We start from the raw sequence: 288,358 nt of genomic DNA on the forward strand, positions 1-288,358 counted from the left end.
GAGAGAGAGAGAGAGAGAGAGAGAGAGAGAGAGAGAGAGAGAGAGAGAGAGAGAGAGAGAGAGAGAGAGAGAGAGAGAGAGAGAGAGAGAGAGAGAGAGAGAGAGAGAGAGAGAGAGAGAGAGAGAGAGAGAGAGAGAGAGAGAGAGAGAGAGAGAGAGAGAGAGAGAGAGAGAGAGAGAGAGAGAGAGAGAGAGAGAGAGAGAGAGAGAGAGAGAGAGAGAGAGAGAGAGAGAGAGAGAGAGAGAGAGAGAGAGAGAGAGAGAGAGTTTTTATAAAACCTTTATTTTTTACTCAAGTGTTAACATAAAAAGACACACTGCCTTTTCAGAAATGAAACAACATGTAATTCCTAAACAAAAATAAATACATAACATACATTCAACTTATTTCAGCAGCAAAAAATAATTTCCCCTCCTCTACAAAACAAAGCGCTCCTTCGTAGGCCCACTTCTCCTCAAATAATAGGAGATCTTTTACAGCTGAAAAGAACTCAAAATCTACTTTTATTCTTGCTTTCACTAAACCTTTAAAAACACATCTTACATCCTGCCCATATCCCGTTTCTATCTTATGTTTCCTACTCAGAAAAATTGACATCTTAGCTTGTCCCAAAATAAAATTTAACATTTGACATTTTATTTTCTGTTGTTTACTATATTGAAACCCCAAAATAAAAACAGTGTTATTGAAAAACTCCCCTACAGCTTTAAACAAAAATTCCAGCATTTCCAATAGAGGTTTTATCCTCTCACACTCCATAAAACAGTGAAACATCTGAGTTAATAACAGATACAAAAGCATTAACTGCAATGATGCCATGTAAAACCCTCCATTGCATATCACCAGTACCCTTTTGTAACGGTGGTTTGTACAGTGCTCTCCATGCTGGCTTTACCTTGTCATCAATGCCCAATTTTACCCTCCATGGAGTATCTTTTCTATTTTTCAATTTATCTTTATTCAACACCTTGACACACCCCCTATACAATTCCTTCCCATTCACCTCATCCAAACTCACCTCCTCCAACCCTCTCAAATCCAGCAATAACGCCTTTCTTTCTGACTCTGGGATATTTGGTGTAATCCCTAGTTTTGGAAATGAGACGTCTTCATCTTGCACCTTCTCCTTGTGGCTACTAAGCATACCCCATTCTTCCGCTGACAGAGCCTTCCTACAGCTCCCCAGCATTTGTCCGACAATCCTTTCCGACCTCATCCCCAAATGTTCTGCCACCCGTCTTCCATCCATTAAGGCGGGCCCAGCCATGGCCATTAACTGTCTTAAGGTGATGATTTTCCCCTTCACCAGAATCTTGGAGAAATGTGGAACAGCTGCAGTTGTACAATCCAGTCTTGCCCCATACACCAGAGGTTCCTCCAACAGCCAATGCACTGACTCCGCTGAAGTTCTTCTGGACACCTTCATTACTGTTACGGTGCGTGAATGAGGACCCAAAAGCGAATCAACTTAAACAGAGCTTCTTTAATTACCACACACAGGTAGGCTCAGATGGACCGGCAGATTCCGACAGGACAGGACAAGGTTACAGCAAACATGACGACAGTCTGGTTCAGGCATGAATGACACAAACAAACAAGAATCCGACAAGGACAGGAGCAGAAACAGAGACAGATATAGGGACCTAATCAGAGGGAAAAAGGGAACAGGTGGGGAACGGGGTGACGAGGTAGTTAGGAGGAGACAGGGCACAGCTGGGGAAAAGAGGGGGAGAAAAGGTAACATAACAACGACCAGCAGAGGGAGACAGGGTGAAGGGAAAGGACAGAGACAAGACAACATGACAGTACATGACAGTACCCCCCCACTCACCGAGCGCCTCCTGGCGCACTCGAGGAGGAAACCTGGCGGCAACGGAGGAAATCATCAATCAGCGCACGGTCCAGCACGTCCCGAGAGGGAACCCAACTCCTCTCCTCAGGACCGTACCCCTCCCAGTCAACTAGGTACTGATGACCACGGCCCCGAGGACGCATGTCCAAGATTTTACGGACCCTGTAGATAGGTGCGCCCTCGACAAGGATGGGGGGGGGGGGGGGAAGACGAGCGGGGGCGCGAAGAGCGGGCTTAACACAGGAGACATGGAAGACCGGGTGGACGCGACGAAGATATCGCGGAAGAAGAAGTCGCACTGCGACAGGATTAATGACCTGAGAGATACGGAATGGACCAATGAACCGCGGGGTCAACTTGCGAGAAGCCGTCTTAAGGGGAAGGTTCTGAGTGGAGAGCCAAACTCTCTGACCGCGACAATATCTAGGGCTCTTCGTTCTACGCTTATTAGCAGCTCTCACAGTCTGCGCCCTATAACGGCAAAGTGCAGACCTGACCCTCTTCCAGGTGCGCTCGCAACGTTGGACAAAAGCCTGAGCGGAGGGGACGCTGGACTCGGCGAACTGAGATGAGAACAACGGAGGCTGGTACCCGAGGCTACTCTGAAAAGGAGATAGCCCGGTCGCAGACGAAGGAAGCGAGTTGTGGGCGTATTCTGCCCAGGGGAGCTGTTCTGACCAAGACGCAGGGTTGCGAAAAGAAAGACTGCGTAAGATGCGACCAATAGTCTGATTGGCCCGTTCTGCTTGACCGTTAGACTGGGGGTGAAAGCCGGAAGAGAGACTGACGGAAGCCCCAATCAAACGGCAAAACTCCCTCCAAAATTGAGACGTGAATTGCGGACCTCTGTCCGAAACGACGTCTGACGGAAGGCCATGAATTCTGAAAACATTCTCGATGATGATTTGTGCCGTCTCTTTAGCAGAAGGAAGCTTAGCAAGGGGAATGAAATGAGCCGCCTTAGAGAACCTATCGACAACCGTAAGAATAACAGTCTTCCCCGCTGACGAAGGCAGTCCGGTGACAAAATCTAAGGCGATGTGAGACCACGGTCGAGAGGGAATAGGAAGCGGCCTGAGACGGCCGGCAGGAGGAGAGTTACCGGACTTAGTCTGCGCGCAGACCGAACAAGCAGCCACGAAACGACGCGTGTCATGCTCCCGGGTGGGCCACCAGAAACGCTGGCGAATGGAAGCAAGCGTACCCCGAACGCCAGGGTGGCCGGCTAACTTGGCAGAGTGAGCCCACTGAAGAACGGCCAGACGAGTAGGAACGGGAACGAAAAGAAGGTTCCTAGGACAAGCGCGCGGCGACGGAGTTTGAGTGAGTGCTTGCTTTACCTGCCTCTCAATTCCCCAGACAGTCAACCCGACAACACGCCCCTCAGGGAGAATCCCCTCGGGGTCAGTGGAGGCTACTGAAGAACTGAAGAGACGAGACAAAGCATCAGGCTTGGTGTTCTTAGAGCCCGGACGATAAGAAATCACGAACTCGAAACGAGCGAAAAACAGCGCCCAACGCGCCTGACGCGCATTAAGTCGTTTGGCAGAACGGATGTACTCAAGGTTCCTATGGTCAGTCCAAACGACAAAAGGAACGGTCGCCCCCTCCAACCACTGTCGCCATTCGCCTAGGGCTAACCGGATGGCGAGCAGTTCGCGGTTACCCACATCATAGTTACTTTCCGACGGCGACAGGCGATGAGAAAAATACGCGCATGGGTGGACCTTGTCGTCAGAGAGGGAGCGCTGAGAAAGGATGGCTCCCACTCCCACCTCTGACGCGTCAACCTCGACAACGAACTGTCTAGAGACGTCAGGTGTAACAAGGATAGGAGCGGATGTAAAACGATTCTTGAGGAGATCAAAAGCTCCCTGGGCGGAAACGGACCACTTAAAGCACGTCTTGACAGAAGTAAGGGCTGTGAGAGGAGCTGCCACCTGACCGAAATTACGGATGAAACGACGATAGAAGTTCGCGAAGCCGAGAAAGCGCTGCAGCTCGACGCGTGACTTAGGGACGGGCCAATCAATGACAGCTTGGACCTTAGCGGGATCCATCTTAATGCCTTCAGCGGAAATAACAGAACCGAGAAATGTGACGGAGGAGGCATGAAAAGTGCACTTCTCAGCCTTCACGAAAAGACAATTCTCTAAAAGGCGCTGGAGGACACGTCGAACGTGCTGAACATGAATCTGGAGTGACGGTGAAAAAATCAGGATATCGTCAAGGTAAACGAAAACAAAGATGTTCAGCATGTCTCTCAGGACATCATTGACTAATGCCTGAAAGACAGCTGGAGCGTTAGCGAGGCCGAAAGGAAGAACCCGGTATTCAAAGTGCCCTAACGGAGTGTTAAACGCCGTCTTCCACTCGTCCCCCTCCCTGATGCGCACGAGATGGTAAGCGTTACGAAGGTCCAACTTAGTGAAAAACCTGGCTCCCTGCAGGATCTCGAAGGCTGAAGACATAAGAGGAAGCGGATAACGATTCTTCACTGTTATGTCATTCAGCCCTCGATAATCTATGCAGGGGCGCAGAGACCCGTCCTTCTTCTTGACAAAAAAAAACCCCGCTCCGGCGGGAGAGGAGGAGGGGACTATGGTACCGGCGTCAAGAGCTACAGACAAATAATCTTCGAGAGCCTTACGTTCGGGAGCCGACAGAGAGTATAGTCTACCCCGGGGGGGGGTGGTTCCCGGAAGGAGATCAATACTACAATCATACGACCGGTGTGGAGGAAGAGAGGTGGCCCTGGACCGACTGAACACCGTGCGCAGATCGTGATATTCCTCCGGCACCCCTGTCAAATCACCAGGCTCCTCCTGTGAAGAAGAGACAGAGGAAACAGGAGGGATAGCAGACATTAAACATTTCACATGACAAGAGACGTTCCAGGAGAGGATAGAATTACTAGACCAATTAATGGAAGGATTATGACAAACTAGCCAGGGATGGCCCAAAACAACAGGTGTAAAAGGTGAACGAAAAATTAAAAAAGAAATGGTTTCACTATGATTACCAGAAACAGTGAGGGTTAAAGGTAGCGTCTCACGCTGAATCCTGGGGAGAGGACTACCATCCAGGGCGAACAAGGCCGTGGGCTCCTTTAACTGTCTGAGAGGAATGTCATGTTCCCGAGCCCAGGTCTCGTCCATAAAACAGCCCTCCGCCCCAGAGTCTATTAAGGCACTGCAGGAAGCTGACGAACCGGTCCAGCGTAGATGGACCGACAAGGTAGTGCAGGATCTTGAAGGAGAGACAGGAGTAGTAGCGCTCACCAGTAGCCCTCCGCTTACTGACGAGCTCTGGCCTTTTACTGGACATGAAGTGGCAAAATGACCAGCGGAACCGCAATAGAGACAGAGGCGGTTGGTGATTCTCCGTTCCCTCTCCTTAGTCGAGATGCGGATACCTCCCAGCTGCATGGGCTCAGCACCCGAGCCGGCAGAGTAAGATGGTAGTGATGCGGAGAGGGAGGCGACGGAGAGCGCGAGCTCCTTTCCACGAGCTCGGTGACGAAGATCAACCCGTCGCTCAATGCGAATAGCGAGTTCAATCAAGGAATCCACGCTGGAAGGAACCTCCCGGGAGAGAATCTCATCCTTTACCTCTGCGCGGAAACCCTCCAGAAGACGAGCGAGCAAGGCCGGCTCGTTCCAGCCACTGGAGACAGCAAGAGTGCGAAACTCAATAGAGTAGTCTGTTATGGATCGATTGCCTTGACATAGGGAAGACAGGGCCCTGGAAGCCTCCTCCCCAAAAACAGATCGATCAAAAACCCGTATCATCTCCTCCTTAAAGTCTTGATACTGGTTAATACACTCAGCCCTTGCCTCCCAGATTGCCGTGCCCCACTCACGAGCCCGTCCAATAAGGAGAGATATGACGTAGGCGACACGAGCAGTGCTCCTGGAGTAAGTGTTGGGCTGGAGAGAAAACACAATATCACACTGGGTGAGGAACGAGCGGCATTCAGTGGGCTCCCCAGAGTAACACGGCGGGTTATTGATTCTGGGCTCCGGAGATTCGAAAGCCCTGGAAGTGGCCGGTGGATCGAGGCGGAGATGGTGAACCTGTTCTGTGAGGTTGGAGACTTGGGTGGCCAGGGTCTCAACGGCATGTCGAGCAGCAGACAATTCCTGCTTGTGTCTGCCTAGCATCGCTCCCTGGATCTCGACGGCTGAGTGGAGAGGATCCGAAGTCGCTGGGTCCATTCTTGGTCGGATTCTTCTGTTACGGTGCGTGAATGAGGACCCAAAAGCGAATCAACTTAAACAGAGCTTCTTTAATTACCACACACAGGTAGGCTCAGATGGACCGGCAGATTCCGACAGGACAGGACAAGGTTACAGCAAACATGACGACAGTCTGGTTCAGGCATGAATGACACAAACAAACAAGAATCCGACAAGGACAGGAGCAGAAACAGAGACAGATATAGGGACCTAATCAGAGGGAAAAAGGGAACAGGTGGGGAACGGGGTGACGAGGTAGTTAGGAGGAGACAGGGCACAGCTGGGGAAAAGAGGGGGAGAAAAGGTAACATAACAACGACCAGCAGAGGGAGACAGGGTGAAGGGAAAGGACAGAGACAAGACAACATGACAGTACATGACAATTACGCTCCACACTCTGAGAAGGCCTCTGTAAAACGGAGGTACTCCTTCCCTAGAAATCTGGCTACTATCAACCAGAAATAAAGCCTTCTTTAAACCTAATCCTCCAACCCGCTGTAATATAAGACCTGTCACCCCTCTCCACACCACATTTTCCGGTCCATAAAGCAACCTTTGAATAAACTGAAACCGGAAAGCAGCAGCCCTACTAGCAAGATGTACAAGACCTTGTCCCCCCTCCTCTTTTGACAAATACAAAACACTTTGTGGAACCCAGTGATATTTATCCCAAAAGAAATCCACAATAATTGCCTGTATCTTAGCCAGAAGGCCAGATGGTGGTTCTAAAACTGACAACCGATGCCACAGTGCAGAGGCAATCACATTGTTAACTATAATAGTGCGCCCCCTATATGACATACGAGATAGTAACCAACGCCATCTCCTCATCCTCCCTTCCACCATTTCAACCACCCCACTCCAATTTTTTTCCATAGTCCCCTCATCTCCTAGGTACACTCCAAGATACTTAAAACCTCCCTTACACCATTCTAGCCCCCCTGGCAAAGCCATGATCCCTCCAGACCATTCTCCAATCTGTAAAGCACAACTCTTTTCCCAATTTACCTTTGCAGAGGATATTCCCCTAAAACGATCAACCATTAGACTCAAACTATCCACCTCCGCTTGATTTTTCACTAGCACAACTACATCATCAGCATAGGCTGAAAGACGAATAGGAGGAATATCCTCTGAAAGGCACACCCCTGCAATGCGACTTCTAATGCTATTTAGTAGTGGCTCTATAGCAATAGCATATAACATCCCAGACATAGAACATCCCTGCCTAATACCTCTACACACTTTAAAAGGAGCACTCAAACCACCGTTAACTTTCAATACACTTTCAATGTCACCATATATCACCTTTATCATGGCAATAAAACCAGAGCTGAACCCAAACGCCTCAAACGTTTGCCATAAATATTGATGTTCAACTCGGTCAAATGCCTTTTCCTGATCAATTGAAATTAGACCAGCATCCAACCCAATAGCCCTAGAGACGTCCAAAAAATCACGAATCAGAGAAATGTTATCCCCTATCTGCCTGCCAGGAACACAGTAGGACTGATCCATATGTATGATTTGCCCCATCACCTCCCTCAGCCTGTTGGACAAAGCCTTTGACAATATTTTATAATCAGTACACAATAAAGCCACCGGCCTCCAGTTCTTCACCTCCCTCAGGTCACCCTTTTTAGGCAGTAGGGTGAGGACAGCCCTTCTGCAGCTTATTGGTAGTAACCCTCCGGTTAAACTATCATTAGCTACTTCTAACCAATCCTCTCCCAACATAGCCCAAAAAGACTTAAAAAAGTCCACGGGAAGCCCATCAATGCCTGGTGCCCTTCCATTTTCCATGCCTTTTAATGCAGTGTATAAATCCTGCAAAGACAATGGTTGCTCAAGCTCAACCTGAGCTTCTGCAGGCACCTTTGGGAGCCCATCAAATAACTGCTGTGTCACTGTTTTGTCCTCTTTGTACTCACACTTGTAGAGCTCAGCATAGAACTCTACTGCCCTCTTTCTAATTTCAATAGGGCTAGTGAGCTCTTGTCCAACAGCTGATTTGAGACAATGAATAATTTTTCTTTGTCCATTCTTTTTCTCTAAACCAAAGAAAAATTTGGATGAGGCATCCATTTCAGATATGCCCTGAAATTTACTTCTCACCAGTGCCCCCTGTGCTCTGATACCCAGCAGATCTGCCAATGCAGCTTTTCTCCTCTTGAGGGCCTGAGTATGGCCTCGATCTCCTGTGGTCTCAACCAACGTCATGAGTTCCACTATTTCAATCTCTAGGGCTTTCATTGATCTGGTGATATCCTTGGTGACATTCCTCGTGTATTGATTACAAAATTGTTGAATCTGGATTTTCCCTATATCCCACCATTGTTGAAGGGATACAAAACTGGCCTTTTGAGACCTCCACCTCTCCCAAAAAAAACTGAAACAATTCCTGAAGTGAGCATCACTCAATAAAGTTATATTAAAATGCCAGTATGCGCTTTTAGGTTTTACATCGTTAATGAACACCACCTCTGTTATTAAACAATGATCAGAAAATCCCACTGGAGTTATCACACTTGATTTACAGACCTGAGATTGATGCTCAAAAACATAAAACCTATCTAACCTGGCCATAGAGATGATGTTCTCTCTCACATGCGCCCAGGTGTACTGCCTTGTTCCTCCATGTTGACTCCGCCAAATATCACACAGTTCATTTGTTACAATAAGGCGTTTTAAAAACGTCCTTGAGGCTATATGAGGTTCTTGGTGATTTCTATCTAAATCACTAACTGTGCAGTTAAAATCTCCAGCAATAAACAAATAATCTTCTTTGTTACATTTCTCAATGGTATTTGATAATGTCTCTAAAAAACATACCCTCTCAACTGTCACCACTGGGGCATATACATTTATCAGACACATATTGATGTTTTCATACCTTGCTCTAACTTTTAATAACCTCCCCTCAACTACCTCTTCAACCTCATATGACAAAGGCAAAAACCCTTTTGAGAACAAGATAACCACACCCCCACTTTTTGAGTTTTTATGACTACACACCACTGTCCCCCCCCACTCCTGTTGCCACATAACTTCATTTTCCAAATTACTATGCGTTTCTTGTAGAAAAATGATGTCACTTCCCTTTCCCCTCATTAACTCATACACCATGGCTCTTTTTTTAACATCTCTTGCCCCATTTACGTTTAAAGAAGAGATCTTAAAACTGCTCATGGATAAGAAAAAAATACAGAGGAAGATACAGCCACCACATCTCTTTACAGAGTTAAAACTGCAACTGAACTCTTTCATTTTCTTTAGAATTTGCATCACTTATTACTCTCGTGACCACTTTCTTGAGTCTAGCAATTTCAGGGCTTTTCAAACCTCCCCCTGTAATTTTTGACATCAGAAACTTTGCTGATTCAATAAACAATTCACGTTCAGGGAAAAAATCAGTTACATTGTAATCCTGCATATATTTCTTCCCTTTTGTCAACTTCAGAAATTGACGTATCTTCTCGATCCCATACCTCCCTTCCACCCCATCTATCTCACTATATTGTTGTGACGCGTCAGATGACTCACTCTCGCTATCCTCCCCAGAAGAAAACCCCATCTCTACAACCTGTTCATCTTCACCTGATTTATCCATCTCTACCTTTCTCTTAGAATTAGACCCTTCACCACCCCTTAAATTCTTCCTTTTACTCCTCGGTATTTTGAAAACATCCGCTTCTTTTTCCGTTATTTCAATCTCCTCTTGACCTCCAATTTCATTTTCCAGCACCACCTCAGCGACGGCAGTCGCAATCTCACCTAGTGTTTCCCCTCCCTCTTTGTTCTGATCTACCACAATTGCCCCCGTATCCACAATGCCTTCCTCTCCTACTTTTCCAACCACATCTGCCCACCTTCTCTCTTCCCCTACACCTGTAGTATTTTCATCCCTTCGCTGTGGTACGTTAGTTGCACCCGCACTAAAGCTACTACCAGGCTCAGCGCGTTCATTCTCGGGACAATTACGCACCAAATGCCCCTCTCTTCCACATCCAAAACATTTCATTGATTCAGTAGATGCATAAAAGACATAATCAAATCCATCAATCTTAAAACTAAACGCTAAATTCAGTTCATCTCCTTCCTTTTTTAAAATCATATGCACTTGTCTCCTATGAGACACGACATGTTTCAACAACGGAGATTTGCATCCAAAAAGAACCTTCTTTATTGTAGATACGATTTGACCATGGCGAGATAACTCTCGCTCTAACACTTCATCTCTAACAAATGGTGGCACGTTAGAAAGCATAACTTTCTTCGCAGGATTCATAAGCGGAAATACCGGCGTCTGTGTCTCCCGCAACACAACACCCCTCTCAACTATCTTAGAATTTTTCAATTGAATCTAAGAATATCACTACAGCGCTATTCATCCTTGAGGCTGATTTAATGCTATCATACCCAATGATAGCACCCACAGCCAAGCTACATTCTTCCACTGAACACCCAGCCGCAGCAGGAATTTTTACTCCATGCCTCCGACTAAGTTTTTCAAACTCTACATTTCCGCGAGTGGCCATTGCAACCAGCCCCACCCGCTGGTTGTGCCCTCGCGAAAAACCAACCTCAAAGATCCCACCACCCCTATACGTGCTTAGTGATAGTTAAACAATATACCCTTAAAACAACTAAACTAATCAATATATATATATGTACATACCAAAACCCAATAGAGTGAAAAGAAATTCCATTCGTTCTCACAATCACTCCTGCTTGACGACTCACTCCCAGCATGCACTCCGAGAGAAAGAGAGAGAGAGAGAGAGAGAGAGAGAGAGAGAGAGAGAGAGAGAGAGAGAGAGAGAGAGAGAGAGAGAAATATGGACCTCTCTCTTCACTCTTCCTTCTGCCTGGAATGTTACCTGCTGCACTAGGTTACTTCCTGTTCATATATCCTATTGTACCGAGAGACACTGACACACTGATTACTGCACAAAACCCACACACAACCAAACACACCGAAAATAGACCCACTCAGTCAAAACACCTCAAACTGTGTCTTTAAAGAACACATACAGACATATCGTACCACAAATGCATGCTAACACATATTTTAGTCATTTAGCAGAATCTTATCCAGAGTGCCTTACAGGATCAATTAGGGGTATTAGCAGATTTTTTGGCCTACTCGGCTCTGGGATTCAAACCAGCACCCTTTCAGTTACTGGTCCAACACTCTTAACTTCTAGGCTACCAGATTGAGTTCCAGCCTAATGCGTAATTTAACAATGCCATACAACTCTCCTTCTGTGGCCTCCAACTGCTCTTAAATGCAAGTAAAACTAAATGCATGCTCTTCAAACAATCGCTGCCCACACCTGCCCGCCCGTCCAGCATCACTACTCTTAGAATATGTGGACAACTAGAAATACCTAGGTGTCTGGTTAGACTGTAAACTCTCCTTCCAGACTCACCTCTTGAAACTCGGTGGCACTATTTTCATTTTTGGACAAAATAACGTTCCCAAAGTAATCGGGCTATTTTTCAGGACCAGATAATATAATATGCATTTAATTGACAGCTTAGGATAGAAAACACTCTAAAGTTTCCAAAACTGTCAAAATATTGTCTGTGAGTATAACAGAACTGATATTGCAGGCGAACGCCTGAGAAAAATCCAATCAGGAAGTGACTATTATTTAGAAACCTCTGCGTTCCTATGCATCCCTATTGAGCAGTGAAAGGGATATCAACCAGATTCCTTTTTCCATGGCTTCCCTAATGTGTCTAGTGTCACAAGACATAGTTTCAGGCTTTTATTTTGAAAAATGAGCGTGAGCGACAACATTGCGTCAGTGGTCAGCTGGTGGCTCTCAGAGTGATTTGTGCGTAATAGACAAATGCGGCCATTGTTTCTTTCGCTCCTACTAAGAAGCTGACCCGGTTGATATATTATCGAATAGATATTTGAAAAACACCTTGAGGAATGATTATTTAAAACGCTTGCCATGTTTCTGTCGATATTATGGTTCTAATTTGGAATATTTTTCGGCGTTGTCGTGACCGCAGTTTCCGGTGGATTTCTCAACCAAACGTGAAGAACAAACGGAGGTATTTCGGCTATAAAAATTATCTTTATGGAACAAAATGAACATTTGCTGTCTAACTGGGAGTCTCGTCAGTGAAAACATCCGAAGATCATCAAAGGTAAACGGTTAATTTGATTGCTTTTCTGATTTTCGTGACCAAGCTTCCTGCTGCTAGCTGGACATAATGCTATGCTAGGCTATCGATAAACTTACACAAATGCTTGTCTTGCTTTGGCTGTAAAGCATAATTTCAAAATCTGAGATGATAGGGTGATTAACAAAAGGCTAAGCTGTGTTTCACTATATTTCACTTGTGATTTCATGAATATGAATATTTTGTAGTAATATTTTTTGTCTGTTGCGTTATGCTAATTAGTGTCCGTTGACAATTCTCCCGGATCCGGGATGGGTAGTTCCAAGCATCTCCAATCCAAAATTAAATCTAGAATCAGCTTCCTATTTCGCAACAAAGCATCCTTCACTCATGCTGCCAAACATACCCTCGTAAAACTGACTATCCTACCGATCCTTGACTTCGGCGATGTAATTTACAAAATAGCCTCCAACACTCTACTCAGCAAATTGGATGCAGTCTATCACAGTGACATCCGTTTTGTCACCAAAGCCCCATATACTACCCACCACTGCGACCTGTATGCTCTCGTTGGCTGGCCCTCACTACATATTCGTCGCCAAACCCACTGGCTCCAGGTCATCTATAAGTCTTTGCTAGGTAAAGCCCTGCCTTATCTCAGCTCACTGGTCACCATAGCAGCACCCACCCCTAGCACGCGCTCCAGCAGGTATATTTTACTGGTCACCCCCAAAGCCAATTCCTCCTTTGTCCGGAACAAATTGGAACAAATTGCAAAAATCACTAAAGCTGGAGACTCAAATCTCCCTCTCTAACTTTAAGCACCAGCTGTCAGAGCATCTCACAGATCACTGCACCTGTACATAGCCCATCTGTAAATAGCCCATCTGTAAATAGCCCATCCAACTACAGTGAGGGAAAAAAGTATTTGATCCCTGGCTGAAATGATCAGTCTATAATTTTAATGGGAGGTTTATTTGAACAGTGAGAGACAGAATAACAACAAAAAAATCCAGAAAAACACATAACAAAAATTTTATAAATTGATTTGCATTTTAATGAGGGAAATAAGTATTCCATGTGTAACTCTGTGTTGTTGTTTGTGTCGCACTGCTTTGCTTTATCTTGGCCAGGTAGGAGTTGTAAATGAGAACTTGTTCTCAACTGGCCTACCTGGTTACATAAAGGTGAAATAAAAAATGTAAAAGTCTGAAACTCAAGCTTATGAAATCAATCAATCACATTAAAACCTGAACCCCCTTAGCTTTTAACAAACAATAAAGGCCAAGTCTTGTTGTGGTGGTGCGCCAGAGAGGAACACTATTGAGAAGAGAACAACAGTGAGACTGGCTGCGCGTCCCAAATGGTATAGGGTGCCATTTGGGACAAAGCCACTGAGTCTCAGAAGTTCACAAGGGCTGCAGGGCCAATACCAGCCAGCAATACCAGCCAGCAAGCCATCCAGCTAGCCAGCCAGCAAGTTGTGCTGCTGCTCTGAACCTTAACGCAGAACACGAGTACAGAACACACAATCTCCCAAGGCTACCACCATGCAGGAGGAGAGAAAAAGAAGAAGCAGAGTGAAGGAAAAGGAAGGAGAAAGTCAGAGGAGTAACACGTGAATCAGAGGAGTAACTATGATTTAGAGTGTGGTTAGCACGCACACACACCAGTGGTGGGTCCAACACTAGTCTAATTGTGACACTGTATAAAGAGGACTGGAAAAGTATTATCATTTAGAACTACACTGTGCAGAAACCTTTGATGTTTCATACGGAACTGCTAATAAACCCGTTTAAAAGGTCGGGAAATAAATGGACACCTGCGTTGAAAATCCAATCCCACACAGAAATGATCTGTGTTCAGATCTATCATCTGATCCCTCCCTTCTTAGCTCACGGATTGTCAGTATCATTCTTTCTGCTGCCAATACAAGACATCATTCCTCCCCACAGGAGGTCCCAGATTTAAGCCTAGCTTCATCATCCCAACTTGCTGAAACTGTTCATCCATTTCACATCCACAGAGAGGGATAAACATCTTTAATTTTAGTCTTGTCCGGCCGGTATCTAGGGGCGGCCGACAGCAGCGTTAAGCAGCTAAAGAAATATAGTGTGAGGAAGGGATAGAGACTTCAACAGCTTTCCTTGCCCTCCACCTTCCAACCTCAAGGCTCAACTTCTCCACCCTCCCTCCACCTCTCTGTCTGCCTTTGGGCTATGGCCGGGTCCGGCGCCAATCTCCTGAGAACGATAAGGAGTGGGGGCATGCAGACAGGCGTCAGGGAGAATTGATGAGGAGCCTGTAGGCCTCTTATAATGATCAGAGAGAGAGAGAGACAGACAGACAGACAGGTTAAAACCAGGCTCCAATCACTCTTCTATTTCCAGTAGAACAGTGATGGTAAGGGAGGGGGTATTTATGTAGCGTTGCGTGATGATAAATCAGGAATATTACACAGCAAAGCTGGAGGGTGGAGTGCATTGCCCCCATAAGGGTGTGTGATGAGCTAATAAGTTATGTTTCAGTGATGGAGCCCCTACCTCCTGTAGCAACATGCAACATACAGTGCCTTGCGAAAGTATTCGGCCCCCTTGAACTTTGCGACCTTTTGCCACATTTCAGGCTTCAAACATAAAGATATAACACTGTATTATTTTGTGAAGAATCAACAACAAGTGGGACACAATCATGAAGTGGAACGACATTTATTGGATATTTCAAACTTTTTTAACAAATCAAAAACTGAAAAATTGGGCGTGCAAAATTATTCAGCCCCCTTAAGTTAACACTTTGTAGCGCCACCTTTTGCTGCGATTACAGCTGTAAGTCGCTTGGGGTATGTCTCTATCAGTTTTGCACATCGAGAGACTGAAATTTTTTCCCATTCCTCCTTGCAAAACAGCTCGAGCTCAGTGAGGTTGGATGGAGAGCATTTGTGAACAGCAGTTTTCAGTTTTTTCCACAGATTCTCGATTGGATTCAGGTCTGGACTTTGACTTGGCCATTCTAACACCTGGATATGTTTATTTTTGAACCATTCCATTGTAGATTTTGCTTTATGTTTTGGATCATTGTCTTGTTGGAAGACAAATCTCCGTCCCAGTCTCAGGTCTTTTGCAGACTCCATCAGGTTTTCTTCCAGAATGGTCCTGTATTTGGCTCCATCCATCTTCCCATCAATTTTAACCATCTTCCCTGTCCCTGCTGAAGAAAAGCAGGCCCAAACCATTAAAACTTTAAACTTTAAAACAAACTTTAAACACTTTTTATGGATATCTTTAAGAAATGGCTTTCTTTCCACTCTTCCATAAAGGCCAGATTTGTGCAATATACGACTGACTGATTGTTGTCCTATGGACAGAGTCTCCCACCTCAGCTGTAGATCTCTGCAGTTCATCCAGAGTGATCATGGGCCTCTTGGCTGCATCTCTGATCAGTCTTCTCCTTGTATGAGCTGAAAGTTTAGAGGGACGGCCAGGTCTTGGTGGATTTGCAGTGGTCTGATACTCCTTCCATTTCAATATTATCGCTTGCACAGTGCTCCTTGGGATGTTTAAAGCTTGGGAAATCTTTTTGTATCCAAATCCGGCTTTAAACTTCTTCACAACAGTATCTCGGACCTGCCTGGTGTGTTCCTTGTTCTTCATGATGCTCTCTGCGCTTTTGACGGACCTCTGAGACTATCACAGTGCAGGTGCATTTATACGGAGACTTGATTACACACAGGTGGATTGTATTTATCATCATTAGTCATTTAGGTCAACATTGGATCATTCAGAGATCCTCACTGAACTGGAGAGAACTGGAAACTCTTCTGGAGAGAGTTTGCTGCACTGAAAGTAAAGTGGCTGAATAATTTTGCACGCCCAATTTTTCTGTTTTTGATTTGTTAAAAAAGTTTGAAATATCCAATAAATGTCGTTCCACTTCATGATTGTGTCCCACTTGTTGTTGATTCTTCACAAAAAAATACAGTTTTATATCTTTTATATCTTCTATCTTCTATCTTCTATATCTGTTTGAAGCCTGAAATGTGGCAAAAGGTCGCAAAGTTCAAGGGGGCTGAATACTTTCGCAAGGCACTGTACATACCCACACACACACACACACACAAAAGACAAAGATCATCGCAAATATGCTGTTCATCACCTTCAAGCACAAACAGAGAAAGAGAGAGACAGAAAGAAACTATGAAGTTTATCGCACCCCTATAGTAAGGTATTGTTCACACAGATAAGTCCCCAAACACACACTAAAATTCCTAACTCCCCTAAAGTAAGATACCATTCTGTTCCCCAACCCCCACCTACGCTATGCAATCATTAATCAATGAACGGGGCTAATTTGAGTCCATGGTTGATGTATTATATCATGATGTCAGCTCCAATCCTCCTGTGACATACTAATTGCTAGGCTATAATGCCTTAGTCGATACCTGCCCAGAGCAAAGGCTGCCCTTGGCTTCAGAGTGACACTGATCGACAGCAAGGAAGAGAGCGCGATATGGGGGGGGGGGGGGTCAGTAGAACTGAGTCACTCACAGCAGTGCTTACTGGTCAAAGGTTTGGTCTGCTTTGAGTGTATGTCATGGCCAAAATTTTTGAGAATGACACAAATATTAATTTCCACAAAGTTTGCTGCTTCAGTGGCGTTAGATATTTTTGTCAGATGTTACTATGGAATACTGAAGTATAATTACAAGCCTTTCATAAGTGTCAAAGGCTTTTATTGACAATTACATTAAGTTGATGCAAAGAGTCAATATTTGCAGTGTTGACCCTTTTTCAAGACCTCTGCAATCCACCCTGGTATGCTGTCAATTAACTTCTGGGCCACATCCTGACTGATGGCAGCCCATTCTTGCATAATCAATGCTTGGAGTTTGTCAGAATTTGTGCGTTTTTGTTTGACCACCCGCCTCTTGAGGATTGACCACAAATTCTCAATGGGATTACGGTCTGGGGAGTTTCCTGGCCATGGACCCAAAACATTTATGTTTTGTTCCCCGAGCCACTTAGTTATCACTTTTGCCTTATGGCAAGGTGCTCCATCATGCTGGAAAAGGCATCAAACTGTTCCTAGATGGTTGGGAGAAGTTGCTCTTGGAGGATGTGTTGGTACCATTCTTTATTCATGGCTGTGTTCTTAGGCAAAATTGTGAGGGAGCCCACTCCCTTGGCTGAGAAGCAACTCCACACATGAATGGTCTCAGGATGCTTTACTGTTGGCATGACACAGGACTGATGGTAGCGCTCACCTTGTCTTTTCCGGACAAGCTTTTTTCCGGATGCCCCAAACAATCGGAAAGGGGATTCATCAGAGAAAATGACTTTACCCCAGTCCTCAGTAATCCAATCCCTGTACCTTTGGCAGAATATCAGTCTGTCTCTGATGTTTTTCCTGGAGAGAAGTGGCTTCTTTGCTGTCATTCTTGACACCAGGCCATCCTCAAAGTCTTCACCTCACTGTGTGCAGATGCACTCACACCAGCCTGCTGCCATTCCTGAGCAAGCTCTGTACTGGTGGTGCCCCGATCCCGCAGCTGAATCAACTTTAGGAGACGCTCCTGCCGCTTGATGGACTTTCTTGGGCGCCCTGAAGCCTTCTTCACAACAATTGAACCGCTCTCCTTGAAGTTCTTGATGATCCGATAAATGGTTGATTTAGGTGCAATCTTACTGGCAGCAATATCCTTGCCTGTGAAGCCCTTTTTGTGCAAAGCAATGATGATGGCACGTGTTCCCTTGCAGGTAACCATGGTTGACAGAGGAAGAACAATGATTCCAAGCACCACCCTCCTTTTGAAGCTTCCAGGCTGTTTTTTGAATTCAATCAGCATGACAGAGTGATCTCCAGCCTTGTCCTCGTCAACACTCACACCTGTGTTAACGAAACAATCACTGACATGATGTCAGCTGGTCCTTTTGTGGCAGGGCGGAAATGCAGTGGAAATGTTTTTGGGGGATTTAGTTAATTTGCATGGCAAAGAGGGACTTTGCAATTAATTGCAATTCATCTGATCACTCTTCATAACATTCTGGAGAATATGCAAATTGCCATCATACAAACTGAGGCAGCAGACTTTGTGAAAATTAAAAGTTGTGTCATTCTCAAAACCTTTGGCCACGATTGTAAGTACAGCGTTAATAAGGTTACTGAACATTTCTGAGGCTCTGTGTTGAGCAGTGTAGTGACCACGCCTGCAGACTACAATACACAGCGACCATAAGCCCACAGTTTTATCTGTTGTAATGAACTGTGAACTTGTAACATAAACTTGTACTTCAAAAAATGTACCTGGAGCTTTGTAGTACAGACAGATCCTGAGGCTTGCCAAAGACACACTGATACAGGAACATATGCTAGGCCACCCTAAACAAAGTGGTTCCTTAGAAGTACTTCAAGAGCTGGGGAGCTCAACATCTTGCGACAACCTCCACTGACCTGCATAGCATTAGACCAGATCAGTACTCCTACAGCATTCCGACTGGTGGAGCACAGAACACCAGAAAATAATGATAAACTGGAATGAAACAATGTAGTGAGCTTGTCTTTTTTTTCATGTACACAATGTTGAACATGGCATTTGAACTTCGGCCTAGTGGCTTTTCAAGATAAAATGAAGTACACCAGAAGCCATACAGCAAAACTCCTTCCACTGAACGACAAGGAGAATACACAGGGTTCCCGAAAAGACACAAACCTCACAATCTCACGGACTGCATGGATTGCATGGATGTACTATGCAATGTAGGGTCTGCAATTACCTGTCCCATCCAATGTACTCTGCTGCAATCTGCTCTCCCTGGTTACGGCTGCAGTCTTCATGTTCTAATGAAGTGCCATGTAACGATCAATAACAGCTCGTTCAACAGAGATTTAATAAAGACCTAGCTGGGTCTCTGGGGAGGACAAGGACTCATAGGGAGAATAGAGGATGTTGTGATGAAGTCCAAGTGTGTGTGTGTGTGTGTGTGTGTGTGTGTGTGTGTGTGTGTGTGAGAGAGAGAGAGAGAGCGAAGAATAGGTTATAATGATTTTTTTAAAATCTTGAATAGCAACAAAATCTCCACTGTGCTCGAACAGCATACTTAATTAGCTTTGCTGTACTCTTAATTTGTTTGAATAATTAACTATCAAGTGGCTCAGTTGCTTACTGCAAATATTCCCACAGCACAGACAACACAGTGACCAGATTCTATATGGTATGCACAATTCTATATGATATTTTACACATTTTGCCACATTTTGCCATAAGGCTCAGAGAAAGATTTGCTGATTTAAAGCTAATTTCTTGCAATTTCTACACATTTTGCCATAGCTTATGACGTGTTCATATGCTTTCTGGGGGGGCCCCGACCGACGTGTTCATAATACGATATCTGGGGGGGGGCACAACTTCCAGGGGGCCCACAACCGACGTGTTCATATGGTATCTGGGGGGGCCCTGACCTCCAGGGGTTGTTGTTGTGGGCCCCCTGGGGCACGTACCCAGCATGCTCGTTCGGTAATCCGGCCCTGTTTCAGCTACTGAATGGATTAGTGTTTTTGGTTGTTGTTGTTGTTTTCTCTATGTCTTTATGCTCTTCTGTTAATTAACTTACTCTCACAGGGGTTGTTCCATGTCATTTCAGCAGGCCATGACACCCACCATCTCAGATTGTTCTGAAAAATAGTTTCTGTAGATAGAAACAGCTAACATAAATATTGCAGGTAGCATGACAGGTAGGAGCGTTAGGCCAGTAACCGAAAGGTTGCTGGATCAAATCCTTGAGCTGACAAATAAAAAATCTGTCGTTCTGCCCCTGAGCAAGACAGTTAACCTACTGTTCCCTGGATGCCGAAGATGTGGATGTTGACTAAGGCATCCCTCCGTACCTCTCTGATTCAGAGTGGTTGGAATAAATGTGGAAAATGCATTCAGTTGTACATCTGAATAGGTTTTCTCCTTCCGGAAACATTATTTTATTGAAATATAATTTCATCTCTGAGAAATTAAGCTAATTGATTACACCCAATTGGCCATTTTAATTTATAGGAATCATATAATATTCAATATTTATTGTACCTAAGATCCGATTTAGACCAAACTTTTTTCTAAGAATGAGCAAGACATGAGGGTCCAAAGAAATAGTCAAAAAGCCACCCATGACCCCCCTATACCCACATCAATCCCACCCTTCTCTTTCCATGACAGACTGACCAAGTGAATCCAGGTGAAAGCTATTATCTCTTATTGATATCTCCTGTTGAATCCACTTCAATCAGTTTATATGAAGGGGAGGAGCCAGGTTAAAGAAATATTTTTAAGCCTTGAGACAATTGAGACATGGATTGTGCATGTGTGCCATTCAGAGGGTGAATGGGCGAGACAAAAGATTTAAGTGCCTTTGAACGGGGTATGGTAGTAAGTGCCAGCGCACCGTTTTGAATGTGTCAAGAACTGGGTTTTTCACGCTCAACAGTTTCCCATCTGTATCAAGAATGATCCACCACCCAAAGGACATCCAGCCAACTTAACACAACTGTGGGAAGCATTAGAGTCAACATGGGCCAGCATCCCTGTGGAACGCTTTCGATACCTTGTAGAATCCATGCCACGATATATTAGGAAGGTGTTTATTATGTTTTGTACACTCAGTGTATAGTATCAGTTATTTATGTTTGACAAGTAGTATGGAGCTGGAGCTCAGAGTATTGTTTCTTCATGTAATGTATTCTCAGTGAATTTGGTTATGTTTTTTTCCCCTGTTCAGAGAAATGTGTCATTGAAGTAGTTGGGTTTATGTCCCATCCATAGATGGTGCTGTTCCTGCTATTAGGTCGTTATTTTTTAAAGAATCACCCAAATTACAAAATGACATATTGGTTTTCTTAACCTTTAAGCAGTCTATAGACCAGGTATGACAACAACTCATGTTTGGGTTTAGTTTACCTTGCCACTGTTTCAAATGCAAACTTTTTAGCATTTGTGGCACAAATCCAATGCAAGTCAATGGTACCTATATTAGCATTTCCACGCTTCATATACAACTCATCTTTAAGTAACATCATTGGGTTACACAATCCATTTTTAGATACTTTAGGATGATTTGGACATGAAGTGTGAAAATGCTAATATATGTACCATTGACTTGCATTGAATTTGTGACACAAATGCTAAAAAGCTAGCATTTGAAACGGTGCCCAACAAAACAAACTCATGGATTGGGAAAACCAATATGTCATTTTGTAATTTGGATGAACTAACCCTTTAACATTGAACCATCTAGTGGTCCAAACTTGGTAATATCAGGATGTTGGATGGGATATAAACCTAACAACTTCAACTTCAGTGGGTGTCAAAATCCTCTTCTTGTGCTTTTTGATGCTGGTTGCAGTATGGTGAGTATGTGCCAGTGTCTCTCCATCACCCTCCATCCGTCCATGTGGTTGGACATAGCAGGCGGGAACTGAAGTAGGTAATTGCAGTATGACAGTAAAAAAAAGAGGGTGACATTTTAAGTTGAGTCCTTACTTGTGCTCTATGGTACTGAAGATGATGGATATACTGACAAGATACATGTCTCTCTGCCCTAACAATGGGAGTCATTGTCCACAAAGCAGCACAGCGGGCTGTATAGCTCCCGCCTATCCTTTCTTTGGATTGGTGGATGCATCTCATCATTGTAATCCGTTCTGGAATATTTGATGTGGGTTGTTGACGTCAACCGACTGTATTCAATGGAGAGAGATGTTATGCTACTAGCCTTGTACCATGAATATGCATAGCCATATTGAGACAACTCCGATATAAAGTGTTTTTTCCCAAAGTTGTCCTACTTACTTCCTACCTGTACACTCGTAACAACTTAAGCATTATGAAACTTATATTCGATCAAATAAACCTCACGTAGCAAATAAACCATTCATTTTTTGTTGTTGTTGATCAAATTCAACACTCTAATTGACCTCCACACAAAATCTCCTGGCGAAACAACTAAAAAACGCCACCTGCTGGAGAGAGACAGATTTTCCTGCCGAGTTGGGCCTCTTCCTCTTCCTCTCTGATAGTACGTACCAATGGACACATTGGCCTGGATCCACATTGTCTCTAACACCTACAGTGATGAAAGACTGTAAGTAAAGTTATTCATTAAACTAATGAGTGTGGATGCGAAACTAATTTAATCATCTAAGTTACCATGAAATGATAATGTCATAAGTAAATCAAACTTCAAGCTTGCTGCCTCTATACTACAGGCCTCACAAGTTTCAAATCAAAACTGACTTTAAATATTATGGTATAAGCACATTTTCTCACCCAATCCAGACACATGGGATTCAGCTGCAAATCTAATGTAATCTTCATTATGAAGCTAAACAAATCCCTGGGATATATTTGTATTAAATATTAATAGAAACGAACTTATTAATGATAAGTTAATTAATGATCTTATCTGTTTTTATCTACAGAACCGATTTCAGAACAATCTGAAAAGGTGGGTGTCATGGCTAATTTAATCATCTAATTATGCTTATCTGTCAACAAAAAAATGCCCTTGTATGAGTCTCAAAGAAAAAATGGACAGTGTGGGGGCCTAACAGAAAAGAATGGTCCGGTGTGTTAGAAATGCCAAAGCCAATTTTTGGTCACAGTCCTCCTCCCGGGGAGGAGTGCCTGTCAAGAGAATTTCTGGAGATATGGCTCAGTATAATGGGGAAAATTACAATTATTCTGTTGGCGACTGTGAAATCTATAGCAATCTCGCTCTATTCATGCAGACTATAATGTTGCAACAGGAGTCTCCGGAATGGTAATTATACAGTGCGTTTAATCTTCTGAAAATGCCTGTCTAGAACACCCAAGTCTAGAACACCCAAAAGGAAGATTAAAATGAAGTATTGAAAAACATGAATGAGATGGATTTAGGTGACCAATGACCATTTCATCTAAATTTACTCAAATGTATGGAAGACAATTAATGGGCTATATTAGCCATTTGTAACCTCAAAATGGTAATGGCTATGCATGTCCATTTTTTAAACGTTTTTATTTATATTAAAGTTCCCTAATTGTATAAGATAAACATTTTCATTATTGTTGTAATTTATTTTGGAGCATCCCACATTTCCAAATTGGGATGCAGATTGGGATGCAAATGAGCCCACTTTTCGATAAGGCGCGCAGACCTGACGGATAGTAGGCTGTGCTAAACCAGTTGAGCAAATGACTCTTGCCTGGTCAGTTTCTCCTTGTTGAGCGCGGGGGGCACATTGGTTAACAACAGCCTTTGGAAGAAGAACTTATGACTGAAGCATTTTCATAAGGTTGGGAACTGTTTCTCCGTAGAAAACCTAGAATTTACATAAAAATGTGGATTGGCGAGGCAAACAACCGTTAAACACCGAACTCCTGAGACACTGATTGTGTGGGAGCGTCGTCTTGAACGCCGCTGAAGGCTCTAAGCGTCAACCTCTCCAGGCGTTCGGCACCAATACATCTGCCAGCTATAGGACGGTTACACGAAACAAACGGCTTGTGTTACGTAGGACACATTTTATAAGCAGTGAGCACCTAATATCAATGTAGCACATGGATATGGTGTGGACTGATAGGGGCTGTTAAAATTAATGGGACTTGGTCCAAAAGTGCTACCGTTCAATTGCGCCGGCTGGAACTGGGGCAGTGAATGTGCCCATTCGGCTACGCATGGATTTGTCAATAGAAAGACGATCAACCAACGCATCCTTTTGTTGTGGTGGATAAATTGTTCCACATTGTAGCTAAAATTGAATATTTTATTCCAACAATAAAAAATACCAACATTTATGAGAATTCAGGGAAGGTATTTTAACTGGATCCAAGTGCGTCTAACTCGGGAATCCTGTCGACTACGGATTTGATTAATCGCTTTCAAAGACATCCCACTGCTCTCCAAAAACGGTAAGTCTGGAATTCAAGATATCATTTGAGTCATATTCAGTAACATTTGAACTTCTCGGTACCCATTGGAAATAGCCCATTTTCGACTGCTTAGACAAGGTGGTACACTTGTTGTTATTTAATAGCATACGTTCCTCTGTCTAGTATGATTGGTCATTCTTTGATGGAGTGAATATAATTTTGGCTGGAGTATTTCAGAGTGTTTCAGTATGATGTTTGAATTTTAGAATTGCTTAAATTTGTGTTATATGGAATCGAATTCATCCTCTGGCTTTATTTTAGAGTAGGCTTAATTAATAGCAAAGTCTTCATCAGACCATCATTTATTGTTGGTGTTATTGTGATAGAGAACAGGCTTTATTCGAAAATCAATAAATTAAACATTTTATTTTGACATTATGAAGTAGATAAAGAAAAAAACTAAGCTAATCACAGCACTGCATCATCATTTCGATCTTGTATGGCAGGCCTACTATGGCATGAATTAGCGAGTTCATTTGGATTTTGATCACAAGACACTGCACATTTCAGTGTAAATAAGAAAAGACCAAGACAAATTGGCTCCCGAGAGGCGCAGCAGTCTAAGGCGCTGCATCTCAGTGCAAGAAGGGTCACTACAGTCCCTGGTTCGAATCCAGGCTGTATCACATCAGGCCGTGATTGGGAGTCCCATAGGGCGGCGAATAATTGGCCCAGCGTCTTCCGGGGTTGGCTGTCATTGTAAATAATACTTTGTTCTTAGCTGACTTGCCTAGTTAAATAAAGGTTACATTTCATTTTAGTGACTGATAATTGATCCAAATGTATTATGATTATAAGATCATTCCATGTCAACACTGACCCTCTATCATACTGATGATGAGTGTGTTCTTAACAATTTACCGGAAGTTCTTCTGGAGAGCTGTGATGTTCTGGAGGTGTGAATTTCTGTGTTCACACATTTCATTAGAACACCTTGCCTCAGCGAGCCGATTGTCCATCCCGCGGGGGCTGTGAGGCGCTATGGGCGCTCCTCTGAGCCTGTATCACTGCTGAGCCTTGCAGTGACGCCCGCTTTTTACGCTTGCTTATCGTTGCATGTCACATATTTTTAAGAATGTCGCGCACCAGGTAGCCTTTTTCGACCTCTTGTCGCACATGATGCTGCTACGCGCTGTGAATGCACGCTGCTAGGTGTGAGCGCTAGCGCAGCCGCAGAGGAAAGGCCGTGTCAGTCATTGGGACTCAATAAATCAAATCAAATTCAGGCGGTTGAAGACTCATTATTGAGTCTTCAACGTGTTTCCCCCATGTGGAGGAATGTTTGAGTGAGTGAGTGAGTGAGTGAGAGAGAGAGAGAGAGAGAGAGAGAGAGAGAGAATGGGAGAGTCAGTAAAGTGAGTCAGTGAGTGAGCCACTTCCATGGCTCAAATATTAACAACGGATTTCCTTATACTGATGCTGCTGCTTTGGGAGAAGCCCAAATTCGGGAGGAAGCAGTCGGGCTCAGTTGTCTGGGGACAGGCACCCTGCTGCTGCTGTGTTTAGGACTAGGAATCTCTGCCTGCGGAGCCGTCCGATGGAGGAGGAGATGACAGAGCAGGAGCCTCTGGGTTGGACAGAGGAGCCTGTACCTGAGGTAGGAGGAGAAGGAGAGGGAGAGTTACCAGGCTTAGGAACCCCTACACTAAGAGACCTGATGGAGAGCCCGGTGAAGGAGCCTGTTGCACTGCATCTGTACCCCAACACAGAGTATCAGTATGGGTAAGCAACATAACAGCAGGGACTGGGAAACTGGGGTCTCCAACAACCTGCTCACATACACGTATAACCTGTGTAGTAGACTGAGCTGTGTGGGACTAGGAATTGTGTGCTTGTCTTTTCACACAGTATACTATAGTTGCAGAATATTTATTTTGTTATCTTTCCTTTGTCACTTGAATATATAATACCAGAGTTGTAATCGATATTGGTGGTATACTTTAACCTCAGTTGTCTTCAATAATAGTTTGTCTGTCCTTTTGCGGCTAGTATTTAATGGCTGTATTGAAAGGTTTTTAAAGTTCAGATTAAAGCCATAGAGCACATGGCAGATGATGACTCAATGGAGTTGTTCAATGTCATTTCAGCAAGCCATGACACCCACCTTTTCAGATTGTTCTGAAATCGGTTCTGTAGATAAAAACAGATAAGATAAGCATTCCGGAAAATAATTTGATCTCTGCGATATTAAGCTAATTGGTCGCACCCAAATTGGCCATTTTAATTTATAGGATTCATATAATATTCAGTAATTATAGTACCTAACATTCCCTTTGGACAAATACTTTTTCTACAATGGGTGAGACATCAGGATCCAAAGAAATTGTCCAAATCTGAGATGGTGTGTGACGAAATCCTCTTTCTTGTGCCTTTTGAGGTGTAAAGACCCAAAGGTCTTTACATCATGAGGAAATGTATCATGTCATTGTGCCATTTAGACTTCTCCACTGGAGGAAATGTAGCAGAGGTACTGCTGTTGTCACCCTGCTGCACCTTACCTTCAGTAGTTGGCTAAAGGCTTTATACTGTATACTGTATTTATTTACACCAGACTAGTCATGGTAAAGGAGGTATAGGTAGGTTCTGGGTTTAGTAATGTGTTGACACGGCTCTTCTCTTAGAGACTGAAGATAGAGTAAATTGTGTTGTCAGTAAGCATGGACAGGTTATGATCTGATATCAACTGTCAGCCATGGCCACATTGGCGGGTGTCAATCCTCAATCTTCATTTCTAGTTCTACAGTATCATTGCTTACTTTGTGTGTAGGATAGATAAACATTATCATCATTCCTTTTTTTGGCTATGTACGCTGTACACACCGGTGAAGGGTTTTCATAACTAGAGATGTTTTAAAGCAGTGTGATGAGGGTGTCTTTAGCCCTCTGTGGAGCCGAAGGAGCTATGAATATGAACTACAGGAAGGATATTCAGCACCAGCTTAACTATACAGTATAACAGTTACGACCTTGGCTGTTGGGTGTCTTGCATTGTGCGCATTGTGCTGTGTACCTGCTGCTGCACTGTAACTTAAAGTATGCACTACTGTTCAACAGTTTGAGGTCACTTAGAAATGTCCCTGTTTTTTAAAGAAAAGCCATTTTTTTAGTCCATTAAAAGAACATACAATTGATCAGAAATACAGTGTAGACATTGTTAATGTTGGAAATTACTATTGTAGCTGAAAACAGCCAATTTTTTAATGGAATACCTACTACAGAAGCCCATTATCAGCAACCATCACTCCTGTGTTCCTGTGGCATGTTGTGTTAGCTAATCCAAGTTTATAATTTAAAAAGGCTAATTGATCATTAGAAAACCCTTTTGCAATTATGTTAGCACAGCTGAAAACTGTTGTTCTGATTAAAGAAACATTAAAACTTGCCTTCTTAAGACCTGTTGAGTATCTGGAGCATTAGCATTTGTGGGTTCGATTACAGGCTCAAAATGGCCAGACACAAATCACTTTCTTCTGAAACTCTCATTGTCAACAGTGAAGAGGCGATTCCGGGACGCTGGCCTTTAGGCAGAGTTGCAAAGAAAAAGCCATATCTCAGACTGGCCAATAAAAATAAATGATTTAGATGGGTAAAAGAACACAGACACCGGACAGAGACTGGTGTTTTGCGGGTACCGTTTAATGAAGTTGCCAGTTGAGGACTTGTGAGGTGTCTGTTTCTCAAACTAGACACTCTAATGTACTTGGCCTCTTGCTCAGTTGTGCACTGGGGCCTTCCACTCCACTTTCTATTCTGGTTAGGGCCAGTTTGCGCTGTTCTGTGAAGGGAGAAGTACACAGCGTTGTACGAGATCTTCAGTTCCTTGGTGATTTCTCGCATGGAATAGCATTCATTTCTCAGAACAAGAATAGACTTACGAGTTTCAGAAGAAAGTTCTATGTTTCTGGCCATTTTGAGCCTGTAATCGAACCCACAAATGCTGATTGATGCTCCAGATACTCAAATAGTTTAAAGAAGGCAAGTTGTATTACTTCTTTATTTAGAACAACAGTTTTGAGCTGTGCTAACATAATTGCAAAAGGGTTTTCTAATGATCAATTAGCCTTTTAAAATGATCAACTTGGATTAGCTAACACAACGTACCATTGGAACACAGGAGTGATGGTTGCTGATAATGGGCCTCTGTACGCTTATGTAGATATTCCATACAAATCAGCCGTTTCCAGCTACAATAGTCATTTACAACATTAACAATGTCTACGCTGTATTTCTGATCAATTTGATGTTATGTTCATGGACAAAAAATGGTCTTTCTTTCAAAAACAAGGACATTTCTAAGTGACCCCAAGCTTTTTGACGGTAGTGTATGTGTGAATCAACTTAATTTTGATAAGATTTTGCACATGAATTGCATCTTCCATAAGTTTTGTGTGTATTTTGTTTAGTGTGGCCCTATGATCATTTGTTGTTGTTCTGATCCAATTCTGAATATCTTAACACCATACGTTACGTTGTCTAACGCCATCATAAAATGTACTTTGTGTGTGTGCATGCTGTGGCCTTGGAATGAGGACTGGCCATCAGGTCTCCCCAGGCATCACAGACAAGGCCAATGCATAACACTGCTGCAGCCTGCAGTCAGCCTGCAGTTTGATTAGTCATGCCTACCCTCTGGAGTCTGGACACACAGAGTTGGTCCTTTAGCAGCAGGTTGATTCGCCATGCCTTGCTCTGCCTTGCCTTCAGGACATGGATTTCATATTTTGTTGAGCAGCAGGTAGATTAGTCATTCCTTAGGATAGGACACACACACAGGCTTGGCCTTCACTGACACAGCAGGTTGATTGGTCATGCCTTGCTCCCCTCTGTATGCCTCAAGACATTGGTGTCATGACTAGCCTCTGGACACAGGCACAATCCTAAGTGAGACAACAGGTTGATTAGTCATGCCTTCCAGCACTCTCTTAGGACTGAGGCTACGTACCCCTGTAGGTGGCAGGCTAATGGTCATACCTTGCCTCCACCTCTCCCCCACAGATATCTGCATAGCCTTCTGACCCACTCCCTGGGGGCAAGCCGTAATAGACAATATCATTTGTGGTCTGGTGATGCAGTGGGGCCTGATGCATAATATTCCAAGCAGGAGGAATGTAGCTTCTCTCTCTCGCTGTCTCTCACCGGTTGGTTTTAAAGCACACCATTAGTAATGAGTTTGCCATTAGTAATGGGTATATGACAAATCATTATGTACAGGACATTGTGCTCATTTTCACAAAACCATTACAGTTAGGTGTTGTTTTGGCAACTGTAAAATGAATTGTCGCTATGCAATGTTTACTACACATAGTGCTGTACACTGTCCTGATTTCCCTCCCGATTTAACAGACTAGCCAAATGCAAGTTTAGTGCTCTGTTTGGGCTATGATGTAATGGTATACATTACAGACTGGCTGGCTGCGTCTCTGTTTTACAGTCTATTATTAATGCAAATTAAATGGGACAACTTTTGAAGACCTCTGTAAAAAAGACATCTGTCATAGAGAATATACAGGCATGCTTCCAGTGTTAGAGGTGAAAGTTTGCATACTGAGAGTCTAGCCTACAACACTCTGAAATATTGATGCTTGATCTAATGATTATATCTCAATATGAGGCATTTCTACTGCCTATTTTATTAGGCTGTAAATCTTAGAGTGAAATCCAGACCACCTCTGCTTTCTGTATTGTACGCCTATATTTTAACTAATGGGGGGTAACATTATGCATTTGAATCACTAAATAATGAAAAGACAATAATTACTTTTCTAGAGTGGGATTTGTTGCCACTTCAGGTCAGTCTACTGCTGGGTCTGGAGCTAACTCTGTGTGTGTGCGTGTGTGTGTGTGTGTGTGTGTGCCTGTGTGCATGTGTGTGTGTACTCTGTCTCTCACTGATGTTTGTTCAACTCTGTCCTGCTGTTTGAAGTATGTATACAGTACAGTAGCGGATGGTTTAGTTAGCCCAGCACTGTCCTGCTGTTTCAACTATGTATACAGAACAGTAGCGGATGGTTTAGTTAGCCCAGCACTGTCCTGCTGTTTCAACTATGTATACAGAACAGTAGCGGATGGTTTAGTTAGCCCAGCACTGTCCTGCTGTTTCAACTATGTATACAGAACAGTAGCGGATGGTTTAGTTAGCCCAGCACTGTCCTGCTGTTTCAACTATGTATACAGAACAGTAGCGGATGGTTTAGTTAGCCCAGCACTGTCCTGCTGTTTCAACTATGTATACAGAACAGTAGCGGATGGTTTAGTTAGCCCAGCACTGTCCTGCTGTTTCAACTATGTATACAGAACAGTAGCGGATGGTTTAGTTAGCCCAGCACTGTCCTGCTGTTTCAACTATGTATACAGAACAGTAGCGAATGGTTTAGTTAGCCCAGCACTGTCCTGCTGTTTCAACTATGTATACAGAACAGTAGCAGATGGTTTAGTTAGCCCAGCACTGTCCTGCTGTTTCAACTATGTATACAGAACAGTAGCGGATGGTTTAGTTAGCCCAGCACTGTCCTGCTGTTTCAACTATGTATACAGAACAGTAGCAGATGGTTTAGTTAGCCCAGCACTGTCCTGCTGTTTCAACTATGTATACAGAACAGTAGCAGATGGTTTAGTTAGCCCAGCACTGTCCTGCTGTTTCAACTATGTATACAGTACAGTAGCGGATGGTTTAGTTAGCCCAGCACTGTCCTGCTGTTTCAACTATGTATACAGAACAGTAGCGGATGGTTTAGTTAGCCCAGCACTGTCCTGCTGTTTCAACTATGTATACAGAACAGTAGCAGATGGTTTAGTTAGCCCAGCACTGTCCTGCTGTTTGAACTATGTATACAGAACAGTAGCAGATGGTTTAGTTAGCCCAGCACTGTCCTGCTGTTTGAACTATGTACAGTTGAAGTTGGAAGTTTACATACACTTATGTTGGAGTCATTAAAACTAATTTTCCATCCAGTCCACAAATTTCTTGTTAACAAACTACAGTTTTGGCAAGTCGGTTAGGACATAACTTTGTGCATGACACAAGTCATTTTTCCAACAATTGTTTACAGACAGATTATTTCACTTATAATTCACTGTATCACATTTATAGTGGGTCAGAAGTTTACATACACTAAATTGAATGTGCCTTTAAACAGCTTGCAAAATTCCAGAAAATGATGTCATGGCTTTAAAAGCTTCTGATGGGCTAATTGACATAATTTGAGTCAATTGGATGTGTACCTGTGGATGTATTGCAAGGCCTACCTTCAAACTCAGTGCCTCTTTGCTTGACATCATGGTAAAATCAAAAGAAATCAGCCAAGACCTCAGAAAATAAATTGTAGACCTCCACATGTCTGGTTCATCCTTGGGAGCATTTTCCAAACGGCATGAAGATACCCTGTTCATCTGTACAAACAATAGTACGCAAGTATAAACAACATTGGACCACGCAGCCGTCATACCGCTCAGGAAGGAGACTCGTTCTGTCTCCTAGAGATGAACGTACTTTGGTGCAAAAAGTGCAAATCAATCCCAGAACAACAGCAAAGGACCTTGTGAAGATTCTGAAGGAAACAGGTACAAAAGTATCTATATCCACAGTAAAACGAGTCCTATATTGACATAACCTGAAAGGCCGCTCAGCAAGGAAGGAGCCGCTGCTCCAAAACCGTCATAAAAAAACAGACTATGGTTTGCAACTGCACATGGGGACAAAGATCGTACCTTTTGGAAAAATGTCCTCTGGTCTGATGAAACAAAAATAGAACTGTTTGGCCATAATGACCATCGTTATGTTTGGAGGAAAAAGGGGGAGGCTTGCAAGCTGAAGAACACCATCCCAACCGTGAAGCACGGGGTGGCAGCATCATGTTGTGGCAGTGCTTTGCTGCAGGAGGGACTGGTGCACTTCACAAAATAGATGGCTTCATTAGGGAGGAAAATTATGTGGATTTATTGAAGCAACATCTCTTGACATCAATCAGGAAGTTAAAGCTTGGTCTCAAATGGGTCTTCCAAATGAACAATGACCCCAAGCATACTTCCAAAGTTGTGGAAAAATGGCTTAAGGACAACAAAGTCAAGGTATTGGAGTGGCCATCACACATCCCTGACCTCAATTCAATAGAAAATGTGTGGGCAGAACTGACTCAGTTACACCAGCTCTGTGTAAGGGATCTTGTCCTCCTCTTCTGAGGAGGAGTAGCGAGAAGGATCGGAGGACCAATTTGCAGCGTGGTAAGTGTCCATAATGTTTATTTTAATACATAAACTGAACACTACGAAATACAAAACAATAAACGTGAAATGAACGAAACAGTCCTGTGTGGTACGAACACTAACACGGAAGACAAACACCCACAAAACACAGGTGGAAGAAAGGCTACCTAAGTATGATTCTCAATCAGAGACAACTAACGACACCTGCCTCTGATTGAGAACCATACTAGGCCGAACACAGAAACCAACATAGAAAAAAAATAGACTGACCACCCCAACTAACGCCCTGACCATACTAAACAAAGACAAAACAAAGGAACTAAGGTCAGAACGTGACAGTACCCACCCCCAAAGGTGCGGACTCCGGTCGCAAAACCTAAACCTATAGGGGAGGGTCTGGGTGGGCGTCTGTCCGCGGTGGCGGCTCTGGCACGGGATGTGGACCCCACTCCACCATAGTCCTTCTCCGCCTCTCTATTCGCCTCCGTGGCCTCTTAAGAGTGGTGACCCTCGCCGCCGACCTCGGACTGGGGACCCTCGCCACGGGTCCCGAATGGACGGGAGATTCCGGCAGCGCTGGACGGACAAGAGATTCCGGCAGCGCCGGACAGGCGGGGGACTCCGGACAGGCGGGGGACTCCTGGCTGACTGATGGCTCAGGACAGACTGGCGGCTCTAGCAGCTCAGGACAGACTGGCGGCTCTGGCAGCTCAGGACAGACGGGAGACTCTGGCAGCACTGGAGAGGAGGAAGGCTCTGACAGCACTGGACAGGCGGGAGCACCTGAAGGGAGAAGACGGGAAGACATCCTGGTGCGTGGGGCTGCCACTGGAGGGCTGGTACATGGAGGTGGCACCGGATAGACCGGACTGTGAAGGCGCACAGGAGGTCTCGATCACAGAGCCTGCCCAACTTTACCTGGTTGAATGCCAGGCCAGTGCGGCGAGGTGGAATAGCCCGCACTGGGCTGTGCAGGTGAACCAGGGACACCATGCGTAAGGCTGGTGCCATGTACACCGGCCCGAGGAGACGCACTGGAGACCAGATGCGCTGAGCCGGCTTCATGGCACCTGGCTCAATGCCCACTCTAGCCCGGCCGATACGAGGAGCTGGGATGTACCGCACCGGGCTATGCACACACACCGGGAACACCGTGCGCCTCACGGTATAACACGGTGCCTGCCCGGTCCCTCTCTCTCTCCGGTAAGCAATGGAAGTTGGCGCAGGTCTCCTACCTGCCTTCGCCACACTCCCCGTGTGCCCCTTCCCAAGACATTTTTGGGGCTGCCTCTCGGGCTTCCAGCCGCGCTGCCGTGCTGCCTCCTCATACCACCGCCTCTCAGCTTTCGCTGCCTCCAGCTCAGCCTTGGGGCGGCGATAATCTCCAGCCTGTGCCCAGGGTCCCTTGCCTTCTAGAATCTCCTCCCATGTCCAGGAGTCCTGCGATCGCTGCTTCTGCTGCTGCTGCCCGTTACCACGCTGCTTGGTCCTTTTGTGGTGGGTGTTTCTGTAAGGGATCTCGTCCTCCTCTTCTGAGGAGGAGTAGCGAGAAGGATCGGAGGAACAATTTTCAGCGTGGTAAGTGTCCATAATGTTTATTTTAATACATAAACTGAACACTACGAAATAAAAAACAATAAACGAAACAGTCCCATGTGGTACGAACACTAACACGGAAGGCTACCTAAGTATGATTCTCAATCAGAGACAACTAACGACATCGGCCTCTGATTGAGAACCATACTAGACCGAACACAGAAACCAACATAGAAAAACAAACAGACTGCCCACCCCAACTAACGCCCTGACCATACTAAACAAAGACAAAACAAAGGAACTAAGGTCAGAACGTGACACTCTGTCAGGAGGAATGGGCCAAAAGTCACCCACTTATTGTGGGAACCATGTGGAAGGCTACCCGAAAAATTTGACCCAAGTTAAACAATTTAAAAGCAATGCTACCAAATACTAATTGAGTGTATGTAAACGTCTGACCCACTGGCATTGTAATGAAATAAATAAAAGCTGAAATAAATAATTCTCTCTACTATTATTCTCCTCAACTTTACATTCTGACGAGGGATGTGTGTTCCATTAACGTGTTGGTATGACGAGCATAGCTATTGCAATTATAGGGCCTTGTTCGTTCCACTGAGTGCAACAACACTGCTTGTACTGTCATACGTATCTGAACCCAGGACGTAGAGAAAATGAGGTGACTGTGTGGTTAGGGAAGTAAGGTATAGATGTAGGAGGTAGCTATAGGTTTACAGTAAGTGGGGTGGATGTCTCTCAAGCTGGAAACCATACAGAGCATGTCACACATTGCTCAGCTGGAGAGTGGTTGCAAGCCAAACCATGACAAAAGTCCCTCAATTGAGAGTGTTGGTTGGGGGAGTGTTCAGCTGAGAAAGTGTAGCCCTTTGGCCTATGAGCTACATGGTTCTGAGTGGTACAGTGGATTTTAAAATGTTTATATCACACATAGCCTCTTTCTTTTAACTCCTCATTCAGTTTCAAGAGGCGTCCCCCCATCCTCCTCTCAGTGTCTAATCAAAACAGAAGCTAATTAGAGCAAGGAAGTGCTTGCGCCCAAATCCCCTGCGCTCTCTCTCGCTCCCTGTTTTTATTTTCTGTTCTGTGATACCCCTGGGCTTCGATTTATTCAATAATGAATAGGAAAACATACCCCCTTGTTATGCTGGCATCACAGTGGGAGAGATTATTTATTATTACTTTTTTATGGGGGAGTAGATCAGCATTATTATTGCAGATAGATTCAAATCAGATGAAATGTACAGTGCCTTGCGAAAGTATTCGGCCCCCTTGAACTTTGCGACCTTTTGCCACATTTCAGGCTTCAAACATAAAGATATAAAACTGTATTTTTTTGTGAAGAATCAACAACAAGTGGGACACAATCATGAAGTGGAATGACATTTATTGGATATTTCAAACTTTTTTAACAAATCAAAAACTGAAAAATTGGGCGTGCAAAATTATTCAGCCCCCTTAAGTTAATACTTTGTAGCGCCACCTTTTGCTGCGATTACAGCTGTAAGTCGCTTGGGGTATGTCTCTATCAGTTTTGCACATCGAGAGACTGACATTTTTTCCCATTCCTCCTTGCAAAACAGCTCGAGCTCAGGGAGGTTGGATGGAGAGCATTTGTGAACAGCAGTTTTCAGTTCTTTCCACAGATTCTCGATTGGATTCAGGTCTGGACTTTGACTTGGCCATTCTAACACCTGGATATGTTTATTTTTGAACCATTCCATTGTAGATTTTGCTTTATGTTTTGGATCATCGTCTTGTTGGAAGACAAATCTCTGTCCCAGTCTCAGGTCTTTTGCAGACTCCATCAGGTTTTCTTCCAGAATGGTCCTGTATTTGGCTCCATCCATCTTCCCATCAATTTTAACCATCTTCCCTGTCCCTGCTGAAGAAAAGCAGGCCCAAACCATGATGCTGCCACCACCATGTTTGACAGTGGGGATGGTGTGTTCAGGGTGATGAGCTGTGTTGCTTTTACGCCAAACATAGCATTTTGCATTGTTGCCAAAAAGTTCAATTTTGGTTTCATCTGACCAGAGCACCTTCTTCCACATGTTTGGTGTGTCTCCCAGGTGGCTTGTGGCAAACTTTAAACAATACTTTTTATGGATATCTTTAAGAAATGGCTTTCTTCTTGCCACTCTTCCATAAAGGCCAGATTTGTGCAATATACGACTGATTGTTGTCCTATGGACAGTCTCCCACCTCAGCTGTAGATCTCTGCAGTTCATCCAGAGTGATCATGGGCCTCTTGGCTGCATCTCTGATTAGTCTTCTCCTTGTATGAGCTGAAAGTTTAGATGGACGGCCAGGTCTTGGTAGATTTGCAGTGGTCTGATACTCCTTCCATTTCAATATTATCGCTTGCACAGTGCTCCTTGGGATGTTTAAAGCTTGGGAAATCTTTTTGTATCCAAATCCGGCTTTATACTTCTTCACAACAGTATCTCGGACCTGCCTGGTGTGTTCCTTGTTCTTCATGATGCTCTCTGCGCTTTTAACGGACCTCTGAGACTATCACAGTGCAGGTGCATTTATACAGAGACTTGATTACACACAGGTGGATTGTATTTATCATCATTAGTCATTTAGGTCAACATTGGATCATTCAGAGATCCTCACTGAACTTCTGGAGAGAGTTTGCTGCACTGAAAGTAAAGTGGCTGAATAATTTTGCACGCCCAATTTTTCAGTTTTTGATTTGTTAAAAAAGTTTGAAATATCCAATAAATGTCGTTCCACTTCATGATTGTGTCCCGCTTGTTGTTGATTCTTCACAAAAAAATACAGTTTTATATCTTTATGTTTGAAGCCTGAAATGTGGCAAAAGGTCGCAAAGTTCAAGGGGGCCGAATACTTTCGCAAGGCACTGTATTTATAAAGCCCTTCTTACATCAGCTGATATCTTAAAGTGCAAAGATTGTGGCTTCTATCAATGTCGTTGTCTGCAACATTTCCAATCCCCCATATATATATTTTTTTGTAAATATATATTAATTTAAATATATACTGTATTTTATTATTAAATATATTTTCCTTCTTTATTATTTTCCCCTAACCCTACCAACCCTCCGCTAATTGAAGTAAACTAATGGACAACAATACGTAGGCTTCCATTTCCATTTTATACATACTATACTGAACAAAAATATAAACGCAGCAGTCCTATGCTTTAGCTGAAATAAAAGATCCCAGAAATGTTCCATATGCACATAGGCTTATTTCTCTCAAATTTTGTTTACATCCCCGTTCGTGAGCATTTCTCCTTTGCCAAAATAATCCATTCACCTGACAGGTGTGAAATATCAAGAAGCTGATTAAACAGCATGATCATTACACAGGTGTACCTTGTGCTGGAGACAATAAAAGGCCACTCTAAAATGTGCAGTTTTGTCACACAACACACTGCCACAGATGTGTCAAGTTTTGATGGAGCGTGCAATTGGCATGCTGACTGCAGGAATGTCAACCAGAGCTGTTGCCAGATCATTTAATGTTAATTTCTCTACCATAAGCCTCCAACATCATTTTAGAGAATTAGGCAGTACGTCCAACTGGCCTCACAACCACAGACCACGTGTAACCGCGCCAGCCCACGACCTCCACATTCGCCTTTTTCACCTGCGGGATCGTCTGAGACCAGCCTCCTGAACAGTTGATGAAACTGAGGAGTATTTATGTCTGTAATAAAGCCTTTTTGTAGGGTACACTCATTCTGATTCCCCAATGGGTGGGCCTTTATCCCAAGTGGGTGGCTGCATCCCTGCCCAGTCATGTGAAATCCATATAGATTAGGGCCTAATTAATTTATTTAAATTGACTGATTTCCTTATGAACTGAAACTCAGTAAAATCATTGAAATTGTTGCATGTTGCATTTATATTTTTGTGCATTTATATTTTTGTTCAGTATATAACATTTTTACAGACACAGTATATTTTACATTAGTAATCTTTAAAAAAAAAAAATGTTTAGCTACCCTCAACCCCTCCCATCTATCTCTGAAAACCATCCAGTTTTGATTTCTAATTCCCATATATTTTTCAATTGTGCTGTGATGTTTCACAAAAGTTCTGAATCTTTCTATTCTCATAGTTTCTATGGATTGTAAATTGAAGATAAACATTTTTGCTAAGATTATTATTATATTATTGATCGACTGACTATGGCTTTTCAAGTCAACCAGCAGTGCTATTTGCAGAGTTAGCTCCAGGTAAATGTTACAATTCTTCAGCCATTCCTGAAGCTGCGAGTGGGAGAGTGTAACTACTACTTTGGCATCTGAAAATATGGACATCGTCACTTTTTGTTCGTTTGGTTTGTATTGTGTGTTTTGATTATATCACGTGGGAAAAAGGTAACTCAAGATAGTTCTCAGTCTCCAATTAAGGGTCAACTTTGGACTCAGCATGTTGTTTATCTTTCTAGTAACATATCCCACTAACTCACTGTTGAAGACCATCAGTAGGCTTGTGTGAGCAGCAGCATAGTGAGTCTCTAAGCTCACAGACTATCTGATGTAGACGGTGCAGGCTCAGAGAAGCCTCAGTAACTCCAGCCCTCACTTCCCCTAACCTGCTATAATTACTGCTATTCAGATGAACTGGCAGTGCCAGTGTTTCCTCTTCATCACGTTCAGCACCATGTACTGCAGGCTAATGATAGAGGTCAGCCATGTTTGGGTTACAGCTTGTTGTATGGGCACTTGGGCAGACAGACAGGAGCTCTAGTCTAATGACTGCACTCTCTTTTCCTCTCTCTCTCTCTCTTGTTTCCTTTCTTTCCTCTCTCTTTGTTGTTCTTCACTCTCTATCTCAACACGGGGGCCCCTCAGGGGTGCAAGACAATGGAGCTGACCGTGGACTACAGGAAGCGGAGAGCTGAGCACGCCCCCATCCACATCGACAGGGCTGTAGTGGAGTGGGTTGAGAGCTTCAAGTTCCTCAGTGTCCACATCACTAAGGAATTAGCATGGTCCAAACACACCAACACAGTAGTGAAGAGGGCACGACAACACCTTTTCCCCCTCAAGAGGCTGAAAATATTTGTCATGGGCTCTCAGATCCTCAAAAATGTCTACAGCTGCACCATTAGCATATTGACTGGCTGCATCACCGCTTGGTATCTGACTGTAAGCCGTTACAGAGGGTAGTGCGTACGGTCCAGTACATCACAGGGGCCAATCTCCTTGCCATCCAGGACCTCCATACCAGGCGTTGTCAGAGGAAGGCCCCAAAAATTGTCAAAGACTCCAGCCACCAAAATCATAGACTGTTCTCTCTGCTACCGCACTGCAAGCGGCACCGATGAACGAAGTCTGGAACCAACAGGACCCTGAACAGCTTCTACCCAAAGCCATAACACTGCTAAATAGTTGGTTAAATATACTGAACAAAATTATAAACGCAACATGCAAAGTGTTGGTCCCATGTTTCATGAGCTGAAATAAAAGATCCCAAAATGTTCCATACGCACAAAATATTTTTTATCTCTAATTTTGTGCACACATTTGTTTACATCCCTGTTGGTGAGCATTTCTCCTTTGCCAAGACAATCCATCCATCTGACAGTGGTGGCATATCAATAAACTGATTAAACAGCATGAACATTACACAGGTGCTCCTTGTGCATGTGACATTAAAAAGGCCACAGATGTCTAAAATTTTGAGGGAGCGTGCAATTGGCAGTACACCCAACTGGCCTCACAACCGCAGACCATGTGTATGTCGTGTGGGCGAGCGGTTTGCTGATGTCAACGTTGTGAACAGAATGCCCCATGATGGTGTTGTGGTTATGGTATGAGCAGGCATAAGCTGGGGACTATGAACACAATTGCATTTTATCTAAGGGAATTTTCCTGTTGTCGTGCTATTCATCTGGTGCTATCACCTCATATTTCAGCATAAGCCCTATATCGCAAGGATCTGTACACAATTCCTCGAAGCTGAAAATGTCCCAGTTCTTCCATGGCCTGCATACTCACCCGACATGTCACCCATTGAGCATGTTCGGGATGCTCTGGATCAACGTGTACAACAGCGTGTTCCCGTTCCAATATCCAGCAACTTCCCACAGCCATTGAAGAGGAGTGGGACAACATTCCACAGGCCATAATCAACAGCCTGATCAACTCTATGTGAAGGAGATGTGTCACACTGCATGAGGCAAATGGTGGTCACACCAGGTAATGCCTGGTTTTCTGATCCAAACCTTTTTTTTAAGGTGGATGTGACCAACAGATGCAAATCTTTATTCCCAGTCATTTGAAATCCATTAAGGCCTAATTAATTTAAATTGACTGATTTCCTTGTATGAACTCAGTAAAATCTTTGAAATTGTTGCATGTTGTGTTTATATTTTTGTTCTGTGTAGTTAACGAAATAGCTACCCGGACTATCTGCATTGGCCCTTTGAGTCATCACATACGCTGCTGCTTCTGTTTATCTTGTCGCCTAGTCCCTACCTGTATGTACATACAGTGCCTTGCGAAAATATTCGGCCCCCTTGTACTTTGCAACCTTTTTGCCACATTTCAGGATTCAAACATAAAGATATAAAACTGTATTTTTTTGTGAAGAATCAACAACAAGTGGGACACAATCATGAAGTTGAACGACATTTATTGGATATTTCAAACTTTTTTAACAAATCAAAAACTGAAAAATTGGGCGTGCACAATTATTCAGCCCCTTTACTTTCAGTGCAGCAAACTCTCTCCAGAAGTTCAGTGAGGATCTCTGAATGATCCAATGTTGACCTAAATGACTAATGATGATAAATACAATCCACCTGTGTGTAATCAAGTCTCCGTATAAATGCACCTGCACTGTGATAGTCTCAGAGGTCCGTTAAAAGCGCAGAGAGCATCATGAAGAACAAGGAACACACCAGGCAGGTCCGAGATACTGTTGTGAAAACGTTTAAAGCCGGATTTGGATACAAAAATATTTCCCAAGCTTTAAACATCCCAAGGAGCACTGTGCAAGCGATAATATTGAAATGGAAGGAGTATCAGACCCTTGCAAATCTACCAAGACTTGGCCGTCCCTCTAAATTTCAGCTCATACAAGGAGAAGACTGATCAGAGATGCAGCCAAGAGGCCCATGATCACTCTGGATGAACTGCAGAGATCTACAGCTGAGGTGGGAGACTCTGTCCATAGGACAACAATCAGTCATATATTGCACAAATCTGGCCTTTATGGAAGAGTGGCAAGGAGAAAGCCATTTCTTAAAGATATCCATGAAAAGTGTTGTTTAAAGTTTGCCACAAGCCACCTGGGAGACACACCAAACATGTGGAAGAAGGTGCTCTGGTCAGATGAAACCAAAATTGAACTTTTTGGCAACAATGCAAAACGTTATGTTTGGCGTAAAAGCAACACAGCTGAACACACCATCCCCACTGTCAAACATGGTGGTGGCAGCATCATGGTTTGGGCCTGCTTTTCTTCAGCAGGGACAGGGAAGATGGTAAAAATTGATGGGAAGATGGATGGAGCCAAATACAGGACCATTCTGGAAGAAAACCTGATGGAGTCTGCAAAAGACCTGAGACTGGGACGGAGATTTGTCTTCCAACAAGACAATGATCCAAAACATAAAGCAAAATCTACAATGGAATGGTTCAAAAATAAACATATCCAGGTGTTAGAATGGCCAAGTCAAAGTCCCGACCTGAATCCAATCGAGAATCTGTTGAAAGAACTGAAAACTGCTGTTCACAAATGCTCTCCATCCAACCTCACTGAGCTCGAGCTGTTTTGCAAGGAGGAATGGGAAAAAATGTCAGTCTCTCGATGTGCAAAACTGATAGAGACATACCCCAAGCGACTTACAGCTGTAATCGCAGCAAAAGGTGGCGCTACAAAGTATTAACTTAAGGGGGCTGAATAATTTTGCACGCCCAATTTTTCAGTTTTTGATTTGTTAAAAAAGTTTGAAATATCCAATAAATGTCGTTCCACTTCATGATTGTGTCCCACTTGTTGTTGATTCTTCACAAAAAAATACAGTTTTATATCTTTATGTTTGAAGCCTGAAATGTGGCAAAAGGTCGCAAAGTTCAAGGGGGCCGAATACTTTCGCAAGGCACTGTATCTACCTCAATTACTCAAGTTACTCATTGTATATTTTTTCATTGTGTTATTATTTTTTAAATCATTTTTTTTTTTTTCTCTGCATTGTCGGGAGTAAGCGTTTCACGGTTAGTTTACACCTGTTGTTTTACAAATCATGTGACTGTCACACCCTGACCATAGTTTACTTTGTATATTTCTATGTTGTGGTTGGTCAGGGTGTGATCTGAGTGGGCATTCTATGTTTCATGTCTAGTTTGTCTAGTTCTATGTTCGGCCTGATATGGTTCTCAATCAGAGGCAGGTGTTCGTCATTGTCTCTGATTGGGAACCATATTTAGGTAGCCTGGGTTTCACTGTGTGTTTGTGGGTGATTGTTCCTGTTTTTGTGTTTGCACCAGACAGGGCTGTTTTGAGTTCTCACGTTTCTTGTTTTTTCGTTAGTTTGTTCATGTATAGTGTCGTCAATAAATTACAATGAACAACCACCACGCTGCGCTTTGGTCCGCCTCTACTTCACAAGAAGAGAATCGTTACAGTGACACAACATTAGATATATTTCTCTCTCTCTCTCTCTCGCCAATTCAATTTAAGGGTCTTTATTGGCAAGGGAAACATGTGTTTACATTGACAAAGCAGGTGAAATAGATAATAAACAAAATTTAAATGAACAATAAAAAATGTACAGTAAACATTACACTCACAAAAGTTCCAAAATAATAAATACATTTAAAATGTCATATTATGTCTATATACAGTGTTGTAATGATGTGCAAATAGTTAAAGTACAAAAGGGAATATAAATAAACATAAATATAGGTTGCATTTACAATGGTGTTTGTTCTTCACTGGTTGCCCTTTTCTTGTGGCAACAGGCCACAAATTTTGCTGCTGTGATTGCACACTGTGGTATTTCACCCAAAAGATATGGGAGTTTATCAAAATTGTATTTGTTTTCAAATTCTTTGTGGGTCTGTGTAATCTGAGGGAAATATGTGTCTCTAATATGGTCATACATTTGGCAGGAGGTTAGGAAGTGCAGTTCAGTGTCCACCTCATTTGTGGGCAGTGTGCACATAACCTTTATTCTCTTGAGAGCTAGATCTTCCCTCTGCGGCCTTTCTCAATAGCAAGGCTATGCTAACTGAGTCTATACATAGTCAAAGATTTCCTTAATTTTGGGTCAGTCACAGTGGTCAGGGATTATACCACTGTACTCTCTGTTTAGGGCCAAATAGCATTCTAGTTTGCACTGTTTTTTTGTAATTTCTTTCCAATGTGTCAAGTATTTTTTTCTCTCTCGTGATTTGGTTGGGTCTAATTGTGTTGCTGTCCTGGGTCTCTGCGGGTTATGTTTGTGAACAGAGCCCCAGTGTCACGCCCTGACCTTAGAGATCTCTGTTTATTCTCTATATTTTGGTTAGGTCAGGGTGTGACTAGGGTGGGTACTTTAGATTTTGTATATCTATGTTTTCTTTTTCTTTGTTGGCCTAGTATGGCTCCCAATCAGAGACAGCTGTCTATCGTTGTCTTTGATTGGGGGTCATACTTAGGCAGCCCTTTTTCCCACCTTCAGTTGTGGGATCTTGTCTTTGTTTGGTTGCATGTATTTTTACACGAAGAAGCTTTTCGTTCGTTGAATTGTTTATTGTATTTTTTTGCTGGTTCACATTTTAATAAAATATGATGAACTCAAATCACTCTGCGCCTTGGTCTACCCTTAACGACGAACGTTACACCCAGGACAAGCTCGCTTAGGGGGCTCTTCTCCAGGTTAATTTCTCTGTAGGTGATAGCTATGTTATGAAAGGTTTGAGAATCGCTTCCTTTGAGGTGGGTGTAGAATTTGTGTTGTGGAGAAATGACCAGGCAGGAGACGGGAGTACAGTTTGTTTTGCTTAGTCAAAACCTCTCGTGCTATACAGCCCCGGCCCAATAGTGCCCATGTGCATTTTCTTTTAGGTATAGTAACACAACACTTCCGTTATACATTACTGCTTAGTAACAGCATAGTAACTAATAATATAAACCATTACTTTTGTCTTATTGAGATTTACTGTCAGGGCTCAGGTCTGAGAGAATCTGTGCAGAAGATGTAGATGCTGCTGTAGGCCCTACGTGGTAGGGGACAGAAGCACCAGATCATCAGCAAACAGAAGACATTTGACTTCAGATTCTAGTAGGGTGAAGCCGGGTGCTGCAGACTGTTCTAGTGCCCTTGCCATTTTGTTGAAATATATGTTGAAGAGGGTGGGGCTTAAGCTGCATCCCTGTCTCAACCCCCGGCCCTGTGGAAAGAAATGTGTTTTTTGCTCATTTTAACCGCAAACTTGTTGTTTGTGTACATGGATTTTATAATGTCGTATGTTTTTCCCCCAACACCACTTTCCATCAATTTGTGTACCAGACCCTCAAGCCAAATTGAGACAAAAGCTTTTTTGAAATAAAAAAAACATGTCTTTGTTTGTCTTTGTTTTGGTTTGTTTGTTTGTCAATTAGGGTGTGCAGGGGAAATATGTGGTCTGTCGTACGGTAATTTGGTAAAAATACATTTTGACATTTGCTCAGTAGTTTGTTTTTGCTGAGGAAATGTATGAGTCTGCTGTTAATGATAATGCAGAGGATTTTCCCACGGTTGCTGTTATTGTGGTCAAATTTGTCTTGGGGTGATCAGTCCTTGGTTCCAAATATTGGGGAAGATGCCAGAGCGGAGGATGATGTTAAAGAGTTTAAGTATAGCCAATTGGAATTTGTGGTCTGTATATTTTATCATTTATACCATCAACCCCACAGGTCTTTTTGGGTTGGAGGGTTTGTATTTTGTCCTGTAGTTCATTCAATGTAATTGGAGAATACAGTAGGTTCTGGTAGTCCTTAAAAAGTTGATTCTAAGATTTGTATTTGATCATGTATATGCTTTTGCTGTTTGTTCTTTGTTATAGACCCAAACAGATTGGAGAAGTGGTTTATCCATACATCTCTGTTTTGGATAGATAACTCTTCGTGTTTTTGTTTGTTTAGAGTTTTCACATTTTCCCGGAAGTGGTTAGATTGTATGGATTCTTCAATTACATTGAGCTGATTTCTGGTGTGCTGTTCCTTCTTTTTCCGTAGTGTATTTCAGTATTGTTTCAGTGATTCACCATAGTGAAGGCGTAGGCTCAGGTGAATCAGGATCTCTATATTTTTGGTTGGGTAGGTTTCTCAATTTCTTTCTTAGGTTTTTTTATTCTTCATCAATCCATTTGTCAAAGTTGCTAATTTTCTTAGGTTGTCTGCTTGAATTTTTTTTATTTGATAGGGAAGCTGAGATGTCAAATATACCGTTTAGGTTTTCTACTGCCAGGTTTACATCTTCATTATTACAGTAAAACCCTTTTTATCAAGAAATTGTCTAGAAGGGATTACATTTCTTGTTGCCTAGTAGTTTTTTGGTAGATTTCCATACTAATTTACTTCCATCTACAGCATTTCTTAATATTATTTAGTTTCTTTGGCTTTGATGCCTCATGATTGAGCATAGCTCTGTTCATGTAGAGTGTGATTTTGCTGTGGTCTGATAGGGGGGTCAGTGGACTGACTGTGAACGCTCTAAGAGACTCTTGGTTGAGGTCAGTGATAAAGTAGTCTACAGTACTACTGCCAAGAGATGGGCTATAGGTGTACCTCCCAAAGGAGTCCCCTTGAAGCCTACCATTGACTATGTACATACCCAGCATCCGACAGAGCGGCAGTAGTTGTGACCCGTTTTTGTTGGTCATAGTTGTTTCTATGGGGGCATATGGGGGAGGGAATGCTGTCACCTCCAGGTAGGTGTTTGTCCCCCTATGTGCTGAGGGTGTCCGGTTATTGTCCAGTTCTGGTATTTAGGTCACCACAGACTAGTACATGTCCCTGAGCCTGGAAATTGTTGATCTCCCCCTTTAGGATGGAGAAGCTGTCATCAATAAAGTATGGGAATTTTATTGGGGGGACATGGGTAGCACACAAGGAATTTTTTCTCTGTTGAGATAATATCCTTATTAATTTTGAGGCAGATGTAAAATGTTCCTGTTTTGACTAATTCAACAGAGTGGGTTAAGTCTGCTCTTTACCAAATGAGCATACCCCCTGCATCTCTTCCCAATTTCATACCTGGTAGTTTGGTGGATGGGACTACCAGCTCTCTGTAACCTAGAGGGCAACCAGTGGGTCCGTCTCCTTTATACTTTAGACCTCAAACCTTGTATATTCCAGGATGTCATAGTAAAAGCGTTGTGTTCCATAGTGTCTAGTGTTGTTTTTGTGTGGTTTAGGGCCGGACCATCAAAGTAGGTGTGAGCAGAGCATGTTGAGCATCTGATACATACCTCTTAGGTTGCAGGATGTGGCTTGGGTGGGTGTAATAGTTGGGGTTAGGCCTGTTGCTCTTCTCATGGCTTGGGCATATGTCCTGCTGTCATGTTGAGGTCCTTGCCACAGGGACGGGAGCATGGGGTGGGCAGAAGGGGGGGCCTATATAGGCTGTGGCCAGCGTTGCTTGAGGTGGTCTTAGCTGTTTGGGGTGTGGCTGGTGATGCTGTGGTCTGGGTGTAGGTCCTCTTGGTCTGGGTTCTCTCAATGCAGAGGGGGGGGTCTCGCTGGTCTGGGAGGGCGTCTCACTGGTCTGGGCGGGGTGTACGTTGCTCTGTTGCTCCTGTGTGAGTTGCTGGGGCTTCGGTTGAAGGTGACGTCCTTCAGGGTCCTGGCAAAAGCTGAGATTGCTGCCTTGCAGAGGTGGACCTGGTTGTAAAGGCAGGGTGGAGTGGTGGGTATACATTAGGTTTTGAGACACAGTCTCGCGAAATGCTTGCATTCACCCGCTGTATGGTGGCAGGCTGAAAGTATTTTCTTGGTAGCAGGGTGGAGATAACCACTTGTGCGTTGGAGAAAGTGGAACAAGCTTTTTCAATCACTCCCCTGATTGCTCTCTCTCTCTCTTTCTCTCTCTCTCTCTCTCTCTCTCTCTCTGTCACGTTCAGATCTCACTGATCCTAAACTAATCAGTCCACCCTTTCTCTCTCACACAGGGACAAGATGCCGTTCCACCATGTGACGGCAGGACTGCTGTACAAGGGGAACTACCTGAGTCACTCTCTGTCTGAGGACAATGACAGTGACCAGCTGGCCAGCATCTCTGTGGAGGAGCTAGATGGTGAGTCTCCTCAGGGCTTGGGCTGGTACTACTGGGTCTAGGTTGGTTTGGGCTTGGTTTGGTTTGGTTGGGTTGGGCTTGGTTGTTTCTGGTGAGAGGGGATAGAGATTAGGACTGGGACTGTGGATTTGGCTGGTGAGGGTCATAGAGAGAGATTGAGTTTAGGCCGGGGTTTGTGTGTTTGAATTGGGCAGGATAAATAGTAGGCTATATATGGGATAAGTAGTAAGACCGTATTCTGAGCCATGAATCACAGAGGTTGGACCAGTCAAAACATGTATTTACAAACACCGCTTGCCCCTGTTGCTGGAGCCAACAAAGCATTGGCTTTATAAACTATGACTATGAATTTTCTTATCACTTATCGCACAAGTAGAATTTGATTAATGGGCTCTTGCTCTCCCTTGGCATTAATTAGAGGAAGTAGCTGAGTCTGTGTTTATGAACGCTTTTATCTTGTGTGTGTGTGTACGTTGTTCTGAAACTAATCACCCCACTGGCCAGCCCGGCGGTGGAACCCAGCCCAGGCCTGATCGATATTATTCTATCCTCTGCTGTAAACAACAACATCACAGTGCTCATAGTGGAGGGGGGGATTAACTACACTAGCTGCTCTCATACCATAAATATTGTATTAATAAAATTATGCCACATTAAAGGAAAATTCCACCCTAAAAATATATTTTGGTATTTGTTTCAATTGTCCATTGTTGAAATAGTCCCAAAATGTTTTGCTTGTCAGCAATCCTGTTGTCAAGATATGTAACTTTCAAAATACAGAAATCATCATCTTATGATGTATTTCTGATGCATTTTTATTTGGTATTTTGTTACATTACAGCCGTATTCTAAAATGGATCAAATATATATTTTTTCAGCTATCTACAAACAATACCTCATAATGACAAAGCGAAAACAGGTTTGGGCAAATGTATTAAAAATAACAAATATAAATATATTTTTTACATAAGTATTCAGACCCTTTTCTATGAGACTTGAAATTGACCTTGTGTTGTGTGCCTTTGGAGTCCACCTTTGGTAAATTCAATTGATTGGACATGATCAGGCACACAACTGTCTACATAAGGTCCCACAGTTTACAGTGCATGTCAGAGCAAAAACCAAGCCATGAGTTCGAAGGAATTGTCCGTAGAGCTCCGAGATAGGATTATGTCGAGGCACAGATCTGGGGAAATGTACCAAAACATTCCTGGAGCATTGAATGTCCCCAATAACACAGTGGCCTCCATCATTCTTAAATGAAGAAGTTTGGAACCGCCAAGTCTCTTCGTAGAGCTGGCCGCCCGGCCAAACTGAGAAATCAGGGGAGAAGGGCCTTGATCAGGGAGGTGACCAAGAACCCGATGGTCACTCTGACAGAGCTCCAGGAGTTCCTCTGTGGAGATGGGAGAACCTTCCAGAAGGACAACCATCACTGCAGCACTCCACCCAATCAGGCCTTTATGGTAGAGTGGCCAGAAGAGGGGCGGGGGCGTATGCCTTATGGTTAACGAGACGTGGTGTTTATGGTTAACGAGACGTGGTGTGGTCACAACAACATACAGGAACTCAAGTCCTTCTGTTCACCTGATTTAGAATTCCTCACAATCAAATGTCGACAGCATTATCTACCAAGGGAATTCTCTTCGACTATAACCACAGCCCCCCATATTCCCCCCCAAGCAGACACATCGATTGCTCTGAACAAATTTTATTTGACTCTATGTAAACTGGAAACCACATATCCTGAGGCTGCATTCATTGTAGCTGGGGATTTTAACAAGGCTAATCTGAAAACAAGACTCCCTATATTGTATCAGGATATAGATTGTGCAACCAGGGCTGGTAAAACCTTGGATCATTGCTATTGTAACTTCCGCAACGCATATAAGGCCCTCCCCCGCCCTCCTTTCGGAAAAGCTGACCACGACTCCATTTTGTTGCTCCCTGCCTACAGACAGAAGCTAAAACAAGAAGCTCCCGCGCTCAGGTCTGTTCAACGCTGGTCCGACCAATCTGATTCCACGCTCCTAGACTGCTTCCATTACGTTGATTGGGATATGTTCCGCACTGCGTCCAACAACAGCATTGACGAATATGCTGATTCGGTGAGCGAGTTCATTAGAAAGGGCATTGAAGATGTCGTTGCCATAGCAACGATTTAAAACATTCCCAAACCAGAAACCGTGGATTGATGGCAGCATTCGCGTGAAACTGAAAGCCCGAACCACTGCTTTTAACCAGGGCAAGGTGACCGGAAACATGACCGAATACAAACAGTGTAGCTATTCCCTCCGCAAGGCAATCAAACAAGCTAAGCGTCAGTATAGAGACAAAGTAGAGTCGCAATTCAATGGCTCAGACACAAGAGGTATGTGGCAGGGTCTACAGTCAATCACGGATTACAACAAAAAAAAAAACAGCCCCGTCACGGACCAGGATGTCTTGCTCCCAGGCTGACTAAATAACTTTTTTGCCCGCTTTGAGGACAATATAGTGCCACTGACACGGCCCGCAACCAAAACATGTGGACTCTCTTTCACTGCAGCCGACGTGAGTAAAACATTTAAACGTGTTAACCCTCGCTGCAGGCCCAGACGGCATCCCAGCCGCGCCCTCAGAGCATGCGCAGACCAGCTAGCTGGTGTATTTACGGACATATTCAATCAATCTTTATCCCAGTCTGCTGTTCCCACATGCTTTAAGAGCGCCACCATTGTTCCTGTTCCCAAGAAAGTTAAGGTAACTGAGCTAAACGTCATCATGAAGTGCTTTGAGAGACTAGTCAAGGACCATATCACCTCCACCCTACCTGACACCCTAGACCCACTCCAATGTGCTTTCCGCCCAAATAGATCCACAGACGATGAAATCTCAACCACACTGCACACTGCCCTAACCCATCTGGACAAGAAGAATACCTATGTGAGAATGCTGTTCATCGACTACAGCTCAGCATTTAACACCATAGTACCCTCCAAACTCGTCATCAAGACCTGGGACCTGGGACCGAGACCCTGGGTCTCGACCCCGCCCTGTGCAACTGGGTACTGGACTTCCTGACGGGCCGCCCCCAGGTGGTGAGGGTAGGTAACAACATCTCCACCTCGCTGATCCTCAACATCGGGGCCCCACAAGGGTGCATTCTGAGCCCTCTCCTGTACTCCCTGTTCACCCATGACTGCGTGGCCATGCACGCCTCCAACTCAATCATCAAGTTTGCGGACGACACTACAGTGGTAGGCTTGATTACCAACAACGACGAGACAGCCTACAGGGAGGAGGTGAGGGCCCTCGGAGTGTGGTGTCAGGAAAATAACCTCACACTCAACGTCAACAAAACTAAGGAGATGATTGTGGACTTCAGGAAACAGCAGAGGGAGCACCCCCCTATCCACATCGATGGGACAGTAGTGGAGAGGGTAGTAAGTTTTAAGTTCCTCAGCGTACACATCACAGACAAACTGAATTGGTCCACCCACACAGACAGCATCGTGAAGAAGGTGCAGCAGCGCCTCTTCAACCTCAGGAGGCTGAAGAAATTCGGCTTGTCACCAAAAGTACTCACAAACTTCTACAGATGCACAATCGAGAGCATCCTGTCGGGCTGTATCACCGCCTGGTACGGCAACTGCTCCGCCAACAACCGTAAGGCTCTCTAGAGGGTAGTGAGGTCTGCACAACGCATCACGGGGGCAAATTACCTGCCCTCCAGGACACCTACACCACAGGAAGGCCATAAAGATCATCAAGGACAACAACCACCCGAGCCACTGCCTGTTCACCCCGCCATCATCCAGAAGGAGAGGTCAGTACAGGTGCATCAAAGCAGGGACTGCTTCTATCTCAAGGCCATCAGACTGTTAAACAGCCACCACTAACATTGAGTGGCTGCTGCCAACACACAGACTCCAGCCACTTTAATAATGGGAATTGATGGGAATTGATGTAAAATATATCACTAGCCACTTTAAACAATGCTACTTAATATAATGTTTACATACCCTACATTATAAATCTCATATGTATATACTGTACCCTATATCATCTACTGCATCTTTATGTTATACATGTATCACTAGCCACTTTAAACTATGCCACTTTGTTTACATACCCTACATTACTCATCCCATATGTACAGTGCCTTGCGAAAGTATTCGGCCCCCTTGAACTTTGCGACCTTTTGCCACATTTCAGGCTTCAAACATAAAGATATAAAACTGTATTTTTTTGTGAAGTATCAATAACAAGTGGGACACAATCATGAAGTGGAACGACATTTATTGGATATTTCAAACTTTTTTAACAAATCAAAAACTGAAAAATTGGGCGTGCAAAATTATTCAGCCCCTTTACTTTCAGTGCAGCAAACTCTCTCCAGAAGTTCAATGAGGATCTCTGAATGATCCAATGTTGACCTAAATGACTAATGATGATAAATACAATCCGCCTGTGTGTAATCAAGTCTCCGTATAAATGCACCTGCACTGTGATAGTCTCAGAGTTCCGTTAAAAGCGCAGAGAGCATCATAAAGAACAAGGAACACACCAGGCAGGTCCGAGATACTGTTGTGAAGAAGTTTAAAGCCGGATTTGGATACAAAAAGATTTCCCAAGCTTTAAACATCCCAAGGAGCACTGTGCAAGCGATAATATTGAAATGGAAGGAGTATCAGACCACTGCTAATCTACCAAGTCCTGGCCGTCCATCTAAACTTTCAGCTCATACAAGGAGAAGACTGATCAGAGATGCAGCCAAGAGGCCCATGATCACTCTGGATGAACTGCAGAGATCTACAGCTGAGGTGGGAGACTCTGTCCATAGGACAACAATCAGTCGTATATTGCACAAATCTGGCCTTTATGGAAGAGTGGCAAGAAGAAAGCCATTTCTTAAAGATATCCATAAAAAGTGTTTAAAGTTTGCCACAAGCCACCTGGGAGACACACCAAACATGTGGAAGAAGGTGCTCTGATCAGATTAAACCAAAATTGAACTTTTTGGCAACAATGCAAAATGTTATGTTTGGCGTAAAAGCAACACAGCTGAACACACCATCCCCACTGTCAAACATGGTGGTGGCAGCATCATGGTTTGGGCCTGTTTTTCTTCAGCAGGGACAGGGAAGATGGTAAAAATTGATGGGAAGATGGATGGAGCCAAATACAGGACCATTCTGGAAGAAAACCTGATGGAGTCTGCAAAAGACCTGAGACTGGGACGGAGATTTGTCTTCCAACAAGACAATGATCCAAAACATAAAGCAAAATCTACAATGGAATGGTTCAAAAATAAACATATCCAGGTGTTAGAATGGCCAAGTCAAAGTCCCGACCTGAATCCAATCGAGAATCTGTTGAAAGAACTGAAAACTGCTGTTCACAAATGCTCTCCATCCAACCTCACTGAGCTCGAGCTGTTTTGCAAGGAGGAATGGGAAAAAATGTCAGTCTCTCGATGTGCAAAACTGATAGAGACATACCCCAAGCGACTTACAGCTGTAATCGCAGCAAAAGGTGGCGCTACAAAGTATTAACTTAAGGGGGCTGAATAATTTTGCACGCCCAATTTTTCAGTTTTTGATTTGTTAAAAAAGTTTGAAATATCCAATAAATGTCGTTCCACTTCATGATTGTGTCCCACTTGTTGTTGATTCTTCACAAAATAATACAGTTTTATATCTTTATGTTTGAAGCCTGAAATGTGGCAAAAGGTCGCAAAGTTCAAGGGGGCCGAATACTTTCGCAAGGCACTGTATATACTGTACTCGATTTATGTACATATTCTTTATCCCTTTACACTTGTGTGTATAAGGTAGTAGTTTTGGAATTGTTAGGTGAGATTACTCGTTGGTTATTACTGCATTGTCGGAACTAGAAGCATATGCATTTCACTACACTCGCATTAACATCTGCTAACCATGTGTATGTGACAAATACATTTGTTTCGATTTGATTTGATTTGAGAAGGAAGCCACTCCTAAAATTATTATTCTAAAATTGAGATTGCTTGGAGTTTGGCATCTAAAGGCACCTTAACACTCTCAGACCATGAGAAACAAGATTCTCTGGTCTGATGAAGCCAAGATTGAACTCTTTGGCCTGATTACCAAGTGTCATGTCTAGAGAAAACCTGGCACCATCATGCTGTGGAGATGTTTTTCAGCTGCAAGGAATGGGAGACTATTCAGTATGGAGGGAAAGAGGAGCGGAGCAAAGCAGAGAGAGATCCTTGATGAAAACCTGCTCCAGAGCACTGGACCTCAGACTGTCGCGAAGGTTCACCTTCCAACAGGACAACGACCCTAAGCACACAGCCAAGACATCGCAGGAGTGGCTTCGGGACAAGTCTCTGAATGTCCTTGAGGGGCCCAGCCAGAGACCAGACTTGAACCTGATCGAATATCTCTGGAGAGACCTGAAAATAGATGTGCAACGATGCTCCACGTCCAACCTGACAGAGCTTGAGGGGATCTGCAGAGAAGAATGGGAGAAACTCCCCAAATACAGGTGTGCCACGCTTGTAGCATCATACCTACGAATACTCAAGGCTGTAATCGCTGCCAAAGATGCTTCAACAAAGTACTGAGTAAAGGGTCTGAATACTTATGAAAATAAGGTATTTCTGTTTTTTATTTTCAGAACATTTGCAAATATTTCTAAAAACCTGTTTTTGTTTTGCCATTATGGGGTGTTTTGTGTAGATTAATGAGGGGAAAAACTATCTAATCCATTTTAGAATATTTATTTAAAAAAATGTTAACCTTTATTTAACTAGGCAAGTCAGTTAAGAACAAATTCTTATTTACAATGATGGCCTACCCCGGCCAAACCCGGACGACGCTAGGCCAATACAGCATGGAATCGAACCAGAGATTGTAGTGACGCCTCTTACACTGAGATGCAGTGCCTTGGACTGCTGCGCCAATCGGGAGTGTAACGTAACAATGTGGAAAAAGAGAAGGGGCCTGAAAACTTTCCGAATGCACTGTAACACACTACACTAGAGTAATGATTAGCAATCATCTCCTTGGCTTATTAATTTATCCATAGTACTATACACAGGCAGCTACCATTTCAACCATGTTCACCATTTCTACCATGGGGATATTTACTGAGGAAATTTGGTGTTGCTACCTGTAAGTGTCTTTATCTATGGCCATTCAAGTGAAACAATGTTACTGTATTGCGTTGAACTAGCTGACTCACCACATACAGCACGTTGTCGTCAGTCAGCTTTAGTACAGGTACACATTGTTAACCTCTCAGCCTGTTGGAGGGGATGTAGTTTCCTTTTGTGTCTTATTCTACTTGCATGTTTTGGTTTGTGTGTGGTTGGTATGTGTGTGTATGCAGTGCTCTGAGAGCTGCAGCATGTAGAATAGATGTTGGTGTGGGTAGAGAGCTTTGTGTATCAGGTAGTCTTGCCTCCGTCGAGGCCGATCTGTGCTGCTACTGCTTCTGCTGCTGTGTCTGAAAGGTCAGACAAGATGTGGATATGAGATTGTAATTTATAGACACATACAGCACTGTCAGCACTAACTTCATATCACAAAGCACATAACACACATTTGATACACTGAGAAAGTGGGGATAAGTAGTGTTCAGTAGGGAGACACTATTTTCTAACCAGGAGCTACTACTTGAAGTTGTCCAATTAAAACAAATATTGAAGTTTTACGTTGTAAAAAGTTTTACTATGGTATGCCCTACTGAACATGAGTGCTGATGCACTTGGCCTAGATTGCAATGCAGGGTGCTGTTAAAGTGACTCTAAATTCAAGTCTTTTTTACTCTGATTCATTTCTCCATCTGACATTTTCCGTGGGTATTCCTGTTCCTTTGGTATTACTTTGTCATACAGGATGTTAAATTATTCTCCCCTGTAAAGCTTTGGTTTTCAGAGCATCAGAGCACGTGATTGATATGGGAGCAGTTGTGCATGAAATAGAGAAAAAGCGGGAGAGAGCTGTATGAGTATACGACCTGTGGTCTGAATGTTGTTGGTGTTCAAATGGGCCCGAGCCCTCACACAGGAACCTACTCTACAAAGGCCTGAGTCACTCACTGTTCTGTGCTGCTGTGATCCTCCTGATGGGTTTATTCATGAGGCGCTAATTTCAATGTACCAAAATAAACCCATACACCTTTGATGTGCTTGTGTTTTTCTCTGTTTTGTTGTGCTGTGTGTGTGTGTTTTCTTTCACAAACACATTGCTAGAACGAGTGTCTCTGGTTAGAACAAGCTTTTGTACTCTGTTATGAATGATAATGGCTGAGTGTGTTTGCTCGGGCCAGATGTTTTGGGAAGCAGGGAAGGACAAAATACTTTTCAGAGGCTAGTACAACAACTAACCTGAACCCTCGGTAACATCTGAGTGCTTTTATGATCCGAAATATCATTTCAGATTTTACGAGGTGATTTAAATACAGAGAAAAAACGTGACATTTACACACCATTGACCTCCTTGCAGCTCAGAGCTCCAAATCACTCCTACTAATCCTGACTGGCTATGAATAAATGACAGCTTCTCAGCACATGATTGACAGATGATTGACCAAGGATTGGTTAAAGATTGGCAGCATGGGCAGGCCTCCTCTAGCATGAAACTTTACTTCACGCTTAGGTTATCTTTAGACTACAATAAGTATCAGTTAACCTGTTGTTTGCTCCTTCTTATGGTTTCTTTGAAGAACTCTACCACTACGATGTTTTGTTTATTGACATGGTCTTTTCAAGACTGGACACGTAAGATTCATTTTCTTGTTAGCACATGTATTCCCAAGTGTATGACATTCTATCCCATATCTGGGACACGTTTGGAATTAATTCATGTTTTGAGTTAGCCTATGTCTTGGGTGAGGGGCAGTCCTGTCTAATACATTGTTGCATTGTTGCAAGGCCACTGGTCCTGGTGAATTAATTCTAAAATGGGGCAAAAAAGTATTTAGTCAGCCACCAATTGTGCAAGTTCTCCCACTTAAAAAGACGAGAGAGGCCTGTAATTTTCAACATAGGTACACTTCAACTATGACAGAAAAATGAGGGAAAAAAATCCAGAAAATCACATTGTAGGATTTTTAATGAATTTATTTGCAAATTATGGTGGAAAATAAGTATTTGGTCACCTACAAACAAGCAAGATTTCTGGCTCTCACAGACCTGTAACTTCTTCTTTAAGAGGCTCCTCTGTCCTCCACTCGTTACCTGTATTAATGGCACCTGTTTGAACTTGTTATCAGTATAAAAGACACCTGTCCACAACCTCAAACAGTCACACTCCAAACTCCACTATGGCCAAGACCAAAGAGCTGTCAAAGGACACCAGAAACAAAATTGTAGACCTGCACCAGGCTGGGAAGACTGAATCTGCAATAGGTAAGCAGCTTGGTTTGAAGAAATCAACTGTGGGAGCAATTATTAGGAAATGGAAGACATACAAGACCACTGATAATCTCCCTCGATCTGGGGCTCCACGCAAGATCTCACCCCGTGGGGTCAAAATGATCACAAGAACGGTGAGCAAAAATCCCAGAACCACACCTAGTGAATGACCTGCAGAGAGCTGGGACCAAAGTAACAAAGCCTACCATCAGCAAGGGCATTGAAGATGAAACGTGGTTGGGTCTTTCAGCATGACAATGATCCCAAACACACCGCCCGGGCAACGAAGGAGTGGCTTCGTAAGAAGCATTTCAAGGTCCTGGAGTGGCCTAGCCAGTCTCCAGATCTCAACCCCATAGAAAATCTTTGGAGGGAGTTGAAAGTCCGTGTTGCCCAACAACAGCCCCAAAAGGCGATCTGCATGGAGGAATGGGCCAAAATACTAGCAACAGTGTGTGAAAACCTTGTAAAGACTTACATAAAACGTTTGACCTCTGTCATTGCCAACAAAGGGTATATAACAAAGTATTGAGAAACTTTTGTTATTGACCAGATACTTATTTTCCACCATAATTTGCAAATAAATTCATAAAAAATCCTACAATGTGATCTTCAGGATTTTTTTTTCTCATTTTGTCTGTCATAGTTGAAGTGTACCTATGATGAAAATTACAGGCCTCTCATCTTTTTCAGTGGGAGAACTTGCACAATTGGTGGCTGACTAAATACTTTTTTGCCCCACTGTATGTATTCCAGTAGTACCCAGCCTCAAACTATTCAGTTTTCAGCTGTGTGCTGAAGCATACCATGCAATCATAGTGTTCTTTAGAGATCTGACATTCCATCTCTATTACATGCTTTAAGATGGTCACTATTGTTCCTGTACCCAAGAAGCCAAAGGTAACTGAACTAAATAACTATCGCCCCGTGGCATTCACTTCTGTCATCATGAAGTGCTTTGAGAGACTGGTCAAGGATCATATCACCTCCACCTTACATGTCACACTAGACCCACTTCAATTTGCGTACTGCCCCAATAGTTCCACAGACAATGCAATTGCCATCACACTGCCCTATCTGGACAAGAGGAATACCTATGTAAGAATGTTGTTCATTGATTACAGCTCAGCATTCAACACCATAGTACCCTCCAAGCTCATCATTAAGCTTGAGGCCCTGGGTCTCAACCCCGCCCTGTGCAATTGGGTTCTGGACTTCCTGACGGGTTGCCCTCGGGTGGTGAAGGTAGGAAACAACATCCCCACTTCGCTGAACATCAACACTGGGGCCCCACAAAGGGGCATGCTCAGCCCCCTCTTGTACTCCCTGTGAGTGAGGGCTCGGTTTTGTTGTTTTGAAAAGTTTGTTGTTTGAATGTGTGTTGGAAAGTTCTTGGTAGCTATCTAACTTCTTAGTTTGGACCCCGTGATGCAGTTGGCATCAGTTGCTGTGAGTGCTAGTCTCTGTTCAGTGATCTTGCTGACCAAGGACGGGTCTGAGGAGGTATTTGCTAGCTGCTAGCTAGCTGCATATCAAGCTTGCTGTGTTTTCTTGAACACAGCCCGCGATGCGGTTAGCCATTGTGGCTGGGACCGCGGATTGTCCCGGTTTTGTGGCTGTCTAGATCCCTGCTGTTTGTTGTTTTCAATCTTCCCTGTGACCTGCCCTATCTGGAACTGCGAGTAGTAACAGCGTAACCTTACGTTGCTAGCTACCATGACAAAGACCAATGCCGGCGGGAGTACCGTTGAGGACAGTGGTGTGTCTCTCTCACATGTGAACAATCTTTTAAACAAACTTAGAGTCCTACAAGCAGTTGTTACATCAACAAGAAAATAGCTTCAAGTGTTTTGTCCAAATACTTGTGGATTCTACTAATAAAAGAATGGACGACCTGACCAGAGAGGTCCATGACCTGAAGAACAGTTTTCAGTTCTCACAGGGTCAAGTCGATGAGTTGAAACAGGAGAACGGCAAGATGACAGCAATCTGTAAGTCATTGAGAGAGGACATCAGTTCAGTGTGTGAATCCATGATAACAATGACGGATAAATCTCGAGGGACAATCAAGGCAGAACAACATGGTTGTGGACGGATTTGCAGAATCTCCACATAAGACCTGGACGGAGTCTGAGGACAAGGTGAGGGAAATGATCTCTGAAATATTAGAGATGGACCACAAGAAGATTGAGGTGGAGCACGCCCACAGGACTAGAAAACCCACCACCAGCCCAGGTGATAGGCTCAATGCCGATAGTGGTCAAGTTCCTGAGGTTCAAGGACAAGATAGCTGTTCTGGAAAGAGCCAAGAACTTGTGAGGAACGTATATCTTCCTCAGCAAGGACTATCCTGAAGCTGTTCGCCAGTGAGGAAAGAACTGATCCCAGCCATGAAAGCTGCCAGAGCGCGTGAGGACATCGCTTACATCCGCTATGACAGGCTCATTGTCCACCCTCCCTCCCAGAAGCCTGGAAGGGATGAGAGAGAGCCAAGCCTATAGGTTCGTGGCTTCAACCCCGCAGCACACACACACCAATGCATCTATGGACTGCTGAATGTATATTTTTTTCTCTTGCTTTGTTTGCTCTTTTCAGTATTATGTCTATCTCTGATAAGCTACCCAGGAAAGGGCTGAAAATAGCCCATATTAATATATGTAGCCTTAGAAATAAGGTTAATGAAATCAATAACTTGCTAACATCAGAACATTCATATATTAGCCTTTTCTAATATATAATTAATTTGATGATACAGTAGTAGCAATACAAGGATGTAACATCTATAGAAGAGACAGAAATGCTTATGGGGGAGGTGTTGCTATATATATTCAGAGCCATATCCCTGTAATGCTTAGAGAAGATCTTATGTCAAGTGTTATTGAAGTGTTGTGGTTGGTCAGTGTCTAAATAATATGTGTGAAATACTTGATAGTGTATGTGATGTAAACAAAGAGGTCAACTTTTCTGGGGACCTGAATATTGACTGGTTTTCATCAAGCTGTCCACTCAAAAAGAAGCTTCTTACTGTAACCAGTGCCTGTAATCTGGTTCAGGTTATTAATCAACCTACCAGGGTGTTTACAAACACTACAGGAACAAGATCATCCACATGTATCGATCACATTTTTACTAATACTGTATTACTTTGTTCTAAAGCTTTATCCGTAACCATTGGATGCAGTGATTACAATATACTTACTATATCCAGGAAGCCAAAGTTCCAACAGCTGGCCCTAAAATAGTGTATAAGAGATCATACAAAAGATGTTGCTGTGACTCTTATGTGGATGATGTTAAAAATATTTGTTGTTCTGATGTGATTAATGAGGATCATCCAAGATGCTGCACTTGATGAACTTATGAAATTGCTTCTTCCAATTATTGATAAACATGCACCTGTTAAGTAACTGACTGTTAGAACTGTTAAATTGCCATGGATTGATGAGGAATTGAAAAACTGTATGGTTGAAAGAGATTGGGAAAAGGAGTGGCTATTAAGTATGGCTGCACATCTGACTGGCTGTATTATGAAGCCAAGATCAATGATATAAAAAATGATGGAAAAACTACTTTGGAGTAGTTTAAATTAAATTATGGGCAGAAAGACAAATTCAACTCCATCTTTCATCGAATCAGATGGCTGATGGCATCACAAAATCATTGCGAATGTTGCCAATAATTTGAATGATTGTCATTGGCAAAGTGGGCAAACTTAAGCAGGAAACTCCAACAATGAACAGTGAGCAATTAAAATAAAAAAAATGAATAATTAATGAAAAGCATTGCAAGTTTACATTTTGTAAATTTAGTGTGTGAGAGGTGGGGAAATTATTGTTAGCAATCAATAATGACAAACCTCCTGGCATTGAGAACTTAGATGGAAAGCTACTGAGGATGGTAGTTGAATATATCCACTCCTATCTGTCCTATTTTCATCTGAGCCTAGAGGAAAGTCTTTGTCCTTAGGCCTGGAAGGAAGCCAAAGTAATTCCGCTACCCACGAGTGGTAAAGTGGCCTTTACTGGTTCTAACAGCAGACCTATAAGCTTGCTGCCAGTTCTTAGCAAACTGTTGTAAAAATGGTGTTTGACCAAATACAATGCTATTTCTCTGTAAATAAATTAACAGCAGACTTTCAGCATGCTTATAGAGAAGGGCACTCAACATGTACTGCACTGACACAAATGACTGTGGAAGGGTACTGTTAGATTTCATTGCAGCTTTTGATATTATTTACCATAAGCTGTTGAAAAACATATGTGTTATGGCTTTTCAACCTCTGCCATATTGTGGATTCAGAGCTATCTATCTAATAGAATTCAAAGGGTTTTCTTTAATGGAAGCTTCTCTAATGTCAAACATGTAAAGCGGGCAGTCTCTAGGCCCTCTACTCTTTTCTATTTTTACCAATGACCTGCCACTGGAATTAAACAAAGCATGTGTGTCCATGTATGCTGATGATTCAACCATATACACATCAGCAACCACAGCTAATGTTTTGGTACAAATAATTTCTTAAGTGCTAGACCTCAGCTGAATCTGGTAATGAATGGTGTGGCTGTTGAACAAGTTGAAGAGACTGGGCGTTACCTTAGATTGTAAACTGTCATGGTCAAAACAAATAGATTCAATGGTTGTAAAGATGGGCAGAGGTCTGTCGGTAATAAAGAGATGCTCTGCGTTTTTGACACTACACTCCAAAAAGCAAGTTCTGCAGTCTCTCATTTTGTCTAATCTTGATTATTGTCCTGTCGTGGGGTCCAGTGCTGCAAGGAAATACCTAGTTAAGCTGCAGCTGGCCCAGAACAGAGCGGCATGTTTTGATTTTCATTGTAATCAGAGGGCTGATATAAATACTATGCGTACCAGTCTCTCTTGGCTAAGAGTTGAGGTGAGACTGACTGCATCACTTCTTCTTTTTAAAAGAAACATTAGAACAAACGTGTTGGAAATCCCAAATTGTTTGCATAGTCAACTTACGCACAGCTCTGACACACACAATTACCCCATCAGACATGCCACCAGGGGTCTTTTCACAGTCCCCAAATCCATAACAAATTCAAGAAAGCGTAGAGTATCATATAGAGCCCTTATTGCATGGATCTTCCATCCATCTCATATTGCTCAAATAAATAGCAAACCTGGTTTAAAAAAAACAGATAGGGCAACACCTCACGGCACAACGCCTCTCCCCTATTTGACCTAGATAGTTTGTGTGTATACATTGATATGTAGGCTACGTGTGCCTTTAAAAAAATATGATATAGTTCTGTCCTTGAGCTGTTCTTGTCTATTGATGTTCTGTATTATGTCATGTTTCTTGTTTTGTGTGGACTCCAGGAAGAGTAGCTTCTGCTTTTGCAATAAAAAAACAAATACCAAAAACCAAACGTCACAGTAATGCCAAAAAGATTATCAAGGACAACAACCACCCGAGCCACTGCCTGTTCACCCTGCTACCATCCAGAAGGCGAGGTCAGTACAGGTGCATCAAAGCTGGGACCGAGAGACAGAAGCTATTTTTCTATCTCAAGGCCATCAGACTGTTAAATAGCCATCGCTAACATTGAGAGGCTGCTGCCTACATACAGACTTGAAATCATTGGCCACTTTAATAAATGGATCACTAGTCACTTTAATAATGCCACTTTAATACTGTTTACATATCTTACATTACTTATCTCATATGTATATACTGTATTTTATACCATCTATTGCATCTTGCCTATGCCGCTCGGTCATTGCTTATCCATATATTTATATGTATATTGTCTTATTCCATTCCTTTAATTTGATTTGTGTGTATTAGGTAGTTGTTGTGGAATTGTTAGATTACTTGTTAGATATTACTGCACTGTTGGAACTAGAAGCACAAGCATTTCACTAAACTCGCAATAACATCTGTTAACCATGTGTATGTGACCAATAAAATTTGATTTGATTTATTTAAAAACATCCTTGGCTGCCTCTCTCTCTCTCTTACAATCTCGCTGCATCTCTCTCTTTCCCCTCTCTCTCTTTCCTTCTACCCCCCCCCCCCCCCCCTCTCTATATATTTCTCTCTCCAGTTCTCTCTTTCTCTCCCTGCTTACTGCCTCCCTGCCATAAGCCCAATTTTCTCTGTAGACACACTAATAAAATATTAATTCATGAAAGCACAGAGGAGCCTGCTGACTTTTAGGCTTGACGCTGATGGGTATCTTTCAAACTGACACAGTACAGCGGCTTGTCGTACACACAGAGCAAGCTTATTTGTCACCACCATCTAAGTTGCCTGCAGGTTATTGCAGATGTCATTTGCAATGTTCTTGATATAAGGCACAGAGTTAAAATAATTCCTAACCATGGTGTATCCTCTCCTCTCCTCCTTGTGTTGACAGAGATCCGGGAGGCATTCAGAGTGCTGGACCGGGATGGGAACGGGTTCATCTCCAAGCAGGAGCTGGGTATGGCCATGAGGTCCCTGGGATACATGCCCAGTGAGGTGGAGCTGGCCATCATCATGCAGAGACTAGACATGGATGGTGAGTCACCTTCAGTACCCATTTCACACATTTACAGTACACAGACGAGTGTTGCATGTCTAGGGTTTAGGGTTTCTGGGATAATGGTGTTGATGTGATCCATGACCAGCATTTCAAAGCACTTCATGGCTACAGATGTGAGTGCTACGGGTCAGTAGTCATTTAGGTAGGTTACCTTAGTGTACTTGGGTACAGGGACCATGGTGGTCTGCTGGAAACATGTTGGTATTACAGTCTCGGTCAAATATAAGGTTGAAAATGTCAGTGAAGACACTTGCCAGTTGGTCAGTGCATGCTCGGAGTACACGTTCTGGTAATCTGTTTGGCCCTGCGGCCTTGTGAATGTAGACCTGTTTAAAGGTCTTACTCACATCGGCTATGGAGAGCATGAACACACAGTCGTCTGGAAAAGCTGATGCTCTCATGCATGCTTCAGTGTTGCTTTCCTCGAAGCGAGCATAGGCTTGTTTCACTGAGCAGCTCGCAGCTGTGCTTCCCTTTGTAGTCCGTAATAGTTTACGAACCCTGCCAAATCCAACGAGCGTCAGCGCCGGTGTAGTACGATTCAATCTTAGTCCTGTATTGACGCTTTGCCTGTTTGATAGTTCATCGGAGGGCATGGCGAGAATTCTTGTGAGCATCCAGGTTAGAGTCCCGCTCCTTGAAAGCAGCACCTCTACCCTTTATCTCAGTGTGAATGGTGCCTGTAATCCATGGCTTCTGGTTGGGGTATGTACATACGGTCACTGTGCGGACTACGTCATCAATGCACTTATTGATGAAGCCAGTGACTGATGTGGTGTACTATTCAATGCCATCTGAAGAATCCCAGAACATATTCCAGTTTTGGTAGAAAAACAGTCCTCTAGCTTAGCATCTTTGTCATCTGACCACTTCCTTATTGAGCGAGTCGCTGGTACTTTTGGCTTGTAAGCAGGAATCAGGAGGATAGAGTTATGGTCAGATTTGCCAAATGGAGGGCGAGGGAGAGCTTTGTATGCGTCTCTGTGTGTGGAGTAAAGGTGGTCTAGAGTTTTTTTCCTATTGTTGCACATGTAACATGCTTATAGAAATTAGCTAAAACAGATTTAAGTTTCCCTGCATTAAAGTCCACGGCCACTAGGAGCGTTGCCTCTGGATGAGGATTTTCTTGTTTGCTTATGGCCTTATACAGCTCGTTGGCTGCCGTGTTAGTGCCAGTGGTGGTAAATAGACAGCTACGAAAAATATAGATAAAAACTCTCTTGGTAAATAGTGTGGTCTACAGCTTATCATGAGATACTCTACCTGAAGCGAGCAAAACCTCAAGACTTCCTTAGTATCAGATTTTGTGCACCAGCTGTTATTTACAAATAAACTCAGACTGCCACCCCACAGACCACCACAGCTGTTCTATCTTGCCGATGGACTGAAAACCCAGCCAGCTGTATTTTATTCATGTCGTCGTTCAGCCACTTCCATTTTATTATCCAATGATTTGACGTTGGACAAAATCAAATTAAACTTTATTTGTCACATGCGCCGAATACAACAAGTGTAGACTTTACCGTGAAATGCTTACTTACAAACCCTTAACCAACAGTGCAGTTCAAGGAGAAGAAAATATTTACCAAGTAGACTAAAATAAAAAGTAATAATAAAAAGTAACACAATAAGAATAACAATAACAAGACTATATACAAGGGGCACCGGTACCGAGTCAGTGTGCGGGGGTACAGGCTAGTTGAGGTAATCTGTACATGTAGGTGGGGGCAAAGTGACTATGCATAGGTAACAAACAAACAGCGAGTAGCAGCTGATGGTAAAGAGTAATCGCTGTCCTGATACCCAGAAGCTCTTTTTGGTCATAAGAGACGGTGGCAGACACATTATGTACAAAATACATTTCAAATAACACAAACAAACACACACAATAGCACAATTGGTTAGGAGCCTGTAACACGGCAGCCATCTCCTCCGGCGCCATCCAACCTGACAGAGCTTGAGAGGATCTGCAGAGAAGAATGGGACAAACTACCCAAATACAGGTGTGCCAAGCTTGTCGTGTCATACCCAAGACTCAAGGCTGTAATCCCTGCCAAAGGTGCTTCAACAAAGTACTGAGTAAAGGGACTGAATACTTATGTAAATGTAATATTTCAGTTTTTATTTGTAATACTTTTACAAAAATATCTAAAAACCTGTTTTTACTTTGTCATTACAGGGTATTGTGTGTAGATTGATGAGGGGGGGGGGACTATTTAATCAATTTTAGAATAAATCAGTAACCTAACAAAATGTGGAAAAAGTCAAGGGTAATTAATACTTTCCGAAGGCACAGTATGACTACATAATCACAAACATAATAAATACATTGACATGAGTGCTCATTCACCATTATGCACACACATTTGCATGTACATACAGTACATTACATGCACACAGTAATGTGCACTCATTCGCACCATACTTTCATATCACAACCTCCACTTTACACTATAAATAAGCATGAAGGATCCTACTATCCAAACAGACAGACACACACAGGAAGAGCACTTAACACATCCCATAGTCCCATTGTAGCAATATCTGTCTCTAAACTGTCTATGTGTAAAATGTTGGCTGTGGTCCCTTGCTCCCTTTCATCTTAATGAACTGTGTTGCACATATTTACGCTAACAAACACATGCGTATACACACAAACAAACACACACAACACACGTGATTACAAGTTGGGTGAATTTTGGCACATTTCTTCAGACAGAGATGGTGTAACTGAGTCAGGTTCGTAGGCTTCTTTGCTTGCACACCCTTTTCCAGTTCTGCCCACAAATTGTATTTAGGATTGAGGACAGGGCTTTGTCATGGCCACTCCAATACGTTGACTTTGTTGTCCTTAAGCCATTTTGCCACAACGTTGGAAGTACGCTTGGGGTCATTGTCCATTTGGAAGACCCATTTGCGACCAAGCTTTAACTTCCTGACTGATGTTTTGAGATGTTGCTTCAATACATCCATATAATTTTCCTCCCTCATGATGCCATCTATTTTGTGAAGTGCACCTCCTGCAGCAATGTATGCCCACAACATGACGCTGCCACCTCTGTGCTTCACGGTTGGGATGGTGTTCTTCGGCTTGCAAGCCTCCCCCTTTCTCCTCCAAACATAACGATGGTCATTATGGCCAAACAGTTCTATTTTTGTTTCATCAGACCAGAGGACGTTTCTCCAAAGGTACGATCTTTGTCCCCATGTGCAGTTGCAAACCGTAGTCTGGCTTTTTTATGGCGGCTTTGGAGCAGTGGCTTCTTCCTTACTGAGCGGCCTTTCAGGTTATGTCTTTATAGGACTCGTTTAACTGTGGATATAGATACTTTTGTACTTGTTTCCTCCAGCATCTTCACAAGGTCCTTTGCTGTTGTTCTGGGATTGATTTGCACTTTATTGATTTGCACGTATCTCCTTCCTGAGCGGTATGACGGCTGCGTGGTCTCACGGTGTTTATACTTGCGTACTATTGTTTGTACAGATGAATGTGGTACCTTCAAGCGTTTGGAAATTGCTCCCAAGGATGAACCAGACTTGTGGAGGTCTACCATTTTTTTCTGAGGTCTTGGCTGATTTCTTTAGATTTTCCCATGATGTCAAGCAAAGAGGCCCTGAGTTTGAAGGTAGGCCTTGAAATACATCCACAAGTACACCTTAAATTGACTCAAATTATGTCAATTAGCCTATCAGAAGCTTTTAAAGCCATGACATCAATTTCTGGAATTCTCCAAGCTGTTTAAAGGCACAGTCAACTTAGTGTATGTAAACTTCTGACCCACTGGAATTGTGATACAGTGAATTTTAGGTGAAATAATCTGTCTGTAAACAATTGTTGAAAAAATGACTTGTGTCATGCACAAAGTACATGTCCTAACCAACTTGCCAAAACTATAGTTTGTTAACAATACATTTGTGGAGTGGGTGATAAACGAGTTTTAATGACTCCAACCTAAGTCTATGTAAACTTCCGACTTCAACTGTACATGTGAAATTTTAACCATTTAGCAGGTGCTCTTATTCAGAGCAATTTACAGTATTAGTGCATTCATCTTAAGATAGCTAGGTGAGACAACCACATATCACAGTCAAATATACAGGATACAAACATTCCATTCCAGCTAAACAATGAAAATAGGCTAGCGTTTTGCTAAAACACATTTTCATACACATCTAAAATCTCTGTCAAACTCTTCAGTTAAACCTGAAGCAACAATATGTTCATGCCTACTGCAATTCCAATTACGGAAAACAATAACACATGGGTACACATGAAGTTACCATAAGAAATAATTTTTGATTAAAAAATGTGAAAAATGGTTGGATAAAGTGTTTTGGAAATAAACCTTCTGTGGAATTATTAGATGTGTCAAAACACTGGATAATTGGAGAAATATTCAACACGTTTTTCACCCAATTGTCTCTTTTTTAGCTTGGAATCTCCACTCAAATGTTTGTTGTTTTGTTTGTTTTGTTTTTTTGAAGCAGAATTGCTAGAAAAACTGTAGTGGACTGATCTCAGGAAGATCGGAAAGTCATACCTGAATGCTCAAGGTTGTGGACTGCTCTCCACTCCAGATAAGAATGATTAGTGAAATGATTTATCCTCCTCTACTATTAAGGTATACCTGCTGTCAAATTGAAGGTTTGCTTGATATACCGCTTTCATCTCCTGCTTTGACAAGTTAGAACATCTAGGAGGACCTATCTGTCATATTTGTTATAGATATTGCTTGTACACTCTGAGGTGTGACAGCAATCAATGTATGAGTTCCTGTTGGTTTGGTAGAGGGGGAGGACTGGAGGACCATTTGTCATCTGCGATGCCTTTGAAATTGTCAGTTGATTTTACTTGCTGTGACTGAATGAGGACACCCTGGCCAAGATAAGAAGGGTTGGCTGGATTGTTGTTGCGATTACATCTCTGTCATTACGGTGAGAGATGTTTTCAAAACATCAATTTGTGTTCTATTCAAAGCAATTTGCCTCAATCTCGTTTCATTTTCTTGTCTATAGACGCAACACAAAAGATCATGGTGATCAAATGGAGGAGGTGTCCATAGCCAGGTACATTACCAGATGAATGGGATTTGAGGGTGTTTATTGTGTCTTTGCCAAGCTAGCAGCAAGGTGAATTAGAGACACGTGACACATTCACGGATGGCCATTGATTTTTTTTCTCTTTGAGCAGCAGCTGCAACAGTCCAGCTGATCTCTATAAGATATGGATGGACTCATTGAGTTGATCTGATAATCTGTTCCACTGTCAGAACGATCCCTCAGATTGTTATCCAGCTCAGCAGAATGCCCTTGGTGGATTGCTTAGGAGCTTGTGGTCTTTGTTGGAGATCTCAGTATTGCAATCGCTCCCGTTGCTTTATATAGGGGTGTTATGCTCATAATACATGATGCCTGACATCGGCTGCTTTTGTTAGGAAGTGTTCTTGGTTTAAATCACATCCATCCGTCCATCCATCCAGCCATTCATCCATCCATCACGATAGTTCAGGGCCCTGACTGCACTGGCTGCACTGCCTGACTGTCCCCAGTGATGAGGCAGGATCCCACTCTGCATATGCATGGGCACAGAGAGGGACAATCGATGGCATCAAACGTGACAGTGCCAGCGTGACTAAGGAGTTCACCTTAGGGGAGAGGGAGGAGAGGAGGAGTGAAGGGGCAGATTGAGTCGCCCTGCATGGGCAGCACACAACCTCTTCTGCAGGGAAATTAGGAAGATGAAGGAGGAAGGAGAATAGGTATTGAAGGGAAGGAACACATACTCAAATGAAGACTTGGTATAAAATACAGTTATTGTCCTTTTTACTGATTTCAAATAAAACTTTTTTGTGAGTAAGACATGTCATACTGTGTGTCTGACTGTGTTTCTTAGGAGACGGGCAGGTGGACTTCGATGAGTTCATGACGATCCTAGGACCCAAGCTCCTGTCGTCTGAAACCAGGGAGGGCTTCCTTGGGAGCACGATAGACAGCATATTCTGGCAGGTAAGGACTTCTCTCTTTTCACCTCTATCTTCTCTCACCTTTCCTTTACCAAGCAGTGGCCTGCAATAGCTGCAGCCATGGCCAAGTTGTGCAATAGCTGGCAGTGAAATCGAAGACATTTATTCATCTTTATTTGCACAATGACGATCAGTGTAGAGGCAGCAAAGAGTGTAGTGTGTCAGTTCCTGATGGACAGTTGTTGTCCTGTCTGGTGGCAGTGCCTCCTGCCTTGGAGATGCTGGCAGGACATAATCTATGTGCCATTTGGCCAGATGTTCCTGCACTGAACCATAATGGAGGGGGGAGAGGATGATAGCTAGCGAGGGAGTCAGAGTAGTGAGTGGATGACTAAGATGGCATGACTGTGTAATAGAGGGGAACACAATTATTGTGTGTGTGTGTGTGTGTGTGTGTGTGTGTGTGTGTGTGTGTGTGTGTGTGTGTGTGTGTGTGTGTGTGTGTGTGTGTGTGTGTGTGTGTGTGTGTGTGTGTGTGTGTGTGTGTGTGTGTGTGTGAAAGAGAAGTAACAGAGTGAGTGGAAGGGACAAGGTGAGAAGATTCGAGCGAGTGAAAGAAGTGAGGGGTGAAAGCGAATGAATGAAAGAGTTAGAGAGTGTAAGGGAGAGAGAGAGAACAACCATAGCCATGGGAAGTAAGGGTAATGAGGGTGCTGCAGCAGCCCCTGAAAAATCTGAAAAATCTCTATATTATACAAAATAAATATGCAGTTTTTCTTTATTTTTACTATTTTCTACATTGTAGAATAATAGTGAAGACATCAAAACTATGAAATAACACATATGGAATCATGTAGTAACCAAAGAAGTGTTAAACAAATCTAAATTTTTTTTATATTAGAGATTCTTCAAAGTAACCACCCTTTACCTTCAACCAGTTTCATGAGGAAAATAACATTTCTGACCTACGCTGAAGATTAACTTTTTCCTTTAACGAGTCCAACGAGAAGGATATACTACTTTCACTGGAACAGGCCCCGTAAAAGGGGCCGCAGATCGGGCTGCCTTCTGAGAATCCATAGGTAAGCTCCCACTGCCACCCGTTCTTCTTGCTAATGTGCAATCAATGGCAAATAAAATTGATGACCTACGGTTAAGATTATCCTACCAACGGGACATTCAAAACTGTAATATCTTATGCTTCACGGAGTCGTGGCTGAACGACGACATTATCAACATACAGCTGGCTAGTTTCACACTGTATCGGCAGGATAGAACAGCGGCGTCTGGTGATTTTTGTAAATAACAACTGGTGCACAATATCTAAAGAAGTCTCAAGGTTTTACTCGCCTATCTACCTAGAGAGTTTTCATCTGTATTTTTCATAGCTGTCTACAAACCACCACAGACTGATTCTGGCAATAAGACCGCTCTCAATGAGCTGTATTCCGCCATAAGCAAACAGGAAAGCGCTCACCCAGAGGCAGCTTGCTTAGTGGCCGGGACTTTAATGCAGGGAAACTTAAATTCGTCTTACAAAATTTCTATCAGCATGTTAAATGTGCAACAAGAGGGAAAATAACTCTAGACCACCTATACTCCACACACAGAGACGCATACAAAGCTTTCCCTCGCCCTCCATTTGGCAAATCTGACCATAATTCTGTCCTCCCGATTCCTGCTTACAAGCAAAAAGTAAAGCAGGAAGTACCAGTGACTCAATCAATAAAAAGTTGGTCAGATGAAGCAGATGCTAAGCTACAGGACTGTTTTCCTAGCACAGACTGGAATATGTTCCGGGGTTCCTCCGATGGCATTGAGGAGTACACCACATCAGCCATTGGCTTCATCAATAAGTGCATCGATGACGTCGCCCCAACAGTGACCGTACGTACTGTACATACCCCAACCAGAAGCCATGGATTATAGAGCTAAAGGCTAGAGCTACCGCTTTCAAGGAGCGGGACTCTAACCCGAAGCTATTAAGAAATCCTGCAATGCCCTCCGACAAACCATCAAACAGGCAAAGCGTCAATACAGGACTAAGATCGAATCGTACTACACCGGCTCTGATGCTCGTCGGATGTGGCAGGGCTTGCAAACCATTACAGACTGCAAAGTGAAGCACAGCCGAGAGCCGCCCAATGACACGAGCCTACCAGATGAGCTAAACTTCTTCTATGCTCGCTTCAAGGCAAATAACACTGAAACACACAAGAGCACCAGCTGTTCCTGAAGTCTGTGTGATAATGCTCTCCGCAGCCGATGTGAGTAAGACCTTTAAACAGGTCAACATTCACAAGGCCGCAGAGCCAAACGGATTACCAGGACATGTACTGCGAGCATGCACTGACCAACTGGCAAGTGTCTTCACTGACATTTTCAACCTCTCCCTGTCCGAGTCTGTAATACCAACATGTTCTAAGCAGACCACCATAGTCCCTGTACCCAAGAACACCAAGAAGACCTGCTTAAATGACTACTGACCCATAGCACTCACATCTGTAGCCATGAAGTGCTTTGAAAGGTTAGTCATGGCTCACATCAACACCATTAACTCAGAAACACTCTAATTTGCATACCGCCCTAAGATATCCGCAGATGATGCAATCTCTATTGCACACTCTGATCCTCAACACAGGGCCCCCTCATGGGTACATGCTGAGTCCCCTGCTTTACTCCCTGTTCACTCATTACTGCACAGCCAGAAACAACTCCAACACCATCATTAAGTTTGCCGATGACACAACAGTGGTAGGCCTGATCACCGACAACGATGAGACAGTCTATAGGGAGGAGGTCAGAGATCCCTCAACGTGATCAAGACAAAAGAGATGATTGTAGACAACAGGAAAAAGAGGACCGCGCACGCCCCCATTCTCATCGACGGGGCTGTAGTGGAGCAGGTTGAGAGCTTCAAGTTCCTTGGTGTCCACATCACCAACAAACTAACATGGTCCAAGCACACCAAGACAGTCGTGAAGAGGGCACGACAAAACCTATTCCCCTTCAGGAGAATGAAAAGATTTGGCATGGGTCCTCAGATTCTCAAAAGGTTCTACAGCTGCACCATCGGCGCATACGACTATACATTTGGTTGCATCACTGCTAGGAAAGGCAGCTGCTCTGCCTCTGACTGCAAGGCACTACAGAGGGTAGTAGACCTCTATACCAGGTGGTGTCAGAAGGAGGCCCTAATAATTGTCAAAGACTCCAGCCACCCTAGTCATAGACTGTTCTCTCTGCTACCCCTCGGCAAGCAGTACCAGAGCAAGTCCAGGTCCAAGAGGTTTCAAAACAGCTTCTACCCCCAAGCCATAAGACTCCTGAACATCTAATCAAATGGCTACGCAGACTATTTGCATTGCCCCCCCCCCCCCCCCCCCCACCTGTCTTTTACGTCGCCATTGCTCCCTGTTGTTATCATCTATGCATAGTCATTTTAATAAATCTACCCACATTTACATATTACCTCAATTACCTCGTCTAACCAGTGCCCCCGCACATTGACTCTGTACTGGTACCCCCCTGTATATAGTCTCTCTATTGGTATTTTACTGCTGCTCTTTAATTAGTTGTTACTTTTTTTTCTTATTCTTATTCATATATATTTTTTTACTGCATTGTTGGTTAGGGGCTCATAACTTCTCTAAGGTACGGGGCACTATTTTCACCTCCGGATGAAAAGCGTGCCCAGAGTAAACTGCCTGCTACTCAGGCCCAGAAGTTAGGATATGCACATAATTATGCACATAATTAGTAGATTTGGATAGAAAACACTCTAAAGTTTCCAAAGCTGTGAAAATAATGTCTGTGAGTATAACAGAACTGATTTGGCTGCATTGTTGGTTAGGGGCTCATAAGTAAGCATTTCACTGTAAGGTGTTGTATTCGGCGCATACGACTAATACATTTAGATTTATTTTGATTTGATGAGGTAGTCATCTAGAATGCATTTCAATTAACAGGTGTGCCTTGTTAAAAGTGAAGTTTGTGGAATTGATTTCCTTCTTAATGCGTTTGAGCCAATCAGTTATGTTGTGACAAGGTAGGGGTGGTAATACAGAAGATATCCCTGTTTGGGAAAAGACCAAGTCCATCAAGACTGTTGGAAAAGCATTCCAGCAAAGCTGTCATCAAGGCAAAGGTGGCTTCTTTAAAAAATCTAAAATATATTTTGATTTGTTTAACACTTTTTAGGTTGCTACATAATTTCCGTGTTATTTCATAGTTTGATATCTTCACTACTATTCTACAATGTAGAAAATAAAAAATTAAAACATTTAAAAAAACTTAAATGAGTAGGTGTGTCCAAACTTTTGACTGGTACTGTATATGTTTTGAAAAAATATATTTTCACAAAAGTTGTGCGCTGGGCCTTTCAATATATATATATATATATATATATATATAAAATAAAAAAATAACCCATCACAGCACCCCTATGAGAGAAAGAAAAAGAGAGAAAAATAGAGGGACATTTGGCTATGTGGAGCACACTTGGCAGGTTTCTCTCTCTGATGCTATCATGGCTGTGACCCGGTTTGTCTCTGGTGAGCAGGAGCTCTTGGTTTACATTGTGAGGACATGCTCTCTGGTGCTGCAGGTGCAGACACTGTGGTCTCCGTGCCAACCCTGTTTGACTGAGATGAGCTGCTCTGACCTTGGCTTGCTGATATGAGAAGAGAGGATGGAGATCAGAGCGTGTGATTGTCTGAAAAGTGTTATATTTCAACAACAAATAAAGGGGGAAATCAGGGAATTGGAGTTGCTCATATGATTTCTAGCTACTACTTTCAAAATTGTGTCGACAGCTGTCCTCCAAAGAGGGGGGCTAGAGTTGGTTTTATGTCTCTGGAGTAATTGGTTCCCTCACATTCATGCTCACATTTATCACTGTTTGATAAATGAATATCCAGAGGCGCTTGGTTGATAATCTTGCTAATCTAATTTGATTTGTGAGGATATACCGTATATATCTTTGCTCTTCAGAAAAAAGTATCTTAATGTGATTCCAACCTGATAATCCCTCCTCATTCTTCATGGTCGATGTATTGTAGCCTACAGTTGTACATTTTTATGTCCGGCTTCCTGCATTAACTTGCAAAGAAGTGTGTGTGTGTGTGTGTGACACCTGTTTTTGTTGCTAAATGGTTCTCCTGCCCATTTCCTGTTTACTGGTTCTTATTTACGTACAGTAGCTTATCTCTCTGAGTCAGAAACCTTTTGTGTGTAGTATTTGGTAGTATTTATTTCTGAATTGAGAGCTGACTATTCATTCACCTGAGCTCCCTGCTCTCTGATTGAGTTTGACAGAATCATTTTTATATATGTTTTACTTTAACGTCTCTGCATTCAAGTCGAGCAAAAAACAGACTTTTCTATTTTCTTTGCTTCTCAGTAACTTGAATTGTTAATCTATATTAATCTATATTTACTTAGACTACATAGCAATTTATGTTAAGGGGCTTGTTGGGAGGTGTAAAAACAGAGGTACTCTTTGGGATTTGAACTTGCAACACTGTGTTTTCAGCCAAGAATCCTCCAATTTAAGTAGGTGGAGAGAAAGAGTTAGAGAGAAGAATGCTGAACCAGCATGTCCTGTAGTTAAGACTAGTCTGAGTACCAGTCTCATTCCACTCCTTGCCACACCTTGTCATTGCCAAAGAGGCTCTTTGGCAATGCGCTGGATTATACCACGGAGTTGCTCATTGCTTGTTGGAAATATTTTCCATGGCATGAAAACGTGGAGCCTCAAAAATAATTAGTAACAAAGTCAAAAACAAACATTTAGCTATTAGCTAGGAAAGTTTTTGTATTTTGAGGCTTAAAATAAAACTAAGACGTTTTGTGGTTGTAATTGCAGTATTTATTTAGTTTGAGAAATGAGATGTGAGCTAGCAACATTTGACTGACTGGTTTCATCTGGGCAATCGAGAGAAAAAAAGGTTGCTTAACAACCGGATAACAAGTTGTTCTGTGGAGAGAATAAAAAGTGATCAAGTTCCAATATTTGCATAATCGTTGTGATTGGAGGATAGCTGTGAGGGTGATTGAAACAGGATCAAATCTTCTGCTCTCCTTGAACTCATTAATGATAGAACATTCATATTTGAAAATGGCAGAAAGGCCAGTCTCTTTGGCACATGGGGTACAGGGAGTGGATTAGCTAAAGAGACTGATACCCAGGCTAAGTTAAGACTGCATCAAAAAAAGTACAGCTTATGGTAAATGCAAACAACAACCATATGGGCGCTATCCCAACTTCCATTCCATATTGATGTGTTTCAGTTACAGTAAATAGAGTACAAACACTTAATCTTAATGAATATAGTACTCTCTACCCGCTAGACACAGACCTCATTTCAATGTCCAGTTTTGATTTATATTTGATTGAGATGTCAACTAATATGAATTCAACATGAAATCAACAAACATTTGAAGCATGTTGTTGGCTTTAGGATAAAATTTGGGTGAAAAAAATACAAACATTTCGGAAATTCCTTTACATTGTTGACATCCTTTACGTTGTTGACTTTTAGCAAATCCAATCAGTTTTCCATGTTGATTCAACATAATCACAATTATTTTTTGTAGTTGAAATTACGTGGAAACAACATTGATTCAAACAGTTTGTGTCCAGTGGACATTTACTACATCTGTAAAGCACTTTGTTGATCTAAAAATAGCTTTATATAAATACTTTTATGTGATTGATTGATGGAATGAAAACCAGAAAGTGGCTATGATGAACAAGAACAAAGTAATAAAGTGCTATAAGGGCCATCATCAAACAAGACCGGCAAATCTTTCACATCACAGCGTTATGACGGTGCCTCTTGCAGAACACATCCGAGGTGAAATCTGAATAGATTTGAATAGCCAGCTTCTCCCATACATGAATCAAGGTGACGGGCCAGACACACAACAATTCTGCAGCTCTGAAAGCATTAGCTGGGAGATGAGGAGAGTAACCTTACGAAAGTTTCTGGCATTTTATACATCTCTTATGCCTCGGAGGGGAGGATGGAGGATGAGGACAGTGCTGTTTTTTATTCTCTGTGGCATCTTGTGTCAGGGTCTTTCTCCATCAGGGGCTATGTGTGTCACCAAGCAGGTGCAGGGCTCCTCAGCTCAGTCTCACTGAGAGACACCAGGCTGTTTGTGTTCGTGCGCGTGTGTCACAGTCAGTTAGGAAAGCTAATGCTAGCTTTTTCAAAAATACATGTGCATCCTGTAGCACTAATGCCAAAAAGTTTTGGGACACTGTAAAGTCCATGGAGAATAAGAGCACCTCCTCCCAGCTGCCCACTGCACTGAGGCTAGGAAACACTGTCACCACCAATAAATCTCTGACAATGGATAATTTCAATAAGCATTTTTCGACGGCTGGCCATGCATTCGACCTGGCTACCCCTACCCCGGCCAACAGCTCTAAACTCCCCACAGCAACTTGCCAAAGCCCTGGCCCTCGCTACATATTCATCGCCAAACCCACTGGCTCCAGGTCATCTATAAGTATTTGCTAGGTAAAGCCCCCCCCTTATCTCAGCTCACTGGTCACCATAGCATGCGGTCCAGCAGGTATATTTCACTGGTCATCCCGAAAGCCAACACCTACTTTGGCCAACTTTTTTTCCAGTTCTCTGCTGCCAATGCTGGAACAAATTGCAAAAATCACTGAAGCTGGAGACTTATATCTCCCTCTCTAACTTTAAGCATCAGCTGTCAGAGCAGCTTACCGATCACTGTACCTGTACAATCGCACACCCAACTACCTCATCCCCATATTGTTATTCATCTTCTTGCTCTTTTGCACCCCAGTATCTCTACCTGCACATCATCATCTGCACATCTATCACTCCAGTGTTAATGCTAAATTGTAATTATTTTTCCTCTATGGCCTATTTATTGCCTTACCTCCCTACTCTTCTACATTTGCACACACTGAACATTGATTTTTTTTCTATTGTGTTATTGAGAATTTGTAAATGAGAACTTGTTCTCAACTGGCCTACCTGGTTAAATAAAGGTGAAATAAAAAAATAAACAAATTAAATTAAGGCTCCTCAGCTCAGTCACTCTAAGACGCATGCTGAAGAAGGCACAAGGTATTATTAGACACTTCAGACTTTAGAGGTCTTCAGCGGTTCTGCATCTGGTGCCGCAGCAGAAGAGTTCTTAAGACGGAACAACGGAACATACCGGACCAATTTTTCTCTCCATGTCCCTGGATTTCAACTGCTCTCTGGACATTCATACCCGGATCTCACAGCTAGCTAGCTGCTATCCGTGTGACAGTCGGCTTTCGTCGATTCCGGAGCAAACATCGATTGTTCCGGTGCTAGCCAGCTCCGTCAATCACTCCCGAGTTCCATCATTCACTCCTGGGCTGCAGTCACCTATCCGGACCCGTTTTACTGCCTACGCGGAGCCCCACCGGGCCTTCACAACTGGACTGCCGACGTTATCTACCTGAAGGAGATCCGGCTGGCTCCTCCGTCGCGACGTTACCTGAACGCCCATCTGCGGCCCGCTAACCGTTAGCTGTCTTACCGGCTGCTATCTGAATAGACAATCGGACAATTTATTTATTTTTATTATTATTATTATGTTTTCTTCTCGGACCTCTATAACTATATCTATTGTTCTTATTTTTGTTGTTGTTGTGTGATTTGGATTAATCCCCTCTACCACACGGAACCCCACTAATCTACTGACCGAACGCAAGAGGTGGCTAACAACAGACCTCCATCCTATGCTAGCTTGCTACCGATGGCCTGGCTAGCTGTCTAAATCGCCGTGACCCTCAACCAACCTCTCCACTCACTGGACCCTTTTGATCACTCGACTAAGCATGCCTCTCCTTAATGTCAATATGTCTTGTCCATTGCTGTTCTGGTTAGTGTTTATTGGCTTATTTCACTGTAGAGCCTCTAGTCCTGCTCAATATACCTTATCCAACCTATTAGTTCCACCACCCACACATGCAATGACATCTCCTGGTTTCAATGATGTTTCTAGAGACAATATCTCTCTCTTCATCACTCAATACCTAGGTTTACCTCCACTGTATTCACATCCTACCTTACCTTTGTCTGTACATTATACCTTGATGCTATTTTATCGCCCCCAGAAACCTCCTTTTACTCTCTGTTCCAGACGTTCTAGACGACCAATTCTTATTGCTTTTAGCCGCACCCTTATTCTACTCCTACTCTGTTCATCTGGCGATGTAGAGGTTAATCCAGGCCCTGCAGTGCCTAGCTCCACTCCTATTCCCCAGGCGCTCCCTTTTGACGACTTCTGTAACCGTAATAGCCTTGGTTTCATGCATGTTAACATTAGAAGCCTCCTCCCTAAGTTTGTTCTATTCACTGCTTTAGCACACTCTGCCAACCCGGATGTTCTAGCTGTGTCTGAATCCTGGCTTAGGAAGACCACCAAAAATTCAGACATTTTAATTCCAAACTACAACATTTTCAGACAAGATAGAACTGCCAAAGGGGGCAGTGTTGCAATCTACTGCAAAGATAGCCTGCAGAGTTCTGTCCTACTATCCAGGTCTGTACCCAAACAATTTGAACTTCTACTTTTAAAAATCCACCTCTCTAAAAACAAGTCTCTCACCGTTGCCGCCTGCTATAGACCACCCTCTGCCCCCAGCTGTGCTCTGGACACCATATGTGAACTGATTGCCCCCCATCTATCTTCAGAGCTCGTGCTGCTAGGCGACCTAAACTGGAACATGCTTAACACCCCAGCCATCCTACAATCTAAACTTGATGCCCTCAATCTCACACAAATTATCAATTAACCTACCAGGTACCTCCCCAAAGCCTTAAACACGGGCACCCTCATAGATATCATCCTAACCAACTTCCCCTCTAAATACACCTCTGCTGTCTTCAACCAAGATCTCAGCGATCACTGCCTCAGGCAGTTAGAAAAGCCAAGGCTAGCTTTTTCAAGCAGAAATTTGCTTCTTGCAACACTAACTCAAAAAAGTTCTGGGACAATGTAAAGTCCATGGAGAATAAGAACACCTCCTCCCAGCTGCCCACTGCACTGAAGATAGGAAACACTGTCACCACTGATAAATCCACCATAATTGAAAATTTCAATAAGCATTTTTCTACTGCTGGCCATGCTTTCCACCTGGCTACTCCTACCCCTGTCAACAGCACTGCACCCCCAACAGCAACTCGCCCAAGCCTTCCCCAGTTCTCCTTCTCCCAAATCCATTCAGCTGATGTTCTGAAAGAGCTGCAAAATCTGGACCCCTACAAATCAGCCGGGCTAGACAATCTGGACCCTTTCTTTCTAAAATTATCTGCCGAAATTGTTGCCACCCCTATTACTAGCCTGTTCAACCTCTCTTTCGTGTCGTCTGAGATTCCCAAAGATTGGAAAGCAGCTGCGGTCATCCCCCTCTTCAAAGGGGGAGACAATCTTGACCCAAACTGCTACAGACCTATATCTATCCTACCATGCCTTTCTAAGGTCTTCGAAAGCCAAGTCAACAAACAGATTACCGACCATTTCGAATCTCACCATACCTTCTCTGCTATGCAATCTGGTTTCAGAGCTGGTCATGGGTGCACCTCAGCCACACTCAAGGTCCTAAACGATATCTTAACCGCCATCGATAAGAAACATTACTGTGCAGCCGTATTCATTTATCTGGCCAAGGCTTTTGACTCGGTCAATCACCACATCCTCATCGGCAGACTCAACAGCCTTGGTTTCTCAAATGATTGCCTCGCCTGGTTCACCAACTACTTCTCTGATAGAGTTCAGTGTGTCAAATCGGAGGGTCTGTTGTCCGGACCTCTGGCAGTCTCTATGGGGCTGCCACAGGGTTCAATTCTTGGACCGACTCTCTTCTCTGTATACAGCAATGAGGTCGCTCTTGCTGCTGGTGAGTCTCTGATCCACCTCTACGCAGACGACACCATTCTGTATACTTCCGGCTCTTCTTTGGACACTGTGTTAACAACCCTCCAGGCAAGCTTCAATGCCATACAACTCTCCTTCCGTGGCCTCCAATTGCTCTTAAATACAAGTAAAACTAAATGCATGCTATTCAACCGATCGCTACCTGCACCTACCCGCCTGTCCAACATCACTACTCTGGACGGCTCTGACTTAGAATACGTGGACAACTACAAATACTTAGGTGTCTGGTTAGACTGTAAACTCTCCTTCCAGACCCATATCAAACATCTCCAATCCAAAGTTAAATCTAGAATTGGCTTCCTATTTCGCAACAAAGCATCCTTCACTCATGCTGCCAAACATACCCTTGTAAAACTGACCATCCTACCAATCCTCGACTTTGGCGATGTCATTTACAAAATAGCCTCCAATACCCTACTCAACAAATTGGATGCAGTCTATCACAGTGCAATCCGTTTTGTCACCAAAGCCCCATATACTACCCACCATTGAGACCTGTACGCTCTCGTTGGCTGGCCCTCGCTTCATACTCGTCGCCAAACCCACTGGCTCCATGTCATCTACAAGACCCTGCTAGGTAAAGTCCCCCCTTATCTCAGCTCGCTGGTCACCATAGCATCTCCCACCTGTAGCACACGCTCCAGCAGGTATATCTCTCTAGTCACCCCCAAAACCAATTCTTTCTTTGGCCGCCTCTCTTTCCAGTTCTCTGCTGCCAATGACTGGAACGAGCTACAAAAATCTCTGAAACTGGAAACACTTATCTCCCTCACTAGCTTTAAGCACCAACTGTCAGAGCAGCTCACAGATTACTGCACCTGTACATAGCCCACCTATAATTTAGCCCAAACAACTACCTCTTTCCCAACTGTATTTAATTAATTAATTTATTTTGCTCCTTTGCACCCCATTATTTTTATTTCTACTTTGCACATTCTTCCATTGCAAAACTACCATTCCAGTGTTTTACTTGCCAAATTGTATTTACCTTGCCACCATGGCCTTTTTTGCCTTTACCTCCCTTCTCACCTCATTTGCTCACATTGTATATAGATAGACTTGTTTATACTGTATTATTGACTGTATGTTTGTTTTACTCCATGTGTAACTCTGTGTCGTTGTATCTGTCGAACTGCTTTGCTTTATCTTGGCCAGGTCGCAATTGTAAATGAGAACTTGTTCTCAACTTGCCTACCTGGTTAAATAAAGGTAAAATAAAAAAAATAAAAAATAAATAAGACCAGTGCCATTTCTGAGTCCTGTTTTTCTGTTATCTGAAAGCTACTCAGTCAACCATCTTTTTAGCAGTTGACTACAAAACCCCATGACATACTGTAACACTCAATCTAAGTGAATTTCCTCAATTCAAATTTTAGCTTAGTCATACATTGAGGTCAATGGAGTAAGTGAAAATGCACCTTAAATGTAAGTTTATGATTCGCTGGGTAGATAAACAATTAAATCTACTAATGTTGGGGTGATGATGTCACACTCACATCCTTCCCAGTAGGAGGTTGGTTCAGTAAGAAATGATTTAACATTCTGTCATGGCTCTTACCTACCTACTCACTCACCTGTGGTCTAGCAGTTCTTAATGTACCTAATTATCCCATTGGGGTGAATATGTGCATGTAATTAAACAACAGCAACATCTCATGTTCGTGTTGATGTTAATGTTAATCATCTGCCTCTCGCTTTCAGAGGGTTTCTCTAATGATACCACAATTACAAGCACACCTCATCAGCTTTTCATGTGGTTTGGCGTTTGAGTGTCATTGCTTTGATATTCTCTACACTCTGAGTAAGTCTCCATCAGTATTCCTGAGAGCATAAAAGGCATTACTCTGCCTCTCCCTCTCCCTCTTACTCTCCCTGCCTCTGACCAGCACACAAAGATAGTGAGGATCCAAATTAAACAAGTGTTATGAGAGCTTTATGTGTTACTTCTTTTACTCTGTTTCTCATTAGTACTGCAGAATACAAAAGACTGTCAACAGAATAGTGATGTACGGGTTGTCTCATAACCCGCGGTCACCACTGGTGGGTTTAGGGTCATTAAATATTGTGTGGATGAAGGGCGGGTGAGTGGCGGGCGGGTTGAATAAACAGAAAACAGTACCTTAAAGAAATCCATAAATGTCACGTCCTGACCTTAGTTCCTTTTTATGTCTCTATTTTAGTTTGGTCAGGGCGTGAGTTGGGGTGGGCATTCTATGTTTTGGTTCTGTGTGTTATATTTCTAGGTGTTTGGCCTGGTATGGTTCCCAATCAGAGGCAGCTGTCAATCGATATCTCTGATTGATGACCTAGGCAGCCTGTTTTCCCACTATGGGTTGTGGGTAGTTGTTTTCCGTTTCAGTGTTTGCACCATACGGGACTGTTTCGGTTTTCATTTATTCTCTTGTTCTTTTGTTCTTTTGTATTTAGTGTTCAGTTAATTAAAGGAAATATGAACACGTACCACGCTGCGCTTTGGTCTACTCCTTCTTCCTCAGACGAACATCGTTACAATAAATGTATCATTCTTGTGCAATTTTTATCTATAGACTACATTTCGGGTTTTTTTCAGAAACTTTTTCTCAGATAAACTTCATCACATAGGCTATAGTCTGGCATGTTTATTAGTAATTGCAGGCGGGTGTGGGTGACTTGCAAGGCTCTTGCTACTTTCACCATTACTGACAAATGATTATATTAATTAGTCCCCGAGCAGAGAAGGGGAGGGAGGATTAGCAACACTTTTACCACACTCTCTATCTCTCGCTCTCTCTCTCAGACCCCAACAAGCTCGGTAGGCTAATGATAGATCAACTGCAGCTCTGAATCAGACATGAGGAGAATATTAGAAGCATCAAAGTCACAGCATGTTCTATCTACACTTCAGTCTAATTCTCCTCCCTATGGCAACAGGGGTTATTTAACACGTGTAGGCCTACTTACGTGATAAGACAATGTTATTTGTATTATATAGGCCTATGTAAGAGCAACAAATATACTGAAAAAAGTTTTTGTTTTGTTTTTGACAAATAGTTTAATCTCAAACAGTGTCAATTAGGGGTGTAACAGTACACGTTAGTGGTGCGCAGGTCAGGTGTTTGTTCACCCACCCACAATTGCTAATAACCCATTCGCAACCACGACTATATGTGATAAAGTTCAAATCTAAGGCCCGCACCAGACACAAAAATAATCTGTAGGCTATAGCCAAAGATGGCGGAATAATTAATTTCCGACATTTTGGTAGGCTATTTGTTAGTCAACTACAGAACCATTCAAGAGTTACTTACCTCTGCTGAAGAGGATAAGTTGATTAGAGTTATCAGGCTCAGAAATGGGAAATTAACTGCACCTCAGATTGCAGCCCAAATAAATGCTTCACAGAGTTCAAGTAACATACACATCTCAACATCAACTGTTCAGAGGAGACTGTGTGAATCAGGCCTTCATGGTCGAATTGCTACAAAGAAACCACTACTAAAGGACACCAATAATAAGAAGAGGCTTGATTGGGGCAAGAAACATGAGAAATGGACATTAGACTAGTGGAAATCTGTCCTTTGGTCTGATGAGTTCAAATTTGAGATTTTTGGTTACAACCGCTGTGTCTTTATGAGACGCAGAGTAGGTGAACAGGTGATCTGGTTCCCACCGTGAAGCATGGTGGAGGTCGTGTGATGGTGTGGGGGTGCATTACTGGTGACACTGTCAGTGATTTATTTAGAATTCAAGGCACACTTAACCAGCATGGCTACCTCAGCATTCTGCAGCGATACGCCATCCCATCTGGTTTGCGCTTAGTGGGACTATCATTTGTTTTTCAACAGGTCAATGACTCAAAACACACCTCCAGGCTGTGTAAGGGATATTTGCCCAATAAGGAGAGTGATGGAGTTCTGCACCAGATAACCTGGCTTCCACAATCACCCTACCTCAACCCATTTGAGATGGTTTGGGATGAGTTGGACCGCAGAGTGAAGGAAAAGCAGTCAACAAGTGCTCAGCATATGTGGGTACTCCTTCAAGACTGTTGGAAAAGCATTACAGGTGAAGCTGGTTGAGAGAATGCCAAGCGTGTGCAACACTGTCATCAATGCAAAGGGTGGATACTTTGAAGACTCTAAAATATACAATATATTTTGATTTGTTTAACACTTCTTTGGTTACTATATGATTCCTTATAAGTTATTTCATCGTTTTGATGTCTTCACTATTATTCTACAATGTAGAAAATAGTAAAAATAAAGAAAAACGTTGAATGATTAGGTGTGTCCAAACTTTTGACTGGTACTGTATGATTAGATACATGCAGCTTCTCTTCTGTCATTATATGTTGCCCTAGAAGACTAAATAAACCCTTGCTCACCAGAATATTGCCATAAATCAATAGAATTAATTCTTCAATCAATCTATTTGACATTAGTAATGTTTTCTCTGTCACATCTGCTTCTTTTGCGGTGCGAAGATGGGAACGGGGAGAAAATGCAATAACTTAATATTATGGCTGTGTGAGAGGTTATCGACCCACGGTCACTGTTCAGATTTCAGTTTCCATTTAACCCATCTGAACCATAGTCTACAGTTCCCTTGATGTCCCTGTCTTGTGAATGTCAAATGTATTTTTATTATTTTTATTTTATCAACCCACCCCACCCCCGCTCTTCAGAGGACACATACCTTTTTTTGTTTTTACAGCATTTCTGCTGCATATACATACATTTTAAAAAAACATTTGACATACAGTGCCTTGCGAAAGTATTCGGCCCCCTTGAACTTTGCGACCTTTTGCCACATTTCAGGCTTCAAACATAAAGATATAAAACTGTATTTTTTTGTGAAGAATCAACAACAAGTGGGACACAATCATGAAGTGGAACGACATTTATTGGATATTTCAAACTTTTTTAACAAATCAAAAACTGAAAAATTGGGCGTGCAAAATTATTCAGCCCCCTTAAGTTAATACTTTGTAGCGCCACCTTTTGCTGCGATTACAGCTGTAAGTCGCTTGGGGTATGTCTCTATCAGTTTTGCACATCGAGAGACTGAAATCTTTTCCCATTCCTCCTTGCAAAACAGCTCGAGCTCAGTGAGGTTGGATGGAGAGCATTTGTGAACAGCAGTTTTCAGTTCTTTCCACAGATTCTCGATTGGATTCAGGTCTGTTCTTTGACTTGGCCATTCTAACACCTGGATATGTTTATTTTTGAACCATTCCATTGTAGATTTTGCTTTATGTTTTGGATCATTGTCTTGTTGGAAGACAAATCTCCGTCCCAGTCTCAGGTCTTTTGCAGACTCCATCAGGTTTTCTTCCAGAATGGTCCTGTATTTGGCTCCATCCATCTTCCCATCAATTTTAACCATCTTCCCTGTCCCTGCTGAAGAAAAGCAGGCCCAAACCATGATGCTGCCACCACCATGTTTGACAGTGGGGATGGTGTGTTCAGGGTGATGAGCTGTGTTGCTTTTACGCCAAACATAACGTTTTGCATTGTTGCCAAAAAGTTCAATTTTGGTTTCATCTGCCCAGAGCACCTTCTGCCGCATGTTTGGTGTGTCTCCCAGGTGGCTTGTGGCAAACTTTAAACAACACTTTTTATGGATATCTTTAAGAAATGGCTTTCTTCTTGCCACTCTTCCATAAAGGCCAGATTTGTGCAATATACGACTGATTATTGTCCTATGGACAGAGTCTCCCACCTCAGCTGTAGATCTCTGCAGTTCATCCAGAGTGATCATGGGCCTCTTGGCTGCATCTCTGATCAGTCTTCTTGTATGAGCTGAAAGTTTAGAGGGACGGCCAGGTCTTGGTAGATTAGCAGTGGTCTGATACTCCTTCCATTTCAATATTATCGCTTGCACAGTGCTCCTTGGGATGTTTAAAGCTTGGGAAATCTTTTTGTATCCAAATCCGGCTTTAAACTTCTTCACAACAGTATCTCGGACCTGCCTGGTGTGTTCCTTGTTCTTCATGATGCTCTCTGCGCTTTTAACGGACCTCTGAGACTATCACAGTGCAGGTGCATTTATACGGAGACTTGATTACACACAGGTGGATTGTATTTATCATCATTAGTCATTTAGGTCAACATTGGATCATTCAGAGATCCTCACTGAACTTCTGGAGAGAGTTTGCTGCACTGAAAGTATAGTGGCTGAATAATTTTGCACGCCCAATTTTTCAGTTTTTGATTTGTTAAAAAAGTTTGAAATATCCAATAAATGTTGTTCCACTTCATGATTGTGTCCCACTTGTTGTTGATTCTTCACAAAAAAATACAGTTTTATATCTTTATGTTTGAAGCCTGAAATGTGGCAAAAGGTCGCAAAGTTCAAGGGGGCCGAATACTTTCGCAAGGCACTGTACATGGTACTTTTTTAATAAATAACATTAATACATTATCGAACATATGCTCTTAATCCAACCCCTCCCTCAGCCACTCTCAGCCCATCCCACCTATCACAATAGACCATTCTCTTTTGGTTTCCATATGCTGTATATATTTTTTATTGTGCTGTAATGTTTTACATTATACAGTGTCCAAAGGGCCAGAAGTATACAGAATGGTTTCGTCTGCGTAGAGGTGGATCAGAGAATCACCAGCAGCAAGAGCGACATGGTGGGTGCTGCTATGGTGACCAGTGGGCTGAGATACGGCGGGGCTAGCAAAGACTTGTAGATGACCTGGATTTGGCGACGAGTGTGAAGCGAGGGCTGGCCAACGAGAGCGTACAGGTCGCTGTGGTGGGTAGTATATGGGGCTTTGGTGACAAAATGGATGGCACTGTGATAGACTGCATCCAATTGGTTGATTAGAGTGTTGGAGGCTATTTTGTAAATGACATCACCGAAGTTGAGGATCGGTAGGATGGTCAGTTTTACGAGGGTATGTTTGGCAGCATGAGTGAAGGATGCTTTGTTGTGAAATAGGAAGCTGATTCTAGATTTAATTTTGGATTGGAGATGCTTAATGTGAGTCTGGAAAGAGAGTTTACAGTCTAACCAGACACCTAGGTATTTGTAGTCGTCCACATATTCTACGTCAGAACCGTCCAGAGTAGTGATGCTGGATGGGCGGGCAGGTGCGGGCAGCGATCGGTTGAAGAGCATGCATTTAGTTTTACTTGCATTTAAGAGCAGTTGGAGGCCATGGAAGGAGAGTTGTATGGCATTGAAGCTTGTCTGGAGGTTAGTTGACATAGTGTCCAAAGAAGGGCCAGAAGTATACAGAATGGTGTCGTCTGCGTAGAGGTGGATCAGAGAATCACCAGCAGCAAGAGCGACATCATTGATGTATACAGAGAAGAGAGTCGGCCCGAGAATTGAACCCTGTGGCACCCCCATAGAGACTGCCAGAGGTCCAGACAACAGGCCCTCCGATTTGACACACTGAACTCTATCAGAGAAGTAGTTGGGGAACCAGGCGAGGCAATCATTTGAGAAACCAAGGCTGTTGAGTCTGCCGATAAGAATGTGGTGATTGACCGAGTCGAAAGCCTTGGCCAGGTCGATGAATACGGCTGCACAATACTCTTTTATAGATACTCTTTTATCTTTTATCGATGGCGGTCATGATATCGTTTAGGACCTTGAGTGTGGCTGAGGTGCACCAATGACCAGCTCGGAAACCAGATTGCATAGCGGAGAAGGTATGGTGAGATTCGAAATGGTCGGTAATCTGTTTGTTAACTTCGCCTTCGAAGACCTTTTAAAGGCAGGATAGGATAGATATAGGTCTTTAGCAGTTTGGGTCAAGATTGTCTCCCCCTTTGAAGAGGGGGATGATCGCGGCAGCTTTCCAATCTTTGGGAATCTCAGACGATACGAAAGAGAGGTTGAACAGGCTAGTAATAGGGGTTGCAACAATTTTGGCAGATCATTTTAGAAAGAGAGGGTCCAGATTGTCTAGCCCGGCTGATTTGTAAGGGTCCAGATATTGCAGCTCTTTCAGAACATTGGCTATCTGGATTTGGGTGAAGGAGAAATGGGGGAGGCTTGGGCGAGTTGCTGTGGGGGGTGCAGGGCAGTTGACCGGGGTAGGGGTAGCCAGGTGGAAAGCATGGCCAGCCGTAGAAAAATGCTTAATGAAATTCTCAATTATAGTGGATTTATCTGTGGTGACAGTGTTTCCTAGCCTCAGTGCAGTGGGCAGCTGGGAGTAGGTGCTCTTATTCTCCATGGACTTTAGTGTCCCAGAACTTGTTTGAGTTTGTGCTACAGGATGCAAATGTATTTTTGAAAAAGCTAGCCTTAGCTTTCCTAACTGCCTGTGTATAATGGTTCCTAGCTTCCATGAAAAGCTCCATATCACGGGGGCTATTCGATGCTAATGCACCACAGGATATTTTTGTGCTGGTCAAGGGCAGTCAGGTCTGTAGAGAACCAATGGCTGTATCTGTTCCTGGTTCTACATATTTTGAATGGGCCATGCTTATTTAAAATGGTGAGGAAGGCACTTTTAAAGAATAACCAGGCATCCTCTACTGACGGGATGAGGTAAATATCCTTCCAGGATACCCGGGCCAGGTTGATTAGAAAGGCCTGCTCGCTGAAGTGATTGAGGGAGCGTTTGACAGTGATGAGGGATGGTCGTTTGACCGCAGACCCATTGCGGATGCAGGCAATGAGGCAGTGATCGCTGAGATCTTGGTTGAATACAGCAGAGGTATATTTGCATGGCAAGTTGGTTATGACGATATCTATGAGGATGCCGTTTCTTTACGGATTTGGGGTTGTACCTGGTAGGTTAATTGATAACTTGTGTGAGATTGAGGGCATCAATTAAGCATGTCCCAGTTTAGGTCACCTAGCAGCACAAGCTCTAAAGATAGATGGGGGGCAATCAATTCACATATGGTGTCCAGTGCACAGCTGGGGGCAGAGGGTGGTCTATAGCAAACTGAAACGATGAGAGACTTGTTTCTGGAAAGGTGGATTTTTGAAAGTAGAAGCTCGAATTGTTTGGGTACAGACCTAGAGATAAGACAGAACTCTGCAGGCTATCTCTGCAGTAGATTGCAACTCTGCCCCCTTTGGCAGTTCTATCTTGTCGGAAAATGTTATAGTTAGCGATGGAATTTTCAGGGGTTTTGTTGGTCTTCCTAAGCCAGGATTCAGACACGGCTAGGACATCTGGGTTGGCAGAGTGTGCTAAAGCAGTGGATAAAACGAACTTAGGGAGGAGGCTTCTAATGTTAACATGCATGAAACCAAGGCTTTTACGGTTACAGAAGTCATCAAAAGAGAGCGCCTGGGGAATGGGAGTGGAGCTAGGCACTGCAGGTCCTGGATTAACCTCTACATCACCAGAGGAGGAGTAGGATAAGGATACGGCTAAAGGCTATAAGAACTGGTCGTCTAGTACGTTCGGAACAGAGAGTGGAAGGAGCATGTCAGGTGCGTGAATGAGGACCCAAAAGCGATTTAACAAAACAGAGTTTCTTTAATGAAGAACACACGTGGGCTCAGATGGACAGGCAGATTCCGACAGGACAGGACAAGGTTGCAGCAAACACGATGATAGTCTGGTTCAGGCATGAGACACACAAACAAGAATCCGACAAGGACAGGAACAAAAACAGAGAGAGATATAGAGGACTAATCAGAGGGAAAAAGGGAACAGGTGGGAAAAGGGGTGACGAGGTAGTTAGGAGGAGACAAGGAACAGCTGGGGGAAAAGAGGGGGAGAAAAGGTAACCTAAAACGACCAGCAGGGGGAGACAGGGTGAAGCGAAAGGACAGAAACAAGACACAACATGACAATACATGACAGAGCAGGTGTCTGGTCGCGATAGAATAGATTCAAGGCATAATGTACAGACAAAGGTATGGTAGGATGTAAGTACATTGGAGGTAAACCTAGGCATTGAGTGATGATGAGAGTAATATTGTCTCTAGTCACATTTAAACCAGGTGATGTCACCGCATGTCTGGGAGGTGGAACTAAATGGTTGGCTAGGGTATATTGAGCAGGGCTAGAGGCTCTACAGTGAACTAAGAAAATAATCACTAACCAAAGCAGCAATGGACAACAGTGGGTTAACTGCCTGTTCAGGGGCAGAACGACAATGCAGGCGTAGAAACACAGTGGCTAGGAAAAACTCCCTAGAAAGGCCAGAACCTAGGAAGAAACCTAGAGAGGAACCAGGCTATGAGGGGTGGGTGGCCAGTCCTCTTCTGGCTGTGCCGGGTGGAGATTATAACAGAACATGGCCAAGATGTTCAAATGTTCATAAATGACCAGCATGGTCAAATAATAATAATTACAGTAGTTGTCGAGGGTTCAACAAGTCAGCACCTCAGGAGTAAATGTCAGTTGGCTTTTCATAGCCGATCATTGAGAGTATCTCTACCGCTCCTGCTGTCTCTAGAGAGTTGAAAACAGCAGTTCTGGGACAGGTAGCACGTCCGGTGAACAGGTCAGGGTTCCATAGCCGCAGGCAGAACAGTTGAAACTGGAGCAGCAGCACGGCCAGGTGGACTGGGGACAGCAAGGAGTCATCATGCCAGGTAGTCCTGAGGCATGGTCCTAGGGCTCAGGTCCTCCGAGAGAGAGAGAAAGAAAGAAAGAAGGAAAGAGAGAATTAGAGAGAGCATACTTAAATTAACACAGGACACAGGATAAGACAGGAAAAATACTCCCTAGCCCCCCGACACATAAACTACTGCAGCATATATACTGGAGGCTGAGACAGGAGGGGTCAGGAGACACTGTGGCCCCATCCGATGATACCCCCAGACAGGGCCAAACAGGCAGGATATAACCCCACCCACTTTGCCAAAGCACAGCCCCCACACCACTAGAGGGATATATTCAACCACCAACTTACCATCCTGAGACAACGCAGAGTATAGCCCACAAAGATCTCAGCCACGGCACAACCCAAGGGGGGGCGCCAACCCAGAGAGGAAGACCACGTCAGTGACTCAACCCACTCAAGTGACGCACCCCTCCTAGGGACGGCATGGAAGAGCACCAGTAAGCCAGTGACTCAGCCCCTGTAATAGGGTTAGAGGCAGAGAATCCCAGTGGAGAGAGGGGAACCGGCCAGGCAGAGACAGAGACAGCAAGGGCGGTTCGTTGCTCCAGAGCCTTTCCGTTCACCTTCACACTCCTGGTCCAGACTACACTCAATCATATGATCTACTGAAGAGATGAGTCTTCAGTAAAGACTTAAAGGTTGAGACCGAGTCTGCGTCTCTCACATGGGTAGGCAGACCATTCCATAAAAATGGAGCTCTAAAGGAGAAAGCCTTGCCTCCAGCTGTTTGCTTAGAAATTCTAGGGACAATTAGAAGGCCTGCGTCTTGTGACCGTAGCGTACGTGTAGGTATGTACGGCAGGACCAAATCGGAAAGATAGGTAGGAGCAAGCCCATGTAATGCTTTGTAAGTTAGCAGTAAAACCTTGAAATCAGCCCTTGCCTTAACAGGAAGCCACTGTAGGGAGGCTAGCACTGGAGTAATATGATCAAATTTTTCTAGTCAGGATTCTAGCAGCCGTATTTAGCACTAACATAAGTTTATTTAGTGCTTTATCCAGGTAGCCGGAAAGTAGAGCATTGCAGTAGTCTAACCTAGAAGTAACAAAAGCATGGATACATTTTTCTGCATCATTTTTGGACAGAAAGTTTCAGATTTTTGCAATGTTACGTAAATGGAAAAAAGCTGTCCTTGAAACAGTTTTGATATGTTCGTCAAAAGAGAGATCAGAGTCCAGAGTATATAGGTCCGGTATGCTCTGGTTTGAATCGCATTGTGCAAACTGGCGAAAGTTTTCCGAGCTAAAGGTTAGCAGATGACCGATAGCAGTGGTTAGCTGACTACTAGCTGGTAGCTTGTTAACTGGCTAGCTTCTGTTGGGGGATTCCGGTTCAGAAGTAAAGAAAGATACTTTAGAAAAAAGCAGATCCACACCACATTGGGTGAGGCGGGTTGCGGGAGAGTATTTTGAAGTAGAAGTTTAGAAAAATATTTTAAAAAGGTATGCGAAGAAAAAATATATATACACGGGACACGACAAGACGAAGGACAAAGATGTCTGACTGCTACGACATCTTCGTAACAATTTTGAAAAGTAATTGCATAGTACCCACAGATTGTGAGCTAAAGATGAAAACCTTTCCTATGAGTATTATTATATTATTAATTGATTGACTATGGTTTTCTAAATTGCCCAACACTGCTATTTGTAAGGTTCATTTTATGATAATATTGTGATTATTTAACCATTCCTGAACCCGTGAACAGAAACAGGCTACATAGGGGCAATACCAAAATAAATGATCTGGTGATTTGGCTCTTCGCAGCAAAATCTACAGAGCTGAGATTGTTGTATGCCCCATATATATAGCATTATGTTGGTGGCAAGATTTTTGAATAATAATTTAAATTGAAAAACTCTTAAGTGTTGAATCAAGTGTTGTTTTTTGTATCAGTTCATATGTGACCGATCGTCTCGATTCGGTCTTATGTAGCAACATTTGAAATTGTGTTTTTAATAACATTGGATAAAAGTAGAAACTCAGAGCTAGAAAATGGTATATCATACACTACAGTTGAGGAGCAATGGGAAAGTAATTCTGCTTTGAAGGTTGATAAACTTGTAACCTCACTTTTGAGAAAGTGGCCCTTGAAAATGTTGGTACCTAGTGGAGAGCTCTTCTTTGTCTACACCCATTCAGCATAGTTCACACCCTCTTAAGCTTTAGCCCCACCAATCTCTTTAAGGATTCACATGTGAGACTATGTATTAAACAACCAAAGATTTCAAGAATAAAGGCTGGTTTATACTACGGGTGTGTTCGTAAATATTATCTGGAGTGCCAGAGTGTGCTCTGGGCGTTCGTGAACTCGGAGCTTTGTCAGATTGTTCGTTCTTAGATCCAATTCGTGAAAGTTGTATTCCTGGTCATAGTGCTGTTGAGATACCGCCTCTCTGACATTACCCACAGCCGGAAATATGTTTTGTATAACAAAACATTTTCTTGGCTATTAGTGTAAGAAATAACACACAAAAACTGGAATAGTACAAAGTGGCTTAGGACCTAGAAGCAGAACAGTCATGTCTGTCGGTACCATCTCCCACACAGTTAAAAAGGCAGCATCAGAGTGGAAACTTGAGAGACCCAACATAACAATCCGGTCACAACAGACAATGCAAGGAACATTGTGAATGCTGAAGATTGTGAATGACAGTTCATTTTTCTGCTGTACCGAAACTGAACCGAACTGTGACCCCAAAACTGCAATACATACTGAACAGTTTGGTGAACTGTTGCAACCCTAGTGTCAATATGCAACCTGTTTGTCCTCTCCAGTTTTTTTTATAAGCCCCTAGCAACCATTGACCAGATCACGTGTGTGCATATTCATCACATTATACAACCAAGGTACCTCAAGTAATCTTGGTTAACCCATAACTAAAATCTGGCATAATTTGGTCAGCTGCATGATTAAATTCTGGGTCTATACGTTAGAAATTGAGAGTTCTGGTTTGTGAGGTCTCCACCCATGCAAAATTAAACTCTCAACCAAAGCCCATGTGGGCACATGTGTGAGGCAGTCGAAGCAAAGCACTTTAAGTACCGCATTCGCCCAATCTTGATAAGTCAAAATAATCAATGACTCGCTGCTCATTGTCCCACACACCCCATCCCTTCGCGACAGATTCTATGGTTACGCACATATATCTGTCCACAATATATTATACCTCAAGTTACTTTTCTAAATCCATATTTTAAACGATTATATGTAAAGGACATCACACTGCTTGCTTAGCCCCGATCCAGCTCATACCGAGACTTGAATTTGGGACGTCTGCCTCTCAAACAAACGTGACTAACCTTCTGAAGCATCCTAACCAATCACGCTACTGAAAAAGGCCACAAATCAGTGGCACAAGTGGCAATACTTCATGCTGAGGAATGAGTTTCACAGATCCCCATCTACGACATTTACTCCACAACAAACCCAGTGGTTCAGCTCACCATTTTAAAATACTTCACTGTGCTGGCTTAGCTGTACCTCTTCCCCGATACACCTCATACCGAGAATCAAACATCAAACTCGGGACCTCTGCCTCGCAAACATCCTGACACGTCAGGCTGAGGAGTGAGTTTCACAGATACCCATCTGTTACATATGCACAATATGCCGTCTCTTTAATGATAAAAAATGCTGGCCTTTCTCTCTGGGCTTCATAGCCTGTGAAACCTTAATGAACTCTAGACACATTACCATTCTGCTCATTTATTTCATATTACCAGAACACATCACCAAACCTTTATATGACCTGCTGCTTTCATACAGCCTCAGTGAACTGAATCTGTGTAAGAGACATTACCATTGCATTATTCTCACAGTCCACAGTCAGTCAGTCAGTTAGTCAGTGTCTCTCTTTCTCTCTCTCTCAAAATAAACAACGCCTGCAAACCACTACTCATTATTTAGGCATGACATTTTGCTGGACTGTAATACATCCTGAAATATTTAAACAAACACTGTTTAATGGGTAACTTCAGGCGTTTATGTTAAGTCAATTGAATTCTTAAAAAGAGAGGGAGAGAGAGACAATGTTTACTGTGATGAATTCACAGTCTGAGAGGAATACACAAGTTGGGATTCATTTCATTCCTATTAAAAATGTAAAAGGTTGCTCTTTCCCTCACACCAGAGTTTTGGCTGTTCTGAAAATGTAATAATTCTTGAATACAGATCAAGCCAGACTGATTGGTCAGGAACTCACAGACCTTGGCCTCATAAAATTTCCATAATGCTTCCATCTTAAAGATGACGTGCATTACCCCTGGAACAGTTCAGTTTACATTAGCCTATCCTACAAAGTCACCTAAACCCTTCTTGTTTCAGATCATCTCACCTCCAGGGCCCATATACAAAAATATTCTCAGAGTATGTGCTGATCTAGGATTTGTTTAGTCTTTTAGGTCATAATGTCACGCCCTGACCATAGAGAGGCTTTTATTCTCTATTTTGGTTAGGCCAGGGTGTGACTCAGGTGGGCATTCTATGTTCCTTTTTTTTGCTGTCTATCGTTGTCTCTGATTGAGAACCATACTTAGGTAGCTCTTGCCCACATGGGTTTTGTGGGTAGTTTCTTCATGTTTTGTACCTGACGGAGCTGTTTCGCTTGTTCTTTTTATTACTTTGTATTTAGTGGTCAGTTCCATTTAATAAATGATGAACACGTACCACGCTACACTTTGGTCCTCACCTTCTTCCACCAACGGCCGTTACACATAATGAGTACGATTACATGGACAATGGGGCAGAGCAATCCTACTCTGAGATACTTTATAAATATAGGCCCTGGATTTCAGTTTTATGATATTCTGGAAACTCCTACTTGTTTTGAATAATTAGCACCCTACTGGCACACACTGGTTGAATCAACGTTGTTTCCATGTCATTTCAACGAAATGACATTGAACCGATGTGGAATAGATGTTGATTGGTTTTCTGTGCCCAGAGGTCAAGTTACCTGATCTGTCCGATGTTAAATGGGCTGAGGGGCAGGCAGCAGTACTCTTACTAACCTAATATTAAACAGAATGCCTGTCTGCGTCATCTCCAGATATTCTGAAAGAAAGTATATTTTGTCGTTTTTTGGCTTGTGCCTAACATATCAATACCTTTTCCTGTAGCTGAGATAATTGACAGCCAGGTGAGATGACTGATTAGGACCTGCCTAGAGAAGCTTTGACAGAGCACAGCATGGGTGAGACTATTATTAAGAGGTTGAAACTTTCTAATTATTCACACAGCCTCACATACTGATTTTTTTCTCCTTCCACACCAGTCTGGAGCAGTGCTTATTATTACAGTCAGGAAGGTTCAAAACTTTTTCTACGGAAATGCATTTCCTATTTCCCTTGTACGAAATTAATCTCTGAAACGCACAAACCAGTAAGATTAAGTGATTTCAATATCACACAAATTTGTTGTTTGTTGTTTTCCCTCAGGCACATTTGTGAATTGTGTTGCAGCCGAATGGCTATAAAACTGAGGGATTAAGCTGGGGAAATGTACCACTCTCCAATTCGTTGAGCTATGATTGAACTGACAATCCATCGTGGTTTTTAACACATTCTGAAGCTATACATTGTTTGTAGATTTGCTGATGTTTTGACACAAACTGTTTTCCCTTAAAACAAGAATCTTGTGCTGTATCTAATCTAGGCCTATAGCTAGGTTTTCTTATTCTGATCCCTGCCGTATTCAGACAGTTTAAGATGTGTTGTGCGTTAGCCGGCACTCTGCCTAATATATTTTACTCTCATCATAAATTACTTCCATTAATCTTTCATTTTCTTTCCCTTTGTGCAGGGGTATCTCTTTTTGAAGCAAATCAAATATGATGAATAATACATGGACCATAACAATATTTCTGTAGAGAAGAGAGAGAGGAGAGCTAGAGAGAGACAGAGAGAGAGAGGAATACTTTTTTTTGTTTTTATTCCGGGCCTCATCAGTTACACAGTGGATGTTTTAACTGGGTGAGTTAATTATTAACTAATAATAATTGCTTCTCTGTGTTATGATTTGCTATAGGCAAGACGGGACATAATTTAACAGGCTTCTCTCACAGCACTGATAGTGTCACGCCCTGACCTTAGAGAGACGTTTTATTTCTCTATTTCTCTATTTTGTTAGGTCAGGGTGTGATGTGTGGTGGGCATTCTATGTTTTGTTTTCTATGTTTCCTTATAGAAACAGCTGTCTATCGTTCTCTCTGATCGGGAATCATACTTAGGTAGCCCTTTTCCCCTCCTTTCAGTATGGGTGGTTGACTTTGTTAGAGGCAGCATGGCCCTGTTAAGCGGCACGGTCGTATTGTTTATTGTTTTGTTGGCGACATCCAAATAACAGATAGTGATGTACAAATGGACAGGACAGTGAATGGTAGTAATTTCCTTGTTATGAGAAGAACCCCACAAGTGCCCACAGCTATTCCTTGTTAGTCTGCATGTCTGCCATATTCTCTCTGGTGACAGATGGACAATCATTTTAAAACCTGAACATCAGTGGCTCAGAGTTGTCCCTTTCGATATTACATTCATTTCTTTCCTATTTCTTCACATGAAGAGGGGTAGAAAAGGTAGCCTACAACCTTTGGGAAGAAAGACAGACTCATAAAATGATTTGCTCGGGGCAACTAAGACAACGATAAAGTTATAAAACATGATCTGATATTGTGCATCAATAAACATATCCTCTAGATCTCTCAGGCTAGAATTATGCCAAGGTGCAGTGAAATATTACTGTACAATAATCAAAATAAATGATAATCAGTCAAAGTCAAATAACAGGAAATTAGATGAAGGTAATATGTATAGTAATAAAATGATATGTACGCAATATGAAATTCAGTATAGATTATGAATGTGCTACAGTGCCTTGCGAAAGTATTCGGCCCCCTTGAACTTTGCGACCTTTTGCCACATTTCAGGCTTCAAACATAAAGATATAAAACTGTATTTTTTGTGAAGAATCAACAACAAGTGGGACACAATCATGAAGTGGAACGACATTTATTGGATATTTCAAACTTTTTTAACAAATCAAAAACTGAAAAATTGGGCGTGCAAAATGATTCAGCCCCTTTACTTTCAGTGCAGCAAACTCTCTCCAGAAGTTCAGTGAGGATCTCTGAATGATCCAATGTTGACCTAAATGACTAATGATGATAAATACAATCCACCTGTGTGTAATCAAGTCTCCGTATAAATGCACCTGCACTGTGATAGTCTCAGAGGTCCGTTAAAAGCGCAGAGAGCATCATGAAGAACAAGGAACACACCAGGCAGGTCCGAGATACTGTTGTGAAGAAGTTTAAAGCCGGATTTGGATACAAAAAGATTTCCCAAGCTTTAAACATCCCAAGGAGCACTGTGCAAGCGATAATATTGAAATGGAAGGAGTATCAGACCACTGCAAATCTACCAAGACCTGGCCGTCCCTCTAAACTTTCAGCTCATACAAGGAGAAGACTGATCAGAGATGCAGCCAAGAGGCCCATGATCACTCTGGATGAACTGCAGAGATCTACAGCTGAGGTGGGAGACTCTGTCCATAGGACAACAATCAGTCGTATATTGCACAAATCTGGCCTTTATGGAAGAGTGGTAAGAAGAAAGCCATTTCTTAAAGATATCCATAAAAAGTGTTGTTTAAAGTTTGCCACAAGCCACCTGGGAGACACACCAAACATGTGGAAGAAGGTGCTCTGGTCAGATGAAACCAAAATTGAACTTTTTGGCAACAATGCAAAACGTTATGTTTGGCGTAAAAGCAACACAGCTGAACACACCACCCCCACTGTCAAACATGGTGGTGGCAGCATCATGGTTTGGGCCTGCTTTTCTTCAGCAGGGACAGGGAAGATGGTTAAAATTGATTGGAAGATGGATGGAGCCAAATACAGGACCATTCTGGAAGAAAACCTGATGGAGTCTGCAAAAGACCTGAGACTGGGACGGAGATTTGTCTTCCAACAAGACAATGATCCAAAACATAAAGCAAAATCTACAATGGAATGGTTCAAAAATAAACATATCCAGGTGTTAGAATGGCCAAGTCAAAGTCCAGACCTGAATCCAATCGAGAATCTGTGGAAAGAACTGAAAACTGCTGTTCACAAATGCTCTCCATCCAACCTCACTGAGCTCGAGCTGTTTTGCAAGGAGGAATGGGAAAAAAATTCAGTCTCTCGATGTGCAAAACTGATAGAGACATACCCCAAGCGACTTACAGCTGTAATCGCAGCAAAAGGTGGCGCTACAAAGTATTAACTTAAGGGGGCTGAATAATTTTGCACGCCCAATTTTTCAGTTTTTGATTTGTTAAAAAAGTTTGAAATATTCAATAAATGTTGTTCCACTTCATGATTGTGTCCCACTTGTTGTTGATTCTTCACAAAAAAAATACAGTTTTATATCTTTATGTTTGAAGCCTGAAATGTGGCATAAGGTCGCAAAGTTCAAGGGGGCCGAATACTTTCGCAAGGCACTGTATGTCAAGTATGACAAACAGTGGGGAGAACAAGTATTTGATACACTGCCGATTTTGCAGGTTTTCCTACTTACAAAGCATGTAGAGGTCTGTAATTTTTTTTTATCATAGGTACACTTCAACTGTGAGAGATTGAATCTAAAACAAAAATTAAGAAAATCACATTGTATGATTTTTAAGTAATTAATTTGCATTTTATTGCATGACATAAGTATTTGATCACCTACCAACCAGTAAGCATTCCGGCTCTCACAGACCTGTTAGTTTTTCTTTAAGAAGCCCTCCTGTTCTCCACTCATTACCTGTATTAACTGCACCTGTTTGATCTCGTTACCTGTATAAAAGACACCTGTCCACACACTCAATCAAACAGACTCCAACCTCTCCACAATGGCCAAGACCAGAGAGCTGTGTAAGGACATCAGGGATAAAATTGTAGACCTGCACAAGGCTGGGATGGGCTACAGGACAATAGGCAAGCAGCTTGGTGAGAAGGCAACAACTGTTGGTGCAATTATTAGAAAATGGAAGAAGTTCAAGATGACGGTCAATCACCCTCGGTCTGGGGCTCCATGCAAGATCTCACCTCGTGGGGCATCAATGATCATGAGGAAGGTGAGGGATCAGCCCAGAACTACACGGCAGGACCTGGTCAATGACCCGAAGAGAGCTGGGACCACAGTCTCAAAGAAAACCATTAGTAACACACTACGCCGTCATGGATTAAAATCCTGCAGCGTACGCAAGGTCCCCCTGCTCAAGCCAGCACATGTCCAGGCCCGTCTGAAGTTTGCCAATGACCATCTGGATGATCCAGAGGAGGAATGGGAGAAGGTCATCTGGTCTGATGAGACAAAAATAGAGCTTTTTGGTCTAAACTCCACTCACCGTGTTCGGAGGAAGAAGAAGGATGAGTACAACCCCAAGAACACCATCCCAACCGTGAAGCATGGAGTTGGAAACATCATTCTTTGGGGATGCTTTTCTGCAAAGGGGACAGGACAACTGCATTGTATTGAGGGGAGGATGGATGGGGCCATGTATCGCTAGATCTTGGCCAACAACCTCCTTCCCTCAGTAAGAGCATTGAAGATGGGTCGTGGCTGGGTCTTCCTGCATGACATTGACCCGAAACACACAGCCAGGGCAACTAAGGAGTGGCTCTGTAAGAAGCATCTCAAGGTCCTGGAGTGGCCTAGCCAGTCTCCAGACCTGAACCCAATAGAACATCTTTGGAGGGAGCTGAAAGTCCGTATTGCCCAGCGACAGTCCCGAAACCTGAAGGATCTGGAGAAGGTCTGTATGGAGGAGTGGGCCAAAATCCCTGCTGCAGTGTCTGCAAACCTTGTCAAGAACTACAGGAAAGATATGATCTCTGTAATTGCAAACAAAGGTTTCTGTGCCAAATATTAAGTTCTGCTTTTCTGATGTATCAAATACTTAGGTCATGCAATAATATGCAAATTATTTACTTAAAAATCATACAATGTGATTTTCTGGATTTTTGTTTTAGATTCCATCTCTCACAGTGTACCTATGATACCTATGACCTCTACATGCTTTGTAAGTAGAAAAACCTGCAAAATCGGCAGTGTATCAAATACTCCCCACTGTATTTACAAATATATAGAGTCTCGGTCGAGCAGTTTAATAAATCGTACAGATGCATTATCTTAATTTGACTCTGCTTCTCACGGCAGGAAAATAATCCTGCAGCAACAGGAAATGGGAATTATTATGTGGATTATAATTAATGGACATTTTTGTAAGGTTTGATACATTTTTTGATAGGGCAAATCAATTCTGACATTTTTTAAGTGGATATTACAAAGCGTTTTTAAACCTTGAATGCTCTACAATTTTCATTTCTGCGCAGAAAAATTATCTGAGGCGACAGAGTGATGGAATTATGATAGTAGATCCGATCACCGGATTGCAAACAGATCACCGACCATTTCGAATCCCACCCTACCTTCTCCGCTATGCAATCTGGTTTCCGAGCTGGTCATGGCTGCACCTCAGCCACGCTCAAGGTCCTAAACGATATCATAACCGCCATCGATAAAAGACAGTACTGTGCAGTCGTCTTCATCGACCTGGCCAAGCCTTTCGACTCGGTCAATCACAACATTCTTATCGGCAGACTCAATAACCTTGGTTTCTCAAATGACTGCCTCGCCTAGTTCACCAACTACTTCTCAGACAGAGTTCAGTGTGTCAAATCGGAGGGCCTGTTGTCTGGACCTCTGGTATTCTCTATGCCACAGGGTTCAATTCTTGGGTCGACTCTTTTCTCTGTCTATACCAATGATGTCGCTCTTGCCACCTCTACGCAGACGACACTATTCTGTATACATCTGGCCTTTCTTTGGACACTGTGTTAACTAACCTCCAAACAAGCTTCAATGCCATACAACTCTCCTTCCATGGCCTCCAACTGCTCTTAAATACTAGTAAAATTAAATGCATGCTCTTCAACCGATCGCTGCCCGCACCCGCCCACCCAACTAGCATCACTACTCTGGACAGTTCTGACTTAGAATATGTGGACAACTAGAAATACCTAGGTGTCTGGTTAGACTGTAAACTCTCCTTCCAGACTCGCATTAAGCATCTCCAATCCAAAATGAAATCTAGAATTGGCTTCCTATTTCGCAACAAAGCCTCCTTCACTCATGCTGCCAAACAAAATAGCCTCCAACACTCTACTCAGCAAACTGGATGTAGTCTATCACAGTGCCATCCGTTTTGTCACCAAAGCCCCATATACTACCCACCACTGTTACCTGTACGCTGTCGTTGGCTGGCCCTCGCTTCATATTCGTCGCCACACCCACTGGCTCCAGGTCATCTATAAGTCTTTGCTAGGTAAAATCCTGCCTTATCTCAGCTCACGGGTCACCACAGCGACACTCACCAGTAGCATGCGCTCCAGCAGGTATATTTCACTGGTCATCCCGAAAGCCAACACCTCCTTTGGCCGCCATTCCTTCCAGTTCTCTGATGCCAATGACTAAAGCTGGAGACTTAGATCTCCCGCTCTAACTTTAAGCATCAGCTGTCAGAGCAGCTCACTGATCACTGTACCTGTACACTGCCCATCTGTAAATAGCACACCCAACTCATCTCATCAACTCACCTCATCCCCATGTTGTTATATTTTTTTGTTGCTCTTTTGCACCCCAGTATCTCTACTTGCACATCATCATCTGCACATCTACCACTCCAATGCCTAATTGTAATTATTTTGCCACTATTGCCTATTTATTACCTTACCTCCCAAGTCTTACTACATTTTCACACACTGTACATAGATTTGTATATTGTGTTATTGACTGTATGTTTGTTTATCTCATGTGTAACTCTGTGTTGTTTGTTGTTGTTGTTTTTGTCGCACTGCTTTGCTTTATCTTGGCCAGGTCGCAGTTGTAAATGAGAACTTGTTTTCAACTGGCGTACCTGGTTTTCAACTGGCCTACCTGGATTATAAATGATGCTGTGTATAAAGAGAGAGTGGTCAGGGAAGAAGACCTGGGCCCATATTTAAAAAAGCATCTAAGAGTAGGAGTACTGATCTTCAGTCCGAATGGATCCTTCAGTATATCAACACTCCTACTTGAAGACTATGACTTTGTCCCTAATGGCATCATATTCCCTATAGTGCACTACTTTTTACCAGAGAACAGGGTCCCATTTGGGACAACTGCCTATTTGTGAATCCGGTCCATATGTCTCCACAGTCTACCCCTCTCTCTCCAGTGCTGACTGACACACTGCGACAGTTAATGACACGCGCCTCCACTGTGTCTCTGATGTCTTCAAGGCCGGCGCCGCGCCGAGGATGTTAATGCACTGTGGGGGCGTCATCCCGCGTGCCTGCCTGCTCTGCTTAAGGAGAGAGAAAAAATAGAGAGAAAAATCTTCGTAATATTCCTCCATGACAAACGATGTGTCTCTGCATACCAATGGAGGAAGAGACACAGCGTCACAGCAGACAAAGTCTAATCAACTTTGAGGAACAGTAGTGTAATGTTCTCATCCCTTGGTTCCAGCTAGTGTTAAAGGTCAGGAGTCTGGATTACAGGCTTCTTATTGCTGTAAAAATTACTCAATTTGTCTTAATCACTCCAAACCCAGCTAACTGTCATCATTACAGTTCCTCTGAAAAAAGAGAGGCAGGCACACACATACACACACACACACCAATAAACATACATTTGAGACATTACGAAAGTCCCTGGTTGTGGCACAGTGGCATTCTAGATTCCCTCTTGTCATTTTCCCGCACTTTGTCAGGATTACATTGTACAGGCAATAACATCTGGTTGGACAGTTAACTTTCCGAAACACAGACAGCAATAGGGAACGGACTGTAATATTCATTAATGAAATAAGATGAGGTAGAGAACATGTGGGTCTTTAGCTACTGCTGATAGAAGAGACAATTTCACACAGTCAGATGCTGAATAATCATAATCACTTTGTGTGAGCTCTGCAAGAGATTTATGTGCAGCTGTGTAACTGTGTGTGAAACTGAGTTTGACACACTGAGTAACCATTTAACTAATGATCCTTTGAGACAGACACAAGAAACTCGTCAACATGTGCCATAAAAGATGTGACTTAGTTCTGTTGTTATTATATATAAAGTTAACACAAACACAGTTTTCTGTGGGAAGAACTAGTATGTCTGAAGAACTGAAGAACCAAACATGGTTTGGTAACATTGTACTGTATTTGAATACTGCTCCTTCTCCCATTGCTCAGATCAAAGGTTCCAATGTTTGATAGAACTTCCGCCTCCTGCGGAAAAGCAGCACTATCACACACTCAAAAACACTTGAGATGTGATATTTCTTTTTAATAAACTTTTTTTGACAAAGAGAGAGGAAACAACAGTCCGTCTCTCACATATATATACATAAATATATATATATATACATACATACATACATACATACATACATACATACAATTACAGCTTAAAATCAATAACATTTTGTTATTACTCAGGGTAATCTAATGAAAAGTCATCCAATCATGCTTCAAATCTTTATCACGCTTCATAACGATTTATTGGCCCGGCTAATTGAAGCTCCTGGATCTCAGTGTTGTTGCTTGATAAATTGATAAAAAAAAAAACAGATGATTAAATCAAATACAGATGATTAAATCAAATACTTTTATGTGTACTGTAAATTAAGTGCTCAAGTAGTGAGTATGAAGGTACTAATTCCATTTTTCACTAGTATTTTTCTGTAATGAATGAAATGGGGTGCCACACTGCACACGCCAGCCAAAGCAGGTGAGAATAAAATGTAGACTCTGGATTATACTTTAGTGCTTTCAGCTAGGAAATCAATACTACTGTAACTACTGTAGGATGTGGACATGTTGATGAGTCATATAGAATGACAAAAACTAAATATTTTAAGATGACAAAAACTGAATATTTTATGAGAGTTGTAGGATGACAGAACAGGATATTATATTCGCTAGTTGCCTAATAAATCAGAGCAACTGTAAGGCGTGATGACACTCATAGTTTGCACACAGCCACTGTCTGGCTCTGGAGGTCTTTAACCAATGGCAGACAATGACATTATTGACATTACTGTATACTGTAGTCTCTGTCCCAATATCCACAATTGAATCATACTACTTAGAATGAAATCATTGAATCAAAGACAGACTGGCTTGCATTTGTAAGTGTGTGCTAATATATAAAGTGAACCAAACCTTAATGCTATGGTTATCAATCAATCTGGTTGTCTCATACATTTATTTAGAATGTTTTATGGCAGAGAATCTGTATTTATTTCATCAGTTCTTACACACTAAACACATCCCATTTATAACTGTAAGATGGATGTTAAAATCTGAATTTGCATGACATTTCTTGTGGTAGAGACTCTTGAAATGTAATATGGCATTGAAATTAAATGACATCCTTCATCATGGTTTATGGTGTTAACATTTGCTTTAAGGTCACCGTAGTACATGTTGTTTTGACGGGAGAGTCCTCCATGTTAGCATTGCCTGCTCTTTGGAGAGATGGTTCAACTTTTCACTCACTGCTGTACTCCATCAGTGCTGGATCCGGCGAGAAGAAGGAAGTCTGTATGGGAGAATCTCAATTGGTTTTGCTCACCTCCTCTCCTCCATCCTCCATCCCCTCCTCGCCTCTTTTTGAAAAAGGTCAAAGGTAATCGAGTTGTGAACGCAAGGACAGGAAACTTGGAGAAAGAAATGTGTGTTGTATGAAGTGACTACCCACATGAAAAAATACTATAGTGTATACTATGGTAGGAATACTATAGTATGTACTGTAGTGTTTTTGCAGACTTTAGTGTAGTATTCACTGTATTGAAGTCCTTTTTTAAAAAGTAGGTAAAAACAGAGCAGTATATACTATAGTAATTACTGTAGTATTTACTGTATTGAAGTCCACAAGAACATTACAGGGAATACTGTAGTATCTACTGTAGTATACTGTAGTATTTACAGTTTACTATAGTATAAATACTGTCGTAAAAACATAGTATATACTATAGTTATTACTGTAGTGTTTTTGCAGACTGGAGTATACTGTAGTATTTACTATGGTGTTTTTGAGGGACGTTACTGTAGTATTTACTAAAGTGTTTTTGTTTATTTATGTTTGACATAGAAATGCGGGGCTTTCTCCTTGAGGAAACCTAATGAAGAAATAATAAAATAGCAGATTTTCCATAACCTGTAGGTACTGTAGGTAGGACTGCGTTCTGACAGAAAAATTCAGTGCTTCTGCCTTTTTCTTTAGCCTGTTAAGAAACACAATATATCAGCTATACTTGGCATGTAGGTTTCTTACTTTGTGGCACATATTGGGACATGGGGAGGGGAATGGGCAGGTTATATGCTAATTAAATACTGTAGTATTTAAGAAACACAATATATCATCTATACTTGGCATGTAGGTTTCTTACTTTGTGGCACATATTGGGACATGGGGAGGGGAATGGGCAGGTTATATGCTAATTAAATACTGTAGTATTTACTATAATTAAAATAAAATACTTTTTTTAAGACTGTAGTGTTTTTGTGGACATTTCTGTAGTATTTACCACAGTTTTTCTTTGAGGATAATACTGCAGTGTTTACTATAGTCTACAGTATACTACAACATTCTATAGTAAATACAACACGTGCTCAAGGGATACTACAGTGTGTAGTATAGTATTCTACAGTGTACTACAGTTTACTACAGAATTCTATAGTAAGTACTGTATTATTCCTTTTGCAAACTGTTGTATTGTTTTATGTGGGTTTCCTTCTCCACTCACGTGTCATCAGGTAAATTATTTTTTATTGTTTTATTTTATTTTACCTTTATTTAACCAGGTAGGCTAGTTGAGAACAAGTTCTCATTTACAACTGCGACCTGTCCAAGATAAAGCAGTGCGACAAACAGCAACACAGAGTTACACATGGAATAAACAAACATACAGTCAATAACACAATAGAAAAAAAGTATATATACAGTGTGTGCAAATGAGGTAAGATAAGGGAGGTAAGGCAATAAATAGGCCATAGTGGCAAAATAATTACAATTTAGCAATCAACACTGAAGTGATAGATGTGCAGAAGATGAATGTGCAAGTAGAGATACTGGGGTGCAAAGTAGCAAATTAAATAAATATCAGTATGGGGATGAGGTAGTTGGATGGGCTATGTACAGGTGCAGTGATGTGTGAGCTGTTCTGACCGCTGGTGCTTAAAGTTAGTGAGGGAGATATGAGTCTCCAGCTTCAGTGATTTTTGCAATTTGTTCCAGTCATTGGCAGCAGAGAACTGGAAGGAAAGGCGGCCAAAGGAGGAATTGGATTTGGGGGTGACCAGTGAAATATACCTGCTGGAGAGCGTGCTACAGGTGGGTGCTGCTATGGTGACCAGTGAGCTGAGATAAGGCGGGGATTTACCTAGCAAAGACTTATAGATGACCTGGAGCCAGTGGGTTTGGCGACGAATATGCAGCGAGGGCCAGCCAACGAGAGCATACAGGTCGCAGTGGTGGGTAGTATATGGGGCTTTGGTGACAAAGCGGATGGCACTGTGATAGACTACATCCAGTTTGCTGAGTAGAGTGTTGGAGGCTATTTTGTAAATGACATCACCGAAGTCAAGGATCGGCAGAATAGTCAGTTTTACGAGGGCATGTTTAGCAGCATGAGTGATTGATGCTTTGTTGCGAAATAGGAAGCCTATTCTAGATTTAATTTTGGATTAGAGATGCTTAATGTGAGTCTGGAAGGAGAGTTTACAGTCTATCCAAACACCTAGGTATTTGTAGTTGTCCACATATTCTAAGTCAGAACCGTCCAGAGTAGTGATGCTGGATGGGCGGGAAGGTGCGGGCAGCGATCGGTTGACGAGCATGCATTTAGTTTTACATGCATTGAAGAGCAGTTGGAGGCCACGGAAGGAGAGTTCTATGGCATTGAAGCTCGTCTGGAGGTTAGTTAACACAGTGTCCAAAGAAGGGCCAGAAGTATACAGAATGGTGTCGTCTGCGTAGAGGTGGATCAGAGAATCACCAGCAGCAAGAGCGACATCAATGATGTATACAGAGAAAAGACTTGGCCCAAGAATTGAACCCTGTGGCACCCCCATAGAGACTGCCAGAGGTCCGGACAACAGGCCCTCTGATTTGACACACTGAACTCTGTCTGAGAAGTAGTTGGTGAACCAGGCGAGGCAGTCATTAGAGAAACCAAGGCTGCTGAGCCTGCCGATAAGAATGTGGTGATTGACAGAGTCAAAAGCCTTGGCCAGGTCGATGAATACAGCTGCACAGTATTGTCTCTTATCGATGGCGGTTATGATATCGTTTAGGACCTTGAGCGTGGCTGAGGTGCACCCATGACCAGCTCGGAAACCAGATTGCATAGCGGAGAAGGTAGGGTGGGATTCGAAATGGTCGGTAATCTGTTTGTTAACTTGGCTTCGAAGGCCTTAGAAAGGCAGGGTAGGATAGATATAGGTCTGTAGCAGTTTGGGTCAAGATTGTCTCCCCCTTTGAAGAGGGGGATGACCGCAGCAGCTTTCCAATCTTTGGATATCTCAGACGATACGAAAGAGAGTTGAACAGGCTAGTAATAGGGGTTGCAACAATTTCGACTGGTCATTTTAGAAAGAGAGCATCATTAAAGAGATTATGTTTACAGGGGTGGAATCCCAAAATAAATGTGTAAAGTTACATAAAAAAAAAACTTTAATAAATTGTTATAGATAAAATGATAAGTAGCATATCATTGTTAAATGTGTGCAACCTCCCTATGAATTAACATCCTGTGGCTCAGAGGGCACTCTAGGAATGCTGGGTAATGCAGTCCTGGACAACAGAGCATGCATATTTAAACGGAGTGCTTTATGTGACGTTTCAGTGGAGATTATTTTAATTTCAGATATGGGAATAGGGCGGGAGCCAAAAGTGGTGATGTAGCGCTCCCCTCCTGTCGAGTCTGTTCCTGTGTAGGCGGTTGTTTTTAGGCCTGGCACAATAACCAACCAGCCCCAGAGAGAGCAGAGAGGAGAGAAGGAAGAGACAATGCCTCCTGTGAGGTTTTGCCATATGCATCAGTTTCATCTTGTGTGTCAGTTCTTTGAAGGTTATGAGGCTCAGATAGGCTGAATAACAGAGACACTGTATCAATGTAGCTGAGAGCTGGGCTGGGTTAGTTCGGGACAGGGGTAGCTTGTCACAGTACTCATAAAATACAATTAAAATTGTGAGAACCAAACCCACTCTCCCCTAATGTATGTGACTCAATTATACTCACATACTCAGTTACTACACGTTTGATTTCATTATCTTCCTTCACCTCCATCCCTCTCTTCCTCTATCATCTGCTCCTCTATCTCTTCTCTATCAATGGCATATACAGTATATTATTATATTATCTATCCTCTCATCTTATCTCAGCTTATCTTCTGTTGTGGTAGAGGTAATGACTAACACCAGGCATATTCTAGATCCACTAAACCCTAGTAATGAGGGAGGCGAGCCCCAGCCAACCAGCTCCTTTCCCCCCAGGCAGCCCTCTTCTACTGGGGTTAATGGAACTAATCTCCCCTTGATGAATCATACAGCAGTAATAGCCTATTGAGAGCTGACGCCATGCCCGCAGGTTATCTGTCTGTTTCCTTACCTCCTTCACCCTTGGCTTGCTTTTTTAGATAATTAAGGTCTGGTGTCCTTTGTGAATGAATACACTCTGTGACAAAGGCATTGTGTCAGTAAGATCTCCTGGCTGCAAAGTGAAAGTGAATGGAATTGGTATTTAATTGGGCTCTGGAAATGGAGCATGTTGAATGCTTCTTGTAATGTTTATCGATGGCTCCCTGTCAGGTTTCCTCACATTAGTTAATACCTAGTGAGATCCAAGTCTTTTTTATCTGAGGCTGCTTGATAATCACAGCTATGCCTGTGCTGTGCAGTCCACAGGTGTTCTAAGAAGACGGAACATAACCATGTTTGTGACTATGTTAGTGTTAGGCCGGGATTCAATACAATCTGCGCAAGATACGCGTTATAGCCTGCTTGACATTTAAAGAGAATTTCTGATTGAGCCAATATGCACAGCAATTACAGTGAATGTGACCTCCGTGAACGTCAGAGAAAATGCCTTTAAAAGCCATATTGTCGTCTGTCCAGTGTGCTGCGCTATGAATTGAATCCCGGCCTTTGTCACTGTCTCACTGTAGTTGTGTTGTCTACTCTTTGTGGTCCAAATAATATGTACTGTTTATATTTGCTGTTGAATAAAATGGTAAAATTAAAAAGTTAGTTTACGATCTCACTGGATTAGGGAAGAGCAAGTCCCAGTCCCACACCACCCATACACTGAGATTATGAAAGTCCCAGTCCCACACCACCCATACACTGAGATTATGAAAGTCCCAGTCCCACACCACCCATACACTGAGATTATGAAAGTCCCAGTCCCAACATCACCCATACACTGAGATTATGAAAGTCCCAGTCCCACACCACCCATACACTGAGATTATGAAGGTCCCAGTCCCACACCACCCTTACACTGAGATTATGAAAGCATGAGTATATTTAGACGTGTGGTTCCTCTAATCAATAACCCAGGGTAGGTTATTGGAGTCATTACACTTGTTTATCAGAGTAAACAGGACTGTATAAAGGTATTGTCTGTCAGCTGTCTAAGAGAAATCACGTGACTAGCGTGAACTTTCTTGACATATTCAGAGAGGGAGAAAGGGAGATCTGCACAGAGGGGAGGCCTGCGATGGCTCATTCTGGTTAATAAATCTGGACACTTTGTAATGTGACAGACTGCTGTCCTCGTCACCTGAAGCCATCTGTCCTTCCTGTCCATTTCCAAACCTCCTGATGTAACTGACTGGATTCAAACTTGGGTCTTCTTTACTACCCTACAGGAACCTTCCTGTCATTCTGGAGTTGTTGCCCTAATAGCCCTATTACGGATCATTCTGGACTGCCAATAGTATCTAGTGTTGTATGGGCTTGTCATCATACACTCTGTGCCCCTGGTGGATCATGGACCCATTGTCTTTCTCACACCCTGTATGCCCAATCAGGCACAGTCAACACTTTTAGGGACACACCAGGCACGCACGCACACACACACACAGTCAACACCCTCTGCTGTAGTCTAATTATTGGTCTCCCGAGTGGCGCAGCGGTCTAAAGCACTGCATTTCAGTGCTAGAGGCGTCACTACAGACCCTGGTTCGATTCAAGGCTGTATCATAACTGGCCGTGTTTGGGAGTCCCATAGGGCAGCGCACAATTGGCCCAGAGTTGGCCAAGGTATGCTGTCATTGTAAATAAGAATTTGTTCTTAACTGACTTGCTTAGTTAAATAAAAATGAATTGGTTCAGACCTAGTTAACGCAAGCTAATGTTAAAAAAATGTGTCCATTGAGCTGTGATAATGAAGACGTACATATCTTCTAAAGGAACACGTTTTACTGGGGATATGCTATTTAGAGGCTGACATCGATATTGTTGCTGAGCGGCTATTTTAATTACAGCAACTACCACGTCAACTACCTCATTTCGGACATAAACCTATTGTAACGATCTTCGTCTTCATCGGATGAGGAGTAGGAAGGATCGGACCAAAACGCAGCGTGGTAAGTGTCCATGATTATTTATTAGAACAGAACACGAACATACAAAATAACCAAGTGAATGTAAGAAATGAAAATCGAAACAGTCCTGAAAGGTGAAAACACAAAACAGGAAACAACTACCCACAAACACCAGGTGGGAAAAGGTTACCTAAGTATGGTTCTCAATCAGAAACAACAATATAGAGCTGCCTCTGATTGGGAACCATACCAGGCCAAACGCATAGAAAAGAAAACCTAGAAAAACAACATAGAATGCCCACACCAACTCACGCCCCGACCAAACCAAAATAGAGACATAAAAAAGGAACTAAGGTCAGGGCGTGACACCTATGGCTAGAAATAGCAAGCTGTCAGAACAGAATCAATAAACATGAGTCTTCTTCAGGTTGGAGCGTAGAAATAATTTCAGTTGAGATTATAATCTTGCATAATGACTGAAAAGATTGGTTTGAAAGATCAGAAACCTGCATAGTTAGGCTACATACTGTAAGGCTTGTAGAGTTACATCATGACGTCTATTCTTGTGAAGTCAGTCAGTGCTCATTAGGCCTCAACTTTAACATTAACAGACTAAAAGATGTCAAGGCCATTTTCCTATCAGGATCCTCCGTCCATCACAAGCTGTTAGGGAATAGCAAATAAGTCTGACAACACAGCAGACTGGAAAACATACAGTAAATTGAGAAGTCATATAACTAAACTAAACAGAAATGATAAGAAAATATACTATGGAACAGTTATATAAAGAACTATATTAAAAAGCTCAGGAGTAACTTAAGTGAAATAATTGCAAATATTTGTTTTCTGATTTACTAATGACCTTCCAATCACCTTGAATAAACCCTGTGTGGCTATGCATTCTGATGACGCAACCGTGTACATACCACAGTAAAATAAACAACTGGCACCATTAGCATAGAGTTTCAGTCAGTTTTAGAATGAGTAACTACTAATAGGCTGGTGCTAAATATCTCAAAAACGAAAAGCATTCGCTCAACCCTAAACCTCATCTAGATCTATTATTGAATAATGAGCAAGTTGAGGAGACTAAACTGTTGGGTGTAACCCTAGTTAGTGAGCTGTCGTTATCAAAACATATAGACTCAATGGTTGCTAAAATGGGAAGAGATCTGTCCATGATAAGCCGTTGCTCTACTTTCTTGACATCTCAGACGACCAGACAGGTCCTACAGGCCCTAGTTTTGTTGCACTCGGATTACTGCCCAGTTGTATGGTTACGTGCGGCAAAGACGGACATGGGTAAATTGCAGTTGGCCAAGAACAGTTCAGCACATATTGCATTTAGATGTACACGGGGGGCAAATGTCAGTAACATGCAGGTGATCTCTCTTGGCTCAAAGTTGAGGAGAGATTGACTGCATCACTTTTGGTCTTTGTGCGAGGTGTTGAAGGTACCAAACTGCCTGTTCAGTTTAGTACCTGTTCCTGGAGCCCAGGAAGAGTAGCCGTTGCCTTGGCAGCGTCTAATTGGGAAAAATACCAAAATACTACTAAACCTTAAAGATGGGCAGCACATCCTTCCGACATCCATATTAACATTTTACTGAGTTATAAAACAACGTTATTTTTGTAACAGGTGTTGTCATAACACTTTGGAGAAGCAGCTCACAGGGTTCCTATATTTCCAGTTCTGGTTGGGTAACCGTGGTGATAATGGTACACTGATGGTTGGGTAACCGTTGTGATAATGGAACAGTGATGCAGTGTCCCCTGCTTAATGGGTTCTGGGAATTAGATAAGAAACAGTCTGGCCCTGAGGATTGGAGGCTTTTCTAATGGCTTGGAAATTAGTAATACTTTATTTAAAGCCTACAGGTATAACCCATGTTGATGATGAGTCTTGACTAGACTTTGTTATAACATGTAAGACAAACTTATTTAAGACTATATGTAGTTTCCACCAACCTTTGTTTACATCCCTATGTTTGTATGTTTTCCCAGCTAAACAACTGCCAAACCCCTGTTGGCCTACTTAGGGTCCCGAGCCACCCTATCTGCCTCTGATGATGAGAATGCACTGCGTTCAGGCAGCCACCTCTCACCTCAGGTGTTCATATTTGAGATGTAACTGCTTTGCATTTGTCACGAACCGGCTCAAAGCCCGTAACAAAGGGAGACAACGTGGAGATAAGGCTTAACAAAATATATATTTATTAACTAAAGCAACTAAAGAAAATATACAATGGTGTGTGTAATCAGTAGTGTAAGTGAGTGTTTTGCATGCATGAATGTGATAATGCAGGTTGTTGAAAGGGACCAAAGCAAACAAACGGCCACCAAGAACCACAACACAATCTAAAAAGGTGTCTGCATGGAGAGAGTCTCCTCCATGAATGTGGAAGAGGTCTATTTATCCTGAGACACACCTGGCCCAGGTGTTTCCCATGTAGCTGACGACCCTCCCAACTCCGCCCACCGGCATCCTAATAAGGAAACAAGAACAAAGAGAGAATACGGCAGACAGAGTGGGAGGGTCTTCACACATTCCTGCCAGTGTCTATGTCCCAGCATAAATATAGAGCAGCGAGAAACCATCACCAAGGTAATGCAGGGAGTACCAGAACAGTCACTGTGACAGAGCTACTGCTGCTACCTGAGAACACTGGGACTGGCCAGTAGACAAATAAAGAAACAGAAGAACTCAGGGGCTGAAGAATTCAAATGTACAGCTTCCATATTTGCTCTCACTCAAACACTTACAGTTTGAAGGTTAGAGATAACATTGCCATGGTGGGGAAACAGGAGGCAGGTCGAGCAAACATTTTGATGGAAGAATATGGAAAAGATAGTTGTGTTTGGTGAAAGAATGGGAGAATATTCCCCATTATAAACTGGGTGGTTCGAGCCCTGAATGCTGAATGGCTGACAGCATGTATGTCAGACCACGGGTATGACAAAGCTTTTATTTTTACTGCTCTAATTAAGTTGGTAACCAATTTATCGCAATAAAGCACCTCGGGGGTTTATGGTATATGGCCAATTAAACACGGCTAAGGGCTGTGTCCAGGCACTCTGCAATGCGTTGTGCGTAAGAACAGCCCTTAGCCGTGGTATATTGGCCATATACCACACCCCCTCATGAGATATTGCTTAATTATATGCTGCTACTTCATTTATGGTTCTTCCTGTGCCTTGCATAAGGTAGAAGCAGTACACATGGGGGTGTGAGGTGAACTTCACTCTGTCTAGTCTGGCTGTATTGAACCTGTGGTGTTCAGACCAGCAGGAGAAATCAGATTGTGTCACAAATTGCCTTTAAGTGGACTGATGTGCAAGGTGGTCAGAGTACATCGATAAGCCTCTGCACTGTGACTGACACAGCCTCTCTGCTTCAGACAGTGGATTCAGTTGAAGAGTGCCAATATACAGTATTTTCACTGGCCACACTGCATAGAACCCCATCCCCATCCCCCTTTCTCTCTTGTTCTTCCTTCCTTGTAACCACTCACCCCCTAACTGTCACTCACTCTGCCAGGTGGTGTATAAATATACTGAGAGAGAAAGAGAGTCATCATTAGCACAAACAAATCTGGGACCAGTCCTAGCAAAACAAAGCCAGTGAGAGAGCTCTCCTTTTAGTGTGGCAGAGTGTAGCCAAGTGGATCTGCCCGCGGACACGCACACAAATCAAATCATATTTTATTCGTCACATGCTTCGTCATCAACAGGTGTAGAATAATAGTGAAATGTTTACTTACGGGCCCTTCCCAACAATGCAGAGAGAAATAAAATAGAATCATTGAAAAGTAATAACATGTAATAATAAATACACAATGAGTAAAGATAACTTGGTTCTATACACGGGGTACCAGTACTGAGTCGATGTGCAGGGGTACGAGGTAATTGAGGTAGATTTGTACATATGACTAGGAATAAAGTGACTAGTCAACAGGACAGATAATGAAAAGTAGCAGTAGCGTATGTGATGAGTTTTAAAAAAGTGCAAAAAGTACAGAATGCAGATAGTCTGGGTAGCTATTTGGTTAACTATTTAGCAGTCTTGTAGCTTGGGGATAGAAGCTTTTCAGGGTCCTGTTGGTTCCAGACATGGTGCATCGGTGTGGTAGCAGAGAGAACAGTCTATGACTTGGGTGGCTGGAGTCTGACAATTCTTTGACGCACACACCATTAGTCTATCAACCCAGTGGGATAGGAGAGAGGAGGATAGGAGAGAGGAGGATAGGAGACAAGCAGGGTCTTTCTGTGCCACTTCTATAACAGCTGTTTCAGACTGGTGCTGCTCATGAATGGTAATATGGACTTAATACAACTCGTGTTTTCCAAATGCAGTATTTTGGAACAGGTGGATTGAAACACTGCCTGCGTGACTGGCTGTGTGACATACCTGATTGGGAGTGTGAAATAGGGTATTTGAAACTGTCACGCTCTTTCTGTCAAGTGGTTTAAAGGTTTGAGAGCTCCACTTCCCTTACAAAGGTGTTGTTGTTGCATGCTCCTCATACTAATATGTTACTAATACCTCAGCAATGTCATCACTTTATATACTAGCACACGCTTAGAAATGCAAGCCCAATACATTGAATCAGTCTAAGATTCAAAGATTAAATTCTAAGTTGTATGATTGTTTGGCTATTAGGACAGATACTACAGTATAATGTATCATTGTCTGTGATTAGTTAAAGACCTCCAGAGCCAGACAGTGGCTGATTTATTAGGCAACTAGCGAATGTAATATCCTGTTCTGTCATCCTACACTGTAAAATATATATGTTAATTTAACGTACAATTGTTAGGCAACCAGCTGCAATAGGATTGTGACTTTACTCAGCATTTGGGCATATAGCTGAACCATCTAGAAGAAAAAGAAAGGCACACCTATTTAGGCGAGGTGCTGGCTAGCGGAGTAGAAAACTTGAAAATAAAAGAGAGCCGCACACTCTAGGAGGTCAGATGCAAAAATGTAATTACCAACGTTTTGACAGTCAAGCTGTCTTCATCAGGGTATAATCACAAACACAAATGACTTGTTTTTGTAGTGTCAAAAGACACAGGTGTCTGTAATCATGGCCAAGAGTGGCCTAATATCATTGGTTAATTATCAAATATTAAAATGGCATACAAAGAACAGCATACAAACAACAAATGGATAGCATACGATCATAAATTAATTTGACTACACAAGCTTACAAACAATTACATTGGCAAAGTCACAATAATCACAAGAATGGCTTCAGATAAAAGTCTACATTGAGACCGAAGGGCGCAAGGGTCTTTAAGTTAAAGATCCAGGCAGCCTCTCGTTTTAACAATAAATTATCAAGGTCACCCCCTCTCCTAGGGAGGGTGACATGTTCGATGCCAATATAACGGTGAGACGAAATCGAGTGGCCTGCCTCCAAGAAGTGGGCCGCAACTGGATAAGTAAAGTTTTTACACCTGATGGTGCTACGATGCTCTGAGATATGAACTTTTACTTCGCGCTTTGTTTTACCAACATCATTTTTACCACAAGGACACGTTATAAGATAAATAACTGCCTTAGTGGAGCACGTAATAACACCTTTGATTGGGATCGATTTCCCTGTTTGTGGGTGTTTGAAGGATCTACATTTATAAGTGCCATTGCATTGAGCACAGCCATTACATTTGTAATTTCCATCCAGTAGGGGGGCAAATAGACGTTGTTCAGGAATATCTTGGGGTGGTAAATCAGAGTGTACCAATTGGTCTCTGAGATTTCTGCCCCGCGAGAATACGACCAAGGGAAGGTCCGAAAACACATTACCGAGACGATCATCGGATTTTAGAATGTGCCAATGTTTGTGAACAATTCCCTTAATTTGTTCAGAGCACTTTGAATAGCGGGTAGTTAGAACACAAGAATGCGTCTTTTTGCGAGACTGACCTTGAAAAACGTCATGTCTCATTTTGTTTAGAATTTTCCCAACGGCAATATTAATCTGATCATTTTTGCAGCCCCTCTCCTTGAACTTTCTTTGCGTCTCAGCCATATTTCTGTCGAAATCTGATTGTTTTTTGCAAATTCCTTTGATTCGACAGAATGGCTGTAGGGTAAACTATTTTTCAAGGGAAGTGGGTGACAACTATCAGCCCTCAACAAACTGTTACGATCAGTAGGCTTCCTGTAAAGATCAGTGTATAGAACATTATCTTCACACAAGATCAGAAGATCAAGAAAACTGATTTAACGTGTATCAGATTGCATAGTAAATCTCAGATGATCAGAACAGGAGTTCTGGAATGCCTGGATCTGTTTTGCATCACCCATACATAGAACAAAAATATCATCAATATACCGTTTCCAAATAATGATGTTAGGCAAGAAAACATTTTTGAGAGGATTGAAAATAGACTGTTTCTCCATGTAACCCACATACAAATGGCATAGTTAGGAGCCATGTTGGATCCCATAGCAGTACCTTTCGTCTGAATAAAGAAATCATTTAGAAACATGAAATAGTTATGTGTGAGTACTATTTCAGCCAATGTTACAATGCATGCACTGGAAGGTAGTTCATTAGGGTCACGTTGCAGAAGAAAATGTTCCATAGCTTCAATTACCACCCTCGTGTGGAATATTTGTGTATAACGACTCAACATCAAAAGTTACTAACAAGGTATTCTCAGGGAGAGGATCAAGAGATTCAATGATAGAGATCATACTGCTGGTGTCCTTTGCAAAGGAGGGGAGCTGTTCTGCGAGTGGTCTAATAAAAAAGTCAACAAAAGTAGATAAAACAAGTTATATTAAGTGGCTAGCTAACAATTATTCTTATTTCCCTCACTGGCTTTCCTTCATTTCAAACGTGAGCTTGTTTGAGGTGTCAGGCTTGACGACAGTTGATTGGTTGCCCAAAATTCTGGGGCTGCATCCTGCACTGAGACTTAGGGAAGATAGTAGGGTAGGGAAGATTCATTATTGAGACTACCTAAATACCTAAACTGGAACAGCCATCTCAGCAACAGATGCAATAAAACCAGCTACTAAGAGATTGGATTAGTTTAGAAAAATGTATGTTATTCATGTTTGTGTAGCACAAAATTAATCAACCAATCAAAGTATATGCAAAAACACAGGAATTGAAACAAACCATTCTGAAAAATCTATCTGCAAGAGAGCATGCTGGGAAGTATGATAATGATGGGCATAGTTTTTAGTTGTTTTGAGCAAACATGAATTTGTAATTTTACTCAACAAGCTTGTTCAAATTCAACTGACTTTGAGCAGTGTTTGTTGATTAAAACACACTAACACATTAGCTCAAGTTCTTGTCCTTTTGAAGTCCACTCAACTCACAGAATAACACTGATTAAGCAATTTGTTAAGACGACTTTCAGAAAATATGTTTTTTTCATCCTAGACTATATGAGTCTCATGAAAATTGCCACAGTAGTTACCATAGTATTTCCTTCCTAGTTGAAAGTGTTAAAGTGTAATCTAGAGTCTAGACATTCATTCTCACCTGCCCTGGCTGGCGTGTGTCGTGTGGCACCCCATTTAATTCTTTACAGAAGAACACTAGTGAAAAATTGAATTAGTACCGTCATACTTCACTACTTGAGCCCTTAATTTGCAGTACACATAAAAGCCTTTGATGTATAACTCTGTCATGCATCATCTCATTTATCTTTCTACTACCACTTCAACCTGCCTATTGATTTCTTTCAGAAATTACCAGCTTTGCAAACAAAGCAACAACACTGACATCCAGAAGCTTCAGTTAGCTAGGCCAATAAATCTTTATGAACCAGGATACACATGTGAAGCATGATTGGATGACTATTCATTACCCTACCCTGAGTCTGTGAGATAACAAAATGTTATTGATTTTATGTTGAGAGAGAGAGCGAGAAAGAATTTAGGCTTAGGCAGGAAGTTCATAGAAATATTATCATTGTCTTGGATAATTGTTAATTGTTGTTGAAGTGGTACCCCTTTCCTGCAGTCAAATGACCAAATCACTCTCTAGTGGCCTCATGGGTGGAATGTTATTCATATTGTTTCATAATTAAATCAACATTATTTAAAACAAAATGCCACAAAAATCTGGTTTTGTTATATTTCAGTCCTCTGTGATGTACACTGAGTATGCCAAACATTAGGAACACCCTCCTAATATTAAATTGCACCCCCCCTTCCCAGAACAGCCTCAAAATCATTATTTAACCCGTCTCCTCCCCTTCATCTACACTAATTGAAGAGGATTTAACAAGTGACATCAATAAATGATAACATCTTTCACCTGGATTCGCCTTGTCAGTCTATTTCATGGAAAGAGCAGGTGTTCTTAATGTTTTGTACACTCAGTATATAAAGTGCAATATTGGTATGAAAACTCAAAAGTTGAATACATTTCAACTCTATATCTGACATGGTACAGGTGTCTCCTTTTTTAATCCCATAACCATGCGTGTGAGGTGTATGCTTTTGTTTCAAAGTAGATTTGTTTAAGACTACCAAGGCACACTAAACTCTGTGTGACCCTGATTTAGCCCACTGCAATAAAAGGTTAAGCAGTTTTAGTCCCACTGTGGGAATAGTAACCTTGTCTGAGGATCTGATTATATGGATAGATTACTGGGTTGCTTGCTATACTCACGTTGTGTTTTTTTTTCAGTCCAACACTTTACTCCATGTAAACTGGTGTATCTGTCAGCACATCCATTGTCTCAGGGCCTTTCTATCTTTTTTCCACTTGAGCTTGATTGCTCTCTACTAAAAAACTAAAATAGCAAACACTCCAGAATTCACTAGAAGTCCAAGCCCAACCCTCTCATAGGACCTATTGTCTCAAAGCAGTTTGTATGATCCTTGGCCAGCATTTAATCACTGTTTGATATGTCTCACATAGCTCCAAACAAACTAAACTGACAACTTTTGTGCAAGTCAAGCATTCAAACTAACTGTGTGAGAAAGTGCCCTAAGAGTCCCATGGCTAAAAAGTGTTTTAGTTACTCGGCTGTGTGGTCTTTGAACGCTGTACGGACCAGTTTGAAACTCCAGGATCTTGTTTCTTTGGAGCAGCTTACAAGTTTGATTGACTCGTCTTACTGATGAATGTGATTGTCATTAAGAGTTCACACAGTGGTATGTAACCCTCTCACCAGGCTTGAATATGACTCTCACAATATTAACTTACATAGAGTATCTCAACAGCATGGGATGTTAGGTGAGAAGGACATCTCCAATAAGAATCCCTATTGTAAACCATCTAGGGTGATGACAAATAGGGTATTAACTTCAGATGGAATGATTATAGGTTTTTTTTATTGTATAAGGATATACTTTCCCATGCATTAAATTGAATTGAAACAGTAAATGACTCCACCAAGGCAACATACATAAGGTTAAAAATGTGTATTATTACATTTTCAAAGAACCACATCAAAATAAATAAAAAATAATAACCCATGTCCAAATTATTTCAATCTTGCTTAACCTTAAATGACGACACACATAAAGTCCAGAAGCATCCCACCGTTGTGGTTACTCACTAACGTTACTCGTAGATATTCCCTCAGTGAAGTATAACAGTTCCTTGCTGGTTTCCTCACAAGTTCCACAGCAAGCACAGCTATCAATGTAGACAGTACTCTTTAGCTGTAACCGATATCCCATGGGAACATGAACTCGTTTATCTTTCCCAAGCAAATCTCTCTCGGTGTCACACGATGCTATGCTTTTATTTTATTTTTTATTTCACCTTTATTTAACCAGGTAGGCTAGTTGAGAACAAGTTCTCATTTACAACTGTGACCTGGCCAAGATAAAGCATAGCAGTGTGAACAGACAGCAACACAGAGTTGGAGTAAACAATAAACAAGTCAATAACACAGTAGAATTTGTTTACTTTTTTTTAAAAGAGTCTATATACATTGTGTGCAAAAGGCATGAGGAGGTAGGCGAATAATTACAATTTAGCAGATTAACACTGTAGTGATAAATGATCAGATGGTTATGTGCAGGTAGAGATAGTGGTGTGCAAAAGAGCAGAAAAGTTAATAAATAAAAACAGTATGGGGATGAGGTAGGTAAATTGGGTGGGCTATTTACCGATGGACTATGTACAGCTGCAGCGATCGGTTAGCTGCTCAGATAGCAAATGTTTAAAATTGGTGAGGGAGATAAAAGTCTCCAACTTCAACGATTTTTGCAATTCGTTCCAGTCACAAGCAGCAGAGAACTGGAAGGAAAGGCTGCCAAATGAGGTGTTGGCTTTAGGGATGATCAGTGAGATACACCTGCTGGAGCGCGTGCTACGGGTGGGTGTTGCCATCGTGACCAGTGAACTGAGATAAGGCGGAGCTTTACCTAGCATGGACTTGTAGATGACCTGGAGCCAGTGGGTCTGGCGACGAATATGTAGCGAGGGCCAGCCGACTAGAGCATACAGGTCGCAGTGGTGGGTGGTATAAGGTGCTTTAGTAACAAAGCGGATGGCACTGTGATAAACTGCATCCAGTTTGCTGAGTAGAGTATTGGAAGCCATTTTGTAGATGACATCGCCGAAGTCGAGGATCGGTAGGATAGTCAGTTTTACTAGGGTAAGTTTGGCGGCGTTAGTGAAGGAGGCTTTGTTGCCAAATAGAAAGCCGGTTCTAGATTTGATTTTGGATTGGAGATGTTTGATATGAGTCTGGAAGGAGAGTTTACAGTCTAGCCAGACACCTAGGTACTTATAGATGTTCACATATTCTAGGTCGGAACCATCCAGGGTGGTGATGCTAGTCGGGCGTGCGGTTGCAGGCAGCGAACGGTTGAAAAGCATGCATTTGGTTTTACTAGCGTTTAAGAGCAGTTGGAGGCCACGGAAGGAGTGTTGTATGACATTGAAGCTCGTTTGGAGGTTAGATAGCACAGTGTCTAAGGAAGGGCCAGAAGTATACAGAATGGTGTCGTCTGCGTAGAGGTGGATCAGGGAATTGCCCGCAGCAAGAGCAACATCATTGATATATACAGAGAAAAGAATCGGCCCGAGAATTGAACCCTGTGGCACCCCCATAGAGACTGTCAGAGGACCGGACAACATGCCCTCCGATTTGACACACTGAACTCTGTCTGCAAAGTAGTTGGAGAACCAGGCAAGGCAGTCATTAAAAAACTGAGGCTACTGAGTCTGCCGATAAGAATCTGGTGATTGACAGAGTTGAAAGCCTTGGCCAGGTCGATGAAGACGGCTGCACAGTACTGTCTTTTATCGATGGCGGTTATGATATCGTTTAGTACCTTTAGCGTGGCTGAGGTGCACCCGTGACCGGCTTGGAAACCAGATTGCACAGCGGAGAAGGTACGGTGGGATTCGAGATGGTCAGTGATCTGTTTGTTGACTTGACTTTCGAAGACCTTAGATAGGCAGGGCAGGATGGATATAGGTCTGTAACAGTTTGGGTCCAGGGTGTCTCCCACTTTGAAGAGGGGGATGACCGCGGCAGCTTTCCAGTCCTTGGGGATCTCAGACGATATGAAAGAGAGGTTGAACAGGCTGGTAATAGGGGTTGCGACAATTGCGGCGGATAGTTTCAGAAATAGAGGGTCCAGATTGTCAAGCCCAGCTGATTTGTACGGGTCCAGGTTTTGCAGCTCTTTCAGAACATCTGCTATCTGGATTTGGGTAAAGGAGAAGCTGGGGAGGCTTGGGTGAGTAGCTGCAGGGGGGGTGGAACTGTTGGCCGAGGTTGGAGTAGCCAGGAGGAAGGCATGGCCAGCTGTTGAGAAATGCTTGTTGAAGTTTTCGATTATCATGGATTTATCGGTGGTGACCGTGTTACCTAGCCTCAGTGCAGTGGGCAGCTGGGAGGAGGTGCTCTTGTTCTCCATGGACAGCCATGGCTAACCTCAAGGCTGTCAAATACCTCCACGATGAGACGGTAGCTTCAGTCTTCACTAAGTCTTTCTTAACAAAATTATAACAACTCTCTTCTAAAATAAAATCGTATTTCCCTTCAAAACTCGGTAGGTATGGGTTTTGTTCTATTGTTATCGTCTTCTTTTATCATTTTTCTTCACCAACATTATAATGTAATGTCCATCCTTTTCAAAGTCTCTCTCGCTCTTATTTTCCCAGGCCTCCCGTCAACCAGGTCAACTCCCATTGGCCACAACTTAACAAGTGACCTTTGATATGAGTGTGTGTCGACGTCTATAATTAGTTCATGGTGTGGCTATGTCTGTAAATTGTTATGTCGGAGATTTGTCTGAAACTTTGTTCTCTCCTGCCGCTGTCTTGGTTGGACCAGGTCTCTCTTGAAAAATAGATATCTCAATGAGATTACCTGGGTAAAAATTCAATAAAAAAAGGATAAATTATTCTAGTCTTTCACTTTTGTGTCAGCAGCATCAATGTCTGTTTGTGCACTGTTGGCTTTCACTACAAATACATTCTCAATTATAATTGATAGATCTTTGCATATTGTTGAATTGGAAACATCAGATTGATTTTAGGGGATCAAGATATGAATTCTTAATACCACAGACAGCCAGTGTAAGGAGGCAAAAACTGGAGAAATACCTGCAAAGTAAACTTTTAAACTCCTCCAAAACGTTGCCAAGGACTTTGGGAATCTTCCAAGCTTTTGGCATATGGCTCTGGGTGTTATTTCTTGTTATATTGGATTGCTTTGGATAATGGTTAAAAAGCATCAGCCATTCATCAACACCTAAGGTGAGATCAATCACTTTAAGGCTATAACTCTAGTCACTTGCAGTAGCTACTTTCATTAGAGTGAATGTACAGAGGAATGAACTAGAAAACACATGAAGCTAAAATGCAAGCGTTGTATTCTACTAGTCCTGTCTTATTGCTTGGGCCTTCAATCAGACCTTGAAATAGCATTCATTTGAGATTTTTATTTTAGCGTCCCTAGTCTGGATTTCCTGTATTGAAGTATGTTACAGAAATAGTTGCATGATGTGCATCCATCAGACAAAATGTACCTCAGTAGAGTAATCATGACTATTTTACAACAACAAAAAATTCACATTTTGTAAAAAAAAAAATTAAAAAAAAAGAAATGTACAATTGATATGGGAACCTAAATTCCATTCCCCCTGTGTCAATGTAGCAAATTAAAGTGTGTTGTTTGCTTTCCCTCTCTTCAAAACTTTTCCCTCACTACTCTTTTACTCCCTTTTCCTCCCCCCTGCAGTTTGACATGCAGCGTATCACCCTTGAGGAGCTGAAACACATCCTGTTCCACGCCTTCAGAGACCACCTGACCATGAAGGACATCGAGAACATCATCATCAACGAGGAGGAGAGCCTCAACGAGAACTCGGGACACTGTCAGGCAGACTTTGAAGGAAGTGAGTTGAGTAGATTCTGTAGCCTGTGGAGAGAGATGGAGGGTGGACGAGAGAGAGAGATGGAGGGTGGATGTGTGGGAGAGAGAGAGTCTGCTAGCTGTCATCGGTGTGGCAGAGAGTGCTGCACGCCCCTCCACCCGTCAGGATGGATCTGACTCCACCTATCAGGATCCATAACCGTCAGACTCCACCTGCTGATTTATTGATTGAAGGTGTTCATGGTGTAGGAAGTCATTTGGTCACCTGGGCTATGATGAAAAAAGGTGTCATCAGGGAGTTATGAATACCATAGCAGTGGGGAAGGGTGATTAGGTTGATATGAATCTTTATTTTTTGTTTGTTATTGGGTCGTTCCACGAAAAGAATGCCTTTTGCGTCTCTTTGATATTTTAAGTACAAATATTGCACCAATATAGAATTTTAAAAGCCTGCTATATTAATTGAAGTGCCTTTTAATATAGACCACATGGAGAATTCAATAAATCCTATTTTCTTATCTGAATAAAGGCTTCCTAATGTGCCAAAATGCACCATTTTGACATGTCCCTCCATCAGCCCTGTGTCACTTCTAGAAAGATTTCAAACCACTTGATCCAAAAATGTCTCCAAGTTTCACCATCATCGTAAAAATCGAGTTATTTTTTGGCATAGGCATTTTTAAAGACGTTTTATTTATTTAATGTGATTAGTGATTCATTTACATCTGTCCTTTATTTTAAGATCAACCCTGTTAAGTGAATTACACTCATTTTAATATGTTGAAACTATTTATTTTAAAATGTTTTTTCAAAAGAAACATTGAACATCTAATAGTCAAATCATAGTTTAAAAGCAAGTGGTTCTAGTGGTTCTACTCTTTTTGGCCTTTTTCTGGTTTTGTGGTGGAAAACTGAGTGGGTTGAGTATAACACGTCAACCCTGTTACCCCATAGATAGACAGGATAGAAATGTTTTAGCAATTAAATTGTTTTGGTGCAGCTTGCACTCAATTAACACTCACTGTTGCACACAATAAGCTTCCATTCCTTCATTCACAAAGGGATGTATGGCTGATTTAAGATGACATCGTCAACCTGTTACGGTCAACCCTGTTACTTTATTTGGAATTCAATAGGCACTTCCTAAAGTCTATTTTAAAAGTATCCACTTGAGATGGAAAACATGTTTTTATGAAGTTGAACATGTGCTGTTTTTGACAGAATGTTAAAATTAGGTGGAATCAACATATTTTTTTGACCAAGTTACACTTCTCTAAAGGCACTGAATTATTGGAATGACCCTATTATGTCTGTAGTGAAGATGATACAACCATTGAATGTCGGGAGCAGGAGACCAGTGTTCAGGTGAATCATTACAAAACATAAAATGTAGCATTTCCCCTGAGATCTGAGTCCAACTAGAACCTCCTTCCCCAGTAAGCTGTTGGTTCTGTAGCCTTTCAGGTTAGAGCTAAAATAGACACTCAGAGGTCATTCCCTTATTAATCTCTCTCTGTTGCAGTCTGAGACACACTGCTCCTTGTGAAACTGGAAAGGCTGTGCGATGCAGCAGAGCCGAAATGGCCTGTAAATTTACTGCTGTAAGAGTGGCAACAGACATCAGGGCTGGACATGGATTGTAAGGTGCTTTATCAGAGTATTAAAACCGGAAGGTGAGACTGAGAGATTGCAATGTGTCCTCTGTGCGAATGGGATGTTTCAACTGGGTTTGTGACTGGGAGTTACAGTTAGCACCACTATGGGCTAAATCACGTAGGGGAAGAGAATATCAGGCTCCAAGGTCTAAATGAACAGTACCCGCTATTGACGAACACTTGAATGTGTTCTGACCTATAGAAATAAATACTTGATGTCACTGTAGGGCACAATTGATTGTGTTATCGAAAATGCTTCATGATACAGGTATGACAAATCTATACATTTTAGCTCATTTTGATTACTAATTTTAACCAAAAAAAACGGTTAAAGTTGACTTTTGTGTAAGTAAAGTGATTTGTTCAGTGCTTTCTGACGTCATAGTTGTAAATAGCTTGTGAGAGTGAGAGAGTGAAATGTAAAGGGAGGCGGGGGCAACCTACACACGACTTTGTACCTGCAGGTCATTGGCCCAGCCCATCTAATTACCACAGTTACCACGGCCCTGTAAACCAGCACCGCTGTTTCCAGGTCACTGATTGGGCAGGGGGAGGGAGAATTGCTGACTAACCATTTCATGCCGGAGGTAGTCTGAACCGGATAATGATATCATGGCCTGAAGTTCAAATCAAATCAAACTGTATTTGTCACATGCACGGAATACAACAAGTGTAGAACTTACCCTGAAATGCTAACTTACAAGCCCTTAATAACCAACAGTGCAGTTCAAGAAGAGTGAAGAAAATATTTACCAAAAGACTAAAGTCAAAAATTATAATAAAAGGTAACACAATAATAATAACAATAACGAGGCTATACACCGGGGGTACCGGTACCGAGTCAGTGTGCGGGGGTACAGGTCAGCCAAGGCAACTTGTACATGTAGGTAGAGGTGAAGTGACTATTCATAGATAATAAACAGCGAGCAGCAGCAGTATACAAAAGGAAGGGGGGTCAATGTAAATAATCTAGTGGCGATTTCATTAATTGTTCAGCAGTCTTATGGCTTTGGTCAGAAGCTGTCAAGGAAGACCCTCGGTCCCAGACCTGGTGCCCCGGCACCGCCTGCCATGCTGCGGCAAGAGAAAACAGTCCATAACTTGGGTGACTGGAGTCTCTGACAATGATATGGGCTTTTCTCTGACACTGCCTATTATATGGATGTTCGGAAGTTTGGATGTTCAGAAGTGCCTTAAGGTGCTACCCTCTGTAGCTCCTTACTGTCAGATGCCGAGCAGTTGCCATACTAGGAGGTGATGCAACCGGTCAGGATGCTCTCGATGCAGCTGTATAACCTTTTGAGGATCTGGGGAAGCATGCCAAATCTTGTCAGTCTCCTGAGGGGGAAAAGGTTTTGTCGTGCCCTCTTCACAACTGTCTTGGTATGTTGGACCATGATAGTTCATTGGAGATGTGGACACCAAGGAACTTGAAACTCTCGATCCACTCCACTACAGCCCCTTCAATGTTAATGGGGGCCTGTTCAGCCTGCCTTTTCCTGTAGTCCACGATCAGCTCCTTTGTCTTCCTTACATTGAGGGAGAGGTTGTTGTCCTTTCACCACACTTTCAAAGCACTTCATGGCTACCGACGTGGCAGTAGGAGCTTACTTGCTCACCTACGGATTCTCAGAAGGCATCCCGATCTGTGGCCCCTTTTCCTGCATCTTTTCTTCAAGTAAATTACGAGGATCTGGGCCTGTTTCAGTGAAAGCAGGATATCCTCCTCGTCGGACTCGTTAAAGGAAAAAGTTTCTTCCAGTCCGCGGTGAGTAATCGCTGTTCTGATGTCCAGAAGTTATTTTCGGTCATAAGAGACGGTAGCAGAAACATTATGTACAAAATCATAAAAAAAAATAAGTTACACAAAACGCAAATAAACTAAGAAAATAGCATCATTTGTTGGGAGAATGTAAAACACCAGCCATGTTCTTCGGCGCCATCTTTTTTCGTGGGTAAACGGGGCGAGTATCTATGACTTTCAAGCTGTGTGTGTGTGTGTCTGTGTGCGTGTGAATGTGTGCATGCATATTTGTCCAGTTGTACTGTATATTTGTGTCAGTTCTATTTTCATCTCGGGTCCCACTGTGCTGCAGCCACAAACACAAACACATCATCTGACAGAGAGCAGAGCCTCACCTGAAGCATAGGATTGATCTCACCTCTGCTTTCTCTCTGCCAGAGTCACTCTCCCTGCCACTTACTCCTATCCTTTCTTTCTTCCATCCCTCCCTCAATCACTTACTCACTTTCTGACACCTAAACTATATGATTCAGAAGAGAGCCTGGTGCAGTTTGTTCAATAGTAATTTCTCACCACATTGCTGAAAATGACTTGGTATTAGGCTTTCTCTTTTTCCCTTTCTTACACAGAGAATGGCAAATGGCAAATGGCAAAAATATGATGTGTAATGTGATGTGCCAGCTGGAAATTAAATGCATCTTTCTCTTTCTGGCTTTCTCTCTCTTTCTCCCTTTCCCCCTTTCTCTCTTCTATTAGTCCATTCTAAAAATAAGAACCGGCAGACGTGCGTGAGGAAGAGTCTGATCTGCGCTTTCGCCATGGCCTTCATCATCAGTGTCATGCTCATCGCAGCCAATCAAATGCTGCGGAACGGCTTGGAGTAGCCACGCCCGGCCACGCCCACTGTGAGCGGGAAAAACAAACCTGCATGTGCATGATGACAGTGGGTGAGGTCATTTCCAGTTTCTTTAGAAGAAAAAAAACTACTTCAAAAATGCCTCACTGATGGTGACTTACAAACAAAGAACACTGACTGATAAATCACCAGATTTTTCTGAGTGAATGACAGTCCGACATCCAACAACACTGAGAAGCCAGCATGAGGAGGCCAGCGAGACCCCTCATAACCCCTTTACTCTGGCAGGGACATTCAAGGGCTGACTTTCGCTTACTCTGCTGTCTCTGTTCCCTAATGCAATAAAAACACAAGTACAGGAGTTCAGTACTCTTCTTCTCTTCCCTTCCCTACCCAGAGTCTTCATATGAAGGTACTTCAGAATGCAATTTTAACTTTTTCCTCAGAAGGCAGAATTCATGGTGGATTGAGACAGGCCCTCAGTGTATCTGTATAAGGCAGCATCCTTGTAGATTGAGACATATCCTCAATTGTATCTGTGTGAGAGAGACTGGAGTTAGGAGTGCCTCCTGCGCTGCAGCCTGATGAGCCTGAAGAGCTACGGGATCTGGCTACGCACACACGTACTTATGCATGCACTACCACACGCACGCACACGCACACACACACACACACACACACACACACACACACACACACACACACACACACACACACACACACACACACACACACACACACACACACACACACACACACACACTGAATTAATTGGCCTGTTATTCTAGTTTCCTGAGGGGAGGTGGAAGCCAGCTCATCATTGGAGCATACAGTAAGGCTTTGGATGCGACAGGCATGATGGTGTCGTCTGCTGTGGGGCTGGTGTTTAAACTGTTCTAGAAGCTTTCATCCGGAGTTAAGGAGTGAAATCGGTTGGTATTCTTGTGGCCAATATTTTCCCAATATGTAAAATTGAAAAATACCTCACTCTTACTTTCTCTGTGGAAGGTTCTCCAGTGCTAAACAGAACAGTGTTTGGAAGACCATAGCTGTGAAAAGTCTGGGCTGTAATTTACCTATGATCTAATTCCTCTTGAGGTAGGTAGGTCTGAACTCCTGTATTGTATTGACTCTCATGGTAATATTGAAACCACCTTCAGTTTTGCTGAGGACTGCTTGTAATAGCTACAGTACTGCATGCGATCAAGTCCAACGTCGATATGTAAATATGTATGTAACCCATGTTGTTGTTGTCTAAGTGTATTGGTTGACAGTGTTCTATGTGCATGATTGTTGGTACAGTCTGCTCTAGCAGATTTAGAGGTGGAGGGAAGGAGAGAGCACTGTGAAACCAGATGCTAATGCCTTCAACGTCACAATACACAGGCAGGTAGACACACAGCTCTCTGGTCAAAGCCATAGAACTCAATAGAGATGTACTGAATGAAGAACACTAAACGGTTGTTGTTTTCTGTTATAAATGTGTATTTTTGGTAGGAACAGTCCATCATTTGTGGGTTCCTTCACCCACCCTTTTGCACTGTATATTAAGTACCATCTATCCCCATGAGCAGAGAGGAGAGTAGAATCACAGACTGGTGCCAGAGCCCCATCTAGAGGTTGGCTCCAGAATTCTGATATTTTTTGTAACAATTTATGTGCTCTCCTAACCAGGGTGTTAGTGCAGCCTGCAAACACTTTTTTTCACCTTTATTTAACCAGGTAGGCCAGTTGAGAGCAAGTTTTCATTTACAACTGCGACCTGGCCAAGATAAAAAACAAAGCAGTGCGACACAAACAACAACACAGAGTTACACATGGAATAAACAAGTGTACAGTCAATAACACAATAGAAAAAAAAGAAAGTCTATATACAGTGTGTGCAAATGGCGTGAGGTTAGGCAATAAATAGGCCATAGTAGCGAAGTAATTAAAATTTAGCAAATTAACACTGGAGTGACAGATGTGCAGATGATGATGTGCAAGTAGAAATACTGGTGTGCAAAAGAGCAGAAAAGTAAATAAAAACGATATGGGGATGAGGTAGGTAGATTGGATGGGCTATTTACAGATGGGCTTTGTACAGCTGTACAATCTGTTAGCTGCTCAGATAGCTGATGTTTAAAGTTAGTGAGGAAAATATAGAGCCTAATATACCCTGAGCCGAGAGTTAGCAGGCCGCACTAACGCCATGGACCAGAGTTAGTGCTCCACCAACATGGTGTCGTTCTGCATACTGTAGTGCTCTCATTTATTACACGAAAGTTATGCGGAAATGTTAGCTGAATTATCCATCCCTTGTATTCAGATGTATAATCATCAGAACGTGAAATGTTGAAGTATAATATTATGATTCTTATCTATCTTATCTGTATTGAACGTTTTATGAAATGGTGAATGTTCTACCAAAATAAATGTTGGTTCGATTAACTGCACTGTTTGTGGAACATACCGTTGAAGTCGGAAGTTCACATACGCTTAGGTTGGAGTCATTAAAACTCGTATTTCAACCACCCCACAAATGTCTTGTGAACAAACTATAGTTTTGGCAAGTCGGTTAGGACATCTACTTTGTGCATGACAAGTAATTCTTCCAACAATTGTTTACAGACAGATTATTTCACTTATAATTCACTGTATCACAATTCCAGTGGGTCAGAAGTTTACATACACTAAGTTGACTGTGCCTTTAAACAGCTTGGAAAATTCTAGAAAATGTTGTCATGGCTTTAGAAGCTTCTGATAGGCTAATTAGCATAGTTTGAGTCAATAGGAGGTGTACCTGTAGACGTATTTCAAGGCCTACATTCAAACTCAGTTCCTCTTTGCTTGACATCATGGGAAAAACAATATAAATCAGCCAAGACCTCAGAAAAAATTGTAACCCTCCACAAGTCTGGTTCATCCTTGGGAGCAATTTCCAAACGCTTGAAGGTACCATCTGTTCAAACAATAGTACGCAAATATAAACACCATGGGACTGCGCAGCCTTCATACCACTGAGGAAGGAGACGCGTTCTGTCTCCTACAGATGAACTTATTTTGGTGTGAAAAGTGCAAATCAATCCCAGAACAACAACAAAGGACCTTGTGAAGATGCTGCAGGAAACAGGTACAACAGTATCTATACCCACAGTAAAACGAGTCCTATATTGACATAACCTGAAAGGCCGCTCTGCAAGGAAGAAGCCACTGCTCCAAAACCGCCAAAAAAGCCAGACTACGGTTTGCAACTGCACATGGGGACAAAGATTGTACTTTTTGGAGAAATGTCCTCTGGTCTGATGAAACATAAATAGAACTGTTTGGCCTTAATGACTATCGTTATGTTTGGAGGGAAAAGGCGGAGGCTAGCAAGCCGAAGAACACCATCCCAACCGTGAAACACGGGGGTGGCAGAATAATGTTGTGGGGGTGCTTTGCTGCAGGAGGGACTGGTGCACTTCACAAAATAGATTGCGTCATGAGGCAGGAAAATGATGTGGATATATTGAAGCAACATCTCAAGGCATCAGTCAGGAAGTTAAAGCTTGGTCGCAAAGGGGTCTTCCAAATGGACAATGACCCCAAGCATACTTCCAAAGTTGTGACAAAATGGCTTAAGGACAACAAAGTCAAGGTGTTGGAGTGGCCATTACAAAGCCCCGACCTCAATCCTATAGATGGGCAGAACTGAAAATGCGTGTGCGAGCAAGGAGGCCTACAAACCTGACTCAGTTACACCATCTCTGTCAGGAGGAATGGGCCAAAATTCACCCAACTTATTGTGGGAAGCTTGTGGAAGGCTACCCGAAACGTTTGACCCAAGTTAAACAATTTAAAGGCAAAACTACCAAATGCTAATTGAGTGTATGTGAACGACTGACCCAATGGGAATGTGATGAAAGAAATAAAAGCTGAAATAAATCATTCTCTCAACTATTATTCTGACATTTCACATTCTTAAAATAAAGTGTTGATCCTAACTGACCTAAGATATGGGATTTTTACTAGGATTAAATGTCAGGAATTGTGAGAAATGTATATCGCTAAGGTGTATGTAAACTTCCGACGTCAACTGTACATACTAGTGTGTTTATTGGAATTATGTATGTCTTTCCCATGGCAGAAAATCTATTTTCTAATCACATTGAAGAGGTTTGCATTTAAGTATGATCAATGAATGTCCTCTTTCATTTTAACATCATGCTTGGATGGATGGCTCCTCTGTGAAGTTTTCATATGTGTTTTATGATGTCAAAGTAAAAGCACTGATTTGTGTGCAATATCATCTTGCAGATATAGTAGGCCGCACTGGATTTAATATTGTTGAGACCACCAATTTAAGCCTAATAGATGGCAAATTCTCTCCTCATTCATTATATAATGTATTCTGTCAAACTGGAGCTTGTTCCTTATTTTGCTGTTTTGAGCCGTCACCCTTGTCCGCTTCATTAATGGTACCCTAATACATATGTAGCGCACTACTATTGACCAGGGCCCATGGGGCTCTGGTCAATGTATTGCACTATAGAGGGAATCGTGAGTCATTTGGGACACAGACCTGCCCTAACCCCACGATACACTGTAATACCAGGGTATCGTCAGAGCCTTATGTTTATTAAGAAATAAATGCATAGTAGCCCACATAAAAGGCTCTAGCCTGGGTATATTATACAGTTACAGGTGATGGAGCTGTACCTGCCCTCACAGAATCAATGCATTTCTTAATAATTAAAACTGATGGTGAATTAGGCTGGAAAACTAACACAGTCTCACTTCAGTAGCATGGTGGTTGAATTGCCTTCGGAAAGTATTCAGACCTCTTGACTTTTTCCACATTTTGTTATGTTACAGCCTTATTCTAAAACTCATTAAATCGTTTTTTCCCCCATCATCAATCTACACACAATAACCCATAATGACAAAGAAAAAACTGTTTTTTAGACATTTTTGCACATTTATTAAAAATAAAAAAACTGTCACATTTACATAAGTATTCAGACCCTTTATTTGGTACTTTGTTGAAGCACCTTTGGCAGCGATTACAGCCTCGATTCTTCTTGGGTTTGACGCTACAAGCTTGACACACCTGTATTTGGGGAGTTTCTCCCATTCTTCTCTGCACTTCCTCTCAAACTCTGTCAGGTTGGATGGGGAGCGTTGCTGCACAGCTATTTTCAGGTCTCTCCAGAGATGTTTGATCGGGTTCAAGTCTGGGCTCTGGCTGGGCCACTCAAGGACATTCAGAGACTTGTGCTAAGCCACTACTGCTTTGTCTTGGCTGTGTGCTTAGGGTCGTTGTCCTGTTGGAAGGTGAACCTTCGCCCCAGTCTGAGTGCTCTGGAGAAGGTTTTCATTAAGGATCTCTCTGTACTTTGCTCAGTTAATCTTTGCCATGATCCTGACTAGACTCCCAGTCCCTGCCGCTCCAGTCCCTCCCCACAGCATGATGCTGCCACCACCATGCTTCACCATAGGGATGGTGCCAGGTTTCCTCCAGATATGATGCCTGGCATTCAGGCCAAAGAGTTCAACCTTGGTTTCATCCGACCAGAGAATCTTGTTTCTCATGGTCTGAGTCCTTTAGGTGCCTTTTGGCAAACTCCAAGCGGGATGTCATGTGCCTTTTACGGAGGAGTGGCTTCCGTCTGGCCACTCTACCATAAAGGCCTGATTGGTAGAGTGCTGCAGAGATGGTTGTCCTTCTGGAAGGTTCTCCTATCTCCACAGGGGAGCTCTAGAGCTCTGTCAGAGTTCCCTGACCAAGGTCTTCTTCCTTGATTGCTCAGTTTGACCGGGCGGACAGCTCTAGGAAGAGTCTTGGTGGTTGCAAACTGATGGAGGCCACAGTGTTCTTGGGGACCTTCAATGCTGCAGACATTTTTTGGTATCCTTCACCAGATCTGTGCCTCGACACAATTCTGTCTCAGAGCTCTACAGACAATTCCTTCGACCTCCAGGCTTGTTGTTTTTTCTATGACATGCACTGTCAACTGTGGGACCTTATATAGACAGATGTGTGCCTTTCCAAATCACGTCCAATCAATTGAATTCACCACAGGTTGACTCCAATCAAGTTGTAGAAACATCTCAAGGATGATCAAACAGGGGTGTACCTGATCTCAATTTCAAGTCTCATAGCAAGGGGTCTGAATACTTATGTAAATAAGATATTTCAGGTTTTTATTTTTAATACATTTACAAACATTTCTAAAAACCTGTTTTCACTTTGTCATTATGGGGTATTGTGTTTAGATTGCTAAGGATTTGTATGTATTTAATCAATTTTAGAATAAGGCTGTAACGTAACAAAATTAGGAAAAAGTCAAGGGTTCTGATTACTTTCCGAAGGCACTGTATGTGCTGTATGGACACTGTACATAAAATACATATATATATATATATATATACAGTACATACACTTACACATGTAAACTTTTCATGCACATCATTAAAACATGTAGGGGTAGTTTCCCGGACACAGATTAAGCCTTGTGCTGGACTAAAAAGCAAGATCAATGGAAAATCTCTATTGAAAGTGCTTTTTAGTCCAGATTTAAGTTAATATTAAGAATAGCCTGAATATTGTCTATGTAAATATTAAAATCTGTAAAAATAAAATAAAAAATAAAAGTAAATGGAAAGCATTTATGCAATAAAACATCTCTTTTTTGGTAACGGTTGTTTTTCTCATTGTCTTCCATCAGATAGGACTAGTGTTGTGTAGGAGAACACAACAAGATGGATGTATAAGCCAGTAAATAGCTTTTCTGTAAACCTGGTTGTAAGTTATAGATCAGGGCCCATATTTACAAATCATCTCAGAGTAGGATCAGCCCCCCCCCCCATCCATGTAATCTTATTCATTGTGATCTAAAAGGCAAAACTGATCCTAATTACTAGGTGAACCGATTATACAGCCCACTGTTACACTATACTTGCTGAGTCTAGGGTCCCTAGGCTTGCCTAATTGTTCTTTAACCTGACTAGGTGTGTTCATTAACATGGAAGTATGAGTGTATGGACCTTGTTGGGTGTGTGTGTGTGTACCTGAGGACAGCAGGCTCACTTACCAGGGATCTAGGGGGTCAGTGCTGGCGTGACTCCGTGGTCATCACTTCTTGATCAGCACTTCTAATCTGAAGCCAGGCCCTGGTCCTGGGCCTGTATTCATAACGCGTCTCAAAGTAGAAGTGCTGATCTGGGATCAAGTCCATGTAATCTTCTTCGTTATGATCTAAATAGGCTAAAATGATCCTAGATCAGCACTACTACTCTGAGAATCTTTATGAATACGGGCCATGGTCTGCTTGACTGCCTCCTCATGTTTTTAATGGCTGCCTCCTCCTTTACTCCCTCACAGACACTCCACATAGTCAATGTGATTGTTCTATTCCTACACCAGCCGCATTCTCATGGCTCTGCTAGAAGTGCCCTCCGCTGATGCTAGCCAGCGGGGTTAGCCCGCTGACAGTCTTTTGAAATCGATTGAATAAAGTTGAATAAATCTGTTACAGTAAAGGCTGTATGATTTCGTAATATGGTGTCAACTTATTCACCCCATGTGGTGTAATAGTTATTTGCGTACACAAATGTTTTTGTTTTTTAAACCATCAGACCAGCAGTTTATTGGAAGACAATCTTGGAAAACACCAACTGAAGAATTTTAATAATACAGTATGACAACTGATTCAATTCAGTACAATAACACTATCTTGGTCAAGGAATAATTCTGCATCATGCTGTGGCTACTGCTTCATTGTGTTTTTGATGTTCCACTTCTGTCCAGAGCAGGTCTGAAGCACCAGCGAGTGTCCGAAGTAAGCGTTCGCCTGTATCACCTCCAGACAGCGACCCGTGGCTCTGTTGACGATTGAGTCGTTCTGAAGGACAGAGGAAATCAAATGTTCTCAATTGAGTAGGCTACTACCTTCATGTGACCTCACAGTATTCATAAAGACTCTAAGACTAAAAGTGCTGATCTAGGAATAGTTTAGCCTTTTAAATTATAATGAATGCACAAGGGGGATCTGATCCTAGATCAGCACTCCTACCCTGAGATGCTTTATGAATACAGGCCCTGATCAGTGTCAGCAACAGTCCCCTCCAAGCAGCTTCTAGCATTTTGTATTTCTGCTTCACAGGACCTTACAATGTGGTGTTATTACAGTGATACTACACAGGGTTAGCCTGCACAGGACCTTACACTGTGGTTATATTACAGTGTTACTACACAGGGTTAGCCTGCACAGGACCTTACAATGTGGTTATATTACAGTGTTACTACACAGGGTTAGCCTGCACAGGACCTTACACTGTGGTTATATTACAGTGTTACTACACAGGGTTAGCCTGCACAGGACCTTACAATGTGGTTATATTACAGTGTTACTACACAGGGTTAGCCTGCACAGGACCTTACACTGTGGTTATATTACAGTGTTACTACACAGGGTTAACCTGCACAGGTCCTTATAATGTGGTTATAGTACAGTGTTACTACACAGGGTTAGCCTGCACAGGACCTTACACTGTGGTTACAGTATATTACAGTGTTACTACACAGGGTTAGCCTGGACAGGACCTTACAATGTGGTTACAGTATATTACAGTGTTACTACACAGGGTTAGCCTGCACAGGACCTTACCATGTGGTTATATTACAGTGTTACTACACAGGGTTAGCCTGCACAGGACCTTACAATGTGGTTACAATATATTACAGGGTTACTACACAGGGTTAGCCTGCACAGGACCATACAATGTGGTTACAGTATATTACAGTGTTACTACACAGGGTTAGCCTGCACAGGACCTTACAATGTGGTTATATTACAGTGTTACTACACAGGGTTAGCCTGCACAGGACCTTACAATGTGATTACAGTATATTACAGTGTTACTACACAGGGTTAGCCTGCACAGGACCATACAATGTGGTTATATTACAGTGTTACTACACAGGGTGGGCCTGCACAGGACCTTACACTGTGGTTACATTACAGTGTTACTACACAGGGTTAGCCTGCACAGGACCTTACACTGTGGTTATATTACAGTGTTACTACACAGGGTTAGCCTGCACAGGACCATACACTGTGGTTATATTACAGTGTTACCACACAGGGTTAGCCTGCACAGGACCTTACAATGTGGTTATATTACAGTGTTACTACACAGGGTTAGCCTGCACAGGACCTTACACTGTGGTTATATTACAGTGTTACTACACAGGGTTAGCCTGCACAGGACCTTACAAAGTGGTTATATTACACTGTCACTACACAGGGTTAGCCTGCACAGGACCTTACAATGTGGTTACAGTATATTACAGTCTTACTACACAGGGTTAGCCTGCACAGGACCTTACCATGTGGTTATATTACAGTGTTACTACACAGGGTTAGCCTGCACAGGACCTTACAATGTGATTACAGTATATTACAGTGTTACTACACAGGGTTAGCCTGCACAGGACCATACAATGTGATTACAGTATATTACAGTGTTACTACACAGGGTTAGCCTGCACAGGACCTTACACTGTGGTTATATTACAGTGTTACTACACAGGGTTAGCCTGCACAGGACCTTACAATGTGATTACAGTATATTACAGTGTTACTACACAGGGTTAGCCTGCATAGGACCTTACACTGTGGTTATATTACAGTGTCACTACACAGGGTTAGCCTGCACAGGACCTTACACTGTGGTTATATTACAGTGTTACTACACAGGGTTAGCCTGCACAGGACCTTACACTGTGGTTATATTACAGTGTCACTACACAGGGTTAGCCTGCACAGGACCTTACACTGTGGTTATATTACAGTGTTACTACACAGGGTTAGCCTGCACAGGACCTTACAATGTGGTTATATTACAGTGTCACTACACAGGGTTAGCCTGCACAGGACCTTACACTGTGGTTATATTACAGTGTCACTACACAGGGTTAGCCTGCACAGGACCATACAATGTGGTTATATTACAGTGTTACTACACAGGGTTAGCCTGCACAGGACCTTACACTGTGGTTATATTACAGTGTCACTACACAGGGTTAACCTGCACAGGACCTTACACTGTGGTTATATTACAGTGTTACTACACAGGGTTAGCCTGCACAGGACCTTACACTGTGGTTATATTACAGTGTCACTACACAGGGTTAGCCTGCACAGGACCTTACACTGTGGTTATATTACAGTGTTACTACACAGGGTTAGCCTGCACAGTACCATACAATGTGGTTACAGTATATTACAGTGTTACTACACAGGGTTAGCCTGCACAGGACCTTACACTGTGGTTATATTACAGTGTCACTACACAGGGTTAGCCTGCACAGGACCTTACACTGTGGTTATATTACAGTGTTACTACACAGGGTTAGCCTGCACAGTACCATACAATGTGGTTACAGTATATTACAGTGTTACTACACAGGGTTAGCCTGCACAGGACCTTACACTGTGGTTATATTACAGTGTTACTACACAGGGTTAGCCTGCACAGGACCTTATAATGTGGTTATATTACAGTGTTACTACACAGGGTTAGCCTGCACAGGACCTTACAATGTGGTTATATTACAGTGTTACTACACAGGGTTAGCCTGCACAGGACCTTACACTGTGGTTATATTACAGTGTCACTACACAGGGTTAGCCTGCACAGGACCTTACACTGTGGTTATATTACAGTGTTACTACACAGGGTTAGCCTGCACAGGACCTTACAATGTGGTTATATTACAGTGTTACTACACAGGGTTAGCCTGCACAGGACCTTATAATGTGATTACAGTATATTACAGTGTTACTACACAGGGTTAGCCTGCACAGGACCTTACAATGTGGTTATATTACAGTGTTACTACACAGGGTTAGCCTGCACAGGACCTTATAATGTGGTTATATTACAGTGTTACTACACAGGGTTAGCCTGCACAGTACCATACAATGTGGTTACAGTATATTACAGTGTTACTACACAGGGTTAGCCTACACAGGTCTGGCATGGCAGGGGCTTGTTGCGGCCCTATGCTCTACAGGAAACGAAGACGAGTAAATAACACGGTATAAGAGCAACTTAATTGGAAATAATGAGCCATAGTTAAAAATAAAAAACTATGTCAACATGAGTCTGACCTGAGAGAAGTGCCATGTGGTCAGCCTGGTGTTGGTGACTTTGTCACAGTTGAGGAGCTGAGGAAAATTGGAGACCTGATCGTCCATCAGACAGCGTGTTTCCTCCCCTGTACTGCCCAGAGCACCGAGGAAAAACTGTCCCTCCTTGGTGTACCGACCCAACTAAAGGAACAGGGAGACACTACTGTGAATGGCTGGTCAAGGGCTATCAACAACAACTATATGTGTTCTCCCCTGTACTGGCCAGAACACCCAGGAAGAACTGACCCTCTTTGGTGTTCCAACTGGTAGGAAAGAGGCACAGGGAGACAAAATTAAGTAAGTGGTGGATGGTAAATAGTTTCTATTCTTTGAAATTAATTGAAATGATTTGTGATATGATATCATATCTGCTCTCATTCAAAGTGGATCTTAAAAAAACTCTAAAGCCTTAACATAATATGATTTTGATACTGTTTTGACTGTAGAACAAGTCATGATATCTGCTACATTTGTATGTCACAGGTGCAAAGGGCTACATTCTGGTAGTTTTCCTGATGTTTTGTCTATGTTTGTGTATGAACCACATCATGTAATTTGGTTAAAAAAAAACACATTCTGGTATAAAAGAAAAATGCATGGTATAAAAACGTTTCCCTGCCGATTTTGCTCTCACAGCTTGCAGGCACAGTGCATCTCCGGTGAACCTCGAATGTGTCCCAAATAGCACCCTATTTCTTTTGGTCAAAAGTAGTGAACTAAGTAGGGAATAAGGTGCCATTTGGGACATATACTAGTATAATAGGTTACCTGGGGTCCCATTCCGTGACAGGGGTGCAGGGTGGCTGTATGGTTCACCTTCTCTCCCTGGTCCATACACAGATGGGTCGCTTTGCTACTACGAATCTACAGGGAAAGAGCAAGAGAGAGAGAGAAAGAGAGGGATGGAGGGGATAGAGAGAGAAAGACAAAGCGAGAACAGATAGGAAAATGTTTATGAATGGAGAAAGCTACTTGGCTGCTAAAAGCATCTTATGAGTGTTTGATGAGTGTTTAGACTTTGTGTAGGCCCTGTCATCAGTCAGACTCACCTCCCCGTAAAAGACGGTGTTGTTGTACCTCCTCATCTCTGGATAGACGTTGTCCAGGTACCACTCAAAGTTCTTACATTGCAGAGATTTCCTCAATGCTACCCTCTGAGAGATGTCTCCATAGTCTATCCCATGGTTCTGGAACAGAGAGTGGTTGATTACAGATTGTGTTCCAAATGGCACCCCAATGTAGCCTCGCGAGCCATCCTGATCTCGCAAGCTTACAATAATGGTTCGCTGCACGGAATTCCAGGTGGCTCGTGAGGCTAACACCGTAGGGCTCTGGTCAAAAGTAGTGCATTATATGGGGAATGGGGTGCTATTTGAGACACAGTCACAATTATAAATATGTAACATTAGCAATGAAACGTATGGTGTACATATACTGTATAATGTAGTTAGGATAATGAATAGATTCATTTTAATAGACTACTGAAAATCTAGGTAGGGGAATAGGCGTTTTATCTGAATTTATGACCTCAAAACTGGTCATAGATCAACTTCATCCGACTCCCTGACCTAGAGTTCCATCTGAACATACATTTGCATATGCCCACAAAAACAGAAAAAAATACAGACTTTAAATCAGTATTTAGGGGCAACTCACCTCCATTGGGATGTTCCAAGCCAGGTAGACATGCGACTTAAACTGGTCCATCCAGACCTCGGCCACGCGCAGGGCATTACGGCGCGTGCTGGAGGCTATGTTGCTGTGGTAGGGCTTCTTCATCCTGGCAATGTGAGCTACCCTGGAGCAGGGAAGCACCTCCATACTGCCCCCACACAGCCACACCTGGTAGTGCATGTTGGTGGAGAAAATATTATGAGAACAGAACACATACCTTCACACACAACAAATGTTCTGCAGGACTAACACGAATAAGAAGGCAATGCTTAGCTCTACTCAGAGAACCACAATTGCGTACTTGCTGAAATAGGACAAGACACACAACAAATACAGAATGCACTATTCACACACTAGTCACCCTGCCTCTCGCCACCCTAACATACAATGAATGCATCCCAAATGGCACCATATTCCCTTTATAGTGCTCTACTTTTGACCAGGGCCCAATTATGCTCAGCCTTCACAGAAAAATGGGTGCCACACAAACCTTGATCCCCAGTTCGATGTTCTCTCCTCCGTAGACGTCCATGCCAGAGTCCAGCAGCCCCAGGTGCCCAAAGTAGTCCCGGTTCACCACAAAGGAGCAACCAATCATTGCAGGAGTTCTGCGGGGGGAAATAAGGGGATTCTGTTTTCCTCATTTTGTCAATTGGGTTCTCTAAATGCAAGTGTTTATTTTGTTGTGTGTGTGTGCGCGTGCAGGTGTGCCTGTGTGTGTGCATATGTGTGTGTGTACGCATGCCCGTTCCTGTGTGCATATGCGTGTCAGTGTGTTTGTAGCCTACCTAATGGGTGCGGAGGTGTCCCCGTCATCCCACCACTGTTTTGGGGGGTTGATGTACATGCACCACAGCTCCCAGTTGTAGCCATGGCCAGAGTTCTCGTAGCGCTCCAGCTCAAACGTCTCATGCTTGATGTTATCGATGGAGGGCAGGATGATCCTCTTGTGGTCCTCTTTGATTCTGGTCAGAACCGGCTCAGCCCTGACATAGAGAGATTGCTAGATGGGGTTGGAGGTTTCTTAAGATCTTCTCTCTTCTCCCTCCCCTCTTCCTCCCTATGCCTCCAAGTCAGTCCCCTTAGTTCTTCTGAGTTAGGTTTATAAGTTCTTATTTTTGAGTCGACTCAAAGGGTTGCGACTCCATAGGGAGAAGCAGCTCCCTGTGTAGTGGGTAGTTCTTCTGTTTATCTGTGGGCCCTGGTCAACTCTAGTGTGTACATAAAGAACATACCAACCCTGTGACAGTACTTGAATACTAGGCACACTTTTAAAACCGTAATTTCATAAAATCTTATGGCAATTCACTTCTTTAGACTTTCATCACAAATATGGTAATGCAGATACAGTATGCTAGATGGCTAGATGGTTAGTAGTAGTATGCAATTCCTTCAGCTGGAAAATCTCACATTGCTGCGTGACCAACTGCTACATTCAAGTATTCCTTCTGATCCACCCTTTAAGTCAAAGTTTTTTAAACCATCGATCCCAACAACTCAAAGTTCAAGTTGAAACCCACACCTACACTCACCAGGAGGGTGTGAACTCAACGTGGGCATCGAAGAATCCAGTCACCTCGCCACTGGCTGCCTTCCAGCCCTCGATGCGGGCACGGATCAGTCCCTCACGCTTCTGGTTCCTCACCATTTTCACCAGGCCTGGGTAACGCTTGTTTACATAATCCTCCAATGGCCCTTTCAGTTGTTCTAGGACACAACCAAATACAACTAAGCAAAGCTATACCCACAGACAAACATATGCATGCAGACACACCCACAAACATTTTCAGAAAAACACTCAAGTGCATGTGAGCACACACACGCACGCACAGAGAGAGAGAGAGAGGAAATTAATCTGTTTTCATGGGCCCCAGTGCTCCAGTGCTTTCTAACAGTCTCACAACAACACCAGGGGGAGTTGGATGTTTCCTGAGCTATGTCTTCTGTTCTATCTTTTTTCTCTTGCACAACTGATCAGTTTATCCCACCTGAACACACTCTCAGAACCCCCACTCCTCTCACAGAAATACTGGTGGATGTGTTCAGCAGGCCATTGGTTCCTGCATGAGCCAGCACGACATCTTCATGCCCTTAACACTTTGAATGTGGGTCAAAAGGGAAATAAAAGTATTATCTGAGTCTTTTCACCCACATCATCTCCCGGAGTCCTCCTTCCTAGATAGCTGGAGTGACACCTGTAGACAGTGTCCTTTGCTCCCACCTGCCGAACACCTGCCCTCACTGTCATTAACAGAACTGCGTGAAAACAGTGCCCGACAGGCGGGAGCCTTAACTAGCTAGCTTGTTAGAAACACTGTATGCTTGCTAGCTAGCTAGCACAAGGTGTCGCTGCAGCCTCCCGCCTGATGAGAAAACAGTGCCCGAGGGGGGTCGAAGGACACTCTCTACCGGAGTATCCCACCGCCTACCGCTAGAACAGCAGGTGGGAGGATGGGGGGGGGGGGCTGTATGCTAGCTAACTAGCTAGCTTGTGAGTTAGTGACACTGCATGCTATCTTGCTAGTTAGCTAGCACACAGTGTCACCCCCGCCTCCCGCCTGCTGTGTACCGGACTAGCTGGCTAAGCTAGCACACATTGTTCTTTGCTCCCATCTGCCGAACACCTTCCCTCGCTGTTGTTAACTGAACTGTGGGAAAACAGTGCCCGACAGGTGGAGGCGAAGGACACTGTCTACCGGTGTAAGGCTAGCAAGTTACGGTTGCCTCCCGCATGTCCTAGCTTAAACATTTACAAATAGAAGTATAAAAAGGGGTACCTGCAGATGCAGGAATGCCCACATGCAGGAATCCCCCGAATTGCAGGCCACAATTGCACCCTTCTAAATGTGCAGGCGGGTGTGCAGTGGATGTGTGGCTGAGTGGAGAAGAGTTATGCAGACAGTAAGAGGGTGTGTGCTATTTATTTGCATGCCTCTCCATCTCAACCACTGCAATAGCTTATTTTTCCCCTTCCATGATGGATTGCTGGCCCTATGCCATCCCGCCGTGCCAGGAACATTGGGGAAATTGACCAGTCTATATCTCCTTTTTCTCTTTCCCTCTCTGCCCCTGACTTTGTACTAAATTCTCTTCCACCCTTTCACTCTCTCCTTCTACCCACATCTCTCCCTCTTCATTTCTATATGCACCTTTCATTGTCTCTGTCTTCCTCTCTCTAACCACCGCTCTCTCTGCCCAGTGCTTACTTTCTTCACAACTGTCCGTCTCCTCCCTTCCTGTCCCCCTCCCTGGATGGATGTTGTCAAACAGACATGTTCTCTTGCCTTTATTTGACTGTTCTGTCCGTGCAGCAAAACAGCATGTTGGACATGGATGTCTTTATAAAGCATATAATATAATATCATTTATAATATCACTACATTAAATGCATAAACAAATTGTACATCATATGAATATGTATCAATGTACACTACTGTTCAAAAGTTTGCGGTCACTTAGAAATGTCCAAAGCATCCCGGAGTCGCCACTTCACTGTTGACATTGAGACTGGTGTTTTGCAGGTACTATTTAATGAGGCTGCCAGTTGAGGACTTGTGAGGCATCTGTTTCTCAAACTAGACACTCTAATGTATTTGTCCTCTTGCTCAGTTGTGCACCGGGGCCTCCCACTCCTCTTTCTATTCTGGTTAGAGCCCGTTTGCGCTGTTCTGTAAAGGGAGTAGTACACAGCGTTGTACGAGATCTTCAGTTTCTCACATGGAATAGCCTTCAGTTCTCAGAACAAGAATAGGCTGACGAGTTTCAAAGAAAGTTATTTGTTTCTGGACATTTTGAGCCTGTAATCAAACCCACCAATGCTAATGCTCCAGATACTCAACTAGTCTAAAGAAGGCCAGTTTTATTGCTTCTTTAAATCAGGACAAACATTTTCAGCTGTGCTAACATAATTGCAAAAGGGTTTTCTAATGATCAACTAGACTTTTAAAATGATAAACTTGGATTACCTAACACAACGTGCCATTGGAACACAGGAGTGATGTGTCACGCCCTGAACATAGATAGCCCTTGTTTCTCTATGGTGTAGTAGGTCAGGGCGTGACTAGGGGGCATTATAGTTTATATTTTCTATGTTAGTGTTTTGTATGATTCCCAATTAGAGGCAGCTGGTAATCGTTGTCTCTAATTGGGGATCATATTTAAGTAGATACTTTTCCCACCTGTGTTTGTGGGCTATTATTTTGTGTTTGTGCACCACGTAGTCACGTTCTGTTGTTAGTTTATTTGATTTATTGTTTTGGCTTATGTTTCACTTTTGGAATAAATATGTGGAACTGAATATCCGCTGCGCCTTGGTCCCGTTCTGACAACCATGACAGAATATCCCACCAACAAAGGACCAAGCAGCGTGAAAATGAGGTAAGGATGTTTTGGACTTGGGAGGACATGAGAGGACACGAGACCCTTCCTTGGCGGAAGTCACCAAGGAGCATGGAAGGACAGCAAGGACACCGGGGACCACAGCCACAGAAACTCCAAGATTTTTTGGGTGGGGGAAACATGGAGCTGGCGGTCGAGCAGCAGAGAGAGAGCCTGCCAGAGCCTGTTTGGGAGTCGGAGGAGGAATTTGACGAAAGATTCCAAAGAGAGGTGGTAGCGATGAGAAATCTGCCATACAGGTGTGCTGAAGAGCGTGACACCAGTCCGGTACGTCCTGTGTCAGCTTCTCGCACTCGCCCTGAAGTGCATGTCACCAGTCCGGTGCCACCTGTGCCGGCTCCACGCATCAGGCCTCCAGTGCACCTTCCCAGTCCGGTACGTCCTGTGCCTCCTCCTCACACTCGCCCTGAAGTGCGTGTCACCAGTCCTGTGCCACCTGTGCCGGCTCCACGCATTAGGCCTCCAGTACGCCTACCCAGTCCGGTATGTCCTGTGCTTCCTCCTCACACTTGCCCTGAAGTGTGTGTCACCAGTCCGGTGCCACCTGTACCAGCTCCACGCACTAGGCCTCCAGTGTGCCTTCACAGTCCAGAGTTTCCGGTGACAGTCCCCAGTCAAGAGCATCCGGCGACGGTCCCCAGTCCAGAGCTTCCGGCGGGGTCCCCAGTCCGGAACCTCCTGCGACGGTCCCCAGTCAGGAACCTCCTGCGACGGTCCACGGTCCAGAGCTTCCAGGCAAGGCGTCCAATCCAGATCCAGGGCAGGAGCCTTCCTCTGCGCCGGTGGCCAGTCCAGGCACGGTGTCCAGTCCAGCTCCAAGGCAGGAGCCTTCCTCTGCGCCGGTGGCCAGTCCAGGCACGGCGTCCAACCCAGCTCCTGTGTCAGAGCCCTCCTCTGCGCCGGTGCCCAGTCCAGGCACGGCGTTCAGCCCGGTGCCATGGTCGGATCCGGGGTCTGGGGGGGGGGGGCTACGACCTGCACCGGAGCCACCACCGACACTAGTCACCCCCCTAACCCCCCCATTTGGTTTCAGGTTTTGCGTCCGGAGTCCGCACCTTTGGGGGGGGGGGGGGGGGGGGGTACTGTTACGCCCTGACCATAGAGAGCCCTTGTTCCTCTATGGTGTAGTAGGTCAGGGCGTGACTAGGGGGCATTCTAGCTTATAATTTATATGTTGTGTTCTAGTTTATATTTTCTATGTTAGTATTTTGTATGATTCCCAATTAGAGGCAGCTGGTAATCGTCTCTAACTGGGGATCATAGTTAAGTAGATATTTTTCCCACCTGTGTTTGTGGGATATTATTTTGTATTTGTGCACCACGGAGTCACTTCGTTTATTGGATTTATTGTTTTGGCTTATGTTTCACTTTTGAAATAAATATGTGGAACTCAATATCCGCTGCGCCTTGGTCCCGTTCTTATGACAACCGTGACATGATGGTTGCTGATAATAGGCCTCTGTGCATCTATTTAAAAAATAAAACATCTGCCATTTCCAGCTACAATAGTTATTTACAACATGAACAATATCTACACTGTATTTCTGATCAATGTTATGTTATGTCAATATTATGTTATTTTAATGGACAAAAAAAAGCTTTTCTTTCAAAAACAAGGACATTTCTAAGTGACCCCAAACTTTTGAACGGTAGTGTATATTGGATGTGTGGATGTGTGTATGTTCTTATACCATTTCTTCACCAAAATGTGAGTGCGTGCATGTATATTTCTCCTCACCATCATCGCTGTAGTCGTCCACCAAGATGATCTCTTTGAGGAGGTGTGCCGGTGTGTGATTGACAGCTGAGTGGACCGAGCGGAGGATTACTGACAACGCCTCGTTGACAAAGATAAAGATAAGGGAGATGTTTGGAAGATCCCTGGGGAAGCTGGCCTTTTTACACCTGGAGACCACACACACACAGTCACACATAAAGACATATGCAGAAACACACGCACACACAGAGAGAGAGACACACACACACACACATCATTAGCTATCATCACTAATTACAACAAACACTAATACATCCTTATATATAACAGATAAAGGCAAACGGTGAGTCCATCATTCAATGTTCAGTAATACGGTACTTGAACCCTCTTATATAAAGCTAATGTCTTAAGTAGCCCTATATAATATGTATATAATATAATGTAGCCCGCCCTTTTGGTACTACCCAACATTCTAATGTAGGTTTCCAAGTTCATTACCATCACACAAGATTCTTCTTCTCCAAGTCTCTTCTATACATTATGATCCCTGTTGATGAGCTCACACATTTTTGTTTTGCAATTGAAAATGAGAACCATGTGCCTCTTCCTGTTCCCCACAATCACATTTTTCAAAAAACTTACCCACATCCCCCCTCTCCCTAGGCTCACAGTGGGTGCACTGTGGGAGAGAGAGATAAGAGTCCTATTTTTATTGTAGCTTTCGTTATAACGAGAGCCAGCCTTGATGAGAGGGAGTGAGGAATCTGTGGCTGGCTACATCCTAATAGTTAAAAGAGACTTTTGTTTTGGAGTGTTTGCCATTTGAAAGGAAACACTTTGAAGTTTGTGGAAATGTGAAAGTAATGTAGGAGAATGTAACACAATAGATCTGGTAAAAGATAATACAAAGAAAAAAACAACCTTTCTCTTGTATGTCTTTTGTACCATCATCTTTGAAATTTAAGAGAAAGGCCATAATGTATTATGGCAGCCCAGGTGCAATTTAGATTTTGACCACTAAATGGCAGCACTGCATGTGCAAAGTTTTAGACTGATCCAATGAACCATTGCATTTCTATTCCAAATTTTGTATAAAGACTGCCTAAATGTGCCTAATTTGCTTATTAAAAACTTTTCATGTTAAAAAATTGTGTGCTCTCCTCAAACAATAGCATGACATTCTTTCACTGTAATAGCTACTGTACATTAGACAGTGCAGTCAGATTAACAAGAATTTAAGCTTTCGCCAATATAAGATATGTCTATGTCCTGGGAATTGTTCTTGTTACTTACAACCTCATGCTAATCGCATTATCCTACATTAGCTCAACTGTCCAGTGGACGGGACACCGATCCCGAAGAAGTTTTGTCACGTTCTGACCTGACGTTCTTTTGTTATGTCTTTGTTTTAGTATGGTCAGGGCGTGAGTTGGGTGGGTTGTCTATGTTCCTTTTTCTAAGTTTTAGGATTTCTGTGTTTGGCCTGGTATGGTTCTCAATCAGAGGCAGCTGTCAATCTTTGTCCCTGATTGAGACCATACTTAGGTAGCCTGGTTTCACTTTTGAGTGGTGGGTGAATATTTTCCGTGTCAGTGTTTGTGCCACACGGGACAGTTTCGTTTGTTTCGGTATTTCACGTGGTTATTTTGTAGTTTAGTGTTCATGTCAATAAAGTATCGTTATGGACACTTACCACGCTGCACATTGGTCCGACCTCTCTTACTCCTCGTCAGAAGAAGAAGATGAACGTTACAAGTTTTAAGTTGTATTTTTATATATATGATATATATGTACTTTACTATACTGTTTATAGTTTTGACAACTTTTTGTTTTACTTCACTACATTCACTACATTTTCCATGACACTCAAAAGTACTCATTCCATTTTGAATGCTTAGCAGGACAGGACAAGGGTCCAATTCACACACTTATCAAGAGAACAACCCTTGTCATCCCTAATGCCTCTGATCTAGCGGACTCACTAAACACAAATGCTTCATTTGTAAATTCTGTCTAAGTGTTGGAGTGTGCCCCTGGCTATCCGTAAATTTAAAAAACAAGAAAATGGTGCCGTCTGGTTTGCTTAATATAAAAATTTGAAATGATTAATACTTTTACATTTGATACTTAATTATATTTGAGCAATTACATTTACCTTTGTGTGTGTGTGTGTGTGTGTGTGTGTGTGTGTGTGTGTGTGTGTGTGTGTGTGTGTGTGTGAGAGTGTCCAGAGTGTGTGCACGTGTCAATTGGCGCATTTGACTGCAACTTCATAGCAAATAAGACCACAAAAAAGCACAACAAAGAAAGAGGGATTAGGCTACAGAGATATTAATAGATGGTTTTAAGAATATTGTATTTTTAACCACAAAGCTAAGTGGTGCCAAAACAAAAACATCTGCTGACATAGCTTTAATCATTAGTCTCTCCGACCATGGCAACAACCCAGTAGCAGCGAAACAACTAAGACAGCAAAGTATACACTATCATGCTTATCAGTTTTGATTAGAGCATGAACCCAAGATATGGCTGAGATCTAGATATGGGTATCAAATAATACGAAGTGCACACACACACACTAATGCTTGGATTGGTCTTTGGAAAAACATAAAAGCACATGAAAATTGTAGTGGGTATATTGTACTGAAACACTGTTGTCAACTGAGCTACAGTAAGGGTGACCCTGGTCAAAAGTAATGCTGTACTATATAAGGAATAGAGTGCACTATAGGGATGCACTATAAGGTGCCTAAAACTTACTTGCTGGGCCGGTAGTCTGGTATGGACCGATCCAGTGATATCTTTTGGCTGAGGTAAGCGTTGTATCCATACTTTTCCCTCAGTACTTTTGCGTCGTCCTCTTCTTTTGTGGCTAGGGTGGCAGGGAGGCCCCCTTTACCTCGCCCCCCGAAACCCTCAATCAGCCCCAGGGACTTGGACAGACCTGTAGTTCACAGTCAAGAAAAGGTCACTATGCTATAACACGTTTGCTTAGTTGTTTTGAAAATTATAGACTTTTAACAAAGGAGGTAGCTGCATACTAAACTTATGTCCCAAATGGCACCCTATTCCCTATATAGTGCACTACCCTGTGGGCCCTGGTCAAAAGTAGTAGTACACTAATTATAGAGTGCCATTTTGGATGGATCCTGAGCCGCAGACTATGTAAATAACAGCAATCATGGTAGATTTTGAGTGACAGCAAATAAAAAATAACCAATGAGCCATAGTCATTGTTTTTAGGTGGGTAGGCTAGAGTGCTAGAGTCATAGCCTACCATTAAGCTGTCTGTAGACCACGTCCTCCAATGACCCGAGTCTCTTTAGTAATACTTCATGACTGATGCTCAAACCTTGAGCCGTGCCGTTAGAGCGTGATTGTCTTTTCACATCGTCCTGACCGATGGTTTTTGTCACTCGGTTGTGGGTGCACTTGGTCCAAAGCGTCATGAACCCCGCAACCGCAATCACGTTCAGCACCAATAACACTCTCCATCGTCTGAACACAAAAGCCATTAAAGTTGTTGATGTCCGGGATCCAAATAGCAGTGTTTTTGGAATGAATCAGGACAAATTCAGGAGTCCTCCTCTTTGTGATGCGCAATAAGGTTCAATGTAGATTTGTGTTTATGAAGGTATTTTCAAAATATATATATACCGTAGACGACATTCCACCTGGAGAAGCTGGTGCTGCAAATCAACAGTAGATAATTGCTATTGTCAAATTGAACTGTGTGCGCATTGATAGGCTAAGTTTCGATTGCTCGTTTTGTAACATAACGTAGACTAATTACAACATTTCACTAATAAGCTTTAACCACCTACCATTTCGCATTGGAGCAATTGTAGGGCTGCGTCCTCGTTCGGGGTAATTTTGGAGCCTGGTCATGGGCTCTCATCCGTGACTTCTCTGTTTAAAATGTATTGATAGAAGATCATGCATAGAATATGTTAGACAAAGAGACTAGCATATCTTCAGTTTTGAAGAGTCCATATCCTTAAATATTTAAAGAGTCTCAAGTCTGTCTTTCTTTGCATTCAGCAGAAGTGGGCTATGACGCGATTGAGAAGGACTGCGTACTGAGCCGCTGTCTGTCTCTGACCGCGGATCTTCAAAATCGTAGCAGATAAATACTGACCACATAAAACGCATAGGCCTATCCCATGTTTAAGCATTCTCTGTGCAGTTTTGATCCTCCGCGTGTAGGAAAAATAATTGTGAGATGTTTTGAGCGGTGTGTTGCACGAGTAGACTTCTACACAACCAGTCAGCCTAAAATATAACGGTCCGTGGACGCAGCATCGCCAATGAAAGACACCTCATATGCAGCACAGAAATGCGGCTGAAATAACTCCATCCGAGGTGTCTTCTCATATTCTGACTATTCAAAATAATGCAAAACGTTATCCCCCTGTACCCTTATTTTCGCCGATTTCTTATTATGTCCTGTTATTTAATTTAGCCAAATTCTTCCTATGCGCTAGATAGCGCTTAATAATGGCGCGCAGGAAAACACGGAATGGGATTCCTAGGAAGAGATTCGTATTGAACGTTCCTGGTGAGTGTGGCAACCAGTCACACAGTGAATTAAGAAGATCGTTGATGCGGGTGGGTAGGTAGAGTTGACTCACACCAATTATCTGCAATTATACTGCATTCAAATCATATTTTGACTGAACATTTCCTCCCATGATTATTGTAGGCAACAGTAAGCCTATGTTCTAAGTTGAAATAATGTATTTGAAATAACATAAAAATGTGACATAATTATTAACTATAAGGCCCGAGAGGGTGTGGTACATTGGCCATATACCACAAACCCACGAGGTGCCTTATTGCTATTGTTTACCAACGTAATTAGCGTAGTAAAAATAAAATGTTTTGTCATACCCGTGCTATATGGTCTAATATACCACGGCTATCAGCCAATCAGCATTCAGGACTCAAACCACCCAGTTTATAATTAAGCAATAAGGCCCGAGGGGGTGTGGTACATGACCAATATACCACAGCTAAGGGCTGTTCTTTGCAAGACGCAACATGGAGTGCCTGGATACAGCCATTAGACGTGGTATATTCACCATATATTGTTTATATATTGTGGTATATTGGCCATATACCACAAACCCCTGAGGTGACTTATTGCTATTATAAACTAGTTACCAACATAATTAGAGCAATTAAAATAACTGTTTTGTTTTACCTATGGTATATGGCCGTGTATACCACGGCTGTCAGCCAATCAGCATCCAGGACTCGAACCACCTATTTTATAATGAACACCATTTCCCCCACTTTTATCTTTCAAAGACTTTCAATGAACACATAGGCCTAACTATTTTACAATTACAAAGCTGATCGGAATACTGACATCATTTTTAGTCTGCTTTTTAAAAGTAATTATTGAATGCCTAAAAAGACAGCAGAAGCTGCAGATTGGATTTTTCTGGACCCCTTTTCCCAAAAGCTACAGTTCCCGAAGCTTCTGTGCTTGTGTCGGATTCTCTACTTTACACAGTCTCTGCTCTACTTGTAGATAACCTCCCTTCACATTTCTACTGTCAATTGTGAATGATAAATCTTGAAGTTTTAGCGGTGAAAGGTCCATTCAGCATCTGCATACCAACCATTTTATCTCAGTTTAATGGGGATGCGTTTAGATCTTCTTGAGATATACAGTACTAGTCAAAAGTTTGGACACACCTAATCTAAGTGTTTTTCTTTATTTTCACTATTTTCTACATTGTAGAATAATAATGAAGATGTCAAAACTATGAAATAACACATATGGAATCATGTCGTAAACAAAAAAGTGTTAAACAAATCTAAATTTATTTTATATTTGAGATTCTTCAAAGTAGCCACCCATTGATGACAGCTTTGCACACTCTTGGCATTCTCTCAACCAGACAGACAATTTTGGGATACATTTTATTCCCCGCAGATTATTTGGAAACGGTTGTCTTTCTGCTTTGTATGCATTAGTCTATTTATTGTATTGAAAGCACATCTGTGTCGCATTATTCACACACTCTCAGCATTCACTGCTTCAAGTTCTAGTCTACCTTTCATTTTCTATAGGCTATAGCCTATTTTATTTATTTATTTGTATGTAACCTTTATTTAACTAGGCAAGTGAGTTAAGAACAAATTCTTGTTTACAATGACAGCCTACCTATGCATACTCAAAGAATCAAGTGGCAGTTATCTTTACAAAGAAATTAACTTAAACATGATTAGGCTATGGTTGAAATGGCAAGATGGCGCCAACAGAAATGGCAGCTCTGCTTCTAGCTCCTAAGCAACTGCAGTATTTCGTTTTTTTGAGTGTTATTTCTTACATTATTAGCCTAGAACGTTTTTGTGTTATTAGATGTCGCCGGAAATAACTTTTGGATATCAAAGCAGCGCTAACTCACCAGCTTTACTACCAGGAATACGACTTTCCCAAATTGGATCCTTTGTTCGTACCCCCAAGGGCAATTTAACTTATCCCAGAGGCTGCTCCAAGACGGTGCCGGTGGAGCAGACGTATTCGTAGTGGACATCAGTCCGACTCAGGAGGCGGGCACACCATCCACCGCTCCCGAGTATATTACTCACTAATATTCAGTCTCTGGACAATAAAGTAGATGAGCTCAGGGCGAGGATCTCCTTCCTGAGAGACATCAGGGACTGTAACATTGTTACGTGCCTCCTAGAAGGAAGGAGCTGCAGGAATCAGGAGCAGGAGAGCAAGGAAGTCCCAGTGGCACAATTATTTATTCAGAAGTCCCAACTCAACAACAACATGGGGGGGGAAACATGCCCAAACGAGGTCGCCACACACAGTGAAATAAACTCTACACATGGAGGAGAAACCTCTACTCCTAAACACATACCAAAACGGTACAACTGCCGTGAGAAAGAAAACCCCGTGGTGCAGACACGCACCCCTAACAAAGTAACCACAGCAACCAATCCCGCACAAAGACTAGCAGGCAGCAGAGGTTAATAAACCCACCGAAATCAACTAATAGGACACAGGTGTAAACAAAACAGACAGACACAAACGAAAAGGAAAAATGGATCGGTGGCAGCTAGTAGGCCGGCGACGACGACCGCCGAGCACCGCCCGAACAGGGAGAGGAGCCACCTTCGGTGGAAGTCGTGACAAACATCCTCTATTTCACGGAATGATGGCTCTCTTGGGATATACTGTCCTTGTCCTTACAGCCAGATGGGTTTTCAGTTCATCGCGCAGACAGGAATAAAGAACTCTCCGTGAAGAAGAAAGGTGGGGTGTATGTTTTATGATTAACTGCTCCTGGTGTAATTGTGATAACATACAGAAACTCAAGTCATTTTGTTAACTGACCTAGAATACCTCACAATGAAATGCCGACTGTATTACCTCCCAAGATAATTCTCTTCGGTTATAGTCACAGCCGTGTATATTCCCCCTCAAGCCGATACCACAGCGTCTATCAAGGAACTTCACTGGACTTTATGCAAACTGGAAACCACATACTGTATCTTGAGGTCTCATTTATTGTAGCTGGGCATTTTAACAAAGCAAATTTGAGGAAAACGATACCAAAGTTCTATCAACACATTGACCGTAGTACTCGCTTAGGAAAAACACTAGACCACTGATACTTGCCTTTTCAAGATGCCTACAAGGCCTCTGGCTATCCGTAAATTAATAAAAAACTAGAAAATGTGGCCAGCTGCTTTGCTTAATATAAGGAATTTGAAATGATTAGTGTAGTATAGCAATTACATGTACTTTTGATACTTAAGTATATTTAAAACCAAATAATTTTAGACTTTTACTCAAGTAGTATTTTACTGGGTAACTTTCATTTTCTATTAAGGTATCTTTACTTTTACTCAAGTATGACAATTTGGTACTTTATTTACCACTGCCGGCTACAACCCAGCTACTCAACCCTGCATCTTAGAGGCTGCTTCCCTATATACATAGACATGGAATCACTGGCCACTTTAATAATAGAACACTTGTCACTTTCATAATGTTTACATACTCCTTTACTCAATCTCAATGTATATACTGTATTCTATCCTACTGTATTTTAGTCATGGCTCGTCCTAATATTTATATATTTCTTAATTCCATTACTTTGTTTGTGTATTGTTAGATACTACTGCACTGTTGGAGTAGGAACACAAGCATTTCGCTACACCCGCAATAACATCTGTCAAATATGTGTATGTGACCAATAGCATTTTATTTGATATTTAGTTTAGGCTACTAGTGTCTGTAAATAAATATTGACAATGGAAATAAGTGGCGGGCACTTAACCGACGTGAGTCGAGGTGCAATCCCCAAAAATATCATAATTGAAAAGGAAAAGGCGCAACATGGGCATACCATTGTGAACTAGATTGGCGCCATTTATTTCTCTGCCTGCAAATTGTCCGGCTCCTAAAAGGTAGGCTACACCCTATATTCAAAATGTAGCTCAAGAGAAAGTGCAAGTGTCCAGGTCTCATCATTCTTGCTGCTCAAGTTCAGTAGCCTACCTCGCCTCTCCTAGTTGGGTGTGTGAGATCAGGTGTGGATTTGGTATCAATTAAATATAGTAGGCTACATGCATGGGTGAAGAAGCACGGGGCAGTTATCTTTTCAAGGACATTAATTTCGTAAATATGATAAGGGCTATAGTTTACTACATTGCCTGGAAATAAATATTGATCACCATATATCGTCCCGCTCCTACAAAGGTAGGAAAGATAGAACGTGCAAGAGTCCGCTCTCGCTCCAACTCCGCTCTCTTCAAACTATCTCTAGCCTATTGGCTAATATAGCCCAGCAATACTGTTACGTTAGCCTAATATAATAGGTCACGTGAGAATATCTGGTCATTTAACCTATTTCTTAGGTTATTTTTGCAAATTATGATATTAAATTGCTGTGACCATGGCTGCCAAGCAGGTGCATCACTGGCTTTTTAAAATAACATTTGTGGGACTGCAGTTGGGTTCGGAACCAGTTCTTGCGGGAGCAGGTGGAAATCAGACAAAAAGCCAGCTAGAGCGGCAGGTGTAGTATGAAAATCTGCGGGAGAAGTATGAAGAAATCAGTACCGCACAGACCTCTATTTTGAATTGTAAACACTGCAGATTGTGTTAACAAACTGTAGTATAGCCTACCTCTGTTCAGTTTCAATCAAAGCACATAGCCTAGTGGCACTCACTGTTGAATTTTGGTCGCATGAGAGAAAAATATGAAAAAATGTCACAGTAATGTTGTAATACTTTGCTATTACATTGTTATGTTATGTAAAATACCCTCATTACGTTTTTTTGCAAAAATTGTTCAGCTTTGATCTAACTTTATTAAACAAGCACCCTTCCCCGTAGCATGTTCTCTATGAGTAGAGCAAAGACCATGCATAAAGTAGACCATCATGCATGAGCAGAAGCTTCGGGACCTTTAGCTGTTGGGAAGAGGGGTCCAGAAAAGTCAGATCCAGAGTCACTTCATAAAAAGACATCAACATGACTGAGGAACAAGACTTTAAAGATAGTGTGGGAGCTATTCTCCTCTTCTTGACTGTGGATGGTTGAGTTACTGTTGAAATATGCTTTACTTAATATCACAGCATTAAAATCCATGAGTATAAGCAGAAATAGGTCACCCAGATAGCTGGGAGGAATCAAGGAGTCTGGTAACTGAGCAGCTAACTGAGAGACATACCCTCTCTGATCTATGTAGGCGCTCAGAGAAGCGGGATTGAGAGGGAGAAAGGGAGAGAGAAGGAGGGGGGTAGAGCAGGAGGGAGACAGAGAGTGGGAGAGAGACTGGGGTAGATGGGGGAGGGAGAGAGGGAGGGAGGGGGAAGAGAGTCTGAGGGACAGTGACAGGAGAATTGGAGAATGGAAAGAAAGAGAGGATAGAAATTCAAAAAGGCCAGAGAGAGATAAGAGAGGAGGTGCAGATAGAAGGGTCTGAGAGAGAGAGAGAGAGAGAGAGGAGGTACAGATAGAAGGGTCTGGGAGAGAGAGAGAGATCCTGAAGGATACATAAGAACCCAACAGAAAGAAAGGGGCAGCATAGATTGAGGAACAAAGGGGGATTTAGAGAGACTACTCAATATTTACTGAGTGGGTTGATGTAACAATCTCAAGCACTCATTTATCGTCTGACTTTAAAAAGACAGAAGGAACTAAGGCTAAATGTCATTTTGAGCAATGTGACGACCCTCCCACTCTGTCTGCCGTATTTTGTCTTTGTTCTTGTTTCCTTATTAGGATGCCGGTGGGCGGAGTTGAGAGGGTCGTCAGCTACATGGGAAACACCTGGGCCCAGGTGTTTCCCAGGATAAATACACCCCTTCCCCATTCATGGAGGAGACTCTCTCCATGCAGACATTTGTAGATTGTGTTGTGGTTCTTGGTGGCCTTTTTGTTTGTTTGCTTTGGCACCTTTCAACACCCTGCATTATCACATTCATGCATGCAAAACACTCACTTACGCTACTGATTACTGATTACACACATCATTGTATATTTTCCTTAGTTGCTTTAGTTAATAAATATATATTTTGTTACTCCTTATCTCCACGTTGTCTCCCTTTGTTACGGGCTTTGAGCCGGTTCGTGACAAGCAATGACATCATCATATGCCTCGTGAGGCTAGTTATGAGCATTTTGTTGAATTTTAGTAATACTACATGAATGGACTGATATTATTTTACAACTACAGTAGGCCTATTTTAATCCAAGTGGGTTTTAAGATCACAATGACTTGTTCATCTTAAAGGCATCTTATTCTCTTATCCTCTGGATCTTCTGTGTTCTTCCTGATTTCAGGCCCTTTGCTGGTCATTACAGTTCAGGCTGAGGTTGATGAATCAAAGCCCCTTTATAATCTATTCTACAGCATCTTTCAGCAAGAGATAACGTTTTGTCGGTTGTTAGAGATCTAAAGGCACTACGTATCCTCTGATGACAGATTTGTTGACTATTATAGAACATCCACTAAAAGGTTCTTGATGCAAAATCCAAACAGAGTCAATGTTGTATAAAAACACACAGAGGGTTGTGTACAGTAAATATGTCTAAAAGTATAGGTATTCATGTACATATTTACACATTAAATATTATTTTATTTTCACTCTATTCATTAGCAGCGACGTTTCAACTTGAAGCCTTTGTCAAAGGTATAAAATGCCAACTGGTTTACTTTAGTTTAAATGCAAAAAAATCTGACCATGTATATAATACACAATGATCTTAGATACGGGACATGAGAACAGGATGATTTTGCTATCAACGCCCAAAAGCCAAACAACGCTACAAGCTCTCACAGTCTCACGTCAGAATTAGACATTCTACCATGTTTCTCAAACTTCTAACTTCAAAGTTGTTCCAAACGTCAAATTTAGTGGTGTTTAAGGGTACGTTTAGGCACTAACTCCACATTTTTTATGTTAAGCTTAAGTTTAGGAATTAACTCCGAATTCTTAAGGTTAGGCATTAACTCTGAATGGTTACGGTAAAGGCAAAGGTTAAGGTTAACTCCTTAGCAAAACTGCCCATAGTGGCCGGTTTCCACATCATCACCCGACGTCCTCAGACACGGATGGATGTCGAATACTGACTTGTATCACGGGTGACCTGCCTGAATAACAAGCATCTAAATGATAAAACAGGAAGTGCCATTGTTGGGCAGGGAACTGAAACGCAGTGAAAGTGGATTACACACACACACATACACAAGCGCTCAGGGAACTGTGGTGAAAGTGGAGTACAAAGTATTGGAGATAATCAGAAGTGTGAGGAGGGAGCTGGAGGGAGGCTAGCTCCATGGCTGGGAGGGATTGCATGAGATTATCCTATAATTAGTGTAGAAATCTGAAACTTTGTTGACTCATCATCACACAAGTCTACAAGTCTGATGTGATAACACTGCAGTATTGTAGAGTTGGTCCTCAACATACTCTATTCTCCCCAATCTGCAGAATGTTCAGAGTAGGATGCCATACTGTCTCTGGGTGGATCTCACTGGATCATCTCAGTGAGTGAATGGGTTGGATTTGTAGTCACCGCATAAGAGTAAGAGGCGCAACTCTTCATGTTAAACATACATTGGAAACACGTTTTGGTCACCCATAACCTTAACTGGAATTGGAAGGGGATCTGTGTATTCTACAGTAGAGGTCTAACCAAAAAGTCCAGTTCCATCTCGTACCAATCGCCTGCTCATTTATGCAATGATAAATGTATCGGTCCCATGGGAGGGTATGTCTCTATGCACAGATCCAAACACACAATTCATTGAGGTTTAGTTGGCTTTGGCAGATACAGAGACAAATTGACCTTCACGTTGGATTGAGCTAAATCTTTTCCCCAGTGAATGGGGCCTCGGAGGACCTCAGTACTTCTCCGTGGAGCTCAGAGCCAGAAACACTGCAGTTTTGTTTGGCCGTCCAGAGAAGCATTCAATACTCTGCCTTCTTCCTCTGCCTCCCAGTCATGGTTAAATCATTCCTTTCATAGTTCACAGAAGACAGATTCAGGTAATTAAATTGAATGATTTTGTAAAGATGGTCATTACTGTACGATCTCATTCTCCCACCAAAATACACACACAAGCACGACACACGGACACGCACACACACACACCAGTCTGCAGCTCAATGCAGCACAGCATCTGCTGTTAAGTTGTGCGTCAGCCAGTCATGTCCCCATCCTGTCACTGTCACTCTGAGCAGACGCTAAGCCACCCTCTTCCCCATTCATGTGCTTCCAGGGCCTGGAGTGTGTGTGTGTGTACAACTCTGTTCCCATGCTCCCATTGGCTGGCTGTGTTGAAACTATGCAAGCTGTCAACTCCAACTGATGTCAGTATAGTCACATGCAGTCACATGCTGTACACAAACCATCACATAGACATATACTCTTGCTATCTAGAACTTAAAACGTCTCTTCAGCTGTCCCCATAGGAGAACCCTTTGAATAACCCTTTTAAGTTGGCACAGTGGTCTAAGGCACTGCATCTCAGTGCTAGAGGTGTCACTACAGACCCTGGTTCGGTTCAAGGCTGTAACACAATCTGTTGTGATTGGGATTCCCATAGGGCAGTGCACAATTGGCCCAGCGTTGTCCGGGTTAGGGTTTGGCTGTGGTATGCCATCATTGTAAATAAGAATTTGTTCTTAACTGACTTGCCTAGTTAAATAAAGGTTAATATTAAAAAAAAAGTTCCAGGTAGAAACCTTTACACAGAAAGTTCTACATGGAACCCAAAATAGTTCTACCTGGAACTAAAAACGGTTGTACCTGGAACCAAAAAGGTTATCTTATGGGGACAGCTGAAGATCCCTTTTGGAACCTTTTTTCTAAGACTGTATAGTGGCAGTGGTCCACTAATTTCTGTGTCCTTTCATATGATATTCTATGCATTTTAACAGTTGAGCGGGCAGAGATCTTGTTCAGATAGACTTTCAAAGACAAATGGAGGAAACAGCAGGAGGTTCTGTTGGGCCTGTGTGTGTGGGGCTACGGATGTACTTTCTTCACTCATATAGCCTGCCCTAGTTACTGCCATGCCTGAAGGCTTCAAGGTAATGAGAGCCAATGATGCTCTTAGAAGTCTGTTCCCATGCAGCAGTCTGGAGTAGCCTGATTACTAGAGAGGAAAGATATCTATGAGCCATGCTGGGGTACTATTTTACTAGATGCATTAGTCTGTGAGTGGACTATAAACTGCAGCATTGAGGACAACAGACTGGACATTTACTGTGTTGTACGGATGATAACTGTAAAATGTGTGTGGTGTGTTTTAGATTGTGTTTCACATTTTTTTCACTTCAGAACATATCAGTTTGGATTACAAGCTAGGACATTCAAACAGTGGGAACGAGTTAGAAGTTGCATCAACACAAGTATTTCAGTATCTCTAAATGAGCTGATTTACAACGCAAATCCCATGAATCGATCCCACAGCTCTCAGACTGTGCACTGCAAATAAATAAATAATGACATCTCTAAAAGGTCATTTTCCACAGCGACAGACACGCCATTCTCCAATCCTCCAGGAAATACATGCAAGTGCCTGTGTAATCCTGATGATGGCGGACAGGCCCGTAACTGCAGTGTTGCACTTGATAATTGCTGCCATTGCACAACTGGTCGTTAATGCAACATTGGCTTCCATCTCTCTCTCTCTCTCTCTCAGTAGTTGTGGAGTGAAAGTAATTACGGTGAATCTTTATCCAAGAGCTCCTGCTCCTCTCTCTGTCTCTGTGAGAGAAGACAGGCAAGGCAACCAAACCAACTGTGAACGCCGCACATTAGACGAGTCGCAGTCATAAGGTTGTGGGCTTTAACAAACAGGAGAAAAAAGCCAGATCAGACTCTGCTTCTTCTCTCCAGAGCGCTGGGATTCTTTTAACGACTCGCCTGGAGGACATATGTCCAAAGGGAGAGGAGAGGTTTGGGATTAATGTGGAGCAGACAGGCAGGCTGTCGCTGGTGCCATGCATATTCTGATTTACCCACTCCACTGGCTGGCAGATTAACTATTGAGTTGGATTAGGTGGGGAAAATGACAAGCATTTAGACTTAATTAGCCAGAATATTTCACATTATTTTCACACTATCTGGGACTACTGTCGCTAACTGTAGACTAGGAGCAACAAATTCAGCATTTTGACGTGCATCCTCTGACTTCTAGTCCCAGATATGCATTTTGCATCATATGATGTCAAATACATCATACAGGCTATATTTCTGTATTTTGAAAGTTATACATTTTAAACTTTCTTGCTGACATGCAAAAGATTTTGGGACAATATCAACAATAGACTAATGAAACAAATGCCAAAAACATACTACTACCAGAAAGTATAAAATTAGCTCATTGGAATTATCCATTAAATCAAATCAAATCAAATTTTATTTGTCACATACACATGGTTAGCAGATGTTAATGCGAGTGTAGTGAAATGCTTGTACTTCTAGTTCCAACAATGCAGTAATAACCAACAAGTAATCTAACTAACAATTCCAAAACTACTGTCTTATACACAGTGTAAGGGGATAAAGAATATGTACATAAGGATATATGAATGAGTGATGGTACAGAGCAGCATAGGCAAGATACAGTAGATGGTATCGAGTACAGTATATACATATGAGATGAGTATGTAAACAAAGTGGCATAGTTAAAGTGGCTAGTGATACATGTATTACATAAGGATGCAGTCGATGATATAGAGTACAGTATATACGTATGCATATGAGATTAATAATGTAGGGTAAGTAACATTATATTAGGTAGCATTGTTTAAAGTGGCTAGTGATATATTTACATCATTTCCCATCAATTCCCATTATTAAAGTGGCTGGAGTTGAGTCAGTGTCAGTGTCAGTGTGTTGGCAACAGCCACTCAATGTTAGTGGTGGCTGTTTAACAGTCTGATGGCCTTGAGATAGAAGCTGTTTTTCAGTCTCTCGGTCCCAGCTTTGATGCACCTGTACTGACCTCGCCTTCTGGATGATAGCGGGGTGAACAGGCAGTGGCTCGGGTGGTTGTTGTCCTTGATGATCTTTATGGCCTTCCTGTGACATCGGGTGGTGTAGGTGTCCTGGAGGGCAGGTAGTTTGCCCCCGGTGATGCGTTGTGCAGACCTCACTACCCTCTGGAGAGCCTTACGGTTGAGGGCGGAGCAGTTGCCGTACCAGGCGGTGATACAGCCTGACAGGATGCTCTCGATTGTGCATCTGTAGAAGTTTGTGAGTGCTTTTGGTGACAAGCCGAATTTCTTCAGCCTCCTGAGGTTGAAGAGGCGCTGCTGCGCCTTCTTCACAATGCTGTCTGTGTGAGTGGACCAATTCAGTTTGTCTGTGATGTGTATGCCGAGGAACTTAAAACTTGCTAAAACTTGCTACCCTCTCCATTAGTTGCAAGAATGATGATGATGCTAATGATAATAATGATGGCCTACACCTGTCTATGAAAAACTATGTGGTACAGTATTCCATGAAACACTGTCAATAACAAGCTGTTATAGATTTGGACCACAGGGTGGCACACAAAAAATATGATATGGCATGGCACTCAGCAGACTCAGCTCAACTTCAGTAGGCCTAGAGCTGACATTATACATTAATACTATTAGGCCAAAAGTCCCATTATCAGAGCAGGATGTGTTTGAAAATGTCTATTATACGGTACTGCCGATTCCCTAAATAAAGGTCACTGGCACCGGTTGAGAGCAGTTCATCACGCGTCCACATAGAACTGCCTTTCCAGACTTAGATCTTTAGTTGGGTGAACTATTTATTGCAGAATGTAAGATAATTTAGTTTACAATTAAAATAAATGTCTTCAAAATGGAAGGTGGTTAGCCTGGGCACCAGTCTCTTTAACTAATCCACTCCCTGTACTCCATGTCATGTGCCAAATACACTTTGGCAATGAGAAGGAGTGGCAAGGAGTGAAATGTTAGCTAAAGAGACTGGTACTCAGACTAGAAGGCAGTTCAGATCAGGTGGGACCATTCTAGCCAATGAGAGGGGAGAAACGCATTTGAACAACAAGCACAACTCATATATATATATATATATATATTTTAATTAAGCTTATTAAATAACACTGATTGACCAGATGGTGGCGCTATAACAAGAGATTGAAAATGCTAACTTTGAAATGTCACGACCCTCACCCCGTTTGACCAAAAATCACGAAATTCTGTATGTAGGTCCCTCTCCTTACAAATTTGCTTCAGTGACCCATAAGGTCTGCTATGATGGATTTTCCACCATTTAGAATTTTGTGAAAAACACTTACAACGCTACTCTTCTGGAACCAAACGACCCATCTGCACAAAACTTGATATGTGGCATTTATGGACAAAGCCTTTCAACGCTATATTTTCCAGACTAGTACCTAAAACAATATGGCCGCTATTGACCAATAAACATTCACGTGAGCGTGGTCTGGCAGATAAATGCATATAAATCAGTCAACGATATCCGTATTGTCAGTGGTTTAAATTAAGTAAAAATACTTTTAAGTACTACTTAAGTTGTTTTTTGGGGTATCTGTGCTTTCCTTTACTATTTATATTTTTGACAACTTTTACTTTTACTCCACTATATTCCTAAAGAAAATAATGTACTTTTTACTCCTTACATTTTCCCTGACACAAAAGTACTTGTTACATTTAGAATGCTCAAGTAGGGCAGAATTATGGCACCTATCAATATAACGCTTTGTCATCCATACTGCCTCTGATCTGAACTACTGTGTTTGTAAATTATGTCTGAGTTTTGGAGTGTTCCCCTTTCTGTCCGTAATGAAAAATAATTTAAAAATAGTACCGTCCAGTTTGCTTAATATAAGGAATTTGATTTACTTTTACACAAGTATGACAATTTGGTACTTTTTATACCACTCTACTTAAGTACATTTAAAACCAGATACTTTTAGACTTTTACTGAAGTAGTATTTTACTGGGTACAGTGCCTTGCGAAAGTATTCGGCCCCCTTGAACTTTGCGACCTTTTGCCACATTTCAGGCTTCAAACATAAAGATATAAAACTGTATTTTTTTGTGAAGAATCAACAACAAGTGGGACACAATCATGAAGTGGAACGACATTTATTGGATATTTCAAACTTTTTTAACAAATCAAAAACTGAAAAATTGGGCGTGCAAAATTATTCAGCCCCCTTAAGTTAATACTTTGTAGCGCCACCTTTTGCTGCGATTACAGCTGTAAGTCGCTTGGGGTATGTCTCTATCAGTTTTGCACATCGAGAGACTGAATTTTTTTCCCATTCCTCCTTGCAAAACAGCTCGAGCTCAGTGAGGTTGGATGGAGAGCATTTGTGAACAGCAGTTTTCAGTTCTTTCCACAGATTCTCGATTGGATTCAGTTCTGGACTTTGACTTGGCCATTCTAACACCTGGATATGTTTATTTTTGAACCATTCCATTGTAGATTTTGCTTTATGTTTTGGATCATTGTCTTGTTGGAAGACAAATCTCCGTCCCAGTCTCAGGTCTTTTGCAGACTCCATCAGGTTCTTCCAGAATGGTCCTGTATTTGGCTCCATCCATCTTCCCATCAATTTTAACCATCTTCCCTGTCCCTGCTGAAGAAAAGCAGGCCCAAACCATGATGCTGCCACCACCATGTTTGTTTGACAGTGGGGATGGTGTGTTCAGCTGTGTTGCTTTTACGCCAAACATAACGTTTTGCATTGTTGCCAAAAAGTTCAATTTTGGTTTCATCTGACCAGAGCACCTTCTTCCACATGTTTGGTGTGTCTCCCAGGTGGCTTGTGGCAAACTTTAAACGACACTTTTTATGGATATCTTTAAGAAATGGCTTTCTTCTTGCCACTCTTCCATAAAGGCCAGATTTGTGCAATATACGACTGATTGTTGTCCTATGGACAGAGTCTCCCACCTCAGCTGTAGATCTCTGCAGTTCATCCAGAGTGATCATGGGCCTCTTGGCTGCATCTCTGATCAGTCTTCTCCTTGTATGAGCTGAAAGTTTAGAGGGACGGTCAGGTCTTGGTAGATTTGCAGTGGTCTGATACTCCTTCCATTTCAATATTATTGCTTGCACAGTGCTCATTGGGATGTTTAAAGCTTGGGAAATGTTTTTGTATCCAAATCTGGCTTTAAACTTCTTCACAACAGTATATCGGACCTGCCTGGTGTGTTCCTTGTTCTTCATGATGCTCTCTGCACTTTTAACGGACCTCTGAGACTATCACAGTGCAGGTGCATTTATACGAAGACTTGATTACACACAGGTGGATTGTATTTATCATCATTAGTCATTTAGGTCAACATTGGATCATTCAGAGATCCTCACTGAACTTCTGGAGAGAGTTTGCTGCACTGAAAGTAAAGGGGCTGAATCATTTTGCACGCCCAATTTTTCAGTTTTTGATTTTAAAAAAAAGTTTGAAATATCCAATAAATGTCGTTCCACTTCATGATTGTGTCCCACTTGTTGTTGATTCTTCACAAAAAAATACAGTTTTATATCTTTATGTTTGAAGCCTGAAATGTGGCAAAAGGTCGCAAAGTTCAAGGGGGCCGAATACTTTCGCAAGGCACTGTAAATTTCACATTTACTTGAGTCATTTTCTGTTAAAGGAATCTTTACTTTTACTCAAGTATGACAATTGAGTACTTTTTCCGCCACTGTGTATTGTAACAACATACTGTCAAGGCTTAACATATGCAAGAACATTCATATCGACCTCAAGGTGGCGCTATAATGGGCACATGTTTATATTTCTTGATCTGTTTGACTTAGAGTGATGGAATTTGGCACAGATGCTCAGGGATATTTTGTATTTATTAGGGATCCCTAACTAATGCGATATCTAAGACAACCACTAGCCCGATTTTGTCGAAACTTGGGTGAATGATGAATCTTGCCATAGAGATCCGGCATTTACAAAATTAGTAGTCAACTGTACATATGTTAGTCACACGTGATATCTCAGTCACCATTTTGATACACTGATTGGCCCAAGGGGGCCAGGGTAGGCCCAAGAGGGCCAGCGTAGGCCGTCATTGTAAATAATAATTTGTTATTAACTGACTTGGCCTAGTTAAATAAAGGTTAAATAAAAATATCCATGCGGCACCACAGCACCATGCATATTCAGAAAAGCACGCCTCAGCCTCAGACGATGCCCTTCTGGAGACATGCAGTCATAGAATCATTATACCCTAATGTAGGACTATTTGCCTACTAGCCAAATAAAGTGCAGAGCATGCATGATCCGTGCAACCCGTCATTCCAACATATTTGGAACATTTAATTCATCCTTCAGTCAGTTCAGTCAGTCAGTGTGTCATCCATTCAGGCATTTGTCTGAGTTGCAATAGGAACTAAATAAAATAGAATAAAAATGTCTTATCCATTTGTTTACTGAATTCAAAATGATCAAAGTTCTTAAGCATATCACTTTAATAATTCAAAATAAGCCTTCAACTTGTAGGCATTGCAATTTAGGCTATCATTTTGGGTATTGATGTCTTGCGGAATAATTTTAGAACTCTATTTGTATTTTATAACCGTTTTTATTATAGGGCTCCCCTTAAAACTTCTTATGGCTGGGGGCAGTATTGAGTAGCTTGGATGAATAAGGTGCCCAGAGTAAACTGCCTGCTACTCAGGCCCAGTTGCTAATATATGCATATATTATTAGTAGTTATTATTATTATTATTATTATTACTATATTATTAGTATTATTAGTAGATTTGGATAGAAAACACTCACTCAGTTTCTAAAACTGTTTGAATGATGTCTGTGAGTATAACAGAACTCATATGACAGGCAAAAAACTGAGAAAAAATCCAACCAGGAAGTGGGAAATCTGAGGTTTGTAGTTTTTCAATTCTTTGCCTATCAAACATAGTGTCTATGGGGTCAAATTGCACTTCCTAAGGCTTCCACTAGATGTCAACAGTCTTTAGAACCTTGTTTGATGCTTCTACTGTGAAGGAGGGGGGAATGGGAGCTGAATGAGTTTGTGGTCTGGCAGAGTGGCATGAGCTGACCACTTACGTTCAGGTGAGAGTTAGCTTGAGTTCCATTGCATTTCTGAAGACAAAGGAATTCCCCAGTTGGAACGTTATTGAACATTTATAATAAAAACATCCTAAAGATTGATTCTATACTTCGTTCGACATGTTTCTATGGACTGTAATGGAACTGTTTTACTTTTCATCTGCTCGCGCGTCATGAATTTGGATTACTGTGCTAAACGCGTGAAAAGAAAGGAGGTATTTGGACATAAATGATGGACTTTATCAAACAAATCAAACATTTATTGTGGAACTGGGATTCCTGGGAGTGCATTCTGATGAAGATCATCAAAGGTAAGTGAATATTTATAATGTTATTTCTGACTTCTGTTGACTCCACAACATGGCGGATATCTGTATGGCTTGATTTGTTGTCTGAGCGCTGTACTCAGATTATTGCATGGTGTGTTTTTTTTAAGTCTGACACAGCGGTTGCATTAAGGAGAAGTGTATCTATAATTCCATGCATAATAGTTGTATCTTTTATCAATGTTTATTATGAGATTTCTGTTGTTTTGAATTTGGCGCCCTGCACTTTCACTGGCTGTTGTCATTATTGATCCCTTTAGCGGGATTCAAGCCATAAGAATGTATCCTCTTGAGCCGCTGGGGGCGATGAAGCCCTGCTGCCGGCTTCTGATGGCCTGTCAGTCTGGTATCCCCGCTCACGGTGGTGAACAGTGCCAGCATCATCCCCCAGGAACTGCCTATCACTGGCCAACAGGGAACAGCTGTCGTCGCCATCAAAGCTATCAACCTCCTGATGCAGGGTATGCGCCCTCCGTTCAAGGTGGTGACTCCTGTCACCGTCCAGGACTAGCAGCAGATGGGCTCTGTCTGCGGTGGCTCCGGCCAAGTTTCCTGGGAGTGGTACCGGGCCCAGTAGAGGGACTAACAGCTTGCGGGTGCACCACTCCTGAGGGAGGGAGCTTGTCCCCAGCCTGAGCCAGAGCCTGGCCGACCCACACGCACATGGCCTTCAATCGTGCCAGGTACAGGCATTCTGAGAACAACACACAAAACAGGCTTCCGGTAGGGCGCTCTACCACCCTCTCTGCGTGGCTCAAACCCAGGCAGTGCATACACAAGGTATGCAGATCCCCAGGGGGGATGCCACCATCACCTCTCACAAAGTGAAGCCATAAGCTCAGCCAAGCCAACAAGGCAACGGAGCAGGGGTCCGACGCCCTGGAAGAGCTTATGTCGTGACCTGCTTGGAGGAATAGGAACCCAGGGAGGGATAAATTACCCAGTATCTCTGCAAAAAAACATGGAAGACCTGTTTGGGAAAAAATAACAGCAACCAGGTAATGGATTTGATTTATCTGTTTTTTTGTTTACACCAACTGCAATGTTACCTAGCCGGTTTAATATCCAAGCAGTAAAAACAGCACCATATGATGGAGTAATTCAGTTAAGGAACTCCCAAGTTAATGTCTCAACGTAGTGGAAAGCCCCACCACAATATTCTTACACTCTGCAGGAGAAAGAACAAGAAAAATTACCTGCAGAGAACCTGCACCTAAGGCGCGGTTAAAGCAATTCACAACACACACATGGAACAAGCCAGTTGTCAAGTTGTGTAAGGTAAATTACAGTTTGTGGCAGCAAGAGCCACCATGCTAATGGATGCACACAGAGTCGTAGTGTAACGCTAACGAAACACAAGTACGACAAATCACGGGAGGAAGATACAGATCAACCCTGTGCAGCGAGTGGAGCACTCAAGAGGAGGGGCTGGCCATGTGGCCAGCTGCTCCAGGCTACAAACAGTCAGTGAGTATACTTCCACGCAAGATATTACACTTACGAAGCGAACTTTCATAAGTTTGTACCTCAAACCATACAGACGTCCGCGAGAAAATGAAGACAACTTGTGTCGCCATGGGGTCTAAATATAGGGGCGGACCCCAGCCGTGACACAGGTGTACACGTGAGTTAATCTGTAAATCCTCACCTCGGATGTATCCCTCTGCCGTGGAGTGATACCAATATATTGGAGTGATCAAATATAGTGAAACATAAAATTAAAAGTAAATGTTCAAATAGATCTGTAAACTGTTATATAAGTATTCATACACATAGCTCATATAAACAAAGACATTCCGTCGTAAGAACACATACACCCAGCCACAAGACTGACCCCCTCTATTGGTCGGATGCTCAGGATAAGGCTCTGCTGTGCACCAATGGGGCTTCTGCTCTGGCTAGAGCAAGGCCCGCCTCCAACCCTCCGACCAGTCAAGAAGACCGAAACGACAAGACTCCACCTACTTTATTCTATGTATAAAAATGAATGTAACCGTTGTATAGGCTCTCTTTTTCACCTGGCTCCTTGCCGAGTTATGTGAACTAGGTCCGTGCACGTAAAACTGCGGGACAAGATATCTCTGACTCATTAAAACTGTCTTTTGTTACAACTGAAATCCACTCTGTCCAGCGTCCGTGATTTGGTCTCAACTCTCCAGTATTTGAACACTAACAGAACTTGGTAGCAGAGTTTGGTTATTCTTGAATTCGATCTATTATAAGTTAGTGTGAGAGGACGAGACTGATCACGGCTAAAAAATCAGACGGAAGAGTGACTTCCCCAGCCATTCATCTTGCCTCAGGAAATCTGATCGGAGCGCTCTATATAAGGTGAGCAGAGCCCGTTATATCGAAATCTGCATATTGTATAATAGCCTAAACCAAATTTTGATCAGAAAGTACTGGGCGTGAGTATGAATCGGTGCCCAAATTTTTACATAAGAACCTAAGACATTGATCGGGGAGATCTTGTTTTGCTCGTTTTTATTTTTCATTTGTATTTTTATTTTTTATCAATTGGCCTATTATTAGAAGTGTAGTATGCATGTAAAAGATCCTATTAAATAAGTGCTTACTGTTTAATTGGTTGTGGTTTAGAAGTGTAGTATGCATGTAAAAGTTCCTATTGAATAAGTTCTAAACTGTTTAATTGGTTGTGTTTAGAGGTGTAGTTAATTAATAGATCGACTGAATCTGCATGTAAAAGATCCTATTGAATAAGTTGTAAACTGTTTAATTGGTTATGTTAGAGGTGTAGTCGAATAGATATAGGATATGTAAGTTTGGCCTTCCACCAGACAGAGATCGGGAATGATGTGGCTATTGCACATCAAACAATAAACATAACATGAACCAGAGTTGACATTCCATGATTTGGAGATGGGGGAAATTAAATTGAAAGAAACGTTTGTCGCGGAGTAGGTTGGGATACGTAACTGGGCTATTAGGCACACGTGCTGATAGACAAAGCCACCTTAGTATCGAATGGCCGTGCAACTTTGATTGACAGCAGCCGGGCTGGAATACTGATTTTCGCTTTTTTTCATTCCTGTTGATATTGCCTAAAGTTTAAAATTATTCTGACAATTGCTATAGAATGGCTGGAATTTACTCTGATATAAGTTCATAAAGGAACTTACTGAATTGTTTCTAGAAAGTATTTAAATAAGCCGCCGAGCTTAGTACAGACTTTGTTTGACAGACGCTAAAAGCTACACACTGATTTTGGGGTTTTTCTATTCTATCCATATTTCCTAAAGATATAGAATTATTCTGACAATTGCTATAGAATCGCTCGAATTTACTGATATAAGTTCATAAAGGAATTTACCGAATGGTTTACAGAAAGTATTTAAATAATTCACTGAACAACTCTGAGTTGTCTAGAAATTCTATCTATATTTCCTAAAGAGCTAGAATTACTCTGAAAATTGTTATAGAACCGCATATATTCACTGATATATTGTTCCAAAAGGAAATCGCCGAATCATTTCTAGAAAATACCTAAACGAATCGCTGAACAAATTCAAATAAAATACCGGAGAAATACACACGTGGCGGGCGTCACATACTGATAACCCCCTTTGTATGCGAGGGTGGGGGTGGAAGAGATAAGCCATTGCCAGTACAGCAGCACATCCCTGGTCTCGACCAGGGACAGGCTAAGCATACAACGATAGAAATAAACACCACATAGTAAGGATTGAATATACCTAAATAACGCATTATACACATTATCAGACAAACTAGATAAAATGTCTGCAGCTACCACGCCCAAACAAAAATTCAATGAATATTTAGATCAGAGTATGATTGATAGAGCGGGAGGTAAAGAACAGTATGGGAAAGTGGAGAAAGTGTGGAAAGGATTACGGATAAGATGGACACAAGCAGGTTATTTTAGCGGAGGACCACCTACAGGGGGGAAACTCCAAGATATGCAGACAGAATTAGAGGACGCAGTAGAGCATGCAAAAGCGAGTGAGGCGGAGAGAAACAAGATACACAGGTTCAAAAAAGTAGGTACAAGAGAGAGAGAGAGAGCGGAGGGGGAGCTCAAGATAGGTACATGGGCCATACAGGAGAGTAGGAGTGTGCTACCCAAAAACACACCAGACATGATGTGCGTGGCTATTGTGGCGTCGGGGGATGTTAAAGCTCCGCCTGAGAACTTGCCCACGGCTCCCCCTGTGGCCGTTTCTCCCTCACTATATCCACAATTGACAATGGAGGCAGTTCAGCCCCAGCCATACTCAAAGGGACAAAATCACCGGAGCCCGTCACACAACCCATTCCTGCCCAGGGCACCTCCCACAATACAGGCTCCAGTTCTGAGAATAGACCAAGGGGAGTTAAAAGGGGAAATTACCCTGGGGATAACGGCTGGCCATATGGTATGTGAACAGTTCGAAACTGGGATTCCAGGAGCAGGAGACCTCCCCCAGGAACGGAGGCCGCAATGCTCCTCTGTGAACTCTCTCACCTCTGAAACCAGAGGACACCTACAAACAAGATTAGATTCAAACCACTTCTATCACACGGATAGGGAGGACTATCATCAGAACATGGATATCGAAAACGAAGAAGAAATTGACATGGTGCTCACCCCAGCTCCGATGGGAGCTCCAAACGTGACTAAGATGCAGGAGCTGCTGAAATCATCAATAGCTCGAGCTAAGGAACTCAGGGAGCTAATAGCTAACCAAGATAACAACAGAGAGGGAGCCTACCGTGTGGAAGGCATAATGAGAGGAACAGTAACCAAAGTTACCGAATCAATGGGGTCCGAAACACTCCGTCGGTCCTCCAGAATTGCTGATAGAAGAGAGCGAGAGCAGGAGATGGCAGGACAGTACCCCCTGCGACCGACACCAGGTGATGCACACACTGTGGAGTACCAGCCCTGGAAAATGACTGATTTAACAACACTGATGGGACAGATGCCTAGCCTACATGGAGGAGCTTCAGCGTGGCTACTTCAACTGCAGACACTTACGTCAGGCCTGCAACTCTGCCTAGGAGACATGAAAGCACTTCTAGCAAGAGCCACCGACCACGGAACCATGGAGGCCCTCATGACAGCAGCTGACCTTGGATGGCGGGCCCCAACACTGCCCATAGACCACTTCCGTACCAGATTATGGGAAGTTCTACGGAGAGCATACCCTACAGAAAGAAACCATGCCACCTTATCCTCCTTTACAATCAACCCAGGTGAGCAACCTGCAGCATACCTGGACAGGGCTAAGACCACATGGAGATCGGTCCACGAAGAACCATTCGATCACACTGATACCACACTCAGCATGTGGAAGGAAATGGTGGTCAACGGGTGTCCCGGAGATGTTAAAACCAAACTCAGAGGAACGGTAGGGTTGATTGCACTTCCTCTGACCCAATTCAACACTCATGTGCACCACCATGTGACCCAGCACAACAAGGAAAGAGGGGGTGCTGAGAGCCAGGTGCAGTCCCTCCAGGTACAACTCCTGAAACTCCAATTGAAGGAAGCACAACAAGGAGAAAAACCTAAGAAACAGATGGTGGCGGAAGAAACGAAGGAGACAGGCACCAAAACAGACATCTCTCAAATAGTGGCCCAGACTATCTCCCAGATGATTCAACAGCAGGCCGGTCCTCAACCAGCCAACCCGGGGCCTTGGTATCCCCCGCAACCACAATTTGCATACCAGCCGCAATGGATACCAGGCCATCCAAGAGGAGGGGTTTGTTTCAACTGTAGAACTCCAGGGCACTACTCACGAGAGTGTCCATACCCACTCACACCACAACAACGCCAGTGGAACTCTACGAGAGGTCCATATGGGAAGGAAAGGGGTGGAAATAGACCTCATCAGTACGAACATCAGCAACCAGGACCCACACCCATGCATCAGCAACCCGCATACAACCAACCGCAGTTCCAGGGAATGACTGGGAACACCATCCCCTGGCCATAAAAATGCCCACCACCCACGGCAGAAGAAGGAAACAGCAACTCCCAGACGGTTCACATGTCACCCTTCAATCAGCCATCATCCCTCAACCAGCATCGGCCAAATTAGCTGAAATCATCGGATTGACGCAGGTCCTCATCAGAGGAAAAGGAAAGACTGAATATCTATACAGACTCAGCCCATGCCCATGAAGCAGGCCACACTGATGGACCCAGAACTTTTATGAGAAACACATGGCCCCACACACGAAGGCAAACTAAAGACCCTCCAAAAAGGCCTCGCACATCTGGTGGCACCCTCACATAAAAAATATGACTGACTTATTTTATGACAATGATTTATTTTGTGACGAATGCAATGGTTGTGACAGACACAACCCAAAGAAACCATATCAAACACCAATGGGCTCATACGTAATACCTAATGCATGTTTTCAGGATATTAGTATAGACTACACCGACATGGGCCCCGAAAATGTATCTAAAGGCAAACTCTATCTCCTAGTCATTAGTAGATAGGTTCTCCAAATGGGTAGAGGCAATAATAACAAAAGGGGAGGATGCTAGGTCAGTCTTTGAGTGGCTACAAACCAAACTAATACCCAGGTATGGCATCCCAAGACAAATCAAATTTGACAAATGGCTTACATTTAACAAACACCTGAGACAGGTGGAAGAAAGATTTGGCATAACCCACAGATTTGGATCTGTGTACAGGCCCCAATCCCAAAATCTGGTGGAACGTCAAACCAAAAGCAAAAGCTAAGATAGCTAAAGTATGTGCCTCATGGGATAATGACTGGTAGAGTCATGCATGGTCCACCAAGGGAGGGAGGTCATATGCCCGCCCTTGATGTACAACAAATTGTAATGTCTAATTATGTGAAAAAACTGACGGTTCTCTCTGCAGCACTCTCTACCCAGGTTCACAAGGTCCAGGAGGGGGAGCTGCCGGGGGACACGCCACTACTGAAGGTAAAGGTTGGTGACGGGGTGAGGGTTACAGTCCACAAGAGAAAGTGGCTGGAACCCAGGTGGACTGGACCGTACGAAGTGAAGGAGGTTACTTCACACTCAGTCCAGGTCAAAGGTAAATCAGGCACACCTTGGCACCGCCTTACACATTGCACCCCAGCCCCAATTCCTTCTAGAACACTGACTGAAGTCAGAGCTGATTTGAGCGGCCTAAATTCGATTCCAAATGAAGACACTCCTTCCTCAGGTGATGCGGCATCAAACTCTGCCTCCCCTGAGAAGGGAACCTCGCCCAGTTAGAGGGAAATTTCTCCCTCTCTGGGTGAGGCTGGGGATATCTGGTCCCTTATTTGTGATATTCCTACTGATATTTGGAGTAACCCTAGGACTTTCACATGGTTAATTGAACAACTATTTCACCCTGCCACATCACATACACCAACCCCTACACATGTCCCTAACTCCTTTCCTGATATCACTCCCTCCAATCACTCCCGTCCCAAACGTAGCACTACACCTACAGACCCACCATGCAAACCAGACAAGGTTAGGAGCACCACCTTATGTATACCCACGATTGCAACCGCCACCTTTCTGCTATAGTTTTCACGTCTAATAGACGTGAAGAGAGGGATTTGTTATATAAGTATTCATACACATAGCTCATATAAACAAAAGACATTCCGTCGTAAGAACACATACACCCAGCCACAAGACTGACCCCCTCTATTGGTCGGATGCTCAGGATAAGGCTCTGCTGTGCACCAATGGGGCTTCTGCTCTGGCTAGAGCAAGGCCCGCCTCCAACCAGTCAAGAAGACCGAAACGACAAGACTCCACCTACTTTATTCTATGTATAAAAATGAATGTAACCGTTGTATAGGCTCTCTTTTTCACCTGGCTCCTTGCCGAGTTATGTGAACTAGGTCCGTGCACGTAAAACTGCGGGACAAGATATCTCTGACTCATTAAAACTGTCTTTTGTTACAACTGAAATCCACTCTGTCCAGCGTCCGTGATTTGGTCTCAACTCTCCAGTATTTGAACACTAACAAAACCCTATGTTACGACTATGAATGAACATTTACACATTCAATTCTTACTTTACGTCTCACTTTACTCGGTTATAGATATTTCTTATGTGTGCAAACTTTTGTCAATAATGTGGTATCTGCTAAATATATGAACCGGATGTAGCTAGTCGAAGTTAGCTAGTCGATTAAGCAACTAGCCCAGATGTTAAAGCTGCTTTGCAGCTTCCGGTTTAATTTCCAAAATAAAAGTCTAAAGCTTGTTTTAGAACTGCATTCAACAACAACGTTATACCAGTAGATGATGTACTGTAGTATATCTTTAAAAAACAAACATTTTTTAACCTTTACTTAACTAGGCAAGTCAGTTAAGAACAAATTCTTATTTACAATGACAGCCTACACCGGCCAAACCTGTACCAATTGTGCGCCGCCCTATGGGACTCCCAATCACGGCCAGTTGTGATACAGCCTGGATTTGAACCAGGGTGTTTTTAGTGATATGATATGAGATGCAGTGCCTTAGACCGCTGCGCCACTCGAGAGCCCTGAAGACTTGAGCCTTCAGCAAATTACTTGTGTGAGAAGGATAAAGACACAGAAGATCCTTGTCTAGAATATCCGCCTGAGCTGCCAAATAGAAAGTAAATATGATTTAGGCTATGCCTATTCCGCTATCTAAATATGCCATTCTGTTGTGTGTTATTTAATGGCCATATAATTGCATAATTATTTTTTTTATAGACGTGTGGGTCTACTGTGGTGATCATGTAACCTAATCAATCACACTTTTTCCAGTATTTGGGAAGGCCTTATATTAGGCATTTTGACGGTTGTATTAGTGAATTCCTCTCTGTATGTAGACTTGTTATAGCCATTTACGTTGCACAACCACATCACGCAGAGGCTATATCCATATCAATTAATGAGACAAAACAAAATATTGGTTAAGTCTGGGCTATAACCTGTCCTGAGCGAAATAGCCAAGGGGTCCCAAATGGTCAAGACTATCTATAACCTATTCTTATTACCAGATCTGTTTTCCCTATCAGCCAGTGCTTCTTCAATTATTTTGTTTAAAATGTATTTAGAGGCTATATTTAGAGACCTGTTAGCTAGGGTCTCTTTTAATAATGAGGAGCCTACTCACTCGGGTAGCCACTGCACTGGACATCAAATTGGTGGACAGTGATGACTCTCCATTTGTCCCCATCTCTGCTGAGTTCCGCTAGGTCTTGCAGGAGAGCTGGTCTTCTACGAGGGGTCGCTGCCGATTAAAAGGCAGAGATTGGACCATGGAGTTATGTTGCGTGTGCAGAGTCACTCGGCCTCCGGGAGTACCCGACCATGGACACCATGATAGCTTCCTTGGTCCTCCCGGACCGGACCCACGACTGAAGCCGGGACCCTCCAGAGTTTTTGATGAGGACTTGAAAGCCACATATGGGTCCTTCTGCTCTCTTGGCCGCCTTACCAATGCAGCCAAGGCCTACCTGCAGACTCTGTTGCCCCGGCAGCAGGAGGGTACAGAGGAGCTTCTTCAGGAAGCGATGGAGGTGTCTCGCCTGCTGTCCCTGCTTCAGAGGGATGTGGCCCATGCCAACAAACGGGCCATGGCGCAGGTGGTTACCTCCCAGCACCATCTCTGGCTGGCCCAATCCCGTCTGCCAGCTGCTCTCCAGATCACATTTGCCACTCTCCCCATCACCCCAGGTCTGACATTTGGCCAAGGGGTTGATGACATTCTCGAGTGGACCGATAAGGTTCGTAGGGACTAGGAGACCATGAGACGGTTCATGCCGCCTCCTCAGGACCCGGGTCCGAGGCAGACGGACCGTCGCCACCCACATGCACCCAAATGACAGTGGTATCCCTCTCCTGCCCCATCGCCTCGTGCTGAGGGACGACAGCGGGGAGGGGCACAGTGTGCGAGGGGAAAACAACCTGCCAACCGTCACTGCCATAGGGACGTGTCTGGGAGACCCAGGCTCTCAGGGCTCCAGAGGAGAGGCGGGCACCAGCAGGACCCTTGACACACCCTTCCCCGGCCTCGGCCACTTCTCCCGGTCTCAAAGGACAAAGTGAGAGGAGGGTGTGGAGTTCCTCTGGGTGTTGTCCATAATGCTTGAAAGGGCTACCGACTCCAATTCCACGGTGGCTGACCCCCTGAAGAAAACCCTGAGGCTGGAAATCTCCTAACTCCTGGACAATGATGTCATCCGCAGGATTAAGACATCAGAACGGCTAGGTGGGTTCTACTTATTTTGTGGTTCCAAAAAGAGACAGAGGGTTTCGATGGTTCTGGACCTCCGCAACCTCAATGAGTACTTGAAGGTACTGAGGTTCCACATACTGTCCCCAGCCCACATTTTGCAGGCCGTGTCCAGGGACCAGTAGTTTGTGACGCTGGACCTGAGGGATGCGTACTTCCATGTTCCTGTTTACCCAGCTCATTGGCAGTACCTCCGATTCACTTTCAAAGGGACAGCTTACGAATTCATGGTCAAGGCCTCTCCTTGGCATCCCGCACTTTCACAAAGTACATGGACACTGTCCTGGCACCTCTCACGTCCTGAGGATTGTTGATCCTCAATTACCTGGACAATTGGCTGATTTGTGCCCCGACCAGGACTCAAGTCCTGTCAGACAGAAACATGCTCCTGAACCACATTGGCGGGCTGAGCATTATTGTAAACAACAAGAAGAGTCGTTTGACGCCCACCCAGAGGGTGGCCTTCATTGGCATGGAACTGGACTCAGTCCTCATGAGAGCACGCCTGCCCACCAGAAGGGTTCAGGCGATCTTATCTTGCCTTGACCACCTCCAGCAGGGGTGGGTGGTGTCGGTCCTGACAATGCATGTTGGGATTGCTGACCACAGTCTCATTGCTGATTAACCTGGGCCTGCTCCATCTCCGGCCTCTTCAACAGTGGTTCAACTCCCACCGGCTGCACCCCACCCTGCACCCGTCACCGCCAGCTGCGGGTGATCGCACAGTGCCTCAGGGCATTGTTGAGGTGGCGCTGTCGCTCCTTTCCCTCAGGGGATGGAGATGCTGAGGATGTGCCGCCGGGAGCTGGTCAGCACAGACGCCTTTCAGATCGGCTGGGGGGGATGTGACCAAGGGCAGGTTGGCTAGAGGCTGTTTGCTACCTCCTTGGAGCGGCAGGCACATCAATACATTAGAGCTCTGAGCTGTACTGCTATCCCTGCGGTCTTTCCTTCCACATCCGAAGGGAAGATATATCCTGGTGAGAACGGTGGTGGCTTACATCAACCATCAGGGTGGACTGAGGTCCCACCACCTCCATCTTATGGCACAGGAGCTTCTTCTCTGGGCTCAGGGACGTCTAGCGCCTCTATGCGCAGCGCACGTACCTAGCATCCTAAATGTGGCAGCGAATATGCTGTTGAGGGAGGGACCACCACCTTGGGACTGGAGCCTACATCCCCAGGGGTGCAGCACCTGTGGGACAAGTTTGGGAGAGCGCAGGTGGACCTGTTTGCAATGCACACTGGACATCTGGGCTTGGATGCTCTGGCTTATGATTGGCCAGGGCTGGAGCTTTACACATTTCCCCTTTTCCCCTGATCCAGGCTGTGCTGGACAGGACCAGGATGCTGGTAGCGCCATACTGGCCCAGGCGACTCTGGTTCAGCCTTCTCTTGTCCCTGTTGTCTGGGACACCTTGGCAACTGCCCCTGAGACCGGACCTGCTGTCTCAGACCGGGTGAACTCTGTGGCATCCGAGACCACACCGCCTCAGTCTGTGGGCTTGGCCGCTGAACGGTACCAACGGTCCATGTTAGGACTACAGGAGGGCATAATGAACACCATGCAGAGCGCAGGGGCACCGGCTACAGTTGCACTGGCAGTTGTTCTGCTCTTGGTGCACTGGTATTGAGGTTGTGCCCGAGTCATGCGGGGTGCAGTATGTCCTTCAATACCTGCAGTCTCGCTTGGATGAGGGCTTGGCAACCTCTACACCGAGAAGGTATTTGGCCACTATATCGGCGTGCCATGTGGGGTGGATGGACAGGCCAGTGGGGCGTCCCTTGGTCTCCAGATTTATGAAGGGTGTTTGTCGCCTACCTCCAGCTAGGACCCGCTCAATGGCAAGCTGGGATCTGGGTGTGGTCTTGGCAGCTTTGGCAAAGCCGCCTTTCGAACCGTTGGAGTCTACCTCCCTGAAAGACCTCTCTAAGAAGGTGGTTTATTTGGTAGAATTTACTTCCATGAAGAGGGTGGGTGAGCTCCATGCTCTTTTAGTAAGTTCTGAGTGCTACCGGATGGACCCCGGTGAGAGGAGTATATCTCTCCGCCCCAACCGTTCATTCCTCCTGATGATTCTGTCAGACACGCATGTGAACATCTCTTTTATCCTGTCTGCTTACGACCCCCTGGCAGTGGCGGGGGAGTCTGGGCCTCCCTCCGACATGCTGTGCCCTGTGTGGGCACTGGCTGCCTATGAGGAGCGGATACGGTCAGTTAGAACAACAGACCAGCTCTTTGTCTGCTATGGTGAGAGAGTCCTGGGGGCTGGGCAATCAAAGCAAAGGCTCTCTCACTGGATTGTGGACATGATTATGACAGCATACCGCTTGGCTGGCAGGCCAGTGCTGGGATCTGTGGTGGCACATTCAACACGAGGTGTGGCTGCTTCCTGGGCTCTACTGAGAGGAGAGCCCATCACTGATATTTGTGCTGCGGCCAGCTGGGTAAATGTGGAACCTCCCTATCGGGTAAATGTGGAAATCTCCCTCTGTGGTTGGTTCAGCGGTCCTGGGCGTTGCCTCCCCTTCCGGGGACTGTGCCGAGACCTTCCCCCGCCCCTTCCACATTGATGGCCCCTGTGTCTCGATCCCGCGCTGGGACTTTGCCGCTGGCTGGCCAGGGTCCCCTAGCACCGACTAAATCTGGTATGGGTATACCAATATATTTCAGTGATCCAATATAGTGAAACATAACGAAGGTTACATATGTAACCACGGTTATGTGAGCTATATGGATCACTCCAATCCTCTACGGTGCTAGAGGCGCCTCAAAAATGATGTAGAGAATGTGTGTCGCGGCCATTGGGTCTATATATAGGGGCGGACCCCATCCATGATACAGGTGTACACCGGAGTAAATCTGTAAATACTCACCTCGGACGTATCTCTCCGGCGCAGAGTGATACCAATATATTTGACTGATCTATATAGCTCATATAACCGTGGTTACATACGTAACCTTTGTTTCACGCATGGCTTTTCTTACAATCCTAATAATTTACGTATAGATTTTGTTATAATGCTAATGATATGTTTGTTCAACCTTTTGGCAAGTATCTGGCTCCATATGTCTGCATCGTTGATACAGACAGGCATGGCGAAACGTTAGTCAGATAGTAGAGTAGATGCTCGCTACTACCATTGGTTTTTACCAAAGACAGTACAGTTTAGAAAATGCTGCTCCCTAGCGGCTACGAGTGCACACTGCATGGGAAGGGAGGGAGCCCCTGAAGTGGGCAGGGCAAACGTTAGCTACTAGCTAGGCTACGTCACAGTCTTGATTTGGGGCGAGGGCTTGCAGGAGATTGAATAGTGGCAGAGACGCTGTGAATATTGACGTTTTTTTAAACCACACAACCAAAGTATATTACAATACAGAACGGTTTCACGCATATTTGTGAGGATATATCACCGGAAGAAGATGGGTAGCTGCCTTACAGTTGGACCAAATGAAGCCGTGGTTGTTTCTGGTAACGTTAGGTGTTCTGCCTGCATGCTAACGTTAGCTAGCCAACAAAATGCTTAGTTGTTATTAATCTATGGTTATTTTGTTAACCAAATCAAATGTTATTTGTCACATACACCTGGTTAGCAGATGTTAATGCGAGTGTAGCGAAATGCTTGTGCTTCTAGTTCCGGCAATGCAGTAATAACCAACAAGTAATCTAGCTAACAATTCCAAAACTACTACCTTATAGACACAAGTGTAAGGGGATAAAGAATATGTACATAAATATATGAATGAGTGATGGTACAGAGCGGCATAGGCAAGATACAGTAGATGGTATTGAGTACAGTATATACATATGAGATGAGTATGTAAACAAAGTGGCATAGTTAAAGTGGCTAGTGATACATGTATTACATAAAGATGCAGTAGATGATATAGAGTACAGTATATTATACATATGAGATGAATAATGTAGGGTATGTAAACATTATATTAGGTAGCATTGTTTAAAGTGGCTATTGATATATTTTACATTTCCCATCAATTCCCATTATTAAAGTGGCTGGAGTTGAGGCTGTTTAACAGTCTGATGGCCTTGAGATAGAAGCTGTTTTTCAGTCTCTCGGTCCCAGCTTTGATGCACCTGTACTGACCTCGCCTTCTGGATGATAGCGGGGTGAACAGGCAGTGGCTCGGGTGGTTGTTGTCCTTGATGATCTTTATGGCCTTCCTGTGACATCGGGTGGTGTAGGTGTCCTGGAGGGCAGGTAGTTTGCCCCCGGTGATGCGTTGTGCAGACCTCACTACCCTCTGGAGACAGCCAAAACCTGTTAGTTTGGTGACAGCCAAAACCTGTTAGTTTGCCAAGTGTTTTCAGTTAATGTATAGCTAACGTTAGCTAGTTAATGAAACAGTAATTGCGTTGCTTTTGCTCGATGGATAAACATAAATCATGTCTCTTCACTAACGTTAGTTAGTTGTTACTAGCCATTGATAATGTATATAAGTTATATTACATTACACATTAAGAGTCAATGGACGAAGACGTCTTCTGTGGGGGAGTTTTATCTGTACGGGCAAGTTTTATTGTCTGGGTAATTTTGTTTGGAGGACCGCTCAGTCTGAATATTAACACACATTGCTTGCAGTATGATTTGTGAAGCATAAGGACCGTATCTTTCATATCAGAGAAACCATTCTCAAAAAAACGAAATGTTACATTGATACACACCTTTATAGGGTTAGTGTTCCCACACAGCTATATTTCCGTGTTTACTGTTTACGGAAGACAAAGGGACCACCTGTACTAATTAGCAATCTAGCATGCTCGGAACACCTGTGTGTAACCGAAGAAGGCCGCCATAAACGTGTTGCTGTCGTCTGCAACTGTAATAAAGCCAGTTAAAACAGTATACGTTACGTGTGTATTGTGTTTCTAGAACCGTATCACAATTGAGAATCGATTGAGTGTTTGGCTGCAAGGGCCAGTCTACCTCTGAAAATAACATACTCAGCAAAAAATGAAACGTCTCACTGTCAACTGCGTTTATTTTCCAGCAAACTTAAAATGTGTAAATATTTGTATGAACATAACAAGATCCAACAACTAAGACAAACTGAACAAGTTCCACAGACATGTGACTAACAGAAATGGAATAATGTGTCCCTGAACAATGTGTCCCTGAACAAAATCAAAAGTAAGTCAGTATCTGGTGTGGGTACCAGCTGCATTAATTACTGCAGTGGATCTCCTCCTCATGGCCTGCACCAGATTTGCCAGTTCTTGCTGTGAGATGTTACCCCACTCTTCCACCAAGGCACCTGCAAGTTCCCGGACATTTCTGGGGGGAATGGCCCTAGCCCTCACCCTCCGATTCAACAGGTCCCAGACGTGCTCAATGGGATTGAGATCCGGGCTCTTTGCTGGCCATGGCAGAACACTGACATTCCTTGTCTTGCAGGAAATCACGCACAGAACGAGCAGTATGGCAGGTGGCATTGTCATGCTGGAGGGTCATGTCAGGATGAGCCTGCAGGAAAGGTACCACATGAGGGAGGAGGATGTCTTCCTTGTAACGCACAGTGTTGAGATTGCCTACTATGACGGACCCTCCATCTCCAAATTGATCTCACACCGAGTCCTGTACTCTGGAGCAACGCTCATTCCTTTGACGATAAACGTAAATCCGACCATCACCCCTGGTGAGACACAACCGCGACTCGTCAGTGATGAGCACTTTTTGCCAGTCCTGTCTGGTCCACCGACGGTGGGTTTATGCCCATAGGCGACATTGTTGCCGGTGATGTCTGGTGAGGACCTGCCTTACAACAGGCCTACAAGCCCTCAGTCAAGCCTCTCTCAGCCTATTGCGGACAGTCTGAGCACTGATGGAGGGATTGTGCCTTCCTGGTGTAACTCGGGCAGTTGTTGCCATCCTGTACCTGTCCCGTATGTGTGATGTTTGGATGTACCGATCCTGTGCAGGTGTTGTTACACGGGGTCTGCCACTGTGAGGACGATCAGCTGTCCATCCTGTCTCCCTGTAGCGCTGTCTTAGTCGTCTCACAGTACGGACATTGTGATTTATTGCCCTGGCCACATCTGCAGTCCTCATACCTCCTTGCAGCACGCCTAAGGCACGTTCACGCAGATGAGCAGGGACCCTGGGCATCTTTCTTTTGGTGTTTTTCAGAGTCAGTAGAAAGGCCTCTTTAGTGTCCTAAGTTTTCAGAACTGTGACCTCAATTGCCTACCATCTGTAAGCTGTTAGTGTCTTAACGGCTATTCCACAGGTGAATGTTCATTCATTGTTTATGGTTCATTGAACAAGCATGGAAAACAGTGTTTAAACCCTTTACACTGAAGATCTGTGAAGTTATTTGGATTTTTGCGAATTATCTTTGAAAGACAGGGTCCTGAAAGGACCTTTAAGAAGTAACAGTAAAGTTAGGCTCCTTAAGAGTACATCTTGGGCTAGGTTGTTACCAGCTGGTTAACCAACCTGGTGTCAGAGAATTTCGTATTGTTCTGTACGTAAATATGAGATATCATTTAGTATGATATGTTTCGTATGGTAAAATGGAGGCTCCTCATGGGAGGAAGGGGAGGACCATCCTCGGTGAATTTCATAAAAACAAAAATATTGAAACATTTAAAGTTGTCCTTTTTTAGATAACTTTAGCAAATGTCTTAACTTCTCCAAATAATTGATTAAAACACACTGTTTTGCAATGAAAGTCTAAAGTAGCCTCAGCAGCACACTCTAGGGTCACACCAAGCTGTAGCTGGAGGACAGCTAGCTTCTGTCCTCCTCTGGGTGCATTGACGTCAATAAAAAAAATCCAGGAGGCTCTTGGTTCTCACCCCCTTCCATAGACTTGCACAGTAATATGACAACTTCCGGAGGACGTCCTCCAACCTATCAGAGCTCTTGCAGCATGAATTGAAATGTTGTCCACCCAATCAAAGGATCAGAGAATTAATCTAGTACTGAAAGCATAAACTAAAGCTAGCTTGCACAGCATAAAATGTAGTAGTTGACTCAGAGAGAAAGACAATTGTTAAACAGTTTTGAACAAATTTATTTCTTCTAAAATGTAAGGAGGCACAAGAGAGAGCTAGCTATATTTGGTTGTATTTAAAAAAATATTTATTTAGCTAGCTGAATGCCAACAGCTAGTTTAGTCTATACAAACACCTGGCTCAAACAGAGAAGCTAGCTGGTTATGGCTAGCCAAAATTGGAAATCTAACAATTCAAGGTAAGATTTTGGTTTAATTAATTTAATGCCCCTGGGGCCTGCCGGTGTAACTGTTAAACTGTGTTCTGACTGTACACTACTGCATGATTGTAGCGGGTTTACTAACCCATTAGTTCCAGTAGCTATGTTGACTGTGAGGTGACAACGATATAGTCTCTGCGTAGTGGTTAGCAGTCATGATATAGTTTGGTTTTGAAAGGTTTTTTCGCCCGGTCACAGACAGCTTATCTGTGGTGCACTGAAGTCCACAAGTGAAGGGAAAAGGTGAGAGGAGGAGAGCGCGTATATGGTTGCGAGATGGAATGATATACACTGCTCAAAAAAATAAAGGGAACACTAAAATAACACATTCTAGATCTGAATGAATGAAATATTCTTATTAAATATTTTTTTCTTTACACAGTTTACACAACAAAATCACACAAATTATCAATGGAAATCAAATGTATCAACCCATGGAGGTCTGGATTTAGAGTCACACTCAAAATTAAAGTGGAAAACCACACTACAGGCTGATTCAACGTTGATGTAATGTTCTTAAAACAAGTCAAAATGAGGCTCAGTAGTGTGTGTGGCCTCCACGTGCATGTATGATGAGGTGGTGGATGGTCTCCTGAGGGATCTCCTCCCAGACCTGGACTAAAGTATCCGCCAACTCCTGGACAGTCTGTGGTGCAACGTGGCATTGGTGGATGGAGCGAGACATGATGTCCCAGCTGTGCTCAATTGGATTCAGGTCTGGGGAACGGGCGGGCCAGTCCATAGCATCAATGCCTTCCTCTTGCAGGAACTGCTGACACACTCCAGCCACATGAGGTCTAGCATTGTCTTGTATTAGGAGGAACCCAGGGCCAATCGCACCAGCATATGGTCTCACAAGGGGTCTGAGGATCTCATATCGGTACCTAATGGCAGTCAGGCTACCTCTGGCGAGCACATGGAGGGCTGTGCGGCACCCCAAAGAAATGCCACCCCACACCATGACTGACCCACTGCCAAACCGGTCATGCTGGAGGATGTTGCAGGCAACAGAACGTTCTCCACGGCGTCTCCAGACTGTCACGTCTGTCACATCCTCAGTGTGAACCTGCTTTCATCTGTGAAGAGCACAGGGCGCCAGTGGCAAATTTGCCAATCTTGGTGTTCTCTGGCAAATGCCAAACGTCCTGCAAGGTGTTGGGCTGTAAGCACAACCCCCACCTGTGGACGTCGGGCCCTCATACCACCCTCATGAAGTCTGTTTCTGATCGTTTGAGCAGACACATGCACATTTGTGGCCTGCTGGAGGTAATTTTTCAGGGCTCTGGCAGTGCTCCTCCTGCTCCTCCTTGCACAAAGGCGGAGGTAGCGGTCCTGCTGCTGGGTTGTTGCCCTCCTACGGCCTCCTCCACATCTCCTGATGTACTGGCCTGTCTTCTGGTAGCGCCTCCATGCTCTGGACACTACGCTGACAGACACAGCAAACCTTCTTGCCACAGCTCGCATTGATGTGCCATCCTGGATGAGCTGCACTACCTGAGTCACTTGTGTGGGTTGTAGACTCCGTTTCATGCTACCACTAAAGTGAAAGCACCGCCAGCATTCAAAAGTGACCAAAACATCCGCCAGGAAGCATAGGAACTGAGAAGTGGTCTGTGGTCCCCACCCGCAGAATCACTCCTTTATTGGGAGTGTCTTGCTAATTGCCTATTATTTCCACCTGTTGTCTATTCCATTATGAATTTGAAAAACGTACAATATGTTACGAATTCTAGCTAGGTGGCTAACTTTAGCTCAGGCTAGGGGTTAGGGTTAAGATTAGTAGTTAGGTTAAAGGGTCAGGGTTAACTAAAGGGGTTATTGTTAGGGTTACCTAACATTCTAAGTAGTTGCAAAGTAGTTGAAAAGTTGCTAATTAGCTAACATGCTCAAGTTGTCCGTGATGAGATTTGAACTCGCAACAATAAATCGCAAACAATTCACACAATGAAGTTATGAAACAATGAATGTGCACAAGTTGGTTGGAGAGTGCGCATTCTGGAGAGAGAAGTGCGTTGTGCAGCTCGGTGCATTTCAATCTGACCTCTGCATTGGCCATGCAGCATTTACATTTATGGCCTCAGCAGAAGTCAGGGCATTCATACTTCTTGCACTTCACAGAGCAGTGCAGAGCTGTTGTCAAGGAAGTGAATGTGTTTATACAAGATCTACCGCCCCCACCTACCGTCAACCAATCATGTCAATGCGGAGCTATACAGGGCCCTCCACATTGTTACAACATTTGGGAGGCGCATGGCGATACTGTACAAAGCTCGAATTGGCCTCTGCATTCCTCTGGAGAATCCACAATTGTCTCAGACCCTCGATATGGAGCCTCCGCTCACATTTTCAGATTAAGCGTAAATTGGCTTTCAGTCTAGGCCTCCGCAATGGATTAGTTCACTGAGATCGGCACACAAATATGTGTTTTAGTCAAGCAGTAACTCACACAATCTCGGTCGAACAAATAGCCTATCGACCAAACACTCGACCAGTCGACTAATTGGGGTCAGCCCTAAGCTAAATGATACCGACACTTCCATGTTTTGATTGGTTTTGTTACTACATCCTTAGCTATATACACTGTAATAGGATATACACTTAGCTTCCAAGGCCAAGGGATTTCTGAGCTTGCAGGAAAATTATACACAAGGCTAGGTAATCATGTAGGCTACCCTTATAGAAGTTTACGAGTAGCCTATACCTAAACATTTTACATTTTGGCCCTGTAGTAACATAGCTAGTGCAGGGCAACAAGACAAAGGACTTGTTGTGCTAACAACCTAAGAAGGTCTTGGACAAGGGTGTCAACTGAGTATCAATAATGAATGCTGATGAACGATGGATGTCTTTCCCCAATGGAAATCTTGTGCCACTGACTCACGTCTTGTCTGTTTAATTTCTCAGGTGCCTGTTGTGGCTCAGATGAGAAGACCTACATGGTGGGGGGCTGGGCCTGGGCCTGGTGGCTCATCACTGACATTCAAAGGTGAGACCGTTGATGATGGCATAGACTGATAGATGAAGACAATTATATCAGCAGTTATGGGTTGTTTTGCTAATGGCCTGGAGGAGGCTTGTTTTATTTCTTCAATGGCTAAATAATCCTACACGTTTCCGTACAAATACTCAATTGGATAAACGGCCTTCCTAAGGTTTAGAGACCCTCTATTATTTATGAACACGGCTCCAACAGGTTATCCAACATCTTAGATTTCCACAATGATAGCCTATAATTCACTAAGCACACCCATATGCGGCCTGACAATCAGCCAGGTGGCTTGCGTGAAAGACTATTTTATTCTGTGCCACACTTTACTTACTGACCTACATTGTGTTAATGAGTTCTGGATGTTTCAAATGGAAACACTGCAAAGGACACTTGGCCTCACCTTCTTAAAATACAGTACACATTCACTCTTCTGCCTTCTTTCCAGTGTGTCACTTGGCACAATTCTTACCCTTTTTCACTGTAGGTTAGCTGCTGTCCTCTGTTTATTAACTGACTGTAAGGCATTATCCCCTGGGTTTACATGAAAGCATGCAATGCAATGTTTTGTTTAGGTTTTCTTCAGGTTATATTTGGCAGGTTTGCTCAATAGCCAGTAACTAGTCTCTAGTCATTTTGGCCGTGTGTCAAGGAAGTGTGTGGCAATAGAGGTAATACATCTCCAGAAACAATAAACATTCCACTATAGAAATATTCCATGGCTGAAATGTCGCCATTGTGAAACTCCTCATGTGACTTCCAAATAATATTTATTCAATGATGAGAGAAGATATTTCAGCTGAGCCTCCAAATTATCCCATTACTTCTGCTCCAGATGTTTTGTCAGTGACAACATTGTCCCATAATACTGATGCAGAGCTTTTTCTCTCCTCTGCCTGTTAACTTCAGGATTGGTGGGTCCTTACATCCATAGCTCTATGAATTTCAGTTGTTGCATTTCTACAGCCCCATCTCATAGTTTTTTACCCAAACAGTGGGAAGAGAACGTGTTATTGTTTCAACTGCAGGTTGCCCCTTTAAGGTCTGGATTACTTAATACTGTTTTTCCTCATACAGGATTACACTGGAGATTATGACACTCCAACCTAAGTGTGAGGATGTTGAGACTGCTGAAGGGGTCGCCATCACTGTCACTGGGGTGGCACAGGTAAAAAATAAAATTCTGGAAAGAGACCAGTTACCACCATGACATGCCTCCGTCATTTGTCTCACAAAATGCGTTGTCAGTGAAAACAATGACAAAGTATAATTTTGTCAATTGTATCGAAAATACAGTTAAAGTTGCAGGTTTACATACACTTAGGTTGGAGTCATTGAAACTCGTTTTTCAACCACCCCACAAATTTCTTGTTAACAAAAAATAGTTTTGGCAAGTCGGTTAGGACGTCTACTTTGTGCATGACACAAGTAATTTTTCCAACAATTGTTTACAGATAGATTATTTAACTTATAATTCACCGTGTCACAATTCCAGTGGGTCAGAAGTTTACATACATGAAGTTGACTGTGTCTTTAAATAGCTTGGAAAATTCCAGAAAATGATGTCATGGCTTTAGAAGCTTCTGATAGGCTAATTGACATAATTTGAGTCAATAGGCGGTGTACCTGTGGATGAATTTCAAGGTCTATCTTCAAACTCAGTGCCTCTTTGCTTGACATCATGGGAAAATCTAAAGAAATCAGCCAAGACATCAGAAAAAAAATTGTAGGCCTCCACAAGTCTGGTTCATCCTTGGGAGCAATTTCCAAATGCCTGAAGGTACCACATTCATCTGTACAAACAATAGTATGCAAGTATAAACACTATGGGACCACGCAGCCGCCATACCGCTCAGGAAGGAGACGCATTCTGTCTCCTAGAGATGAATGTACTTTGGTACAAAAGGTGCAAATCAATCCCAGAACAACAGCAAAGGACCTTGTGAAGATGCTGGAGGAAACAGGTACAAAAGTATCTATATCCACATTAAAACGAGTCCTGTATCGTCATAACTTGAAAGGCCGTTCAGCAAGGAAGAAGCCACTGCTCAAAAACCGCCATAAAAAAGCCAGACTACGGTTTGCAACTGCACATGGGGACAAATATCGTACTTTTTGGAGAAATATCCTCTGGTCTGATGAAACAAAAATAGAACTGTTTGGCCATAATGACCATCGTTATGTTTGGAGGAAAAAGGCAGAGGCTTGCAAGCCGAAGAACACCATCCCAACCGTGAAGCACGGGCGTGGCAGCATCATGTTGTGGGGGTGCTTTGCTGCAGGAGGGACTGGTGCACTTCACAAAATAGATGGCGTCATGAGGCAGGAAAATGTTGCTTCAATATATCCACATCATCTCAAGACATCAGTCAGGAAGTTAAAGCTTGGTTGCAAATGGGTCTTCCAAATGGACAATGATCCCAAGCATACTTCCAAAGTTGTGACAAAATGGCTTAAGGACAACAAAGTCAAGGTATTGGAGTGGCCATCACAAATCCCTGACCTCAATCCTATAGAAAATGTGTGGGCAGAACTGAAAGTGTGTGTGAGCAAGGAGGCCTACAAACCTGACTCAGTTACACCATCTCTGTCAGGAGGAATGGGCCAAAATTCACCCAACTTATTGTGGGAAGCTTGTGGAAGTCTACCTGAAATGTTTGACCCAAGTAAATTGATTTAAAGGAAATGCTACCAAATACTAATTGAGTGTATGTAAACTTCTTACCCACTGGGAATGTGTTGAAAAAAATAAAAGCTGAAATAAATCATTCTCTACTATTATTTTGACATTTCACATTCTTATAATAAAGTGGTGATCCTATCTGACCTAAGACAATACATTTTTACTAGGTTTAAATTTAAGGAATTGTTAAATAAAAAGAGTTTAAATGTTTGGCTAGGGTGAATGTAAACTTCCGACTTCAACTGTATGTCTTACTTATTTATAACTCTAACTGTTATTGATTTAATATCTCATTGTGGCATACCAGTTTACCACTGCTGCAGGAGCTACTCCATGTACTGTAAGCTCTTTTTGTGTCACAGGAAAGATTCTGTTCCGAGTATGCAAAATACATTCATGTAAACCAAGGACTAAATCCTTGTGTAAACTAACTTATAGCCATAGATCAAGTTAAAGCACAGTGATTCATATTTGCGCATGCAACCTGGCCACAGTCCTTCTAACCCTTTCCTTCATCTTTCTCCAGATCAAAGTGATGACAGATCATGATCTTTTGGCAATTGCTTGCGAGCAGTTTTTGGGCAAATCCGTCCCTGAAATCAAAGGAGTGGTTTTGCAAACCTTGGAGGGACATTTACGCTCAATTCTAGGTAAGGAGAATCTTTCCAAAGTGATCTTTGTCTATTATGGTCATCTGTTGATTTCAGTTGGTTGTTTTCAGCTTTGTTCTCTGTTAGCTGATGTAAATCAGTGGCTAAACCTCATCTGTTGTATAATGAGTCTAATCCTGGATGTTGATTGTCTAGAATGCAGTTTTAACCCGTGTCTATTCCACAAGCGACCACTGGCTAAATGCATGACGTTGAAATGCCTATTTACTCTGTTCCATCTCACATCAGCCCAGCCATTTGATATCCACTATAAAAAAAACATCTAGACATTGTCTCCAATTTCTTTTAGACTAGCATATATTCTCAACAGTGGAGATTTGTATAAACCTTGCTGTCTGTCTCTCTGACATTTGCAACATTGTTTCAATATTGAAATTCGATCTTGAGCTGTTCCATAGTAATGAAAGTGTCAGGACGAGAATAATGGGCAGGCAGCTTTTCTCAGCCAGTCGAAATCATGAATCAACTGCCATCATTTTTATTGATATACAGGTATACAAATAAATGTCAATAGAAAACAGGTAAAAAGTTTAGCTAGTTTGCTGTCTTTCCAGCTTCAGTATGAAGTGATTGTGTTAGCTGTGGTGTTGGCTAGCTTCTTTGAACAGCAGTGTCCTGGCGAGAGAGCACATTTTGTATGCCAGGCGAAATTGAACATCATTAGCTAGCTCATTGTTATGGATGCATCCAAATAAATGTCACTAGAAAACAACTTAGACAAACGGAAATGCAGCTACTTTTCTGTTATTCTGGCTGAACTGTTTGACGTGACTAAGTTAGCCATAGTTTGCTTGCTAGCAAGCAAGGTATAAGAATGTTGCCAGCCAGTATGGCATTGGAACATTTAGAACGAACGACTGGGTTGCGTCTAAAGATACAGAACAAAAATACTTGACTGGGTCACGTCTCTGGCAACCTAACTGCTAGAACAAACGACCAGCCGGCTTGGGTAGCAACCTTAGATATCTGTCGGGACTATATCTTGTGGAAGGATGAAACACTGGCTCCTCGGGCATTATCGGGCATTATCACTTAAGCGTCCCACACATGTTAATTCAAAATGACACAATGACAAGGTTCCAGTTTAACAACTTTTACACAACCGTATTAGCACAATACATGGTTTCCATTGCACTCAGGCCAGGTTCATCAACAATGAGACTCCTGCGCAGGCACACTAATAATGATAGCACCGTAATAACAGAAATATAGGGATACTTAAAACATGAACTTAACAATCTCCCACTTTTCTTTAAAGACAAAACATCAATGACATAATTAAATGTCCCAAGTATTATTTAAGTTACCCATTACAAATGGGTTGTGTGACAAAGTTTTTAATTGTATTACTCAAGCTGCCACTTTCAATTACTGATTGCCTTTTGGAGCACAAGACCGGATGCTCCCTTTTTAGTCAGACAGTCCGCAAGCTGCTCCTTTGTGGCCGACCTGGAAAACAGCTTTGAGGTGTGGAATCACAGTTGTAGCAAAGGTCTGTGAGCCACCCCAGATGAAGTCATCAATATGACAAGCAAGTACTCCAGTCACATTGCAGTCTTGATCAAGCCAACAGAAGACTGCTGGATCCACTTGACATTTTTCCACCTGTACTTAGCATTGTTGTCTTGAATTTGTTGTAGCAGTAGAGCGATGCATTTGCCAAGTCATACACACACTTTTTAAATTTCCACAGTGTTCCTTCGCGCTTAGCTTCAGGCGAGGTCGGATGTGTCCCTTAACAGCTCTGTTCCCTGCAAAAATGCAGATTTGATGTCTATGGAAGGAAGTTTCCATTTTTTCTGGCAGATCACTGTCAGCAGCAATCTGAGTGAGTGAGGAGCATGTCGGTGAATCTTTTGGGAGTTCTTCAGCAGCCAGCTCCTCAAAACCTCTAGCCACAAGATGTGCTTTTGGCACTATTCCAGTTAAGGATTCTTTAAGGGTACACACCCACCTTGTTGAGGCCAATGTCTTTAACTTCCTCAAACTCTCAATTTTTCCTCCAATTACTGAGCTCATCTAGTTTAGCTGAATCAAATGACCTTTGTTTCAAGTACATCATCATTTTGCATGTCATTCTGTTTTTCTCGATTTTTCCATTGGTTCAATAATGAGATTATCTACAAGTGACAGGTCAGCTGACCCTGTTGTACCAGAAAGTGTAGCTGGTTCAGAGTATTGCAAGTTGTACCAGTTCTGGTGTTTTCCTTTGGCTTTTCCTGCTCATCCAAGGACGGTTGCTGTATGTGGAATACCACTTTCTCTGTTCATGTATTTAACAGTTTGTCCAGTTTTCAGATTGGAACAACCATGTTGTCTTAACACATGGCTGTTATTGAATGTTTTACCAATTTGAACGCTCAATAGTATTACCTGTGTCATGGTTGAAGGTTTCTGCTCCATTTCCTGTTTCAGTGTCCATATCCTTGGATGCGACATCTGGTAGGCTTGTGTCTGTTAATGTGTCCTTTTTGTCATTTTCAGTAGGAGACTGATTCTCAACAACAGCCCCTCCATCTTATTGATCACTTACTTTCCGCAATCTTGAGTGATGCACCCTGACAGTGGTGCCTCCGAGCCTCACAAATATCACGACATCATCTTGGTCAATGACTACTCCTGGTCCTTTCCACTCTTGACAGTCAACTCGTTTGTAGTACCCTTTGTTTCCAGTTTTGCACTTCTCAATGGTGGGTCGAAGCTGTTTATGCAGAGCCCTGGGAATTCTCTCTGAACACTGCTTCAGTGAAAGCTTTTCTTGCCACATGTAGTGCTGAAAGGTGCTGTCCCACCTATGTACTCACACTGGTCCCTTCTAGTGCTGGTGGCTTGTCAACCAGTACAGAAGGAAGATTAGGGTTCTGCCCAACACTAGTTGCTATGGGCTGTAACTATGAACATTGTGCATTTAGTTTTTTGCCATCAAAGGCCAATCTAGGGCTGTTTTCCAGTCACATCCATTGTCTTGCTTCACTTTCAGCATAATCTCTGAGTGTTTGTTTGTCTCTCCAGAAGTCCATTGCTCCATGAACTGTATGCAGCAGTTGTCTTTACTTCCATGTGGAATTTCTGAGCCATTTCTCTTATTTCTTTATTATTGAATTCTCCTCCATTGTCACTGTACAATTTCTGGGGCGGGCAATGCACACTTATCCAGGAATGAATGAAGTGCTTGATGATTTCACTGGATTTCTTTGTATTCACAATGCTTCCAGCACTGAAGTGTGTGAAGTGGTTGATTATGTGAAGGTGTACCACACACTTGGTCCTAGCTCATGTAGATCTACAGCCACTGTTTCATTGTACAGTCGTGGCCAAATGTTTTGAGAATGATACAATCATTAATTTTCACAGTCTGCTGCCTCAGTTTGTATGATGGCAATTTGCATTAACTCCAGAATGTTATGAAGAGTGATCAGATGAATTGCAATTAATTACAAAGTCCCTCTTTGCCATGCAAATGAACTGAATCCCAAAAAACATTTCCACTGCATTTCAGCCCTGCCACAAAAGTACCAGCTGACATGTCAGTGATTCTCTCGCACAGGTGTGAGTGTTGACAAGGCTGGAGATCACTCTCATGCTGATTGAGTTCGAATAACAGACTGGAAGCTTCAAAAGGAGGGTGGTGCTTGGAATCATTGATCTTCCTCTGTCATCCATGGTTACCTGCAAGAAAACACGTGTCGTCATCATTGCTTTGCACAAAAAGGGCTTCGCAGGCAAAGATATTGCTGCCAGTAATATTTCACCTAAATCAAACATTTATCGGATCATCAAGAACTTCAAGGAGAGCGGTTCAATTGTTGTGAAGAAAGCTTCAGGGAGCCCAAGAAAGTCCATCTAGCTCCAGGACCGTCTCCTAAAATTGATTCAGCTGTGGTATCGGGGCACCACCAGTACAGAGCTTGCTCAGGAATGGCAGCAGGCTTGTGTGAGTGCATCTGCACACAGTGAGGTGAAGACTTTTGGAGGATGCCCTGGTGTCAAGAAGGGCAGCAAAGAAGCCACTTCTCTCCAGGAAAAACATCAGGGACAGACTGATATTCTGCTAAAGTTACAGGGATTGAACTGCTGAGGACTGGGGTAAAGTCATTTTCTCTGATGAATCCCCTTTCCGATTGTTTGGGGTATCTGGAAAAAAGCTTGTCCGGAGAAGACGAGGTGAGCGCTAACATCAGTCCTGTGTCATGCCAACACTAAAGCATCCTGAGACCATTCATGTGTGGGGTTGCTTCTCAGCCAAGGGAGTGGGCTCACTCACAATTTTGCCTAAGAACACAGCCATGAATAAAGAATGGTACTAACACATCCTCCAAGAGCAACTTCTCCCAACCATCCAGGAACAGTTTGATGCCTTTTCCAGCATGATGGAGCACCTTGCCATAAGGCAAAAGTGATAACTAAGTGGCTCGGGGAACAAAACATAAATGTTTTGGGTCCATGGCCAGGAAACTCCCCAGACCGTAATCCCATTGAGAATTTGTGGTCAATCCTCAAGAGGCGGGTGGTCAAACAAAACCCCACAAATTCTGAAAAACTCCAAGCATTGATTATGCAAGAATGGGCTGCCATCAGTCAGGATGTGGCCCAGAAGTTAATTGACAGCATGCCAGGGCGGATTGCAGAGGTCTTGAAAAAGGGTCAGCACTGCAAATATTGACTCTTTGCATCAACTTCATGTAATTTTCAATAAAAGCCTTTGACACTTATGAAATGCTTGTAATTATACTTCAGTATTCCATAGTAACATCTGACAAAACATATCTAAAGACACTGAAGCAGCAGACGTTGTGAAAATTAATATTTGTGTCATTCTCAAAACTTTTGGCCACGACTGTACTTGGAAGCCAGTGGCAAACCAAAAGCTAGTCTGGGCTTAGCTTTGCTTTATTTCTGACATGTCTCACAACTGTTAACTATCTGCTGTAGAATGGAAATACTCTCATTATTCCCAGAACTGCTGAGTAATTTCTGACGTCTGTCAACTGTAGCATGTCCAAACTGTTTAACAATACTTTGTTTTTCGTTTGTGTTCATGTTCTCTGTGAGTGTCAGAATCTCCTAGCGCTCTGTGTGACGTCTTTGTCTAAAATGTTTACACAATAGTGGCCTGAGGTAGTAAGTTCAAGGGTCACTGGTTGTTTAAACATCACTGCCTTGTAATTTTTTATGTCTAGTACAGCCTCTGCCTTCTTTAAGGAAGCTTTGCTTAATAGTAAGGGGATATCTGTAGTGACCACCTCTGTTTCAATGTGACACTTAATCTGACCAATTGTTGCTGGTATCTTAACTTTCGGTAGAATGGACGATTCTCCCATCTCCAAATTTGAAAGCTCTGTTGCTTGGTGTGTCAATCATATTGTGTACTTATTTTATATTTAGTTCACTGACATAGCTATCAAGCCATTTAGCACCACACACTGTGCGTGTACATGCAGTATCAATCACAGCAGATCCTAAGGATTCAACTATAAAGATCTCAGAAGCAGATTGGTTTGAAAACAGTGTAATGTTACACTGCTCTCTCTGTTTACTTTTTCCTCTGTTAGTTTAACTTGTTCATTTTTATGACAGTCATTAACCCAATGGTAATTGCTTTGACAAATAACACATTTTGATCTCCTTCCATCTGTCCAGTGGATTTGTGCCGAGCAATGGCGCCCTCGTCAGGTTGTCTTGAGAACGTTACTTTTTGGCGCCTTTTCTCTGCTGACCAGTGTAATATGCTGCTTCACTCACTTGCATTCCATCTGTTATTGGCGCCACAGACGTCTTTTCACCCAAAATTATTTTTAGTGCCGACTTCATTGACGCAAAAGTCAGCACTTTACAAACAGTCAAAGCCAACTGTTTCTCCTTACCATCCAGACAGGCAGTATCTAGCAACTTGAAAACTAACACTGCATCTGGGAGAACCATCTCCCGGAGGGGGGGAGGCCAAGACGGTGGCTTGAACAGACGCTTTTGACCGTGCTCCGCACCAAATTTCAGAAAGATTGTGGAAAAAAAACACGTTTACAGTCATTACTATTACTGTTTTTATTGTTCAAGATATAAGAACTTTCCTGTGACTGGAATAAGAATTTGATCATTTATTTCAGCATGTCCATGCGAAGTCGTGACAAAAAAAAGAAAGGAAGGAGCTAACTGTTCTATTGCTAATCAACAAGAGAGAAACGTGCTTATAGACAACTGCCATAACTACGCTTGCCCTATGGATAATATCATGCTGTTGAAGATGACAAATTCCCCTCTTTACCGGTTACTCTGTGCAAACCTCCACCCTCCAAAAAACCCAACATGAACTCTGACATCGTGGCTACCCTTTCCTTACTCATCAACTCCAAGTTCTGACGCCATTGAGAAAATGGTAGGCGCGAACACCATAGTTATCGAAGGCTTGAAAAAGACGAGTTAGCATGTGGTGAAATCAAAGATGTGAAAATGAGTGGCAAAAGTTGAAAAAAGTGTGGGAAAGAATAACAATGTCTACCATACTGCCCTCCAAAGCAAAAAGGCAGTAACTGCTCATTTGGTCGAAAATGAGTTAACCTCTCCAGGGTATGGGGCGGTAGGGTAGCCTAGTGGTTAGAGCGTTGGACTAGTAACCGGAAGGTTGTGAGTTCAAACCCCCGAGCTGACAAGGTACAAATCTGTCGTTCTGCCCCTGAACAGGCAGTTAACCCACTGTTCCCAGGCCGTCATTGAAAATAAGAATTTGTTCTTAACTGACTTGCCTGGTTAAATAAAAGTAAAATAAAAAAAAAATTTAAAAAAAATAAAATGTGGGACGCTAGCGTCCCATCTGGCCAACATCCAGTGAGGTTGCAGAGCGCCAAATTCAATTACAGAAATGCTCATTATAAAAATTCAGAATACAAAACATATTTTACATAGGTTTAAAGATTAACTTCTTGTTAAACCAACCACAGTGTCATATTTATAAAATGCTTTTCGGCGAAAGCATACCTAGCCCAGAACATACATAGCCCAAAACATAGCCCAGTTGACAAATTATTACAAACAGTAACCAGCCAAGCAGAAGCGTTACAAAACTCAGAAATATAGATAAAATGAATCCCATACCTTTGATGATCTTCATATGGTGGCAATCAGAAGACATTCATTTATTCAATAAATGTTCCTTTTGTTCGATGAAGTCTCTTTATATCCAAAAACCTCAGTTTTGTTAGCGCGTTTTCTTCAGTAATCCACAGGTTCAAACTCAGTCAAAACAGACAAAAAATCCAAATTGTATCCGTAAAGTTCATAGAAACATGTCAAACGATGTTTATATTCAATCCTCAGGTTGTTTTTTAGCCTAAATTATCTAATATTTCAACCGGACAATAATGTTGTCAATATAAAAGATAAACAAGAAATGCACATGCGCCTGAAAAAACTCTGCGTCACGTTAGGGTCCACTCGTTCAGACTGGTCTTACTCCCTCATAAGAATACAAGCCTGAAACGATTTCTAAAGACTGTTGACATCTAGTGGGAGGCATAGGAACTGCAAATGGAGTCTTAAGTCAATGGATACTGTAATGGCATTGAATAGAAAACTACAAAACCACAAAAAAAACTACTTCCTGAATGGATTTTTCTCAGGTTTTCACCTGCTAAATCAGTTCTGTTATACTCACAGACACTGTTTTAACAGTTTTGGAAACTTTAGATTGTTTTCTATCAAAATCTACCAGTTATATGCATACCATATCTTCTGGGCCCGAGTAGCAGGCCGTTTAATTTGGGCATGCTTTTCATCCAAAATTCCGAATGCTGCCCCCTACCCTAGAGAGGTTAAAGTAATTTTTGTTACGTTAAATGCATGCTTAATCATGTGGACAAGTATCCTGCCTCTATTGTGTTTTGGAGAAAATGGGGGTCATATTGGCACTAATGACAAAAAGTTACTGTGAAACCAAGGTTTTAGCTTGATTTCAACCTGCCCTTGGCTGCAGTTACTGCGTTTTCGCTTGGTATCATATCATTATATTCTGATAGTGTCATAAAGGTTTGATTGCATCACTGACTGACAGCTACAAACACATACTTTACTAATCTAGGGATACAACACCAGGGCACAGCATTCCCGGGGGAAAATGATGGTTGAACTTGCTCTGAAACGCTGACATCCAGATACTGGTAATAACTAGCTAGCTAAGTAGATCTGAGATCAAAATAAATTAGCTAGCTAGCAAGATTAACTAGCTAGCGAGCATAGATTAACAATGCTACCTGCTCTCATAAGAGGAGATCTGCAATTGATACTAACTTCAATCTATTAGCTGTTTAATGAATTTATATTCTGAAATTTCATCTGATGGTTTCTTTGAATCAGTACACCTTATACACTATTTCTAGCCAGTGACAGCCATCTAGCTAAAACTGACACGCCCCTTCCAAAACGTCAAAACCAACCTAGCTAGCATTAGCATGAAGCAATAGATTTGTGCTACATGCTCCCATAAGAGATTATCAGCAGTTTATACTAGCTTCAATCTATTATACCTAGAATTAATATAATCCCTAGTTGTATTGTGACATTCCATGGGTTATTCGAATCCGTAACGTTACACCATACACACCGACAGTCAGTTGGATGTGCACCCCAGTTGGACGTGCACCCCATACTGAATTGTCAAAAGCCATGCACACTCGTTTCTGGTTTTCTTTTATATTCCAGTATTGTGTGACTGTCCCAGTCAGGAAAGTTAAAATCCCAAATTGTATCCATCACCTTTGTTGGTGGCATATGTAATTAGTACAACAAGCTTTGACATGCCAAATGTGTGCTCAATGTGTCTGCTTCAGTGCCATCATTACATGAATGCAGAAAAAACAGTTTTGCATGACTTCCACCAATCCCTGTGGTCTAGATAATAAGTATCTGTGCGGATCAAAGTTGCCACGTGAGGGTGCATTAGGACAGTACAACCACGTCAATACTAGGTTTTATTCCTGTCAATGTCCATCCATGCAATTTTTTTGTATTTGTAAATACAAATGGGAGCAGATATGAAATTAATAGATGAACTGATGTATGACAGTGAATTTATTCTAATGTTTGCACAAAATAAAATCGACATTTTATATCCTGTATTATAGAATAACTGAAAAGGATTATGATCAAACGTTTGCACACCACAAAATGTCAGTAATTATTATAATCCATGACAGAATAGAATCATTAGGATGCATGTTCCTGATTATTTGCTCGATTTATTTCAGTTGAGTTTGAGGGCCACATTCCAACAAAGATTTGTGATCTATAACTGAATTCGGTGTCAACACTGTTTGAAGAAATAGAGAACCAGTGGGTGGTCTCTGACTCCTTAAACATCAGTCTATCAGATGAGACATCAATTGCCAATGATGAAGATTATCATCCACCTTCAGCCTATCAAACAAGAAATCCAAGATTCCACCAATTGGTAAGCCATGTGGTCCGAAATGCAATAGGCAATGTACTCAGAATATTTCAGAGGGTAGGCGAAAGGAAATATGGGAGAAGAGGACATGGATCTTCCACATGGTGGTACAGCAATCTAAGAAAAATATCACTGTTGGTGCTGACAGTCGACGCTGCAGGTCGTTTCTGTACCATCTTCCAAACCAGAGCGGTTCTGCACAACAGGTGTGCAAAGTGTTTCTTTTTACATTGGGCTACCACCCCAAAAATGACTGTCACAATGATGGGCAAGTCAATCACCACCAAACTGATTCCACCAAAGGATCAGAGGGGAAAGAAGGCTCCAGCGAGCAAATTGAACATGAACGTAACAGCACTGGAGAGGGAGAGAGATGTCAAGCATGCAGTGTATTGGGTGGATAACTGTACTTCTCAAAACAAAAACTGGTGCCTCCTAACATCACTGGGGAGTGTTGTCAATGCTGACTCAACTTTGATGCAGGACATCACCCTCAAGTTCTTCGAGCCAGGACACACTTTCATGGAACAGGAAATGAAAGCTCGACCCAGAGGTGTTGTGTACGACTTCAGGGACTTCCTCTATGTGGTCGCTACTTCCAATTTAGGCAAGGTGGAGGTGGTCGAAATGAAAAAGGAAAACATCCTATCATGGAAAGCTGGCAATTCCATCGTCAAGCTGAAGAAGGCAGCAGCACCAAAGCTGGAAGAGATGGCTGAGATCCAGTTGAGGTGTGGATCCAGGAGCCTCTTCTACAAAGTCTCCCATGAAGAAAAGGACTTTGGAGCTTGACTTCATCATGAAGAAAGTCACTAGAGACACCCTCGACACTACGTACACATAGAGTCCAAGAAGATGGACATAATCACCAAAATGTGTCCTCTGATGCCTGCAAATCGAAGGCAGTTCTGGAATGCCTTGGCTGTGAACAGCATTGATGAGGAGTGATATGGAAGAGCACTGAAGAAGTTTTACTTAAAATGCTGAAGTTACATTTCATTTTTATCATTTGAAGCTAAATGGAATTTGGGTCCTATTATGAACATGTAAATATGTTTACAATGTATTCTTAAAGCTGTTATTTATTCATTCAAAAGTGTCATTTGAAAAAATAAATATATATTTTTTATTAGCAAACTCATGGTCATTTTTTATCATTTGTATTACCCTACATCATACTTCTATCATGTTCCATCATTATATATTAAAAGACAGGTAATAATTTCATGTAATTCAAACAATTGCAATGCTGCTTTTCACATTTATTCTTATAACAAGACATGGGCTACTTGTCAAACACGGTATGTAATGTGACTGATGCAGAACCTACATCTCTAAGTAAATGTAACTGGTATCTTAGTGGCAGACACAAAGGATGCAGTTTCAACTCTGTTACACTGTCAGTAATTACACTGCTCTTGTATTAATAGCATAAATGAGAAGTATAGTAAACTTTCAAATGAAAATGGCAGATCCGGCTCTTTGCTTAGGTATTACCCTGCAATTTATAACGTATCATGCCAAGGAAGAAGGCAGTAACTGCCGTTTAAGGGTCAGGGTCAACATTAATAAAAAATTTACTCATAGTAAGGCAACAGATAATTACTTCTCCAATAATCACCCTAGAATTCATTTGGCTGGACAATTAAAAAAAACTTTGAAGACATTTTTCTCAGTTCCGCTCTATGAGCTGTTACTGCCTTATTGCTTGGGAGGGCAGCATAGACGTCTCACTGATCTGGAACAATACACAAGAAGATGGAACCTGAGACTACGGCGTGCCAGAGGTGGAGAATGAGGATGTGCGAGGAGAGGCTATCCGCATCTGCCAAGAAGTTATGCCTGCAGAGAAAAATAAAGTTGGTGATACCACCGATGTTGTGCATCGCCTCGGCAAGAAGCAACAGCAAAACGATTCAAGACCGAGGGGTATCATCATCCTCTTCACTGTCAGATTCTACAGGGATGCTGTCTGGAAAGCTGTTAGGAAAAACACCTTCCTTCAGAGCCATGGTATGCGTTTCGCCGAACATCTCAGCCCGGAGGACATAGAAAGAAGGAACAAATTGTGGCCAACGATCAAGAAAGCACGAAATTAGGGAAATGCTGCTTACTTCATCGGAGGACGAGGCTTCATCAACGGTTCAGAAATCCATATTCCTCCCTAAAATCTCACCAGAAAGAACAGACTGATGGTTTTGACCATGGTATTCTCATTTATCTTGTATTGTTTAACTTTACCTAACAAGCATCAGGTGACTATTTTTCGGAATACTCAGTTACTTCAATTTATTAGTTTGTTCTTGTATGACCAGAAGGCCTATTTTGTTTACAAACTTACGAAGAAGACTGAAAGTTGTATTTATTGTTTATGTATACAGTAACTAAGATACTGTTTTAAAGGGCATACAGGTCTGCTCTGACATTACACAGTTATTGTTCTATTAAGTTATTAATACTTATTTCCAAGTGAAAAAGGTCTTAGGAACATGTATATGTAAAACATTTTTTATTCAATTGTTTTATGATCAGTTTTCATATTCACTTAAAATAGTAGGTACCCTTTTTTTTCAATTTTTTTTAAAAATTATTTTGTATTTTATTTCTCAGAATAGTTCCTGATTACACTAAAGAGGGTTTTTAGTCTCTTCGAACCCTTGGTTTGGTCTTGAACATAATTTTCAGTTGAGTTGAATTTCAAAAGCCGGATAACATCTAGCTCAGAGTTTATGGAATAAGCTATTTTCACTTTAAGTTTACTTAAATGGTGCATATCTCGGTTCCTTATCCCTTACGTTCACTGCGCCTACATTTTTGACTAATCTTACTACAGTTTATACTTGTATATACTCTTTGTTTTGTCTTTGTCTATAGTTTATCTTAATGCTAGATGGTTATGAAACAATGTGAAGCAAAAGGCCTTATTTTTATTTGCTAAACAATTTCGAACAGATTTTTGCTTTTTTCAAGAGTCACTCAAGAGTCACTCAATTTCTGCTGATGCCAACTTCTGGAGGTCAGAGGGGGCAACGATATTTGGCTTTCCCATGGATCTGAATGCTCCGTTGGTGTCACTACAATGAAAAATAACTTTAGTTATATTATACCCCTTTGGTCACTTTATTTGTCTTGTGATCAGTTGTGACATTATGCTCATTACTGTAAACTTCTACGGGTACAACACCAAACATGAGAATGATGAGTTGCTTGAATCTATAGAGTAACATATACTTAATTGGTTATCTAAATTTCCAAATTCGTTATTATTGATAGGAGGATACCTTAACATTTCTATAGATAATTAAACTGATAGATGGTCTCCAGGTAGGCCAACCAATCAGAATTTGGGTTTAATGCTTTTTATGGAAACGTTTCATCTTACTGATATATGGGGAGAGAGGTTTCTGGCCGATAGATCATTCACTTGGAGTAACAAAACAGGTTCCAGACAACCCAGAATAGATTTTTGGCTTATATCCAAATGTATTGATAGTGAGTGTGTTACTACAAATATTTGTACTACTCCCCTCACAGACCATAGGACCATTTACATTGATATCAAAATATTTACCCCTGATACTAACCTTGGTAGAGCTTTCTACTGGAAGCAAAATAGCTCATTATTAAATAATGATATAGTTAAGTTTGAGGTTAAAGATCTGCTTTCACACTTTTGGGAAAGGGCTTGTGGAGAAAATTCTTATTGCAAGAACTGGGAGCTCTTTAAATTTGAGGTGTCCAAATACCTTAGAAAATATGGTAGTAATCTTGCTAAGACCAGAAGAGTTGAGGAGGAAAAGGTGATCATTAAGATATCTTCCCTTTCTTAGAGGTCCCCAGCCAGCCTCTCGGGGGAGGAGAAGATGGAACTGATTGAGTTACAAAATAAACTGGATAATATATATAGATTAAAAGCAGAAGGAGCCTTTATTAGATCTAGGGAAAAATGGATTGAGGAGGGAGAACAGAATTCATCCCATTTCTTTAGACTTGAGAAATTTCACTCTACAAATAACACTATCCATACGTTAAACATTGATGGTGTTATTACAGATGACCAAAAATGAATCTCTAAATACTGTAGCAATGTTTACAGAAAATTGTATAGCTCTATGTACTGTCAGGAATCGACAGATATGTTTTTTGACTAACTGAATAATGTTCATTCAGTGACATATAATCTAAACAGTGTGATGAACCCATCAAAGTTGAAGAGATTATAGAGTCTATCAAACATCTACAGAACAATAAATCACCAGGTGTTGATGGAATTACATCAGAATTTTACAAATGATTTTCTGAACAAGTAGCTCCCTTCCTATTTGAAGTCTTTTTTAGAGAGTATTAAAAATAATGTTCTCCCTCCTACAATGAGTCAGGGGTTAATAACACTGATACCTACGCCTAAACAAGAAGTGCTGCTCATCGATAACTGGCGTCCAATTTGTCTTCTTAATAATGACTATACTACTTGCAGTCTGGCTTTATGAGGAACAGACATATTTCTAACAATGTCAGACTAGTATTAGACATACTTGACTACTCAGACCTAATAACCGAGGATAGCTTCATATTATTTTTTAGATTTTTTTTAAAGCATTTGACACAGTAGAGCGTCAGTTCCTCCTCCACTCCCTTGAGAGACTTGGCTTTGGGTATTTTTCTTTAAGGCTATTATGACTCTCTATACAAATGGTAACAGCTCTATCAAATTGAAATATGGCACCTCACCTAGATTTGAGTTAGAGAGGAATTAGGCAAGGTTGTCCTATCTCTCCGTACCTGTTTTTATTAATCACCCAACTTTTACAAATTCTTTAAATAATAGGTACAAGGTATTTCCATAGCTGGTAAAGAAATTATTATAAGCAAGCTGGCTGACGATACTACACTTTTTTATGAAAGATGCTAACCAAATTCCCATATCGATCAATGTGATACAATCCTTTTCCAAAGCGTCTGGTCTATATCTAAACATTAATAAATGTGAACTCATGGCTGTCAAAGATTGTGTGACACCTTCATATTATAGTATTTCAGTAAAAGAAGAACTTACATATTTAGGCATAACCATTACAAAGGATCAGAAGTCTAGAGGCTTACTAGATTTTAATGCTCTTATCTTTAAAAAAATACAATTATTTTTAAAGGGAAGTCCTAATAACCAAGGCTGAAGGTCTCTCTACACTAACATATGGCGCTCTATCTATTTATCTTGACAGTAAAATAAGCAAGGCAATAGACCAGATGCTTTTCAACTTTCTGTGCAGAAACCGTACCCATTACATTATGAAAACTGTTGTAATGAACACTTATGAGAATGATGGGCTGAATTTTCTGGACTTTATTACCTTAAATAATACTTAAGATCAATTGGATAAAACAATCCCTAAGAATCCCCACTTCTATGTGGAATTTTATTCCTCATCATGTCTTCTCTACTTTTGGTGGCCTTAACTTCATGTTGGTTTGCAATTATAATATTGACAAAGTTTCAGTGAAAGTTTCTGCTTTTCACCGGCAGGTTTTCTTGTCATGGTCCTTAATTTATAAGCATATTTTTTCTCCACACATGGAATAATTGGGATATATTGTATAAAAATACTTCTTTGTTTTTATAATATTGGTTCCGAAATAATATCCTATTGGTGAGCCAACTGGTAAATGCAGAGGGTATTTTACTCAGTTATAAGGAATTCTTATCACTTTACAAGGTCCCTGTAACACCTAAAGATTTTGCAATTGTTTTAGGTGCCATTCCCTCAGGTGTTGCTTTATTATTCAGGAACATGTCAAGACCTGACCCTCAGAGCCTACCTTCTGTTGACCCTGTTGACTCATCAGTAGGAAAGATTTGTTTCTCTTTTGGTCCATTCAACAACAGAGAGATACGAACCTTGTTTCAGCAGGATGTTGTATGTCATGCCTTATTGGAATTTAATTTATTGATAATATCGGTTGGAAAAAAGTTTGGATGTTGCCACACACATACCTACTTGTTAACAAAATTAAGGAAGTTTCCTTTAAAATTATTCATAAATATTATCCTGCCAACCACTATATGAAGAAGTTTAAGGAAAACATCAACTAAAATTGCTCCTTTTGTAATGACCACCCAGTAACAGTGTTGCATCTTTTTTGGCATTGTATTCATGTAAGAAAACTGTGGCAAGATATCAGCAGATTTATAATTGAACACATTTATGAAGATTTTACACTATTGTGGAGAGATGTACTGCTTGGATTCTTTACCTATAATATAAATAATCAGACACGCAGTGTCAACCAATGAACCAAAGATGCGTGAGGGAGGGCCAAGCCAACTCACTCAGTCACACACTTAGCAGTCGAGGAGAGCGAGGAAGGACAGCTGTGAAAACAACAGCTGGAAAATGGATCGGAAGCACAGTAGCATTTAGATGCATTTTAATCATGTAGACAATTTTAGTACACAGTGTAGAATTTGCCATTTCCACACGTGGAGATGTATCCACTCAGTCAAGTAGGCCTACTCCGCGACCCACAGCAACGCAGTCTTCTATGGACCAGTTTATGCCAAAGTCTATGTCCGTAGCAAAACAAGGCCAAATTGATATTGCATTGGCTAAAATGATTGCCACCGATTTCCAGGCATTTTTGATCGTGGATGACAGAGGTTTTAGAAATTATAGCAGTAGTCTAAATCCAATGTACACAATTCCAAGCAGGAAAACTCGTTAAAAATCACTTATTCCACAACTGTACGAGAGCACACAGGCTTCAGTGCAGGAAAGAATCCAAAAAGCTACTGCACTGAGTGCTGGACGTCAAGGATAACCACTTCTTACATGTCGTTTACTTTCACTTCATTGAACGCCAGATGGGGAAGCCTGAGCTGAGGCCTAAACAAGACTGCACTACAACTTGGAATTCAACATTTTAAATGTTGAAGCGGTTTCTTAGTCAAATGATGCCATCATCTCTACCCTGGCCATTGTCAATGCATCTGTTTGTTACATTTATATGCACTGTTTATATACATTAAAAAAGTTAAACTTTAAATGCACATGTAATAGCATCTTTTTTTACATTGTGGGATGCTACAGTTCTGCAAATTGTTATTTATTTTTCTTTGATATGGTGCAATATTCTATTATACTGTTCAGATTGTGTTCGTTTTGAATGATTAGATGTATATGCACTTTGTTTATATACATACAAAATGTATACTTTAAATCCCCAAATGTTTAATAGCATTCTTTTCCATAACAAATCAATGCATTTTTAAATACGTTGTGGTTAAGGTAGAGTATGATTTAATTTAATTAGACTTGTTTTAACACCAATCATAGTCATAGTATCTCAAACTGTTTGACTTGAAAAAATACAAAACATATATTTTTTTAAAGGGCTATTTGGGAGCCAAAAGAGCCAGCTCTTTTTGGTGAGCTGAGCCGAGCCAAACGAGCCAGCTCACTGAAAAGAGCCGGAATGCCCGTCACTAGTAAATGATATCTGAATGTTGTAGTGTGCCCTTGGTTTTCTGTAAATTAAAAAACAAAAAACAAAGGGTGCCCACCAGTTTGCTTAATTTAAGGAATTTTAAATGATTTATACTTTTACTTTTGATATTTAAGTATATTTTAAACCAAAGACTTTTACTCAAGTAAAATTTTACTGGGTGACTTTTACCTGTCATTTTCGATTAAGGTATCTTTACTTTTACTCAAGTATGGCAGTTGGGTACTTTTTCCACCATTGGTAACTTCTAAAACCACAAACATGAAATCCAAGAATATATAGACTGCACTATTAAAAAGTAAACATTATGTGTTCTGTATTATGAGATTTTTATCATGTTTTACTATATGATGATGACGACTTTATAGATCTGTGCTTTTAACAATGCATTTTGTCTTTGTAAATACCCATGAATTTCAGTGATTATTTGACAACCATGTGGGATAGCTTTAATAAAGTAGTCAGTAAGTGAAGTGGGTCTATATCCAGTGTTGTAGAGACACTGACGGGCTCTGCTGCTCTCCCCTCTCCACAGGCACACTGACAGTGGAGCAAATCTACCAGGACAGGGACAAGTTTGCCCAGCTGGTAAGGGAGGTGGCAGCTCCCGACGTGGGCAGGATGGGCATCGAGATCCTCAGCTTCACTATCAAGGTGAGTCTGTTGGGGGTGCCATGAAGAGTGGAGGGTAAAGGCAGTTAAACACACCTTTTTTATATTTCGAATGTTGTTGTTTTTGTCTTTGCTGTGTTTATCGTGTGACTTTAAAAATATATATATATATTTTCCATTCCATGGTATTGGTGCTTGTTTTCCTATGGAATTTAATGGATGATGTTGATTGGGAGGCGACTCCAATTAACTAGTCTTCACCGTTGTTGATTATGATTGACTGTGGACTGGTAGTAGTTCTAATAGCTGTGAATTAGCCTAGACTGTCACAGTCCCCATCAATGAGATCCACTTTTAATTATCAGCTCTTCACTGCAAGGGCTACAATCAATTAGATGTTATCACATGTTGTTGGACATTTTATTGACATTTTTGTTCCCTCAAGTGTCTCAGGTTGTGTGTTGTAATCTGAGCTTGTGTGTGTGGGTGTGTTGTAGGATGTCTATGATAAACTGGACTACCTGAGCTCCCTGGGGAAAACTCAGACAGCAGCAGTTCAGAGGGATGCAGACATCGGTGTGGCAGAGGCAGAAAGGGATGCTGGGATAAGAGTAAGATTCAATGAACTTGATTCATTCCAGAGGGCGGAGTAATGAGTGTGTGCTGGTGGCTGGGAAGTCAGGCACAGAAGTGTGAACTTGGTATAAATGGAGCAGTTTAATAAATGCTAAAAAACTCAGAAAACCAATATATACAAAAATAATATAAAAAGGGTAGAAAACCCGTCACACACCAGAACATGACTTGCACAAAACATACAACAAACAATCACCAACAAAGACATGAGGGGTAACAGGGGGTTAAATACACAACATGTAATTGATGGGATTGAAACCAGGTGTTTTCTTTTATTTAACCTTTATTTAACCAGGAAGGGCTCATTGAGATTAAAATCTATTTTTCAAGAGCGCCCTGGCCAAGATAGGCAGCACCAAGTCATTACAAAAAAATGACAGACAGACATCATGAAGAACTACAAGTAATCTAGTAAAAACCATTGAATTCACAAGAGTATAAAACAGCAAATTAAAAACATTGACAGGTCAGGGAATCAGCCTCAAAATCCTTCATCAGTGATTTAAAAACACCAATCGGGTCAAGTTCTTCCAGTTTAAAAGTATTTTGTAAGGTGTTCCAAGACGATGGCGCAGAGTACATAAAAGCCCTTTTACCAAATTCAGTTCGGACATTTGGAACACTTAGCAGGATAAAGTCCAGTGAACGAAGAGAGTACCCACCACATTTCTGAACAATAAAAATGCCCAAATAAAAAGGTAGTAAACCCAAAATGGCTTTGTAAAAAGTATACCAGTGACTGAGCCTACGAGTGACTAGAGAAGGCCAGCCAACCCTGGTATACAAAGTGCAGTGGTGCGTAAGGGTTTTGCAGTTTAAAATAAATCTCAAAGTGCCATGGTAAAGAGTGTCAATTGATCTCAAACACTGAGCAGAAGCAGTCATATATAAAATATCCAGTAAAGGCATACATGTAGCTGATACTAGCCTCCTTCTGGCTTCAAAAGAAAAACAGGCCTTATTCCTAAAATAAAATCCCAATTTCAGCTTAAATTTTTTTGTAAGTTGTTGAATATGCAATTTAAAAGAGGCCGTCATCAATTATAATTCCAAGATATTTATATGAGGTTACAACCTCAATCTCCTTGCCCTGACAGGTAGTAGTAATAGGTGAAAGGTTGAGGTCTATTTCTTGCATTAGAAAACACCATTAGTTTAGTTTTGTCAGTATTGAGGATAAGCTTCAATTGACACAAGGTATGTTGAACAGTATAAAATCAGTTTGCATGTTCTGGAAAGCTTTTGTAAGAGACGAGGCACAACAGTAAATAATGTGTGATGGAAGACAAGACAAAACCAATGAAAAATGGATCAGCAATGTCTAGAAGGTCGGTGACGTCGACCGCCGAACACCACCCGAACAAGGAGAGGGACCAACTTCGGCGGAAGTTGTGACAGGCAGTTATTTCTGGGGCTCTGTTTGTCTGTATTAATATACATACTTTTCATTTGAGAGGTTTGTATGCTCATTTTATTAATTTCCCCTTTTCCTCTCACCCTCTCTCTCATGTATATTATTCTCTCTCACTCTCTCGTCAGGAAGCAGAGTGCAAGAAGGAGATGATGGATGTCAAGTTCCTGGCCGACACCAAGATGGCCGACTCCAAACGAAAACTTGAACTGCAGAAGGCTGCTTTCAACCAAGAAGTCAACACCAAGGTCTGCATGAACTTTATGCTCCACTCTTGAATGCCAGTTAAATCAGTACAGTGTGGTAGAAATTCCAGTCTACTAAATGATTCTATGATGTTGGTCGATCCGAGTCTTAATTATCATTAGGCGTTAGAAATTTAGGTAATGCGACATCTTACGTGATCAGAGAGCCTGGAATGAACATTGAATATCGCCCTAAGCAGCCAAATGCTCCCCCCAGCCAACCTTAACATTAAAACTCCTCTATCAACATAGACAGCCAAGTCATGATCCTGTCTCGCTGTCTGTGTGCTTCAACATGGACGTCATGGTCATGTCTCTCTCTGTCCCTGTGCCTCCAGAAAGCGGAAGCTCAGCTGGCCTATGAGCTGCAGGCAGCTAAAGAACAGCAGAAGATCAGGCTGGAGGAGATAGAGATTGAGGTGGTTCAGAGGAAGAAGCAGATCACCATTGAGGAGAAGGAGATTGTCCGCACAGAGAAGGAGCTCATCGCCATGGTGAAGAGGCCTGCCGAGGCAGAGGCATACAAGATGCAGCAGCTGGCTGAGGGACAGAAGTAGGAACACCTTTTATATTATAACAGAACATATCCACAGTCTATTTCCCATTATACGTTTACCTATCTGTAACATACAAACTATGTCCTTCACTAGTGATTCCACTCAACTTTTGTGCAGTCTGGAATGCTTCAAGACATATAGATTGGTAGCACTTCATTTAACAGTGCAAAAATGTCCCGGTATTTACTAAGTGATCAGGTTAAATGGTAATCACACAATAATAGCATATGAATTACATACAAATTGTTTGTTTCGGAAATCAATCTTGTTTCCAATTTGTTCTGATACGAGTGTGTTGTGTCTTTCAGGATGAAGAAGGTTCTGATGGCCCAGGCGGAGGCAGAGAAGATCCGGAGGATAGGCGAGGCAGAGGCCTGCTCCATAGAGGCTATAGGGAAGGCTGAGGCTGAGAAGATGAGGCTGAAGGCTGAGGCCTACCAGCAGTATGGAGAGGCAGCCAAGACTGCTCTGGTCCTGGAGGCCCTACCCAAGGTAACACACTATGGATATAAGTCACATAAGTCATATTGTGTTTATTGTTTTTAAATGCAGTGTATCTACATGTGTGTTTGAATTGTTTAGATTGAATCAGATTAAATCACTACTGCCTTGACGAGACCTTTATACAGATGTATTCATATTGAGGTAGTAATGTGTAGATTTACTGTAGACACCAGTGTTGTAGTACTCAAGACTAGTCTCAAAACCATATATTGAGTATCTCTGTCTTGTCTTGGTGTCAGATCGGTCTTGACTCGGTCTCGGACAGTGAGTGTCTGTTTGCATCATAGACATGGATGGGCCTGGGTGGACAGAGGCCCACCCACTGGGGAGCCCTGGCAGGCCCACCCAATAAGCTTGATGTGGTTTAAACATGGTTGTTCCCCTTCCTGAGAGTATATCCACTTCTCCAGGCACCACTACACCATTGCATAGGGACGATGGAAAGACAGCAGTCACACACAGCATGATGTTAACCTCTCTGGGATATGTGGGACGGTAGCGTCTCACCTCACCAACAGCCAGTGAAATTGCAGGGCGCCAAATTCAAAACCCACAGAAATCCCATAATTAAAATTCCTCAAGCATACAACTATTTTACACCATTTTAAAGATAAACTTGTTGTAAATCCAGCCACTGTGTCCGATTTCAAAAAGGCTTTACGACGAAAGCACACCAAACGATTATGTTAGGTCAGCACCTAGTCACAGAAAAACACAGCCATTTTTCCAGCCAAAGAGAGGAGTCACAAAAATCAGAAATAGAGATATAATTAATCACTAACCTTTGATGATCTTCATCAGATGACACTCATAGGACTTCATGTTACACAATACATGTATGTTTTGTTCGATAAAGTTCATATTTAGATCCAAAAATCTCCGTTTACATTGGTGCGTTATGTTCAGTAGTTCCAAAGCATCCAGTGATTTTGCAGAGAGCCACATCAATTTACAGAAGTACTCATAATAAACATTGCTAAAAGATACAAGTGTTATGCATGGAATTTTAGATCCACTTGTCCTTAACTTCTTATGGCTGAGATCCCGTTACCGGGAGCGATATAACAACAATCAGTTATAGTACAGGGCGCCATATTCAAAAGAACAGAAATCTCATAATTAAAATTCCTCAAACATACATGTATCTTATATCGTTTTCAAGGTAGTCTTGTTGTTAATCCCACCACAGTGTCCGATTTCAAATAGGATTTATGGGGAAAGCACCACAAACGGTTATGTTAGCTCACCAACAACTCACTAAAATACACAGCCAATTTTACCAGCCAAAGAGAGAGAGAGAGAAAAAGCACATATAGAGATACAATTAATCACTAACCTTTGATAATTTTCATCAGATGACACTCATAGGACTTCATGTTACACAATACATGCATGTTTTGTTTGATAAAGTTCATATTTATATCAGAAAATCTGAGTTTACATTGGAGCATTCCATTCACTTAGTTCCAAAAACATCCAGTGATTTTGCATAGCCACATCATTCAACAGAAATACTCATCATAAATTTAGATGATAATACAAGTTATACACATGGAATTATAGATATACCTCTCCTTAATGCAACCGCTGTGTCAGATTTTATTTTTTTTATTACGGAAAAAGAAACACATGCAATAATCTGAGACGGCGCTCAGAACAATAGAAAAATTAGCCTCCATGTTGGAGTCAACAGAAACCAGAAAATACATGATAAATGTTTCCTTACCTTTGATGAACTTCATCAGAATGCAGTCCTAGGAATCCCAGGTCCACAATAAATGCTTGATTTGTTCAATAATGTCCGTTATTTATGTCCAATTAGCTACTTTGGTTAGCGCGTTTGGTAAACAATTCCAAAGTCACAAAGCGCGTCCACTATAACGGGGCAAAATGTCCAAAAGTTCCGTAACAGTCAGTAGAAACATGTCAAACGATGTACTGAATCAATCTTTAGAATGTTGTTTACATACATCTTGAATAACGTTCCAACTGGAGAATTATAATGACTTCAAATGAGCGGTGGAACGCAGGTCCTTCCCTTGTGAACGCGCATAGTGAAAGCATGGTCAACTCGTGGCAGTGGTGACTATTTCCTGTCTCATTCGACCCCCCTTCACATTAGTCATCAGACAAAGTTCTATTGACTGTTGACATCTAGTGGAAGGCGTAGGAAGTGAAAACTCATCCATATCTCGCTGTAATTTCAATGAGGGCTAGGTTGAAAATCTGCCACCCGCAGAAAAAATTCAAACAGGAAGGGGAATTTCTCAGGTTTTTGCCTGCAATATGAGTTCTGTTATACTCACAGACATAATTCAAACAGTTTTAGAAACTCCAGAGTGCTTTCTATCCCATACTAATAATAATATGCATATATTAGCAACTGAGACTGAGGAGCTGGCCGTTTACAATGGACACCTTTTCATCCAAGCTACTCAATACTGCCCCTGCAGCCATAAAAAGTTAATGCAACCGCTATGTCAGATTTCAAAAAAACTTTACGGAAAAAGCAAACCATGCAATAATCTGAGTACGGCGCTCAGACACAAAAACAAGCAATGCAGATACCTGCCATGTTGTGGAGTCAACAGAAGTGAGAAATAGCATTATAAATATTCACTTACCTTTGATGATCTTCATCAGAATGCACTCCCAGGAATCCCAGTTCCACAATAAATGTTTGTTTTGTTCGATAAAGTCCATAATTTATGTCCAAATACCTCCTTTTTGTTTGCGCGTTTAGCACACAAATCCAAACTCAGGAGGCGCGGGCAAGTCCAGGCGAAAGTTCAGCCGAAAAGTCATATTACAGTTCGTAGAAACATGTAAAACGAAGTATAGAATCAATCTTTAGGATGTTTTTATCATACATCTTCAATAATGTTTCAACCAGAGAATTCCTTTGTCTGTGGACATGCAATGGAATGCAGCTAACTCTCACGGGAGTGTGCGAGACTGAGCTCATGGCACTCTGCCAGACACCTGACTCAATCAGCTCTCATTCCCCCCTCCTTCACAGTAGAAGCCTCAAACATGGTTCTAAAGACTGTTGACATCTAGTGAAAGCCCTAGGAAGTGCAATATGACCCCATAGACACTGTATATTCGATAGACAATGACTTGAAAAACTACAAACCTCAGATTTCCCACTTCCTGGTTGGATTTTTTTCTCAGGTTTTTGCCTGCCATATGAGTTCTGTTATACTCACAGACATCATTCAACCTGTTTTAGAAACTTCATCTAGCTAGACCGTGGGAAAACTACAGCTCACTATTGAGCAGTGACCAGTTAGCCTGCAAGAAGGCAGAAGTTTCCATATGTTTTTGTAAAAACAGTCCTACCCATTAAGTCAAAATGTGATTGGTTGATTCCACTGTCACTCCAAATTTTGTTCCAATATAGTTGAATCCCAGACACCTTTATTTAGCCTATCCAATGGCTGATTTTTAGCTAGCTAGATTTAGCTCCCTAGAGATCAGTGAAGTTAAAGACTGATTGGATTTTTTTCCCCTTCAGTGTTAACCCTTTCCAACAAAAACTGAAGAGATTAAATCAGAACATCATTGAAGATAGTTATATAATCATTCTATACATTCTTAGCCCTTCTCTGAAGGTGTAGAAGGCCCATTGTTCCCCACTGTGTTTGGGTTAGTAATAATTTGTAGAGTCGCTATATTTTCCATCAGCATGCATTTTTTCAGTATTCTGAATGTCCAAAGAATCCATATGTTCTGAAATATGAACACAGAAATACTGGACATTTTTAACTCTTATTATGGTGGTGATTTGACAAATGGTGGTTTTGAATTAGACATTTTTCTGGTCTCAGTCTTGACTCGGTCTCGGACCCCTTGTCCCTCTCCCGGTCTCGGTCTTGGCTCTGACTCGATTTGCTCCGGTCTTGGTCTTGAATCAGTCTCGCTTTAGGTAGTCTTGAACACAACATTGGTAGACACACTCAGTATCATGCCCCCAGGTAAACCTAGTCACATTTGATATTTGAAAGCAGTAATAAACAGTTCATCTCGTCACTGTAATAATGACAAGCCAGTGTATGACTTGTATTTGTTTGTTTCTTTTTGACTGGACAGTAGTATCAGTCATAACCCACCAGTAGTTATCTACAGTATCTTTGTCAGCCAGTGTTAGAGGTGGTAGTACAAGTGGCAGATTACACCATTTTAAAGTGACTCACAAGTGATTTGTTCAACCAGAGGTTTACATCAGTTGATGTAATATGACATCATATACCTTAAACGTGTCTTGTGATGTGAGCACAATAAAATAAAAAAACATCTCAATGTGCCCGTGTCTTCCTAGATTGCAGCCAAGGTGGCGGCACCGCTGGCCAGGACCAATGAGATAGTCATCCTGAGCGGGAAGGGCAACCGTGTGACTGGGGAAGTGAATCGCCTCCTGGCTGAACTTCCAGTGTCCGTCAACGCCCTCACTGGAATTGACCTATCAAAGGTAATTAGGGGTGTGGTCTATGGTGAAAATTGTATGTGAAACATATATTAGTGTGTCTATAGAAATAGAATTACACTCATTATTGCTGCCAGATGGTCCACCTATCATGGAACGTTGACTTGAATAGAGTGGTAATGTCTGTTCTAGTAATTCTATGAATTAGCTAATATGTTGCATAGGATCCTATTGGTGCTGTTGGATTTTCCAGCCTACATGCAATTTTTTAAGAAGTATTGAAATTAAACCTTAGAATACAATCTTTTTTTCTAACCTAAATTGAATTGTTTTTGTTTTCTATTCAACAGATCCCACTACTGCAGAAGATGAGCTATGCTCAGGCCTGAAAACAATCTCTCCCTTCTACTCCAATATCTGTTTTATGCACTCCCATAGACTGCCTTCAATACACTTGAAATTATATATATATACACACACACACACACAGTGGGGAGAACAAGTATTTGATACACTGCCGATTTTGCAGGTTTTCCTACTTACAAAGCATGTAGAGGTCTGTAATTTTTATCATAGGTACACTTCGACTGTGAGAGACGGAATCTAAAACAAAAAATGTTAAGTAATTAATTAGCATTTTATTGCATGACATAAGTATTTGATACATCAGAAAAGCAGAACTTAATATTTGGTACAGAAAACTTTGTTTGCAATTACAGAGATCATACGTTTCCTGTAGTGCTTGACCAGGTTTGCACACACTGCAGCAGGGATTTTGGCCCACTCCTCCATACAGACCTTCTCCAGATCCTTCAGGTTTTGGGGCTGTCGCTGGGCAATACGGACTTTCAGCTCCCTCCAAAGATGTTCTATTGGGTTCCGGTCTGGAGACTGGCTAGGCCACTCCAGGACCTTGAGATGCTTCTTACGGAGCCACTCCTTAGTTGCCCTAGCTGTGTGTTTCGGGTCGTTGTCATGCTGGAAGACCCAGCCACGACCCATCTTCAATGCTCTTACTGAGGGAAGGAGGTTGTTGAACAGGATCTCGCAATACATGGCCCCATCCATCCTCCCCTCAATACGGTGTAGTCGTCCTGTCCCCTTTGCAGAAAAGCATCCCCAAAGAATGATGTTTCCACCTCCATGCTTCACGGTTGGGATGGTGTTCTTGGGGTTGTACTCATCCTTCTTCTTCCTCCAAACACGGCGAGTGGAGTTTTGACCAAAAAGCTCTATTTTCTCATCAGACCACATGACCTTCTCCCATTCTTCCTCTGGATCATCCAGATGGTCATTGGCAAACTTCAGACGGGCCTGGACATGCGCTGGCTTGAGCAGTGGGACCTTGCGTGCGCTGCAGGATTTTAATCCATGACGGCGTAGTGTGTTACTAATGGTTTTCTTTGAGACTGTGGACCCAGCTCTCTTCAGGTCATTGACCAGGTCCTGCCGTGTAGTTCTGGGCTGATCCCTCACCTTCCTCATGATCATTGATGCCCCACGAGGTGAGATCTTGCATGGAGCCCCAGACCGAGGGTGATTGACCGTCATCTTGAACTTCTTTCATTTTCTATTTATTTTCTGTCCTGTAGCCCATCCCAGCCTTGTGCAGGTCTACAATTTTATCCCTGATGTCCTTGCAGAGCTCTCTGGTCTTGGCCATTGTGGAGAGGTTGGAGTCTGTTTGATTGAGTGTGTGGACAGGTGTCTTTTATACAGGTAACGAGTTCAAACAGGTGCAGTTAATACAGGTAATGAGTGGAGAACAGGAGGGCTTCCTAAAAAAAAAAAGAACAGGTCTGTGAGAGCCGGAATTCTTACTGGTTGGTAGGTGATCAAATACTTATGTCATGCAATAAAATGCTAATTAATTACCTAAAAATCATACAATGGGATTTTCTGGATTGTTTTTTTAGATTCCGTCTCACAGTTGAAGTGTACCTATGATTTAAAAAATTACAGACCTCTGCATGCTTTGTAAGTAGGGAAACCTGCAAAATCTGCAGTGTATCAAATAATGCTTCTCCCCACTGTATATATATTTTTTTATATGAAGTGAATTTTTTTTAACCTCTGGTGCCTTAATTTTTACAGGACCAGAATATCTGCATGTACTGCTGCTCCTTTATATACTCTGTATCTTCGAGTTCACTACTTTTTTAATCATGGAAGCCTTTTACAATCAGTAGATCACACGGGATGCATTGTTATCATTTAGCATGAACTGAGCCTTTTTTTATTTAACTTATTCTCTCTAGTCTCTACCTTACCATGTAATTTCAGTGAACAGTTAGCTGTTAAGAAGAGCAACCTCAGTGATTTTCTTCCAAAGGTGTACTCACCTTGCCAATTATACACTTCATGATTACTGAGTCATTATCAATTCCTGCTATCACGTGATTATTGTATAAGTTATGGAAGTTACTGTACTCTAATGTATATAACTTTTAATTTAACTGATTTCATTTGTATCCTTTATGATGAGTTATGGGTTTTCGCAATCAGGTGACAAGTTGTATGAAGTGCTACATAAAATAAGGTGCTTACTATCCTCAAATTTATTTAGGCTTCTACTACAAAACTGGGAATTCTTCCCACTCAACAAGCAATCATGTGTTTTCATTTAGTTGTATGTTGTAAAAAATATGTTTAGTACATTATTCCTAACACTTTAATTTATAGCAACAATAATGGCTTTTTTTTTTTTTACTAATCACAGAAACCTGATTGCCAGACCTTTATTTCTTTGGCTACGATGCATGTTTCTGATTTGGCTCAAAGTAAGTTGAAGTACTGAATTGACTTGAAGTTTGAGGGAGAGATTATGAACTTTGTGGGATGCTATGATCCAGGGTAATTTATTGAGAGAACTCTTTGCCCTGGAGAAGGTTCAGTATGTGAAATATTGAAGGGTTTTTGAGTCAAAGAAGAAGTAAAATGGTGTTATTCATAGCCAAATACTAGTCATTGCACCGTATCATTTTTTATTATACACATATATATATTTAAAAAAACATGAGCTGGGATATGTTTTAAGAAATGAGTTTGTTCATTCTGTTGAATTCTTAATTTCATGTTTAATTTGATTAGTGTGACTTGACTATAACATTGACAGACACTTATTCTTTGGGGGGGGGGGGGGTTGCAGTTTTATATAGTAATATGTCAATGTTAAACCATGTAAGACAGCCCTTCAGGTTCTGTGCACAATGTAATTTTTGCTAAAGATAACTTTGTATATCATACTCTTGTCAGAGAAAGATATCACTCCTGTTCAATGTATTTAGTAATTTATCTTGCTTTTAATGAAATATAATTGTGAAAATGGGTATATGTGCTGTTATACTATTGTCATTCCACATTACCTCCATGTTTATGATCTGTTTGTTGAGCTCATTCCAAGACGGATAATCACAATCTGATTATATTGGCTTTTTTTGTGGAGGTAGACTAACATTCTTCTTGTTTAGTATCACTATTTACGTTATAATCTTAAACAAGGTGGAGAGTAGCCCTTTGTACAAGGATAGGGAAATGGCAGATATTGTTCATTTTTAATATATGTGGATGCCATCATCACTGATTTGGTGACTTGCACTATTTAACATAAGATCATGGGAAATGGCAAACCAAGATGGGAAAAGTCCAGCTATCATGTAAGTAGACAGATTCTAACTTGCTCAGTACTTTTTCAAACAATGTTCAATTGGAAAAATGTTGTCCTTTCCCCCTCCCAGACATATCATAACATTCTTTGTAATAAGTCAAATGAAAGTTACTACTATGAAGGACTGTGAAACTGTTATGTTTATTTTTTGCTGCCCTCATTGATTTGACTCATTGCCAGTGTTATTTTTCTAATACTGTGAAAATGTGTCAGTTGTGTAGCAGCTGTAATTTAGATTTTTGAGTTGCATTGTGGCTTCATGTCCAAATGCATTGTTCTGGCTAAGCATACAATTTGTAGACAAACCACTGAAGATATTGTATGTTTGATCCAGAGGTAATTTGGAAATGTGCTTTTGTCATTTTTGTGTGAAAATCATCACTTTACTGTTGTGTCAAATGTAGAGATAATCATTCACAGTGCATGTACTTATGCCACCAGTTTTGTGGTAATGTAGATATTTTTTCTCAACAGGACACAAGTGATCCTACATATGTGTGAATGTTATTCATCTGTAACATTATATACAATTACCATATTTGTCTTCATCTGTCATTGTAATAAAATTACAACAAATAGTTGTGCTGTTTTTCTAATGGCAATGTAATAATTCAGTAGACAACAGGGTGGGTGTACATCATAGATATTGATATATGGTCTGGGGTGAACAGTATGATCAAAGCTAGCTGACACATTCATGGCATGTAAAACCAGTTAGTAAAGTATTGCATTCTAGAAAGACTAACTTGAGCCAAGGCCTGTCATTCATTCAATCAATCCTTATCATAAATCGTTTTTAAAACCTCTTGCATGAAGAATCTCAGCACTTCCATCTCTTGTCAGATCACCAAGGAATATTAGTCAGGTATTCAGTATGCACACCTAAAATATACCGAATAAAGGTCCTAGAACTCCGGGTACCTAATGCGCATGCCTTCTCAAAGTTTCTGTTGCAGAAAGCAAGCAGCAGAAAAAGCATCGGTGAGCTAACATCATAACCAAAATATCGATGTTCGATCATCTCGCAAGAATGTTTTCTCAAATAGCTTTCTCTTGATTTCGCGGGGGAGTATGTATTTTGCGTATTATGACTTTCCAGCGTTTCCTTTTGAAAAATGTTTACTTCAGTAGCTATCAGACGCCGGTTATGATAGCTGGCTAACGTTAGCTAGTTAACCTAGCTGATCGCTAGCAGCACAAAGAAGTGTTCAATGCTTTGTGGTGCTATGACTCGAGGTATTTAACACTAGCTTGTTCGCTCGCTATATTGCTTGCTTCTTTATCAACTGACTAACTTAATGGTTAACATCTCGTGTAAACAGTACGTTAGCCTAAGCAACGTTACTGATTAGAACTACAATGCCTGTGTTGTGTAGTTTGTTTGGGAAAAAAATAAGTACTTTTTGGCACGCTAATATTGTGTAGCCAAATAGTTAGCGCTCATTTACATTTGAAGTGGTCTATTGACTACTAGACGACAATGCTACTCAACGATGACACCAGCTAGTTTGTATTTAAGGTCTTTGTTCATAACTAGTTATATTAATGTCCTCGCATTCTAGATCAGAAAAACCCTACCCAGGCCAGAGCCAACGTTAAATGACTTATTGATATTTACGCAATGATGCAATAACATTTATGGTAGACCTAGTAGTCATCAGACTGTCTGAGTATATTTATTGTAACTAGTAGCTCCATCCTTTTCAAGAACTGGTCAGCTGGACACTAATCAGCTACAGTGTAAGACTTTGCATTCTTGAGTCATTGGGACTTCTGGGTTCTGACATTTAGCTTTGTTCCAGAACTGAAAGGTGTTCTGTGTGACGTTAAAGCACCATTACATACTTTAAACACAGCTGTCCTGCATCGCTTAGTATTGTAAAGCATTTACATTAGTCATTTAGCAGACTCTGATCCGGATAGACTTACAGTAGTGAGTGCATACATTTTCATACTGGTCCCCCACTATTGGCCCAGCATCATTAGGGATTGGCCGGTGTAGGCAGTCATTGTTAGTAAAAATTTGTTCTTAACTGACTTGGTTAGACAAATAAAAATAGGAATTGAACCCACAACCCTGGGGTTGCAAGTGCCATGCTCTACCAACTGAGCTGCACATAAGCACTAGACCTGAGCTCATTTTCCCTGGCTAAACAAGCATTTCGGTACACCCGCAATAACATCTAAATATGTCTTTATGACCAATAAAATTTGATTTAAACCAGCTGGCTAACTGAACTATGCTAGTTTTCAACCTCATTACCAAACTTCATATACTGTACTCTCAACTTCAAAACTCCTTTGCTAGTTGTACAATCATGTAACTAAGTCATTTGCTGGAAAGAAACTTAAATTGTATTTTGTTGCAACGTCATGACCGTTTCAAGATATGCCGTAAGACGACAGTTGGCGTAAGATATCATTGCTACTTAACTCTGATCCAAGTTCAGTTTTGAGATCCACCATCTTCATTTGCATAGGGTTAGCTGGAAGTATCTGACTGGTCTTGGAACTGTGACAACAGGCAGCTTCTCCCCGCTTGGCTTGATGGGATATGTAGGGATTTTTCCATATGTACACGGTCTTGTACCCTTAACCTTTTTTCAACTGACTTTACTGGATTACTCATTAATAATGTCGAGTTAATTGACTCAAGAAAACTTAAAAAAATATCAACTCTACACATCGCAATGGCTAAATTACTTCTGGAGGCTAAGGGTCTGTGGAGCTCCTCTTCCTCCTCACCACTCTATGGTCCCTGGTCAGTAGTAGTACACTATACAGGGTGTAATTTGGAATGCAGACACAGATTGGTGGAGCCAGCTTGAGGTTCTCTAGCCAGTAGCCATCATGCAGTATGTCCTGCTGTGCCCTAGGAAAGGAGAAAAGGCGTCTCCATCTTAAGCCCCCTGCTCTGTCTGTCTAGCAGCAGGCAGGGTGTTTGCTGTAAAAGGCTGAGGCACAAATGCGGGCTGATTACCAACTGACTGCCATTTTAGAAAGGTTACAATGTACAGGAAATAAATAGCCTTATGGCGGAGTCATTTTACATGGTCAATGTGGCGTCTCTCTCTCAGCATGGTGAGGAGAGTGTTTCCCATGTTGCATTAGTGGAAGTGTGACATGCTGGCCTGTCTGCCAGCATCATCAGGTGACCCTACAACCCGATTTCTCTCCCACACGCAGATGAACACTGGACTTCAGCAATGTAAGTGTTTTGATCTGATAGAATTGAATACTATAGTTTCATAGAAATCTGAAATAAGTTTCCTATTCATATTTCCACTTAATGAGTTGTAAATCCTTTCCAGTCACTAGTTGAATGAAGAAACGTTGGTTATGCAAAAATTCCTTGTTCTGTCTCTCTCTGTCCTTCTTTCCATCCTAGGGGACACTACACAGAAGATGAGATCTGCCAACTATCCAACCCCAGCAGAATTAGATGCCTTTGCTAAGAAAGTCGCCAACAAGCCTCTGACCATAAAGATCTTCCCCAACAGTGTCAAAGTACCTCAGAGAAAGCACATCCGCCGCACAGTGAACGGGTTGGACACGTCCAGCCAGCGCCACAGCCCCTACCAGTCTCAGGTCAGCAGCACCAGAGCGGGCCTCCTAGCCGTCCTCCGCACTTCGACCGGGAAAAGCACCCTCAAAGACACAGACGGCAGCCAAGCCCATCTGCTTCCCAAAGCAGCCATGAACCTCCACAGCGGGTCGCACGTCACTCAAAGCTCTTTAAATCTCCCCGAGCCTGTCCCCCACCTCCAGGGCATGTCCCAAACCCAACACCAGGCATTGAACCAGAAACAGGGCCTCCCCCACCCACATCCACAGCATGCTGTACAGCAGCACAACATGGCTCATCGTGTGACTTCACAGCCACATATTCCTCAACCTCAACCTAAAACTTTACAGCAACAAAACATGGCCCACCCTCAAACTTTACAGCAACAGAACATGGCCCACCCTCAAACTTTACAGCGGCAACCAAGCTTGTCCCAGCTGCAAACTGTACAGCAGCAACAGCAGAATCTGGCGCACCCCCAGAATATCCAGCGGCAGCAAAGTTTGCCTCACACGCAGACTTTACGACAGCAAGATCAGACTCGGCCACAAACCTTACAGCAGCAGCATCTTTTTCATCCTCAGACGCTGCAGCACCAGACTCTTCCTCACCAACAAGCTTTAGTACAGCAGGCTGTGGCTCAGGCTCAAGGTCTCCGGCACCTGCCTGACTTAGCCCAGGCCCAGCCTCCACCTAGTCTGCAACATTCCCAGGGCATGCAGCACCCCCAGAGCCTGTCACAGCCTCTCCCCCAGGGCATCCGGCACCAGCCTGACGTAGCCCAGTCCCAGCCTCCACCCAGTCTGCAACATTCCCAGGGCCTCCCCCCATCTCAGCAGTTCCCCCAGGCCTCCGGTGCCGGCCCTGGCCCTCACTCTGCCCTGCAGCCCCAGCCAGGCCCCCCCTATGGCCCCAGGAAGCTGCCAGACGCAGACGTCCCGCCAAACGTAACTGTATCTACCTCCACCATCCCGCTATCCATGGCGGCCTGCCTGCACCACAACCGGCCGGGCACAGACCTGAGTAGCATCGTGCACCAGATCAACCAGTTCTGTCAGGCTCGGGCCGGAATGGGTGCCACCTCGGTGTGTGAGGGCCAGATTGCCAACCCCAGCCCCATCAGCCGTAACCTTCTCATCAATGCCAGCTCCAGGGTCAACACACCCCACAATCTGGACCTCCTTCCCTCCTGCCTGCTGGGCCCCACAGAGAAGGCCCCTGAAGAGTCCCAGGGCCCTGCTGGTGGCCTACAGCCCAACATAGCTGTCATGAACAGGTTGCCACCTGCTTTCCACACTGACATAAAGCAGCAGTTACAGCAGCAGCAATTACAGCAGTTACAACAGGTTCACCAGCAACAACAACATAATCAGGTACAGCAGCTCCAACAGGTTCACCAGCAGCAACAGCTACAACATCAGTTACAGCAGCAACTCCAACAGCAGCAACTCCAACAGCAACACTCCTGGAACCAGCACCAGCTGGCTCACATGCAGCACCTGCCCGAGGGAACCAACCCCAGCAAGAACCCCAGGAGAGAAATCCCCTCTGGGCCTGTCTACACTGCCAAGACCCTCAACTATCCCCACGTGCTGCTGGCCTCGCAGCCACAAGCTTTCTACCTTAAACACCCATCAGACAAGACAACCCCCTCGTCCTCCGTAACCGGCCCACCGGGTGGCACCATGCCCAGCTACACCAACGGGTGCTACCTGCAGGCTCCATGGGGCAGTGTCCTACAAGCAGGCAAAAGTGATGGTCTTGGCCCTCTGGATTTGGCCTTCCAGGGGGGCCCGTCAGGGGCCTCCATAGACTGCAGCACACCAGGATCACAGTACCGACCAGGAGCCAGACCCGGGTTCCCAGGTTCGGGTCAGACCAAGCTGATGAAGCAGAACGTGTCTGATTACCTGGCTGGGGATTTCCAGGCATTCCAGCATAACCCAGGTGCCATGGGGAAGATGCACAGGCCCCCCATGAGTAGAGCTCTAGCCCAGGGCCCAGAGTTAGGCAACGGTAGAAATATCCCCGCTCATCACCCAGGCTATAGATAGATAGCAGTCTTCACCTCACCAGTTGTGTGTCATGGTTGGTGAATGATTCAAGATTATAATCAGGTGTCCACATGTTGTAGAGTTCTTGCAAGTGATCAATTGAATGTTCTCCCTAGTCGGTTGCTCCTGCTCTCAATGTTTAATCACTGACTTATGTGTTTTAAAAGTAGGTCCTTAGCCCTTAAAGGTATCTGTTAAACCTTAGTGCCAGATGAAGGGTTTTTGATTGTTATTCTAATGATGAAGAATACTTACTCATACCACAACATGGACATCTGCTTCTTGTAGTATTTTCTGGAATACTCTATTGTTATCTAGGACTAAGTAGAGAACCTAGTAGAGCTACTTCCTTTCCACATAATAATTACCATAGTTATCCCCAGGTTGTCATGGAACCAACCACGCCCTTTTACAACATTAGTGGCCTAATAGCTGCCAATGCAGCGGCTGAAAATGGGGTGTTATTTCCTGGCCTATGTTTACATTTGAATGGGTATTTTTGTATGCTAATATGAATCAGGTTCATGTCTGAGTATATTCTTACTTCAATCTCTCCCCATTTTGTCCTGTCCTCTTGTGTGTGATAAGACCTTAACAGAGTACTTTTGAAGTCGTTTTTAGTTTTTTTTTTTTTTATCCCTACTTTGTTCTGTTACTTAAGTTAAATTGTCTCTACTTGAATTTCTCCAGTGACGCTTTCAGTATGAGGACTTAGAGAATCGAAATGTCATGCTAAACATTTACAAAAGGAACAAAACCTCCCTTTGGGAAAAACATTGTCTTTTGAATAATGTGAACCCAGTAGGATCAATCCCCTGATCTTGAAAGGAATTGTCTGTGTTTGCTTAGACCAAATTGCAAGTCACTTGCAAGTACAACCGAACATACCGGAGGGTTAAAATATTTATTTGTTTCACCACTATACTACTGTAAACAAGTGAATGGATTCCTTGTGGATCTTTACCTGTCTGGGGGTTCTGGTAAGCTGAGGGGTATCCTACGAAGCAGGTTTGAAGAGTTAGCGAGCTAACTTTTGTCAACTGAGTCTTAATGAAAAGTATGGCATTCGACTAGCCATGTGCAACGTGCAGTTACAAGCCTGCTAGAATTAGTGTCGTTACTGTCGTAGTACGGCTAAAGACTGAGCTTGAATGTGACGCTAACAGAAGCTGGTTTGCTTCAGAAAACAGATCTAGCTTGCTTATTGGGATACCTCTTTTCCTTCACTTGCTAGCCTAACCCCAACTGTATTGTCTCTCTACTACCTAGAAAGGAGAACCGAGGTTCAGTCCAGTTATTTTATATGCAGGTTACCTCCTCATGCTTGTAGATGGGTCTAGCCATAGAAATATAATTACGTCTAAGTAATGATATTTCTATGGGTCTAGCATGCTGTGTTTTTCCTCAGTTTAATTTGGCTTACTCTTTCCTCCTCCCTAATAACTCTTGGGGAAAAAAGCCTTAAACGTTATATTAGTTACCTTCTACCTTAAATGTTGACTTTTTACACCATGCCGGATTTCCGTAAACAGTGCGTGGTGTCGCATCCTATATCGAAAATTGTTTCTGCATATGTTTTCATTTAAGGCCATTGTTAAATTGCTAAGTAAAAGTCCTCCATTTAAAGGATAATAAGCATGAATAGTGTTAAGCAGAGTTTCATAGGTGTGTGGCACTGGGCTGTAACTATGGTCTTTGGAGTACGTTTCTTTCGTTGTTTCTACGTGACAAATGCCCTTACACTAATTTAGTTCTTAGCTAATTTATTTATTTGAACACTGCATCCTGAAGCCATAGGTTTTTCCACACGGGTGCCATAGGTAACGCATATGATCAGACACAAAACAATGCAAACTGATGTCTCACAACTAGCTGCATTCAGTAAGCGATGGAAAGGTTAAGTCATAGAGGTAATTTGATTTATAGAGGTTATGTAGCCTTAAAGGCGCTACACCTTTTTTTTTTTTCAAAAAAAAAAAGCATTGTCATTCAGAAAATTGCCATAATATATCTGCAGTACTGGGGGAATGATACGTGGTTCACAGTATTACTTACCTGACCGCCAGTGCTGTTATAAACACCTATTGATTTCTCCCGCCAGAGCGGCATCTGTCAAAATGGGAAAGCTGTTTTGACTTTGCTTGTGTGGAAATCGGGTCAAGCAGCCAATGTAAAAATATCTCTAATTTCCTGGTTGCTAAAATTCTACACTGCTCATTTTCAGTTTGTGAGAAAAACAAGCACTGAATAGTGGAGGGAATCATTGTACCTTCTAAATTGCTGTGAAATATCTTTTTAATAACAAAACATTTTTTTACAGCTGTTTAAAGCTGGTGGACCAAAACCGAAAGTAAAAGGCTCAAGCGTGTGTCTCCATGTTGTGGGGGAGATGGTACATTTGTTTTGAATGCAGCCTAGTGCTGTTGCAATTCTCCTAGCTTCCACATAGGGGAGATGTTCTGTGTAGCACCTTTAATGTTATGGATTGAGCTTTCTTCCCTTGAGGGCAGTAGCTAGATTCTGTTTGGCTCTTACTACTGTTGTGTTCCTGATGTGCCTGGCCCTTGAAGCTGCTATTGAATTCTAATCTGAACACACAAGAGTGTGTGTGTGTGTGTATGTATAGTAATGATGTATGGGTTGTACTATTGGAATAAAGGTTCCTATTTATAATGTGTTGTCATGGATTTTTGAAATGCGAGATTGTAAATCTGTGTAGTGGAAATGGACCAACTGTTGCTGCAGTGAACCAAGCGATGTACCTGTTGTTCCATTTGACCTGATTTACTTATTCTATAATGTTGTACAGCCATGTTACAGCCCGAGAACGTCAGGTTTACAGTTACACTTTCTAATATTAAGCCCAGCGGAGACATTTCATATGAAATAGTATGTGTGGGTGTGTGTGAGAGAAAGGGTGTAAAGCCTAGATACTTGTGCACACTACACAGTGGTGCACATCTATCCATTTTGGGGGTGACCAAGCTTCTAACTGTAACTACTGATACTGGACAGGCGTCCGCGTTTACATACCACAATGATTCCAGACAATGTTGGGAGTCTGAACGGCTGCTGCTGAATCACTGACCAAACTCACCAAGCCTTCCCCTCAACCATAATCACCATGGCCCAAAGCCTAGTTACATTCTATGTCTGAAATGGCATCCTATTCACTACTGTACGACTTGACCTAGGGTCATAGTCAAAAGTGCTGCACTGTTTCGAAAGTCGTGTGCCATTTTGGATGCTAACATTCTTTAGCCATCTTGGTTTGTATTAGTTTTAAAGAATCATGCTATTTTAAGGTTGTGACAAAATAGTGGTCTGCTGCCCTCTAGACAGTTGTAGGAACAGAATGTGGGACTGTGATGTTAATGGTGCTGGTGAGTGTTTTTGCTCCACATAAGTGGAAGTGTGAGATGAATGGCAGTGGTTGTGTTATTCCAGCTTACCTATCCTTGAACTATGCTTTGCACTAACATTCCCCCCTAACCAAAATAAAGTTTGCATTTGCAAAACTGATACCTTTTTATTTTCAGTTTATTTTATTTGTAACAGCAAGGCTTGAGATATCTATGGAACAGGGGATTTTCAAAGGATATAAAAACATTTCTAATAGTCATTCTTCTATGTCAATTTATGGATGGAATGAAGTTAAACACTTCCAATTGTTTATAATTCCCAAACATCGATTATACATTTTTTATGGATTTGTTGACAGTCTAGAAATAATATCCAATAATGAAAGATTTGACAGACACCAATGCAAACATGTCAGAAATCACCGTCTAGGGTGTGTGAGGTTAGGTAGGATGAACTCAAGACTCCAGAGCTCATGGATGTGGAGCTGCGGCGAGTGGACAAGCTAAACCTTTTCAGGATAGAGCCATCTCCCTGCAAATACAAACGTCAGCTTGAGTGGATATGGTTCTGCTAATCATTGTTGCCTCATACTGGCACCTTCTGTAGCATACTGGACAACACCTTTATATGTATATTAATGTATCGAATAAAGGCCAATACAAATATAGTAAGTATTCAAAAAATGAATAGTTCAGATTTATTAGTTTGAATAATGGACTTGAGCAGATGAGGAATAACCTCTGTTAGCTCTACAGATCTGTTTGTCACCATACATACAGTGCCTTGCGAAAGTATTTGGCCCCCTTGAACTTTGTGACCTTTTGCCACATTTCAGGCTTCAAACATAAAGATATGAAACTATTTTTTTGTGAAGAATCAACAACAAGTGGGACACAATCATGAAGTGGAACAACATTTATTGGATATTTCAAACTTTTTTAACAAATCAAAAACTGGGCATGCAAAATTAATCAGCCCCCTTAAGTTAATACTTTGTAGCGCCACCTTTTGCTGCGATTACAGCTGTAAGTCGCTTGGGGTATGTCTCTATCAGTTTTGCACATCGAGAGACTACATTTTTTTCCCATTCTTCCTTGCAAAACAGCTCGAGCTCAGTGAGGTTGGATGGAGAGCATTTGTGAACAGCAGTTTTCAGTTCTTTCCACAGATTCTCGATTGGATACAGGTCTGGACTTTGACTTGGCCATTCTAACACCTGGATATGTTTATTTTTGAACCATTCCATTGTAGATTTTGCTTTATGTTTTGGATCATTGTCTTGTTGGAAGACAAATCTCCGTCCCAGTCTCAGGTCTTTTGCAGACTCCATCAGGTTTTCTTACAGAATGGTCCTGTATTTGGCTCCATCCATCTTCCCATCAATTTTAACCATCTTCCCTGTCCCTGCTGAAGAAAAGCAGGCCCAAACCATGATGCTGCCACCACCATGTTTGACAGTGGGGATGGTGTGTTCAGCTGTGTTGCTTTTACGCCAAACATAACGTTTTGCATTGTTGCCAAAAAGTTCAATTTTGGTTTCATCTGACCAGAGCACCTTCTTCCACATATTTGGTGTGTCTCCCAGGTGGCTTGTGGCAAACTTTAAACGACACTTTTTATGGATATCTTTAAGAAATGGCTTTCTTCTTGCCACTCTTCCATAAAGGCCAGATTTGTGCAATATACGACGACTGATTGTTGTCCTATGGACAGAGTCTCCCACCTCAGCTGTAGATCTCTGCAGTTCATCCAGAGTGATCATGGGCCTCTTGGCTGCATCTCTGATCAGTCTTCTCCTTGTATGAGCTGAAAGTTTAGATGGACGGCCAGGTCTTGGTAGATTTGCAGTGGTCTGATACTCCTTCCATTTCAATATTATCGCTTGCACAGTGCTCCTTGGGATGTTTAAAGCTTGGGAAATCTTTTTGTATCCAAATCCAGCTTTAAACTTCTTCACAACAGTATCTCGGACCTGCCTGGTGTGTTCCTTGTTCTTCATGATGCTCTCTGCGCTTTTAACGGACCTCTGAGACTATCACAGTGCAGGTACATTTATACGGAGACTTGATTACACACAGGTGGATTGTGTTTATCATCATTAGTCATTTAGGTCAACATTGGATCATTCAGAGATCCTCACTGAACTTCTGGAGAGAGTTTGCTGCACTGAAAGTAAAGGGGCTGAATAATTTTGCACGCCCAATTTTTCAGTTTTAATTTGTTAAAAAAAATTGAAATATCCAATAAATGTCATTCCACTTCATGATTGTGTCCCACTTGTTGTTGATTCTTCACAAAAAAAATACAGTTTTATATCTTTATGTTTGAAGCCTGAAATGTGGCAAAAGGTCGCAAAGTTCAAGGGGGCCGAATACTTTCGCAAGGCACTGTATATATATAACACTTTTTTTGGTTACTACATGATTCCATGTGTTATTTCATAGTTTTGATGTCTTCACTATTATTCTACAATGTAGAAAATAGTAAAAATAAAGAAAAACCGTTGAATGAGTAGGTGTGTCCAAACTTTTGACTGGTACTGTACATAACCAGGTGTCGTATTCTCGCGAGGCTATCCTTTGTCCTACTATAGGAAGGTACTCAAGGGACCGGTTTCCTGGACAAAGATTAAGTCTAGTTCTAGAGTAAAAATAATGTTTAATGGAGAATCTCCATTGAAATAGCTTTTTAGTCCAGGACTAGGCTTAATTCCTGGCCTGGAAATCAGCCCAAGGAGGTTTACCTGAAAAACATTCTACTTTCATCTCCGGCCAACGATCCTTTCTTCTGCACCTCTCCTGAGCACAGTTTCTCTTTCAGACACATGGGCAGGTAGCTCTCCAGGTCCAGGATAGTACACAGGCTCTCTGTGGACACACACACACCCAATCCAGACTTCTAAGCAAGTCACTTGCTTACACACAAGCACATACATGTAAAGTATTTTTATACACTCATTATCGTAAGCCATTTTCTTTTTAGAATCACTGACTCGTCAGTGGGTTTGTTTACCTGTAGTTGCTAGATCCTTTTGCTCTCTGGAAATATTTTCCACTGTCTTTCCCATGAGGGTGATAAGCATGGTGGGCGTAGGTGAGCACAATGTAGGATATGAGTAGAATCTAAAACACCTGTAAGGTCGATAATAAAGAACGATGATTCAGGGGCACTATGACAACTTCAGTATAAGACGCAAAGGTTAAATTCAATCAGAGTACTACACACCTTACTCTGGATTTTTTTTTAATAACACATAAAATGAGCACATACCCTGCCCTTTACCCCAAAGCCAGAAAAATATAATTAAAGTCTCACTCTCAAAATAAAGGTCTCACAATACAGATCCCATGTACACACCTCTTTGTACTGGACCTGCTCCATGAACTCCAGGTCTCCTATGCCAATGGTGAACTTGAACAGTTCCATTGTGGTGTCATGACTGTCATATGAGTATCACAATGGATCAGATCAGCTTGGCAATGGCTGACAATAACCAGACCTTCTCTCACCGTAAATTAAGCAGGAGAGGACTCTCTCTCTACCCTCCAGTATTGGCTTAAGGAATGTCCCTTTGTCTCCAGAGACATTTGCCCGCTCAAAACTCTCTAACGTCCAAAAAGTGGATAATGGAACAATAATTCTAACATAAAGAATGTGGGGAATTGTCAGTGGGGAGATGTAGAAAACTAATGTCATATTGTTCTTCATTTTGTGATGTCATTGAAACTGTATGGATGAAATACTGTAACTTGGAAAGGATACCCCCTTTATCTGTCAAATTTCCATCCAATATGTTGTGCATATGAAATGAACAATGATGAAAGTATTGTTGTTAAAATATGACTGTGATTTTAGGAGTCATAAGAGATAACTTCTAATCATATCCTTTATACATTAAGTAGCCACACCCCGAGTGAGGTCAGAAGGGTATGTCAGATGAACAGAGCTGTCCCTTAAAGCCAGAGTGCATAAAATGCCTTGGTAACGAAATTAACATTAGACCAGAAATGAAGGTACATGTCTGAAATGGTTGGAACTTTGAACCTCAACATGAGGTGAAGAATTAAACTCACCTTTCTTTGAACCAGGAAAGACAGGGAGCTGCAGCCCATGTCTGAAGTGGTCTAAATCCTGACTATCAACACGAGGAGAAAGAGGCGACAAACTCCCCTCTCAGACAATCACTGATACAGCTGATCAGCTGTCCCGAGTCAAATATCTCACACTCTTCAAACCATCCCATCCTACTACGAGTCTCAAGTCACCGTACGCTACTCTCTTCACCCCACTGGAACCATCGGCACAGCTGGCTTATCTTCAAATAAGCAGCTTCAGAAGCAAATGGAAGAGGGAACTCTGTTGTTCTGTTCAGAACTACACAACGAACAAGGGCACTCACAAGTAAATACCTTTTATAACTAGGGGGCAGTATTTTCATTTTTGGATAAAAACGTTCCCGTTTTAAACGGGATATTTTGTCACGACAAGATGCTCGACTATGCATATAATTGACAGCTTTGGATAGAAAACACTTTCCAAAACTGCAAAGATATTGTCTGTGAGTGCAACAGAACTGATGTTACAGGCGAAACCCAGATAAAAATCCAATCAAGAAGTGCCGCATTTTTTGAAACCGCCTCATGCCAATGACTCCTTATATGGCTGTGAATGAGCTACGAATGAGCTTACGTTTTCTACGTATTCCCCAAGGTGTCTAAAGCATTGTGACGTCTTTTTACGCATTTATGTTGAAGAATAGCCGTAAGGGATCACATTTAGCAAGTGGTCACATGATGGCTCCGGCAGAAAATCTTGCATAAAGTACACAAGTAGCCATTTTTCCAATCGCTTCTTATGAGAAACCAATTGTCCCGACGGATATTTTATCGAATAGATATGTGGAAAACACCTTGAGGATTGATTCTAAACAACGTTTGCCATGTTTCTTTCAATATTATGGAGCTAATTTGGAAAAAAGTGAAATGTGTAGTGACTGCATTTTCCGGTCGATTTCTCAGCCAAACGTGAAGAACAAACGGAGCTATTTCGCCTACAAAAATAATATTTTTGGAAAAAAGGAACATTTGCTATCTAACTGGGAGTCTCCTGAGTGAAAACATCCGAAGTTCTTCAAAGGTAAATGATTTAACTTGATTGCTTTTCTTATTTTTGTGAAAATGTTGCCTGATGCTAGCAGAGCCTAGTCATAGCATTATGCCATGATAAACTTACACAAATGCGTTTCTGGCGTTGGCTTTAAAGCATATTTAAAAAATCTGAGATGACAGTGTGATTAACAAAAGGCTAAGCTGTGTCTCAATATATTTCATTTGTGATTTTCATGAATAGGAACATTTTCTAGGAAGATTTATGTCCGCTGTGTTATGCTAATTAGTTTGAGGCTACGTTATGCTCCCACATGCGGGATGGGTAGTATCAAGAAGTTAATGATTTCTTATTCCAAACGGGCAGTGGTTTGTGTTCCAAAATATAAGTCTCTCTCGTTGGGTAAAATGCCATATTGTGTCAGTCCGCTAGGGACCTTTGTCTCATGTAGTAAGTGTGTGTATTCGGTGTTATTATTTAGTTAGCTCGTAAATAAATAATTAAACCAATTTGTGTAGTACTGAATAAGGAGCAAGGCTGGGGTTTTTGCAGATCCAAGAAGGTTACGATTGTTCAGAATGATGATATAAGAGGTAATGATTAATAAGATGACTGTTTATCAGTGTAATAGGTAAAGACCTTATAGAGTTTAATTTCGGGAGATGGTAACTCTAAATAACCTCTTCCGTGGTGCCTCAAATCCTAATGAGTTAATTGTTACATGATTAATTTAATCGGGTAACAATTAAACATAGTTAGTGGATTAAGTAAATAACAGTCATCAGATTAATGAAAGTAAAGTCATGACAGCGGTAAACTGAAGGTTGTTGAAGGTTGGTTTCTTGTAGGCTTGTATTTAACCACCAACCCCCAGATTACGTGGACATGATGGGGCGTATTTCTGGCCAGTGTCCAATTCCCATGAGTTTTGACAAATGAGGACTCCTCTATCAGGGTCACAATAGCTACACATGGAAAAGATTCTAAATGTTGCTGTGGGGAAACAATATGTTAAATGGAGAAAATCGATATACCTGCAGAAAAAACAACAATAAAGCAAAAGATCATCTGAGATGAGAGAGAGAGAAAGTGTTCACTTAAAATCTACAAATTAAATGTTAATGGACCTCTTCAAAGCTTCCGGCCTAAACTCTTAAATGTTGCATCATGATGTTTTTCTTCTGCATTAGAAATAGAGTTGGTGCCATTTACATTCCAGAGTCACTTACACTTAGTGCATTCATTTTGTAATGCTTATAAATCACACATTCGTCCCCCTCTCCAGAAGAAGTAGAATGCTCCTATGACACTGATGAGCTCACCAACGAATTGCAGGTAGTCAAGTCCTCAACAGGAAATGGAGGTTTGCAAATGTCAGCCTCAGAGATAATTTGGTGAAACCAAGTCTTTGATAAATACAGTATTTGGCAAAGAAAACGCAAAATGAAATTGTGTATCTGTGAGAAAATAAATGTTATAGAAAAAATATGGTCATAGGTTAGTTTCTTGGGGAATTTTTGGTCAGTAAGATACTCACCTGTCCTTCCTTTCTGTAGGAGCACACAGTGGTGAAGATGCCCAGGTATACCACGTAAATCAGGAAGTTCAACAAGAATATCTTACTGGCAAACTTGTCCCACTTCTCCTCGAGAAGTTTGTGAATAGTTTGTCCCCAGAATGTCAAGACGATTCTAGGGCAAACGGGTGGACATTTTTAAAAGTCACTCTGAGGACTGAGAACACACTGTATATGGGTTGTTCCATGAAATTAGTGTTTTTTCCATCCGTTTGATATTTTAAATAGACATTGTGCACCAAAATTGAATTGTAAAAGCCTGTTATATTAAATGAAGTGCCATTTAATATACTGTAGACCAAAATGTTTTATGCGTTTTGACATCTCCTCTGTCAACCATGTGTCACTTCTAGGAAGATTTTAACCCACTCAATCACAAAATGTATCCAATGTTCACCATTATTGTAAAGCCCAAGTTATTTTGTTGCTTTGACAAAGTATTTTCTGTAGATTATTATTTATTTAATGTGATTAGTGATTTATGTCTGTCCCTCATTTTAAGGTCAACCTTGTTACGTACACTGAACTCTCGTTTTAATATGGTAAAACTATTCCTTTTTAAATATTTTTTCAAAAGGAACATTGAACATCTAATAGTTAAATCATAGAGTAAAAGCAGGTGAGCTGGTTCTACTCTTTTTGGAAATGTTCATTTTTTGTGTGGTGGAGAACTGAGTGGGTCGAAAATAACACTTCAACCCTGTTACCCATAGATAGACAGGCTAGAATTGTTTTAACAATGTAATTTTTTTATGAAGCTTGCCTTCAATTGCCACTCCCTGTTGCACATAGTAAGCTTCCACTCCCCCTTTCACAAGGGGATTTATGTCTGATTTAAGAAGAAATCGCCAACTCTGCATCAGTCAAGCCTGTTACTTTATTTGGCACTTAATATACACTTACTATAGTATATTTTTAATTTAACCTCTTGAGATATGAAAACATTATTTTTATTAAGTTGAACATTTATTTGCTCTTTATGTTCAAATTAGGTGAAATAAAGCAAATGTTTTACCATGTTACAATTCTCAAAAGGCACCGAATTGGTAGAACGAGTTCAACTTAAAAAGCTAATATTTACATGTCAAAAGGATTTCACTAGATTATTAGTAGAGCAAGTTTATCCAGACGAGGGCCAGAGAAAGAACCTGTGGCCTCACATTGCTTCTGTTTAGTGGCTCTGTTTTCTGGGTGTTGTCTGCAGTGGCCACCAACGTGTGCAGGACCGTGTTCCCCTGGGAGTCTTTGTCTGTTATGGGTTGTCTATAAAAAAGGACAGACACAGAGGAAGCATACCTGTGGGGTTTATTATTATTTTTTTATTTCACTTTTATTTAACCAGGTAGGCCAGTTGAGAACAAGTTCTCATTTACAACTGCGACCTGGCCAAGATAAAGCAAAGCAGTGCGACAAAAACAACAACACAGAGTTACACATAAACAAACATACAGTCAACAACACAAAATGAAAATCTATGTATAGTGTGTGCAAATGTAGAAGAGTAGGGAGGCAAGGCAATAAATAGGCCATAGAGGTGAAATAATTACGATTTAGCATTAACCCGCTAACAGGATCGACATGACAACAGCCAGTGAGTGCAGGGCGCTCAAAACAACAGAAATCCCATAATTAAAATTCCTCAAACATACAAGTATTTCACACCATTTTAAAGATACACTTCTTGTTTATCCCACGACAGTCTCAGATTTCAAATAGGCTTTACGGCGAAAGCACCACAAACGATTATGTTAGGTCAGAGCCAAGTCACAGAAAAACACAGCCATTTTTCCAGCCAAAGAGAGGAGTCACAAAAATCAGAAATAGAGATAGAATTAATCACTAACCTTTGATGATCGTCATCAGATGACACTCATGGGACTTCATGTTACACAATACATGTATGTTTTGTTCGATAAAGTTCATATTTATATATAAAATCTCAGTATACATTGGCGCGTTATGTTCAGTAATTCCAAAAACATCCGGTGATTTTGCAGAGAGCCACATCAATTTACAGAAATACTCATCATAAATGTTGATGAAAATACAAGTGTTATACATGAAACTTTAGATACACTTCTCCTTAATGCAACCGCTGTGTCAGATTTCAAAAAAAGCTTTACGGAAAAAGCAAAACATGCAATAATCTGAGTACGGTGCTCAGAGCCCAAACAAGCCATTGTGCAGTCAACAGAAGTCAGAAATAACATTATAAATATTCACTTACCTTTGATGCTCTTCATCAGAATGCACTCCCAGGAATCCCAGTTCCACAATAAATAAATAAACACAATAACACAATAATTTATGTCCAAATAGCTCCTTTTGTTAGCGCGTTTGGTAAACAAATCCAAACTCAGGAAGCGCGTTCACTAGGAGCAGACGAAATGTCAAAAAGTTCCGTTACAGTCCGTAGAAATGCCGAACGATGTATAGAATACATTTTTAGGATGTTTTTAACATAAATCTTCAATAATGTTCCAACCGGAGAATTCCTTTGTCTGTAGAAAAGCAATGGAACAGAGCTCGCTCTCACGTGAAAGAGCGTCACGAGCTCAAGGCATTCTGGCAGACCTCTGACTCATTCCCCTCTCATTCGTCCCCACTTCACAGTAGAAGCATCAAACAAGGTTCTAAAGACTATTGACATCTAGTGGAAGCCGTAGGAAGTGCAACATGACCAATATCCCACTGTATCTTCAATAGGGAATGAATTAAAAAACGACCAACCTCAGATTTCCCACTTTCTGGTTGGATTCTTTCTCAGGTTTGTGCATCATTCAAACAGTTTTAGATACTTCAGAGTGTTTTGTATCCAAATATACTAATAATATGCATATATTAGCAACTGGGACTGAGTAGCAGGTAGTTTACTCTGGGCACCTCTGGGAACCTTATTCATCCAAGCTACTCAATACTGCCACAACCCATAATAAGTTTTAACACTGGAGTGATAGATGTGCAGATGGTGATGTGCAAGTAGAGATACTGAGGTGCAAAAGAGCAAGAGGATAAGTAACAATATGGGGATGAGGTAGTTGGGTGTGCTATTTACAGATTGTCTGTGTACAGGTACAGTGATCGGTAAGCTGCTCTGACAGCTGATGCTTAAAGTTAGAGAGGGAGATAGGACTCCAGCTTCAGTGATTTTTGCAATTCGTTCCAGTCATTGGCAGCAGAGAACTGGATGGAAAGGCGGCCGAAGGAGGTGTTGGCTTTCGGGATGACCAGTGAGATATACCTGCTGGAACACGTGCTACGGGTGGGTGTTGCTATGGTGAACAGTGAGCTGAGATAAGGCAGGGCTTTACCTAGCATAGACTTATAGATGACCTGGAGCCAGTGGGTTTGGCGACTAATATGTAGTCAGGGCCAGCCAACGAGATCATACAGATCGCAGTGGTGGGTACTATATGGGGCTTGGTGACAAAACAGATGGCACTGTGATAGATTACATCCAATTTGCTGAGTAGAGTGTTGGAGGCTATTTTGTAAATTCCATCGCCGAAGTCAGGGATCGGTAGGATAGTCAGTTTTACAAGGTTATGTTTGGCAGCATGAGCGAAGGAGGCTTTGTTGCGAAATAGGAAGCCGATTCTAGATTTAATTTTGGATTGGAGATGCTTAATGTGAGTCTGGAAGGAGAGTTTACAGTCTATCCAGACACATAGGTATTTGTAGTTGTCCACATATTCTAAGTCAGAACCATCCAGAGTAGTGATGCTAGTCGGGCGGGAGGGTTTGAGTTTGAGTTTATTTTATTTTTTACAGGGACAGTGCACATTATTCAACGTTTCAGTAAAAGTGCATGCTTTAGCCAGCCGGCTAATTTTCAACCGCAGTCCCTGGGCAGGTTATTAAAAAACAATTACAATATAGACAATCATTGAGCAGTGAGCACACGCAGAGCAACATAAGACAAGCAAGACATAGCATACAGACAGAGCAACATAGGACAAGCAAGACGTAGCATACAGACAGAGCAACATAGCACAAAAAGCAGCAATACAAAATTCATAGAAGCAACGAAGTGTTTCCACACCTCACAAGCTACAGACAACAGACAACATGGAAAGCGGCAATACACAGCTAGGGATTATGTTCACAAATCTGATTGACCTTTAGCCATGTCTTCATGCATTTTGTGAAAGTGTGATATGTGGTGCAGTTATGTGTGTCTGATGGCAGTGTATTCCAGACATGGGAAGCTCTCACAGAGAAAGCGGATTTACTAAAGGTGCTTTTCGTTAAGGGAACTATACAGTCACCTCTCATGGCAGACCTTGTGGATCTGCTGCCATATGTTTGGGTTTTCTGTTTAACAAAAATACTGAGTGGAGGGGGAGTCAGGCCATTTAGGATCTTGAATACAAGACATGCGTCGGTGTATTGCACAAGATTTTCCCAACTCAGGAGCTCATGCTTTCTGAGGATGTAACAGTGATGATGGCTATTGGGCTTCCTATCAAGCACTTTGAGAGCCTGTTTGTAGACAGACTGAATTGGTTTTAATGTTGTACTGCAAGCTTGGGCCCAACTAGTCAAGCAGTATGCTAAGTGGGGGAGTATCATAGATTTGAAGGACAGTTTTGCTACCTCTGTAGTCAAAAAATGTTGTTTAAATCGAAAATTAGCTAGGTTGAATTTGGTTATCTGAATGACCTTTTTCACATGCTTTTTAAAAGAGAGATTTGAATCAAGTATGATGCCAAGGTACTTAAAATCAGATACCACCTGGACCTTCTCCCCTGACACATAGACATCTGGCTTAGTAGCATCTGTTGCCCTCTTTGTGAAGAACAGTTTTTTTCACATTGAGATGCAAACACGAGTCACTGAGACACTTTGTAACCTGGACCATTACAGTAGTGAGTTCTTGTGCAGCTTGTTGTTTGCTCTTTGTATGCACATATATCACTGTATCATCTGCATACATTTGAACTTCAGACCCAGTACAGACAGAAGGCAGATCATTAATGTACAGGCTGAACAGGAGGGGCCCTAGTATTGACCCTCGGGGCACGCCCACATCATAGCTAAGAGTGGGCGACAGCTCATTGCTCACTGAGTTCTGCCTTCAAGGTATGATTTCATCCATCTTTAGGCATCGGGGGGAAAGTTGAACTTGGACAATTTTGTGATGAGAATATCATGGTTAACACTATCAAAAGCCTTCCTTATGTCCAGAAACACAGCCCCAACAACAGCCCCTTTGTCCATCTTAGACTTAGATAGATTTGTACTGAATTATGAATTATTGAATTATTATTGAATTATTATTGAATTATTGACATTATAGCAGGATGCATTTCTGGAATGTGTTTCGACTGTTCTTGTCTATTAATGTTCTGTACTGTGTAACACTTCAAGTTTTGTGTGGCCCAGGAAGAGTTGCTGCTGCTTTTGCAACAGCTAATGGGGACCCTAATAAAATGCCAAGAATACCAAAAAAGTCCTTCACAGGCAGCGTTGGCTGAAACACTCTTTGACATTTGAGTCAAAACGTGTTGCAGTTATGCGTCCTGGTGTCATGTAATTGAATAGGGTGATCTACTCTGATTAATATATACATGTGCACTGTAAAATAATTATCCAGGTGATCAGTAAATTATACTTGAAAATATAATTAATTATTTTGACATCTTTACTTGAATATAATTAGTACTTTACTCTACTTCACTTGTTCAATCAACACCCCCCCCCCCCCATTTTTTTAAAAATAAGATAAATGTATAATCTAAACAACTATTTGTGTGTAAAAACAACAAGGAACATTGTGTTTAACTTAACTCTATTTTCATAATATTTTCAAACAACTTAAGAATTTTAAGTTCTTCCAACAACTTGCCATGTGGCTCTGTTTTCAAAGAATTGTGGGTAATTGTGTGTTTCTTTACAATACTTTTACTCAATGTTGTATGCATGTTTGAAGAACGAAAAGCATATTAGTATCGAACTGTATCGAACTGAGGTGCAATGGATCATGATAAACGGATATCAAAACTGTCCGGAAAATGTACTTTCAATAATGAGACCACCCGTTCTCACCTATGTGAGAATGCTGTTCATTGACTACAGCTCAGCATTCAACACCATAGTGCCCACGAAGCTCATCACTAAGCTAAGGACCCTGGGACTAAACACCTCCCTCTGCAACTGGATCCTGGACTTCCTGACGCCAACGCTGATCCTCAACACTGGGGCCCCTCAAGGGTGTGTACTTAGTCCCCTCCTGTACTCCCTGTTCACCCATGACTGCGTGGCCAAACACGACTCCAATATTATCATTAAGTTTGCTGACGACACAACGGTGGTAGGCCTGATGACCGACAACAATGAGACAGCCTATAGGGAGGAGGTCAGAGACCTGGCAGTGGTGCCAGGACAATAACCGCTGCCTCAATGTGAGCAAGACAAAGGAGCTGATCATGGACTACAGGAAAAGGCAGGCCAAACAGGCCCCATTAACATCAACGGGGCTGTAGTGGAGCGGGTCGAGAGTTTCAAATTCCTTGGTGTCCACATCACCAATGAATTTTCATGGTCCAAACACACCAAGACAGTCGTGAAGAGGGCACGACAGCACCTTTTCCCCCTCAGGAGACTGAAAAGATTTGGCATGAGTCTCAAGATCCTCAAAAAGTTATACAGATGCACCATTGAGAGCATCCTGACCGGTTGCATCACTGCCTGGTATGGCAACTGCTCAGCATCTGACCGTAAGGCGCTACAGAGGGTAGTGCGTATGGTCCAGTACATCACTGGGGCCAAGCTTCCTGCCATACAGGACCTATATAATAGACGGTATCAGATGAAAGCCCAAAAATGGTCAGAGACTCCAGTCACCCAAGTCATAGACTGTTTTCTCTGCTACGGCACGGCAACGTTACCGGAGTGCCAAGTCTAGGACCAAAAGGCTACTTAACAGCTTCTACCCCCAAGCCATAAGACTGCTAAACAATGAATCAATTGGCCATCGGACGATTTACATTGACACCCCCCCTAATTGTTTTGTACACTGCTGCTACCCGCTGATTATTATCTATGCATAGTCATTTCACCCCTACCTACATGTACAAATGACTTCAATTAACCTGTACCCCCACACATTGACTCGGTACCGGTACCCCATGTATATAGCCTTGTTATTGTTATTTTATCCTGTAACTTTTTATAATTTTTTTACTTTAATTTATTTGATAAATATTTTCTTAACTCTTTTTGAACTGCACTGTTGGTTAAGGGCTTGTAAGTAAGCAAGCATTTCACGGTAAAGTCTACACTTGTTGTATTCAGCGCATGTGACAAATAGTTTGATTTGATTTGATTAGTTAGCACCTGCGCACCACTCTTGACAGAGTCATAAACATCAAGCTACAATGCTTGCAGCTTAACCTCCAGTTAGTGGAATGAGCACTGTGCTCAACAATTCACAATTCCTGTGGATAGAAATGTAAAGTGATCAAATACATAAAGCCATGTTTAACACTAAGACCTGATCAATGAAAGTAACTAAACAGAAAGATTAACAGTTCTGGATTTGATCAAATTAAGTTGGATCTTAGACATTTTTTATACAGGACTTAACTTTTAGTGTTTCACAACCAGTAAAATATTAAGTATATAATACTTAAAAATACATCAATACAGCAAATAGTTGCCACATTTTTTAAAGTGGAACTTGCATAATATTTTTTACAGTATGTTTTTGTATCCAACTGGTCGCCTTTTTGTCTTCTTTTTGGATTACCTGGCTTTTAGACGCCTAACTTCCACGGACCTTATCACAACATTGTCACATTGTTAAAGAGATGTTAAGTTAATTACTTACAGTATTATGTTGCTCTTGTGTATGAGTCTGTAAGAAATGAGTACCAAAATGTAGGACCTCTCTTCAAGAGGGCACATCAACTTATGTGGTAGACTCCTTATCAGGACTTGTCTCGCTGACAAGTGGTTGGTCCAGTTCATTTGGGTGTCCATTGGGGTCCAGTCCTTTGGGTGTGGTACACTGTTGTTAGGCTTGGGGTTAGATAAAGAGGAGGAAGATGTTGTCTGTCCTGCTCCTCCCACTCACTCACTAGACAAGATGGATGGCATTGCTGTTGTTCTGGAAAAATAAAATAAAAATACAAAATAAACCATTAAAGTTCATCCTATCCTAATTTAAATAGCTTAATATTGATACCTGAAATATTACGTGAATATCTTAATCTAACACTATGTCTTCATATGTAGTCTATTGGTATGCCATCATCGTTAACTAATTCAGCTAAAATAATGATATCTGAGATTTGAACTCACCCAGAAAGTATGTCTTAAGGTGTTACCTCACAAGTGATCATTGACCAGACAAGACAGTATAAAATACCAGTTTGCTCATTCACTCATTTCTTGTCTAGTCTTGATTCTAGATAGATAGAGTAAGCATGCATGGCAAAACTGTCAAGTTCATTAACATATGATACTTTATGGTGTTATATACTGTACCTTTGTATGTACAGTACCAGTCAAAAATGTGGACACACCTACTCATTCAAAGGTTTTTCTTTATTTGGACTATTTTCTACATTGTAAAATAATAGTGAAGACATCAAAACGATGAAATAACACATATGCAATCATGTAGTAACCAAAAAAGTGTTAAACAAATTAAAATGTATGTTATATTTGAGATTCCTCAAAGTAGCCACCCTTTGCCTTGATGACAGCTTTGCACACTCTTGGCATTCTCTCAACCAGCTTCTTTAGGTATGGCTACTGTTTAAAAAAAATTTTAAAAAAATGTACCTTTATTTAAGCAAGTCAGTTAAGAATGAATTCTTATTTACAATGACAGCCTAGGAACAGTGGGTTAACTGCCTTGTTCAGGGGCAGAATGACAGATTCATACCTTGTCAGCTAGGGGATTCGAACTTGCAACCTTAGCCCAACGCTCTAACCACAAGGCTACCCTGCCGCCCTGTCATGATTAAACCTCAGGTGATAGGTCAGTGAGCTGCTGCCATGGTGTTAAACCTCAGGTGATTGGTCAGTCAGCTGCCTCTCTTCTGGTATTTGTTTTGTATCCTCTGTTGTACCGTTATAGTGTTCTGTGATGTTAGACACGTTTCTGTCTTCCCTGTAGAAGGGGGAGTGTGAATGAACATTACATTTTATAACAAGAGTCTCTTAATCTCTGTTACCAGGAAAAAAAATGTAACTCAGGCAAATATTTATTGTAAATGCCATACTTCTTGACGTTTTCAAACTTCCAGTCCTTATAGAACTCCCTCTTTTTCATCAGGTAGAGAAGAATCCAGTCACAGAGCCAGGTCCCCTGCAATAAAACGAGGCCCATGAACATATACAAAATAAAATAATATTATACAATAAAATATACAGAATATACTATATACCTATATTGCAGAGGAGGCTGGTGGGAGATGCTAGAAGAGGACGGGCACTTTAGAATGGCTGTAATGGAATACATGGAACGGCTACCATTCCATTTCTACCATTACAGACATTACAGACCAGCCTCTTCTGTGAAATTGATATGTATAGTCTCAATACGAATGTCATCTTTTCAAAAAACAAGTTGATCTGAAAGTATTGTTTTGACTGTACAGGTATGTGCAGGTCGGTTGAATAATACTTACACCACCAATACAAGCTAGTCCTGAGCCTATATTGATAACGGTGGGAATGATACAGAACTTTCCAGCCTGTAGTAGAAAATAGAAGAAAGTAACAATAAGGGAGTCAAAACATCAGGAAACAAAATAGATGCATTCATCCTGAAAAGCCATATAATAAGAGATATTTCATACCTTTCCATGCACCATGATGTTGATGCGTATGCCGTACACTTTGAATTGTGTTCGGTAGACTTCTCCAGACTCATTTTTGTAATACCGAGCATGTCTGTTATGAGAGTACCAAAAATGTGGAAGATTGAAGTATGACTTCAAATTAAGTAGTATTTGTCGACTATTTGTCAACTTCTTGAGTGTGTGTGTGAGTGTGAGTGTGCACGTGATTGTGTGTGTGTGTGCGCAAATGTGTGTCACCTGAAGTTGAATCCTGTGGACTCTCTGGATGCATTAATGTCAATGCGAGTAAAGTTGTACCGTGGCTTGCATTCTGAGTGATCTCTGTCAAGGTCACACTTCCACTTAATTAGAATTCCAATTGAACCACCCTGGAGAGAGAGAGAGAGAGAGTATTGATAGTAAAATGCTCTATTATTTACATTATTTTTATGTACAAGTATTTTGTTGTTGGCTTACTCTTGGATGGTATGCACATCTTACAGAGTCTACATTTAACTGCTTAAAGTCATTTTAAAAAAACATCCTCATCCTTATCAACGTCATCATCAATAACAACCACAAATACACTTTTCAATTGTGAAAACTGACCCTCAAAACCATGTCCTGAAAGCTGTGTCCAGTCCGGTAAACAATGTCTCCCAGACGAAATATGGGGCAGTAGGGTTCAAGGAGCTCATCATAGTGACATTTCTTCAGATGGTATTTGTCAGCTGTGTCCTGAACATTGGCCCTCATAATTGGGTGAAACGTTTCAAAGATAAATGTTTTTATATCAAATTGCAGAAAGTTAACTCTCTGAAATACTTCAGATTAACCGATTAAAAGACTCCAGCTCTAGTTTATACATTTAAACATTTGAAGAAAACTCTGTCAGAAATCCATCAGTCTGTCTATTTTGTATGTGTTTTTAACATAGATAACTTACTTTGAGAAACTGAATTTGGGAAATCTGATGAAATTCTTTATGAAGATTGTGAAGTTTTCAGCTTCTCTTAAAATAGACATGTGTTTATGTCCATCCCTGAAGAGATGAAAGGGAAGGAAGATTACTACTGTGTACACATGCTCATGTGTGTGTGTGTGTATGTGTATGTGCGTATGTGTATGTGCGTATGTGTGTGTGTGTGTGTGTGTGTGTGTGTGTGTGTGTGTGTGTGTGTGTGTGTGTGTGTGTGTGTGTGTGTGTGTGTGTGTGTGTGTGTGTGTGTGTGCGTGCATCCATGTATGTGCCTGTGTGTGTGTGTGTGTGTGTGTGTGTGTGTGTGTGTGTATGTGCGTGCATGCGTGTATGTGCCTGTGTGTGTGTAGGATACGGACCCTTGTTAAGGTAAGGGGTGGCGGTTGGGTGAGGGGTGGAAGAGGATACGAACCCGGATTAGGGTAAGGGTAGGTGGTAGGGGGAAGGGTTAGATATCTCTAAATTGAATAGAACAAGAAAAAATATATAAACTGTAATTGTATATTTAAAAAGAAAATGTATGTATAAAATAACATATGGTAATGTCTGATTGGAGTCAGTTGTGCACGGCTATGTCGGGATAGTGGAATATGTTGGGTCAGTTTCAACCTTGGAGCATTTTGGACATGGGTGTGTCTGTGGTCCATTTGGCCTCTTTCACAGCTTCCTTCAGTAATGGGTAATGCATGGCTCTGTTGATGAACTTCTGACCAATGATTGACTGAGTCCAGATATGTTGTGGGTGTAATGATTACTGGGGTACCTTGGTAGTCTGTAGGGTATTGTTATTGCTATGTTTTGGATTGTCAGTAGCCAATTAATCTGCAGTGGTGAGGCTGTTATCCAGGCTGGTAGGGTATATTTAAAGAGAGATCGGATGTAGCTGATATAGACTTTAAACACTGTCTGAGGTGATTTTCTATATTTTCTTCCGCACATTGTTTTTAAGTGGTTGAATCTTTTTCGTCCCTTACTCTCTTTATGTTCGCGATATGTGTTGTTCAGTGCATGTTCTTCTGAAAGGATGCCAAGGAATTTAGCCACTTTTTCTACATTCATTAATTTGCCATAAAGCTTGATTTCAATGGGTTTCTTTGTTTTTTGAATGGTGCGTCTTGTAAAGAGGACACATTAAGTATTTTGTGGGTTCAGCTTTACGCACCACATGTAAGACCATGTCTCTAGCTCAAGTTTTTGGCAGGAAGTTGAGGACATCTGGACCAGTAGAAGAGGTTGTCAGCAAACTGTGAAACTTGACCTATGGTGGATGGGGGTTAATAGATGTCTAATATATATAGCAGGAATGCCATAGGACTGCCCCCTTTGGGACACCTGCTTCAGGGGTAAATGGTGGGGATATTGCTGTGGAAGCCTTTACTTTATTTGTGCGGTTGTGGAGGAAGCTGGTGTTGATGTTTTTGATGGAAGGTGGTAGTTTAAGTCTGCAAGTCCATAGCACAACTCATTATGCCACATCTTGTTGAATCCCTTTTCTATATCTAAGGAGACGACCAGGGTAAAAAATGTTTTCTTGAAATTTTGGAGAATTTCTTCTGAAAGTCTTATCTGTAGTTGATCTTGTTTTTCTGAAGCCAGCCTGATGGACTCCAAGAAGGCCCATTTCCTCAGTGTGGCTGCTCAGTCTTTGGATGAGTACTCTCTCAAACAGCTTTCTTACATGGCTGAGGAGGCTGACTGGTCTGTAGCTTGTGATGTATGGGTCTTTATCAGGTTTGTGAATCATTATAACAACTGCAGATTTCCAAGGCAGAAGGAAGTGGTGTAGGTATTCATTGGGTGCTTGTTTATTGAGTGTGCTGTCAATGTTGTCTACCCCAGATGTTTAGATTATTTTTTTAAATTCAAATGGATCTTAGTTTCTTTCGACAGTGACGGATCGGGGTGGATTCTTCTATTTATTTAAACTTAATATAACTAGGCAAGTCAGTTAAGAACAAATTCTTATTTACAATGACGGCCTACCAAAAGGCCTCCTGCGGGGACAGAGGCTGGGATTAATAATAAAAAAGATAGGATAAAATACACATCACGACGAGAGACACCACAACACTACATAAAGAGAGACCTAAGACAACAACATAGCAGCAACACATGACAACACAGCATGGTAACAACACCACATGACAACAACATTGTAGCAACACAACATGGCAGCAGCACAATATGGTAGCAGCACAAAACATGGTACAAACATTACTGGGCACAGACAACAGCACAAAGGCAATAATGTAGAGACAACAATTCATCATACAAAGCAGCCACAACTGTCAGTAAGAGTGTCCATGATTGAGATTTTGAATGATGAGATGGAGATAAAACTGTCCAGTTTGAGTGTTTTTTACAGCTCGTCCCAGTCGTTAGCTGCAGCGAACTGAAAAGAGGAGCGACCCAGGGATGTGTGTGTTTTGGGGGCATTTAACAGAATGTGACTGGCAGAACGGGTGTTGTATGTGGAGGATGAGGGCTGCAGTATGTACTGTATCTCAGATAGGGGGGAGTGAGGCCTAAGAGGGTTTTATAAATAAGCATCAACCAGTGGGTCTTGCAACGGGTATCCAGAGATGACCAGTTTACAGAGGAGTATAGAGTGCAGTGATGTGTCCTATAAGGAGCATTGGTGGCAAATCTGATGGCCGAATGGTAAAAAAACATTAGTCGCCCGAGAGCACCCTTTCCTATAAATTACGTCTCCGTATTCTAGCATGGATAGGATGGTCATTTGAATCAGGGTTAGTTTGGTAGCTGGGTTGAAAGAGGAGCGATTACGATAGAAGAAACCAAGTCTAGATTTAACTTTAGCCTGCAGCTTTGATATGTGCTGAGGGAAGGACAGTAGTGACTACCTCAAGCTCTAAACCCTCAGAGGTAGTAATCACACCAGTGGGAGAGGGGCATTCGTCTTACCAAACCACATGACCTTTGTTCTGGAGGTGTTAAGAACAAGGTTAAGGGCAGAGAAAGCTTGGTGGACACTAAGAAAGCTTTGTTGTAGAGCGTTTAAGGGGCCAGCTGAGTATAAGACTTTATCATCTGCATATAAATGAATGAGAGAGCTTCCTACTGCCTGAGCTATGTTGTTGATGTAAATTGAGAAAAGCGTGGGGCCTAGGATCGAGCCTACTGGTCTACTGGTGTCGGGAGAGAGGTAAGTGTCAGGTGTGAGGTAAATATTGTTTTCTGTACTTCTCTATCAACAAGGTCAAAGTGAGGGTCATTGCGGCAAGAGTGGACATTGTGTAGGTGTTTTCTGAATAGTATTGCTTTTGCTTTGTTATCTTCTAGTTGGTCTTGGGACTTCAACACAGGTATGATATTATTAGTTTTGTCTCCGTTAAAACTTTTTGATTTTTCTGCCTCCATGCAGCTTCTGCAAGGCCTTAACTACAGGCTTCAATATGCAGTGAACCAATGGGAATATTTGCATTCTCTCAAGGGGGGGTGACAATCAGACTCGAGATGCTCCGTTTTTTCTCCTTTGTTACACTCCAGTGATCATCGGCAATGCTCCTATGAAGCCCTCGGTGACACTCCAAAACAAAACGTAAGGGAAATTACACAAAATACACACATAAAAAAGACTGAGAGCAAGCCATTTCCTGGTAGAATGCAAAACATTTTCATTAGATTTTGTGATGACACACTTACTGTGGTTGGTGGCAACTCTCAATGGGGCACCAGCTATATATCTCACACGTACCACTGGATTTCCCATTGTCTCTCAAGCAGCGGCCTGTCCTAAATCCTACAGAAAATTATATTTTATGTTTGTGAAGAGTAAAGGAGACAGTATATATAATTTCTTGTTTCAATTTGTTTCAATTCAATTTGAGTCTTCAAAGATTGCTACCATGGCCAGTTTTCACTGACTCTCCCTTTGCACAGTCTTTATCTCCCTTACAGTGGCCATCCGGCACATCAGGGCTCTGTGAAACAATACCAAACAAACTGGTATGGTTTAACAAATACAGACCAAATACAGTGTATATTTCACTTTTAAAGGGTGATTAAAGGTGACAACACAAAGCAAAGAAAGGGAATTTCCTTACCTCAGCACAGTTGCCCAACTTCTGGTTTGGTGTCTCTATAAAATTGGTAACAATGAAAAAAACTGCATCACCCTATAGGAAAAAATTAAAGAGTGTTAAACCAGCCTGGTATCAACTGATAAGCGTCAGTGTGGCACGCATTTGCAGAAGAATATAGGTCACGAGACACGACACTTAAGTCAATACATTATATTCAAAGCGAAAAGATATGCATCAAAGTATTGATGCATTAATCAATGCATTGCATTCAAGGCAAGAAAGTTAGTGATAAAGCTGCAATGGGTATATTGGTGAAATACTCTGCCTGCCTGCCTGTCTGTCTGTCCGAGTCTTTCATCAATATACCCATTGCAGCTTCATCACCAACTTTTTTGCCTTGAATGCAATGTATTGACTTATCTGTGTGTCAATCTACTTAACGCATATACACATACACCTCTCTCTACTCTCTCCCACCTCCACAGACAGGATATTGAAGCATAGATAGGCATCAGGGTATAAGTGAATACATTGCATTCAAGGAAAAATAAATCATTGGGGATCCACATAATTGGATAATTGGGGGAAAACTCAAGCTCTGTGAGTGGATAAGTCTGTCTGTCTGTCTGTCTGTCTTTTACCCAATGCAGCTTTATCACCAACTGTATTGCCTTGAATGCAGTGTATTGATGTATGCATCAATATCCTATCTGGAGAGGTGGGAAAGAGAAGAGTGAGGAGGGAGAGGGAGATAGATGAGAAGAGGGGGTGTGAGGGAAATAAGGACAGAGAGAGAATGGATATGGGAGGAAGCAGAGAGAGAGAAGTAGGTGACTGCAGGAGGGAGGGAGGGAGGGAGGGAGGGAGGGAGGGAGGGAGGGAGGGAGGGTGGGAGAGAGAGAGAAGGAGGGAGAGGGGGAGAGGGTGAAGTGGGTAAAAGATTGGTGAAGGAGAGAGAAGAGAAGGAGGGGGGATAAAGAGGGGGTAGATAGAGACAGAGGCAGGCAAAGAGATGGATACAGAAGGAAGGTGGGAGGGAGAGAGAGAAGGGAGAGATTGAGATTAGTGAATAGAGAGAGAGAAGAGAGAGATTGAGATTAGTGAATAGAGAGAGAGGGAAACATGCCTGTCTGTGAGTTTATATGTCTGTCTGCCTGTGTTCCTGTCTGAGTATTTTTTATTGATTTACCCATTGCAGCTTTATCAACTTTTTTGCCTTGAATGCAATGTTTTGACTTACAGTATCTTTGTTCATCAATCTACTTGAAACATATACAGTTATATGAAACATATACAGTATATTCATCAATGAATATATTGTGGCAAAATTATACCAGACTGATGCTTATCAAAAATATAATGCTGGATGGAAGGATCTTCATGATAGCTAAAAATCTCAAGCTTCATAACTTCCTATCAAGATCTAAATGCATATTCTCATTAAATTAATTGAGATAAAATATTGGCATGCAGATGCTGTATAGACGTTTCACCATTCATGATTAACAGTGAGAAAAATGAAGGGAGAGTGACCACAAAAATGTGTGCATAAAGGTAAACAAACACATTCAACAGATGTGATACAGAGTTTATTCTCTGACGATGAGGCTTCCGGGGGGAGGGACGGGGTGGAACGGGGCGGTTACCATTGGAACCGCAGGAGGTGCAGGAGGTGAGATATATGGCCAATATTCCACAACTAAGGGCTGTTCTTATGCACACTGCAACCCGGAGTGCCTGAATGCAGCCATTAGCAGTGGTATGTTGGCTATATACCACAAACCCCCGAGGTGCCTTATTGCTATTATAAACTGGTTACACCAATGTATTTAGAACAGTAAAAATAAATGTTTTGTCATACGTCTGTATACGGTCTGTTATTCAGTACCAAGGCTTTCAGCCAAGCTGCATTCAGGGCTCAAACCACCCAGTTTATAATTATATTTATTCTAGCAGTCAAGCACAGTGGATGAGATAGAAATAAGACCAAACATGGGATTGTAGTTAGTCTGACCTGGGGTGGAATGACATAGTCCACAGGCTCCCACACCATCCGTCCGGACTCTGCGGTGTTGGTGACCGCCACTCCCTTCAGTTTGGTAATCACAGCGCTCTGGATAGATTCCTCCTTGGCCTGGTAGGACTTCTTGCTCAGGAATACATACCTGTGTAGACCAGGAGGACAATATAGCTATCTCAATGAGGATCAAAAAAATCTGCTTAAGTTTAGAATTATACCAGACTGACGCTTATCAAAAATATAATGCTGGATGGAAGGATCTTCATGATAGCTAAAAATCTCAAGCTTCATAACTTCGTATCAAGAAGATCTAAATGCAGGTTGGAGCTTACTAGGGGTTTAAAATATTGATTGGAATATATTTTACACGTTACGTTTATGTGAACTAACAAATATATGGACTAGATTGCATTTGATTAATAACATTTAATATGCCCTTAGATCATTATAAGGGGATACATCTTGAAAATTTGGAAATTAATTTGTTGAGTTCCTTACCCAACAAGGTATCCAATGATGGATAATTGTATAACTCTGTACAAAGTGCCGACTCTCTTGCTTTCTGCAATGATGAATTTTCCAGTCTTGTAGTTAAGACAGGAAAGAACATTTGAAAGAATTTTGCTTTTACAGCTATTGGAAGCCATTCCCCGGCCGTGATACTGTAAATTTGAACACAACAGTCGGTTATACAGCTACTGCAACCCTTGAACCCACAGAAGCCATCACAGTCTAGAACTTGTTCATGGGTCCCAAAATGACCAGAGCAAAATTAACTACATTGGGAATCGTTCCGATGTTGATTTCATAGTATTTTCAGTGTGCTAGTGTAACACTCATTATATTGAAAATATACATTAAAACTCACATAAAAAAATATAATGAAATGAGATCATAGTTTAGTTTCTTACCCTGGTCTCCGAGATTAATTACATCTGGATACAAATTAAAATCTTCTCTCTGCCCATCAGCTTTCATACTACAAACAATGTAATGATGACATCATTTCCTTAGGTGATATATCTATTCAGCCAATGAGTTTCAAGGGGCATGGCTTTTAAATCTTCTGAAGAGACAGTTTGCGAGGGGAGGGGGGGGGGATTAACAGCACACTGTAGAGCAGCGTGATTTAAAAGAAATGAGTGGCAGATGTAAGAAACAAGAAACAGGATGCAGATGTTCACAGGTGCAAGTTGTTGCAACATTTTTCCACAGCCTACGATGTTCTGTACAAAACAACAGTACGCACTGGAATGTAACTGATATCCAGTTTTGAAAGGCTTGGATGCTTTTGTTGTTGGTTTTAGAGGTTAAATGGAGGGGAAACGTGTCAGAACAGTAAACCCATGTGTGGTTTTCAATCTGAGGCATAGATGTCAAAGCTGTCAATGGTTTGCAAGATGTCAAAAGTTCGAAGTAAAGTATGTAACTTCACTCCACAACAAGGTTTCTTGTCAGGTAGGTTATTTCCGTTTTGAATATAGTGAAGATAAGCCTTACTAACCAACTAACTCTATAACTCTATGTTCTCACTCATCAGGCTCAAAATAAAAAATACACTTTAGCAGCAGCTCAGACTTTATTTAACCTTTTACAAAGCATGTTGAAATTTATAACAGGAAAATCATGTTTCACTTTACAGATTTTTTATTTAATATTTTTATTTAGTTCTTTGGAGCAAACATTTTAAAACAAAATGCTGAGGCAATTCACACCTATGTAAACGTAAATATACAGTAGACATATGAGTAATATTTTATAGTAAACCTTACAGTGTAAGTCAATTATCTCCATATGTACAAATATACAATATGTAACAAGATAATTAACAATTCAAAACAAAGTGGCTCATGAATCACATGGCTTTGTTATATTTCAAAGTTCTCATAATACAAAATTCAAAAGAAACTCGCAAATCTGAGATATCTTTGTTGCAGGTGCATGGTAACAGTTGAATAAGATGAGAAAAAATAATTAACCTGCACACTGCTCTTGCTATTATGACTGCTCTATATTTCAGCAATATGGCATGAGGGGGTGTGGTATATGGCCAATATACCACGGCTAAGGGCTGTTCTTATGCACGACGCAACGTGCTTAAGAACAGCCCTTAGCCGTGGAAGTGCCTTATTGCTATTATAAATTGGTTACGAATGCTATTAGACACTATTAGAGCAGTAAAAATAAATGTTTACCACAACTTTCAGGCAATCAGCATTCAGAGCTCAAACCACCTAGTGTCACGTTCTGACCTTAGTTCTTTTGTTAAGTCTTTGTTATAGTATGGTCAGGGTGAGAGTTGGGTGGGTTGTCTATGTTAGTTTTTCTATGATTGGCTATTTCTGTGTTTGGCCTGGTATTGTTCTCATTCAGAGACAGCTGTCAATCGTTGTCCCTGATTGAGAACCATATTTAGGGAGCCTGTTTTCTATTGTGTTTTGTGGGTGATTTTTTTCTGTTGTGTGTCTGCACTAGCCAGAACTGTTTTAGGTCGTTTCGCGTTGTTATTTTTTGTTATTTCCGTGTTCATTTTAATAAATATGGACACATACCACGCTGCACCTTGGTCCTCACCTTCTTCCACCAGCAACGGCCGTTACACCCAGTTTATTTAACTGCCTCACGGCCTTCGTCAGAACTTTTGTGAGTGTTTATAATTTGCACCAAATATAACAATGTATACGTATTCTAATGAAGTGTGTACATAAAACACAGAAAAACAAGTTTGTAAAACCACAATGAGGACATCGACCTATCAAGTAGGTTTTCATACAGTGCAAGAAAAAATATCAAAGTTATCTGAAGTGGTGGCAATAATTAATGTTCACATTTACAACATAACATGTATGGGCATTTTATCATTAAGACCTTTAGGGAATAATGTCTGGAGGGTTAAAATCCCAAAACATTCTCTTTTGCTCAGAGTATTATTTATGTCACCTCCCCTGTCTGATATCTTGACTTTCTCTATACCACCAAATCTAAAGGTAGAAATGTCATGTTTTTGGTCATTAAAATGTACTGCGACTGGATAATCCCTGTCCTTTCTCCTGCTTGAAATGTCATATTCGCTAATTCTCTGTTTGGGAGAACCAGGTCACATTACAGTAGATGTCGAGAGTCTATATAACAGCATTCCCCATATGGGGGCTGTCAGCCTTATCTCACTATTTGAGAGCCCGAGATACTAACAAATACCCAAAACTGTCTGAAAATGTTTTGACGTAACTATTTCAGGTTTGATGATGAGCGAATGGAACATTGATGGGCTCCACATTCGCTCCAAGCTATGCTAACTTTTATGTGGGTAATTTTGGAGAAAAAAATGAAAGTCTATTTTTCATTAAAATCCTGAAGTGGTGTCTATATTGACAAAATTATTTGCATATGGGGAGGAACGGGAGAAGAGCTGTCAGACATTATGGCAATACTTAATGACATTGAGCCCAATCTCAAATTCACTATTGAATGTGACACTAAATTTGTACATAAACTTGTACATGTGGATTAAGAAATCAAATGGAACCCTGTTTACAACTCTGTACAGAAAAGAAATGGACAGAAATACTCTATAGAGTTCTCCCACTTAAAAAGATGAGAGGCCTGTCATTTTCATCATAGGTACACTTCAACTATGACAGACAATGAGGAAAAAAAATACAGAAAATCACATTGTAGGATTTATAATGAATTTATTTGCAAATGATGGTGGAAAATAAGTATTTGGTCACCTACAAACAAGCAAGATTTCTGGCTCTCACAGACCTGTAACTTCTTTAAGAGGCTCCTCTGTCCTCCACTCGTTACCTGTATTAATGGCACCTGTTTGAACTTGTTATCAGTATAAAACACACCTGTCCACAACCTCAAACAGTCACACTCCAAACTCCACTATGGTCAAGACCAAAGAGCTGTCAAAGGACACCAGAAACAAAATTGTAGACCTGCACCAGGCTGGGAAGACTGAATATGCAATAGGTAAGCAGCTTGGTTTGAAGAAATCAACTGTGGGAGCAATTATTAGGAAATGGAAGACATACAAGACCACTGATAATCTCTCTCGGTCTGGAGCTCCACGCAAGATCTCACCCTGTGGGGTAAAAATGATCACAAGAACGGTGAGCAAAAATCCCAGAACCACACGGGGGGACCTAGTGAATGACCTGCAGAGAGCTGGGAACAAAGTAACAAAGTCTACCATCAGTAACACACTACGCCGCCAGGGACTCAAATCCTGCAGTGCCAGACGTGTCCCCCTGCTTAAGCCAGTACATGTCCAGGCCCGTCTGAAGTATGCTAGAGAGCATTTGGATGATGAAGAAGATTGGGAGAATGTCATATTGTCAGATGAAACCAAAATATAACTTTTTGGTAAAAACTCAACACGTCGTGTTTGGAGGACAAAGAATGCTGAGTTCCATCCAAAGAACACCATACCTACTGTGAAGCATGGGGGTGGAAACATCAAGCCTAAAAGTCATGTTTACTCTAACTGGTGTTGTGTAATTTACTTATTGGCACAAAGGCCTACTGCAATATTGTGCATATCATCACACAGCATACAAGTCATCCATGTCGTTAAATACAGTCAAGCATTTTAATTATAAAATGAAACAAAAGGAGCCTTGAATAATTAAACAATGAATAAACTGCAACAAGCGATTGAATTCACGAATGCATTTGACTGTTTTTAATATTGGCAGTACTAGAGCTTAAATAAATTGATGTTTTTTCTTGCTCTGTACCCAATGATTTATGAAAACTAAGTTGATGTCCTCATTGTGGTTTTACAAACTTGTTTTTTGCATTTTATGTACACACTTCATTAGAATACATATGAAATGAACATTGTTATATTTGGTAACACTTGCTTATTTTCCCTCAACTCCAAACCCATTCGATGCATTGAACAGATGTGGATGGAGCTATGTCTACATAAGTGTACAAATTATAAACACTCACAGCAGCTCTGATGAAGGCCATGAGGCCGATACATAAAGGTCATTTATAAATATATAAAAGCAACATGCAACAATTTAAAAGATTGTACTGAGTTACAGTTCATATAAGGAAATCAGTCAATTGAAATCAAATTCATTGGGTCCTAATCTATGGATTTCACAAGACTGGGAATACCAGAGGGATGTCACAAAGCATCACTCGGTTTAAGGTAATTCAAAACAATGTTTTTAGATGGGGTTATTTTCCTAAGCTATTCTTGAATATGGGTTGTCTCATCAATTATTCCATGCCTATTTCTAGAAAATATTAACTTATTTTTGGTCACAGATACCTTAAAAAAAAAGGTAGGGGTGTGGATCAGAAAACCAGTCCTGTGTGACCACCATTTGCCTCATGCAGCGTGGCATCTCCTTCGCAGAGAGTTGATCAGGCTGTTGATTGTGGTCTGTGGAATGTTCTCCCACTCCTCTTCAATTGTTTTGTGAAGTTGCTGGATATTGGCAGGAACTGGAACACACTCTTGTACACGTCAATTCAGACCATACCAAACACGCTCAATGCTTCTTGATATGCCACACCTGTCAGGTGGATGGATTATTTTGGCAAAGGAGAAATGCAAAGACATTTGTGCACAACATTTGAGAGAAAAAGTTTTTGTGCGTATAGAACATTTCTGGGATCTTTTATTTCAGCTCATGACAAATGGGACCAACACTTTAAATGTTGCGTTTATATTTGTGTTCAGTATAATATGACCCAATGGAAAGGGGAGACTCTCCAAAACACAATACTGTTCTCCGTTTTGCTGTACGGCCTCCACAAGTGTCACGGGACTCATCTGAACGTATCACATAAAAACGAATGGAAATATGGAGGTCGTTTTTTGCCCCCAAAAAATAAGGGGTTAATTATGTCCAAAAACATTTCCTGATTTTTTTTGGGGGTGTTTTTTATCAAGGATAGATCAGCATTAATATTGCAGATAAATTGTAGGTTCCATCAATGTAATTGTCTGCATCACTTCCAATCCCCCATATACAATACGTAAAGCTTAATAAAGAGTTGTGATACTATTAAGGGCTTTGTGCGGGTTTTTTCATTTTTCTCAGTTCTCATAATACAAATCTGAGTAAAATTGAAAAAGTGTGCTATATTTGAAATTAGTAATACAGTATTTTATAAAACGTTACAATAGCAAATATTTTAAAACACAATTAACACAACAATTATTTAAATTGGACATCTCTATTATTGAAAGTTTAACTCACCGATTCCATCGATCTCAATTCCAGTGCTTCGAATCGATCTTCATCAAATCCCAGAGTAGCTGTAATCTTCTCAGATTAACCTGTAATGATTGATGATGGATGGTCACAAAAAAACATTTTGGACATAAAAATCATAAAATGGGCATGGATCTTCACCTCGATATTGTAGAGGAAGTCAATAAAAGTGCATCTACCAACCTGAACTTCTCTGATTGAAGTTTCAGCCTCAACTGTGATTTCCTGTACATCTGTGACTGCACACTGAATGAGATACTCTCCAAATGCCTGGAGGAATATCACATATTTACTACTCTAAAGGCAACATACTCTCATTAAGTCAAAATAGTGACATTTAACCATTGTAGATATACATCACATGACTAAAACTATGTGGACACATGCTTCTCGAACATCTCATACCAAAATCATGGGAATTAATATGGAGTTGGTCCCCCCTTTGCTGCTATAACAGCCTACACTCTTCTAGGAAGGGTTTCCACAAGATGTTGTAACATTGCATTGGGGACTTGCTTCCATTCAGCCACAAGAACATTTAGTGAGCTCGGGCACTGATGTTGGGCGATTAGGCCTGGCTCGCAGTCTGCGTTCCAATTCATTCCAAAGGTGTTCGACGCGGTTTAGGTCAGGGCTCTGTGCAGACCAGTCAAGTTCTTCCACACCAATCTCGACAAACCATTTCTGTATGGACCTCGCTTGGTGTACAGGGGTATTGTCATGCTGAAACAGGAAAGGGCCTTCCCCAAACTGTTGCCACAAAGTTGGAAGCATAGAATAATCTAGAATGTCATTGTATGCTGTAGCGTTAAGATTTATTTTCACTGGAACAAAGGAGCATTGCCAGATCCATGAAAAACAGCCCCAGACCATTATTCCTTGTCCACCAAATCTTACAGTTGGCACTATACATTTGGGCAGGTAGCGTTCTCCTGGCATCCACCAAACCCAGATTCACCCTTTGAACTGCCAGATGGTGAAGAGTGATTCATCACTCCAGAGAATGCATTTCCACTGCTCCAGAGTCCAATGGCGCGAGGCACGATTTTTACGTGCCATGCGCCTCAGCACTCGGCGGTCTCATTCTGTGAGCTTGTGTGGCCTACCACTTCGTGGATGAGCTGTTGTTGCTCCTAGACGTTTCCACTTCGCAATAACAGCACTTACAGTTGACCAGGGCAGCTCTAGCAGGGCAGAAATTTTACGAACTGACTTGGCATCCTATGACAGTGCCGTCATAGGTGGTATCCTATGATGGTGCCACGGTGAAAGTCACTGAGATTTTCAGTAAGCCATTCTACTGCCAGTGTTTGTCTATGGAGATTGCATGGCTTTTGTGCTTGATCTTAAGCACCTGTCAGCAACAGGTGTGGCTAAAATAGCTGAATCCACTCATTTGAAGGGGTGTCCACACTTTGTATATACAGTGCATTTGGAAAGTATTCAGACCCTTTGACGTTTCCACATTTTGTTACGTTGCAGCCTTATTCTAAAATGGATTCAATTGTTTTCCCCCTTCATCAATATACACACAATACACAATAATGACAAAGCAAAAACTGTTGTTTTGTTTTTTTTTGCAAAAAAACGTACAAAATTATATGAAATATCACATTTACATAAGTATTCAGACCATTTACTCAGTACTTTGTTGAAGCACCTTGGGCAGCTATTACAGCCTCGAGTCTTCTTGGGTATGTTGCTACAAGCTTGGAACATCTGTATTTGGGGAGTTTCTCCCATTCTTCTCTGCAAATCCTCTCAAGCTCTGTCAGGTTGGATGGGGATCGTTGCTGCACAGCTATTTTCAGGTCTCTCCAGAGATGTTCGATCGTGTTCAAGATGTTCAATCGGGCTCTGGCTGGGCCACTCAAGGACATTCAGATACTTGTCCTGAAGCCACTCCTGCGTTGTCCTGGCTGTGTGCTTAGGTTCCTGTTGGAAGGTGAACATTCGCGCAGTCTGAGGTCCTGAGCACTCTGGATCAAGTTTTGTCATCAAGGATCTCTTTGTACTTTGCTCCGTTCATCTTTGCCTCGATCCTGACTAGTCTCCCAGTCCCTGCCGCTAAAGAACATCCCCACAGCATGATGCTGCCACCACCATGCTTCACCGTAGGGATGGTGCCAGGTAACCTCCAGATGTGACGCTTGGCATTCAGGCCAAAGAGTTCAATCTTGGTTTCATCAGACCAGAGAATCTTGTTTCTCATGGTCTGAGAGTCCTTTAGGTGCCTTTTGGCAAACTCCAAGCAGGCCGTCAAGTGCCTTTTACTGAGGAGTGGCTTCCGTCTGGCATCTCTACCATAAAGGCCTGATTGGTTGAGTGCTGCAGAGATGGTTGTCCATCTGGAAGGTTCTCCAATCTCTACAGATTGGGTTCTTGGTCACCTTCCTGACCAAGACCTTTCTCCCCCGATTGCTCAATTTGGCCGGGCGGCCAGCTCTAGGAAAAGTTTTGGTGGTTCCAAACTTCTTCCATTTAGGAATGATGGAGGCCACTGTGTTCTTGGGGACCTTCAATGCTGCAGAAATGTTTTGGTACCCTTCCCCAGATCTGTGCCTCGGCACAATCCTGTCTTCGAGCTCTAGGGACAATTCTGTCAACCTAATGGCTTGGTTTTTGCTCTGTGGGACCTTATATTGACAGCTGTGTGCCTTTCCGAATCATGTCCAAACAATTTAATTTACCACAGGTGGACTACAATCAAATAGTAGCAACATCTGAAAGATGATCAATGGAAACAGGATGCACCTGAGCTCAATTCCGAGTCTCATAGCAAAGGATCTGAATACTTACGTAAATAAGGTATTTCTGTTTAATAATTTTTTATAAATTAGCTACAATTTCTAAAAACATGTTTTCACTTTGTCATTATGGGGTATTGTGTGCAGATTGATCTGGATTTCTTTTTATTTCATCCCTTTTAGAATAAAGCTGTAACTTAACAAAATGTGGAAAAAGTCAAGGTGTCTGAATACTTTCCCCATGCAATGTATAGTATACGTTACTTTGACTAATATATTTCTTAAATGTCATTTTTGCTGACATTTTAAGACAAATATGCTGTTTTATATGTTGATTTCATGAATCCTTTCACATTATAGGTGTAATGAGAAAGGATAGAACTCACTTTTACTTCTGCATTCACAGGGAATACACATCTCTCCTGGAATCCAACCAAATGATTATGTCAGGGACCTAACACTGGCTACTAAATATTACGAAAATAGAAATGTAAGATTTTTTTAACATAACTTAGGTGTAGTACTCTTGATTGTAATTTTGGCTTGTTGCGCCTGTGCTGTTATTGTAACGTTAACGTATATAATATTTTAGTTGTGTTTGTGCTCACCGTGAAGCTGAAAGGAAGAAAATATATGTAGAAAGATACTAGAAAAGTACATTTCCTAAAGAAAATGTGTGTGCTTGCTAGCTTGTATTGACAGATACATTTTATTGATAGGTTAGGATAGACTTAACATGTGAAAGTTGGTTTTGTGTCTCTAGTTTGAACAATTCAACACCATTATTGTAACGACCCTGGGTTTATAAGTGCGGAAATCGACACTGCCGCACGAGCACGCTTTTGCTGCACAGTCGATAGTGCGCCGGACCTCGGGCTAGAAGGTCGAGGGTTCGAGACCTGCTCCCTGCTGTTTCATTACATTGGTGTCAGAAGTGATCGGAACCTTGCATCCACGAGAGTGCGTGAGCGCGTTCCTGTAAGACGTAGACTCGCAAGCTAGCGCGAGGACGCGCTCTTTGAAAGGACCCTGGGTTTATAAGCGCGGAAATCGACTCTGCCGCACGAGCAGGCTGGAAGGTAGAGGGTTCGAGACCTGCTCCCTGTTGTTTCATTACAGTATGTGTAGAGTAGTCTTGCTTTCAGCAAGCACATTAAAGATGCAAACATAACACATTATAGAAAGACGCCAACATAAGGAAATTATTTGCTTACAAGTTTTTTTTAAGCAAATCATTTTAAAGCGAGAGCAACTTTATGACAAATGATAAAAATATATATATATTTGAAAACTAATGCAAAAATCGTTTTCGGTTTAACTTTCCCAGCAACCAATCATATTGTATACATTTTGCCAACGCTTTTGCCTGCATGTACTACCCTTTGGTTACACTACTCTTATCTTTGCTTTCGATGTCTGTTTCTTTGCGATCACTGCCAGTCTTTTCGATTGCGAGTTTTGGCATTATTTTTCCGCGAAGGGCAGGGTTTAGAGGGAGGAGTATACAATGAGTCGCCATTGGTCCACTAGTTTTGGAGTGACGGTTGTCTTAACCCAATCAAGGAACATGATAGAAATACTTTTTTTCTATTGCCTACTTAAGTAGAAGGTCTGACATCACCTCGTTTTAGGGTTTTAAACATACTTCAAAATTGTCAGTCACGGGTCAGTAATGTACTGATATTAGAAGCATGTCTATCTAATACATTTAATGACAAACCATCTAACTACTTAGGTAAACGTGCAACAGGTAATTCATATTATTTCACCCGTCCTCGAAAATATGTTAACATTCTCAACTTTATTTTTCATGTTCACGAGTTATTTTATTTTGAATTTAATACATATGGCGTGAAATTGTGCACAATACTAAAATGTCAAAAATTATATTTGATTCCTGGAGCTTTTAATATCCCATGCTTTCTTTTATGACTTATTAAAAACTGTCAATGAATGGCTGCAAAAATACATAGCCTCATATAATACATTTTCAAAACACACAAGTAGGCATATCAGATTTCAAATATGTGATTACTCTGGCAAAATTGGGAAGAAGTGGAATAATAAAATACGTGTGGGGAATAACAGTAGTGTTCTTGCTGACCAGCACAGTAATTACCCAATATTTTATCCCAATGTTAATGATGACAATTCTTACACTGATCAGGCTAAATAAAGTAAATAGATAATAACATCTCTCAAAGACAAGATTACACAAATCTTCCCCTACACCCTAACCAAATGACTAGAATCAAATTTACACTTTTGGGTTCAAAATCTGTTTGTCAAAATGATTTTCAGTTACAGATCAGGTCACCCTACCAAACATCCCTGCTAAAACATACTGTAGATCAGTCTGCTGCCTTTTCGTTGTCACAGCCAAAATGCCCATCACCAAACGAGGGGACTAATGCAAGTGGGGATTAAAATCAATTGTACTACATGATGTCAAAAGGCTGCATTCTGCAATACGGACAGGAGTAACAGCAACCTAATTTAGTTGACAACATTATACATTAAACAGCGCTACCGTTTAATGTATAAACTCAGCGGAGAACGTTCTATCTCTCCATTCAGCTCCACTCTAACCTTGAGGGGCGTTTCTTTTAAACATGCATCCAATCTCCTTGAACCCTTATATAACTAGACCAATCATATGCTTCAATGTGCCGCTTGACAGTGCTGTGGCAAGACATGACAATGATAGAGATTACGCTCGTGATGTTAAATTGCAGTTGCAGATGCTCCAATTTCAAACCGGTTTGGAGGTTGACAGTGCTGTGGAAAAACAGGACATTGATAGAGGTTCCGCTCGTGATGTTAAATTGCAGGTGGAGATGCTCCGATTTCAAACCGGTTTGGAGGTTGACAGTGCTGTGGCAAAACAGGACATTGATAGAGGTTCCGCTCGTGATGTTAAATTGCAGGTGGAGATGCTCCGATTTCAAACCGGTTTGGAGCACAGTTGAACATTTAATAATACGCTGATTATATAATGGATTTATAAGAAAAATAAATGCAGTACTTTTCAATGCGTGAGATATAAGAGGTGTGGCGTGAGAAGAGGGCCAAATACTTGTGTCTCATGGCCAATGTGTGAGAGTTGGCAGCTCTGACCTTCAGTTATGGCCTCGGGATGAGGATGAACAATACCAAACAAAAACCCTCAAAAACTTTGTGTGTGAAATTGCATGTCCCATAATCTCTCGTGGACAGATTACATTTTGCGATAATTTTACTTCTGGGTAACAGTGATTACATGTCCCATAATTTACCTAAGTAGGAGAACCTTGGCTCTGAGGAAGATCCATTTAAGAAGGTGACTTCATTCTCCTTGGGGTGTTATAAGATCACTCCTCCACTCCAGTCATTGGCCCCCACAGCGCCAAACATTAAGGACCCCTAGGAAGAGGAGAAAATGGATGTTACTTGCCAGAAGCCAATAAAAATGAGACAAATCTGAGGCAAGCGGATAGAGATACTATTATGATCTTAAAACTGCATCTCAGATATAGTCACTGTCTCCATCTAATAGGAACAGTACACGTTGGACCATGGCACCCCAGACTGCAGACTCTGGCCTTAACTAGAAAACCAGTGTGTAAAAAACAAAGTTGAAAACCTAACAACTTACATCAAGTGTAATGTGATTGCTGAATCCAGCCTCTGCGAGTTGAAATTGAAAGCCATCCCCCTGCTTCAATGCTGGTTTATAAATCAGAGTGACACAAACATTTTGACACAAACATGTAAAATGCACCTCACAGCCTGTCCGTGTTAGGCTACACTCAACCTCCTACATTAAATTGCACACATACAGTATATGACGATAATGGGACACAATGTAAAGGTTAAAGATTCCTTTGATGATACTGGTCTCTAGCTTGGAGAGGATGCTCTCCAAGGTTTTATTGTCACCAACCAAGAACAGGTTACTCTCACTGGCGTTAATATTCTTGATCTCTTCTATTTTGATTTCATTACCAACCTGTGATTCATAAATGTACAGAAAAAATCTATGTCTTGATATACAGTTGAAGTCGGAAGTTTACATACACTTAGGTTGGAGTCATTAAAACTCATTTTTCAACCACTCCACAAATTTCTTGTTAACAAACTATAGTTTTGGCAAGTCGGTTAGGACATCTACTTTGTGCATGGCACAAGTAATTTTTCCAACAATTGTTTACAGATAGATTATTTCACTTAAAATTCACTGTATCACAATTCCAGTGGGTCAGAAGTTTATATACACTAAGTTGACTGTGCCTTTAGACAGCTTGGAAAATTCCAGAAAATTATGTCATGGCTTTAGAAGCTTCTGACAGTCTAATTGACATAATTGGAGTCAATTGGGGGTGTACCTGTGGATGTATTTCAAGGCCTACCTTCAAAATCAGTGTCTCTTTGTTTGACATCATGGGAATATCAAAAGAAATCGGCCAAGACTTCAGAAAATAAATTGTAGACCTCCACAAGTCTGGTTCATCCTTGGGAGCAATTTCCAAACGCCTGAAGGTACCACGTTCATCTGTACAAACAATAGTACGCAAGTATAAACACCATGGGACTACGCAGTCGTCATACCGCTCAGGAATCAGACGCGCTCTGTCTCCTAGAGATGAACATACTTTGGTGCGAAAAGTGCAAATCAACCCCAGAACAACAGCAAAGGACCTTGTGAAGATGCTGGAGGAAACAGGTACAAAAGCATCTATATCCACAGTAAAAAAAGTCCTATATCGACATAACCTGAAAGGCCGCTCAGCAAGGAAGAAGCCACTGCTCCAAAACCGCCATTTAAAAGCCAGACTACAATTTGCAACTGCACATGGGGACAAAGATTGTACCTTTTGGAGAAATGTACTCTGGTCTGATGAAACAAAAATAGAACTGTTTGTCCATAATGACTATCGTTATGTTTGGAGGGAAAAGGGGAGGCTTGCAAGCCAAAGAACACCATCCCAACCGTGAAGCACAGGGGTGGCAGCATCATGTTGTGGGTGTGCTTTGCTGCAGGAGGGACTGGTGCACTTCACAAAATAGATGGCATCATGAGGCAGGAAAATGATGTGGATATATTGAAGCAACATCTCAAGACATCAGTCAGGAAGTTAAAGCTTGGTCACAAAGGGATCTTCAAATGGACAATGACCCCAAGCATACTTCCAAAGTTGTGGCAAATGGCTTAAGGATAACAAAGTCAAGGTATTAGAGTGGCCATCACAAAGCCCTAACCTCAATCCCATAGAAGATTTGTGGCCAGAACTGAAAAAGTGTGTGCGAGCAAGGAGGCCTACAAACCTGATTCAGTTACACCAGCTCTGTCAAGAGAAATGGGCCAAAATTCACCCAACTTATTGTGGGAAGCTTGTGGAAGGCTACCCGAAACGTTTGAACCAAGTTAAACGATTTTAAGGCAATGCTACCAAATACTAATTGAGTGTATGTAAACGTCTTGTCACGCCCTGGTCTTAGTATTTTGTGTTTTCTGTATTATTTTGGTCAGCCCAGGGTGTGACATGGGTTATTTATGTGGTGTGTTTTGTCTTGGGGTTTTTGTAGGTTATGGGATTGTGGTATAGTAGAGTAGTCTAGGAAAGTCTGTGGTTGTCTGGAGTGGTTCTCAATCAGAGGCAGGTGTTAAATCATTCTCTCTACTATTATTCTGACGTTTCACATTCTTAAAATAAAGTGGTGATCCTAACTGACCTAAGACAGGGAATTTTTATTAGGATTAAATGTCAGGAATTGTGAAAAACTGAGTTTAAACGTATTTGGCTAAGGTGTATGTAAACTTCCGACTTCAACTGTATATAGGGCAGCAGCATGTTAGGTGCAGGGTTGAGTAACCGGGTGGTAGCCGGCTAGTGATGGCTATTTAACAGTCTGATGGCCTTCAGAGAGAAGCTGTTTTTCAGTCTCTCGGTCCCAGCTTTAATGTACCTGCACTGACCTTCTGGATGGTAGCGGGGTGAACAGGCCCGGTGGATGATGTGGTTGATGAACACATACCTTAGTTACAAAAACTATAGTGACAAAGAGAGTATCTGAATCAGTTTTGATCAACTCTCGCATCCTCTCCTCTGTCCTCTCCTTGTCTGCTTTTGAAAAAGGTCAAAGGTAATCGAGGAGTGGAGGCAAGGAGAGAAAACGTGGAAACAAATGCGCTTGATTGAAATGAGACTCTCCTTCTCCACTCATGCGCCATTAGGCAAATTACGTTTAGAGGGGTGGAAACCCAAAATAAGTGTGTAAAGTGCGAAAACCAATTGAACTAGTTGTATGCAAGACATGTTATTGATAAAAGGATAAGTAGCGTATCGTTTTTAAATGTGTGCATGCTCTCCTTCGAGAAAACAAAAGGCTGATTCAAAGGGGGTGTGACAGATTTAAAACACTTCCGTGCTAGAAGCCGAGAAGATACTCTTGTGTGTCACTTATCATGCAGGAGGCGGATGGAGGAATCAATTGAAAATCTCCCAAAGACCCACATAATAACAGAAAAAAATGATTATAATAAATAGTAATAAACATAATCTCATGGTTGATTTTAGTATAATTTCTGCCTCTTTTATTTCCATGATCAGTATTTACAATATTAATTTGTACACATTTATTTGGTCTACCTTTTTTAGTCAACATTGTGTAGCACACGGATTCATATTGGAGTAGTGTTCATTACAACCTCTACTTTCTTGTCAAAAGTCATGTTAACATGAGGGCTAAAACAAAAAAATACTTTGACGCAAATGTTAATCTACATATGTTTTTGCCCCCCACTGCATTCACCCAACAGACAGAGGCCTAGTTAGAGAGTGTGTTTTACCAGGAAGCTACTGTGGTCTTCTGAGTAAGATTGCTTACTTCATCTCACCTCATTTGTGCTACTTCTCAGAACTCTGTTCCATTGGCTGCAGTTGCAAATGGTATTAGGGTTAAGTAAAATAAGTAAAATAAGCATTTATGCACCGAAAGTAACTATATGTGTCAGGCACATAAACCAGGTTATTTTAGTGCATGAATATGTCTAATAGTTGTTTATAATCACAGAGAGAGAAAAAACAAGACCTGCTGTATACATGCACATAATCCAAGTACTTGAGATTGTTATAACATGTAAATAACATGTAATAACATTGTTAAACATGTTATAATATATCAAATGAATCAAGAACCAGTTCAAATGTAACACTATATTAAATATTTTCAGATATGTATAAAAAGAAAGGGGACGAATAGAAAAAGGCACAGCTGCTCAAACAGGAAGTGACCTAATCAATTGCCTCTGTGCGCAAACTTAGTTGTAGAGGTTTGCCCTTTAACTTGTAGCTACTGGATATATGTGCTGGGTACTTTCACTTACATTTCAGGTACCGCTCACTGCCATACATTAAAATACAGAAAATGCTCTTGGTCAAAACTGAAGTCTGTTTTTTTTGGATGGTATTATGTTATACCTCTTTTGCTTCAATGGGTAAGTGCTTAAGATAATGATAACATAGATACAGCATTTTATGTAGAGCTATGAGAGAATAAATGTAGAGTTGGAGAGTAGAAATTTAAGAGAAGCTTCCTGTCATGTGAATGTATTGTGCATCAGGATAAAAATGGTGTAATTTTTTAAACCCTATTTTTAACTTACATCAGGAAAATGTGTGTATGCTGCTGAGAATTTACCATAAAATGGCTGTGTATTTTAACCATTACATTGCAACATTTTATCTATGAGCCTGATAACCGTCCAAACCCAACACTCATCCTCTAGGTAACAAACATTGCCATGAATCCTGTAACACATCCACCCTCCAGGCTCCACTAGGCTCTGTGGTGCTCCTGTCATGCAGCTTTGGGTCCACCTCTCTGGGCATTAGCCCTGGCCATGGCTGGGTGGTGTGGAACCAGGGCTCTGGTTCTGGTGCCAGCCTGGTCAACATCACGTCCTCTGGGAAGGTTGTTGCCTCTTTCAGTTGTCTGTGTAGCATGTACAATACTAGCCTTCTTTTTTGTTTTGAGATTTTAGCCTTTTAAAAGCCTTTTTAACCATATTTTTTTATGTGCAGCTTTGTCATTTCTGCATGTAATGAAAAACCCTCTTCAAATAATATATATTAATTTATAAATAAAATATGAATTTATTATTATCAGGTGGACTTTCTGGACCCCAGGCAGGGCAGAGTGAAGGCTTTCCCCAATCAGGGAGGTCTGGGGAACTTCTCCATCCTAATTGATGCCCTTCAGGCCTCAGACCTGGGCTCCTACTGTTGTGAGCTGCAGAGTCATGACCAGTGCCATCGAGTGGAAGTTGAGGAACTTGAAGAAGGTAACACTATGCTAGTATCTACAGTAATATATTGTTTCAACGGCTCAGTTGGTTGGAGAATGGTGCTTGTAACAACACCTGAGTTGTAGATTTGATTCCTTCTTGCAACCTCAACAGAATATTTGGATCAAGAGAAAGTCACTTTATTGTTACATTAGAACAATAATCTCTTATACTGTTGTATCTGAAGATATAGAACCCTTTCAAGTGACCAGTAATGAGTCAAAATAATTGGTGAAGGTTTCATACAGGACAGTGCTTTTGGAAAGTATTCAGACCCCTTGACTTTTTCCACATTTTGTTACGCTACAACCTTGTTCTAAAATCACCCCATAATGACAAAGAAATAACTGTTTTTTAGAAATGTTTGCTAATTTATAAAAAATGAAAAACAGAAATATAACATTTACATACTGTAACTATTCAGACCCTTTACTCAGTACTTTGTTGAAGCACTTTTGGCAGCAATTACAGCCCCGGGTCTTCTTGGGTATGACACTACAACCTCGGCACACCTGTATTTAGGGAGTTTCTCCCCTTCCTACGAGTTGAATCTTGGTTTCATCAAACTAGAGAATCTAGTTTCTCATGGTCTGAGAGTCTTTAGGTGCCTTTTGGCAAACTCCAAGCTGGCTGTCATGTGTCTTTTACTGAGGAGTGGCTTCTGTCTGGCCAGTCTACCATAAAGGCCTGATTGGTGAAGTGCTGCAGAGATGGTTGTCCTTCTGGAAGATTCTCCCATCTCCACAGAGGAACTCTGGCCAGGGTCTGAATACTTATGTAAATAATGTATTTCAGCAGTGGTGTAAAGTGCTTAAGTAAAAATACTTTAAAGTACTACTTAAGTAGTTTTTGGGGGTATCTGTACTTAACTTTACCATTTATATTTTTTACAACTTTTACTTTTACAAAAAGTACTTTTTACTCTGTACATTTTCCCTGACACCCAAAAATACTCGTTACATTTTGAATGCTTAGCAGGACAGAAAACATCAAATTCATGCACTTATCAAGATAACATCCCTGGTCATCTCTACTACCTCTGATTTGGCAACTCACTAAACACAAATGCTTTGTTTCTGAGTGATGTCTGAGTGTTAGAGTCTAAATTTATAAAACATGAACAATTGCCATCTGGTTTGCTTAATATAAGGAATTTGAAATTATTTATAATTATAATATAATATAATTTAATACTTAAGTACATTTTTGCAATTACATTTACTTTTGATAATTAAGTATATTTAAAACCAAATACTTTTGGACTTATACTCAAGTAGTATTTTACTGGGTGCCTTTCACTTTTACTTGAGTCATTTCCTATTAATTACTTTTACTCAAGTATGACAATTGGGTACTTTTTCCACAACTATGTCAGTTTATATTATTTTAGAAATGAGCTAAAATTTCTCAAAATCAGTTTTTTCTTTGTCATTATGGGGTATTGTGTGTAGATTGCTGGGGTGTTTAAATTTTTTTTTAAATCCATTTTAGAATACGGCTGTAACGTAACCAAACGTGGAAAAAGTCAAGCATGTGGTCGGTTTTTCCTTCCAGGGTTACTTTCTGTAAAGGCAAACACATTTCTGGTCGGTTTAGACTCAGCAGCTTTCTCGCTTATTGTTTCCTGTAAGATACACGTGAATAAAACCACCTCTTCCTCTTTACTCGTCTAGGTTCACACATCGTGTTGTTTTTCAGCGTCGGCAGTTTGGCCATCCTCCTAGTGCTCCTAAGTGGCTGTTTCTGCTGGGTAAAATGGACACGTGAGCACCCCCATGTTCCATCTGACTCACTCAGTTTTACTTCTGCATTGGAATGATATGGATGAAGCAGCTAGCACGGCATGCACAGTATACAGTATGCTTCATTGAGCACAGCAACAGTTATTTGGGCTAATCCAAACCTTCCTATGAGCATTAAGCAGCACCCTTTCTTTCTGATGTAAATGTTATTATGTTGATTGTGCAACTTTGCAAGCTGCTTCCATGTCAGTTAAGTAGCTACATATCCCACTGAAAATATGCACATTGCACAGTTTAAACAGTAGGCATGTCTTAATGCCACCCAGTATGCGCTTTAGAAAGAGGAACTGCAGGGATGCAGTGGTAGAACATTTCAAAGTAGCCTAATATGTTTGTGAAATGTGATGTACTTGTACTTCCAAAATATACATTACCCCTTGAAAAAGTGCTAATCTTATAGAAGTGCCCTTTCTTGTTTTAGGAGTTTCTACTGAAAGAACACCAGACTATATCAACACCCATATCTGTGCAGGTTGGGCCTCTATGCTCTTGTTCTAATCCTCAATGTTAATTTACATTTTTTGAGAAAGAGAATGTATTACTGCTGTGGCATTTGAGCACCACTTTCAAATCTGATTGAAACATGAAATTAGTGTAGAATTCTGTATAATATCACAGGATCCAGTGCACCTCCTGAGGATGTTGCATGTAGTGACAATGTCGGGAGAGACGTGGTACAGGAGAGAGGTAAAAGACGTACACACATAGGCTAAAACAGCATGTGCTCACACTCAAACACACACACACACGCATGCACGTGCACACACACACAGTGTTTTATTATGTCTATGTGGTTAAGATTATTCAACATTACAGAATCACTCTATATTTACTAAACAAGACCACAGTACAAAGTCATTTTGCATTTGCAGACTGATGCTCACATCTGGTTTTTGTTTTAATTTAGGAGTCGGCAATGAGCGACCGATCTATGGTAAGTTTACGCTTCTAGATTTCCCATTTTCTTTCAATGCACTGGAATGGAATTGTAAAGTTGTTTTCTTTTCTACTTCCCACCGTTCAATAGAAAACAATGAACATGATCCAACCAGAATGCAGCATGATCCGACCAGAATTCACCATGATCCGACCACAATTCAGCATGATCCGACCACAATTCAGTACGATCCAACCAGAATTCAGCATGATCCCACCGCAATTCAGCATGATCCCACCACAATTCAGCACGATCTGTCCAGATTTCAGCATGATCCCACCACAATTCAGCACGATCTGTCCAGATTTCAGCATGATCCCACCACAATTCAGCATGATCCAACCAGAATTCAGCATGATCCAACCAGAATTCAACATGAAGCACAAAGAAACCAGCACGAACCAGTTAGATACAAAAATAAATTGAGAGATTCGAGTGAGAACAGAAGACAGGGGTTTCATGGAGGTGAGCTATTTGTAACATACCATAGACATTCTATAACCATTATCCCTTGTTCAATGATACCAATATTTTCATCCCCGCTTGGTATGCATGTTGAATTCAGAAGTAACTAAACTTTATGGACTTTCCTTCCCCAGAACTCATGAGCAGATTGCGCCAATCAAGTCTCGGACAGCGTTACTATGGTAAAGTCAGAACTTTGTAATGATCCATTTACAGTATAGGCTTGCGGTGATCCTTTTATGAATTACATTGACTTGTCGAGAACTCTGACAGCAAACCAAGCCGAGATCAACCAGCAAACCAGAGTTCAGATGGACAACCACCAAAGAGCAAACGAAGCAAAGACCAACCAGGATGGCAGATCCCAAATGGACAACTGCCAAAGAGGTGTCCTACACACTATGCTTTACAGAAAATCTCTGAAACAAATCGATATGCACTCTAGCATTTTGTTATTAAAGCATTGTCTCCTCATTGCAGGAAGCTTTTGGAGAAAGAAACCCAAAGAGCGTAAGTTGCTTTTTTTTTTTACACACACAACATACTGTATAATCATAATCATTTATATTAAGACCTCTCTCTCCCAGAATGTGAATATGAAAACCCAATCTATAACAGTGTAGTCCAACTCCACAAACTATAGACGGGGATGAAGAGGATACTGGGTCTCAACTCCTTGGTCTCAATTTTGTTTAGGTTGTATTTCATTTGTTTTGTAAATAAAGTACATTACATTGTCTTGAAAGTTAAACAAATATGAAATAAAGTTAAATCATTTTTAAATTGGTTTATGATTCTTTCGTGCATTGTATTATCCAATGTGAATCAGAAAAGTCTCTAATCAAGACAATTAACGCTAATAACCCCCAGCTGTGTCACCCTACCAGTGGATGGTCACCCAGGCCCATTGTTTGCTGACCATCAGAGATGAAGAGGTACTCTTCTGTTGATGTAATGATTCTTCGTTATTATTACCCTAACCTGCACAGAGCTATAGGGATATAATCCATACATTCAACCGCACTGACAGTCTGAAAGGTAGGGAATAGAACTGCAGTTTACGAAGACAAATGACATTCATCCAGTTTCCATTCAACATTACTGTATGTCCAATGTAATGTGGCAGACCAGGGGGTTTGATCAAGACGTTCACACAGATAAGGCACGGACACAAGTGTGATACCTCAGTTTCAAGAGTGTTTAATTAAAACAAATAAAAATAAAAGAAACCGGTCTCCTCCAGGAAACCTCTTCCGGGTTACCGCCTTCTGGGCTCTGGAGTAGACCACCAAGCTGCTCGGGTCTAGCAGACCGTGAGGACATCTGTCCGGGAGCAACCTCTCACTACCTCCAACTCTCCCGTGTGCTGCCCTCCTGGCAGCTTTATGGGCCTTGTATGGCTGGTGAGCAATCAGCCCCTTGATTACTCACCAGCCTCATTTAGCCCCAATTATTTTATTTATTTATCCATTATTTTACCAGGTAAGTTGACTGAGAACACATTAGATATCGTTCGGTGCCACTATCTCATGTGAGAGACAGACCGGATCCTTGTCTTTTCTGTTAGCTACTAAGTAGGCTAACTATTTCCGCTAATATTACATTTTTTTTTTTTTTTTTTTTTTTGCTGTAGCACTTAAAGGCTGACGTTATCATCACTTTTATTCTAATGTGCCAGGGAGATATTGACAGTGGTCATCAAGGCTATGGTCGATGATGGCCAAGTTGAGATCACCAAGAGATTGCCTCTCATCTTTAAAATGCCAACTGGCATCCTGAAAGTTAACAAAATATTTGCCTTAATGTAATATAATACAAAAGTTGCATTGTGGAAAGAATGTATTCAGCAGCATTATAGTGTGAAATTATCCAATCAAATCAAATCAAATTTTATTTGTCACATACACATGGTTAGCAGATGTTAATGCGAGTGTAGCGAAATGCTTGTGCTTCTAGTTCCGACAATGCAGTAATAACAAGTAATCTAACTAACAATTCCAAAACTACTGTCTTGTACACAGTGTAAGGGGATAAAGAATATGTACATAAGGATATATGAATGAGTGATGGTACAGAGCAGCATAGGCAAGATACAGTAGATGGTATCGAGTACAGTATATACATATGAGATGAGTATGTAAACAAAGTGGCATAGTTAAAGTGGCTAGTGATACATGTATTACATAAGAATACAGTCGATGATATAGAGTACAGTATATACGTATGCATATGAGATGAATAATGTAGGGTAAGTAACATTATATAAGGTAGCATTGTTTAAAGTGGCTAGTGATATATTTACATCATTTCCCATCAATTCCCATTATTAAAGTGGCTGGAGTTGAGTCAGTGTCAGTGTGTTGGCAGCAGCCACTCAATGTTAGTGGTGGCTGTTTAACAGTCTGATGGCCTTGAGATAGAAGCTGTTTTTCAGTCTCTCGGTCCCAGCTTTGATGCACCTGTACTGACCTCGCCTTCTGGATGATAGCGGGGTGAACAGGCAGTGGCTCGGGTGGTTGTTGTCCTTGCTGATCTTTATGGCCTTCCTGTGACATCGGGTGGTGTAGGTGTCCTGGAGGGCAGGTAGTTTGCCCCCGGTGATGCGTTGTGCAGACCTCACTACCCTCTGGAGAGCCTTATGGTTGAGGGCGGAGCAGTTGCCGTACCAGGCGGTGATACAGCCCGACAGGATGCTCTCGATTGTGCATCTGTAGAAGTTTGTGAGTGCTTTTGGTGACAAGCCAAATTTCTTCAGCCTCCTGAGGTTGAAGAGGCGCTGCTGCGCCTTCTTCACAATGCTGTCTGTGTGAGTGGACCAATTCAGTTTGTCTGTGATGTGTATGCCGAGGAACTTAAAACTTGCTACCCTCTCCACTACTGTTCCATCGATGTGGATAGGGGGGTGTTCCCTCTGCTGTTTCCTGAAGTCCACAATCATCTCCTTAGTTTTGTTGACGTTGAGTGTGAGGTTATTTTCCTGACACCACACTCTGAGGGCCCTCACCTCCTCCCTGTAGGCCGTCTCGTCGTTGTTGGTAATCAAGCCTACCACTGTTGTGTCGTCCGCAAACTTGATGATTGAGTTGGAGGCGTGCGTGGCCACGCAGTCGTGGGTGAACAGGGAGTACAGGAGAGGGCTCAGAACGCACCCTTGTGGGGCCCCAGTGTTGAGGATCAGCGGGAAGGAGATGTTGTTGCCTACCCTCACCACCTGGGGGCGGCCCGTCAGGAAGTCCAGTACCCAGTTGCACAGGGCAGGGTCGAGACCCAGGGTCTCGAGCTTGATGACGAGCTTGGAGGGTACTATGGTGTTGAATGGCGAGCTGTAGTCGATGAACAGCATTCTCACATAGGTATTCCTCTTGTCCAGATGGGTTAGGGCAGTGTGCAGTGTGGTTGAGATTGCATCGTCTGTGGACCTATTTGGGCGGTAAGCAAATTGGAGTGGGTCTAGGGTGTCAGGTAGGTTGGAGGTGATATGGTCCTTGACTAGTCTCTCAAAGCACTTCATGATGACGGAAGTGAGTGCTACCGGGCGGTAGTCGTTTAGCTCAGTTACCTTAGCTTTCTTGGGAACAGGAACAATGGTGGCCCTCTTGAAGCATGTGGGAACAGCAGACTGGTATAGGGATTGATTGAATATGTCCGTAAACACACCGGCCAGCTGGTCTGCGCATGCTCTGAGGGCGCGGCTGGGGATGCCGTCTGGGCCTGCAGCCTTGCGACGGTTAACACGTTTAAATGTCTTACTCACCTCGGCTGCAGTGAAGGAGAGACCGCATGTTTTCGTTGCAGGCCGTGTCAGTGGCAAAAAAGTTATTTAGTCTGCCTGGGAGCAGGACATCCTGGTCCGTGACTGGGCTGGATTTCTTCCTGTAGTCCGTGATTGACTGTAGACCCTGCCACATGCCTCTTGTGTCTGAGCCGTTGAATTGAGATTCTACTTTGTCTCTGTACTGACGCTTAGCTTGTTTGATAGCCTTGCGGAGGGAATAGCTGCACTGTTTGTATTCGGTCATGTTACCAGACACCTTGCCCTGATTAAAAGCAGTGGTTCGCGCTTTCAGTTTCACTCGAATGCTGCCATCAATCCACGGTTTCTGGTTAGGGAATGTTTTAATCGTTGCTATGGGAACGACATCTTCACCGCACGTTCTAATGAACTCGCACACCGAATCAGCGTATTCGTCAATGTTGTTGTCTGACGCAATACGAAACATGTCCCAGTCCACGTGATGGAAGCAGTCTTGGAGTGTGGAGTCAGCTTGGTCGGACCAGCGTTGGACAGACCTCAGCGTGGGAGCCTCTTGTTTTAGTTTCTGTCTGTAGGCAGGGATCAACAAAATGGAGTTGTGGTCAGCTTTTCCGAAAGGGGGGCGGGGCAGGGCCTTATATGCGTCGCGGAAGTTAGAGTAACAATGATCCAAGGTCTTTCCACCCCTGGTTGCGCAATCGATATGCTGATAAAATTTAGGGAGTCTTGTTTTCAGATTAGCTTTGTTAAAATCCCCAGCTACAATGAATGCAGCCTCCGGATAAATGGTTTCCAGTTTGCAAAGAGTCAAATAAAGTTCATTCAGAGCCATCGATGTGTCTGCTTGGGGGGGGGATATATACGGCTGTGATTATAATCGAAGAGAATTCTCTTGGTAGATAATGCGGTCTACATTTGATTGTGAGGAATTCTAAATCCGGTGAACAGAAGGATTTGAGTTCCTGTATGTTTCTTTCATCACATCTCACACCATGTCACGTTAGCCATAAGGCATACGCCCCCGCCCCTCTTCTTACCAGAAAGATGTTTGTTTCTGTCTGCGCGATGCGTGGAGAAACCCGTTGGCTGCACCGCCTCGGATAGCGTCTCTCCAGTGAGCCACGTTTCCGTGAAGCAAAGAACGTTACAGTTATCAATTATATCAGTTATCAACAGTCTGTAAACATTCCCTTCAGAGGAAATCAGCAAAGTTGACAATCCACCATCGAGAAGTTCTCTTGGGCACTGAGACAAGGTTCATCATCATCATTTTCCAGAATGCCCCCCCCCCCCCCCCCCCCCCTCTGAACCTGGACACAGTCCAGATCCCCTCCAACCTCAGCCAGAATGGCTAGCCCAAAATCACTCTGTTACCTTCCTCTTTCAATTCACCTACTGTGGCGTTCAATCACAGAGGTGTGTACCATTTAGATGGTCTATTTCTCTATCAGATCTATTTCCCTATCATGTCAAATAGATTTTTTTCCTTGGGCCTCCTTTCAGATTGTTGATGGAAAATGTTTTTGGTATCTCAGATTGTTCTGGCCATTCTCATATAGAAACTTAATTGTGAGAAATGTTTGACATGCTTCTTACATTTGTATCACACAAAGCATTTTTTAGAAACTCATGATGAAAGTGGCAATTTTAGGCCCTTTTTAGACCTAGACATGCCTCATGTAAGACCCCATGATCTGTGAACCGTACATGATACAGACAACATCTTGCTGTCATTATACACCTTATTGTGTGCTCAAATATAGAGTATGTATAGATTCTGAAATACAATGTTTTCCATTAATTTATTCAACATTTAAAATATTTATATCTCAAAAGTACCCTTTTTGATTTAGCTTATCTTCTGACATTTTGTATTTGTAAAATGGTCTATTGGGTGAACGTTGAGGCAGATCAACTTCTGCATAATAGTCAAGGATCTATATTTCGAGATACCCGATTTAGTTAAGAATCACAGTGATCCAGATGGTAATTTATAGTGTGGAAGATATAATGGTGTTACACCTGTATGTTTGCATGTAATTTCTCCCTTTCTAAGAATGACCTTCCACTGCAGCTATGCATTGAACAGCAGAGGTGGGACCAAGTCATTGTTTTACAAGTCACAAGTAAGTCTCAAGTCTTAGCACTCAGGTCCCAAGTCAAGACCATCAAGTATCAAGTCAAGTCTCAAGTCTTTAACTTTGAGTTTCGAGTTCTAAACAAGTCATAATGTGCTCTTTTTTCCACCTTTATTTAACCAGGTAGGCTAATTGAGAACAAGTTCTCATTTATAACTGCGACCTGCGAAGCAAAGCATTTTGACACATACAACAGAGTTACACAGGGAATAAACAAACACACAGTCAATAATACAGTAGAAAAGTATATACAGTGTGTGCAAATGAGGTAAGATAAGGGAGGTAAGGCAATAAATAGGCCATGGTGGTGAAGTAACAATATAGCAATAAAACACTGGAGTGATAGATGTGCAGGAGATGAATGTGCTACGCGTGCTCTTCACCAAATGTAATACAATTTCATATTTTTAACAAGAGTAATAATTAGTATATTACATTAAGGCAAATCATGAATGCTTTTAAAAATATCTATATATTTATTACTTTCCAAAAAAACGGTATATTTACACAGAAATACATGGGTAGACTTCCATTGTGATACAAATGTATTTTTATTTCACCTGGCAAGTCAGTTAAGAACAAATTCTTATTTTCAATGACGGCCTAGGAACAGGCCTGTTTAGGGGCAGAACGGGGGTTTGAACTTGCAACCTTCCGGTTACTAATCCAACGCTCTAACCACTAGGCTACCCTGCCGCCCCTGTAGAAGATCCAGCGGCTCAACGCTCTGTAACAGAAGTAAGTTTAAGTAGGTCCTATTATTGAGTGTAGTCTTGCCCAGGAGTGTGAAGGTGAACGGAAAGGCACTGGAGCAACGAAAAGCCCTTGCTGTCTCTGCCTGGCCGGTTCCCCTCTCTCCACTGGGATTCTCTGCCTCAAACCCTGTTACTGGGGCTGAGTCACTGGCTTACTGGTGCTCTTCCATGCCGTCCCTAGGAGGGATGCGTCACTTGAGTGGGTTGAGTCACTGACGTGATCTTCCTGTCCGGGTTGGCACCCCCCCTTGGGTTGTGCCATGGCGGAAATCTTCGTGGGCTATACTCGGCCTTGTCTCAGGATGGTAAGTTGGTGGTTGAAGATATTCCTCTAGTGGTGTGGGGCTGTGCTTTGGCAAAGTGGGTGGGGTTATATCCTGCCTGTTTGGCCCTGTCCGGGGGTATCGTCGGATGAGGCCACAGTGTCTCCCGACCCCTCCTGTCTCAGCCTCCAGTATTTATGCTGCAGTAGTTTATGTGTCGGGGGCTAGGGTCAGTCTGTTATATCTGGAGTATTTATCCTGTCTTATTCGGTGTCCTGTGTGAGTTTAAGTATGCTCTCTCTAATTCTCTCTTTCTTTTTCTCTCTTTCTTTCTTTATCTCTCGTTCTTTCTCTCTCTCTGAGGACCTGAGCCCTAGGACCATGCCTCAGGACTACCTGGCCTGATGACTCCTTGCTGTCCCCAGTCCACCTGGCCCTGCTGCTGCTCCAGTTTCACCTGTTCTGCCTGCGGCTATGGAACCCTGACATGTTCACCGGATGCGCTACCTGTCCCAGACCTGCTGTTTTCAACTCTCTAGAGACAGCAGGAGAGGTAGAGATATTCTGAATGGTTGGATATGAAAAACCAACTGACATTTACTCCTGAGGTGCCCACCTGTTGCACCCTTCGACAACCACTGTGATTATTATTATTTGACCCTGCTGGTCATCTATGAACATTTGAACATCTTGGCCATGTTCTGTTATAATCGCCATCCAGCACAGCCAGAAGAGGACTGGCCAGCCCTCATAGCCTGGTTCTGCTCTTGTTTTCTTCCTAGGTTCTGGCCTTTCTAGGGAGTTTTTCCTAGCCACTGTGCTTCTACACCTGCATTGGTTGCTGTTTGGGGTTTTAGGCTGTGTTTCTGTACAGCATTTTGTGACATCAGCTGAGAAGGGCTTTATAAAGGAATTTGATTGATTTCTTGACTTATCATCAAAGCGAAGTAAAGTGTTTACTTTGCTTTGGAATAGGTCCCATTCTCTGGATACATGTGTTATCAATAAGTCCCAAGTCTATTCTCCCTAGAGTGGCGCAGCGTCCTAAGGCACTGCATCTCAGTGCTAGAAGCATCACTACAGACACACTGGTTTGAATCCAGGCTGTATCACAACCGGCCGTGATTGGGAGTCCCATAGGGTGGCGCAAAATTGGCCCAGGGTTGGCCGGTGTAGGCCGTCATTGTAAATAAGAATTTGTTCTTAACTGACTTGCCTAATTTAATAAAGGTTAAATAAAAAACAATAGGGAGGAGGCAAATAGGAGTGCTGAGAGAACAACAAAGGAAGAGTGATCTGCAGCACACCATTGTCTCTGGTGGACCTGTCATCCTTCAGGTGTGAATAATTTGGGACACAGTTGCTCTCGTTTAATTGATTGATTTATGTTTGTAGTTTGTAGTGCTTGAGACTAGGGAGCTCCCCCATGCTTCCAATGCAGGTGCAGAGGAGCTACCAAGAGCTGTCCATGATTCTGAACAAAAATTGCTGTCCCTGCAAAACTAGAATAGTCCCAGTAAACAAAATCATGTTGAAAAGATGTGTAAAATACATATTTTCCAGATGTTGAAGTTAGGTTCAATTTAGGTTCTGAATGGAAGGTGAAAAGTATGTTATGTATGTTTAAACTACACATTTTCCAGGAAGTTTAAAACGCATATTTTTCAAACATTAAAAAATAGGTATTTTCCAGAAGGTGAAATAAGGTAACTGTTCAGTTCTGAAAGAAAGTTGAAATTGCTTATTTTCCGGATGTTGAAATCAGGCTAATTTTGGTTCTGAATGAAAGTTGAAAATTAAATATTTAAATTTAAATCTTTCTTTGGGCCAAGTCAAAGCTGGTCCAGACATGACATAATCTAAACTAAACAAAGGCGCCTATGATTGGTTCAGACTTGATCCGGACCAGACCAAAAATCTATGTCTGTGGACTTTGAAATCAAGGCACAAAATCTGAACCAAAAAAAGACATCCAAAAGGCGTCAGTGTCAGTGCATACTTACTGAGGTGTAGCCTGCAATGTTGCCTTAAATAAAATTGTATGAATGCCCATCTATGTGGTAAGCCTACTATTTGTAAAACACCAAGAAACTACGTCCAAAAGTTGTCGTCTCTTGACTACTGGGGTGTAGCCTACCATGTCGCCGCAATAGAATTTGATGAATTCCCATCCATGTGGTAGGCCCACCATTTGTAAAACAGGCCATTGCATTGGCTTTATTAGTCCTGATTCCTTTGATTAAACGATTTGGATATTTAAGCTCTGAATATCAGCTCCCCAACTTTATCAGGAGTAATCGCAAGGCTATTTGCAATGTGTTTACACAGCGGTAAAAATGTGGAAGTATTTTATTATTCACTATGATCAGCTTGTCAAACATTGACGGATGCAAACTTGAAACCACTGATCATGACAATGGGGTGAAACTGTTCATTTATTTGCACAAAAACATCCTGTGGCGTACTGCATTAGCATCGAGGCTAGCTTTTTCAAACAGAAATTTGCATCATGTAGCACTAATTTCAAAAATGTTTGGGACACTGTAAAGTCCATGGAGAATAAGAGCACCTCCTTCCAGCTGCCCACTGCACTGAGGCTAGGAAACACTGTCACCACCGATAAATCTATGATACTTGATCATTTCAATAAGCATTTTCTACAGCTGGCCATGCTTTCCACCTGGCTACCCCTACCCCGGCCAGCAGCTCTGGACCCCCCGCAGAAACTTGCCCAAGTCCCACCCGCTTCTCCTTCACCCAAATCCAGACAGCTGATGTTCTGAAAGAGCTGCAAAATCTGGATCCCTACGAAGCAGCTGGGCTAGACAATCTGGACCCTCTCTTTCTAAAATTATCTGCAGAAATTGTTGCAACCCCTACTACTAGCCTATTCAACCTCTCTTTCGTATCGTCTGAGATCCCCAAAGATTAGAAATCTGCCGCCGTCATCCCCCTCTTCAAAGGGGGAGACACTCTAGAACCAAACTGTTATAGACCCATATCCATCCTGCCCTGCCTTTCTAAAATCTTTGAAAGTCAAGGTCCTAAACTATATCATAACCGCCATCAATAAAAGACAGTACTGTGCAGCCGTCTTCATCGACCTGGCCAAAGCTTTCGACTCTGTCAATCACCGCATTCTTATCGGCAGACTCAATAGCCTTGGTTTCTCAAATGACTGCCTCGCCTGGTTCACCAACTACTTCTCAGATAGAGTTCAGTGTGTCAAATCGGAGGGCCTGTTGTCCGGACCTCTGGGAGTGCCTCAGGGTTCAATTCTCGGGCGATTCTTTTCTCTGTATATATCAATGATGTCGCTCTTGCTGTGGGTGATTCCCAGATCCACCTCTACGCAGACGACACCATTCTGTATACATCTGGAGCTTCTTTGGACACTGTGTTAACAAACCTCCAAACAAGCTTCAATGCCATACAACACTCCTTCCGTGGCCTCCACCTGCTCTTAAACGCTAGTAAAACTAAATGCATGCTTTTCAACCGTTCACTGCCCACACCTGCCCGCTCGACTAGCATCACTGCTGGACGGTTCTGACTTAGAATATGTGGACATCTACAAATACCTAGGTGTCTGGCTAGACTGTAAACTCTCCTTCCAGACTCATATTAAACATTTCTAATCCAAAATTATATCTAGAATAGGCTTTCTATTTTGCAACAAAGCCTCCTTCACTCACGCTGCCAAACATACCCTAGTAAAACTGACTCTCCTACTGATCCTCAACTTCAGCGATGTCATTTACAAAATAGTCTCCATTACTCTACTCAGCAAACTGGATGCAGTCTATCACAGTACCATTCGTTTTGTCACCAAAGCCCCATATACCACCCTCCACTGCGACCTGTAGAGACTGCCAGAGGTCCGGACAACAGGCCCTCCGATTTGACACACTGAACCCTGTCTGAAAAGTAGTTGGTGGACCAGACGAGGCAGTCATTTGAGAAACCAAGGCTGTTGAGTCTGCCGATAAGAATGCGGTGATTGACAGAGTCGAAAGCCTTGGCCAGGTCGATGAAGATGGCTGCACAGTACAATCTTTTATCAATGGCGGTTATGATATCGTTTAGTACCTTTAGCGTGGCTGAGGTCCACCCGTGACCAGCTCGGAAACCGGATTGCACATCGGAGAAGGCACGGTGGAATTCAAAATGGTCAGTGATCTGTTTATTAACTTGGCTTTTGAAGACTTTAGAAAGACAGGGCAGGATGGATATAGGTCTATAACAGTTTGGGTCTAGAGTGTCACCCCCTTTGAAGAGGGGGATGACCGCGGCAGCTTTCCAATCTTTAGGAATCTCGGACGATACGAAAGAAAGGTTGAACAGACTGGTAGTAGGGGTTGCAACAACGGTGGATAATGTTAGAATGAGAGGGCTTGTGAATGTTGACCTGTTTAAAGGTCTTACTCACATCGGCTACGGAGAGCGTGATCACACAGTCGTCCGGAACAGCTGGTGCTCTCATGCATTTTTCAGTGTTACTTGCCTCAAAGAGAGCATAGAAGTAATTTAGCTCGTCTGGTAGGTTCGTGTCACTGGGCAGCTCGTGGCAGTGCTTCCCTTTGTAGTCTATAATAGTTTGCAAGCCCTGCCACATCCGACAAGCGTCGGAGCCAGTGTAGTACGATTCAATCTTAGTCCTGTATTGACGCTTTGCCTGTTTGATGGTTCGTCGGAGGGCATAGCAGGATTTTCTTATAAGCTTCCGGGTCAGAGTCCCGCTCCTTGAAAGTGGCAGCTCTACCCTTTAGCTCAGTGTGGATGTTGCCTGTATTCCATGGCTTCTGGTTGGGGTATTTAGGTTAGGCTATTTCCAACAGCACCTGGAAAGGCGTGCTGAGAATGGACAAGCAAAATATTTTGCGCCCCTGCCTTTGACAAAGTGGGCACTGCTTATCAGAGGGCATCAGCGCTCACATAAAAAGCCCATTTGCCACAGGTTGTGAGAAATTGGCCAGAATATTTGGCCAGAATTATGTGAGGTTTTATGTGTTGTTGTTGGAGATGCCTCTTGGTCAATTTAGCTCGGAAAAGGCAGCCCTCATCAATACTGAAACAATTGGCTCATTGTTGCAATCGAACCCTTGTATGTTAATGCAAATTCTACGTTTTCTCATGAATTTTTGCATATTATTAAATTTAATCGTTGAAAACTGTGCATTTAAGCAATACTTCTGCAGTGACTTTTCAGACGAAAAGTGTGTCCCGAACGAGGTGGTGGGGAAGATGGCGGAAACGGACGCTGAAGTGGATTGTGAATCTAATGGCGGTTGAATCAAGGAGAATTGGAGTATTGTCCAAAAGTATGGAAAACGGAGTAATGTATAGTGCTGAGAATGTCCTTTTCTATCTTGTTGGAGTACGGTTTCTTAATGAGGAGCAGTTGATTGAAATACCAATCTTGAATAATCCATTTGAGCTATCCAAACTGGTGGAGAGAGTGATGGGTAAAGGAAATCTGTGAGAATCACGAGAGGCGGGCTTATTTGTTTTTTTGTACATCTGCGGATCAGAAGGAACTTGTGTTGCGTCTCATCCGATTTGATAAGTCTGACATGCTGACCAAACCAGACGCGCTCGTGCACATGTTGAAGCAATCAGGACATGCAGGTTGAAATATCTTAACAAACTCTGAACCAATTACATTCATTTGAGGACAGGTTGAAAATCATTAAACATTTATGGCAATTTAGTTAACTAGCTTGCTGTTGCTAGCTAATTTGTCCTGGGATATAAACATTGGGTTGTTATTTTACCTGAAATGCACAAGGTCCTCTACTCCGACAATTAATTCACAGATAAAACAGTAAACGGAATTAATTTCCTGTCATCTCTCCTCCTTCCCACAGGCTTCTATTTCTTCTTTAGACTTTATATGGGGGTTGGCAACCAACTTTACGGTGCATTACTACAACCGACTGGAGTGTGGACGTCAGTTCATCTTTCAATCACCCACGTGGGCATATGCTCTTAAAAACCAATGAGGAGATTTGAGAGGCAGGACTTGCAACGTGTTGAGCGTCACAAATATAACCAACTTCTATTTTAACGCATGGCCACTCAGGTGCTCACTGTCGCAATGATTGAATAACATGTATGTGTACATTTATTTTGCAACGAACGTGACGCGAGTGGTGTGATCAGCATGTCGTGTGTGTCTCTTCGAAACAGTGCACCCTTCAAGGGGGTAATATCTGGCGTTTCGTGGGAAGTCGATGTTGAAGAGATGAAAAATATTCCCGGAGTGATTGATGCACATCGGATAAATCCTGTGGTGAATGGTGAAAAAGTGAATAGTTTATCTGTTATTTAGTTTTTTGACAAGAAGTCTCTCCCTACTCAAGTGTAGCTGGGGTATATAAACTACAGAGTCTTATTCCAAGACCAATGCAGTGTGATCACTGTAAAGTTTTTGGTCATGTTTCAAGTGTTTGCAGAAGGGAGAAACCGAGATGTCCAAGTTGTGGAAAATATAATATAATGTGTTATAAAGTGATGAAAATGTGACATGTTGCAATTGTGGTGAGAACCGTGAAGCCATGTCTTTTGAATGCCCCACAAGGGTGAAAGAAAATGTGGTGGCCAAAGTCAGGGCTGTCCAGAGCATTTCATATGCAGCAGCTGTTAAAAGGTTTGAGTTTGAATGGTGCTCCTGAAGAGTCCATGGTGGTGGATAAGCCTTCACTGCAGGCTGCAGGGGTTGCCTTTCACCAGCAGGACCCTGAAATTTTAAAGGTTAAGAGGGTGGACTTTGTGGCTTTGTTGATTAATGGCACTGCCAAAGTGGAGAAAAGGTCCAGGAAAATATAGAGTTATTTGGAAAATTCTCACAAGCTGTACCACCCTCTCAGGCCCTAAAGTCTGATAAGGCACATACGGAGATTTGAAAGAAGGAAGAAGTGTAAGTTTTGTTTTTGTCAATTTACTATTTTTATTTGGGTTAATTTTTACCTTTTTTTTCAACCCGTCCAGCTGG

The 288,358-nt window shown here is 42.1% G+C and overlaps 7 protein-coding genes across 19 annotated transcripts in view; 5 read left to right on the plus strand and 2 right to left on the minus strand.

The window, feature by feature from the left end:
• The first annotated feature begins 23,448 nt into the window (after positions 1–23,448).
• LOC110507730 (calcium-binding protein 8) lies at positions 23,449–130,580 on the plus strand. Of its 3 annotated transcripts, XM_021587929.2 has the most exons (6): positions 25,113–25,904; positions 47,065–47,189; positions 62,955–63,098; positions 69,016–69,128; positions 124,395–124,551; positions 128,685–130,580. In XM_021587929.2, exons 1-6 carry the CDS (start codon positions 25,720–25,722, stop codon positions 128,810–128,812), a joined length of 852 nt encoding a protein of 283 aa, XP_021443604.1. In that variant the 5' UTR covers positions 25,113–25,719; the 3' UTR covers positions 128,813–130,580. The 3 variants fall into 3 exon arrangements, with proteins under 3 accessions (XP_021443605.2, XP_021443604.1, XP_036821375.1); XM_021587930.2 differs by lacking the exons at positions 25,113–25,904; positions 128,685–130,580 and adding an exon at positions 23,449–24,161 and having other exon boundaries at positions 124,395–126,876; XM_036965480.1 differs by lacking the exon at positions 128,685–130,580 and having other exon boundaries at positions 124,395–126,876.
• Positions 130,581–136,367: 5,787 nt separating this feature from the next.
• On the minus strand, positions 136,368–152,234 carry galnt17 (polypeptide N-acetylgalactosaminyltransferase 17). Of its 3 annotated transcripts, XM_021587931.2 has the most exons (13): positions 151,557–152,234; positions 151,390–151,421; positions 151,010–151,230; positions 150,493–150,676; positions 147,754–147,920; positions 143,150–143,324; positions 142,406–142,603; positions 142,108–142,225; positions 141,600–141,785; positions 140,993–141,130; positions 140,712–140,807; positions 139,923–140,084; positions 136,368–136,649 (listed from the first exon to the last, which is right to left on the minus strand). In XM_021587931.2, the coding sequence occupies exons 1-13, from the start codon at positions 151,557–151,559 to the stop codon at positions 136,515–136,517; spliced, it is 1,815 nt and encodes a 604-aa protein (XP_021443606.1). In that variant the 5' UTR covers positions 151,560–152,234; the 3' UTR covers positions 136,368–136,514. The 3 variants fall into 3 exon arrangements, with proteins under 3 accessions (XP_021443606.1, XP_021443608.1, XP_021443610.1); XM_021587933.2 differs by having other exon boundaries at positions 151,010–151,421; positions 151,557–152,233; XM_021587935.2 differs by lacking the exons at positions 151,010–151,230; positions 151,390–151,421 and having other exon boundaries at positions 151,557–152,232.
• Positions 152,235–182,111: 29,877 nt separating this feature from the next.
• Positions 182,112–218,333, plus strand: flot2b (flotillin 2b). The gene is made up of 11 exons (XM_021587936.2): positions 182,112–182,332; positions 189,000–189,081; positions 190,159–190,249; positions 192,291–192,414; positions 209,907–210,025; positions 210,481–210,594; positions 212,159–212,278; positions 212,614–212,828; positions 213,141–213,324; positions 217,658–217,807; positions 218,113–218,333. The coding sequence occupies exons 1-11, from the start codon at positions 182,284–182,286 to the stop codon at positions 218,149–218,151; spliced, it is 1,287 nt and encodes a 428-aa protein (XP_021443611.1). The 5' UTR covers positions 182,112–182,283; the 3' UTR covers positions 218,152–218,333.
• A 3,971-nt stretch (positions 218,334–222,304) lies between these two features.
• Positions 222,305–229,008, plus strand: LOC110507734 (protein FAM222B). 3 transcript variants are annotated; one of them, XM_036964752.1, is made up of 4 exons: positions 222,305–222,410; positions 224,507–224,637; positions 224,818–225,323; positions 225,363–229,008. In XM_036964752.1, the coding sequence occupies exons 2-4, from the start codon at positions 224,553–224,555 to the stop codon at positions 227,046–227,048; spliced, it is 2,277 nt and encodes a 758-aa protein (XP_036820647.1). In that variant the 5' UTR covers positions 222,305–222,410; positions 224,507–224,552; the 3' UTR covers positions 227,049–229,008. The 3 variants fall into 3 exon arrangements, with proteins under 3 accessions (XP_036820647.1, XP_021443613.2, XP_021443614.2); XM_021587938.2 differs by having other exon boundaries at positions 224,818–229,008; XM_021587939.2 differs by lacking the exon at positions 222,305–222,410 and adding an exon at positions 222,419–222,665 and having other exon boundaries at positions 224,818–229,008.
• Positions 229,009–245,842: 16,834 nt separating this feature from the next.
• Positions 245,843–254,951, minus strand: LOC110507735 (P2X purinoceptor 5). 3 transcript variants are annotated; one of them, XR_002471172.2, is made up of 14 exons: positions 254,844–254,951; positions 254,431–254,594; positions 253,927–254,077; positions 251,934–252,005; positions 251,735–251,810; positions 251,533–251,629; positions 247,834–247,929; positions 247,497–247,638; positions 247,146–247,276; positions 246,906–246,999; positions 246,735–246,800; positions 246,492–246,618; positions 246,327–246,412; positions 246,154–246,214 (listed from the first exon to the last, which is right to left on the minus strand). XR_002471172.2 is itself a non-coding variant. In XM_021587941.2 (13 exons), exons 2-13 carry the CDS (start codon positions 254,577–254,579, stop codon positions 246,106–246,108), a joined length of 1,251 nt encoding a protein of 416 aa, XP_021443616.2. In that variant the 5' UTR covers positions 254,580–254,594; positions 254,844–254,951; the 3' UTR covers positions 245,843–246,105. The 3 variants fall into 3 exon arrangements, 2 of the variants coding, with proteins under 2 accessions (XP_021443616.2, XP_021443615.2); XM_021587941.2 differs by lacking the exon at positions 246,492–246,618 and having other exon boundaries at positions 245,843–246,214; positions 246,906–246,981; XM_021587940.2 differs by lacking the exon at positions 246,492–246,618 and having other exon boundaries at positions 245,843–246,214.
• A 143-nt stretch (positions 254,952–255,094) lies between these two features.
• Positions 255,095–275,668, plus strand: LOC110507737. 4 transcript variants are annotated; one of them, XM_021587944.2, is made up of 12 exons: positions 255,095–255,390; positions 270,693–270,877; positions 271,073–271,247; positions 272,924–273,013; positions 273,474–273,524; positions 273,671–273,739; positions 273,960–273,986; positions 274,080–274,454; positions 274,589–274,636; positions 274,728–274,841; positions 274,935–274,964; positions 275,325–275,668. In XM_021587944.2, the coding sequence occupies exons 1-12, from the start codon at positions 255,306–255,308 to the stop codon at positions 275,402–275,404; spliced, it is 1,329 nt and encodes a 442-aa protein (XP_021443619.2). In that variant the 5' UTR covers positions 255,095–255,305; the 3' UTR covers positions 275,405–275,668. The 4 variants fall into 4 exon arrangements, with proteins under 4 accessions (XP_021443619.2, XP_021443620.2, XP_021443617.2 ...); XM_021587945.2 differs by lacking the exon at positions 275,325–275,668 and adding an exon at positions 275,042–275,308; XM_021587942.2 differs by lacking the exon at positions 275,325–275,668 and having other exon boundaries at positions 274,935–275,320.
• A 6,233-nt stretch (positions 275,669–281,901) lies between these two features.
• The window catches only part of dhx40 (DEAH (Asp-Glu-Ala-His) box polypeptide 40), a 12,296-nt gene continuing 5,839 nt past the window's right edge, over positions 281,902–288,358 (plus strand). The window contains exon 1 of one of the 2 annotated variants that reach the window (XM_021587948.2): positions 281,902–281,917. The gene's annotated coding sequence lies outside the window, so the exon portion shown is untranslated. Of the gene's footprint in view, positions 281,918–288,136; positions 288,284–288,358 lie in introns of those variants that run through there. The other variant, XM_036965725.1, reaches the window with a different exon arrangement.

Source organism: Oncorhynchus mykiss, chromosome 27 (assembly GCF_013265735.2).
Source record: "Oncorhynchus mykiss isolate Arlee chromosome 27, USDA_OmykA_1.1, whole genome shotgun sequence".
In the NCBI taxonomy this organism is placed as follows: Eukaryota; Metazoa; Chordata; class Actinopteri; order Salmoniformes; family Salmonidae; genus Oncorhynchus; species Oncorhynchus mykiss.

Coding starts and splice junctions, on each gene's coding strand:
- LOC110507730 (XM_036965480.1), top strand. CDS start 25,720: ATGGAGGAGGAGATGACAGAGCAGGAGCCTCTGGGTTGGACAGAGGAG. Junction 25,905..47,064: donor AACACAGAGTATCAGTATGG/GTAAGCAACATA, acceptor TCTCTCACACAG/GGACAAGATGCCGTTCCACC. Junction 63,099..69,015: donor GCAGAGACTAGACATGGATG/GTGAGTCACCTT, acceptor TGTGTTTCTTAG/GAGACGGGCAGGTGGACTTC.
- galnt17 (XM_021587931.2), bottom strand. Junction 142,604..143,149: donor GTTGAGTTCACACCCTCCTG/GTGAGTGTAGGT, acceptor TCTCTATGTCAG/GGCTGAGCCGGTTCTGACCA. Junction 140,085..140,711: donor GTCACGGAATGGGACCCCAG/GTAACCTATTAT, acceptor CTGTTCCTTTAG/TTGGGTCGGTACACCAAGGA.
- flot2b (XM_021587936.2), top strand. CDS start 182,284: ATGGGTAGCTGCCTTACAGTTGGACCAAATGAAGCCGTGGTTGTTTCT. Junction 210,026..210,480: donor TCCTCAGCTTCACTATCAAG/GTGAGTCTGTTG, acceptor GGTGTGTTGTAG/GATGTCTATGATAAACTGGA. Junction 212,279..212,613: donor ACCAAGAAGTCAACACCAAG/GTCTGCATGAAC, acceptor CTGTGCCTCCAG/AAAGCGGAAGCTCAGCTGGC.
- LOC110507734 (XM_021587938.2), top strand. CDS start 224,553: ATGCTGGCCTGTCTGCCAGCATCATCAGGTGACCCTACAACCCGATTT. Junction 224,638..224,817: donor GAACACTGGACTTCAGCAAT/GTAAGTGTTTTG, acceptor TTTCCATCCTAG/GGGACACTACACAGAAGATG.
- LOC110507735 (XM_021587940.2), bottom strand. CDS start 254,579: ATGGCTTCCAATAGCTGTAAAAGCAAAATTCTTTCAAATGTTCTTTCC. Junction 251,630..251,734: donor GTCAGTGAAAACTGGCCATG/GTAGCAATCTTT, acceptor AATTTTCTGTAG/GATTTAGGACAGGCCGCTGC. Junction 247,000..247,145: donor TCCACAGGATTCAACTTCAG/GTGACACACATT, acceptor CTCTCATAACAG/ACATGCTCGGTATTACAAAA.
- LOC110507737 (XM_021587942.2), top strand. CDS start 255,306: ATGTCAAAGCTGTCAATGGTTTGCAAGATGTCAAAAGTTCGAAGTAAA. Junction 271,248..272,923: donor AGTTGAGGAACTTGAAGAAG/GTAACACTATGC, acceptor TTACTCGTCTAG/GTTCACACATCGTGTTGTTT. Junction 274,842..274,934: donor AATGGACAACTGCCAAAGAG/GTGTCCTACACA, acceptor TCCTCATTGCAG/GAAGCTTTTGGAGAAAGAAA.